We start from the raw sequence: 233,829 nt of genomic DNA, 5'->3' as shown, positions 1-233,829 counted from the left end.
CTTGTTAATCATTCCTGTTTTGTCTTAGCAGTAGGTGTGTTTTCTTTATGGTTCATGGTCTGAAGACAATAGGGTTGTAGGCATTGCTGTCCTCCAGTTAAAACATCAACTACTGTTTGAGTGCTTACTCTGTGCCAAGCAGTGTTCATTCCTCTGAAATACAGGAATGAATGAGAATCCTTGTCCTCAAGAACCTTATGTTCTGGTGTGGACAGGAGGTAGACAGTAAACAAGGAAAACATATACGTCAGGTTGTGATAAATCCTGCGGAGGAAAACGTCAGGAAAGGGATTTGATAAGCAGTGTATGTGTGAGTGTGTGTGTGTGAATGTGTGCGTGGGGGAGGGGCAGGTAGGAGGGGGGGCGGAGAGTGTTATCATTTGAAATCAGATGAATGGAAAGATGACTAGAAGGAATGACCTGAGATAAAGAAGAAAGTGCAGGAGTGTCTGGGGAAACAGTAAACGCAAAAGCCTGGAGCAGGGGAGCATGTGGGGGAGAGCCAGCAGGAGATGCAGCAGCAGACGGTATCAGTGTGGTGGCAGTCGGGCAGAGGTTCTCAAGCTGCAATGACTAGACCAGCAGCCGCAGCAGCATCTGTTAGAAATAGAAAATCTGGGCTCTATGCATGCCTACTGAATCAGAAATTCTGGAGGTGGCCCCTGGCATACTGAAGCTTGAGAACCCCTACTGTAGAGCCTCAGAAGTCACAGTAGACCAATTTGGACCACATTTCAAAATCATGCCTCAAAATGCCTCAAGGAAGAATTTGGTCAGTGATTGTTTAAAAACTTGTATTGCCGATCATTATGGGCACTCACTATGGAAGAAATAAAAGAAGCTGCATTACTTTCCTTCCTTGAACCATTCAAAAACAAATTATTGGAATTCCCTGGTGGTCCAGTGGTTAAGAATCTGCTTTGTAACGCAAGACACCAGTTCAATCCCTGGTCGGGGAGGATCCCACACGCTGCAGGGCAACTAAGCCAGTACACCACAGCTACTGAGCCTGGGCTCTGGAGTCCATGAGCCGCAACTACTTAGCCCACAGGCAGCAAATATAGAAGCCCGAGTGCCTAGAGCCCAAGCTCCACACCAAGAGAAGCCACTCCAATGAGAAGCCCGTGCACCACAACTAAAGTGTAGTCCCCAGTCTCTGCAACTAGAGAAAGTCTGCGCACAGCAACGAAGACTCAGCACAGCCAAAAATAAACAAACAAAAAAATTTTTAAAAAATGATTTACATGACACCATGTTGGGTGTTATGCTGATATCCAACTTGTAAACATTAGGTTAGTTGTCCAGGGACAACATTAAGTTGTCCCTGAGAATGCTTAAATTTTAAAAAGATTAGGCTTCACATAAAAAGCAATTAAGGAATATAAATTAAACAATGTTAAATGTCAAATATTCAGTGCATCTCTCAAGTAATTAAGATGTGACACATCAGTCAGGACAGGAATCATCGGAAAAAGTGTGTCAGAAGAGGGGAAATATGAGTTATGCCCCAAAGTAGGAGAAGGACCAGGTCAGAAATAGAGAGTGAACAAGGGAGACCTGGGTTCAATTCCTGGGTCAGAAAGATCCCCTGGAGAAGGGCATGGCAACCCACTCCAGTATTCCTGCCTGTAGAATCCCCATGGGCAGAGGAGCCTGGCGGGCTACAGTCCTATGAGGTTGCAGAGAGTCAGACACAATTGAGTGACTAACACTTTCACTTTTTCAAGGTCTTAGAACACATGCAGGCAGCATTAACAAGGACCAGATATCTACTGAGTGAAGAGATTAGAAAATGGTGTTTTATTTGTTGGCAAACAGTGATATCTAATTTGTTTAGGTAGGGAAAGACAGGTAAAGAAGGGTTTTCAGTGCCAACAGGCTGAGTTGCAGCAAGGGTAAGACTGAAATTTCAGTCCCGGGGAGCTTGCACATGTACACTGATGATGCACTCTTTTGCTTGGTCATCACCACCCTGAAAACCAATATAAATTTCAAAAAGACAACTTGAATCAGTTAACACATAATTGGCTGTGTTTCTGTGGCCCAGAGATTAGCAGAGAGAAAAATGGCTAGATCAGAGCTTCCTTGGTCAGCAATACGTGAACTGTGGACTTCCAGATGTTCAAGCTGGTTTTAGAAAAGGCAGAGGAACCAGAGATCAAATTGCCAACATCTGTTGCATCATCGAAAAAGCAAGAGAGCTCCAGAAAAACATCTATTTCTGCTTTATTGATTATGGCAAAGCCTTTGACTCTGTGGATCATAATAAACTCTGGAAAATTCTGAAAGAGATGGGAATACCAGACCATCTGACCTGCCTCTTGAGAAATCTGTATGCAGGTCAGGAAGCAACAGTTAGCACTGGACATGGAACAACAGACTGTTTCCAAATAGGAAAAGGAGTACGTCAAGGCTGAATATTGTCACCCTGCTTATTTAACTTCTATGCAGAGTAGATCATGAGAAACGCTGGGCTGAATGAAGCACAAGCTGGAATCAAGATTGCCAGAAGAAATATCAATAACCTCAGATATGCAGATGACACCACCCTTATGGCAGAAAGTGAAGAGGAACTAAAAAGCCTCTTGATGGAAGTGAAAGAGGAGAGTGAAAAAGTTGGCTTAAAGCTCAACATTCAGAAAACTAAGATCATGGCACCTGGCTCCATCACTTCATGGGAAATAGATGGGGAAATAGTGGAAGCAGTGTCAGACTTTATTTTTCTGGGCTCCAAAATCACTGCAGATGGTGATTGCAGCCATGAAATTAAGACGCTTACTCCTTGGAAAGAAAGTTATGACCAACCTAGATAGCATATTAAAAAGCAGAGACATTACTTTGCCAACAAAGGTCCGTCTAGTCAAGGCTATAGTTTTTCCAGTGGTCATGTATGGATGTGAGAGTTGGACTGTGAAGAAAACTGAGCGCCGAAAAATTGATGCTTTTGGACTGTGGTGTTGGAGAAGACTCTTGAGAGTCCCTTGGACTGAAAGGAGATCTAACCAGTCCATCTTAAAGGAGATCAGTCCTGGGTGTTCATTGGAAGGACTGATGCTGAAGCTGAAACTCCAATACTTTGGTCACCTGATGCAAAGAGCTGACTCATTGGAAAAGACCCTGATGCTGGGAGGGATTGGGGACAGGAAGAGAAGGGGATGACAGAGGATGAGATGGCTGGATGGCATCACCAACTCAATGGACATGAGTTTGAGTGAACTCCGGGAGTTGGTGATGGACAGGGAGGCCTGGCATGCTGTGATTCATGGGGTCGCAAAGAGTCAGACACGACTGAGTGACTGAACTGACTGACTGACTGGGTAGCTCTATGCTCTTAAAGCCAGCTGTTGGAAGAATACTGCTTTTATTTTATTTTATTTTTTGCCACATCATGCAGCTTGCATGATCTTGATTCCCTGACCAGGGATCAAACCTGTGCTGCCTGCCAGGAAAGCATGAAGTCCTGACCACTGGACTGCCAGGTAATTCCCCCAGAAGGGTACAATTTCTGTAGTTTGTTCATTACAGAAAGACACAAAATGGTACTGTGAAAAAAGCACAGGCTAATGGAGCCACAAGACAGACCCAAGTTAGTATTCTGGTTCTGCTACCTACCTGCTATATGATTTAGTTAAGGTGGATCACAATAGACTGTGGAAAATTCTGAAGGAGATGGGAATACCAGACCACCTGACCTGCCTCTTGAGAAACCTGTATGCAGGTCAGGAAGCAACAGTTAGAACTGGACATGGAACAACAGACTGTTTCCAAATAGGAAAAGGAGTACATCAAGGCTGTATATTGTTGTTGGTCCTTTATTGGACTGGAACCTGGTGGTCTGGAGTCAACAATGAGAGAGTGAAAGAAAGAAAGAGGCTAATATTCCCTGGGTTACACAGCCAGCTTTCGTGCTCCAGGGAATCAGCCAGAAATAGAGAGAGAGAGAGAGAGAGAGAGAGAGAAAGACACAGGAACCCAAGCTCTGATGGAGCAAAGGTGTTTTATTGAATTTTGTAAGAGTAATATATACCAGTTGCTTCTTTAGATAAAGATCAAGAGACCAGACTTTACAAGTTTACCAAAGAAGTAAGGAGCAATAGAGGCCATAAGGCTAAGAGGCGATCCATAAGAGGGTTGTAAATAACCCCTTTCACCAAATGGAAAAGCTAATGAAGGAAATCCTATGCAAGCATCCCATCTCTTTGATCTCCATGCTGGGAGAGTCTTGCCTGCTCCTCTTGCCCCTGACAGAAACTGATAAGGAATAGAGGACTCAAGAAAGATAGGAAACCACACACAGGAATCTTACTGTTAAATGCTTCCTGACATATTGCCACCCTGCTTATTTAACTTATATGCAGAGTACATCATGAGAAACGCTGGGCTGGATGAAGCACAAGCTGGAATCAAGATTGCCGGGAGAAATATCAATAACCTCAGATATGCAGATGACACCACCCTTATGGCAGAAAGTGAAGAAGAACTAAAGAGCTTCTTGATGAAAGTGAAAGAGGAGAATGAAAAAGTTGGCTTAAGCTCGACATTCAGAAAACTAAGATCATGGCATCCGGTCCCATCACTTCATGGCAAATAGATGGGGAAACAGTGGAAACAGTGGCTGACTTTATTTTTCTGGGCTCCAAAATCACTGCAGATGGTGATTACAGCCATGAAATTAAAAGACACTTATTCCTTAGAAGGAAAGTTATGACCAACCTAGATAGCATATTAAAAAGCAGAGACAACACTTTGTCAACAAAGGTCCATCTAGTCAAGGCTATGGTTTTTCCAGTAGTTCATGTATGGATGTGAGAGTTGGATTCATAAAGAAAGCTGAGCACCAAAGAATTGATGCTTTTGAACTGTGGTGTTGGAGAAGACTCTTGAGAGTCCCTTGGACTGAAAGGAGATCCAACCAGTCCATCTGAAAGGAAATCAGTCCTGGGCGTTCATTGGAAGGACTGATACTGAAGCTGAAACTCCAATATTTTGGCCATGTGATGTGAAGAGCTGAGTCATTTGAAAAGACCCTGATGTTGGGAAAGATTGAGGGCAGGAGGAGAAGGGGACAACAGAGGATGAGATGGTTAGATGGCATCACCGACTCAGTGGACGTGAGTTTGGGTAAACTCTGGGAGTTGGTGATGGACAGGGAGGCCTGGCGTGCTGCGGTTCATAGGATCACAAAGAGTCAGACACGACTGAACTGAACTGAATGACAGCTGCTAATGATACGTGGACTCGCATGAAGTCCAATAGGTCTCGAGTGAAGGAAAATTGGTGGCAGGGGAAGGTGCTCTGCTCCACAAGCCGTTCAGGGACCCAGGCTGACAGAGGTACCACCATCCTCCACATGTGGATTCCAAGGTCTCCTTGTGCATTGGCATCCAGCCATCACACAAAGGGAAGAGAAGATATGGAACATTATGTGTGGGCAGTTGCCATGGACAAACCTGCAAGTGGCATCCATCACTTCCACCACACTTCATTGGCCAGGGCTCCTGGTCACATGGCCATACTTACCTGCCAGAGAAACCGGGAGACGAGGTCTAGCTGTGGGCAAAGGAGATTTGGTTAAAAGCTAACCAATCTCAAGACATAGTCTTTGGAAACACAATGATTTGAGTTCACACATTAGCTGAATGACTTTGGCCACATTATTTAATCTGTATTAGCCTCAGTTCCTTCATCTGTAGAATGGGAGTAGTATTATCACCTTCATAAGGTGACAAAGCCTGTCTGAACTTCCCTGTGCCATAGATCCTGAGCAAATATGCTGGACTTTGAAAAGAAAGTGTTTTGGATCTAGGGGCAGAGCAGTTTCTCCTCCAGCATGGGTACCACAAAGTTTATCCGACTCCTAGAAATTACACTTTAAGATTAGGAAATTTTAGTTTAGAGCCTGAGATGTTAATCCATCTGGCTGGCATGTGGATGTATACACCAACATCCCCCAAGCCACCAATTAGGCACCCTCCTTAATCACATCCTACAACTAGCTCTGCCATGAAAAATATATGTTTTAAACTTTTTTTAATGAAGTTTCTGAATCCTATTTTGTCTAGTCAAGGGTTCCCATGATTGATACCCACATATGGTATTGATAGTCATGGAGTAGAAGCCCTTCCCAAGAAGTCAAGATATCCATGGCTGTGCGGGGATGATTGGAGATCAGTATGAAAGTGTAACAGTGTAAACCAGTAACCCATGCATTTTTCCTCTTCCACTTCATTTATCTCATGACTCACCCCCAGGCAGGCACTGAGGTAAAATTTGTATCTATCCAAATTAGTATATTCCTAATTTTGTTTTATAGACATGTAAAACTGACTAGAAGAAAATACAAAAAAATATAAAAGTGATTATCTGTAAGCTATAAAAATGTGAACATGGGTGAGTTTTAGATTCTGCCTTGTGCTTTTCTGTATCTTCTGAATTGTATACAATAAGAGAAAACTATTCCTTTTTGTAATATGCAAGTTACTATATAAAAAGAATAAAGTATATGGCAAGAGGCAATGTCTAAAAGGATGTTTAATAAAATGTATACTAAGAATGATGTTTTAAAAATATATCTAGAAACTCTGGGTGCTCTCCAAATACTAGTTGCAGTTCAGTCACATGTTAGAATGTCACAATTTTAAATAGCAATGATTAAGAGTGATTAACTAGGGGCCCCTGGTCATGAGCATCAAACCTCAAACTGAGATGCTGCCAAATAGAGGACTTGCAGCCAAGTTCGACTTGCAGCCAACTCTGACAGAGAAGTAAAGTCAGCTGCCATCACTCCAGAGACTGTCTTCCCATCCAGCCCAAGGGTTTCAGCAGACCTGTGTCAGAGCCCGAGCTCCTCTATCCCGAGTTGTAGTCAGGCGTCCTCTCTTTAAACCACAGCCCATCCCACACTTGCTGATTTGCCACATCCTCATTTCTTTATCCCCTGGACTGGGAAATGGCAACCCACTCCAGTATTCTTGCTAGGAGAATCCCATGGACAGAAGAGCCTTTCGGGCTACAGTACATGGAGTCACAAAGAGTTGGACACAACTGAAATGATTGAGCACGAACTTCTTTATCGTGATCCCCATGTGGCTCAGTTGTAAAGATTCCGCCTGCCAGTGCAGGAGACGTGAGTTTGATCCCTGAGTTGGGAAGGTCCCCTGGAGAAGGAAGTGGCAACCCACTCCAGTATTCTTGCCTGAGAAATCCCATGGACAGAGGAGCCTGGCAGGCTATTGACCATGGGCTTGTAAAGAGTCAGATGTGACTGAGCATGTACATACTTCTTTATTGGGCGTGGAAGAGTGATTGCTTGTATTCTCAGGAATTCATTTCAAGATTTCACATGTTCCTTATGGACATATTCCAAGGACAGTCACTAGTTGTTTCCACCACCACCCCCTCCACGGACTGTTCTTTAAGTCTTTATTTTTAGTATAAATGAATGCGTGTATGTGTGCGTGCACACATGTATGCCAAGCAGAAACAAACCTCACAATATATTGTATTTTAAGCTGGAGCTTTTGCCTCTAAGTCAGAACTTAAGAAATTGTATCTGGTGATCATGAGATACATGACATACTTTTAAAAAATGAAGAGTCACAAGCTGAGGACAACAGGGTGGAGAGATAAAAAGAGTCTGGGCTTTGATGATATAATTGAACCACTGAACCAACCCTGGAACCAAATACTTCCAGATTTCGTGTACTGTGACATCATTGCTCTTATTATTTAAGCCACTACTACCAGGATGTTCTTTCACATGCAGCTAGACACAAGCTAACAGATCCTTTTATATTTCTAGATGGCTCCAGAAATTAAATTGCATTATTATTTTTCAAGGAGATATAGGCAAATACACATAGACACAGGTATACCATTTTATACATTCTGAAGATTTGATCAGAGGGAATTCAGAAAATGGCACAAGAAAATAAGAAAGAAAAAAAAAAGAGGAAGAGACAGCCCAACTAAGTGACTCTGCAATGATTCATCTCAAATCTTCATTCCAACAGCCTCTCATGGCCTCTCTGAGTGATCCCCCGCCTAAACGATTCCTGACTTCCCTCTCCTCCCTCAGCCCTATTCCTGACGTGTCACTGCCAGCTCAGATACACCGGTGAAGCATTAAGCTCTGCTCTCCTCCACACTTCTGCTTCCTGGATCCCTTTATTCTTATCAGCCTTGTAAACTACCTAGACCTAATTCAGTCAACTGTTAAAGGTGACAATTTGTCCGTAATCTCACTGAGAAGTCTCCAGTGCTAACAGATGGTGCTGTGACTTGCTCAAAGCCTGGATTAGCCACATCTTGGTCTCAGACCTTATGACAAAGCTGGCTTCTCCAACCTCTGCTGAGATTTCTACAACTACTTAGAACCTGAAAAAATCATCAGCAGCGCTCAAACTGGCCGCTGCAAATAGCTCACCGTTAAGGAGACTGTGCCAAATAGTTCAGTGGCTAGTGAGGTATGGCCATGGCTTTATATCAGTGAAATCACAGGCAAGCCTGGAATGACTGGCTACAATGTTTAAGGATCGATCTTTAACATCTAATTATATTTGCTTTATTATTTGAATATTCTTGAGTCATGTGTGATCGGACTGGTATTTCAAATAAAAAGATAATTTATAGAAATGGCAACCCACTCCAGCATTCTTGCCAGGAAATCCCATGGAGGAGCCTGGTAGGCTACAGCCCATGGGGTAGCAAAGAGTCAGATGTGACTTAGCAACTAACAACAACCAAACAATGATTAAAAATACCTACAGCCTTTCCAAGCATGAAATTCCATTTGTCACTTCTAATATCTCCTACAATATCCTAAGTTTCAAAACATTCATATTTAACTTTTATAATCAGGCTAAAATTCACAGCAATATTAAAGTATATATATATATTTCTTCATAACTTCCAATGTTGCCTCTCAATTTTCACCTTCAAATCTCTAAGCCCCTAAAAGAAAAAAGAAAGAAAAGTGAAGTCGCTCAGTCGTGTCCAACTCTTTGCAACCCCAAGGACTGTAGCCTACCAGGTTCCTCCATCCATGGGATTTTCCAGGCAAGAACACTGGCGTGGGTTACCATTTCCTTCTCCAGGAAATCTTCCCTTCCCGACCCAGGGTTTGAACCCTGGTCTCCCACATTGTAGGCAGATGCTTTACTGTCTGAGCCGCCAGGGAACTACTTTTAACTCCCAACAGTGAGAACCTGCTTCCTCTTTTCTTCACACTCCACTGGATTCACATTTTTAAGTTTCCCCTTGGAAGCGCCTGTAGCTGTGTTTTTTGACACATCTGTTAGATTTTACCATAATTACAATGTCTTTTGCCCTCATTTTTGTTTTATTTATATCATCATAACATTTATGAGAACTATGTCTTCATAAACTAATGGCCTTTTGAACTTCTTGAACAATCTAATGAATTTAAAAGGGGAAAGATGGAGGAAGGGATAAATTAGGAGTTTGAGATTAACACACACACTACTAAGTATAGTAGTGTGTAAGGTGACCAACAAGGACCTACTATATAGCATAGGGAACTATACTATTTTGTAATAACAATATTTTGTAATCTGTAAGGGGAAAGAATCTGTAAAAGAACATGTATACATACACACACACACACACACACACACACATCCATATATATACCTACATATACACATACGTGTGTATATAAATAGAACTGAATCACTTTGCTGTGATTAACCCAACATTGTAAATCAACTTCAATTGTAAATACTTTAATATGAAAAATCTTTTCTTTTTTTTTAGTCTAATGGGTTTAGCTTCTCTCCTTCTTCATTGATAATTCCTAGTTCATCTTGAGCATAAAAATTCCACTCTTGCCCCTGGTTCATCTTGGAATTCAGTTCCTCCATCCCAGAGTAGTCCTTGAACAAACAGGATCATATTCCTGACACATATAAGGGGGCAAAGAACAAGGGAAAAAGAGAGTTTACTCCCATTGCTAGCATGTAGACAGGTGCCCAGGAAACACTTAATGCTATTACCCCGTGGGAAAAATCACAATAGACTGCTTCTGATCCCAAATCTACTCATTCTTTCATTTATTAATTCAACAAACATTCTTTTATCATTGACTATTAGCTCAGCATTGTGATAGGCACTATTTATAGAGATGATGAGCAAAATAGACATAGTCTTATGAAGTTTATAATCCAAAGGAGAACCAATAATAAATAAATAATTACACAAGTAACCACAGAAATGATGACAAATTTCATAAAGTCTATTAAGGAAATGTTCAAGAGGTTTTTGAGAAGAGCGATTTAACTTAGACTGAGGCTTTGGAGAGGCTGGCCTAAGAAAGGGAGAGAGTGGTGTGGCCTGTGGCTGGATGGGTAGGGAAAGGTTGATCGTGCAGGACCTTGAAAACCACATTCATGAGTTCTGATTCAGCAAAGGAATAATGGGATCTAATTTTCATTTTTAAACATTTACTCATTTACTTGGGGGGTCAGAGGAGTGGAGAATAAGGGTCCTGTAAGGATTAACTTTATTGGAACGCTGGAAGATAAGCAAAACTTTATAGCAATCCACTAAACATTTAACCAGAAGAAAGCCACTAAAACATAATAAGAGAATATGTAACATTTTAACTTAGCTTTAACCCCCCCAACACACACTTACATGGTATTCTTCAAGATGGCAATTTGAATTCCCAGTATGAATGCATGATATTGGAGAGAGTAGACAAAACCTTGTTACCAAGGAATCACACTTGTTTTGACATGTCTGTGAATTCCCTGAAGAACCACCACAAGGAGCCTGCCTTTGTTTCACCTGTCTTGGAGTGCCCTCAGGGTGAAGGATGTTCCTGAAAAATATTGGCAGCCAAAGGAACAAGCTGCTGCCACCTGGGGTGAAAATCAACAGTTGAAGGAAGCAATAAACATGATAAAAGGAAGCAAAGGCTGTGGAGTGAGATTCTGGGGAATAAAGCCTTTGAAAAACTCCTGAGTGTACCAGGGAATCTAGAAAGCCGAGCTCATGCCCAGAGCAGCATGAATGCTCAGAAAAGATTTAAAGACTATAAGCTTTCACTTTTTTTTTGGCATATGTCAAGGCCCATGGGATCTTAGGTCCCCAACCAGGGATCAAAGCCATGCCCCCTGCCGTGGAAGCCCGGAGTCCTAACCACGTTAGTCCCAATCACTATAGGCTCTGCATAAGTAGGTAGGCTTCATTAACAGTATTGCCATTCCCATCACGTGATGCTTTGAATTTCAATTAGTTTATCAGCAGTTTGCTTTCAAGCTAATAATTCACGTTTTAAAATAAGCAACCATCAAAATGCCAGGTTTACTTCATTGTATTCAAGCGGGACATGAACATTATATTCAGAAAAACAGAAAGGCTAGCAAACATTTCACAGATCTCAGTCAATGTAATGGTGTCAATATATCTTGCAAACTAAATTAATCCAGATGCATCTAGATGATAAAGATATTTATGTTTAAAAACAGTGATTGTTCCAGACATCACAAACTTGTTGATGGTCAAGTTTGTGTTCCATATTACTAATATTTGTATTTCCCATAACAACTGGGAAAGCATTTTGCATAAGAAATACATGAGGCCAGATTGATTTCCTTGATTAATATGAAAAACATTTGAAGTGACATTGGGTCCTGTTGCCTAGCAAATACAGGCTCAACTCCATTATAGGGAAAGCTTTTGATGCATCTTATAAAATAGTAATGAGATATCTTACTTTTTAACATTATGACAAAGGAGCAGAGAAAATTTGAAATCATATTTAGAATGTAAAAAGCCTACAACAAATCTATACTTTCCAATAGGTGGGCAGTCTGTTTTTAACAAGATATTCATCTCAGACACAGGTTATAAGGCCAGAAGCTAATCTCAGTATGGTCCCATTTTCTGCAATGCTTTAATTCAGTTTTGAACTTTAATTCATGGAAACACTGATAAAAGAGTTATGTTATATATCTCAAAGTCAATCTTGCTTTTTGATTTGCTTAATTTCCCCTAAAAATTTGCCAAAAAACTTTATATAAATAACAAAATGTGGTTATATCATGTTTTCAACTTATTATAATGGGGTATTTCAAACATACATGAAAGTAAACAAATTACTATCCTGAAGTCCCACGTACCCATCACTCACTCCACCATCAACCTACAACTATTGGCCCCGCCACACATTCACTCACTCCTTCCACAGTATTTTGAAACAACTCCCAGACATCATAATATTTCATCCATTAATATTTCAGTAATTAACATAAATGATAAGAGCTCCTTTATTTATAACTCTAATACCATATCATATCTGCAAAATTAATAAAAACTATCATAATCAACTATCCATTATTTAAATTTCCAACTGTTTCATAAAAATTGCCATAAATGGATTTATTGTTGTTTTAAAGTAAGTTCCTTCAGGATGCAAATAAGGCCTGCATACTACAGATGGTTGTATCTTTTAAATCTCCTTTAATCAGTAGATTCCTTCTCCATTGTTTTGTGTGCGATTTATTTTTATTGAATAAATCAAGTTGTTTGTCCTTGGGAGTCCATCATTGGTTTATTGATTATAGCCCCCAGGATATAATTTGACTGTTTCCTCTTTTCTCTATATTGCCTGTGATTGGACGTAAAGGCTCTATGAGAATCAGGAGTTTTTTGTTTTGCTTTTGTTTTGCTTTTTTGTTTTTTTTTTGTTTTTTTTTTGTTTGGTTTTGCGGGGGCGGGGGGGAGTAGACATATGACAGGACTTTATTTTAGTTGGCATTGTGTTAAGTCAAATTATTTTCAGTGCAGTCTTTTAAAAGTATCTTTCCCTGGAGGTCCAGTGGTCAGGACTCTGAGCTTTCACTGCGAAGGGCCTGGGTTCAGTCCCTGGTTGGAAAAATCCCACAAGCTATGCAACACAACAACAATAACAAAATCTTTTCCTTTCTCTCTTGCTTTATCCCATTGTTGATTCACCTACACAATCCATCTACAAGTGAACAATATTAACAACCCAGGGCATATCCCTCCATATTTTCTCCCTGTTCACTTAAATATCTTTATGCACATGCATATAGAAATTCCTGTCTGCCTTTAAAAAGGAGGTCATGGAAAGCCTTCCATGCCAAATGGCAGAGCCATAATTTGTTCTATTTCATGGCTTCAAAATAACATTCCACGTACATATCTACCACAATTTACTTAGCCACTCTTAATGGCCACCACTTTGTTCCTGGATCTTGTTGCCACATCTTGCTCATAAGTTCATACTGGCTTTGTTTTTATAGAAAGGATTCCCAGGAGTGGGACTGCTGGGTCAAAAAGTAATTCGTATTTTTTACTTTAATAAATGTTTCCAGACAGGTTTCAAAAAAGGTTGTAGTGGTTCACATGTCCACCAGCAAGGGATGAACTCATCCTTCCTCTGACAATCTAAAACAGTCTCAAGGAATGAAAAATAGTCACAGATGACAGTCACGTGTTGGGAGCCAGCAAGGGGCATTCGAGGAGAAGAAGCTCTATGAGCTTCCTTAATCCACAATTAACGAATGAATGATGAGTGATTCCTCAATAGGAAAAGCCCTACTCAGTCATCCTTGCACCTCATGAGCCTAACACAGGCTGGCACAGAACAAATATTCCAGAAGACCTTAAAACAGGGTTTGAGTCCAGTTTTCTCTAACTGCTGAAGGTTGTCTTTAACTCTTCTCCATTTCCTGGTTCCTAGTGAGTTCTTTCCTACTGGATGGTACTTGCATATTACACAATAGGATTTATGAAGCATCTGCTCTTAATTTCATTTGATTCTTTATCATCTCAGTTAAGGTTCTGGGAAAAGGAAGTTGTCTTGGATAGGAAGAAACCAGTAAACTTAGTAAAAGGATCATTCTTAAGCCAGGGAATAAAAACAATATAATGTTCTACATGTGTTGGTCACACCAGTAACCACTTCCTACCTTCTGTGAGAGCCACATTTTTCTTACTAAACCTCCACGCTATTTCTCGCAAGTGTCTCTGTTGCTGGGAATCCCCAGTTCTTCTGTTCCTTTCCCTCCATTCTCACCCATCTTCTCTTGCTCTTGAAGGACAATACTCGCCAATATAATACTCCTCACCCCACCTTTCAAACAAAGATCTCTTGTTTCAGTTGAAATGATGTTTTCTGCAAATAAGAATCTTTTTTTCAAAGAATCTACCAAATGTACCCACGACTCAGTCCCTTATTATTAGTATACCTAAGGATCTTACAGGCTAGGGAAACAAATGACTACCCCAGCTTCATCTTCTGTTGGGACAGTCAGGAAATGCCAGATAAAAAAAACAGAGTTCCTGGTTTTGACCAAGCCTAGCTATGCTTTTATGAACAACATTTGCCATTAAGCTCCTCGTGTGTCAGAAGCATTGTTGTAGTAAGGGGAACCTCTACAGTGGAACTAGGAGAGCTGTTGACAAAGGGAGGAGGTAGAATTTCAAAGTGTAATTTTTTTTTTAATAGGAAGCCATAAATTCAATTCATAGTTATTCAGAGAAACACACTCTGCTAGAGTGACCTTGGAGAGAGGACTATATTATTATTCAGGAAGGAGTTGGTCAACAGGCAAACTCCATGAACAGCCTGGCCCCTCTGACAACTCTTACAAGAGTGACACCAGCCACACTCCAGGAATTTGTTCTGCTATAGCCCACAGCACTGGGATTAGTCTTTTTCTCCATTTGACTCCCATTTCAGGATTACCTGTGGCTTGGGCCACCCCGGCACAGTGCAGGGACAGTGAGCCTGATGGATATCACTTGAGACAGCCTCAGGTCTGGATATTCTCCTTGTGTTTTGGTGTCTGGAAAAGAGTAGAGAAGGCATCCTTGGGCAGAAATCAAAGGGGAAAATGGGGGACATACACATTTAGAAGAAAAAGGAGAGTCATATGTTTAGTGTTTTTTCTATGGCAGTATCTAGCTTTACCTCCACATAATTACATCCCAATTATCAACATTGACACTTACACTTGAATGAAGTTCACAGTGCAATCTTCTGGTTTAAAAGGGAATTGGAAAGAAAATAGTACCGCAATTTGGTTCTGGATTTTTTTATATCACCTTTGATGACCAGAAATCTAACATAAGGAGAGTTTTGAACAAAGAAACACCTTCATAGCCTTATTAAGGAATGAGAATGAAAGAAAGTTTAGCACTTAAGTGAACTTGATGCAGATATGTTGCCAGTCCAGATAATGCACTGCTAATGAATGATTCCTTTAAGTGAACACCTAAATAGGATCATTTGAAAAAGGAAGCAAGTGTTCCAACCCTGGTGCCAGTGCTACAGAAGCTGAACTCCTAAATTGGGTCCACTGGAATTGAGGAATCCAGACACATTGCCAGAATTCTGCTTCATAACATGCAAATCAGTCAAAACATCTGATTGTTTTAAAAGTCTATTTGAGAAGTTTTTAAAATGGGGCTGCACTAAACAAGATGACTAAGTCAGTAAAACCTACTATTATTATAGTGTTTTCTTGGTCCTTCTTGAGTCTCTGCTTCATCACCACCCAGGTGCCTGTGGCTATCTCCACCTCTTAGTAACATTAACTTGCTTGCATCAAGGGTCAGATGTTAACTGGTTGTATCTTTCTTCACATGGATGTAAGTCAATGTACTATCTCTCAAAAAAGTTTTCAGTTTAAGGCCCACTCTGACTTATGGAATATCAAAGGGGAAGAACTATATTTGGACATTTTGGACACTCTAAACCTTTCAGTTCAGTTCAGCCACTCAGTTGTGTCCAACTCTTTGCGACCCCATGGACTGCACCACGCCAGACTTCCCTGTCCATCACCAACTCCCGGAGCTTACACAAACTCATGTCTATTGCATCAGTAATGCCATCCAACCGTCTCATTCTCTGTCATCCCCTTCTCCTTCCGCTTTCAATCTTTCCCAGCATCAGGGTCTTTTCCAATGAGTCAGTTCTTCGCATCAGGTGGCCAAAGTACTGGAGTTTCAGCTTCAGCTTCAGTCTTCCAATGAATATTCAGTACTGATTTCTTTTGAGATTGACTGGTTGGATCTCCTTGCAGTCCAAGGGACTCTGAAGAGTCTTCTCCAACACCACAGTTCAAAAGCATCAACTCTTTGGTGCTCAGCTTTCTTTATGAGTTCAACTCTCACATCCATACATGACTACTGGAAAAACCATAGCTTTGACTAGACAGACCGTTGTCGGCAAAGTCATGTCTCTGCTTTTTAATATGTTGTCTAGGTTGGTCATAGCTTCTTCCAAGGAGCAAGCATCTTTTAATTTCATGACTGCAGTCACCATCTGCAGTTATTTTGGAGCCCCCCAAAATAATCTCTCACTGTTTCCATTGTTTCCCCATCTATTTGCCATGAAGTGATGGCAAACCTTTACCTAAATAAATTTCAGTCTTTATATTTTGTTCATTTGGACAAAAAAAAGGTCCCTGTGTAATTTGAAGAGTGATAGCAGTTGTCTAGACTCTACCTAGACAGGTAAATTCATTCATCTACCGAGTCCAACCACAAGAAACTGCCCTTTTCAAAGAAGGAACACAGAAGCTTGGGAAAGCTGAGACATGTTGCAATAAATTAGTATATAAAGGGACTGAAACTAAACCATCAGAGGCATTTGTACCAGCCTGTGTGCCTAAGGTGTAGGTGGTCAGCTTGGGGGCCAGGGGAGAGGAGGCAGTGGTACATATTAGCACATGCAGCCTCAGCACTTCCCACTGCATTTCAGGGTATACCAGGTCAGTTGTGATCATTTCTAAAACAGACCAATGCTGGGAAAGAAGGGGGCATCCTTTCCCATTCCCAGTGATCTCAGTACTAGAGACCATTCAGTATCTCCTTGAAAGTGAAAGTGAAGTCGCTCAGTCGTGTCTGACTCTTTGTGACCCCATGACCAGGATCCTCCGTCCATGGGATTTTCCAGGCAAGAGTACTGGAGTGGGTTGCCATTTCCTTCTCCAGGGGATCTTCCTGACCCAGGGATCGAACCCAGGTCTCCCGCATTGTAGGCAGATGTTTTACTGTCTGAGCCACCAGGGTCAGTATCTCCTTGTTGTTCCTTAAAACACAAATTAAGACTTATAAGTCCACTCTTTCATTTCACTAGTTTTGATCTCCTTGCTCATCAGGTTTTTTTAAGGTGGTAAAAAGAATCATCAGGGACTGATTTCCCCTACTTATTCTCTTAGAAAGGAAGGAGTACTGTTAACAGGATGAAAAAAATAACTAGAGATCATGAACAATAATCATAATTCAAAAATTAAATAATTAAACCAATATATCAGGCAATTTACAAAATGTCTCCATGTTAATTATTTCAGTACTCACAATGAAAAAGTATCATTGATCATTTTTAAGTCCCCTCTAAAAGTTACTACATTTCATTTGCTAAAGATACTGCAGATTCCTTTGGAAACACATGACCCAGAGCTTCTTGGCTTCCTCCATCTGAAGAAGACAAATTTAGTCATCAGCTCGAGTCACAGTGACTCACAGAGTGAGGAGGGAACCTGCGGACTCCTCACACACTTAAGTACTTTGAGCTTCACGGAAGCCCAGGCATCTCTACCTTAAGAGGATCTGCGAGGTCAGGGTGGCACAATCCTTCCTTCCCCCATCACAGCGGCCAGATCAGGCAGATTACAAGCAGCCCAGCAAGGCCACAACAGCTTCTGTGTCCCAGTTCATCTTAAATAAGGTAACCGATGATGGAGTTCTGTCACTTATTCCTTCATTTCTCATGTCAGTCTTCAAATTGTCTTGATTTTTCTCACTCTTATATAATAAATCAAGTTGTCTTTCATGCTGTGGTCAGCAGTTGCTATTTTAAAAAAAATGATATGTTAGAAGGCTATAATGGGCACTGGGTCCATCTCATTACAGAAATAAGTTCAATGCCACCAGAAACCTTGCCTTGAACTTCCTTCTCTGGGTTTCTCTTTGAATGTTCTTTATCACCCTAGAGTTACAATTAGATTTACCTCTAGTTCATCTCTCTGTACCTATTTGACACCATCTAGGAATCTTATAATGAACTGGAAACTGGAGTGGGGAAGAGCTCTAAAAAGAGTGTTCCTATGGAACAACAGATTTGCTACCAACTGCAGGTCAGGTCTATTTGTCTACCTGCTTTACCAATACTTTCAGAGGGCAGTTTAGGCAAATATACACTTACACATAAGCTGAGTGAGAAAGATGCTGTTTAGTCCAGGAGGAAGCAGGGATATTCCTCAATGCACATTTGATTCCTGGACACTGGGATGACAACAATAAGTCTGCTTCAGATATTCACTCTGTTTTATGATTTGGGGGTTGGAATTTTACCGGAAACTTTCAACATACAAATAACAGAGGGAGAAAGTCAGTTTAGTGGCTTCAAGGGCAACCCTTGTTAAAGGCTTTATGATCCAAGTGGTGGTGTGATCTTTGTTTCTCAATGGATCGATTTTTAACAGTTGGGGAAAAGTTTAAAAAAAACACATTTTTAAATTAAAATTCAATTTAAGGTTGAACAAACAGTTCTGAAATGTCCTGCTATACTATTAGTTCTAGGGTAAGGACTGTGCTTTACTTAGCTTAGTAGGTGCCCTAGAAATATCCTTGGCTAGACACTGCATAAAATGAAAATTAAATGTTGTATCATCTTTGCTTTATTTGTGATATTTGAAAAGTGTGCCCAATTTTTATAACAAAGTTTAATATCTGACTTCAAGGAAAATTTATTTCATATATCAAATGGAAAAAAATGGGAACTGGATTTAAAACTCTTACAATGAATGTCACTTTCTCAAGGTATTGCCATTAAAAACTGCTCAAAGATAACTGAGATGAAAAGAAATATACTGAAGATTTGAACACACTTTCTGCAACTCTACATAACATTCTCTCTATATTGCAAGCTTCCTTGAAGCTTTGTAACTGTAAGCTATAATAACATTTAATATGTCATGTCTTCCAGTTAGCAATGCTTACTCAGCAACATAAATAAGGTAACCATGGCTTTAGCAATAATTCTTAACCTGCCAATAATATCAGAAAGCATATTGGAAAAATAATAAACCTAGAAGAGACTGAGAATATTAAGTATTATTGCAGATGATTAGATGAATTATAATTTGAAAGTTTTGAAAGAAGTCAAAAGAAAATTGGAGATAGGTTTTTTCCTTAGAACTAAAAATGCAAAACATAAACTCATCAGGTCTTCCCTACAAATGAGTGGGCTGGCACACCTCCAGGCTCAACCAGGAGACTGAACAAGCCTGCAAAGGAGGCACCCCGCCCCCCTCCCCCCACACCTCAGTGTCCCATTATACAAGGCACACTGGGTCCTGAGGGCCACCTCCCTCCTGCAGAAAGTGGGATTCAGGGGGAACGTAACTAATGGAGGAGCTTCTTTATTACACTGTCTGAGGGAACTTACAAGGATGAATATCACCTCAACGATCTCATTGGTGCACCATAATCGTTATTATTATTTTAATCTGATGCTCATGTAAGACTATTTTAGGTAAGATCCCTTGGCTCCATTTAAAATTTTTTTTAGATTTCTGGGTGCCCAACTGAAGACTTTTTTCACAAAAAAATATCATTCATTAGTCATAGTCTTAGTTTGTGTCATTGGGCACAAATGTCATTTTTCTTAAAGAAATGTGTCACAGAAATCTCAGAATGGCCAGTTAGGTTAAATAGTGACAGACTTTCTTGATTCAATGAAAAGATAAAAATAAAAAGGAATCTGGTGTCAGTTTACCAGGTTTACAATATTTATTTGTTTGGCTGTGTTGAGTCGGTTTCAATTTGTGGGATTTGGGTTGCATCATGCAGGGTCTTTCGTTGTGGTGTTTGGACTTTGTGTGCAGACAAAAGAGAAAACTAGTTCTCCTTTTTTTATTTCCTTTGCGTCTTTGTGGCATGGTGGAGAATTTTGATAACAGGTTTTCATCTTCCTATTGACTGGTTGTGGTGTGCGGGCTCAATGGTAGCACCACATGGGCTTAGTTGCTCCACAGTATGTGGGATCTTAGTTCCATGACCAGGAATTGAACCCACATCTCCTGCATTGTAGGGTACACTCCTAAGCACTGGACTACCAGAGAAGTCCCAGGTTTACAAGATTTCAATGGACAAGGGACATACATGTCCAGTCAGACCGCTGTCAACCTTAAGAAAGCTTGTGCAAGAGAAACTCAGAAAGAATATATTTTAGAAAGCTTTTTGATAAATGTTCTCTATTTGATGTATTTTGATTTAAAAAACTTAGTTGTTAATTCACCTCAGGTCACACTTGCAGCTAATTGAAAAAATAAAGATTCAACAAATACCCTAACAGTCAGTGTGATTGACTAGATTCAGTATTGCTTTCTCTTTGTGAAGTTTTGTGGAAATAAAACCAAACTGTTTGGGAGGAAGTAACTACAAAGAACTCCACCTCTCTTATACAAAGTGTACCTTACAGTGACTTTGAAACATGGAGACATTATTTTCTATCTTATTATTTTTTAAGAATCTCTTGTTTATTTTTAAAGGGCGAGGAAGATGAATAAGAGAAGTGAAATCAAAGGATCTTATTTTAGATATTTTAACCAGGAAGAGAAACCCAGGAAGAGAAAATTAAAAGAAGCAGAACTGGACAAGGACAGCAATTGAGTTGTAATATTTTCCAGTAGCTGCAGACAAGCAGTTACTCTTCAGCCCTTCAAATACAGATCAAAGAGAAACCTAGTTCCCCTTTTTTGATTCCTTTTGAGTCTTTGTGGCATCATGGAGAATTTTGGTAATATATTTTAATTTTTCCTACTGCCATTGTTCTTGCCTGGAGAGTCCCAGGGACGGCGGAGACTGGTGGGCTGCCGTCTATTGGGTCACATAGAGTTGGACACGACTGAAGTGACTTAGCAGTTAGCAGCAGCAATTGACTGATAATGTGTTCATCTCTTTCTAGTTCTACTTTCCTTTCTCTCTCTCTCCCCCCCACCCTTTTTTTTAACACAGTTTAGGAGCGGAGAGATGAAATTTTTAGTTCTAGCCACACTCTGGCAAATGATCTTATGTCTGACACCAACCCTACTTAGCTCACAGAAATATCTTGATAATTTGATGAGATAAATTTTATAGGAACATTTTTCAATAATGTTTAAAGTTATCTAAATGGGAAGTGTGAGTATCTGAAGACAAGGAGGAGGAGGAGAGGAGGATGCCCTGATGATTCCAAGGGCTCAGAAACTAATCCAGTTATCGCTAGATGCCTGGTGTGTTCAAGTGGAAACTTTCTTCTCTTTCTTTCTTCTTTCTTTCTACATGTATTTACTTAATATCAAGTATCATTAGGCACGGTGGTGTAGAGAAGTGTACACACACTCCAGACTCCCAGAGTTGAGTGGGAATCCCGGTAACAGTGGAGCAGATAATTAAAGGATGGATGCTGGGATTGAGTGGCCTGAAACAACACAATTCTATCTTGAGCCCATTAGCATGCAATTCTAAATTTGTTTCCTCATCCATAAAATAGAGATAATTTTACTGTAAGGTTTGAATGAGATAAATATTTCTAGATCTTAGCAGAGGGCCTAGACTGTGGTGAAGTGAAGTGAAAGTCACTCAGTCGTGTCTGACTCTTTGCGACCCCATGGACTATACAGTCCATGGAATGCTCCAGGCCAAATACAGGAGTGGGTAGCCTTTCCCTTCTCCAGGGGATCTTCCCAATCCAGGGATCAAACCCAGGTCTCCTGCACTGCCAGCAGATTCTTTACCAGCTGAGCCACTAGAATGTGGTACAAACTCAACAGATCATAGAGTTGCTATCATTCCTACCTGACTTGGTCAACTGGGAATCCCAAGGACCATGGCTTTCTCAGGGCATTCTTTGAATTCTGTAGTCAATAGTACTCATCTGAAGGGCACCCCAGAGGAGTTCATAGCGGTCCAAACTCGAAAGGCTCAGCTAGAATTTAGGCCTCGTAAATGCTGTGAGTGCTCATTTGCTAATTTCTAAATTCACAAATGGCTGCATAGATAAATTTGGCTTTGCTCACTGCCTCCTATCTTCCTGATGACAAAAAGGCAGTTTTCAAAATATGTATATTCATTCATTTTATTTATTTGGCTGCCTCGGCTCTTAGTTGCAGCATGTGCGATCCCTGTGTTGCGAGGTACAAACTCTCCTGTTGTATTGTGTGGACTCAAATACACAAGCTCAGTAGTTGCGGCCCATGGGCTTAGTTACTCCACAGAGCATGTGGTATCTTAGTTCCCCAAACAGGGATTGAACCTGAGTGTCCTGCATTTAAAGGCATATTCTTAACCACTAGACCACCAGCGAAGTTCCTAGGAGTTTTAAAAGTCATAGATATTCATGCTTACTGCAACAGGCTATGAATTTGTTGTTGTTCAGTCATGTCTGTCTCCTCGTGACCAGATGGACTGTCACACTCCAGGCTTCATTGTCCTTCACTATCTCCAGGAGTTTGCTCAGACTCGTGTCCATTGAGCTAATGATGCCATCCAGTATTTATAAATAATAAAAATTTTCTGGTAAGACCATAAAAAATATAAACTTTCATCAATATGTCACTACTAAGGAAACAAAGACTTAGTTTCCGGCCTGGGTTTTAAGTAGTTTCCAGCAGTTCCGAATGCTGTACTGTTCTGGACCTCCAAGACAAGGAAACACTAGACCAGCATTTCTACTGGGAGGAAATTTTCCTCTACTGGGAGGAATTTTATTCCTAGGGGAATATCTGGCAATGTCTGGAGACATTTTTTGTTGTCACAACTGGGGAAGAGGACTACTGGCGTCTAAGTGGCAGAGGCCAGGGTGGTGCTAAACATCCTATAATACACAGGAGAGACCCCCCACAATAAAGAATTATCTGACCCAAACTGCCAAACTACTGAGGCTGAGAACCCCATGCTAAGACCTGAGCAATGCATACAGCAGCCAATCCTGCCACATGACAAGGGTTTTCCTGTGTAACAGGAAGTCTAGTCATTTTATTTCACCAGCTACTCTTCAAGGTGGACTTCCCTGGTGGCTCCACGGTAAAGAATCTATCTGCCAATGCAGGATATGCAGGAGACGTGAGTTCAATTCTTAGGTTTGGAAGATCCTCTGGAGGAGCCAATGGCAACCCACTTCAGTAGTCTTGCCTGGAGAATCCCATGGACAGAAGAGCCTGGTGGGCTATAGTCTATACAGTCATAAGGAGTTGGATAAGACTTAGAGACTAAATAACAACAACACTCTTCAAGGTAGAGGTTATCTCTATTTTACAGATAAAAAAATGGAAATGAAGATAATATGACAATTGACCCAAAGGCCCTCTGTTGGTAGAGGAACTGAACCTGAAACTTGATCTGCCTGCTTCCAAGGCCTCAGCTCCTAAACCCTGATTTAATGTCTCTTGTGTACGTGTGCATGTGTGTGTGTGACCTTGGTCCTTGCTTTCTAAAATTTTACTGGCAAATTGACTAGTATTGATTTTGGCTGAAGAAAACACTCCATGACCTGTTCAGAGAACGTACGCTCAGAATTGCACCCAACCTCATGCATTGAGTTGTAGGGGCTAAAGATCTGCTTTCTCTTACTCTGTTCTTGGCCTTGATGAGTCAATAAGCTCACAGTCCTTTGGTGCTAGAGGGACTCTGACAGACCTAGGAACTTCTTGCTGAGAGATTTGTACCCCTACTAAGCAGGGAGATAAATTGGAAATACAATTTCCAATAAATGCTGTGAGACAAATTGGAAAACACACAAAGAAGCCAACAACCCAAGCAACCAAAGTCAATGCCCTGACTGAATTGCTGGCACCAAGGGCCCATATGGAGGTGACCACAGCTGGCAGAATAAGGCCAATGCAGCCCTGTGAGTTGCTGTTACTCATTTACTTCCCAGTGGTCAATGAACCAATCAACCATCAATCAGCTTCTGTGTACAGGTCATGTTCTCAGCAACTCTGACTGACCGAGGGTTATTACTCAAAGGTGGCAGCTTGGCTAAAATTAGAGGACAAAGGTATGTGTTGGTTTGTGGCTGACTTGGTCCAATGACCTAGAGGTATGTGAACCTTAGGGACTGAAGAAGAAGCAGTGTTTTTGGATGATAATCTTTGGGGAAAGGTGGAGAAGGCAATGGCACCCCACTCCAGTACTCTTGCCTGGAAAATCCCATGGATGGAGAGCCTGGTAGGCTGCAGTCCATGGGGTCGCTAAGAGTCGGACACGACTGAGCGACTTTACTTTCACTTTTCACTTTCACACATTAGAGAAGGAAATGGCAACCCACTCCAGTGTTTTTGCCTGGAGAATCCCAGGGACAGGGGAGCCTGGTGGGCTGCCATCTATGGGATCACACAGAGTCGGACATGACTGAAGCGACTTAGCAGCAACAGCAGCTTTGGGGAAAGGACAGACTTTGCAAAGCTCTAGGTCAAGGCTGGGAGTCCTTGGATTTAGGCTGCAGGCTGGAACACCAGCATCTGAAATAACCCTCAGTCCAAAGGAGTAACTAATGAGGACAACACGTTTTAATGTGAGCCCATCCCTAACAACTAAAACCTCTTCTGTTTGCTTGTCATCCAGGAAAAATTGGTTTGGCTACGGAAGGAGGAAGTTGAGGGGGGAGATGGATAAGATGAGGAGGGAGAGGGAGTCTGACTGATTTGGTCTGAGTTTTTGCTTTCCTCCAGTGGTTATGAAGGTGAACATCCCTAAGAGAAGAAGGCAGAAAACTTGGTGTCCAAGGTAACTAGACTCTGAAGTTCTGGATATGAAACTTCTCACCTATCCTGTGCATGGAACTCAAAGCAGTCAAATGAACACTTTTCTCATTTAAAAAAAATTATTTTCCTTTGCCAAATTTTGAACTTTGTGGTTTGAATTAATTTCAAACTTATGGAAAAGTTAAAAGAAGAGCACAACCCAGAATCCCCAGATATTGACATTGTACCACGTTTACATTCTTTTTTTTTTTTCAAAAAGAAAAATGTATTTTTTTAAATTTATTTTTATTAGTTGGAGGCTAACTACTTTACAATATTGTAGTGGTTTTTGTCATACATTGACATGAATTAGCCATGGATTTACATGTATTCCCCATCCCGGTCCCCCCTCCCACCTCCCTCTCCATCCGATCCCTCTGGGTCTTCCCAGTGCACCAGGCCCGAGCACTTGTCTCATGCATCCAACCTGGGCTGGTGATCTCTTTCACCCTAGATAATATACATGTTTCGATGCTGTTCTCTTGAAACATCCCACCCTCGCCTTCTCCCACAGAGTCCACAAGTCTGTTCTATACATGTGTCTCTTTTTCTGTTTTGCATATAGGGTTATCATTATCATCTTTCTAAATTCCATATATATGTGTTAGTATACTGTAATGGTCTTTATCTTTCTGGCTTACTTCACTCTGTATAATGGGCTCCAGTTTCATCCATCTCATTAGAACTGATTCAAATGAATTCTTCTTAATGGCTGAGTAATATTTCATGGTGTATATGTACCACAGCTTCCTTATCCATTTGTCTGCTGATGGGCATCCAGGTTGCTTCCATGTCCTGGCTATTATAAATAGTGCTGCAATGAACATTGGGGTGCACGTGTCTCTTTCAGATCTGGTTTCCTCGGTGTGTATGCCCAGAAGTGGGATTGCTGGGTCATATGGTAGTTCTATTTCCAGCTTTTTAAGAAATCTCCACACTGTTTTCCATAGTGGCTGTACTAATTTGCATTCCCACCAACAGTGTAAGAGGGTTCCCTTTTCTCCACACCCTCTCCAGCATTTATTGCTTGTAGACTTTTGGATAGCAGCCATCCTGACTGGCGTGTAATGGTACCTCATTGCGGTTTTGATTTGCATTTCTCTGATAATGAGTGATGTTGAGCATCTTTTCATATGTTTTTTTGCCATCTGTATGTCTTCCTTGGAGAAATGTCTGTTTAGTTCTTTGGCCCATTTTTTGATTGGGTCATTTATTTTTCTGGAGTTGAGCTGGAGGTGTTGCTTGTATATTTTTGAGATTAATCCTTTGTCTGTTGCTGGTCCTGGGCTTTTGTTTGCTGGAAGATTTCTGATTACAGTTTCGATTTCCTTGCTTGTGATGGCTCTGTTAAGATCTTCTATTTCTTCCTGGTTCAGTTTTGGAAAGTTATACTTCTCTAAGAACTTGTCCATTTCTTCCAAGTTGTCCATTTTATTGGCATAGAGCTGCTGGTAGTAGTCTCTTATGATCCTTTGTATTTCAGTGCTGTCTGTTGTGATCTCTCCATTTTCGTTTCTAATTTTGTTAATTTGGTTCTTCTCCCTTTGTTTCTTAATGAGTCTTGCTAATGGTTTGTCAATTTTGTTTATTTTTTCAAAAAAACAGCCTTTAGCTTTGTTAATTTTTGCTATGGTCTGTTTGGTTTCTTTTGCATTTATTTCTGCCCTAATTTTTAAGATTTCTTTCCTTCTACTAACCCTGGAGTTCTTCATTTCTTCCTCCTCTAATTGCTTTAGGTGTAGAGTTAGGTTATTTATTTGACTTTTTCTTGTTTCTTGAGGTAGGCCTGTAATGCTATGAATCTTCCCCTTAGCACTCCTTTTATAGTGTCCCATAGGTTTGGGGTTGTTGTGTTTTCATTTTCATTCATTTCTATGCATATTTTGATTTCTTTTTTTATTTCTTCTATGATTTGTTGGTTATTCAGAAGCGTGTTATTTAGCCTCCATATGTTTGAATTTTTAATAATTTTTTTCCTGTAATTGAGATCTAATCTTACTGCACTGTGGTCAGAAAAGATGACTGGAATGATTTCAATTTTTTTGAATTTTCCAAGACTAGATTTATGGCCCAGGATGTGATCTATTCTGGAGAAGGTTCCGTGTGCACTTGAGAAAAAGGTGAAGTTGATTGTTTTGGGGTGAAATGTCCTATAGATGTCAATAAGGTCTAGCTGGTCCATTGTGTCCTTTAAAGTTTGTGTTTCCTTGTTAATTTTCTGTTTAGTTGATCTATCCATAGTTGTGAGTGGGGTATTAAAGTCTCCCACTATTATTGTGTTACTATTAATTTCCTCTTTCATACTCGTTAGCGTTTGCCGTACATATTGCGGTGCTCCTATGTTGGGTGCATATATAATTATTATGTCTTCTTCTTGGATTGATCCTTTGATCATTATGTAGTGTCCTTCTTTGTCTCTTTTCACAGCCTTTATTTGAAAGTCTATTTTATCTGCTATGAGTATTGCGACTCCTGCTTTCTTTTGGTCTCCGTTTGTGTGAAATATTTTTTCCAGCCCTTCACTTTCAGTCTGTATATGTCTCTTGTTTTGAGGTGGGTCTCTTGTAGACAACATATATAGGGGTCTTGTTTTTGTATCCATTCAGCCAGCCTTTGTCTTTTGGTTGGAGCATTCAACCCATTTACATTTAAGGTAATTATTGATAGGTATGGTCCCGTTGCCATTTACTTTGTTGTTTGGGGTTCACGTTTATACAACCTTTCTGTGTTTCCTGTCTAGAGAAGATCCTTTAGCATTTGTTGAAGAGCTGGTTTGGTGGTGGTGAATTCTCTCAGCTTTTGCTTGTCTGTAAAGCTTTTGAGTTCTCCTTCATGTCTGAATGAGATCCTTGCTGGGCACAGTAATCTAGGTTATATGTTATTCTCTTTCATTACTCTAAGTGTGTCCTGCCATTCCCTTCTGGCCTGGAGGGTTTCTATTGATAGATCAGCTGTTATCCTTATGGGAATCCCTTTGTGTGTTATTTGTTGTTTCTCCCTTGCTGCTTTTAATATTTGTTCTTTGTGTTTGATCTTTGTTAATTTGATTAATATGTGTCTTGGGGTGTTTCGCCTTGGGTTTATCCTGTTTGGGACTCTCTGGTTTTCTTGGACTTGGGTGGCTATTTCCTTCCCCATTTTAGGGAAGTTTTCAGCTATTATCTCCTCGAGTATTTTCTCATGGCCTTTCTTTTTGTCTTCTTCTTCTGGGACTCCTATGATTCGAATGTTGGGGCGTTTCACATTGCCCCAGAGGTCCCTGAGGTTGTCCTCATTTCTTTTGATTCTTTTTTCTTTTTTCCTCTCTGCTTCATTTATTTCCACCATTTTATCTTCTACGTCACTTATCCTATCTTCTGTCTCCATTATTCTACTCATGGTTCCCTCCAGAGTGTTTTTGATCTCATTTATTGCATTATTCATTTTTAATTGACTCTTTTTTATTTCTTCTATGTCCTTGTTAAACATTTCTTGCGTCTTCTCAATCTTTGTCTCCAGGCTATTTATTTGTAACTCCATTTTGTTTTCAAGATTTTGGATCATTTTTATTATCATTATTCTAAATTCTTTTTCAGGTAGATTCCCTATCTCCTCCTCTTTTGTTTGACTTGGTGGGTCTTTTTCATGTTCCTTTACCTGTTGGGTATTTCTCTGCCTTTTCATCTTGTTAGATTGCTGTGTCTGGAGTGGGCTTTCTGTATTCTGGTGGTCTGTGGTTCCTTTTTATTGTGGAGGTTTCACCCAGTGGGTGGGGTTGGACGATTGGTTTGTCAAGGTTTCCTGGTTAGGGAAGCTTGTGTCAGTGTTCTGGTGCATGGAATTGGATTTCTTCTCTCTGGAGTGTGATGGAGTGTTCAGTAATGAGTTTTTCGATGGGTCTGTGTGTTAGGTGTGACTTTGGACAGCCTGTATGTTGACACTCAGGTCTATGTTCCTGCGTTGCTAAAGAATTTGCGTGGTATGTCTTGTACTGGAGCTTATTGGCTTTTGGGTGGTGGTTGGTTTTGGTGTAGGTATGGAGGCTTTTGGATGGTCTCTTATTACTTAATGTTCCGTGTAGTCAGGAGTTTTCTGGAGTTTTCTGGTTTTCTCAGGTTTTGGGCTTAAGTCTCCTGCCTCTGGATTTCAGTTTTATTCTTCCAATAGTCTCAAGACTTCTCCAGCTATACAGCACTGATAATAAAACTTCTAGGCTAATGGTAAAAAGATTCTCCACTGTAAGGGACAACCAGAGAGGTTCACAGAGTTACATGAAGAATAGGAGAGGGATGAAGGAGATAGAGGTGAGCAGGAGAAAAAGGGGGACTCAAGAGGAGAGAGACAGCTCTATGCAGTTATCTGTTCCCAAAGTGTTCTCCATAGCCCAGACACCCACAAAGATTCACAGAATTGGATTGGGAAGAGAAGGGGAAAGGAGGAAATAGAGGTGTTCTGAGGTAGAAAACAGAGAGTCAAAAGTGGGAGAGAGTAATCAACACACTCCTGAATAGAAATGGGAATATTGGATTCTTAAATGTCCAAAATTTATTTCACATACTGAAAAACAAAGATTAAAGATCTAGCGTAGGTTAGACTCTTTGAAATACAATATTTAAAAACAAAAACACACAAAAAATTTAGAAATATATATGAAGTTCGGTTTAAAAATAGGGCTTCTCTCTTTTTTTTTTTGCAAGGTTATAGTGAAATGAAAATGAAAATTAAGGAATAATAGAGGAGTATTAGAGGACTTTAAAAGGAAATAGGAGAGAAAAACAAGACAAAGAAAAAAAAAGAAAAAAAAGAAAAAAAATTTTTGTTTTTCCCTAATTAAAAAAATCGTAAAAATATATGAAAATGAAAGTTGAGGAGTAATGGGGGAGTAATAGGGAATTTTAAAAGAAAATAAAAGAGAAAAAATTTTTAAAAAGGAAAGAAAAAAAAATTTTTTTTAATTAAAAAATATATATACATATATATGTAGGAATTTCTCTGAAGCTGTTGCTGTCAGTGTAGGTTCAGTTCAATTTCAGATAGCTCCTCTTTCCACTTCTCAATATCTATAGGCCCCTTCCGGTATAGTCGGTGTTACCTTCAGGGATTTTAATCTGTTGCACCGGTCCTTTCTGAAGCGGTTCCCTTTGTTTATTTGGCTTCTGTTTGCCGTCTCTTCAGTGTCTAATTTCTGCCCTGACACAGGCGGGTGGAGGTGATCTCTTATTTAGGTTCACTAGTTCAGTTCAGTCCTGCTACGGGGACGGAGGGGTGCTGCAGACAGATACACTGTGTGTGGATAGCACTCACAGTGTTCCGGCCACACTGGGTTTGCCCTGCTCACGGGTGTCTGTGCTTTCCCTGTCTACACTGCTCAGGCTCCCGGCTGCTCTATATGGAGCGGGCCCTGCGTTGAGTGCGGTTCCAGTTTTCGGGTACTCCACAAAAGCGCGGATTCGGTTGCGCCTGCGTTCTGTGCCTTCCCCGGCCTGAGCGGTTCAGGCAGCCAGGAGCTTGGGCGCACTCTCCCCGGGTGCAGCGCTCCTTTTCCCTCCGCGGCCCCAGCGAGCGCAGGTCGGGTGCCTGTGGCTTGTGTTTGTTCTCAGGAGCTGGCCTCTAGCCGCGACCCTCCTGGCGGCGGATGTCGACCATCCAGAATCTCAGGAAGTCTTTAGCTAGAAACCGGAGGCCTGTTTGCAGTGTGGGAGGGGGTGGCTTCTCTGGGGCTGAGTTTGCCCCTTTCCCCTCCCCTCTGCCTCCTACCTCTGGCGGGGATGGGCCGGCTCTTCTCTGGAGTTTCTCAGTCCCTTTGTTTTGTAAATGGCCGGCAGTGCGTTCCGGCCGGTTAATTTTCTCCCTTGCTATCCCACCGTTTAAAAGAGCTCCCTCCAATTGCTCTCAGGGCCTTCAGGCCCGGTCCTTACCCTAAGCAATGCCACCCGCTCCTCTCCATTCCGCCCCCACTTGTTGGTGGCGGGTGCGGGCGTCTGGGGTACTTTTCTGCTGGGAGTTGCTTTTAGGCACATAATCTGTGGGCCTTATTTAATTTTTCCCCCCAGTTAGGTTGCCCTCTGAGATTCGAAAACTTCCCCCAGACCCGCCAGTGCGAGGGTTTCCTGGTGATTGGAAACTTCCTCTATTAAGACTCCCTTCCCGGGACGGGTCTCCGTCCGTAGCTCTTTTGTCTCTCTTTTTATCTTTTATATTTTGTCCTACCTCCCTTCGAAGACAATGGGTTGCTTTTCTAGGCGCCTGATGTCCTCTGCTAGCGATCAGAAGTTGTTTTGTGAAATTTGCTCAGCGTTCAATTGTTCTTTCGATGAATCTGTAGGGGAGAAAGTGGTCTCCCCGTCCTACTCCTCCGCCATCTTGGCTCCTCCCAGCAACGTTTACATTCTTATTCTGTCTTTAGAGGATGGATATATACTTAATGTTTGTTTATATACATATTTTTATTATTTCCTAAACCATTTAAGACTTAAGTTGGAGACATGGTGCTACTTAATCCTTAAATACTTCCATGTGTATTTCCTAAAAAGTGGGACTTTTTCTACATAATCATAGAAGTGATCAAAATTGAGAAATTGATATTCATGTAATATTTATTGTTTATCAGATCTACAAAGCTTACTCAAATTTCACTTGTCAACCTAAAAATGTTCTTTTTGACAAAAGAAAAAATGATTTTCCAGTGCAGGATCAAAAGTTGCTATTGTCTCCTTCATTTATTTCAGCTCTGATCTTTATGATTTCTTCCCTTATACAAACTTCAGGGTTTTTTGTTCTTCTTCTAGTTGCTTCAGGTGTTGTTAGGTTAGGTTGTTTATTCAATGTTTTTCTTGATTCTTAAGGAGGTTTGTATTGGTATAAGCGTCCCACTTAGCACTACTTTTAGTGCCTCCTGTAGGTTTTGAGTTGTTGCGTTTTCATTGCCATTTGTTTCTAAGTATATCTGGATTTCTTTTTTGACTTCTTCAGTAATATGTTGGTTATTCAGAAGTGTACTGTTTAGCCTCCACGTGTTTGTCTGGTAGTTTTTTTCCCTGTAGCTGATATCTAGTCTTACAGTGTTGTGGTTGGAAAAGATGCTTGAAATGATTTCAGTTTTTTAAAATTTACCAAGGCTTGATTTGTGACCCAAAATGTGATCTATCCTGGAGAAAATTCCATGTGCGCTTGAGAAAAAGTGAAAGCTGCTGTGTTTGGATATAAAGCCCTATAAACATCAGTTAGGTCCAACTGATATAATGTATCATTTAAGGCTTGTGTTTTCTTACTAACTTTCTGTCTGGTAGATCTGTCTATTGGTATGAATGGGGTATTAAAGTCCTACACTATTATCGTGTTACTGTCAATTTCCCTTTTAATAGTTGTTAGCATTCACCTTAGTATTGAGGTGCTCCTATGTTGGGTGCATATATATTTATAATGTTTATATCTTCTTCTTGGATTGATTCCTGGATCATCATGTAGTGTCCTTCCTTATCTCTTATAAGGGTCTTTATTTCAAAGTCTATTTTATCTGATATGAATATTGCTACTCCTGCTTTTTTTTTTTATTTCCATTTGCATGCAATATCTTTTTCCAGCCCCTCACTTTCAGTCTGTGTGTCCCTAGGTCTGAGGTGGATCTCTTGTAGACAGCATATATAAGGGTTTTTGTATCCATTGTATCTTTTAACTGGAGCATTTAGTCAATTTACATTTGACATAATTATTGATATATATGATACATATGGGGTTTCCCTGGTGGCTCAGACAGTAAAGAATCTGCCTGCAATGCAGGAGACCTAGAGTCAATCCCTGGGTCAGGAAGATCCCCTGGAGAAGGAAATGGCTAGCCTCTCCAATATTCTTGCCTGGGGAATTCCAGGAACAGAGCAGCCTGGTGGGCTACATACAGTTCATGGGGTCACAAAGAGTTGGACACGACTGAGTGACTAACGCTAATTAAATAATGATCCTATTACTATTTACTTTATTCTTTTGGGTTTGTTTTTGTAGGCCTTTTCTTTCTCTTGTGTTTCAAACCCAGAGAAGTTTCTTTAGCATTTGTTGTAAAGCTGGTTTGGTGACACCGAATTCTCTTTATCTTTTTTTTTTTTTTTTTTTTGCTTATCCATAAAGCTTTTGAGTTCTCCTTTGAATCTGAATGAGATGCTTACTAGATAGAGCAATCTTTGTTGTAATTTTGTTTCTTTCATCACTTTAAGTATACCTTGTCACTCCCTTCTGGCCAGAGTTTCTGTTGAAAGATTAGCTGTTAGCCTTATGGGAATCCCCTTGTGTGTTATTTGCTGCTTTTCCCATACTGCTTTTAATATTTGTTCTTTGTGTTTAATTTTCATTAGCTTGATTAATATGTGTCTTGGTGTATTTCTCCTTGGGTTTATCCTGTATTGGACTCTGGACTTCCTGGATTTGGATGGTTATTTCCTTTCCCAAGTTAGGGAAGTTTTTGACTATTATCTCCTCAAATATTTTCTCATGCCTTTTCCCCCTTCTTCTTCTGGGACCCTTATAATTCATATGTTAGTATGCTTAACATTGTTCCAGAGGTCTCTGAGACTGTCCTCATTTCTTTCTTTCTTTTTTTTTTTTTTCTTTATTCTGCTCTGCTTCAGTTCTTTCCACAATTCTGTCTTCCAGATCACTTACCCATTTTTCTGGCTCCAATAGTCTGCTAAGACTTCACAGGCATCATAGCACAGAAGACAAAACCTCAAGACTAATGGTGAAAACAACACTCAAATGCCAAGAGCACCCAACGAAACTCACACATTTACAAAAGGAAGAGAGAAAAAAGAGAATGAAGAAAAAAAAAAGGAAGAAAATTAGAAATATATGAAAAAGAAAAAAGGGGGGGAGATTAAGAGGATAAAAAAGGGGGAAAGGGGGAGAAAGGGGAAAAGAGGGGAAAGGGAAAAAAAGAAAACAATGTATATAGAGAGTAGTGGTTCTCCTCCACCTCCTAGGAAGCCCTCCTGTACTGGACTTTTCTTGGGACCTACTGTCGGATTCTAATCTGCCTCTACTCCTATGTGTATTTGCCTCCAATGTCCACAGTTGCCAGAGCTAGGGTTTTTTTCTTTTATGTGAACACTCATTGTCCTTTTTTATATCCCATAGGCACAGAGTCTACCTAGTTGATTGTGTGTATTTAATCTGCAGTTTGTACAGCTGGTGGAAAGATTTTCAATCCTCTTCCTTAGCCACTCTGCTGAAACCATTGTGGTTTTATCTCCACCACTGCATGTAGGTTATCACAGGAGTTCACTCCTGAGGCTGCCCTGGAGGACTTGGGTCTGCCCCAAGACCCAAGAGTGGAGGTATCACAGCTGCTTGAATGGTGGGGACCCTGGCAGCACCATGTGTGCAGGGGAGGCAGCGGCCACAGGGGGAGGAGATATGGCACTATTAAGGCTTTTTCTTTCTAGCCTCTGGCAGCTCTGCACCAGTGAGGACTGGGCAGGGAGGTGGCATGACCGCTTAGAGTGTGGGAACCTGGTGGGGCCAAAAGCGTAGGGAAGCCGGTGGCTGGGGCATAGGAGATAAAGGCTATTAGACTCTTTTTCAAGGGCTTCCCAGGTGGTGCTAGTGATAAAGAACCCACCTGCTAATGCAGGAGACATAAGAGACATGGGTTTGATCCTTGGGTTGGGAAGAGCCCCCTGGAGGAGGGCATGGCAACCCATTCCAATATTTTTGCTTGGAGAATCCCATGGACAGAGGAGGCTGGCAGGTTGCAGTTCACAGGGTCACACAGAGTTGGACATAACTGAAGCAACTTAGCACAGACATAGAGTCTTTTTTCTAGCCTCTGGAAGCTGGCATTCAAAGGACTTCCCTAGCTGGTCCTTCCTTGTTGCTTGGTGAAGCAGGCGCTCAAAGGGCCCTCCTGGCTGTGATCTTTCTCTGCTGCTTGGTGCATCAGGCCCACCAAGGCCCACCATCTCTGGGGTCTTTCTCTACTGGTCAGCTGCCAGCTGTGGCAGGTGGGGAGAGAGGCTACAGGGGTGGCTCCACCCCCTGCGCATGATTCAGCACTATGGCCCTGCCTCCGTGGCTGCCCAGCTTTCCTTCGAGGGCACTCCCAGCGTGGTCTCCTCCCTCACACCCCCTCAGGCCATCTCCCGCAGTCCCCAGCAGCCCTCACTTTGGGACTGCTCTCTCATCCCGACGGCCCAGCTCCCAGCGGCTGCACGTACGGAGGAAGCTGCCCTGGACAGGTAGGGCTGTGGTTCTCTGCTGCATCCAGAACGTCACAGATCAATTGATTCGCTCTCCGGCAGCCTCAACGGCCTCCTCTCGGTCCCAAACTATTGCTCCAGTGTGGGAATCTCATCCCTGCTTTATTCCTTCACCCCCTGAATGCAGTTCCGGCCCTACTCACTCTCCTAATTTTCCCTTCCTTCCTTCCTCTTACTGAGTTTTGCGTGGATCCATATTCCTTTCCGGTGGTCAGGCACTCCTGCCAGCTCTCAGCTGGAGCTCTGAGATCCTTGCATCTGAAGATATATCCCTGATGCATCCATGAACAGAAAAGTACTCCATGTCCAGCTACTCCTCTGCCGTTTTGTCATCTCTATAGTGTTCGTGTTTATCACTTGCTTAAAGTGGTATCCGGCAGATCTCTCCACTGTGAAATTACTATCGCTCTCTTTTTAATTAGTATGAGCCTTATGCAGAGATTCTTTGAGATTCTATAGTTACTGTTTCTCATCAGAATTTCACCCACTAGTTTAGAACTGCCTGGAACAACTGTCACTATGTCAGCTGCCAAATGATGATTTGCTAATTCCATTTTTCCTTTTCCATTTATTAATTGAAATATTAATTCTCCTGGAAAATGAGGCAAGTAATGAGCCCTCTCTAACTGAAAAGGCTATGAAGAGAATCCAATGAGACCTATTTGTAAAAGTGAAAGGCAGAACGCTTTACAAAAGTAAGCTATTGTTTTACTATTGCTCCCCTTAGGCCTGCCTGCCAGCAGCAAAACCCTACAACACAGAGTTTCCACTCTAAGTTCTAGGGCATATTAAACCCCGTGAATATTTGCATTTTTCACACAATTCCCTTGGGAGTTTGGATTGCAACAAAGGTTACAGAATCTATTTGGTGAATATAGTCAACTTTTAGTTATTCAACAATTATTTATCAAGACCTAGACTTGAGCAAAACACTATACTAATTGAATGTATAAACATGAAATTTCCTTAAAATGTCTAAATACGAATTTTGCAAGAGTTGGTTACACCACTCCACCCCTCAAAATTATATATTTTAAATGTATTTATTTATTTGAAAAGGGGAAATCTTGCTACATAGACATCCACTTGCAACAAATCAATTCCTACAGAGAGAAGATTTGGAAAAACTATACCAAATTTTTAAGTCACAATAGTCTAAAAACCTGACTGCTTTAGAAATAGTCACAGCTATACCACAAGAACCAACTAGTTTGCACAAACCTTCCTTTTACTGCTGACTTATTTTTACTACCCGTTTTTTTCTTCTTTAGCTATAGATCTTTCAGCAGGAAAAAAAGATGAAAGCAGAGTCCAAATTTTCCACGATAAATGAAGATATATTGCATTATTTTTTTATCTGAAACAATCTCTTCCTTGTAAAACAATAGAAATAGAGTTGTGTGTCTGTGTGCACATGAGTGTGTGTGTCATTCTATCTGCGTTTATGTTCATATTCCTTATTAAGCAAAGAAATATTTGCATGTATATAGAGAGAGGAAAAAAGTCAGATCAACCCAATGACCCATGTCAATTTTGCCAGTTACTTTCTCTGCCACTTGGGAAACCCTTGTGGCGTAGTGGTAAAGAATCTGCCTGCAATGCAGGAGACACAGGTTCGATCCCTAAGCCAGGAAGATCCTTTGGAGGAGGAAATGGCAACCCACTCTAGTGTTTTTGCCTGGAGAATCCCATGGACAGAAGAGCCTGGAGAAATACAGTCCATGGGGATCACAAAGAGTCAGACACAACTGAGCACACACACACGCACATATGATAGGTGTAGTTTAACACTTACATAGCCATCTTCCCAACCAAATAAGAGTTATTGTATTTTTAACCATCTATGTATCCATCCAAATGCATTAGGATATCTTAAGTTCATCACTCTGGGTTATTATGCCCTAATGGTTCTAATTTGAATTTTCTGTCTAATTTTGAACACTCAGGACGCCATCTTCTTTTATTGTTCAAGAAAGAAGTGCCCTTGTCATACAACAGGAAAAAAATGCTCTTTTGGCTGTTAGCCCTTCTGATCCTTTGTGGTTTCCTGTGGAATTACAAAAGACAGCTAAAGATCGCAAACATCACTGATAAGTACATTTTCATCACTGGGTGTGACACTGGCTTTGGAAACTTGGCAGCCAGAACTTTTGATAAGAAAGGGTTTCATGTAATTGCTGCCTGTCTGACTGAATCAGGATCAACAGCTTTAAAGGCAGAAACTTCAGAGAGGCTTCATACCGTGCTTCTGGATGTAACTGACCCAGAAAATGTCAAGAGGGCTGCCCAGTGGGTGAAAAACCAAGTTGGGGAGAAAGGTGAGTGATGTGAAAATGAGGGGAATGGAGGGGGTGTTGAGAAGTAAGCAAAGCTAAATGAAAGTAAATAGTCTGATTTTAAATGGTCTTTCCAAAAATAATGTCTCCTAGATACCAGTTGTGTGCTGGAGAAGATGGGAGAAAGTTTAGAATAGCCCTGAATATTTCTACATTGCAAGCTCTCTACATGCATGAGAGACACAGCCCGCATTATCTTCTCATGCGTCCCCATGGGTGAATTTAGAACCAAGATGATGGTGTTAACTGGTCTTTTTCTGTGAAGTGCGACTCTAACCACTTACATAGCAAACAACTTGGGGCCAAAAGCTACAGTAGATCCTGAGGGCAACCCTCGAGTTGCCGTCTGGATACCCAGGACCATCTTCTGACTGCAAAATGGTTCCAGAGCTCACACACTGTCACTAGGAAAGGAAGAAAATAGTCTGGCAATCTGAGCAAATGTGTCTTAGGTAGCCATGGTAGAATAAGGAGTCACTGGACCTCATTCTGCATTAGATTCTGCAAAGATAGGAGCATTCTGAACTAGAAGACTTTTTATTTTTTTTCCTTGAATGAAGTTTGAAATACTCTCATGGATGAAGATATTTGAATCCATAAAGGAAAAAACAAACAAATGTGATTTTTCTTTATCACATCTTCATCATATAGTTGAGACTCTGAACCTCAAAAGCAGTAGTTTGATAAGGCTCCAAATAATATTTTGATACTTGAATGCCAAACACTTTTAACAATGTTAAATGTTTCCCATCATAACATAAGACAGGTGAATGACTGGATTTTTACCAAAAATAAATGTGAAATAGATCGATGCTGTTCTTTGTCTATAAAAACAGTTCATAAGTATTCTCTGGCTATGTCATCCAGCATGATAGGAAAAATAGAGCAATTTCCTCACATCTGAGATTAAAAAGACTCACTCAGATAGTGTTTGACATTCAAAGCAGAAACAGAAAAATTGTGAGATTGGCTTCCGGTAACAGAACTTCAGTCGTTTCGGTTTAACCTCCCACCCACTGTACTATCACTTCCCCAAACTGCAAGTATTCAAAGCAGGAAGGAAGATGACTGGAAGGAGGAAATGGCACCATCAGATAAGGCAGAGCTGTATTTCCATCAAGGATGCCTATATAAGTATCACCTTCTACCATACCTCCTTCCCTTCCGCTCTGTTCTAGGTCTCTGGGGTCTGATCAACAACGCTGGCATTCTTGGTGTGCTGGCACCCAACGACTGGCTGACTGTCGAGGACTACAGAGAACCTGTTGAAGTGAACCTGTTTGGACTCATCAGTGTCACGTTAAACATGCTTCCCTTGGTCAAAAAGGCTCGAGGGAGAATTATCAATGTCTCCAGCATTGGGGGTCGGCTTGCATTTGGTGGAGGGGGCTATTCTCCATCTAAATATGCAGTAGAAGGCTTCAATGACAGCTTAAGGTAAAGCAAACATGGACATCTTAGCAAATAATAACCATTAATGTTCATTGAACATTTATATACCAGACACTATTTAGTACTTAAAACTATTCCCAGTTTATGATACTGAATGTCAGCCCTTGACACAAGGGTTTGAAGCAAAAAAATAAGGAAAAAACATTTTAAAAAGGAGAGATAAAATATAAATGATACCAGTGAAACTAAGAGAGTTGGGATAACTCACCCAAGGTCACCCAGCTGTCAAATGGTAGAATGGGATTTGAACCTAAATCTTTTAAAGTCTTTTCTCCTTTTTGCATTAATGGATATGTGAATAGTGGTGGCAAATTTGTATTCAACGGATCAGCTTGTTTAATAGTTAGGGAATCATAGAGAGGAACTAAATCAGGTCTCTCTGTTGGTATTACTGTCAGTTGCAGACACAACAGTGACATCTTATTTAAACCCTCAGTAGAAAATTATCTGATAAAGTAATGACTTAGCGATGCAGCTTTTCTTCCCCACCCCCTGCCGTGTTGCAAGTTCTGGACTCAAAATTTCACATACTATAGCTGAATGGATGGTAACCATCCCACTTCTACCCCAAAGACAAGGAAGACAGCTTTCCTCGGATGCTTCCATTTCCAAATAAAACTTAGAGTAGAAGCTTGCTACCTGGAGAAGGGAATGGCAACCCACTCTAGTATTCTTGCCTGGAGAATCCCATAGACAGAGGAGCCTGGCGGGCTATAGTCCATGGGGTAGCAAAGAGTCGGACAAGACTGAGTGACTAACACGCACACACACACACACACACACACACACACACACACACACACACACAGAAGCTTGCTAATCTAATGTGAAGATTTTGCTACCACAAGAAAGCATTGACTACCTCTTTTTGCTGTGTGTCACCAGAGAACCCCAGAGCATAAAACCATGAAAGGACCAACTTAGCAAACAAAGTCCTTCAATTCGGTGCCCCAAGCATTAGTTTCTTTGGGTTTATGATGTTTGAGGTTCACTGGGCTTCTCCAATCTGTAGGTTTATGGCTTTTCACATATTTGAGGAGGTTTCAGCCATTGTTTCTCCAAACATTTTTTATCTACAATCCACTATTTCTCTTCCTTCTGGGATTCTAACACAAATATTAGACCTTTTGGCTTTGTCCCACAGATTCCTGTGGTTCTGTTCACTTTGTCAATTTTTCTCTCTGCTGTTAAGATTAGGTAATTTCCAGTGATCTGTCTTCAAATTCATTGACTTTCCTTCATCTTCATTTTACTAATGAGTCCAGCCAGTAAATATTTTATTGTGGTTATTGCATTTTTTAAGTGTAAAATTTTCACTTGGTTCTTCTTTATCTATTCTTTCTTTTCTGAAGTTTTCTAAATTCCCATTTACCTCAGGAGTGCCTATCTCTTGGAACATGTCTGTAACAAGCACTTTAAAGACTTTGATAATTCCAACATCTGTGCTGCCTCAGCCTTGGTATCTTGTCCATTGTCTTTTCTCATGTGAGTTGAGATTTTCTGACTTCTTTTATGTATCATATGCTAAATATTTGGTACAACATGAAACTATGAGTATTATTAAATTATGGGGAGAATGTTGAAAGGTTTTTGTTGTTATTGTTATTGTTTTTAGCAGATAATTGACCAGCTTTGTTCAGGTCACAACTTTCAACCAACCTTCTGTGGTTTGAGACCCCAGTGTTCAGTTTTCAAAGATTTTGCTCTGCTACTCAGATGTGTCCCACATGTGTACCACATAGCAGCCAGTCTGGAATGTGGAAGATGATCTGTCCCATAGTCCAGTTCCTCATCTGCAAACTGAGATGGTAGATAAGATGCTCTTTCCTGTGCACCCAATTCTGTGACTCCACGAAAAGATTTATGAGCAAACATTATTCAAATAAGCCTGAATTAAATGTCTTCAACTGGCTCTTTTCACAGGCGGGACATGAAAGCTTTTGGTGTGCACGTCGCTTGCATTGAACCAGGATTGTTCAAAACCAATTTGTCAGATCCAGAAAAGGCTGCTGAAAAAAAACTTGCCATTTGGAAGCATCTGTCTCCAGACATCAAACAACAATATGGAGAAAGCTACATCAAGAAAAGTGAGCTTTGGGGTGGACCCAGGGTCCTATGGGGTTCATTGTCCTAGACAGCTTGAAAGAGACTCAAACAGAAAGGAAAAAATAAGGTTATCATGGTAATACACTAGTAGGGATCTCAGATATAGATCAGGAGTCCCTATTGATTAGTGTCAGCTCTTGCTCATGTTTATAAACATTTACTGAGCATTTACTAAGTAGTAAGTTCCATACTAAGTGCCTCATGAATTATATCATTTATTCCTCAAAAGAACTATTGCAGCCAGCAGAGGTTTGGAAAGGGGAATGTCCTAGCAAAGTTTATACAACTCCTCAGAGCAATGTCTGGACTGGAGCCCATGGTCATTACATCTACACAAACCACCTCTTTTTGGTGATCACCCACCACTCATTCAAAGACTCAGACTCTGCCTAACTTATAATCTAGTTGACAACAGAAAGTAACCAGATGACTCTGACCACTGAGATTTACAACATGCCAGAAACTTGACCCTTTATTTCTGAGACACAACCCAACAGCCTAGAAGGAGGGCTAGACAGTACAGTCTAACTGCTCGAGAAATTCAGCACAGGGTCAAAGCATTGCTGGTTAAGAAACCTTCATAGGAAAGGTCAGGTTTGAATAAGACCTAAACAGGAAGAAATTATTAATATTTGGGTGGAAGCTTTCTGAAGCAGGAATGCATGGCAGTGAAGAGGAAGGAGAAGTAAGGTAAGTCAGACTGAGTCAAGGCTGGAAGAATAATCATAAAGATTAGATAACAATGACTAACACATAGTAAACATTCACTATATACTTGTCACCGTTCTAAGCACTTTACACAAACTCTTTCATTTAAAATGTCCAAACAAGCCCTCTGGATTTTATAGACGCAGAGGCACAGGGATGTAACTTGCCCAAAGTGGCACAGCTAGTAAGTGGAAGTGCTGGGTTTGAAGCCAGATGGCCTGGCTTGGCCATCTATTCTCTGCCATGCACTGTAATGGGAATGAGGCATTGAGGAACTGCTGGAACTTCCTGTATTGGGGCTCTTACCTCCGCATCAGACTTCCTGGCCTTATTAACATTTGCTTGCTAGTCCTCAAACGTTACTAAGCTCCTGCTTTGAGCCAGGAGCTCCACCTGACCTGGTGTCACCCTAACCCCAGTGCGATCCTGCCTCTTCTTCAGCAGCTTCAGCAAGAGGGCCAGCTGCGGCAAGGTTCAAGGCCAGGGGTTTTCAAGGTGGAGCCGAGAGCCTAGTCACATCTACTGGGGGAGAATGACTGACTTCTGCAACTACCCCACTGCGCACGCGCACACACACACACACATGCATACAGGTACATATATGTCAACTAGAACCTCCGGTTTGACAAACCTCGCAGTGCTGACATGTCACTGCGTATCAGGTTACAACCACTGCCACTAAATGCGCTGTTTCTCACTCACCAACTCTGAAGTCTCTAAGTTCGAAAACAAAATCCCTCATTGAAAAGAGCTTTCCCTGTTTGATGTTGAAATTGATATTTTCTAGATGCCTGAAAATATATCATCAACTGCTATCTCAAATTTTTTTGACTTGGCCTCTGGGTCAGGTGTCCTTTCTCAGAATTACCAAAGGCTTAGAGCCCGATTTTGTCCTGATTGCTCTTATTAGAGTTCTCCAAGCCAAGACTTCGAGATCAGCCAGACTCATGTTTCCAAAGCAGACCACAAACTTAAGCTCACGTTGCTTCATTTCCCAGACTGGAGTAGTAGGAGTTTAAAATAGACTTAAGACTTATGAGCTAACCTCAATTAGGCTCTTGGAACAGCTTGTGGCTACTGGGAGCTGAAGTCAAAAGATTTAACACAATAGATTTTCCCTTGAGGATACACAATTCAAGATATGTTTTAAGAGCTCAGGAGGAATGCTTCAAGCCGTCACCAGTCCCTGCCTCTTTAAAGGTATCTTAGCTTATTACTCAAACAATTCATTTGCTGAGAACCAAGATACCTTTAGCTTCCTGAGTCAGGGCTTTAGTAGATGAGTCTCTCTTTAGTCACTAAATTATAGAGGCACATGCTATATTAGTGCACACATATATGCACTAGCATGTGTAAACACATTTCCTATATCAAATTTGTTTTAAGAAGTACTGTGTATATCCTACTACCACTATGTTTATACAAACTACTAACTTCCTGGGTTCTGGCTTTGAACAAGCTCTCTAGGAGATTCTGCTGCTCACTCAAGTCTGAGAGCCAACAATCTAAAGAAATCACTGCTGCATCCCTGAGGAATAGATAAAAACCCATCACAAGGGGACCCAGTTATAATGACAAAATCAAAATAAGTTCCCTCACTGCATCCTCCCCTTTGCAACCTAGCTTCACACTCCCCTATTCCCCTTCTTCCACAGGGTAAATGTGCTTTTGTCTCTTTTTTTACAGGCCTAGAACAATTGAAAGGCACTGCATCCTTTGTGAACATGGACCTGTCCCTGGTGGTGGAGTGCATGGACCATGCTCTCACAAGTCTCTTCCCTAAAACCCGTTATGCTGCTGGAAAAGATGCCAAAACTTTCTGGATCCCTCTGTCTCACATGCCAGCAGTTTTGCAAGACTTTTTATTGTTGAAACAGAAAGTAGAGCTGGCTAATCCCAAGGCAGTATGACTCAGCTGATGACAAATACCTGCCCAAGGCTGTGAAATTGGCTGATTTCTAGGACACATCTCCTCAATCTCATTCTTTACCTAATCCAAACTGGACTCATTTAGATCAAACTTCTTTTGGTAAAAAGATGGGCTGCCACCATCACCTTTGAGGTCGCAGGGTCCCTCCTCAAATTTTTCTTGAGAAGGTGGGCAGGGGTGGCACCTGCCCGATATTTAGTCTTTGCCTACTGGTTATAATGTATGGAAAGTGGACAGGCTTTCCCATCCAAAATGATTTTTCACCCGTGCCTGACCCATGCTTTTAATCCACACCACTTAGAGTGACTCCTGAATGTTAAATATTTGTCCCTGATCAAAATATTAAGAGATAAGGAGAATAATTTCCTAAAGGGGGATTGGATGTGCTATCTTGCTGAGAATAAGATTCTAAAGAACTGGAACTTGGTTCTGTGAGCTTCAATGGGGACAGGAGAAGAAAGGGTAATAGGGCATTGTGAGACTGATGGAAGCTAAGGGGCAGCAGAAAAATACTAGGTAAGAGTGCTAGTAGGAGGGAAGAAAAAGGAGAGAAGGAGTAAGAGGACTAAAAAAAAAAAAGAAACAGGTGTAAAAGTGTAGGTAGGGAGATTCCAGGACCGCCACCTGTGGATAGATGGTAACAGCAGAGGAACTTGTCATTCCAAAAGAAGAAAAATGTAGAGCCTGTGCGTTTATCCTGAAGCTTGTAAAATGTAACGAGACATAGACTCTTTGATACAACTTACACCTGAGATGGTTGGGAAATCCAGTATGTGAGGTGTCTCTGAAGCCTCATGAAAATACAGAGCTAAATTCAGAGACTCTCTTTCACCAACAGTTATGGTGACAGCAGGCCTGCTGCTGGCTCATTTAATGGTTCTAAACTGGGTTGACTTGGAACCCACAGCCCATCCAAAAGAAACTGCCTAAACAGATGCTTCCCCAAACCCCAGCACCCAGTATCATTCACGAAGGTTGGTTGAATATTTATATGAAAAAACCCAAAGTGTCAAATTTTAATATCTGCTGCAGGATAATATGGGCTTCCCTGGTGGCTAAGATAGTAAAGAATCTACCTCTTTGCAGGAGACTGGAATTCAGTCCCTGGGTTGGGAAGATCCCCTGGAGAAGGAAATGGAAACCTCTCCAGTATTCATGCCTGGAGAATCCCATAGACAGAGGAGTCTGTTGGGCTATAGTCCAAGGGGTCACAAAGAGTCAGGCACATCTGAGCAACTCACATACGTGGGTAACCACAGAATAACACAGAGTGAAAGAGTTGGGGAAATTACCTAGTGTGTATATTTGTGCATGCATGTGCACACACACTGAATTTACTGTGAAGAAAATATTTAATATCTGCTGCTTAAAACCATGTTCTTTTGAAGATGTCAGTAATCCTATTCATTTTCACTCACCTTTATGGAAACATCTGCCTATGAGGGAGTTACCTCCTCTGACATTTACAACATATTGATGACTTTCAAAAATCAAATTTCCAATGGGATCAGGCCCATATGTTTCATTATTTTGAGAAAAGATACACTCATCCTTTTTACATGAAAATGAAGACAGTCACAGCAAGAATCATAGAGAAAAATTTTCAAGCAAAGTGATCTCAACTATCCTCACCACCTATCAAAGAACTCATCCCCATCTTGATCCTACAAGCCCCAGAGGCCATTCCACCTGTACATCCCTGATTTCTTCTGTTTGGAATTAACACCAGGCAACTGTCACTCCAACTGTCCTTGGAGATGAAGTTCATCCACATCGTTTGCTGAGGCTCCTCCTTCTCACCTTGAATTCCTAGATCTTGGGTTCATTTCATTGCTTTAAAAATATCTAACCTGGGACTTCCCTGGTGGTTCAGTGGCTAAGATTCCATGCTCCCAATGCAGGTGAGTCTGGGTTTGATCCCTGGTCAGGGAACTGGATCCCACATGGCACAGCTAAAGATCCCACATGCCCACAACTAAGACCTGATGCAGCCAAGTAAATAAATATTTTAAACAAAATCTAGCCTGCTGCTCCCAGGCTTCCAGGCCCCTAGGGCTGCCCAGACTTTTAGAATCTTCCAGAACATCCCTTGCTGAACTTTCCACTGTGCAGTTGAGCTTGCGTTCGTGCATGCTCAGGCATGTGTGACCCCATGGACTGTAGCCTGCCAGGCTCCTCTGTCCATGGAATTCTCCAGGCAAGAATACTGGAGTGGATTGCCATTTCCTTCTCTAGGGGATCTTCCTGGCCCAGGGATAGAACCTGGGTCTCCTGCAAGAATCTCTGGCAGATTCTTTACTGCCTGAGCCAACTGGGAAGTGCTGAACTTTCCTAATGGTTATTTCCTTTGTTTTGCATAGACCTGAGTTCTTTACTCATTTCTCCATGTAGTTACAATTGATAAGTCCCTGTTTCATCCAACCGAAAAAAAAATGCTGTACTTAAATAAATGCTGCCAAATTATGGTATCACTTCAAAATAAAACCAAATATATTCACCTAAGCAACTTTTAAAACTTTTTCAACTAAATGAGGAGGTGAGGGTATTTGAAGTAGAAAGGCATAGTCTCAAAAAAAGCACATGACCTGGGAGGGAGGGAGGGACACTGCGCCAAAGGTCTGAAGTATAGGTTTCTAGACTTCTCCCCTTCTTGCCATTGCTTCTTATATTCTCTGTGCTCTTGGGAAAATATCATATATTTATCATAATATTTTGGTGGACATATGTGCTGGGCTTTCTGCTAAGCACTGGCCAACAGTCAGGAACAAGACATAGTCCCTTTCTTCACAGAGCTTAAGGTAAACCAGAGATGGATGAAACTGGAGCCTATTATACATAGTGAAGTAAGTCAGAAACCAAAACACCAATACAGTATGTTAATGCATATATATGGAATTTAGAAAGATGGTAATGATGACCCTATATATGAGACAGCAAAAGAGACACAGATAGAAAGAACAGAGTTTTGGACTCTGCGGGAGAAGGCGAGGGTGGGATAATTTGAAAGAATAGCATTGAAACATGTATATTATCATATGTAAAACAGATCGCCAGTCCAGGTTCGATGCATGAGACAGGCTGCTCAGGGCTGGAGCACTGGGATGACCCTGAGGGATGGGATGGGGAGGGAGGTGGGAGGAATGGTCAGGATGGGGAACACATGTACACCCATGGCTGATTCATGTCAACGAATGGCAAAAACCACTACAATATTGTATAGTAATTAGCCTCCAATTAAAATAAATTAATTAATTATTTTTAAAAACAAAAGGTAAACCAAAGACTGAGGCCTCTGCTCAGTATGCCTTAGAGGGGCTTCTCCAGGAATCCCTGGTCAAGATGAATTGAGGGACTTACCTGGTGTTCAGTGGCTAAGACTCTGCACTCCCAATGCAGGGGCCCTGGGTTCAATCCCTGGTTAGGGAACTAGATCCCACATGCCTCAACAAAGACATGGCACAGCCAAATAAATATTTTTTTAAAAAAAGATGAATTGAGATATCGTCTTCTACCACATCAAGCTAGGGAGGTCCCTCCCTACTTAGTTTGGAGGGACCAAGAAAGTGTTCCAGATCTTCCCCTTGATCTGATCTAAAAAGCCAGCTCTGTCTGATGTAGCTCTATGTGAACAATACATTCAAACCTGGAATTTCTGTCTCCCTTGCCCCACCAACCCTTTCTGGGTCCAGCACCAACTACCATCAGTTTTATCTCCTGAGGAGATCTCGGGTCCATCTACTCCTCTTCGCCTCTAGGGCAACCATCTGTCCAAGCTTCTGTCATCTCTTACCTCAACTACAGCGTATTTACTTCTGTGTACCTTCGATGGTCTCTCCTCACTGCAGTCAGATTGCTCAAGATTAAAGTCTGATCTTGCTGCTTTTCTCCCCACTTCCACTTTCCCAAACCCTTCAGTGTATTCCCATTGCCCTTTGACTAAGATTAAAATACATGACATAAACCACATTGCCCCAGCACATTTCACAAACCTTCATTTTAGGCTACTATCTTCATTTTGCCATCTGAGGGCCTTTGCCCATGCTTCTCCCTAGAACGTTCCCGTTTTACCTGCCTATCTAGTTTCTTCATCCTACAGACTCAACCCCTTCTCAGGCAAGCCCATACAATTCCAAATTCCTACCACCATCTTTTCATACCAACGACATTCCCATCTTCTACATTCTCACTGCACTCTGTAATTTACTTCAGGGAGCTTATGACAGTCTGTAATTATGTATTTGTGTGACAGGTAAGTTAGGTAAAGTGGCCTTTCTTATCAAATGTTATAAGTTTCATGAAATCAGGAGTCATGTTGGTTTGCTTATCTTCCTATTTCCTTGTCTAGCAGACTGCTGGCATATAGACCAATGTTCAGTAAATATTTGTTGGATAAATGCAGAAATCAGCCTGTATTAATCCTTCTCAGGTGCAGTCTAGCACTTCAGATCAAGCTTGCCACCTGCATTACTTCCACTGTCAGTGAGTCTCTTCAGACAAAATCCTGTAACTTCCTCAAGCCTTTGAGTATTTCTACAAGGGGTTCCCTAATGCTGGTTTGTTGCCATAGAGATTTCTCATGACCTGTTGGTCCAGAGACACTGTGAAGGAGCCTGTGTCTAAATTGAGACTTAGGGTTCAGTGCTCACAGAAAAAGGGAGCATCAGACGTCATTTTGTCCATTTTTATGCCTGTAGGCAGGGCATGTCCATGTCATCCAGGCTGAGGAGAATCCCTTTCTATTTAAAATCTCCCCAGAAACTCTGAAGCTTCAGTGGGAAACCCAGCCCAACATTTAATGAGGAAAATTTCCAGGAGCATCTAAGAAAAATTATCAGTTTCGGCTCTTCTCCACTCTATTAATCCCAACAATTCTCAAGAACACAAGACATCTCAGGCCCATCAGTGTGAAGGGGAGAGCTAAACGTTCTCAAAATTAAAAGTTTTTTTAATATTTATGAATTATTCGTGACAACTTAATCTACACCACTGTTTATAAAGATAATACTAGCCAACAGTTTCATAAGTTTTTTCATGTTGAAAAATAAGACAATCCTGCTGATACACTGCTGGCATTCTTCAACTCTGTGATTCACTTCTTAAAACAAAATATGAGTAAATCCATTCATCTATATGAGGTATTAAAATAATCGGGTTCTAAGGCAGATTCTGGTTTAACAAGCTTTCTAAGATATTTTTGCACATAGCATCTGCCCAGGAAAGAGCCAGATCACAGCTCTTGCCTGATTTGTCCCTGGAAATAAATAGTGCCCTAGTCTGAAACAGATCTCGCAAAGCAATGCAGCATCCTGTCGCACTGTATACCAGCAACTGCCCTGAAAAGTTTCATTTCAGCTCCTTTTGAGAAACTGGAGATGGAAAGCAATCTGCTATAGATGCACAGCATAAGCCCTGACCAAAGCCAACCAGTCAAACACCTAAGTAAAATATTTACTCTCAATCCTCTAGGTCTGTTTTTCCCTCTTATTTATGGTGCCTAGAACTTAAGCATGATGCCACCCAACTAATGATGGTAACTTGGATCAAGTAATCCAAGCAACCTGGGTTCCCACTGGTATAATAAAAATATAATAAAAAATATAATATTTAACCCTGAGTGCATGTCAGGTTCTTAACGCATTTGTCCATTGCATGAATGGTTTTACCTAACCCTAAGCATCCGGGTCCCCCCTTACCTGGTTTGCTTCCCTGGTGGCTTAGATGGTAAAGAATCTGCCTGCAATGTGGGAGACCTGGGTTTAATCCCTGGGTTGGGAAGATCCCCTGCAGGAGGGCATGGCAACCCACTTTAGTATTCTTGCCTGAAGAATCCCCATGGACAGAGGAGCCTGGTGGGCTATGGTCCGTGAAGTCTCAAAGAGTCGGATGTGATTGATCGACTAAACACACAACTACCTCTTAGATGCAGGTTTTTGGTTTTTTTCTTTGCTTTTCATTTGCTTTTAACGTGGTAAGAAGACAACACAAAACCCACCCTCTTAAAAAATGAAATATACAATACAATATTGTAAACTTAGGCATGGCGTTATACAACAGATCCAAGGAACAAATCATCTTGCATAAAAGAAATTTTATACCAGTTAAAGAACAGCTTCCCATTGCCCAATCCCCTCAGTCCCTGGCAATCCCCATTCTACTCCTTGCTTCCATTAGTTTGACTATTTTATATACCTCAGCTAAGTATTAACATGCAATATTTGTCCTTCTGTGACTGGCTTATTTCACTTAGTATAATGTCTTTTAGGTTCATCCAAGTTGAGGCATATTGAAGAATTCTCTTCTTTTTTAAGGCTGAATAATATTCCACTGTGTGTATATACCATATATATATTTTTTAATCCATTCATCCATAGGCGAATATTTCACTTGTTTCTCCACATTTTGGCTATTTTAAACAGTGTTACAATAAACATGGAAGTACAAATATCTCTTCATGATTCTGATTTCACTCCTTTTGGATAAATGCCCAGAAGTGGGATTGCTGTATCATTTTTAATTTCTTGAGGAATCTTCATAGTGTTTTCCAAAGCAACTGTACCATATTACATTCCCATCAACTATGCTTAAGCATTTCACTTTCTTTACATCCTCACCACCACTTTTCTTTTGTCTTCTTGACAATAGCCACCCTAACAGGTGTAAGGTAATACTTCATTATGGTTTTCAGTTCATTTCAGTTCAGTCGCTCAGTCGTGTCCAACTCTTTGCAAGCCCATGAATCGCAGCATGCCAGGCCTCCCTGTCCATCACCAACTCCTGGAGTTCACCCAGACCCATGTCCATTGAGTCAGTGATGTCATCCAACCATCTCATCCTCTGTCATCCCCTTTTCCTCCTGCCCTCAATCTTTCCCAGCATCAGGGTCTTTTCAAATGAGTCAGCTCTTTGCATCAGGTGACCAAAGTATTGGAGTTTCAGCTTCAGCATCAGTCCTTCCAAAGAACACCCAGGACTGATTTACTTTAGGATGGACTGGTTGGATCTCCTTGCAGTCCAAGGGACTCTCAAGAGTCTTCTCCAACACCACAGTTCAAAAGCATCAATTCTTCTGTGCTCAGCTTTCTTCATAGCCCAACTCTCACATCCATACATGACCACTGGAAAAACCATAGTCTTGACTAGATGGACCTTTGTTGGCAAAGTGATGTCTCTGCTTTTTAATATGCTGTCTAGGTTGGTCATAACTTTCCCTTCAAGGAGTAAGCGTCTTTTAATTTCATGGCTGCAATCACCATCTGCAGTGATTTTGGAGCCCAGAAAAATAAAGTCAGCCATTGTTTCCACTGTTTCCCCATCTATTTGTCATGAAGTGATGGGACCAGATGCCATGATCTTAGTTTTCTGAATGTTGAGCTTTAAGCCAGCTTTTTCACTTTCCTCTTTCACTTTCATCAAGAGGCTCTTTAGTTCTTCTTCACTTTCTGCCATAAGGATGGTGTCATCTGCATATCTGAGGTTATTGATATTTCTTCTGGCAATCTTGATTCCAGCTTGTGCTTCTTCCAGCCCAGCATTTCTCATGATGTACTCTGCATAGAAGTTAAATAAGCATGGTGACAATATTTAGCCTTGATGTACTCCTTTCCCTATTTGGAACCAGTCTGTTGGTCCATGTCCAGTTCTAACTGTTGCTTCCTGACCTGCATACAGGATTCTTAAGAGACAGGTCAGATGGTCTAGTATTCCCATCTCTTTCAGAATTTTCCACAGTTTATTGTGATCCACACCATCAAAGGCTTTGGCATAATCAATAAAGCAGAAATAGATGTTTTTCTGGAACTCTCTTGATTTTTTGATGATCCAGCAGATGTTGGCAATTTGATTTCTGGTTCCTCTGCCTTTTCTAAAACCAGCTTGAACATCTGGAAGTTCATGGTTCAAGTATTGCTGAAGCCTGGCTTGGAGAATTTTAAGCATTACTTTGCTATCGTGTGAGATGTGAGAAATTCTGTGGCAGTTTGAGCATTCTTTGGCATTGCCTTTCTTAGGGATTGGAATGAAAACTGACCTTTTCCAGTCCTGTGGCCACTGCTGAGTTTTCCAAATTTGCTGGCATATTGAGTGCAGCACTTTCACAGCATCATCTTTCACGATTTGAAATAGCTCAACTGGAATTCCATCACCTCCACTAGCTTTGTTTGTAGTGATGCTTCCTAAGGCCTACTTGACTTCACATTCCAGAATGTCTGGCTCTAGGTGAGTGATCATACCATCGTGATTATCTGGGTCGTGAAGATCTTTTTTGTACAGTTCTTCTGTGTATTCTTGTCACCTCTTCTTAATATCTTCTGCTTCTGTTAGGTCCCTACCATTTCTGTCCTTTATTGTGCCCATCTTTGCATGAAATGTTCCCTTGGTATCTCTAATTTTCTTGAAGAGATCTCTAGTCTTTCCCATTCTGTTGTGTTTCTTTATTTCTTTGCATTGATCATTGAGGAAGGCTTTCTTATCTCTCCTGGCTACCGATTAGAACTCTGCATTCAAATGGGAATATCTTTCCTTTTCTCCTTTGCTTTTTGCTTCCCTTCTTTTCCCAGCAATTTGTAAGGCCTCCATTTTGCTTTTTTTGCATTTCTTTTTCTTGGGGATGGTCTTGATTCCTGTCTCCTGTACAATGTTACGTACCTCCATCCATAGTTCATCAGGCACTCTGTCTATCAGATCTAGTTCCTTGAATCTATTTCTCACTTCCACTGTATAGTCATAAGGGATTTGATTTAGGTCATACCTGAATGGTCTAGTGGTTTTCTCCACTTTCTTCAATTTCAGTCTGAGTTTGGCAATAAGTTCATGATCCAAGCCACAGTCAGCTCCCGGTCTTGTTTTTGCTGACTGTATAGAGCTTCTCCATCTTTGGCTACAAAGAATATAATCAATCTGATTTCAGTGTTATGGTTTTAATTCACCTTATTTGATGATTAGTGATATTAAGCATCTTTTAATGTACCTGTTAGTCATTTGAATATCTTCTTCAAAGAAATGTCTATTCAAGTCTTTTGCCCATTTTTTAAACCAGGTTATTTGGTTTTTTGCTATTAGGTTGGAATGCTTCCTTACATATTTTGGATAACAGGTATGTTTTTTGGAGACAGAGAAATGAAGTTACAGAGAGGTGAACAATTTGCCCAAATGTGGGCCAGTGTTCAAACCCAGGCAGGCTGATTCCAGAACTCATGCTCAGAACCACTGTAATTATATAGAAATTGCATCTTACAGAATAGTTTTCTAAACTTCAATATTGGATCTACAGAAGCAAAATCTTTATTAAATTAATCTAACATGAGTATTGCCTAGCCAATAATTACTATGCATAGAGAAATACATAGTTTTCAGCATATATAAATACACACTCTGTTTTGTTTTCCCAGATTCTATTTAAAAAAATTTCTCACTTGTGGTAAAATAATAAAATCACTTGTACATCATTCCTCAGGTCCTTGAAATCTTCTAACTGTATTTTCTTCTTTCTTTTTTCTTTTTTGTTGTTGATTTTATTTATTGCTGTTGTTTCATATATTTATGTGTAAATAAATTTCACTAATCTTAATAAAGGCCTTAGATTATCTGTCCTGACCCAAGATCAACTCTTTGAATCTCTAGGCTTTTAAAATCAGAACAAGGAGAAAGGAACAGAAGAGTAAGACCCTGTGAATACTATGTTTCCCTATGGCTGCATTTTTTGCAATGCAGAGAAACAGTCCTCTAAATGCCACTTGGGGGTAATGGGGTGGACTGTGTCAGTGTGACTAGTGACACAGTGATCCTACTGATCCTAGTCACTGTGGCTGCCACTAGCCCTGGAAATACTAGTGAGAGAAATGAGGGGATTTTAGCTGGGCCAAGGTAGCACTCGGAGCTCCTACCACTAACACACTGAAGACAGTACTAGGAATGTAGCTGGACACTCTGACTTGGCTGAGGAGAACATGTAGCTTAGACTATCTCACAGAGTAATTTCCACTAACAACATTCCCAGTAGGACAATTTTATGCTCCAGTACCACTGAAGAATGGGAAGATCTCCACCTCTAATTACCTTGTTGACTAGCTCTAGTTAACAGAATGTTCTTCATTATTTTTGAGCCAAAAATGATGAGTGGAGAGGAGAGGGGGGGAAAATGGCCACTGTTTCTACAGCCACCATAATAATAATAATAGTGTGTTCACTGAGCCTTTCAAATGAGTCAGGGTTCACCCAGAGGACTGTTCCTGCATTTTCTCACATAATCTTTATAACCATTACACAACAGTCACTTTCACTGACCCATCTTAAAAAAGAGGATCGTAATGTCCAAGTCACTTTTAACCCTAACAATTCCTACATTTCCTCTTCATCAAAAAAAAAAAAAAGAAGAAGAAGAAAAAGAGAGTGAGAGAGAAAAATTAACAGTGGACTTTAATCCCAAGATGTTTTCTTCAAGTTTTTTCTGGAACTCTATAGCCATCCTAAATGAAAAGTGCTAAATTTCTGAGCACTGAAAGCATAAGACTGCCTCCTGGCTAGTGAACCCCCTGGCTCCTTCTCCATGTTCTTGAACCCTTGAGAGAAATGCAAGCTCTTCTCATTTTCCTACTTACTCTCTACCCACTGCTGCTAATACCCTTCTAAGAAATTCGACTTGTTTTCATGAGCAGAAATACAGTTATCTGCACACTTTGCAAATTCTAGTGCTCATTCTGAATGTAAGGGGGAAAAGGAATCTGGTCAGAAAACTCTCTAAGGGACTTCTTTGGTGGCCCATTGGTTAAGAATTCCAAAGTAGGGAATGCAGGTTCGATCCCGGGTTAAGGAACTAAGATCACACACCCCTTGTACCACAGCTAGATAAGCCTGTGCACCACAATGAAGAGCCTGTGTGCTGCCAGGAAGATCCAAGTGAAAAAAAGAGCGAAAACTCTCCAAACACTCAAGTCTTCTTCATGCCCCCTCCCTCCATTGGCATGCCTACCCTTCTAAAGGGAACAGAATCTGACCCAAGTTCTGCCCCAGAGAGAAGCACTTTTACCATCAACTCAGATGATGAGGTTTGTCAACCCACCAGGGGAAAACCAGAAAACAGAATCGCGGTCTAGTATGCGTCTGTGAGTTTTAACCATGGACTAGCAAGACAAAATGATAAAGGGAAGGAAGCAGGGCCTTGCTGTGGTTCCAATAAAGCAAGCATGGGCCTCAGAGCCACGTTGTGGAAGTGACTGGGGCATTTCGTGTAACATCAGCTCAAAGTGAGGCAACAGTGTGATGTAATGATGTGATGATGTAAAAGCCCTCCTCCACCATCCCTCACAAGGAAGAAAAATGTAAATGATGTTTCAATCTTGGTTTAAACTTAAAATTTACAACATATAGAGTAAGGTTGATAATGGCTGTGTCTCCTCCTGACTGCTCAGAGCACTGGTAAAATTTAGCCTTCACAGATCCGAATCCCACTCTCGTGTGGCCACAGATATTTTGAAGAGGGTGGCCGGGAAATTAGGTAGGAGCTGGAGCAGAGCTGAAAACTCTCGGGTTGTTAACTTGGAAGGAGAGCCTGAGGGAAGACAACCCACTTGAAGGAGTCTCCCTGTGAAACAAGAATTCAACTCATTTCCAGAGGGCAAAGAGAAAGGGTCCAGGGCCTTGGGTGAAAGTTACATGAAATTCAAGTTCAGCACCATATAAGGAGGTGTTTTTTTGCCAGTAAAATCTTGACTGAAGGCAAGCACAGCTGGTGTGTGAGCACAGAAAAGTCAGCACTTGGCATGGAAATCTGGAGAGGGGATTCAGGTAACAGGGGGCTGGGGTGGCTGACTTGGTTGACGTTTGCAGACTCACAAACCTAAGGATTTGTGATTGGGGCAAGGGGCTTTCCTCAGATATAGCAATCACCAGTGTAGACGAATTCCCAGTCTCCAAAGCCTGAGGAAGCCGTAGGTCAAATGTCTCTCACCCAGCTTCTCACAAGGCCTGGAGTACTTTTTCTTCAAGCCTTGAAAGCTTGTCTTAGCCTCTGACAAGGGGAAAGAAGGGGTGACATGCTCAAAGAGGAGCTCACAGACCTCAAGATGAACTTCAGCTGAACTTCATACTATGCCCAGAGCCTGGAAGGGTTCTTCGAGATGCCAAGAGTCTTGGAATGTCCATGCCTTTGAATAGTTCAAACACTCCACTTTCAGGAAAAGATGGAAAGAGAGGCAGAGCTAAGCTGTAGCAGAAAAATCAAAAGAAGGAGGGACATTCCCTATGGAATATATATTTATTTAGTAACTTTTAATTGAAGTATAGTTGATTTACAATGTTGTATTAATTTCTGCTGCACAACAGTGATTCGATATAGATATATATATATATTTAATATTATTTTCCATTATGGCTTATCATAGGATAGGGAATATAATTTTCTGTATACAGTAGGACCTTGTTGCTTATTTGTTCTTTATATAATAGCTTACATCTGATAAACCCAACCTCCCAATCCATCTCTCCCCTAACTCCCCCCACCTTAGCAACAACAAGTGTGTGGTCCATCCAAAACATGGACTTACTTTCTATCATGAGGTTTAAATAAGTGAAAGCATTCAGAGTGTGTACAGTAGAAACCTAGTTTTCCTCCCACCAGGCCTCTAGTCCCTAGCTAGTAGGTCCTCTCAAGACCTTCCTGAGACATGTAAACAAATATGGACGTAGAGTCCTCCCTGCACCCATTTTCACACAATGGTAGCACTGCTAGACTCTACACACTTTCCTCCACAACACATTCAAATATTAATGAACAAAAGTGTAGAAGTCTTTAAAACAAGTGCTCAGTTTCCTGTGTAAATCTGACCCAGGCTTAGGCAACAGGCAGCTGTGAAGTCAGCATTTCATTTCTTCAGCATCTGCCTTAAACCAACACTTGAATTCATTAAATCATAGTGCTGTTACTCTTTCATTAAATACATCTTAAAGTTTGTATTCCCTACTGCCTGGTTTCCTCTCTAATTTAGTTGCAGCAGTGATCTTTATTTTGAATGAAATAAGAAAGGAGATAATAGTGTTAACTGTAAATAGTTCTTAAGAGTGCTGCTTACCAACATGAGCAGTTCTGAGTGGAATCACCAATGCATTAATAAATGGTGCTGAAGGTAAACTGCTCCTCTCTTAGAGGCTAATGAACTCTTTAAGGAAACCAGTTTGAAAACAATACATTCTCTTGGGGAATATCTAATCCTAAATAGTATTTGATACAGAGAGTTTGTTGCATGTCCTCAACAGTCAAGGGTTCTAAGGTTAGACACTGACTGAATCCTTCCTCTTCTTCTTTTTTTCTTGCTTTTGGAGATGAGAATCCAGAAATCAGCTAATTTGATTATTGACTAACAGTAGCAAATGAGGCATTAACAAAGTTATTCCATTTGACTCCAAGACCTGTTGGAGAGTTCCTGTTAAAGTAAACCACCCCCTTGCTGATTATTACTTCAGAATGACAAAGGGGGCTCTCATAGCATTGAATTAGGTGCCCCTGCAAAAAAGATATAATGGAGTCATAACCTCTGGTACCTCCCAACATGACCTTATTTAGAGATAAGGTCTTTACAGAGGAAATCAAGTTACAGTGAGGTCATGAGGGTGGGCCCTCATCCAATATGGTTGATGTCCTTATAAATAGGGAAGGTTGGACATAGACCCACATACAGAGAGAGAAATTAATGTAATGTGAAAAGATTCAGGGAGAAGAGCATCTATAAGCCAAGGAGTGAAGCCTGGAACAGATCCTTCCCTCACAGCCTTTAGGAGGAACAACCCTGACTCCTGGCCTCTAGAACTTCCGGGAAGAAAATCCATTTCTGTTGTCTAAGCCATCCAATAGAGCTCACAGTGAGTGCTCAATCAGTCATGTCTAATTCCTTGCAACCCCATAGACTGTAGTTGGCCAGGCTCCTCTGTCCATAGAATTCTCCAGGCAAGAATACTGGAGTGGGTTGCCATTCCCTTCTCCAGGGGATCTTCCTGGCCCAGGGACTGAACCCAGTCTCTTGCATTTGCAGGCAGATTATTTAGCACTGTGGCAAAGCCGCCACTATGTGCTACTTTATTCCAGAACCATGTGATGATATCAACATAGCACTGGTTTGGCAGAATCTTGGGGTGAAAGTAATATGTAGGCACTCACCTGGTCCACCTTCTTCCCTTTAAGCATCTTTCCCAGGGGAGTACCTTTACAAAATTGTGATAAATCTGTTCAAAAGTGCTTCACAACTGGTTGAGAACAAGGACTCTTGGATCAAGCTGCTGGAGTTAAAGCCAAGCTCTAGCCTTCGCACTAGATTCACCCTCAGCAGAAACACAATTTCTCTACCTTAACTTCCTCATCTATAGACTGTCCCTCAGGTGGTTATAAGAATTAGTGAATGCGTATCAAAGATTAGCACAACCCTCAGTAAATGTCATCAATTGTGATTGTTCATTCTGTTGAAATCTTCTCAAATCAGCCTCGGTTTATGGCAGAGCTTACTGTAGGTCGGCCCCCTTCTCAGCCTGTTTGGATCATTGGCCAAAGACAAGATCAATGACTTTTGTTCTCCCTAATTTTATAAGTTAAGTGTGATAAGAAGGGATTGGAACTACAGCGGAGTCCTCAGAATAATGAAAGGGAAAAGAAACAAGACATGAGAAGAAAACACACACACACACACACACAAAATATCCATTGGTCACCGTTTTCTCAGCACCACCCCATGGAGGGCCCTCCCCGAGGAGCTGGGACTCTAGAGGAAGGTGGTCTGAGATGCAGGATGGAACTGGCAAAGCTTCAATTACTAGAAGAGTGTTCCAACTGAGATGGCAGAACTTCTAGGCCCTTCAGATCTCTGACCCATCGTCTAAGTTCAAAGAATAGGGAACAGAGGCCCTGAAAGGTGAAAAGACTTGAGCAACATTTTCTGTCAGAGTAACACCAGAATGAGGCTCAGATAAGAAATAGGCTGCTTCTCCTGTGAGAAAGATGAGACACCCCAAAGCATGACTCAATAGAAATCTACGATCCCTGACTCCAGAAGAGTTGCAGAAATAAGATAATGATGATGATATTGATGATGAGGATGACATCGGCAATGATGGTACCATAGACGGAGCAGCTACTTCACTCACAGCAAGCACTGTGTTAATTGTTTTCTATGCAAAATTACCTCATTTAATTCTCACAACAACCTTACAAGGTGGATCCAAAGAAGATGAGAGCTCAGAAAAGGATTCTCAACTTATGCAGCACCTAGAGCTGCTGGGTAGCAGTGAGGACTATCAGCTTCTATGTAGGACGCCTCTTAGAGGCAGGCTCCAGCAACAGATGCTGCCAAGGGTCCTTCTTGCTCAAGAGCATATATCTTTAGATTATCCAAGCCACAGCACTAAATTATATCTCTTACCAGTGAAATCAATCTTCTTGGTCTTCCATACAGAGTTTTGAACTATGAAAACAATATCAAAAACAACCACCACATTCATCTTGGAAGAATGGGCTCTCAGACAAAACCTTCAGTGGCATTTGGATCTGGTGTTGATTGCTTCTGCACTATCAGAAACTTGCTGAAATATCGCTTTTCTCCTGGGTAACATAGCACCATTTCCTCTTGTACTTTTCTGATACAGTGTAATGAAATGCAATGGAAACCACAGGAAATGCTGTGGTTGGTTATTGAACTTGAGCCATCATGATCAACTCCAACACTCCGACAAGGGCAATGTGGGAAAAAAAACAAGGTGGAGGTGGGCTATGTAACATGATCAGGATGTCCTGTCCTTTTTTAAAGGACAAGAGAAACATCATTTAGGGGACACGACTTAAAGGCCTTGGTTACAAATATCCATTTAAACCCAAACTAAGAATAAACCAAGGGAACCCCACTTGGGACACTCCTCCCAGAAGCCTTACACTAGACAGAGGGTATATGAGGGGGTGCCTACACTTGGTGTATTTCCTAGTAAGCATTGTATTAGCTCCAGTTAATGTGACAAGCATTTCCTGAGCATCTTCTGGTTTCAGAGCCAAGCTGGGAGCTGGCAGAATGACCCGTTGCAGAAATACAGACCTCTCTCTGTATTTCATCCCTTGTTGTTGTTGAGTCACTAAGTCATGTTTGACTCTTTGTGACCCCAAGGACTAGCCCTCCAGGCTCCTATATCCAAGGGATTCTCCAGGCAAGAGTACTGGAGTGGGTTGACATTTCTTCTCTGGGGGATCTTCCCGTCACAGGGATCGAACCAGTGTCTCTCATGTCTCCTGCATAGCAAGAAGAGGCTTTACCACTGAGCTGCCTGGGAAGCCCCTAGAAGGTTAAAATAACAATGCACTTCCATTTCAGCAGGAAGTGGAGTAAGACCACCTGTACTTCTGTAAATTGCCAAGGAAGTTCCCAAAATGTACCAGATGAGCCCAAAATCAGTTAAAGTAGAAAGAAAGGGAATGAATAATAGTAGATAGTCCATTAAAAATAGTAGACACACTTTATTAAACACTTTTTCTGTGACTGTGGACCATAATGCACTATCAGATATAATCTCAACATTATGGTAGGTGCTATTATGATGCCTCATTTTACAGATGAGAAAACTAGAGATTTGGGAGAGGCTGGCTCTCATGCCCAAGCACACTGCACACACACACGCACATACCCCTCTGACTGGCCTGGAACAGCAGATACCTGTGTGTCTCCACCTCGCCCCTTTCCACACACACGGCAAGTTTTCACAATGACCTAATCATGTGTTTTACTTTAGTCCTCTTTCAAGTAGTTAAGGCCACAGTCAGACAAGCTAGTCTGTGCAGTCTGTAAACAGTCCCACTCTCATCTCGCCTATCTAGGCTATCAGTAATCTCTCTTTTTTCCCTCCATAGTGCAAATGGAAGGCAGAAGAGTGCTTGAGATTAAATCCCAACTCCTCTGTGACAGAAAAGCTGTCCCAAATGAATGATGATAGGAGGAAAACTAGAAGCGAAAAAGACTTGAGATTTGTTTTGAAGATATTCTGATATTACATTAGAGTGGGTCACTAGGAAAATCTATTCACAACTTCTAGTGAAGCTGGAAGAAACACATCAGCAAGATGAGAGTCTGCTGCCTGGAGGTCCTGGTACACCCATGACAGCCCTTAATGGATTTCCTCACTGGCCAACAGGCAGGGCATGTTTGAAGGCTCAGCTGTGTCTCATAATTGTCTAAGTACAACAGCTACATCTCAGATGGAAATTGCCGAATGAGCTATTTTAGGGGCAAATTTAAGGGAGACTGACTTTTAAATGAGGGTTTAGGAAAGAGGTTAGGGAAAGGGGAGAACCAGGGATGAGAGAACCAGGGAGTATGCTTTTTTTTCTTTAATATTTACTTACTAGGCTGCAGCAAGCGGGACCTTTGTTGCAGTGGGGTTGGCGGGGGGAAATCCTTAGTGGGGCCTAGTTTCCTGACCGGAGAAGGTAATGGCAACCACTCCAGTACTTTTGCCTGGAGAATCCCAGGGACGGTGGAGCCTGGTGGGCTGCCATCTGCGGGGTCGCACAGAGTTGGACACGACTGAAGACTTTAGCAGCAGCAGCAAAAGCAGTTTCCTGACCGGGATGGAACCCGGGCCTCCTGCATGGGGAGTGCAGAGTCTTAACTGCTAGACCATCAGGAATGTCTCAAGACTACTTTTAAAAATCAATGAAAGCAGCAAACCTGGTAGCTCGGATGGTAAAGAATCTGCCTGCCATGCAGGAACCTGGGTTCAATCCCTGGGTCAGGAAGATTTCTTGGAGAAAGGAATGGAAATCCACTCCAGTATTCTTGCCTGGAGAACTCCATGGACAGAGGAGCCTGGCAGGCTCCAGGCAATGGGGTGGAGAGAGCTGGACACGACTGAGCAGCTAACACACAAAGCTGCAAAAAAACAAAAAAAACCCACAAACCTTTATAACATTTTTATAAAGAAATAGTATATGCATGAAGCCAGCCCACAGAGCTGTGTGTCAAGTGAACTGGACCCAGGGAGCTGTTTCAAATTTGGGATGAGGGACAGGCATGAGGCAAAGGGGTTTACCGAGAGGCAGCAGGCACTTCGTTGGCACTTATCCCTATCACCATTCTGAAAGTGACTCCATCCAAAAGATTAAGTGCTTAGTCCAAGAAGTTAGGAGTTGAGCTCTAGTCTCTCTAATTCCCAAAGTCAGCGTCATTCTACTGCGCAGACCTGATCCCCTCATGTTGATTCTCAGTAAGGATACAGTCAGTCCTTTGTCCAAATGGAGTGCAGGACACTGTGGCTTCCAAGTCAGGCGACTGGACAAGACACTTAGTGAAGCCAGTCCCATCGCCACCTCTACACCTCCCCGCAACACTCTGGCCCCAGGGAACAAATGGAGACAAATTGAGATTCCCCTCCTGATTCCTCACACCTGTGCCCCGTGTTGGTCAGGAACGAACCTTGCAAGGCCAGTACTGCCTCTTAGCCACCAGGGGGCGCCAGATACTCATAAAAATCCCTGAGATTCCCGGGAAGGACCCTGTTTGAGCTGATTGAGAAGGAATACAATCTCTACCCCTGAGAAATATCACTTCCAACGGATTAAAATCTACCGTTTCAAGACGAACTCACTTCATTTCATAGCTTTTCCTACTAAAGAATTCCTCCTTGTAGACTATCTAAATCCGATAAGCTGTAGTTTTGTGCTGTGAGAATACCATAAAGAACAGATTCCTTCTGTTGGATGGAAAGCTATCTTTCTCCCAGCCCCACTATTGCTAGCTTCTAGGATAACCCAGAAGCTTCTGGGGCTTCCCTTGTGGCTCAGATGGTAAAGAATCCACCTGCAATGTGGGAGACCTAGGTTCAATCCCTAGGTTGGGAAGATCCCCTGGAGAAGGGAATGGCTACCCACTCCAGCATTCTTGCCTGGAGAACCCCACGGACAGAGGAGCCTGACCGGCTACAGTCCATGAGGCCGCAAAGAGTCAGACACGATTGAGTGACTAACACTCACAGGATAACCCAGAATAACACAGAAAACAGCCAATGATGGTGATCAAAAACATTACAAGGCATACAAGAAAAACACCCGCCATCTCCAAAGTCCTGTGCCTCTCTGGTGCCCCCAGCTCACGTGCTCACGTGTCTTTAGGAAGAAAGGAGCGTGGACAGGGGAAGTCTGCTTCTTGGAGAAGGTGTCTTTCATTTCATCCCCGGGAGGACAGGAGAAGCAGCAGAGAGAAGCAGAGGGAAGGGCAGGGTGCTGTCCTTCCTTAGCCTCTCACAGAGGCCCCAGGTGCCCCCTCTCAAAGCTGGGCTCTTGGCAACAAGCCTTTGAAATAACCAAGTGCTGGCAACACAGGTTTGACATGAACATGCAAATCAGAATATTCAAGTCTCCCACTTCATGCTTTTGGATCTTTTTAAAAATCCAGCCACTAACCGTGACTAACAGAAAAGGAAGAAGAAAGAGAAAGTAGCCTGACCTTCACTCGGTCTCTCCCACTGACCTGGTGCTGGAGCCAAAGCACTTTTCAGACCAGAGAGAAGGATGGCGGAGTCTTGACAAGAGGCCGGGACCACTGCTGTACTAAAGGCATTTTGCCTCCCCTTCTCACGAGAGCTTGGGATGGATAAATGGGCCCTATGACGTGCTGTCAATCAACCTCAGTGCTCTATTTTTGTCACTCCTAAGATGGATAGGAAGCGAAAGTTTGCTACAAAGCCCCCATCAGTTATTAGAGGAAATCTTAACAAGTGACTTAAGTCTGTAGACTTGCCAGGCTGCTAATTGTGCATATCATTTCTTCACAGTCCCTCCATCCTGTCACTTTGGTTCCAATAATGACTTTGGCTCCCCGGTTTCTGCCTTTGTTTGCCTGCTCCCCAGAGATGCGCCTGGAGGGGGCCCCTCCGGAGCAGGCACGTCTCTGTAACAAGATGTGACAATGAATTTGGGGAATTCTCTGGCTAAGCATAATTATCAACCAGAATCTGGCATCATTATCCGCTGCTTTGCGGAGACCCAGAGTGAGTGCTAAGTCTGTCTTGCTCCTCCCTCTCTGAGGTCTGGGCACACAGCAGGTGATGAGTGATTAACTTAGGGGCAAGTCCACCCTGCCTGTGGGGGAAGACACATTTAGATAAAGCCGGAATCAGCTGTCAAACCAAACCTAATATAAACAGCTGCATGGTCCAGAGACAAACAACAAAAAAAACCTTTAGTTCCTAGAAGATAAATTACCCCCATGTTCAAAATTCCTGGCACTCTTTGGAAGGAATCAGAGTTTGTAGATATTTCTTTGCCTTGGTATCCTTGGGAAGCAGGGGAATTCTGTTGCAGGAGATGTAGAGCAGAGACCGGGCAGAGACTATGTTGGGTCTGCTAGTGTGGAACCAGGGCTTCCCAGGTGGTGGTCCTGGTAAAGATCCCATCCACCAATGCAGGAGACATGAGAGACATAGGTTCGAACCCTGGGTCAGGAAGATCCCCCACAGGAGAGCACGGCTATCTCTCCAGTATTCTTGCCTGGAGAATCCCATGGACAGAGGAGCCTAGCGGGCTACAGTCCATGGGGTCGAAAAGAGTCGGATGCGACTTTCATGCCCTTGCCTTTGGTGTGAAACACAAAGACTTGTGCACCTGCTGCTGCTGGGGCCACCGCCCCTCCGCCCCTCCGTGGAAACCTTCTTTAGAGAAGGCTTTAGGTTAAGGCCTTAGGGCCTTAACACTTTGTAACATTTCTCGGGTTTTAGCTCCTTATTGAGATGGGGGCGGGTATTAGGAGTCACATTTTTTAAGGTGGGTGGTGGGGTGGAGTGGAGGAGGCCCAGGGACCAGGAATGACCTTCCAGAAGTGGCCCAGAGCGGCAGAGCAGCCCTGGAGTGTCAGGATCTCCTTCCAGCCCAGTGGGCATCTCCTGATTGAGCAGACATGCTCCTCTGTTCACAACCTCTGGCCTTTGTCCACCCCCCACCTCCAGTAAGTCATCTGAGTCCCCTTGGGGCCCTCAAGCCCTCACTAGGCAGGGAAACCAACAGCCGTTTTCTGACCATTCCCCTGATGGAGTGATGCCAGGTGAGTTTGGTGAAAACCACTTGCCTAGATTGGGTTTAGGAATTACCTTTAACTTCTCTTAAGCAATGTTTAATCCCCTCCACCTTTTCCTTATTGAGGATAACTGGGACATGCTGGCATGTTTTTTGAAGCTAATCAAACAGGTTAGGATCTGTGAAAAGAACTGCAACGCTCTAGAGAAACACAATGTCCGACAGCATGCTGGATGCCCACTGTATCGGGTCAATGCCTGGTGTTTATGTTTCTTTCCTTCCCGTCCTTTGGCAACCATAACTCGAATTCTTACTGAGGGCGGGGAGGGGGATGGAGGCAGTGGGAATGGCCTGGCTGCTCTTTGGGTGTGTTAGTCTGTCAGTCGTGTCCGACTCTGACTCTGTGGTCTGTAGCCCACCAGGCTCCTCTGGAGTGGGTTGCCATGCCCTTCTCCAGGGCATCTTCCTGACCCAGGGATCAGACCCTGGTCTCCTGCATCGCAGATGGACTCTTTACCGTCTGAGCCCCCAGGGGTAAATCGGTTTGCACTCTAACAAGGCAAGGCCAGTTCTATCTTTTGTACTGCGTTTGGTGCATTAACATTGGAGCCATCTGGCTGGCTCCTCACACGCCTCCTCTCTCTTCCTCATTAGGTGGGAGAAGACCCCCAATCTGAGGTCCATTAGAGTAAGCCCCCAAATTTCAAGTCATGTAATCCACAAGTGTCTTTATACAGGTAGCTCCAGTTCTAACAGTAGACAAGGTAGGGCGGCTGAGGTTCAGGGTCCTTCCGGCAGCCAGGAGGCTGCTGGGCACCCACAGTCCTGCCAACTGCCCTGTTCCCAGCACTCCCCATCCCCCAGGTGACCAGCTCAGCCCTCGGCTGCTGTAGAAGGATCTGTCATCTTCCCATCCACCCCCACAACGTAACATGGCCCGGTCACTGCTCGCCCAGGCAAGGACCCCTCCCAACAGCACAATCAGTCTTTGAGGGCTGCTTAAGAAAGGACTTCCCTTTCTGGGCTTCCTTAACACCCATAGTGTTGCACATCTTCCTGTCGCCTTCCGTGCTCATTTTATAAATGTCTTTCCCAGGACATGTGGCCAGAGTGCCCTTAGGAACATGGCTGGGAGAAAATGTGAACACTTTGATGGCCCCTCTCAAGATGTTCCTTAAAACTCAGCCAACCTCTGGACCAGCTGGTGCATGGCCGTCTCTTCAAGTGAAGTTCTGCCCCTACTAGAGCACTTCCTAGCACGTCAAGGAGGTGAAAGCTCTTTGGCCTCCAGTTTGCAATTGGAAACCAGTTGGAGACCCTCCGATTTATTCAAGAATTCAAGAATTTTCTGCGCTGGAACCGACTGTCAGCCCAAGTCTGCTTCCATTCTGCCTGGGAGTCTGTGAGGTCTCTAGCATGCAAGCAGATCTCCCCAGTAGGCTCCATTCTGGGAGAGAGAAGAATACAGAAGAGGGGAAAAGGACTTTCTGCTTTCCTGGCAAATTTCCTAAAACAAACTCAGCACATAATGTCTTTTGGCTCCCTGCCATCCCCTGCGCCACCCCGCCCCACCCACCACCCTCTTCTCCAGCACCTAACAGCTGCTCTTCAAGCATTCCAGGATTCCCGCCCTTTGAAATCCTTCAGCTTGGCCCCCCGACCCGCACCCCTCTGCCGGCACCAGAGCACTGGAACCTGCCTCCTCAATCCCACAGTCCTGCTCACAGGTCTGCCATCTGCTGAGGCATCGGAGGAACCCAGCCAGTCACTGCTCGACCAAGTGCGGGGGTGACTGCGCCTGGGCCCTCCCCTGAGTGTGGCAAGAATGCCCGGCACACGTTCAGATCCGGGAGCAGCAGGCTGGAGGGAGACATTCCCAGCAGAGTGACAGCAGCTGCGTTGCTATGCGCGCTGGCTGTAATCCAGGCCGTGTGCTGTGATCGGGCAGCTATTTCAGGACCCAGAGCAATGACGTGAGCACGGGGACTACAGCCCCACGATGAAACGCGTGCCCCTGTCCTCGCGAAGCTTACATTCCTCTCATTGTCTCAGTGAGTTTTCATAATAACCTAGGAGCCTGCTACTATCACACTGTTTTACTCAGTTAAAAAGAAACAAAAGAATAAAACAAAAACAAAACAAGCCTGAGGTACCTGGACATTAAATCATGCTCGGCAGGAACAGGCTGGGTAAGTTATTAAACCAGGACTCCAGGCCAGGCTTCCTGCAATGCCTGAGTCCGTGTCTTCAGCACCGGGCTTGATGGTGTGGGAACCAGAGTCCCACAGCCCCACCCACCCCCACCCCCCCCACCAACAGAGATGGGCTCCACAACCCCGGCGTGATGGTCCAGGCTGTTCACACTTCTGTCAGCCCCTCTTCCTTGTCTTCTGAACTCCCAGACTCTTAAGGGATCCCACCTTCCCACAAGCTGAGGGGTGAGTGCGTTTGTGCTCACTCCATCATGCCCGACTCTCTGCAATCCCATGGACTGTAGCCCACCAGGCTCCTCTGTCAGTGAGATTCTCTGGGCAAGAATACTGGAGTGGGTTGCCGTTTCCTCCTCCGTGGGATCTTCCCAACCCAGGGATTGAACCTGAGTCTCTTGTGTCTCCCACATTGGCGGGCAGACTCTTGACCACTAGTGCCACCTGCCCTAAGGGGAGAGTAGGGATGACAGGAAGGCTGGGAGCCCTGGCTCATATGTGAACAGGGTAGGGCTGGGGAGGCTGTCTTTATGACCACGGCCTCGAGGATCTAGAGGTTTTCTCAAGCCTCCTTGAAGCCACAAGAAGCCATAATTATCAAAGGGGTAAGTCATGTTATAGATCACTCCATTTCCAATAAAACATTAGAATAGTAGATCCATTCAAAAGCTGTTACCTGGAATCCGAAGTACTGGTATATTTTATGAAAAAAAAATTAGAAAATATAAATTTCCCTTGCAATCCAGTATGAAACATGCACACTCACTAGTCAAAGAGCTAAAGATGCAAGTGGACACCTAGAGGGGCCACGCTTCCCGCGAGGTCAGAAAGTAGACTGAGTGAAGCACAGTCTCACCCCCCCTGAGTTTCTCAGGTTGCGCTGGTGGTAAAGAACCTGCCTGCCAATGCAGGAGATGTAAGATATGCAGGTTCTCTCCCTGGGCTGGGAAGATCCCCTGGAGGAAGGCATGGCACCCCACAAGGAGAATCTCATGGACAGAGGAGCCTGGTGGGCTACAGTCCGTTGGGTTTCACAGAGTCGGACGTGACTGAAGCTCCTTGGCAGCAGCAGCAACAGAACTTTCTAGAATTGAATTTCTGTTTACTTCTTTAGGGTGATTCATTGCTCTTCAAAGACGAAAACAAATAAGCCCAGGACACACCTCCCCTGCTGACACATGATCTCAGGGAAGTATCCTCTAGTCTATAAGATCAAAATTCCACTCTTTCAGAAGATAGAACGTTTGGTGCCCACTATGGCAACCCACTTCAGTATTCTTGCCTGGAGAGCTCCGCGGACAGAGGAGCCTGGCGGGGTACAGTTCATGGAGTTGCGGAGTCAGGCACAGCTGAAGCAGGTAAGCAGCGGCAGCTCAGTTTTACGTTCTGTATCTCAGAAGGTAATTGGACACATGTGTCACTCACTCTGTCAGCAAAAGGATCCTGACCCAGAAAGAGGACTTCCACTCCCTTCCCTGCCCCCTAACCTGGAAGCGCAAGCCCCTCCCTGTCCCCTTGACCTCCTTCTCTGACCTCATGCCCATCAAAGGCTGCCACTGGCAGCTTAGCTGGAAAATAAAACTAACAGAGAAGAGGGCAAGGGAAAGTGAGAAGGTGAGGCCAGAGGGAGAGGGGGTTAGGAACCTTCCTCTGCAGATTATTCCTGTGTTGGCGTCCCTGCCAGGAGGTCTGGCAGATGGAGGACCAGGCCATCTTTGTTTTCAGGTTGATTCCTCGTTTGTTGAGCGCAACACAGCCCTGGCCAGGAAAATTGTTCTATTCTATTCCATTCTGACAAATCAAGTATGCTGTAGGATATGATGACAGATGAAAGTTCCAGATCCCTACTAGGGGCCTCTGCACCCACCCCCGCAGTTGCCAAGGGCCCAGGACTATGGCCTTTGATGGACTTGCCCGCAGCCATTGTGCAGCCTCAGCCAAGGATATGAGGATGTGATAGAGACTGAATGTTTGTGTTGGGGGAACCCTAACCCCAATGTGATGGCATCTGAAGGCATGGCCTTTGAAAGGTGATTAGGTCGTGAGGGTGGAGGCTTCATGAATGAGACTGTGCTCTTATAAAAGAGATCTCAGAGCATTTTATTCCTTCTGCCGTGTGAGGACACAGTGAGAAGACAGCCTCTGTCTGTGAAGCAAGAAGTGGGCTCTCACCAGACACTCAATCTGCAAGTGCCTTGATTTTGAACTTCCCAGCCTCCAGAACTGAAATCAATCAATTTCTATTGTTTGTACGCCACTCGGTCTGTGGTATTCTGGTATAGTGGCCTGAACAGACTAACACAGGGTGGTTGGTGACCAATGCCTGGCTGATGAAGAGACCAAAGGCTTGGCCCCAGCCACAGTTAAGGATGACTTAGGAGGACCATTCACAGCTCCAAAGCATCCTGTACCATTGGCTGAGGCCTCCATGGCAACTGCATCTGAGTTGAGCTTCTCCCTCTGCCCAGCCTGCCTTCGTCCACCCGTCCTTATGACCGTACACATGGCTTTTCAACAACATTCGTGAGGTCCCATAATATTAATATTTAGTTTCTTAAAGGGATAGATCCAAGCATCTTTCATATATATATATGAGAGGATAAAGGGAATCTTTTTTCCAATTCCTTCAACTTACACATGAAGTGTGTAAAGGAAAAAAAGTGTGTGAGTGGAAAGGGTATAGGTTTCCTATCAATTTGGATCTTTAAAGAACTTCTACTACCATAGACGTCTCTCCACCATGAATACAGTTACGCTACATCACCGGGCCTTGAGGTGACCCTGCTTGGAGACAGATGGGTATGGCTGGTGGCTCCAGAGTGTTCCCTACTTCACATGAATTGGGAGAAAGACACCCCCTAGTGTCCAGTCTTCAGTGAATCTCTCCAGTCATCTTCACAAGGGAAAACCACTGGGTTGTGAAATTTCAGAAGCAGATGGGAGCTTGGAGGTCATTCCACCCAGCAATATCAAACCCAGAGCCTTTTAAAGAGCAAAAATGGAGTGCTTCAAGTTATTTTCAAGACCTTTAAAGCCATATTACATGGCTTACCCTTCAATAGCCTCAGCTAATAGGCTTGTCAATACCAATAAGTCAATTTACTCATGAGCCCAACAACTCATCAAGCAGCTGCTAGATGTTAGACCCTGAGGACACAGAGAAGAATAAGGCAGATAAACTGCTGCCCAGACAGAGGAAACTGAGTAAACAGACTTATTGCATGGAAAATGGTGGCTAAGACTAAGAAAGAAAAATAATCCATGGTGGGATGCAGGAAAACAGCAGGTGGAAACTAGGTGAAATGGACAAGCAGATCCTCACTGAAACTGAGAATCTGATTTGACTTAATAAAAAGTGAGAAGCAAGGTAATTGTTACTCAATAAATATGATTCTTCTTACAAATAATACATTCAAAGCCTGGACCCCATGGAATTAATTAAGGAGGGTCTTCCTTTATGAAAGACTTTAAGGTGGTAATGTTCTTTAAAAAACATTTTTCATTTTTTTTTATTAAGGTACAATGTTTCAAGTATACAGCAAAGTGAATCAGTTACATATATACACACATAAGTACTCTTTTCATACTCTGTTCCATTTTAGGTTATTACAAGATACTGAATACAGTTCTGTGTACTATAGGGTAAATACGTGTTTATTTTACATATAGTAGTTCGTATCTGTTAATCCCGTACTCCTAATTTATCCCTCCCCCACTTTTCCCTTTGGTAACTAAGGTAACCTAAGAAAACATGTTTGTTTTCTATGTCTATGGGTCTGTTTCTGTTGTGTGATTAAGTTCAAATGTATTGTATTGTAGATTCTACATGTGGTATTTGTCTTTGTCTGACTTAGTTCACTTAGTGTGATAATCTCTAGATCCATCCATCTTCCTGCCATGGCCTTATTTCATTCTCTTTTTGGCTGAGTAATGTTTCACTGTACACATATACCATATCTTCTTTGTCCATTCAACTGTCAATGGACATTTAGGTTGTAAAGCAGTGATCTTCTATCCCCTTTTAAGAAACCACAAAAAGCAGGCAACTTTCTGAGATCACATCGCTAAATTTTGACCAACCTGGAAAAAGACTTGGGCCTCCTCCTCCCTGGAACAGGACTCTTTCCGTTACATTGTGTTTTAGGTAGCGACGAACTGGAAGGCAGTACCGACCGAGGTTAGAGATGTGGCTCTGGGTTGAAGCTCCTGGGTTCAGAGGTTGGCTTTGCCACTACCTTGCTGAGCCATCCTGAGCCACCTGTTTTAATCTCATGACTCAGTCTCCTCCTCCGTAAAGTGGGGATGCTAATAGCAGTACCTGCCTCAGCTTGGTGTACCCCCTAAACAGGAGCCTGTGTGCAGGGCAGCACTTGCTAACTGCTCTGCAGACCCCCCAGCTATCGCAGGCCTGGGCTCCTAGCCAGCCTAGTCTCAAAAGAGCTTGAGTGGCAGGAGAGGGGTGGAGCCTTCCTACCTACATAAAGGTGAGCTTTTAGTGATGGCTCATTCCCTCTCAGTCATCTTTCTGGAAGAGCATGAGGTTAATTCTTCAGATGTCTTTTACACAACATTTAACAATCCTGTTCAATGAAAAGCCTTTATGAGTCCTAGGAGCTCAGAAGAAAAAAGTCAAGACACAAATTTAAATGACACTTGATTGTGACCAACTAACCTCACATGCATGAACCCTGAACCATCTGGCGACGTAGGCCAAAGACAGATGTGTTTGTAAGAGCTCGCTCCTTCCACTGGAGGTTCAGGATTTGATGGATTTCTTTCTTGCTGTAGCCTTTAGCTTTTTTTCCATTTATTTCCTTAGCTAACATTTGTGTGTGTGCTTAGTCACTCAGTCATGTCCGACACTTTGCGACCCCATGGACCGGAGCCTGGCAGCCTCCTCTGTCCATGGGGATTCTCCAGGCAAGAATACTGGAGTGGGTTGCCATGCTCTTCTCCAGGGGATCTTCCCAACCCAGGGATCAACCCGGGTCTCCTGCATTGCAGGTGGATTCTTTACATCTGAGCCACGAGGGAAGCCCAGCTAACATTTATTCAGCACTCATTACATCCCAGGTGCTATGTTAGGGGCTATGGATAGAGAAATGAAAGCTGGTAATGGTCTCTGGAACACTGACATGGGGTTGGAGAGAGAGAGAAACAAGAAAAAGGATTTTTAAATGTGCACCAGGACTAGAATGGAGGTGAGCTTAGAGAGTCCTGTGAAGGCAGAAAAAGGGTGTGCATCTTGCTTGATTAAAGAAAAACACACAAACACACACGCGCACACACACACGCACACACGCACACACACGCACACACGCACACACACACACATACCATCCGTCCCTGCCCAGGAAATTACAAATAACAACAATTAGGGTAGGGTTAACTGTCTGAGCTATTTGACTCCACCATGCATTTCAGTCAGAGCTCAGAGAAATCATTTAGGCTGCTTTTCACATTTTTCTGCCTCTTTTGTTTCTCAGAAACAAGAGCCTTGCAGGGTCAGACACAGCAGGAAACGCACCAAGAATATTGAGCCTGTCCTGGTAGATTTATTTCTCCACAGAATAAATCAAGGCATTGGTTCATTCTATATTTAAATGCTAATGACTGCGTGAAGAAAAGGTTAATGCTGGTGGGCACGGCTGGGCTGTGCCGCCTCCACAGAGGCAGAAGCCAGCACCCAGCTGGGGAAGGAGCGCCCAGGAGCCAGCCCAGCACAAGGAGGTCCTCGTGGGACCTCTCCTCCAAGAGCTCTTATTAAATCACAGTGGCGTTAACTGGAGGCAGAATACTAACACACGGGGGCCGGAAAGGCGCTGACCTCAATCCAGGAGCATACAAGTCACTGAAGGCTTCCTTTGAACTGGAAGTTTTTAGAGGCTTTAGGAAAGGTTTTTAAGACTAGGAAGTTGTTGGGCTGTCAGCGCAGAGTAGGATGGGGATTGAGAGGGAGTTAGCTGGGGGTGGAGGGGGGCAGGGTATTTCCTCGCCAGCCTACGGGAGGACTCAATGCGGCACAGGCGTGTGGACTGTGGTCTCAGGGGCTGGACTGAGGTAGCGTCTCAGATCCAACACTTAACACCTCTAAGACTTTGTGCAAGCTATTTAACCTCGCTTACCTCAGTTTCCTCATCTGTAAAATGGGGATGATGATAATCTACTTCATAGAGTTGCCGGGAGCATTATATGAATTAATACTTGGAAAGTGCTTAGAAAATGTCCTGACACCTAGGAAACCTTCAGTAAATAGCTGCTTTTATAGTTGTTGTTGCTGAACAGTGTAGGTTACTAACAATCCACAGAAATAAAATGGAGGAAGTAAAGGAAAATTTTTCCTAGGTCAGGATCTTGTGCCAAAGTTTGTTGTTTTGTGCTTTATCATTTACACAAAATCATTGAATTATTTTATGACTATAATTACCAAAATATAATTTTCTAATTTTTAAATTAAAAGTAAAAAAGCAGCTTGCTCTCTGTGGTTTTATCTTTCTATCTATCCCTCTGTTTTCTGGTCTGTAAAATGGTACAATAGTACTTTCAGTATAAGGCTTCCAGAATTAAATGAGATACTTCACATAAAGTGCTCTGGAATGTTAGCTATTACTATTTGATACCATTCCATGATACCTAGTAGATGCTTGTTCAACATTTGTAGAATGAATGAATAAATACTGTCTTCTTGGTGTCCCTATGGAATTTGTTATCTTCCTCTTTTTTTTTTTTTTTTAAGATAAGAAACAGAAATTTAGAGGAACTCAACAGCTTTTACAAGGTCAGCCAGCTAGTTAGGGAAAGAGTTCTGGCTCCAACTCTACTTCACCTTCCCAAATAAACCAAGGCGGCCATCTGCTTAAGTTAAGTTGCACTCTGAGCACCACGGCTCAGCCCATTCTGAGAAGTAATTCCCGTGTCCCTCATAGGAGACTAGGGCACTTCCTGCTGGTCTGGGCTCCTGCCCTCCTTTCATGGGCCCTGACACAGTCAGAATATCAGAAGGAATACCATGCCTCAGTGATTTTCAAAGCCATTACAGGAAGCCATCTAAGGCCATCTTGGAAAAACAAACAAACAAAACAGCTCCAGATGTCAGATAGATGACTAAAAATCCAAATTAAAAACTTCACGTTATATATATCTTACCACAATTAAAAAGTAAATTCAGGTTTAACATGAAAAGAATTGAAAATCATAATTAATTTATTTTACTTCTAGGTTCATCTGTTCTTTCATCCAGAGCCCATTTAAGGCCCTGGCATCTCATCAAAAGTCTGCAGGATGCCAGTGGCTCATCAGAGGTGACTTCCTGCCAGCCTTACTCTGTGACTAGGGTCCCTTCATATGCCTTAGGAAACACTCCGTGGGCCTGGGATCCCATGATAGACCCCCGTGGCCTTGGCTTCTACAAAGGATATTTGCAGGAGTTTCCTGCAAAAATAAACCCCTGGCGGCAACTTTCAACCCTGAAACTTACTGGCAGGCTTTCAGATACTTCAAAATAAGAAAAGATTTTCTAAAATGTATCTCTTTGATAACTCACCTAGAGAGAGACAGCATTTGAGGATAAAAACTAAGAAGCTATAATTGAAGCTGACTTCTTTGAAGTTGATGTAACAGGCTTACAACTTACTGAAACAGTGGCAGTGATTTTGTATTGAACCAAATTCCAAATTAAGACTGAAGTAGAGAGAAGTCATTGAACTTGAAAACCAAAGAACTTAGCAATAAACTTGTCCAACCACTTCACTTTCCAGATAAAGTTGCTAACCATCAGGGAGGTGAAACAACTGGTCCAAGGTCACACGGCCACTCAGAGGTTCACTCTAGGAGAGGGGTCCCTTGCCCATATGACTGTTGTCTCTGTTTTCACAAGGCCCTAAGTGAGGGCCAATGACAGAGAAATGGACTTCCTGAGCCCAGAGTCCAAGCACCACCTCCATAATGTGGGGAACATTTCTGTGCAGCAAATAGTAACGTCTCTGTTAACCTCCACTGAGTGAATCCAGTCCCTTGAAAATTTGGAAAACAGTGGCAAAGCACTGTTGCCAAGAACAGCTCAAGATTGCTTATCCCTTAAATTTTGAATTAAAAAAAAAATAACTGGACAAATGAAAACTTAGAAGCAATAAATATACAATTGCACTCTTGGAAACAGACTGTATCCCACTCATCTTGGGGTAAAAGTCTCTAATATCAGGAAGACTCAGGATGTTCTCATCTCCTCTTCCCTGGCCTCCAGAAGCCCTCTTGAGGAATCGCAGCCACAGCGGAGCTCAGGGAAACTAAGAGAACATAATTAAAGTCCTCTGGAGCCTGGAAACATGGGAAGAGATAGAAGAATGGGTTTTAAATATATTCTATCAAATTCTTTCATCAACCTGTTCTTTAATTCAGCAAAGCCCTTGATATGGGGCACTGCAAAAACCTGGGCCATGTTCCCCAGGCTGTGATGGGTGTATGAGCTCTCCCTTTCTGAGCCTTGGGATTCCCATCTTTCACATCCAGGGTTCTTTACTGCCTTCCCATTACTCTTGCATGACAATAAAATGAGACTCTACATTTTATCTACACTCCAGCCTCATTGCATACAAGATCTATGCATTCTTCCACAGGCCTGGAGAAAATCTTGACCACCCCTATAACATCCATCATTAAAAAAAAAAAGATTAGTCACTTCTATTTAGATTAGTAATTCTATCCTTAGCATCATGTTAAAATCCCCAAGGAGCTTGTAAAGATAGATTTCCTGGAGAACTTCCTGGCTGTCTATGGGCTAGGCCTCTGCACTTCCATTGCAGGAGGCACAAGTTCGATCCCTGGTCAGGGAACAAAGATGCCACGTGCTGCATAGGGTGGCCAAAAGTACTTAACTAATTAAACATGAAATTGCATTCTATAAAGATTTTAAAAGTATATGTCTATTTTAAAAAATAATCGTATTTACTTGTTTATTTTGGCTGTGCTGGGTCTTCACTGTCATGTCGGCTTCCCTCTGGTTGCGGGGAACAGGGTCTACCCTCTGGTTGTGGTGCAAGGACTTCTCACTGAAGTGTCTTCTCTTGCTGCAGAGCACGGGTCTAGGGTACCCAGGCCTCAGTAGGTGCAGCTCCTGGGCTCCAGAGCGCAGGGTCCATAGTTACGGTTCACAGGCCTGGCCACTCTGCAGCATGTGGGATCTTCCCAGACCAGGGATTGAACCCATGCCCCCTGCATTGGCGGGCAGGTTCTTTACCACTGTGCCACCTGGGAAGCCCAAAATACATTTCTTCATTAAAAAAAAAAAACAACTCTTCCCCTCTCTTCCATTTAATAAATGATCAAAATCATGACTACTGGGGATTCGGGGCTTTGTGCCAGGCAGTGGGCTGTATACACTCTCTACACATTGATGCATTTTCACACTGAACTCTCATAGCCCCCCTCTGTTTTCCACAGAAGCAGCAGCTGAGGCTCAGTGATTAGCAGCAGGAGGATGGCCTAGCTCCTGTGATGGAAGTAATTGGTTGGGAAACTGTGCTGTTAGCAAACGACGATCATTAGGGGATGCTAATTATCAGAGAAGCAGAAATATGAGCACTTCCTCTCTAGTCTGCAAGAGACGGGATAGCATCCGATGACTATATTGTTAGCCAAGCGGACTCAGTGATGTCACATAATTTCTGGAGACCTGTTTGCTTTGTTTCCTATAGTTTATTCCAGAATATCATGGATACAAAGTGAATGCAGACACGTGGTTGATTTTCAAACAAAATGTTCTGAATTCACTTCCAGGAAGAGGCACCTTATTGATGTGACTAAAAGTCCTCCACAAGGCTGGTAACTTTCAGGAGTTGACAAGCCTAGTGATTTTTTTTTTTTGATCCTCATCTTGAGATGGCCATGGTTAGGACCAGTGGAGGCATGAGGCAATGCTCTCCAGAGCTGGCTCTCCTCTCCCAAGGTTAAGACACCTTCCATGTATGTCCAACTTCTTTTCACTGTAAATCAAATATACTCCAAGATAAAATTAGCATTAAAAAAAAACGGAAACATATAATCATATGTCATCTTCAGTATGACTTGTGGCTTGATGAATGCAGAAAGGAAGACTGAAGAGAGGCTGAGAATTCAAGGGCAACCCAGGGCTCCAGGCAGTAGGGCCAGGCCTCTTTCCAGAATGTACATCTAAAACCAATTTCCTCAGAACCCTCCCTCACCCCAGGGCCTAACTAGCTCTCATTTTTGAGCCAGCCTGACGTACTCTATCTCAAAAATCAAATTAGTGATCTTTTCCTAACTCAGGGAAAAAAAAAAAAGCCAAGAATTAGTGGATGGAATTCCCCACTAAAAGTTCTCCTCTCACACATTTTCCTTAAAGTCATATTTAACTGGTGTCCATTCATCTGCAACTGAATGCTGGTAAGAACATAGGCTAGGGAGTGAGTGAGTGAATCAATGAATGAAGGAGAAAAAAGGATTTTGGTTGTGATTTTACACTGTGCAATAACATATTTCTGCTGGTAAAATTGTTTCCACCTCATGTGACTGTTTTCAGTCACTAAATCGAGTCCGATTCTTTGTGAACCTATAGACTGCAGCATGCCAGGCTTCCTTGTCTTTCACTATCTCCTGGAGCTTGCTCAAACTCATGTCCATTGAGTCAATGATGCCATTCAACCATCTCATCCTCTGTCACCCCTTTCTCCTTCCACCTTCAATCTTTCCCAGCCTCAGGGTCTTTTCCAATGAGTCAGCTCTTCACATCAGGTGGCTAACGTTTTGGAACCTAAGCTTCAGCATCAGTCTTTCCAATGTACATTCAGGGTTGATTTCCTTTAGGACTGACCTGGCTTCATGGGATGTGATACTGAGTCACATCAGCTTTCTCATCCTTTAAACAGCACCCTGTTTCCTGATCTCCCCCTCTTGCCCCCGCCCCACACACCTGGCATAACTTCTCTCCAGGAGAGAATAAAGCAGGGGCAGGACCCCAGCTGGGAGAGCCAACCAAGGAGGGGTGACCCACCCACTGACGGTCTGACCAGTGCCAGCTCACATGGGCGAGGACAGACACGCAGCAGCACGCTTTCTAGGTCCTTCCCAGGGAGACCCAGACATGAAGCTAAGCAGGAAATTAATTCTCATTTTTTAAATTCCCCAGATTATTTCTTATTGAGCTTAAGGCCCAAGACAAATACCAAAGGTGGAAATCACAACCGTTTTGGAACTCCCTTTTACTCTGACTTCGGGCTGGTATGGCTCACACACCCCACTGGAGCCCAAATCCCAAGCTGAACAACATCCTCTCCAGCTGTGACCCTGCTGCTGCCTTCCCATCACCATCAGATCCAAGGTGGGAAACTGGCTGGGGTCCTAGGGTGTGAGGAAGGAAAGGGGAGGGGGACTGGATGACTCTTTAAGGCAACTGAGGGGGCTGCCTGCCCAGAGTTCAGGTGGAAACCTACACTTTATCCTCCTGTGTTCACCACCCCCCAGGCCAGTTTCAGGGCTACATGACCTGGGGCTTCCTCTTCCTTCTCCTCCCCTCTTGAACCCAGGGCATTCTTGGTTCCCTGATGCCTAGCGCTCAAAGTTTCGGGCTCCACGCACAGCAAAATACAACCAATTCATGACATGGGTTTATAAAGCACACAGAAGAAGTCTGATAAAATACACCTTTATTAGAAAATTTTCAGCAGCATCATTTCCATTTGCTCTTCTAATCAAAGTACATTTCAAAATAATTACAATAAGCACTCAAAATATGAGCAAAAAATATTTTGAGAACTCAGGAATAAAATCATCAGTAGTACGTGTTTCATTCATCCATCTGTCCATTCATACACTCATTCATTCATTGTTGTAAAATGTGCATTATTAGCACAGAGAACTGGGAATGCTACCTAGTGTGGAAACTGTATTCCTGCCACAGTTCCGGCTGTGGAGACTAGAGTCTAGATTCAGGAGGAAGGCTAGACTCTGCAATACATTCTGATACAAACGTATGGTTTTGCTAAAGGACCTAAGCAAGGCTCAATAAAAATGGTTTCCCTTTCTATTCATGTTCAACTGAGAAAATAAATAGTAGTTATAAGGAAAATTTTCACACAGAGAAACACAAAATCCAGCTGGCTTTGCTTTGCTTTGCTGGTATTTGCTTTGCACCTTCCTTTAGGAAGACAGATTTGCCTTTCATTCATTCAGCTCCAGTTTCTAGAGTAGGTGACCACCTGAGATGCTGGGAAAGGGTGTCGATCACTCTATGGTCCATCAAATGAAAGTTCATGTGACTAGATTACAAACTCTTTGCTGGATACTTAGACTTAAGGACATGAGCTTTTTCTCAGACATTAACATAAAAATGTTGACTTGGTAGCTAGGGAGATAATAGGAAACAGAGTTCTGCTTGGATAATGCCAACATGCAGAAGGGTGGAACTGAATAGTTTTTTCAACCTTCTCTATCATCTGCGTCTCCATGGATATGCTATTCATCAGGTCAAATTGAACACTAAGTGCTGATGTGTGAAAACGGACCCAAGAGTGGGGCCTGGATTCCCTTCCTTGATAATTCTATAGGGTCTTAGTGTGGTGCCTCTTCTTCTGACATTGCTAAAGGCCTCGAGTCAATTCCTTTCTTCAGTGGATCACTGAATGTAATGATCACCAACCAATTCAGCAGATACTTTCATTAGCAAATTTAATGATGTGATAATCTTTCCAAAATTTACAAATGTACAATATATTTATAGCATTACCTTCAGAGAGTTTCAGTGCAAAGATATACATATAGTACAAGGTGATAATTAGTTGTAAAAATATGAGATGAGTAAAAAAGACACATAAGGCATTGTTTCCACAAACAGTACCAACTACAGGAGTATGCGGGGAAAATATATTCTTTTAATAAAGTACTGAATGTTAATTTTTTTCATCTGTCCGTAAAAAAAAAAAAAAATGTGCAAAAGTGTGTTTCTAATTATTCCCTAAATAGCCAGCACAGTTATGCCTCAGAGTCTTCTTTAACAAGATTTGCAGTATCTTTAAATGTGTCTTCTGTTGCACTGTAGCCTGGAGTTGAGGCTTTTTTCCAAGAAACCTTAGCAGGAGGAGAAGGTGATGGAGGTGGGGTCACAGCAGCACTGACCTTTGGTTCATTCTCCATCTAAAACCACAAAGAAACAAGAATCTGTCACTTATTTCCAACAGGATGGAAAATGGTTTTGTGTGGAGAAGACAAATTGTGGCCAATTTGCTCAGAATAATCTGAGTGCATGCCCGATTTAGCAAGTTAATGCTCAGAAAGAATGCCTGGGCTGAGAAAAATTGTTAACAATTACCTCAGAATAGAATGGATTTTCAAAGTTGGTATTTTGTTTCGGTTTTCTTTTGAAGATATTCCATTTTGTTGGCTAAAGGAAAAAGAGGAAACAGAAAACTTTCATAATGGAATTTTTTGTTTCTCCCCCCGAGCCTAGGTTTTAAAATTTCCTCTTACAGAGGGAAAAAGCAATTTGCAACTTGGGACCACATGACCCGGCCCATGCGGGAAATTGTTCAGTTCTCCCATGGAAGGGCCCTGAAGAGTCACTGAAACTCTCTGGGCTCTCGTCATCTAATAATCTCAAAACACTTGCTTGATCCGAAATGTATAGTTCACAGAATTTGTGCCCGAGAATCTAAAAGTTTTGACAGAGACAGGCAAGAGATTTCTTCAGGGGCTGCCTGAAACTTTAAGGAACAAGCCAGACTGTAACCCTCATCTCATATTGATCCTTAGTCAACTCAATCATATTCCGTATCCTGTCACCATTTCCTCCTGCCATTATGATGATAACAAAAACAACTAATAGGGCCTTCCCTGGCGGTCCAGTGGCTAAGACACTGCACCTCCAATGCAGGGGCACGGGTTTGATCCCTGATCAGGAAACTCAGATCCCTCATGCCAACTGATTCCAGAACAAATAGTACATGAAACCAACAATTAACAGCCAAAGTATAAACTACAGTAACACAAAACAATACAAAAAATGCAGCCACTTGGAAAGTGAAACCCTCTCTCCTAAATCTTGGATCAATGAGAAATCAAATACGTAACTACAGAATGTTTGGAAGGAAAAAAAATTTTTAGAAACAACTAACATGAACTGCGAACTTCCAGATGTTCAAGCTGGTTTTAGAAAAGGCAGAGGAACCAGAGATCAAATTGCCAACATCCGCTGGATCACAGAAAAAGCATGAGAGTTCCAGAAGAACATCTATTTCTGCATTGACTATTTCCATCTATTTCCAAACCCTTTGACTGTGTGGATCACAATAAACTGTGGAAAATTCTGAAAGAGATGGGAATATCAGACCACCTGACCTGCCTCTTGAGAAACCTGTATGCAGGTCAGGAAGCAACAGTTAGAACTGGACATGGAACAACAGACTGGTTCCAAATAGGAAAAGGAATATGTCAAGGCTGTATATTGTCACCCTGCTTATTTCACTTATATTCAGAGTACATCATGAGAAACACTAGGCTGGAAGAAGCACAAGCTGGAATCAAGATTGCGGGGAGAAATATCAATAACCTCAGATATGCAGATGACACCACCCTTATGGCAGAAAGTGAAGAATTAAAGAGCCTCTTGATGAAAGTGAAAGAGGAGAGTGAAAAAGTTGGCTTAAAGCTCAACATTCAGAAAACTAAGATCATGGCATCCGGTCCCATCACTTCATGGCAAATAGATGGGGAAACAGTGTCAGACTTTATTTTTGGGGGCTCCCAAATAACTGCAGATGGTGACTGCAGCCATGAAATTACGTTACTTTGCCAACAAAGGTCCATCTAGTCAAGGCTATGGTTTTTCCAGTAGTCATGTATGGATGTGAGAGTTGGACAATAAAGAAAGCTGAGCACCAAAGAACTGATGCTTTTGAACTATGGTGTTGGAGAAGACTCTTGAGAGTCCCTTAGACTGCAAGCAGATCCAACTAGTCCATCGTAAAAGAGATCAGTCCTGGGTGTTCATTGGAAGGACTGATGCTGAAGCTGAAACTCCAATACTTTGGTCACCTGATGCAAAGAGCTGACTCATTTGAAACGACCCTGATCCTGAGAAAGATTGAGGGCAGGAGGAGAAGGGGACGACAGAAGATGAGATGGTTGGATGGTATCACCGACTCAATGGACATGAGTTTGGGTAAACTCTGGGAGTTGGTGATGGACAGGGGGCCCTGGCATGTTGTGGTTCATGAGGTCACAAGGAGTTGGACACGACTGAGTCACTGAACTGAACTGAACATTGATTGAGTGCTTACTATGTGTCAGGAACTATTCTGAGTCTTGCACATATCTGATTTAATCTTCCCAATGACTCTGCAAGGCGAAGGCTCTGATTATACCTATTTTGCAGATGAGGAAAGGGAGTCTCAGCAAAATCACTGAACTAAATTGTAGGTAGGGGAGCAGGCAATGCCTCTAGGATTCAGATGTCTCAAAACTAAGGAACCCAAAGAGAAATCACCCTGGACTATGATGAACAGCCCCTGTTTTACAGAAAAGCTGCCCATGGTAGAGTGCTGGCCTCAGCTCTGGCTGCCAGCTAGAAGGAGACAAGAGAACAGGAGACTGGGAAATAGACCACACCCTCCTGCAGGTAGCTAAGGTGGCACATGTGTTTTATGAAGTGTCTCCTGCTTTCTGAAAGTAGAGGGCCAACATGTGCAGGACTAGAGAGCATGTGAATACAGAAATGGAAGAAGGCATTCACTCACATTTAATTGAGCACCTACTCAGCACACAGCCACCACCAAGGGGAAGATGGAGATACTCAGGTCAAAGCCTGGCCTCTGGAAACCTACCCTTAATGGGGAAGGCCCAAACTCATTGCTTCAGTGTGGAATGGCCCCATGGACTTGAGTAATTACTAACAAGAGAAGCAGCAGTGATTTTCATTGTTATCTTCTTGGGAAGTCCAATGCATGTCAACACAGCTTTTGAAAATGACAGAACTAAACCAAGGAGTTCATGTTTTTTTGAGTCCTTTGAGCAGATTTATTGATGAAAGAGAAAAAGGTAAGCCTCTCTGGCACATTAATGTCAACCTAAGGTCATTCTAACCAAGGGGTTCTACAGACACTCTGGCTGTTATCTCAGTTCCCAGGAGGAGGCAAAGGTCATAGAAAAATCCCTGGACATACCATGGAGGGCAGATGTTAGAGGGCCTCAGATTCAACTGATTAAAAAAATAAAAAAGTAAGAAGAGCCAGTATATTGCAAAGATGGAGATGAGAAAGAAAAGGACTGCATTTGGTAAAGGTCTGCTCTACTTGAGAGAATCAGTGTTTCTGATTACTGTTGTGAAGGGCAGAGGTTGCCGAATCCCCATCATGTTCCCCTTCCTGCTCAGCTGGGAGAGTGCTCTGTCCAAAGAAGGGGATCACTGGACTTGAGAATATAATGTAGATCTGGCACTGCCACGGGGCCGAGTCAGACTTGGGGAACCAACATGTGACATTTAGGTATTCTGGTGTCTGTGGAAAAAGTAGTCTGCAAAATAAAGTTTTCAATGTAGCTTAAAGAAAAATATGCAATTGTTTGAAAATATGAAATATCAAAAATATGAAAGTGGAAATTCCTAAGACTACATTTGTGTGTGTGTGTATAAGAAGAAATTAGTAAATGAAAGATGAAAAGGTGGACAAAGGCACCTTTGTTATAAGCTCTCCTCATTAGCATCAATTTAGTTCAACTTTTATTTTGACCTGAACGAGCAGAACAGGAACCAATGTGAAGTGCTGAGAATCCAACATGACTTTGCAGACACTAATTCTGTTTATAGATTATGCAATTTGAGAACAGGGATTATTCTATAAAATGGTAAGATTTCTAACTACCCTTGGGCTTTTGTTCCTTCATATAACTTCACAAAAGTCATAGAACCTTTAATGTTCCAGATCCTACTGTTTTCAACTGGAGTGTATGTTTAGGGGCTGAGGGTAGGGGAGGGATCACAATGCATTGGAGAAAACTACGGGCACTTGGTGGACAGGGGCCAGGAACACGAAAATGTCCAGCAACGTGCAGCATAGTTTTGTGCCACAAAGGACTGCCCAACCCAAGATGCCAACAGTGCCCAGAGGTAAAATAGTTGCCCAGAATCAACCAGCTATATCTGAAATAGCTTCTTCCTATGTGTCTATTAAAACTAAAGATATATATTATCCATTCATGTAAAGTTCTGTATCAAATTTATTAAATTTCTCTCTGTAGACTACATAGTTTACAAATTTCAAAGGATCTGCAGACAAGATAGAGAAGCTTCATCTAGTGTTCTTTCTTCTTTTACTCTTCAGTATTAAACACTGTGCCTGGCACATTGAGGACAATGATGTTAGATGGAAAGATCAAGCGAGTGTAGGTTAGTGCCATCAAGCGGTGAGCATCAGTAACAACAGTAGAGTAAAAGCAACATGCATTATTAAGGGAACAAAGACATACACAGCAGAAAAATTGCATTGCACGGGAAAGGAAAAGGTTCTCTATATGTAGCATTGACACGGTGAGGTCTTTATTCATTTTAAGCTGTTATCTCAAATTAAATGCCTCTGATTTGAAGAGGCTGGGTTCAGAAGTATGCCACCCTTCTTTCCTGCTTTGTCTCCCGTGTCACAAGGAACATCATACCCAACTCAATGTTAGAATGTAGCTTTACTCAGTAGAATTTTTTCAATTTATTATTTTAAAAATCGTCTTTACTAATTGCCTACACATCTTGGGATCTGTGAGCCCATCACAGTCTCTCTAGTCTGCCTAGGATTAATAAACCCAGCAATTCCAAAGTCCTTCCCAAATCCCATATCATGCCAGTCACTGTTACCTGTGTTTCATCACTTGAGGAAGCTGGCTTTGTGTCTGTAACTAGTTCAGCAGGGTTTAGAGGACTGCCGTAGTTTTTGTTATGCACTGTTCCAGAGTCGGTTACCTGTGTGCATATGGAAGGCCATTATTCAGTTTTCAAAGAATTTTTGCTTTATCAACTCTTTGATTCTGCTTACCACCTTGCTCCCCGCCAAATATGACCAGGCACCATTTTTATTACATGAAAACAGCCCTGCGGTCCAGCAATAAACATCACTCTCATCTCCCCCAAATCAGGAGCACCAACTACTAAGTTGTCTATCTCATGCCTTATTCTTGGGAGACAAATCCACTCATTACCGATCATACTCTCATTGAGTGAGAGCAACTTCTATAGTTTTCTCTATGGCCCCTTACTCCCACTGCTGACCGTATTTCTGGTATGAATTACTCCCAAACTCACTGGTGAACTGAGTGTTTTACCTTTGGCTATTTAGAATAAAATTTTTAAAACAAGAAGCATAATGACATTAATACTCCTCTACATATTTTTTGTAACATTCACGTGATTCCAAGGTTCCCTCTTAAAAGCACAAATTACCATGGATATAGAATTAATAAATTACAGGGCAGAAATTCACCACTTTTCCTGTATTTTTACATTCACCAATTCATTTCTTCTCAAACTTGGAAATGTATTTGTAAACGTGTGTGTGTGTGTGTGTGTGTGTGTGTGTGTTTGTATTAGTTGCTCAGTCATGCCTGACTCTTTGCGACCCCATGGACTGCAGCCTACCAGGCTCCTCTATCCATGGGATTTTCCAGGCAAGGACACTGGAGTGGGTTGCCATTTCCTTCTCCAGGGGATCTTCCCGACCCAGGGATCGAACCTGGGTCTCCCGCACTGCAGGCAGATTCTTTACCATCTGAGCTATGAGGGAAACCCATTTGTAAACATGGTCTCATTTTATTTCAAGGGAAAATACCAAAAATCTATTTTATCATGTGATTAAAATTTTACTATCTGGATGTTGAAGAATCAGGCAAAATGCTTTCGAGATTCAAATATTTCTGTCATATTAAAATGTACTATATCTCCTGATTCAAAAGAAGTTTAGGTCTAGTGGTTGTACAAGAAGACGGGCTAACTGACAATTGACAGGTACTGGCATTGGCATTGGGACTACTGATCCGGACCTAATGAAGAAATGTCCCTCCGTCCATCTGTCTAATTGATCGCTCTGTTCCTCTTAAAGATAAGTGAGTAATGGGACTGTACCAAAGGAAGTTTGGGTATCTGTCTACCAAACTCAGGGACCTCTGCACTTTCCAGAAAAGTGTGAGAAAGGCGAGCAGGGAAGTCACCTCAAATCACACCCTCATGATACCAGTAAGGACCAGACAGCGTGTGCCCAGTCCCCCAGGCCTCTCCATGATGGCCTGAGGACTGTCCACTCACTCAGCCCACAGATATTCACAAAGCACCTGTGTGTGCCAGGCACCACGTCCGCCGTGCCTCTGAACGCCCTGCCACTCAGGATGGAACTGCTCCTAGCTGGCACCCCCAGAATGGTGGCCAAAACCCAGATTCTGATTGTTTTCAGGTCTTCTGTCCTTGGGCCCGTCCTGTGACTGCAGAGCGTGAAGCCAAGGAAGGGACCACCGAGCTTCCTTCCATGGAGGGAAGGCTGGGAGGATGCTAAAGGCACATTACTCCAAAGGACAAGACTCAACAGCAGCAGCAACTGCCAGACAGGACTGTGGTTTCTCACCGGGGCTGTTGTTGGCTGAGCCGCTGTGATAGCAGTGTCCTTGGAGGTGTATGTCGGGTTCTCAAATATGATGGGCGGCTTCCCGAAGTCTGTGGCAAAATGTTCATTCTGATGAAGGATAAAAAGGATTATACCATGCAAACCTGGTTAACACACAGCAGAAGATGCACTCCTTACAGGAGGTATGTTAGGTGATTTGCCGAACTGACCCAAAAGAGAACTTGCCAAAAAAAGAAAAGCTAGCAGAGACACAAGACCTCCATAAGGCAAACACTGTGTAAAGCAAGGTAAATGCTCTAACTCATCAGCTCAGGGAAACAAAAACACTCTTCCCATTTCTGAGTACTCTATGGTTCCTTAAGGCAAAGCTACTTGGGGGTTGGCTTTGGACATAGAAGGGTGGGAGGTGGAAGAGAAGCAAAGAGAAGAGACAGAAGGGGAAAGAAGAATGGATAGCACTGCACTTTTAGGCAGGGACAAAAGAGGAAAGATTTGGGGAGGAGGCAGAAGGCTGAGAATGGCTTCCTATCACCGAATATAAACATTACAGTGGATCCTAGTCCACTCATGAAATATTTGGTCCTCACAGGAGGGATCACTCTACAGATGGGGACAGAAAGTCAAGCTCCATGCTACTATCACATCCTTAGAAGCTGGCAGAGTTGTGATTTGAACCAACCATTGACTCAAAAACATGTTTATCCCAACACTACATCAGTGGGAAAATATATGAGACTAGGCAACGTGTATCTCCCTGCCTCTTCCTTTAACATATAAAAAGTCATCAAATAAAGACAGAATATCATGGTCCCTCTCCCCTGTTTCCCCAAAACATAGATTGTTTTAAGATTTCAATTAAACTTAAAACTGTGCAGGATTCCAGGTCAACAGTGTGACTTACTTCTAGCTCAGGGGTTCATTTCAATTTTATTACTAATGTTTTTAGACACATTTCTGCAACAAGCTCAAAGTTAGGACTTTGTAGAGTGAAGACTTCTTCTGAGGGGCATACTGTATTTCATTTTTTTTTTTTTTTCACTAGGTGAATTTTATTCCCAAGTGTTTCTTGGGACTTCCCAGGTGGTCCAGCAGTTAAGAATCCACCATGTGATGCAAGGAATAGGCTCAATCCCTAATTGGGGGACTAAGATCCCACATGCTGCAGGGCAACTAAGCCCGGGTACCTCAACTACTGAGCCCATGGGCCTCAACTAGAGAGTCCATGTGCCACAATGAAGATCCTGCACACCGCAGCTAAGACTCGATGCACCCAAATAAATAAATATTTTCCTTAAGTATTTCTTTGATAAAGCAGTAAAAATGATAACCTTCAAATAGTCATTTTGTAACCACACTCACCATCGCCAGCGATCTGTCAATAGCAGACTCGGGCCCAAAACCAGTTACTCCAATATCCATGTTCACATCATCCCCTGATCTGAAGGTCACCCCATTTCCATTTTCAGAGGATTTCAGATGGCTTAGGCTGAAAAGAAATAATCAAACGTGTCTTGTTTTTTTTTTTTTAATCTTTTGCAATAATTGCCTAGCTAGTTTCCTAGCTAACTGCTTACTTCATTGAAAGGCTTGAATCCCACTTTTGAATTTACATATCATGTACAGGAGTAAATTCCCTTGGTCACCCAGAAGTGCTCAAGCACACTCCTGGATGCTTAAGGACCAGGAGAGGGCCAGCGGGCACTAGGGGAAAGAAAGCCTGTTCCCCAGTGTAACCTGGTAGACACAGCCATTTACACTCTAAAAGGTGATTTGTACTCGGGCTTCAGAGAAGCAATCGAAGAAGTGACTGCTTTCAGTTCAGCATCTTTTGTTTCTGCAGAGTAGGTGAACACTCTAGGATGATTTTTAATTTAAAAAAGAAGAACTAAGTTATTCATGTGGTTACAGATCATACAGATTTCTAAACTCAATATTCCACATAATGAAACTGACCTTGACAGCTTGGGCAGAGAAGGCAAAATGGAGCCAGTTTTCCGATAGTGGAAAAATCCGAAAGCGGCTAAAGCAGCAATTACGATGATCAAGATGACTGTCAACAGCACGGATGCCGCTACCGAAGAGGGAAGAAGCAGCAAATGTATGAACATGAGAAGAAGGAAAAGAGGGAGCTGGCTGGGCAGCCGGGCCTGGGGGTGAGAACCTTTACTTCTTCCAAAACTGAGTTAAACAGATTATAGACAGCACCCAACTGAGGGAGCATGATGCAGTCCCAGATCCCTCATTATCCTTAAAACTTACTTGTTCCTGGAGGAACGCCTTGTGAAAGCCCCATTTCACAATATTCTCCCATGTAGCCACTAGAACACCTGAAAGGAAAGGAGGAACCATTCATGAGCTGTTGCTTCCTTAGGTTTAACTGTAATCTGACTATGGAAACTCACTTTCACAGGGAACAGCTGTGCCATCTATGGAGTCAGCCTCATCAAATCGACCTACTGGTGTCTTCTCTAATCTATGGAATTCTTCCTTGGAGAGTAAACCTGGAAACCTTCATCGTGTTTTTCCCTTGGACATGCTTTCATTAAACATCTTTGTGCACCATGTGAAGAGCTTTCTTGATAATTTTGTTTTCCAAATCTTTAGCCCAGTCTCTTCCTCTGGAGAGCTTGGCACTGAAGCAGTTCTGCTAATGGCTGCTCTCTCACAGTTAAAATCAGCAATCCCAGGTAAGGAGGAAAATTGGGCTGTCATTTCTTGCTCCCCAAAATGGGGCACACAATTCTGTGGCATCCCCCCAGGAGTGGGGCTTCCCTGGTAGCTCAGCTAGTAAAGAACCCGCCTGCAATGCAGGAGACCCCGGTTCGATTCCTGGGTCCGGAAGATCCCCTGGAGAAGAGATAGGCTACCCACTCCAGTATTCTGGCCTGGAGAATTCCATGGACTCTATAATCCATGGGGTCGCAAAGAGTCGGACACAACTGAGAGACTGTCACTTTCACTTTCTTTCCCCCCAGGAGTTAGAAATGCAGGATCCCTGTGAATGAGATGGGCAATTTTTCCCAAAACCCCAGGTGATTCTAATGCACATGATACTTTGAGAAGCACTGCCTTAGTTCTCTGTGGACGGCCCCCCTGGAGGGCAAGCTGATTATGATATGAAAACTGACAAGGCTCTTGCGCTTGTTTTTAAGGGTCTCAAATTCCCCCCAGAAGGGGTAAGACCTACAGTTCAGACCTCAACATTCAGACTTACTTGCATTTGGGGAGGTTATTCTCACCAAAATAGCAGCTTCCTCCATTCATACACCTGCATGGAGAAGGCATGCTGATAGCATTTACGATGGCTGCAGAAAGGGAAAGTCACACATGTGTGAATCAGCCACACTCAGCAGAGCCCCCCAACCTGCAAACTCGTTTCAGCCCAAGCTGGAGTAGGGAGTGGATGGAGTGGGGCAGCTGATTATCCTCTCTATCAAAACGATAACTTGCCCTTAAGTCAGTGAATTCCTTTATCAATAAGGTCTTGGATACCAACATATATTTGATAGGGGGAAAAAGGCAGTTTATAGCAGCCCCCCCCCACCCCCAAATAGTGGAGAGATACTAGACTCCTGAAAACACACACTAATAGTTAAAAAGAACATTGTGGTAAATCTCTTAGGACATTCACATTTTCATCTGAAGTTTTCAGAATGCTTCTTTTCGAACCCAGTTAAACCAAGAGCTCAATTTAGGCACATCCTGACACATCCACTAAAGGCTCTGAAGCATCAGCAATCCATTGATCAATAAACAGACACAAAGATACAGATCAATAGACGCTTGATAGACAGCTGATTGGAGATCTCATTTTTTAATATCTTCAAAATTACCCTTGCTAAAGGTCGTAATCTTGCAAATACTCCCCCAGTAGCACTGGGACAGAGTGGGGATAGAGAGAGAGGAAGCGGCGGTTACTTGCTGAGTTCTTTCTCTAAACCTGCAACTTTTCAGCCTGATTGGGAAGAGTCAACAGGTGGTGGCTTGTTTCACTGCTTGCTCCCCCTAGTGGCAGAACATGGTTATGCCTCTTCATTTCCCCAGAATGTGAGCCGCAACATGGGCGGCTAGTAAACAGGATGATGTTCTTATCATCCTTCTCAAGCACTGGATACTAGTTAGGGACACTAACTAGTTACTACATATGGCTTTTTAACTCCTTAATAAAGTCACTGAAGAAAGGTCTTGCCAAGAATAGGTCATCTACAGCATTTGGGATGAGAATTAAACCACTACTTAATTATTTCAGCTTCCATCTGTCAACAGCATAAAGTACATTTTAAAACATGGCCCTTTTTCAGTTGTCAAAACTTTGAAATAAGCAAATGGGAAAAAGAGTGAACTCTATGTCTCCCCTCCGTATGGGATAAGCACCACCCCCCAACCTCTGGAGCCTGGTTTTCCACTTTGAGGAACTCCCAGTAAGGCTGAATAGATTCTGGAGTGACTGGGATCCAATGTGGGGCAGATTGGAGGATGAGGCCTTATAGAAAATTCACTCTTCAAAATGTCTTTATAAGACAACACAACAGTCGATTTAGGGGCACTGGATGTAAATTTCTACAGATTTTGGCAAACAATTCTCAGAAATCACAGGGACTGTTTAGCCCCTTCAGTCCCACTCAGCTCTGTTCATAGTTTCCAGATCTCCCATCCTTCCTTTCAGCCACCCCCACTCTCTTCTGCAAGAGACCAGTACCCAGGGGTTCTTCAGGCTCCTGAAAAAGGTGAAGCCTAGGTAAGGGAATCTACTAAAGATGGCAAAGGAGCTCCCCCCAGCCCCCATGGCTGCCCAGGCAGCATCCCACCTGCATCACACTCTGTGACGCTCCCTTCCAGAAATCTGGAGCCTTGGGGACAGGCGCAGGTGTATCCCCTAGGTCTCAGAAGGCACAAGTGGCTGCAGACATTTTTACAGCGGTTGGGCACTGGAAGGCAGATGAGAACAGCGATTAGTTTCCAAGGAGGGAATGAATGCTCCAACCAGGGGCATGTCCATCCACTGAGTTGTGGCCAGGCGACGTCTGAGCTCAGGCAGCATCCTGATACCTTTAGGCCACGTGACACCTGACAACTGACCCCCTTTACACTACCCTCCCCTGCTCCCTCACCAACACGCACTGTCCCCCACTGTGTCCTCCACCCCACTTCTGCACCCTCACATTTTCTAGTGGCATCACTTATATCCTCTATGGCCCTGGCAAGCCAGCACTAAGCAACCTGAGATATTTCAAAAGGTCAGTAAGACTCCACTATTATATCAAGGTTTGTCAATATCCACATCTGGATAGATCCAAAAGTGTGATCCAGTCAAAGCATACAGTGGATGTGATTTTTTCACCCCTGCTCTCCAAAAAGAAGTTTTTCTTCTGGGCTTCAGTTTCATTAATTGCAAGGTTAGGGAATTTAGAGCTATGATTATCAGCATCACCTTTATTACAATTATTGAGGCCCTGTCACAGAAATCCAGATTTAAATCGAATTGGGATAGGGCTCACACACAGCCATAGAATTCAAGCTGGAACTGGGTTTACTGACAACTGGACCAGAATAGAATTGAATTGCTGAGCTTTGGGTTGAATGGAATAAAGTTTAAAAATCATCTCTGGGTTTAAAGCTTATCTACTGCTTCGGTGACTTGGGCAGATTTCTAGTTCCTTTCCTCACTTCAAAAATGTCCTTTCCCTTTCACGTTACTCCACACAACGATGAAGGATGAGTTAGAACACTTGCCCCTGGCTCTGCCTGCAATGCAGGAGATGGGTTCGATCCCTGGGTTGGGAAGATCCCTTTGAGAAGGAAATGGCAACCCACTCCAGTATTCTTGCCCTGGGAAATCCCATGGCCAGAGGAGCCTGATGGGGTACAGTCCATGGGGTCACAAAGAGTCAGACACACCTTAGAAACAAAACAACCACCACCTGAAGAAGCAGTACCCAGAACTAAGAAAATAAGAAGGAAGAATGTAAAAATGCATCCTTCAAGCTTTAAGCTAAGGCATACCTAGCTCGGGATGACTTGACTAGCCTGACCTTGCAGTTGTGAAGAGTGGGTAAGACTTCTGATGTCCCTGAAACCTATTATGTGACTTGTCAACCCCACTTGCATTTATCAGGGGTCTAACCCATACTGGATTCTGCGGCCTAAGAGGACATTCCCACACTGCAAGCAACAAGAAGGACTGAAGGATTTTTACTTCATATCTGCTGATGGTGTGCATCATTTCATTTTGTCTCCAATTTTATCTTTCTCTCGTCAAAATGGTTAAAATACACACACACACACACACACACACACACATTTCAGGCACAGGCAGGTCAGCTATTATTATCCACCACCATTTTCCAGAAAGACTATAGCCATTAATTTGAAATAAGGTTTGTGACTACCTGAATGGTTATATTTCCGCTGATGGAAGACTCGAACTTGAGTAAGCCAAGGGTTCACTGTCAGCAATTTCTCTTTCTTGTTTCGCCCAAATTTATCTTGGATCCACACTTCTCCCTTATCCTTAGATGTCCAGTATAACTGGCTCTCAAAGATGTCCAGACTATAAGGGTTCACCGCTGTTCACCCACAGGGAAAAAGCAAAAACAAAACAAGGTTATTGAAAAGAAGATACCCAAGCTCCATTTCTAGGTCGGAAGTCAAGCTGCTCAATCAATCTCTAAGGCAACACCTTAAAATTCCAGCAACACTCATAGACTCTCTGTGCACATGGCCATGAACGTCTGCCACGCCAGGAGATCAAGATAACAGAAATTAAATTGGATCAATGCCTACAGGCTGACACCAATTATAGAGGACTCACTCACTTTCAAGTTGCTGATTTTATTTTACTTTTAGAAAACAATTTGTATGGCCGAGAATTTTTTTTCCTTAAACATAAGCTACCACTTATCAGGAAAACTTGATATGTGCTGGATTTTTCAGGTCTGTATAATTTAGGCAAGAAAACAAAATGCTACTCTCCTAAATGTTTCCAGTCTTGCATAAAAGGCAATTTAGCACATTAAAAACTAATGTATCTAGAAGGAGTTAGACCTGGATATAACCACTGTAACATAGGATCGTCACCTCTATCAGGGCAACCTAACAAGAAACGGTTATTTTAACACCTAATGCCAAGAGCAGTTTTTTTTTATGATACAAAAATGACTTTTATGATACAAGAAAGAACTCCTAACAGGTTCATTTGCATTTGAATCAGCAGCTGGGAACTGGGCAGAATGGTATCAAAGAAACTATATAAACCGTCTCCTAAGATTAGGATTCCTTCTTGGGAAAAGTGGGGCGAAGAGACTGGAAACACATTAATTAATATATGAAATGGAAAGTGAAATTTCTAACCTGAAGTTACCACAGTTCTCCTATCAGTTCCATCATATTTGATGGTTTCAACAATGTTGTCCTTGAGGTCACTCCAGTAGATCCGGTCACCATTCACATAATCTATACAGAGTCCTGTTGGCCAACCGAGGTCCTCCTGAACCAAGACTTTCCGACGCTGCCCATCCATCCAAGCGGACTCGATTTTAGGATTTTCGCCCCAGTCAGTCCAGTACATAAACCTGTAACAGAAGGCTTCCTCATGGCAGCATTTCATCAGGTGGAAAAACCAACTGATTTTCAAAGAGGCCTGGGTCCTAAAGGATGCTGCTTTTATATCTACATGGGACAGGGAGAGACAGTGAGGAGCTGGCGCATCTGTGAGCTCTCCTTCATGAGAACTGCACATTCCAAACACAACCTGGACAGCCCTGTCCTACGATATATATCCAGACCCTTCAACATATAATCACAAAAGCTGTTTCTTGAATGTCCGCTGTATAAGAAGGCACTATCCTGTGTTTGGAATGTATCCGAGAAAAAAAATAAAAGATTCCTTTCCTCATCCTAGCTCTTTGAAAATGTATTATTTTGCATCCAATTAATACTGGATTGTAGAAGAAGTGAGTAAACCAAGGATTACACCACGCTAAGTACCTAGAAAGGATCAGGCAAGCAAGATAAATGGATGGTGCAGGGCGGCTGTGAATGTAGAGTGATGGGGAAGCACCACATTAAGCCAAGCTCTAGCCTAAGCATTCCAGGCAATGCTGAGTCAAGGAAGGCATATCCATGTAAGGTTACCAGTTATTCTGATTTTTCAAACCAGAAATACAAATATATATATTTTTTTTAATTTTAATGTTATCAGGACTTTCCCGGTGGTCCAGTGGTTAAGAATCCACCTTCCAATGCAGCAGACTTGGATTCTATCCCTGGTTGGGGAACTAAGATCCCACATACCTCAGGGGAGCTAAGCCTATGCCCCGCAACTATAAAGAAATCCTCACATTGCAACAAAGAGCCCACGTGCTGAAACTAAGACCTGATGCAGCCAATAAATAAATAAATCATCTTTTAAATATGTAACGCTATCAACTACATTTACTTAAAGCTCTGAAGTTCAAGTCCAATAAGTATATGGGCCATATTTAGCCCATCAGCCACCACTTTGCAATCTCTAGTCTAAACCAATCATCAGGTGTTAACTCAATCCCTAAATTCTGCTGAGAAATGTGTGGATTTTAGACAAACCACGGTGTCAAAAAATGTGGCTAAACTCTTCCCCATACACAGTGTCTGTCTACTGAAGTCTGTTTGGTCCTAAATGATCTTTAGGGCATATTATAGTTCTTGAAAACAGTCATAGCTGTCACTCAAAAAAGTCCAAGGACAACTTCAGTACAATTGGGAATAATTGAAAATTATTGAAAATAATTTTTTTCAGAACCCAGTGGAAAATATTGAACATTAAGGACTCCTTCAAGTACTTACCCTAGTTTGGGATTCACAACTATTGCAGCTGGTTGATCCAGTTCAGTGGAAATCAGCCACTTTCTGTACCTTCCATCAAGTTCAGCCACTTCAATCCGTTGCCTCCTGGCATCTGACCAGTAAATATGCCTGAATTTAGAGAGACGAAGTTAAACAACTGTGAAGTCTAGACTGGACTTTCGGGGTAGAGGTGTGAAGACAAGAGCATTTAGTTTGGAAGTTCTGGCCAGCGAGACAGTTACTCAGACACCAGTGATGAGAGCACAACCTCTGTCTCTCAGGAATGCCCCAGTCTCTTCAGCCAAGGGGACCTCTGAGGGAAGTTACAAGTGATGGGGTGTGGGGTGAAGGGGCTATTCAGTGAAGCAGCTGTATCAGCCAGGACTGGCAATGATGGTGACCCTCACACCTGGCGTGATTATGAGACAACTGCTTCTAGGTAGGAGTCGTGAGGCACTGTGGGCCTTTCATTCTGACTGCCTGTGGGTCAGCTTCCTCCTCAGCCAAGAGTCCACCAGAATCATTAGGAATCTGGCATCAGCTTCAAGGATGAGTGGAAATAGCCACTCAAAATAGCAAACTCAGCAAAGCCGCCCTGCCCTTATTCCTCAGGCTTCAGGTCTCAGTCTCAAGCAGAAAGAGCTGCAGTACTTTCTTAAATTCACTCATTCACTAAGGCTGAGAAAGAGGTAAAACTTCAAAGAAGAAGAAAGATCTGCCGTTGCCAGGATGGTTTTCAGAAGGAGGTGCTAAAGTCTAGAGGTGCCAGTTCGTGACTCTTTGAGGTCTTGTTTCCTGACAAGAGTTGCTGAAATGAGTCTCCTGTTATCCTGCAGGTCCAGTGGGACCTGCCTAACTTCTGCAGAGATGCTCAAGTCTTCCAGGAGTACTAGACAAGTGTGTGAAGAGGTGAAAATTAATGCCATAGATGACTCTCTGTTGTCTCAGAGGACAGCAAACATTTTCCACTACTACTTCATTAGAAGGACATAATGATTCTACAAATGATCGAGTTCTGATTGTAATGTAGTCACTTTCCCATAAATGTTATTCCAATCCAAGGCTCTTCCTTGAAGAATGCTTCTTCCACATCAGTTTGCCTCTCATGAATCTATCTGATGATAAACCTACTTAAGGTTCTTATTTAGGCATCATTTAAACTGGCTCTGGTTCCTGAAGTTCTAGAAGAGCACCCTTCTTAGCTCAAACCCAAAGCTTAAACAGGAAGGTCAAACTTCCAATCTGTTCAGATAACACAGCCTGCTAGGAACACAATGTGTGGACTGTTCCTCCTCAAAATAATCAGCATCAAGGAAAGTGTTTCCCCTCAACTGCTTTGCTGGTAGAATGCAAGGCTGTCACATTTCTTCACTGAATGAGCAGTGCTTCCATACTGAAAGTTCATTTTGGAATCCAGAATTCTGTTGCCAAAAATGCTCTCCTAGATAAAATATAAAATCTTGACCTTGGGGCTTTCCCCACATTTTTGAGGCACACAGAATATAGGAAGTGATAAGGTTTAGCCCATTACCCCTTTGGGTAAGCAGAGGTAGATGCTGGGACGGGAGTTAGTCCAGGCATCACTCAGCTGCCCCGAGGCTGGGTGCACCCATAATCTGGGTCAATTCAATTCATGTGCCAAGCTGAGCAGAGGGTAGCTCTGACCAGGAAAGTAGAATAGGCAGAAGAAAATGAAGCTACACTTACCTTCCAACCCAGTCCACTGCTAATCCATCAGGCTGCACTATATATTTCAGATCCAGGTTAATTTCCATCACAGGATTATTGCTTCCAGATTCAAAGTTGGGAATGTAGGCACGTTTGATAGCACCGAAATTGGAGCCCTCCCCTAGAACAGTGTAATATACAACACCTGCGGAGATGAGACACATGGATCAGGTGCATGTAACCAGCATCAGGGAAGGGAAGACCTGGAGTCTAATCAGGTGAAGGACTGTTCACTCACTGATGCCCCTGCTTCCTCAGTGTTCCTGTAATACTAACAGTTCAATGAAACCACTATGATCAAACCTCAAAATCTGTCAGACTTGAGATACTCGCTGTAAAAATTTCAACTGATAACCTACTGATAATTAGTCATCTCTATTTAACGGTAATTCATTAAAATATATTTCAGCCAAGAGCCTGTTTACCCTCATTAAGATCATGTTCTAGTTTCAAAAAAAGAATATATAGATTAACTAGGGTCAAACTGTTCTGTTAAGAGTTTAAGTCCATACTGGCAATAATGAAGCTGTGTAGAAGAGAAGTCTTATTTTATGTATAAACTAAAAGATACTGAATAGCAGGCACTTTAAACAGCATAGGAAGGGACTTTCCTATGGTCCAGTGATTAAGACTTAGCCTTCCACTGCAGGGAACGGGGGTTCGATCCCTGGTCAGGGAACTAAGATCCCACATGCCACATACTGTGGCCAAAAAAAATAAAATTTTCTTTTTAAAAGCATAGGAAGACTGTGCCTTTCAGGGCACACACTTCTCTAGGTAGGAACCATTCTTGAAAAGTTTACTGCATTGTACAATGAAATGTGAAAACACAATAATAATAAATCTTACATAGTTAGTTTGCAAAGCATGTTCATATCTATCATCTCATTTGACTTTCAAAACAACTCTCAAAGGGAGTCAGGCTGAGCAAGATTACTGCTCTTATTTTACAGAAAAGAAATAGAGATCCAGAGAATTGTTACAATTATTTAAGGTCATAAAGCCAGTAGATGAGGGAGACAGGCATACAATATAAGTTTTTCTGCCCAACAACCATCTCCCACAGGCCATACAGAACCATAAGAGACTTAGCAGTAAGCATCACTCATTTTTCCTTCATCAACTACCCACCACATACACTAAACTAGATGCTGGGTCAGATGCCAGGCATGTGGAGATGAATTCGATTCAATCTCTGTCTCCAAAGAGCATGTGGTTAAGGTGTAGGGAGAAGGATGTGTGGACAACTAGCTGTAAACTCAATCCAATGTGGATAAAATGGTGCACAGAATTATGAAAGATACCAGAGGGGAGGTGACTTTGAACTGGGTCTTTGAGTGGAAATGTTCCAACCATACAGCAGTGGGGAAGAACAGTCTTGGCAAGAGCAAAGACAAGGAGACAGTGAACAAAGGGATGTGAGGCGGTCCTGAAAGGACAGTCCCCAGAGATGGGAGAAGGTTCAGTGAGAAGGTGGGAAACAGGCTGGGACACACGGTCACACTAAATGGTCTGGAGCATGCCAGGTGGGAGGAGCACCCACTTACTCATTAAAAATCAGTTCCCCAAAGTTCAACACCTTATAACTCAGTGTATTCAACTGATATCGGTGACAGATGTCAGGTCTCATACTCACTGAGGCCTGTGCCCTCCGGATCCCAATCATAATCCATAGCCTGAATGCGCTCCTGGTCTTCCAGGTACTCTGAGAACTGAAGAGATGAGAGGTTGTATTTTCGAATTCTCACATTTTCAGGCAGTAGCAGCAAAGGAGGACTACCTGGAAACAAAAGAAGGGCTGATTAATCTATTTGAATTCTACCTGAATTTTGGTTATAAAACAGCAGATATCCTCCCTGTCCTTACACACACACACACATTTTTCTAGGAACTGAACTCTGCTAATCAGTGGAGCTGACCATAAACTGGGTTGCAAAATCTGTAACATTCTTGTCTCCATTTCTGTTAGGGATATAATCAGTTCTTTAGATAACGATTTAAAGCAAAGCAAAGACTGAGATCCCTGGATAGCTACCTCTTTTTCACTGATTTTTTTTTTCACTGACAATAAAACATATAAGATTGCAGACATTCAGTCTCAGAAGAAATTCAATATGTAGAGACTTACCCAGAAGTCTTCATTTCTCATTCTTTACTGACAGATTTTGATGATTCTTTTAGCAGGTAATCAGCTCCATGACCCAATTTAGCTTCTAACTAATGACAAAAAACCAGCTTGTTCTTGTTTTTTTTTTTTTTAGTTAAAGCAGCTATGTAAATAGTGACTATTCCAAGATACACTGTCTAGAATTTTTTTAATTTACTTGCATAATGTCAATCAAACCCAATTTAAGTAACTTTTAAAAGTTCATTTTATGTATTTCCTTTATCTTGATATAATGTTTTACATAAATTTCTCATTTCAGTCATCTCTTTGGATAAAAGAGTTGAAGATTTTCTAATTTGCTGCTTAATTACCACACCAACTGCTCAAATGCCTTCACCCTAGTTTGCATTCAGAGTCAAAAATGCTTAGAGGGTAAAATATTTAAGTATGCTAGTCAAATGTATGCTTTGTACAAAAACTCAATTTGTACAAAGAAATTGAACAGTCATTTTACCCTTAATATGCAAAATAAAAATGTCGCCTTCTTATCAATTCCTTAAACTCAATTACAAACTTTAAATTCATATCCATAAGATTATAAAGACTCCTTTACTGAGATATGCTGATTTACATCAGAACTCTGGAAATCTGGACTGGATACTTCTGACTTTCTCTTTTGCCATTTTTATGTAGTCTCTATTTCTGCTTTCACTCAGGCCTGATTCACAGATACTGGCATTAACCAAAAATGTAGAGCTAATGATTGAAGTCATGAATAAGCCAGACTCTTTCTGTCTGTGATCAATAGTCCATGAACAACAAAAAAAGGTTTGTCAACAGAGTGTTCCTGATCTGCCCCAACTGACTATGACCCATTGAATGGGATGTGTTTTGTGACCTGTTTTGGATTACTGGACCTCAAACCTTGACCTCAGTGGAGTGGAAGGCTTTGCTGACCACCATCCTACACAGAAGCATTTGTTGTCTGAATCCTCTGGAGAGGCCTATCTTGTCCACTTTTTTAGTTTTTATCCAGGTAGAACAGAGGCTAAATCCAGACTAATACCCCATCAGCGCATCATACCGTCAGCCGCACACCGTTCTCCGTATCTGTCACTCAGCGATGTGAACCCTTCGGCGCAGGAACACTCATAACTTCCTTTGGTGTTATGGCAGATCTGGGGACAACTCCCAAACTGCAAACATTCATTGATGTCTGCAGGCAAAATAAAACCAAGTGAGCAACATCTGCTTAGAGCCCATCCCTTCCTTAGAGATCCTGCTTCTGTTTAAATCCATATTCATAAGCAATAAGGATGAGAAAAGTGCAGATGAACACAAGTCATGATGCCAACATTTGCAGAACACTGACCAAACTTCAGATACTATTTCACATGCATTTCAAGTTCTTCCCTCATTTAATCTTCAAAAACGACTCTCTCAGGTATGAACTGTTACTGAATCCAAAGTCCCAAAGACCAGATTTAAACAGAAGCAGTCTGATTCTGTACAACAGCAGAACAAGATTTTCCTTTGGGGAAGCAGCTGTTATGCCACTGGTATTTGGTACCACTTCCCTCCTGCTACGTGGCTCCAGGAAGGGGCGGCACGGATTTGGCTTTTCCAATTGAGTTCTTAGGCATCAGCCCTCAAAAGAACTATTCTAATCATCTGAGTATGGTACATCATGAAATAGGAACAGTATTCAAATGATCAAATACACCTAAAATCCTACTTGATATTTACCATCTTGGTAAGTGTCCCATCTTAGAATTCATTTACATAAGTCTGACATATGGAGGGGTGTAATAAATACGTATTGTCTGAAGAAAGGCATACTTATGTTTGTTAAAAAGAAATTTTGATCTCACACACTGATACAATAAGGAGCCATCATCATCCATGCCTTCATGCATCACATCAATTTCACAGACATTACTGAAGATGAACGATCACCCAGTGCTATGCCAGACACCGATAAGAGAGCATGGGAAAAAAGCAACCAGCATGAGCTCAGCCGCATGAAGGGAATTAAACCATGTTTAATAAAAGGGAATGAGTGGAGAACCTAAAAAGCACAAGGTTCTCCTAATAGGAACTGGAGGAAATATACTCTACCTTCACAGAGGTTTCTGTCAATGCTATCGGCTTTGAATCCGGGTCTACAGGAGCAGATGAATCCTCCTTCACGTAACTGGGTACAGTTGTGTTCACACAGATTTTCAGCACATGATCTGTCTTTTCCTCTATCTGAAATGCAAAATCCCAGCATTACAAATGAAAGATACAAAGCAGATCAAGCACAAGTGAACACTCAAGTGGCCCATCAGAAGAACACCTCCAGATGGACCATAGCCCACCAGGCTCCTCTGTCCATGGGATTCTCCAGGTAAGAATACTGAAGTAGGTTGCCATGCCCTCCTCAGGGGCTCTTCCTGACCCAGGGATCAAACTCGTGTCCCTTAAATCTTCTGCATTGGCAGGCAGGTTCTTTACCACTAATGCCACCTAGGAAGCCCAGATTTTATATATATATATATATATATATATATATATATATATATATATATATTTCTACATATATATAATATATACATCTCATGTGTGTATATATGTATATATAGCATATATATACACACACATATAAATAGAAGGCATTGACCTTGTTTAAAAGAAAAGGAGAAGGAGAAAAGGAAATGAAAAGGAAAGCAAATGGATGAGCAGCACCCAAGAACTGGTATTTAAAATGAGAATTTCTATGTCTTAGTCAAACTGGCCCAATGCAGTAAGACTGAATTCCATCACAGATCCGCTTAATATCTGAAAAGAAATGTTGCCTCCATACCACATTAATGCCTGGGCTACCTAGTCCCCTTAAATAAACCCTGCTTTTAATTAAATGTCATTTGAATAGATCTGAGAGAATAGCATTGAAATATGTATATATCAAGGGTGAAACAGATTGCCAGCCCAGGTTGGATGCATGAGACAAGTGCTCAGGGCTGGTGCACTGGGAAGACCCAGAGGGATGGGATGGAGAGGGAGGCGGGAGGGGGGATTGGGATGGGGAACACATGTAAATCCATGGCTGATTCATGTCAATGTATGGCAAAAACCACTGCAGTACTGTAAAGTGATTAGCCTCCAACTAATAAAAATAAATGGTCGGGGGGAAGTACTATGGTGAAGAACCTGCCTTCAGGGCAGGAGACACCAGTTCGATTTCTGGTCCAGGAAGACCCTACACGCCATGGGGCAGCCAAGGCTATGCTCCACGACCACTGAGCCCGTGCTCTAGAGCCTTCGAGCGGCAACTACTGAAGCCTGTGAGCCTAGAGCCCACGCTCCACAAGAGCAGCCCCTAATCACCGCAACAATGAAGACCCAGCACAACCAAAAAATACAAACAATTCCTCAGCAAGGAAGTTACCTTAAAAAGGAAAGGTACTATGGCTGATTTTAAGGCTTTTCATTTGCACAGGCAACTGAAAGAGAAACCAATGCTTGACCCAAGCCTAACTTGGAAATACCCCAAAGTCCTGGAACCATTCACACTGTCAGTTAGTCTCCAGGCATCAGAACCCAAACCAACCTCTCGGTTCTGCAAATTCCCTCATGTTTATGCCTTTTAAATATTTAATTTAAGCCACATTATTATGTCAAAAACTCCAATCTTATTGAGAAAGTGTGTCAAACAAATGGCAAATCAACTAAATATGGTTGGTTCTTCATCTTCCTTTGTAACCCACCCAGGAGAAAAATTTGCCAGGAAATCCTTGAGGGACCTCAGAAAAAGTTGGAAGCATGTGGAGCTAACTAATGTTACTAAGTCCAGACTTGTAGGGTTTGAAGAACTCCCTTTTTCCTAAAAAGAGACTGAGGCCTGGCAATGTTAGTATGTACTCTTAAGCGGCACAGCTAGCGGCAGAGGAAGCGGGAGCCAGTTCTCCCAGTCTGGAGTCCCAGGACTGTTCCAATTCTGCCCCTGCCACTCTGTGTGACCTCAAGCAAGTTATTTAAACTCTCTGAGCTTTATTTTAGACATAACAGCAGTAATCCCCTGGAGCTAATTTAAGTAACAAATTAAAGAATGTATGTGGGGCTTCCCTGGTGGCTCAGTGGTGAAGAACCCATTTGCTAACGCAGGAAACACAGGTTCAATCCCTGGTCGGGGAGGATCCCACATACCATGGGGAAACTAAGCCCATGTGCCACAACCAACTACTGAGCCTGTGTTCTAGCCTGGAAGCTTCAACCACTGAAGCCCAGACATCCTAGAGCTTGTGCTCCACAAGAGAAGCCACTGCAACAAAAAGCCCACACACCGCAATGAAGAGCAGCCCCCTCTCCCCGCAACGGAAGGAAAGCCCCCGCATGGAAATGAAGACCTGGTGCAGCCAAAAATATATAAATAGATCAAAACTACATACATGAAAAAAAGAATGTATGTGAAAGCATTTCATAAATGCTATACAGGACTACCAAAGGGCAAATTATTAGCATGCCATTCCAACATTCACTTCACGTTAAGCTAGAATCATCCCTTGTTTGTGTACATCACACTTTTCCTATGTAAAAATCCTCTCTTAAAAGTAAGTGTTCCTTCCAAGGTCCCCTGTGACATTTCTGTTCTTTTAAAAATATATTTTTTTAATTTACTGGCAGTGCCAGGTCTTAGTTGCAGCATATGGGATCTTTAGTTGCAGCAAGTGGGATCTAGTTCCCCAACCAGGAATTGAACCAGGCCCCCTGCATTGGGAGCACAGAGTCTTAACCACTGGACCACTAAGAATGTCCTGACATTGCCATTCTTACCAACTACTCTTCCCCTCTGTGCCAAAGATACTGCATTTGGCTTAAGATGAAAAAAATGTGCAAACTAAGAAACAAAATAAACAGCTTTAAGGTGCTGAGAGCTACCTAGTGAACTGGGAAGAGGATGTGCCTTGCAGTTAAGGAGACCAGAGTTCAAATCCTGACTCAATTTCTTAATGACAGGGAGACACGGCCAATTTATTTAACCTGTAGGGTGGTTTCCTCATTTGTTTAAAAGAGAGTTACAGAGATATAAACAATTCCTAACTCACAGGCTTGTTACATGGATAAAATGAAATAGTCCATGCAGTATTCAGCACAATGTCTGGTATAGAAAAAGTATTCAATAAAGAAACACAGCATGTAAACTAAAGACAAATGTGGTTACTGTTTACTTTATGTTATTGCAAGTTTTTCAGTAAGGTAATCTGAGTTACTGCCATGAAGTACAAAAATAATTATTTACTTACTGCATCCCATCTCATCGAAATTGTCACCACAATCATTAACATGATCACACACCCGGTGCTGTGGAATGCAACGCCCATTGCTACACTTGAATTCATCCGGTGTACAAGGTCTAGGAGTCGGTGCTACACCTATAATTTAAGAATAAGTTCAAGTCAAAACATTTGCCTCTGCGAAACAAGACGCTTCCTTCTCTGGCAGAGACAGTGTTTCTCACAAATAAGCTGGTGCTTCCCTACAATTCCTGGTCTCTCTTGCAGTTAGCTTGGGGGCAGATCCAACCAATGGACTATAAGCGTAATGGACATCTGTCACTTCCAGGCCTAGGAAGTAAAGAAACTGTTTCCTCCATTTCTCTCTTCTCCCGTCTCAGCAACCTTGAAGACTATGCATTCCAGACGGCTTAATACAGGATGAAGGGGGCTGCCTGATCTTCCTCAAACTTTAGACCTCTGCTGGTGTAAGCCACTGAAATGTTGCAGTTCATCTACTGTGATGCCTAGCAGTGATTCCTCTAACATCCTCCTCCATGGGAAGAATTTTAGCTTCCTATCCCTTTTTTCCACTCTGGGATTTGATCATATCCTACAAATATGTGGCATGATTAATAGAGGAAGTGGAAACAGAAGAGGAAAAGGCAAACCTGCCCCAGTTTTTAAAAAAGGTTTTATTTCTAGGTTTTCATTCTTTTGTGTTATGCTTCAAACAAACATATTAACAATGTTATAACCATTGATTCATCCTACCCCAAAAAGGGGAAGAAGAGGGAGGGTACAAACTTGAACATGACAATAGGATCAAAGTCTGCCTGACATAGGATGGCAACTGGTGGTAAGCATTCTACAGCCACATCAATATAAGGAATAGAGAATAGAAAAGCATTTATCTAAATTTCCCCAGATAATATCCTTTTAGGAAAAAAGTAATTGGACTCAGGATAAATAACCTTTCTCACTGACTTTTTCTAGGTAAATTAAATTGCCCAGAAAATTAATCAGCCCTTTCCTTCACACAATGGATAGATGGAAAACAGTCTCAAAATGGAAAAGCATAGATTTTTCAATACCTAAAATATTAAATGCAGCCATTTATCTCGTAAAATAATCTATCATTTTTCCCTTCTGGGAAATGCATTTTCATTTTAAAGAAGGATATTAGATAAGCCCTGTGAACACTAGTGCTGCCTTATTCAACATGAGCTTTTCAGCAGGACATTGAGAAGTTCCCATCCCTAGATGAACAATTAGAAGCTCTAGGCTGAAGAGTGACCAAACCTTATCTTTGAAAAGAGATAAACCATTAGTTTTTCAAGTGGGACTCAAACCACTATTTAGTATTTGTTCTCACTTCCTTAAGGAACTTTCTAACATCTGGTTCAAATGAAACAGGAAGGATGGGGACGGGCTGCACCTGAGTACTGTGTGTTTAGGGAGTCTTGCAAACAACAATGTCCACGGAGATCTGCAGTCATATGCACAACTCAAGCCTCTACAGAACAAACTGAAATCCCTGAGGTACATTTTGTGGACTGCAGACAATTGCGGGCCTTTCTTTTTCCCTTCTCCCTTTGGACTTTTGCTTACAGAGCTCCTCTTTCTCATCACTTCCATCTCCACAGTCATCCTCCTGGTTGCACACCTCATGACGATAAATGCAGCGATTGTTGTCACACCGGAAACGGTATGGTGAGTCACAGGCAACATTTACTAGAACACAAGACGAAAAAGCAAAAGTTTACGTTAAGAGTAGAACATAAGAGTCAATATCTAAAAACACTCCTGTTGCCAGCATCAGGCTTGGGCTTGCTTGATTCGCCACTTATTGGCTTATTTGATTAACCAGTCGACAAACACATCTTGAGAGTCTCGTTGACACCCTGGCGCTGCGCTACGCACCAGGTTCAACTGGGGAAAGAAAGACACAGTCCTTATCCTCATGGGACTTTTATTCTAGCAGAAAAACCAACTTCACAAATTAACCATTCAACTACAACTGTGGTAAGGGCCCCAAAGGAAACATGCTATGAAAGCATCTACTGGGAAGATCTGACATAGACCTAGGGGAGGAGGGATCAGAAGAGGCTTCACGTGGGAAGTCTGGGTCGGGAAGAAGATGGCAGGCTTCTGGACCTGAATAAAAGATCTCTGTGGCTGGAGCACAGAGAGAGGAGGACAACAGTGGCCGGGAGGTTGGAGAGACCAGCAGGACTACACATGAACTCTCATCCTAACAGCCAGGAGCTCACTGTTCGTCCCTCTGACTACAGTCCAGAAAATGAAGTCTTCTCATTCAAGTTCTACACCATGATGGAATATCCTCCCTCAATTTCCTCACCTATTACTTTCAAAGTTGACATCTCAAAGCAAACACGGACTCATTCTGTTACCCAGAGTTAGATCTCTGGCTGATGCTCATGCTCCTGTGAGGAACCTACAGGTAAAACCCAGGGCCCTTGGTTGGAACAGGGACACGATCCTCTATGCATGTACCAGGAATTCAGAACTCAACACACAGGTGTTTTCCTCTTTCCCATGGACGACATGGGCTGTTTGATTTTCCTTCTGCCTTGGTACCACACACAGGAAGCAAGAGGAGAGATTTTTAATGAGGTTGAGGGAAAAAAAGAACAGCTGTAAAAGTTGGTTCTTGGAAGTATTGTTAATAGAACTTCACAAGGATTATTTGTGGTGAAAGGCAAATGTAACATTATAAAACAGCGCTGATCACTTTTTCATGTAGCTGTGTCTCTGGATCCCCAAAGTTCAATCTTTCTAACTATGGGCACTTTATCTTATAGTGGGAAACAACTTTTCCAGGATTTATTTGACAGTTACACATGTTTAAGGTCTTTTTCAAGATTCTGCAAGTGAAAAACAAAACAAACTATTGTTAGTTCCTTAGAAGAAAAGATGTGGCAAGGGAAATACTGGGATGCCACTGGGAAAATATAATGTAATTTATATTTTAATTATATAATATAATTAAATTCTCTTGATGGAAGGAATATTCTGATATATTATTTTCTAGAGTCAAATCATAAAATTGAATAGTGAGGGCTAAAATTAATAGTGGGGAATCTAGGAAATTGAATGGAAGAGGTGATGAGAACCTCAGAAGTGAACTACAGCTAAATGAGACTAAGAATTAAGAGTTTCAAGAGGATTGGATGGCTTCTACTTATGTGACATTCTTAAGATTGGCTTGTATCTGAATCACCTGGTGGGTGAGGGAGGGGTTGGGGAGGTGGGTGGGCAGCTTACTAATGCAGAGACTGCTGCCCTCCACTGCCAGAGATTCAGATTGGGTAGATGTGGGATGGGCCCATGAATCTGTGTTTCTAACAGGTCCCCAGGTGATACTGACTCTCTTAGTAACAGAGATGATGCCTGAGATCTCCAATGACTCAAGGCATGGAGCAAAATGATCAAAAAACAAACTTATGCTCATTCACTTTGCTAAAATCAGTAGTTTCCAACCAAGAGACCAAATTAAAACCTAAGGAGCTTTTTCAGTATATTTTTGCCCAGACCCAAAATGTCCTTGGACATTGATAGGTCTAAGCCTGAGGTGGGACCAGAGCATGTGCTTCCAAAGCACTTTTCCCCAAGGGATTCAGATGGGTACCCACATTGAGATTGACTGATTTAAAAAATAAATATGCATCATACAACAGAAAGGAATTAGATGGGCTTGAATTATGATGTAAAGTGAAGTGAGTTTAAATATTAACTGGTTTTAATATTTCCTAAAGGGGTTCTGTGAAGCTCCAGGGGTTTGGCAGAAGTACTCTGAGGGGCACCGAAAGTGGGGTGGAGCAGGAGAGATACACACTCCACCCTAACTCAGACTTTGACCACAACAGACCTGCCTTTATTTATGCGTGTTGGTTTTCCAACAATTTCTTTTGAGGATACTGTTTTCAAAGGCCACAAAAATGTTTAAAACTATGGATGTCTGCCCAACTTTCTCATGTCCCAAGTAGAAGAATAAGCAGGAAGGCCAAATGAAAGTGCACTAATCAGATCATGTGTTCAACAACACGAAAATTGTACAAATGCCCCCCCCCACTTATGCTCCACATAAGAAACATTGACAACACCACCCCTCAATCTCTCACTCACAGCACAGATGAAGTTCTTCATCGGAACCATCTCCACAGTCATTATCACCATCACATTTCCAAGATGAATGGATACAAACATGATTTTTACATTCAAACATAGTAGCTGGACAGTATGCACCATTGGGAAAGCGGGTGGCTGTCAGTGGGGAGAAGACATATTCAAATTATTAGAAAAAGATACTTTCTGGAAAGCTAGTTGGCTATTTCTCCTTTTATAGAGAGAATTCTCCTAATAGAAAGTGTTCCATTATAGCCTGCTCTTTCCTGATTCAACCACACAAGTACTGTGGCCTTAAACCATCTGAAATTCTGATGGAATGTTTCTTAAGGATAATTGACTAAGCCCAGTATTTAATGACATGAGTCATTCTATGAACAGCATTGGGTTTTTTCTTTTTCAGGTAAGTGAAACTTTTCAGCAGTGCCAGCACTGGTTTTTCCTATCATACATTTAAAGTCTCTTGGAAACCAAGGTTTTAAGATGTGGCAACTACATGATCAACAAAATCCATCATAGATAAGCATCAATAGTTAATATTTATTCAGTGGTTCAAAAAGACTAAAATACAAATGATCATATAGGCTTTATACTTTTAAACAATTTTATATCCCTTTGTTACAATTCAGAAAATGCTTAATGCTAGAACTTCAATGTGGTTGAATACATTTATTCATTGCTTGAATATTCTTTTCCTGCCAAGTTTTATCTGATTAATGATTTGTAGAGTAGTTGATAATATATAAATACTTTCATTACCACAGACATAATATTCTCTCTCTCTCTCTCTCTCTCTCTATATATATATATATATATATATATAATATTTGAAATATTATTAGTGAAATGTACTTGAATGACTACTGTTAAATATATAGACATGATGACTCAAGCTCCATGTCAATTGATAATTATCAATGAATGCTGAATAGAAAATATCTATGACCTTTCAATCTAAGAGGCAGTGGCTAATGGGTCTAAACAGCCATAACCATACCAATTGTCTAGAAACTTACGACAATTGGCTTCATCAGAGGCATCGTGACAGTCAGCCAACCCATTGCACTTCAAATGTTCAGAAACACAGTGCCCACTATCACACTGAAAATATCCAGGACGGCAGGTCATCATCTCTGAAAAGGAAAGAATGTTATTTCGAAGGTGCCTTGGTATTCTCAGACAAGTCCTAGCTCTATCGAGGGTAGTAAGTATTCTAACACATTCCTATCCATACTCAGTGACTGGCTCACAACAAACCCACAACTTATGGTTAGTGAGTGAGTAAACTCTCAAAAGTTACACCTTCCCCATTCAAGATATGGAGATGGAGGTACCAATCTCTCCTCAAGTTAAAATGAGATTTTAAAAACTCTCTTGTGATTTTCCCCTATTATTGGGGATGCTCTTAGAATGCTTAGAATGCTCTAAGGTAATCATAAATCATAGAAAGTACAGAGAAGAAGGTACTGTCATGCTAAGGTTTATATATTACCTCAAATACACAAAAATCATCTTACTCTATAAAACCTTACAAACACACATTGGAAGTCCCTGTCGTTTTGTGGCTAAGGCAAGTCCAGCTCTTTGTGACCCTGTGAACTGTAGCTCGCCAGGGTCCTCTATCCGTGGGATTTCCCAAGAAAGAATACCGAATTTCCTACTCTCCTCCAATATGCTGACCCTAGTACAAGATTCCATGGGAAGCCCCTCAAATTGCTGAAACAGTTACCGCAGTCCCGCTCATCTGAGTTGTCCCCACAGTCGTTGGCTTGGTCACAGACCCATCGAGAAGGAATACAGCTCTGATCATCACACCGAAACTCGCTCTCCGTGCACTTCCGGGGGGCTGAAAAGGAAAGCCACGTGGCCACTGGAGGGCACCGGGAGTCGTACACAGTGGGCCGGCTTGCAGACTGGCCTAAGTGTCCTCTGCGCCCAGCCCCTCCTGTGCCCCAAGTCCCAGACCATCCAATCTGCAAAAATAGACTTTTCACTTTAACTGTAAGTCTGCTTTTACTCAGCTATAATTGCAGGTGAGACCAGCACCCTGATTCTCTCCACAGCCCATACTTTCTCATTTCCAAAAGGAGACTAAAGTTAGAGTATATTTCATGTTAGTTAATCTGAAATTGATACATATCATAAGGCAATGATGTAAGTCACCTCAAGTTCTTTTTGAAAAAAAGATGTTGTTGAGTGTAAATACATTAACAGACAAAAGATATACCTGCATAAATATTCTTTTCCTAGAGTGTGATTACAATCTGCTAAGGAGAAGGTGAAAAGTAGAAATGTACCAGTCAGAAAGCAAGAGATCAGACAGCCATCATCCTACCCTTTGAGGATGGCATTGACAGTTGAGTTGCAAAGAGCAGACATCACCACTCCAATGGCACATGGGAAAGAAGGACCCCGAACACTCACCACAGTTTTCCTCATCGGAGTGGTCTCCACAGTCATTTTGCCCATCACATCTCCAGCGAAGAGGGATGCAGTGGTGATTTGTACACCGAAATTCCCCAGAAGGTTTGCATGTCATCGACTCTGCAAATCAGTCATTGCAAATACTTCAGAAGCCCATGGGCAAGGAATGCCAAAGCAGTACTGGCTCTTGTGAGATGGTCTGAGGTTTATGCTACCATAGTCTTGAAAGTCCCAGAAAGAGGAATGCCAGTCACATTCACTGTCAACACTCCTCTTTAGGCTAAACTGAACCTATCCTATTATTTGAAACTAAATCCATTCTCTTTTGTAGAAACAGTTCAAAAAATGATTTGGTCCCTGGCTTGTAATTTGCAACAAAGGCCTGGAAAGGAAAATTAAGTGATGCTGCCAGCAAACAAAACATGTCCATTACATTGTCTTTAGGTGATTAGATTCAGTGTTATTAAAATAACTCATTATCTTTCCTACCTCTCTTCCTACCAAACCCAACACACACTTTGTTTTTAAGCTAGAGAATATGCCTAATCTTGGAAAATTCCATTAATTCATTTGGCCTTTTGTCCATAGATTCTTTCTATATTGCCAAACACAAAAGATGTGGAAGGTCAGAGAGACATTCGAAATATCAAAACCTCCAAATAAGAAATATTCTGATTCTGAAATATCCTTTTTAGAGATACATATCAAATCTTTTCTCTACCTCCTCCCTCCCATCCATTTCAATCAATCTGTAAGATAAGACAAACTTGTCAAATGTAAAATAAGAATTTCCCATTTGGGAGAAGTTACACAAATTCCTAATATCTTCACATTTGGGGAAAGATTTCATTTAAGATGATATAAATGAACCTCCCAGTACCCCTGTAAAATGCTGGGATTCCTATAAAGTCACTATAAAATGCAACATGTTATTAGAGGCAAACAAAGGAAGGATGACATGGGAAACCCAGCCTCCCCTCCGAGTAATTTGCTCATCCTTCCCCCATCCCCTGCCGCCCCTCCTACCACAGTCCTGCTCATCACTGTTGTCCCTGCAGTCGTTGACACCGTTGCACACAGCCCACTTCGGGATGCAGCGGTAGTTTGTTTTGCAGCTGAATTCTGTATAGTTATTGCAGCGATAGGAGGGGCCCACTGAAAAGACAGGAGGGAGCAAAGTACGACCTGTAAGTCGTGGTCCTGCCAGGAAACCAAAGACACCTTTCCACAGTGACCGTGTTATCAACCAACCAGACTCTGTCTGTTTGGCAACTGTGTCTCTTTTGTGCTGAGTTGCTCAGTCGTGTGACTGAGTCTCTGCAAGCCCCATGGACTGTAGCCCACCAGGCTTCTCTGCCCAAGGAATTTTCCAGGCAAGACTACTGGAGTGGGTTGCCAGTTCCTACTCCAGGGTATCTTCCCAACTCAGGGATCGAACCTGAATTTCTCGCGTCTCCTGCATTGGCAGGTGGGTGCTTCACCACGGAGTCACCTGGGAAGCCTGTGTCTCCTTTAGCTATCATTTGTTCACTCAGAGTAGAAAGATCGAGACCTTAGGTTTTCTCAACACGTCATTACCACTTGTTTGTGTTGTGGTCAGACTGTTGGTGGGGAATGGGGTGGGATGGGGGAAACGGTACCCTGGTACATTTTTTTATTGGGTTTGAAGTTAAAAAAAAAAAATCACTTCACATGAGGTTCAGGTCCCTCATTCACCTTCGCTGTCTCTCACCAGCTTTCTCTGAGGCTCAAAACAGAAGGTGCGAGATAAAAATGTAAGTTCTTTTATCATATTCTGTAGTCAGACATCCCGTGGGCAGAGACCAGGAATCCGCCATTTGAGACCCAGGGGTGTGGTTCGAGCCGCAGGCCGAGCGTGGGCTCTCCTCCGCATTCCCGGGGAGAGCGAAGAGGGAGCCGCCCCAGGGCTGCAGGCGGGGCTCCGCACTCTCTCCCGCCGCGCGGAGCTGCTCTCAGACCCGCACACAGAACTCACAGCATTCCTGCAAGGGCTCGTCCGAGAAGTCTCCGCAGTCGTTGTCTACGTCGCACTTCCATATCTGAGGGATGCAGCGGCCGTTGGCGCACTTGAAGTAGCCAGGCGGGCAGGTCCTGCCGGCGCAGTGGGCGCTGTCCTCGTCCGAGTTGTCGTCGCAGTCGTCCTCCATGTCGCACTGCCAGAACTCCGGGATGCAGCGCTTGTTGGCGCACTGCCACTCGTAGGGTTCACACTGGTGATGCTCTGCAAGCGGTGGCATTTGGTCATCAGCTGGGAAGGCTTCAGGAACAGAAGCCCCTAACTTACACGAATGGACCCTGTAGAACTCCGCTATACTTTCCTTTTAGAGGATTTATGGCCTAATGCACTTATTAACCAGTAACAACGGGCCGATAATCCATTGACTATTACCATCTCCTACATTCTTAAAGACCTTTTTTTTGCGTGTAACATTAGAGGATGAGGATTGACAGCCTACTAAATTCACTTTCTCTGGTACCTGTTGCCCTATTGGACAATGGTTTTCAAACTTTATGTTTGTTGCTATTATTGATGTGCTACTTTTGCTTTGGAGGGTTGTTTTTTGGGTTTTAGTGGAGTTTTTTTTCTTTTTTGAGAAGGTGCTTTTTAAAACTGGAGACATAAATAAATATCACAACTGAGAGTCCCTGTTTAAAACGTGGGAATCCTTGATTTCCCCCTCAATGTTAGCTCTTAAAGAAGACTCTATACACAGTACACAGCAAAGAACCACCAAAATAGACAACTTATAGATGTGGGATGGACACTGAGTTGTCTTTTTCCTCCCCCAGGATTTTGGACCAGATTTTGATTTGACATTCAGAAAACCCCCACAGAACCATGATCATACATAATCAACTACAGAAGTGGGCAAAGAATGTAGAAAGTGATTCCACTCACCACAAAGCACAGGGTCTTCATCGGACCCATCAGGGCAATCCTGACGCAAATTGCACAGAGAGTGTGAGTTGGTGCAGTTGCCATCACTGCACTGGAACATTCCTAATGCGCAGAAGCGCTGCGGGCAAGTGACAGGTTCATCAGAACCATCCAAGCAGTCTCTCCGCCCGTCACATTTCCACCAGATAGGAATACACCTGCACAAAGGAAACAGCACTTCTCTTAGCAAAGCGACAGGCAGTTAGAGGAGCAGGCAATGACCATCCAGAGAGAAGAAGACAAAGCTGAATTTCAAGCAATGATATGCAAGCATTTTATCATGGCCCAAGGAGAGGACCAATTCAATCTTTGTTACTGTGGCATAATCTTCAGAGAAAACATAACTAGGTTAGATAGAACAGGTGTGTTAAGACCTACCACATGCTGAAAAAGTGCTTTGAGCATGATGACCAAATTCCTGCCACAGCCAACAGTGAAGTGTGTGTTCAGAGCTGTGGTTCTGGGTAACGGATGGATGGTTAGAGCTATCAGTCAGAGGAAGAGATGATATTAGGCTATGGGCTGGGAAGCTGGAGGCACTACCATTTGTTGAGAGTCTACATCGTGATGGGGTATGCTAGATTCCTAATCTAGGATTCTTTACTCAGTCATCAAAATAATCGGCCACTGAATCTTAGATGCTATGGTTTGCATAACACCTCCTCTTAATCTCACTCTCTGACTCTGAACCCCTAGTCATCAAGGGGTACCCACTGTGAGGGAAATAATCTGTGACTGTGTTTCATAACAAATACAAATGATCAAAAATAGATTTGTGTGACCCTCGATCCTCTAGCATAGTTAACTGAGGAGCTAGGCCAGCATGTGTTTGAAAAAGGTGGGGACATTCTATCGTTCCTAAGGGCCGTTTCTCAGTGTACACTTATGTACATTCTTGACCCTGAGACTTTGGGCAATTCATTAGAAATAAAACACACACAGTTTGCTTCCTTGTTACAGATATGAAAATTTGCATGCCTGGGTGTAACTGTTTGGTTCCCAAAATGCCTCCTTTCATGGAAGAAATTATCTGAAGTTGGAGACTTCAGACTGAAGTTGGACAGTTGGAGATAGTCTTGGTGCATCCCAAATGAGCCATGTTAATTAGCCAAAATCTTGTTCATTAGAAAACTCTAATCCCCAGGGGCCTTGAAGTTTAATGTGTGTCCAAAGGCTGGGGAGGCAGTGGGGAGAGGGAGGAGCAAGCCTTACATTTCACTGTTGGCACAGAGGAATTGGGTGCTAGAGCACATGGGCAGGCACTGGGTGCTGTGACCACGCTGGACGGTATAGAAATTGTCTGGACACTCGCAAGTGAATCCAGCACCTCCTTCTTTGATGAGGCAGAGATGAGAACAGCCACCATTGTTCGTACCACAGGGATTAGCCACTAGCGAAAGAAGGGAGAAAATATATGTTCATTCACTTAAAGCATGGACGAACTGATTACTTGCCACATAAAACTCATCACCTCTTAGTAAAAAAATCATTACCCTAGATACATGCTTTTTCAAAAAGTTCATAAAGAAGACATATGGTAGAGCTATGTTAGCAACCCTGTTGCTGATACTGTAAACTGATGTATGTGCATAAGTGAGGCTTACTCACTGCTAGAAAAGATCTCTCAAAGTTCCCTGGTGGTCCGTGGTTAAGACTCCACACTCCCAGTGCAGGGGGCACAGGTTTGATTCTTGTTTAAGGAACTAGATCCCACATTGCATTAAAAGAGAAAGTTCTTGAAGAGCAAGTGGGAAGTTCAGCTTACCTCCATGCACCCAGAACCTAAGTTAAAGTTTTACTTTCCAACAGATGCTATATTCTCTCATCCTAAGAATACAGGCAACAGAAGTTGGCCCAGAATCAAGTTGACAGATAAACTGGGCAACATCTATACTAATTTTCTGGGCTGCCACTCAGAGGTAAAGATCAATTTGAACTTCTTCTAAATAATATGAAGAATATTACCTTCCAGAAAAAAATAGTTTGCCAGTTCTCATATTTCCTAACTTCCAAGTTTATCATATGTTTATGATAAATTATGCTTATCATATGTTTCCTAACTTCCAAGTTTATTAAGACAACATGACCTAGCAGGCCCACAAAATCCACTCTATCCTGAAAGAATATTCCAGATCCTGGCTAGATATCAAATGCAAATAGCCATTTAATAAATGATATTTTATGGTTACTATAACTTTCCTTTAAGCATTTCTTTTAATTATTTCAGTAGATTGATCTTAGTAAAGAAATGATTCTTATAAATACATCCATGTGATTGTAATACATTTCTTAAATGTTATAATTAATTGTGCTTATACAGGAAAGTCTTTATTTTTCAAAGGTGCTTTCTTAAGTAGGACTGAAATGTCAAGGCAACAGATAACAACTGTTGATTCTTATTTAAACAAAAAAACCAAAATCTTTAAGATTATAGCAGGTACTGTGAAAAAGAATCATCAGCAGCCTTTTCCAGAAAGAGGGGAATAAACTCTATACCTTTAACTTCCATCCCCTCAACTCTTAACATTTGTTTCATAGAAAACATTAACAAGTAACACCATTTCTGGTATAAATTATGATACTAATGATTAAAAAAATTTTTTAAAAACAACAGCAACATGGACAAGACCCTAAAGTAACTGTGCAAAAACTTCTGAATCAACTACTCACCAATTGGCTGCCTGTAAGGATGATACACATGGATGTCATACGGCCTGTGTGTTACGTTCAACAGCACCACTCTATTTGACCCATTGTATTTGTTTCCCTTTTCAACTGTCTTTGTATTCCAATCTGTCCAATAAATGGTGTCTTCAAAAACGGTAATAGCAAAGGGGTGAGACAGCGTGCCGGTTTCGTAAACCGTGTGCCGATGGCGGCCCTCCAAATCAGAGTACCTAGGGTCAGAGGAAGAAACAGTGACTCAGTGAAGATCAGGCCTCTCCTCTAATGCCTTTAAGGACAGAGGAGCTAACAAATCAATGAAGAAAGTGCTACCTTCTAGAGATACTGATATCGTGGAATTCGGCTAGGAAATTATGTCAGAATATTGTTACTTTAATATTTAAAAATCTGGGCACAGACCCTAAAACTCCCACAAAAGGTGGAATGATCTAGCAACTAAAAAAGTTGATAACATTAGCCATGGGATGTCAGAAAATTTTCCAAAATATCTTAATTTATGAAAACTTAAAGAAGGCATAGGAAAACCAGAGGTCAACCTTCTGGATCTCTGTTGCTAAGACTGCAGACAAATGACCAGAACATAGTCATTATCTGTTTCCTTTTTAAAAATTCATAAACCAGAAAGCAGTCTTGATCTCTTCTCTCAGTTCTTGCATGATCTCTACATAGTGAACTCAGACACTTTTATGAGTATTTTTTCTCAAGTGAAATTTTTTTCAAGATAAATTTAACAGAATGACACAATTTTTAAAGATCTTGTTTTCTGCATGCAATAGGCTGTGTATCTGAGTACTAATTCATAAATACCCAGAAGACATTACCATCGTCTAACTATGCCATAATTAGCAATGTCTCCGAAATAAACACATATTGCTTGGCCAACAATTTGTATTACCTTTTTTACAAGGAGTATTCTTCATTGAACAGTATAATGTTTCCAAGTCTATTTATCACATATTTGGAAGGGAAGGGCAAAGTAAAAGGATAAGGAAATTAAGATGAGTTGAGCACTAGGCTGACTACCATAGGGGAGAGATTACTAGCTCCTTTTTTAGGAGTGTAAGAAGTAAAAGCACCAAGACAAAACTGTGATCTGGATGGCTTCAAAGTTCACACTCTTTTTCTTGTACCATGCCTCAGAGCTTGGCAAACTGCCTATAGGCACTTTAGTTAGAAGCGACCTCAGAGTGACTTTCAACAAACAGGCCAATTAGAAGCTGCCTAGGAATAATACACACACAAACCCTGGTGTTTGGAATGAAGAGTTATGCAGTTTGCTTTATTCTTTTCTATGTACGTACTCAATGTAACCCAGGTGGGCGTCTGCCCAGTAGAGTAGATCATTGGTGTAATCAATGGCGAGTCCATTGGGCCACATGATCTTGGTAGAGATAATCAGAGACTTGAGGGTTCCGTCCATGCCTACTCTCCCAATGTACGCTCGGTCACCCCAGTCTGCCCAGTAGACGTGCCTGTTGGAACAAACACAACAAGTCAGTCCCTGAAGCCAGAGGAACTCAATGGCAAAGACACAAGATTTCTCCAACTAGAGAAACAGAATTTACATCCTACAGAGCATTTCATAAAGGAAAGAGAACAGAAAGGAACGTAAAAGGGGATAATGTGTAGGAAATGCTCAGGAATGAACATGATAAACTAGAGATTTCAGTAGATTTGACATGGAAAATCCAGTAAAGGTGGGTTGTTGTTTTCTTAACCATGATTTACTTGCATGCAGCCAAAATATGTAACTTTATAAGTGAAGTGATGTGTCATGGCAAAGAAAATAGCATATGAATATTATTTGAACAAGTCATGCTTCCAGCCATTATACTAATCAATTTACCGGGTAGAAAAAGCAGAAGACAAATTCCAGCAAGATACTGGCCTTGAGATCACTACGTGAACAGCCTTTTTGGTAACAGAGGTGGAAGAAGGGCGTAAAAGAAGAGCCTGAGATTACAGGAAGACAATACCCATATCGAGGGTGAAGTGCAAGTCCTCTAGGGTTCTCAAAGCAGAAGGTGTTGTTGGCATCCACACAGTGCTCAGCCAACTTGCGGCGGTATCGACCACTGAGGTCAGAGACAGAAAGGCAATTCAGGTAGGAATCCACCCAATAGAGCTTTCTGCAAATGGAGAAGCAGGAGTTAGAGCCATTTTACTTGTAAAGCAATGTACATTTAGCCACACAATTTCCTATCCAAGCACTTTTCCCCCAGGCAAACAATGACAAGAGGAAAACACTTGACCTTCCTGCAATGAGGCAAAAATAGATGCAATAATGTGTGTTTGTTTTCCTATTGCAAGGCGATGTCACCTTACAGTAGGGAATTGTGAAGCCACAGAAGGATTTTGGCTTTACTTGCTTCATACAACAAAAGGCATCTTTCCAGGTAATGATTCAGGCTTTACAGGAGCAAGGAAGCAGAAATGAGAGCAATCAATAAGTATCATGAACTACAGTTTATATGTGGAGTCAAGGAATCTTGTCTCAAGTGCAGCCTTGAGACTGCAAAAGGGAATTCTGAATGCTGGCATCCTTAAGATAAAGAAAAACCTGATGACTCCCTAGCCTTGTCCCACTAGGCTGGCAAAATGACTTTCTTAACCTGTGCCAAATTTCATTTAATCAAATCACCATTCTTAAAGTATCCATAACCTTCCAAAGCTCAGTACTCCTAGAATGTCTGATAGTCAATTTCCACTGAAATGATTCTCTTCCAAAAGCTCCAATGTCTCCTTGCCAGAGGTAAATATGATCCAATCATACTAGGTGTCAGAATAATTGTTAGGACAGTAGTACCTTCTTAGGCTTGTGGATGAGGAAAGGAGTATGCAAAAATGTACAAGCCTTGCTCATTTGGGTGAGTACTGATGACTGAGATGGCCACAACTCTGGATTCTATCACTGTACAGGGTAATAATAGCAACAATAATAGTAGCTATCTATTCAATGCCAGGCTTCCCGGGGGACTCAGTGGTAAAGAATCTTCCTGCCAATGCAGGAGATACAGGAGACTTGGGTTTGATCCCTGGGTCTGGAAGATCCACTGGAGGAGGAAATGAAAACTCAATCCAGTATGCTTACTGGGAAAACCATAGGGTTGCAAAGAGTAGGATACAACTTAGCGACTGAACACGCACATATTCAATGCCAGGCCCTGGGCTAAGGGCTAAGATCACAACTGCCAAAGTAAGTTCTACTGTTACTCTTATTTTCTTGATTAGGCTGCTGAGGCCCACAGGTTAGTAAGAGCTAGAGCAGGAATTAATTGAAGACTGGCTATCCCATAGGGCAGTCTACTCTTTGGAGCTTACTGCCAACTCACTAATTCCTCTTTATTCAACAATCAAAACACTGACCTGTGAACAGAATATGGAGAAGGCACTCCATCCCCACAGAGGGAAAAATTAAGAGGACTGACAGCCAGTCCAATTTTCCACTGTGAAATTTTGCACTGTGCTTCGAAAAACTAGTATATCAAGTTTACAGGCTTTGGCAACCAAACATCTTTGAGTTTATTGTGGACATCTTTATCAATACTGGGAAGATTATTTCAAATTTCCAAGTAATTGTATCTTAGAACTGTCCCCTATAAGCCTAAATGTGACTGGGTTCTATTCTGCCTTGTGTTTTAAGGAATGTTTAATCTGGTTGGGATCTTTCTTGAACATCTGAGGAAATGCTTCAGTCATAAGATATTTTATCCTACAATCACTCTAGACTTTTTTGCTCCATCTTCCTGACTACCACACATGTATCTAATTCTTTCCCCTGGTCAAGCACATGCCTAGAACAAGAGGAAAGCACCTAAAGTCCAGAGGAAAATATCACCCTACCAGTTTTGGGGAGAGAGGGCTGAATGACAATATCAAGGTTAAAATATTATCTTTCCCTGCATTGAAACAAAGGACAAGATAAGAAGAGGTACCATGGTTAGTTCTGTTCCTGCAAATCATTAGTTGCTATGCTTTTTGACACCCCACAGAGTCACTATATATAAAATATTTGTATTCACATCAATATTTTATTGATTATTCTGCAGGCAGTTTTGGAGCACCTATGGCAGGCAGGCTATTATTCAACTAGAACTAGGAAGCCAATTCTCCATCCCCCATCTTTACTCTTAAGACAGTCAAACAGAAAAGATGTGGAAGCATCCTCTGTGGGTCTGGGGTGACCAAAGCAATAATATTTGCAGCCTAAGTGCATGCATCTTCCTGTCAACCACAAAGCCAAGTTTCTGATTCAATAGAGATGTGAAGAAGTGTGATTGAACTGGTAGAGTTGAATTAATATACCACTGTCTACCATAAAGATGCTCAGACTTTCAAGTTAGCCATTCTTTAATTTATAACCAGGCCAAGTTGGGAATGACTAGCACTGTAAGTTGGAGAAGGCAATGGCAACCCACTCCAGTGTTCCTGCCTGGAGAATCCCAGGGATGGCAAAGCCTGGTGGGCTGCCGTCTATGGGGTCGCACGGGGTTGGACACAACTGAAGCGACAGAGCAGCAGCAGCATAGTAAGTAGCCTGTGAGTTCCAGGAAAGCAGAGGCTGTGTCTGTCTTGTTTACCTCCAAACCCTAGTCCCTAGAATAGCACCACACTTAGGCAACAGCTTTAAATGACTGAATGCACCAACCAAAGCATGAATCATCCCTTCACAAACCTCCAGTAATAACAGAGCTCTTTCTTCCTTTGTGATGCCCTTCCCCATAAAATTCATATCATATATTCTTAAAAATCACTAGATTTTAGATTCTGTGGTATCCCATTTGATTATTAGGTACACAGCAGAAAACAGCAACAACATCATCAAAAACAAAATATGCAGAAGCATTAAAATGTTTCCACCTGGTAACCCAACTTTGAAAGATCAATTCCCTATTAAGATGAAAGCAGGGCTAGAACACTTTTTAAAAAACAAAAACTTGTTCACTTTTAAAAAGCTTTTTTTCTTACCTGGTAACCCAGTCGATAGCCAGACTTTCCGCACCTGGTAGATTGTGCTTTAGGACTGTCTCCCTGTTTGTCTGATTCACAAACATTCTCTCAATGACTTTATTCTCTATATCAAGCCAGTACAATCTCTTTTCCACTCGGTCAAAGTCCAGTGCCACAACATTACCCAGTCCTTGCAAGATGAGGGAGTATAAATGGCCATCGATAGTTAGATTTCTCAAATAGTAACGGTTGCTAAAAATGAGATCAGGCTTGATGTTACTGTTCTGCCGGCAGGTCTTTCCATCTGGCTCACGGATGTAGCCTGGGGCACATTTGCAGATGTAAGTGCCAGGTAAGTTCTCACATGTTTGGCTGCAGACGAAGGGCGTCTCCTTGCATTCATCAATATCAACACAAGTCCTCTTGTCCGACAACAGCTTGTAACCAGGGTTACAAGAACAATAGAAACTGGTTAAGGTATCTGTGCAGTTTTGGCTACAACCACTGAGTGTAGGGTCATTGCACTCATTAACGCCTGTGGGTAAAAGACAGTTATCAGAGAACCTAAGTTGTCAGTAATGGATCCACCATAATGGTCAAAAAAGTCAGCCTTCCCACTGGACAGAGGCAGTTCTTTTTGTTTGGTTGGGTTTGGACAGACCCAAGTTCTTAATGAATCATGCTAAAAAAGACAAATAAACAGGGACAAATAAGAAGAGATTTCTAAAGGCCCTACATTATTCAAAAGTCACTCTTATTCAACTTCCTTCCTTGATCCTTCACCAATGGTTTTAACAACTAATACAACCAGGGTGGGGTTAGGGGTGGGGGTGGGGCGGGGGGAGAGGGGACTTCCAGTTAAACTCTCCCCTTTAGTCACCTGAGGATGAAAATTAAGAACAGATTAAGGAATGTAGCAGAGGGGTAGTTAAAGCAACAAGTCATTGCAAGATCAGCACTGTCTGCTCTTAGATAGGATGGCGTTAATTTGTTTATCTCCTGTTCTCTATAATGAATGGCTAACTGATGATTAGTCCAAAAAATGTGTGTGACTGACCTCATAGACCAAGAAATCCTTGCTTTTTGATAGACAAACAATAGTAATTTTCTGGCAGTGTGCTACTTAGAGAACCAACTGAAAGGTCCTACTAAGTCAGAAAGGGTTGAGAATCCACGTTCAGTCCCCCCCGTTTCCGTTTCCCTAATCTTCCATTATACTCACCACATCCTTTCTCATCACTGCGGTCTGAACAGTCAGGGAAGTTGTTACAGACTTTCACCATCTCAATGCAGTTCCCATTGTCACACCTGAACTGATGAGGGGGACATGTGGTTTCCGGGGTGTGACACAGGTGCTCGAGCTCATCCGAGTTATCTCTACAGTCATTGTCCCCATCACAGACATAGGCCTTATTAATGCAGAGTCCATTCTGACATGTAAAAAGGGTCTTGTCGCAGGCAGGGTATACACAGCCCCTCTCATCACTGTAGTCACCACAGTCGTTGTTCCGGTCACACCTGTGTCATGAGACCCAGTACCACTTAAAATCAGAATATTTCAGGTGAAAGTGCAGATCCCCAACTCCTCTCCCAACACATGATGCTGACTAGCTGGAGCACACGCCCACAGTCTCTGTTGTCAGGCTGACCCTGAGCCACAGTGCGCAGTCCCACTTATCATCCTGCTCACACTGTTATTTTTCTTATAGCAGAAAGAACTGAATGAAGTATTTCTTATGCCCATGCCTCTATTCCAAGTGGCAAACCCTGAGCGTCAGCTGCCTCAAGAAAGAATTTCCTTCTAGCAAGCCCACTTCACTCATCTCTCTGATCCTCTGGGCAAGGTCACATTATGACCTTCATTGATCCCAGGCACTTCTGCCTTCATGGGCCCCTTCCTCCATAAAAATATTTAAAATTATATTTAAGGACTACATTGGTATAAAGGCATATATATTATTATTTAGTAGTTAAATTTCTTTGACCTGAAAGTTCTCTTTATTTTTTTTCTTTTGATTTTAAAAGAAGTCCAAACATTTTCAGAGGCCATGAAAAGTATCATGGGCCCCAGCCCTGCCTCATGGATGTTTGAGGTTTGTTGATAAATCTTTTATCCCTAATTCACCTGAACTGGTTGGGGATACACAAGCCATTGTTACAGACGAACTCCGTTCCGAGGCAGGATCTCCTGGTGCAGTTCTGGTGCTCATCAGAGGCATCAAAGCAATCCGCTTCGCCATCACAAACCCACGACCTAGGGATACACCCTCTGTGTGGAGGCACACTAGCTGCACAGGCAAACTCAGAACTTGAGCAGTTGCGATCCTCTGAAGCTAAAGCACAAAGAGAACCAGGAATCATATGAGAGCTCATTCCAGCAGTCAAGTTCATTTTGAATCAATATTTATCTTGCTTTACATTACATAATAGTCTGAGGGATGAAAGGAAATGAAGGGAAAATAGGAAGACAAATTACTCTCCCAAATTTTCATTTTAAATGCTTTGGACCTTGAATTTTTTTCAGAAGTAAAAAGTAAAGATAAACACCTCATAATTTAATTTCCATAAAATTAATGTAAGGTCATATTTTTCCCCTTAGAGATATAGAAAACTACTTGCATTTTATTAATTGGATACTAAAAATCCCATACATTTGGTAATTTTTTTTAATTTTATAAAGTATAATCACACAAACACAATGTGAGATAGGCATTTTTATGCCAGTTTTATGAGAAAAGTGAAGCTCACAATGGTTAGCTAGATAGCAAAAGTCACAGAATTTTCTAAAAAGCTAGGGCTTGTTTCCTAGATATATAGGAGGAGTGCTTGTTAATAAGAGTTGACAGAAACCATGACACTTTAGGAAAGAGCTAAAATGGTAACATGTAATCATGAAACTATGAAGAATAGAATAGAAATATTTTATCTGAGGGTGAAGAGGAGACAAAAGGAAGGGGTTCTTGAAGAAGAGATACGGGAGAAAAGGACACACTACAGTCTACATTTGTGCAGCTGCCAACCCATTTCATAGAGGATATGGAGAAATAGGGCCACCACCAAAGTCATGGACATATGAGGTAACAATCAAATGCAGAGATCATGGAGTCATTGTTTTTATTATCTTACCATGGAAAGATACTATAAGACACCTGAATTTAGAGTTCTATGCTCTGTTGGTAATGGGAAATGTTGTTTCATAGTCTGTTCCATAATTCACTTCAAAGAATGACCCCTGCCCCCCCATAACAACTCTAGTATAATGGATAAGACTAGAGGCACTGTTAATTGCAACACTATTAAAGCTGCTATTAAGAGTGGCCAGCTGAGTTCTCTTTATCTGTTCTAGAAATGTAGGACATTATTTCCATGACCAAAATGCAACAGGAAAAAAAAAACATTAAAATCATTTTTCATCATTTAAAAGCATTTATATAGATAATATAAAACATTCCTGAGCAGAAAAATAAAGATAACATTCTATCCATGTACTTTCAATAAAGAAGAGCCTGTCTGACAACCATATTCTCCAAAGACAGAAAAATAAAGCTACTGTTGCCCTGAAATATGACTCTATAGAGGAATTAATTGTTTGCACTTACTGCAGTTTTGTCTTTCATCCTCATCACTCAAGTCTCCACAGTCATTATCACCATCACAGACCCACATCATTGGGATGCACCGGTTATTGTCACACTTGAAATAATCACTGGCGCATGTTGACTGAGAAAACTCTGAAAAAAAAAAAGAAAAAGCACCCTTGGTGAGAAGAGTCACGTACAGTCAGGAATCTTGAGAGAAACATACTATAGTAAGGGCTTCCTAGAACCCCAAGTAGAATTCTTTACTCATATCCCACATGGTAACGAATCAAGTTGCCATATGCCCAGAATCCCAGAGATCCCTCAGAATTAGCCTAAGATACAGCACAATGATAACAATAAGGAGAAACGTGAACTTTCACGAGCTGGTAAGAATAGAGTATGTATCGCTACAGCCTTTGAAAGGCTTTGACACAGGAAACCTACTCCCAGAGACCTAGCCTTCCCACATACACAGGATGTTCATTCCAGCATTAAATCTTACAAGGAAAAAATGGGAACAACCTAAACGCTCATCAGCTGGGAAAGGGATAGAAACACATGGAACATCCATATTTTCAGCAATATTCAGCAGTGCAAAAAGGTAAGATTGAGGTGTATTTTCTTTTTTTATTATTAATTTATTTTTTAATTGAAGGACAATTGCTTTACAGAATTTTGTTGTTTTCTATTACCATATATAAAAGAGACAGCCAATGGGAATTTGCTATATAACTCAGGGAACTCAAACAGAGGCTCTGTAACAACCTAGAGGAGTGGGATGGGAGGGAGATGGGAGGGAGGTTCAAGAGGGAGAGGTGTGCTTTCTAACTGATAAGATATTGTTAGGATAAAAAACAGTGGGAGGGGAATGGCAGAAAGATATATAGTAAGATCCCTATATGTCAAGATATATAGATAAAGAATTCACACTTAATAGCAGTTATGTCTGGAGGTGAGGGGATTGTAAGAGGGTGAAAGAATGGGGATTTCACTCTTTTGTATACATCTTATTATTTCTTTAAAATAATATCTGTGTATTGGATGTTCACTAAACTTACTGTGATAATCGTTTCATGATGTATGTAAATCATTATGTTCTACACCTTAAATTACACAGTTCTATATGTCAATCTCAATAAAACTAGAAGAAAAAAATACCTCTGCATATTATGAAAATCCATTAATGTTAGATTGTGTGTTTACTTCTACTTAAATATGTCAGATCTAAATATGTCAGTTCAGTGCAGTTCAGTTCTGTCGCTCAGTCATGTCCAACTCTTTGCGAACCCATGAATCGCAGCACACCAGGCCTCCCTGTCCATCACCAACTCCTGGAGTTTACTCAAACTCATGTCCATCGAGTCAGTGATGCCACTCAGCCATCTCATCCTCTGTCGTCCCCTTCTCCTCCTACCCCCAATCCCTCCTAATATGTCAGATAGTTGGTACTAATTGCCAATACTATGACTTTGGTTCCCATGGAGAAGTTTAGAAACTATTTATTCTTCATATATCTGAACCAATAGTTCAATTATTTAAAATAATCTCTAAGACCCTTCTACTCACCTAATAGTTGCTACTTCTTTTACAGCTCCTTAAAACTCTATGTGCCCTTTGTTTTCTACAAAACTTTTAGTGTTGGGGAAAAAGAAATTGTCAAGGAGCTTCTACTACCACTGTCTATCAGCCACAGAATTTCAGCCCAAGGGAAAACAGGAATAGAAAATAGCCTGAATTCAGCTGCAAAACTAGGCTAATGGTCTTAAGAAAATACCCCAACTGGAGCCCATTATACAGAGTGAAGTAAGCCAGAAAGATAAACACCAATACACTATACTAACTCACATATATGGAATTTAGAAATATGGTAATGATAACCCTATATGCAAAACAGAAAAAGAGACACAGATGTACAGAACAGACTTTTAGACTCTATGGGAGAAGGCGAGGGTGGGATGCTTAGAGAGAACAGCATCAAAACATGTATATTATCAAGGGTGAAACAGATCACCAGCCCAGGTTGGATGCATGAGACAAGTGCTCGGGGCTGGTGCACTGGGAAGACCCAGAGGGATCGGGTGGAGAGGGAGGCAGGAGGGGGGATTGGGATGGGGAACACATGTAAATCCATGGCTGATTCATGTCAATGTATGGCAAAAACCACTACAATACTGTAAAGTAATTAGCCTCCAACTAATAAAAATAAATGGAAAAAAAAAAAAAGAAAAGAAAATACCCCTTCAAAAAAAGTGATGGTACTTACTACAGTGATATTTGTAATACCAGAAAAAATAAAGCAATCTAAATACTTAAAATAGAGGCAGTTAACTCAATGATCACATAGCCACTCAATGGAATATCACACAGCCATTAAACAAGAGTATGAAGACGACAACATGAGGTATGAAGTCTCTCTTAACCAGACAGTATATATATTTTAAGCTTCAGGCCATATGTTCTTTTTTACAACTACTTGACACTATAATGTGGCTGCATTTTAATGAAACTTTATAAAGACAAGCATGACAGACTTCCCTGGTGGCCCTAAGACTTCACCTTCCAATTCAGGGGGTATAGGTTCGATACCTAGGCAGGGAGTTAAGATCCCACATCCCTCATGGCCAAGAAAAAAGAAAACATAAAACAGAAGCAATACTGTAAAAATTTCAATAAAAACTTTTTTAAATGATCAATGTCAAAAAAATCTTCTTAAAAAAAAAAAAGACAAGCATGGCCATAGTTTGCTGACCCACATACAATATTGCCAGACCCCCCCAAAAAAGCAATATAGAAGATTGTACATGCAGATTTTTACAATTATGTTTAAAAAAAAAGTTGTGCATGGATATAGATTAGGATTTGCAAAGGTAAATTGCAGCCTTCAAACACAAGCAACACACAGCTGCCTCCAAGATTATAACTAGAAGGTCCTTGGAACATCTCAGGAAGCTCAGATGGCCTTGGGACCCTACCCCCTCAGCTGGCACACAGAACAGGAAGAAACATGTGCCCCTCACCTGCCCCCTCGGCATGTACATCATACTCTCAATGACCTTTAGATCCTTTGGATCCTCCCATAGTCTTATGGGTGAGAACTCATCCAAATTCAGAAATTCCAATTCAGAGTCAATTACAATTAATTGAGTTCCCCAAACCAGGCAGGTAGTAGGTGCATCACCAACTTTTGGTAGGTGCAACTTTTCGTCTGCATCCATCAGCAACTTCCATATCCTGCCCAGTAACCTACCCAGTGCCCTACATGACCAGGCTTTTAATGAATATCTGCTGAGGGGTATCAGCAAGGAGTGCAAACATTCCCCAGCCAGAACCATAGTTTACATTTGAAGTAGTTGGAAGAGGGGTGCCAGGTGCATCACAATGCTTTTCATGCTGGCTCACTCTCTTACCACAAGTGGGAGGTTCGTCAGAGCCGTCAGAACAGTCTCTTTCATGATCACAGTACCAATGTGCAGGAATACAGGGCCCAGAGGTGCAATGGAACTCATCGCTCCTACACGACTTAGCGCCTGCAGTAGGTAAAGAAGATAAAATCCATGAGCAACACACAAGCTTGTTCCTAATAACCTGCCTATATCTCTGAACTGGGTAGGAGTTGCCAAGACAGGAAGAGGCCTGAGTTTTTATAAGTTTTCCATCCAGAGGGAAGAACGTGGGAGAGCAATACTTTTCTAGTCTCCCAGAATTTTTTTCCTAAATTCCAGAGATTCAGAAAATGAATTACACCTATTAGAAATACCAAAAAGACTATTTTTTGATACATGAAATCAAATTATAGATGAAAGAAAACATGGTTCTATGTTTTCTGCCATAACACAAAACAAATTCTACTGAAAAGAAAAAACAACAAAATAACCAAATCACCCTACACACAACCTTTTAAGCTACATTAGACCATGATTCTAGAGAATTAGCAAAGTTTTGCTCTTATTTGTCTTTGTAACTTATTTGAATAAATGATTCTGCCTATGTGTAAAGTTTTCTCACATAACCCGGGGTTATGATCTGATGTGTTTTCTAGATTTTCTATTTCCTCTTGTTGCTGTTTTTACAACTGACTCCTACTCTTGGACTGTAACCTGGCCTGGTGACCATTACTAAATTCTTAAAGGATGCATCTATTTACACTAATAGTTTCAAAGTTATCAAGCCTAAGAATTTGAGCTATAAATATAAGAAATTATTTGATTGAACCAAATGGCTGAATATGAAATTAAAGTTTCTGAAAGTCAAACATATGAAAAAGACAAAAATTCTTTCAGTTACTAATGGCTATTATAAATGTATTGAGAATAAATATGAGGGCTTATTTTGCAAATTCTGCCTGTAGTTCCTGAAGACAAAAGACCTTTAATTATAGGAGGTTATGCATTATAGCTGATTCCTGGAAGAAATATTTGGAGTCAGGTATCCAGCCAGGGGACAGAGAGAAGGGACTTCTTATGCCCCTCCAATTACATCCTAAATAACTGCCTACTGTATCAATTTACAAGGTCAACTTGAGAGGACAAATTGAAATTAGCTGAAACACACAGGCCATGTGTCTTTATATTAGCTCAAGACATGCATGCCTGGAACCACAAAGGAGGTTTATCTTACCACAGAAAATGGGGTTTTCATCACTCATATCTCCACAATCGTTGTCTCCATCACACAAGAAAGAATGTGGAATACAAATTGTTGAATTCGTACATTTTACGTATCCAGGATGGCACGTGCGTTCGGCTTGAAAAAGACAACCAGATAAACAATTTAGAACATATTCATCACATATACATCATATATGTCCATGTTAACAGATCTACTGCAGAATCAAACCAGCAGAAGGGAAGCTATCAGAGAGGCATGATTCATGACAGTTATGTGATGACATATAATCTCTAGTAAAAAGAGTATTTCCTGTCTTCATTATTTAATAGCATCAGCAAGACTTCCCACTCTCCTCACTCCCCATACAATGGAGTAACATGAATGAAGATCTCTATATACTGATAAGGAAAGATGGTATGACCTCCAAGATGCATTAATAGCAAGAAAGCAGAACACTAGGCTATCTTTTGTGTATGAAAACTGATAACTCTGTGTGTCCAGCAAGAAAGAAATGCTTACATTTAAAATAAAAATGAAAAGATAAACTAACGAAAATTGAGAACAGTATGGAGGGAGCAGAGTGGAGAGGACAAGCATGAAGGACATCTGTGAGTGTACCTTATCATACAATTTTTATATGACTATGAATCCATGTACATTATTTTCTATAAATGAACACAATGAAATAAAAATGGATAAAGAAAAGCAATTTCCAAAATTTGGAAACAGTAACAAATGACTGCATATTTCTAGTGGGAAATAATCTAAGAACAAAAAGGACATAAAATGTTTAATTATATTTGTATGGTTACTTTGAAAGTATTATAAAATAAAGAAATAAGTGACTATGTCACCTATTACAAACTAAGATTTTAAGTGTAAGAGATGTGATTATAAAATCTAAAAGGTAAAAACCAGTTTATCTTGTTAAAATAGAAAATACCAATATCATTTTTTTCCCTTTAGAATTGTATTTTCTAGTTCTGTCCACTAAAGAGGTCTAGAAGCAATAAAAGCCAAATAGGAATAGGTAATCCAACACTGTGGTAATTTTAATTTTTTAAAAAGTCTATTAAATTACAATATTGTATCTGTTTTATGTGTTGGTCTTTTGGTCATGAGGTATGTGGGATCGTTGTTCCCCAAATAGAGACGGAATCCATACCCTCTGTTTTGGAAGTCTTAACCACTGGACTGCCAGGGAAGTCCCAGTAATTTTTAAATACCACGCACAAAAGGAATCAGACCAATTCCAGGTCTGAGACAAGAAATGCACAAGTCTGAAATGCACTGTGGAAGATTGAATGGGATCAAGTCAAAATAAAAAAGGACCCGACTTAGCAGGATTCCCACTGCCAAAAATAGGACAATTAAGCACCAAAAGCAGTAAATTACTTCATCTCATTAAAACTCTAATATGTAAAAATCCATGAGTTTAATAGTAAAAACAAAACAAAGCAAAAACTTAATGCTCACTGGTCACCAACTTACTTCTCTGAAAATTGAAAAGGGAAAGAAAGAATCAACACTTAATCTGCAGAGTTGTATTTCAGAGTAACAAAACAGCTGATAATTTCTTCTTTAGAGAACTTGAGCTAATAAATGTGGATGGAATAGTAAAATTTTTAAATACCTGATTTATAACCCTTAAAGTAATAATAAATTCATGGAACAACCATCCATGGTTAAAAACCACTGGGTGAAAGATTGATGGGAACTTCCTAAAGGGAAGATTCAAACTGACTTCTAAATTAATATCATCCTCACTTAAATTGGAACAATCAAGCATTATGTGCTTCATGATGTGATACAACAAAAAATAGACAGCTCCACCTATGAAGTGTTCTTGCCCAAAGAATTAAGTCTAATGTAATCAAAGGTCTCAATTCCAACCTAAATCAATATGTAGACTTTGAATCCTGATGTGAACAGATGAACTGTTTACATATGGGGCTAAATGATAAAATTTGAATGTGGACTTAGTACTAGAGGACATTAAATAAGTACTGTTGATTTTGTTGAGCATAATGCTAGAATAGTAGTTGTTTTTCAAAATATATATTACCATGTATAAAACAGATAACTAGTGGGAGCTCAGCCTGGTACTCTGTGAAGACCTAGAAGGATGAGAGGAGGTGGGATGGCAGGGAGGCTCAGGAAGAAGGGGGTATATATGTACTTATGGCTGATTGGCTTGTTGTATGGCAGAAACCCACATAACATGGTAAAGCAGATTATCCCCCAATTAAAAATTTTAAAACATTTTTTAAATTTGAAAACAAATGTCTTTATCAGTGACATGTGTTTCTGGAAGTTGCTTTAAAATACTCAGGAAAAAAGTTGGAGGACATGGATAAAACATATTGACCACTTGTTTAAAAAAACAACAAAAAAAAGCATGGGTGCGTGCTCTGGATGTCATGCGTGCTCTGGATGTCATGCATGCTCTGGATGTCATCCAGTCATGTCTGGATCTTTGTGACCCCATGGACTGTAGCCCACCAGGCTCCTCTGTCCATAGGATTATCCAGGCAAGAATACTGGCACACCCACATAAATATTGTGTGTAACCACATACAAAGAGAGCAGAGCATGTAGATACATCCAAACTAAAAAAGCATTTTGCTCATACTCTGTGCTATTGTTTTCTCAAGATGCTAAACTGTAAGTTCCAGAAATTTGGGAAAACCGGTTCACTAAAAAGCAATTTACCAAATCATTTCGGTCAACACTGTACTACATAACTTTGTGCACAGCAAACATTAACCACACACACTAATCAATTAATTTTGTCAGTGATCATTGGTAAAGCTTTACAATAATCAGAAAAACAAACCAAAGATAAAATACTGAAGGTGAAAGTAGTCAAAGATAGTATAAATAAATCAAATATTAGGTAGAATTAATTATTTTTAAAAATCACTAGTAGATGTGTAAAATGAAATGTATGTTTTAGATGAATATTGTCAGTCTTTTCTCAGAAATGCATCGTCTTTACATCTCCCAGGGTCTGAGAGTTCAAGGCTCCAAAGCCCATTAAGAACTTAAGATGAACTTACGGCAATTTTTCTCATCTGAAGCATTGTTGTCATGGCAGTTGTCTATCCCATCACAGACTAATGAAGAAGAGATGCATCTTGCATTTTTGCAAGTAAATTCTGTTTTGTTACAAGCCCTGAAATGGCACCTTGCCTCATCACTGTTGTCACCACAGTCATTGTAGTGATCACAGCGATAACTGTATGGGACACATCGACCATTGGCGCAGGTGAAGCTTGTCGAAGGGCAGGTGTGAAACGCTAAGAGGAGGGGAAAAAAATATTGAAAAAACAATGAAGAAGCTCGGGATTAAAGCATCATCCCATTTTCTAAAAAGATACAATCAAGTAAAATAAGATACTTTGGGTTTACCTTCCAAGGCAAAAGCTGCAAAAGGTACTGCATGCAAAGTGAGCTCAAACTTTAAATTAGTTAAATTAAGCAAATATGTTGTATACTTTTTTTTAAGCAAATGCAGTATTTGACACAAATGGCAAAGTCACTCCATTCCTCTACCACCTCAATTTATATCTCAGTTTCATTAAAGCATGCAAACACAATGCTTTCAGGGGACTGAGGCTCAGAGAGGTTAAGTAATTTTCCCAGAGCTCCCCAGACTATAAATGGCATGCAGCATCTCTGCTCTTTCTTAGGTGCACTTCAGAGGTGCTTCCTAATAAAGCATCAAAGACTACTTCACAGCGCATATATTAGCTGTTGCGTGATTTAAGCGAAGTGAAGTCTAGATTCTCAGGCTACATGTTCTTTGCTTGTAAAAGGACCAAACACTAGGTACATCGTGAACTTCAAAAGTTCCAAGAGTTCAGCTCACCACAGAGAGTTTCCAGCTCATCACTGCCGTCACCACAGTCATCAATGTCATTACATTTCAACTGGTCAGGGATGCACTTCCCACTAAGGCAGGTGAACTTGGAACTGTCGCACCGGGTACCATTATCCGGGATACAGTACTTATTGTTGTTGGCCAGATACCAGTGGCCCTCATGTGGACACTGGCACTCAGCTCCATTTGGACCTGAAGAAAGGTAAGCCCAGAAAAAAGCAAAAGATTTCTGTAGCAAACATTGATATTTTCTCCCCCTGAAGAGCACTGGCAACAGCTTCTATATTATTAAACACGCTCTAAGAAATGGAAACTCTGCTCTAAGTTATGTTTTCATCAATATGAACAACCACCAATTTCTAATAAGTGTGGTTAATTCACTCTAATCTTTAAACCACTATTTCTTATCTTCATTGAAACATTAGCAATGATTCTACCTTCTCAGCAAAATCTGCCCAGCAATAGTCTCAAAAGGCACATCCTCTTATTAATTTATTATTCTCTATAAAACACACTTCTGAAGCACACTCCATTTATTCAATGATAAACAGTACCTCCTAAGTGAAAGTATTAAATCCTTTAATGAGGAACATTAGTTCATTGATGAAATTTCTATTCAAGACATGATGTGCAGCAGCCAAACCTGCATATTTCTTTCTACCTCCATCAAGCTTGAATTAAAAACATCTTTGTGAGGAGCCGCCCGCCGCGTCGCCATGGCCTACAGGCCGCGAAGCCCTGCCGGGTACGAGGACCGTCGCGACAACGACGCCAGCCCTCCACCTCCTGCGCGTTGGAGCCTCGGACGCAAGCGCACGGCCGACGGGAGGCGCCGGAAGCCCGAAGACGCCGAGGGCCTCGCAAGGCCGCCCAGCGGTCACAGACCCGACAGCTTTACCACTCCCGAAGGCCCTAAGCCCCGTTCTAGATGTTCAGACTGGGCAAGTGCAGTGGAAGAAGATGAAATGAGAACCAAAGTTAATAAAGAAATTGCAAGATATAAAAGGAAACTCCTCATAAATGACTTTGGAAGAGAGAGAAAGTCGTCATCAGGAAGTTCGGATTCGAAGGAGTCTGTGTCCGCATTGCCAGCCGACTTGGAGACGGATGAAAGTGTCCTCATGCGGAGACAGAAGCAGATCAACTACGGGAAGAACACCATCGCCTACGACCGCTACATTAAAGAAGTCCCCAGGCACCTTCGACAGCCCGGCGTTCATCCCAAAACCCCCAACAAATTCAAGAAGTACAGTCGGCGGTCATGGGACCAGCAGATCAGACTCTGGAAGGTGGCTCTGCATTTTTGGGATCCCCCAGCTGAAGAAGGATGTGATTTGCAAGAAATACATCCTGTGGACCTCGGGGAAATGGAGACTGAGTCCGCAGAAAGCAGCTCTGAGTCCCAGACGAGCTCTCAGGACAACTTCGACGTGTTCTGCGGCACCCCCACCAAAGTCAGGCACATGGACCGCCAGGCAGGGGACGAGTTCGATTTGGAGGCCTGTTTAACCGAGCCGCTGAGAGACTTCTCGGCCGTGAGCTCACCGGCGCCCCCTGCAGGCCAGCTGCCCGGCATGCAGCCTCGTTTGTAACTGGAGCTTCCTGTTAATAGCTTGCTGTCTCCTGGTGAAGTGCTGTTCTTGCCCTGTTTTCTTAAGAAATGTTAATTTTATGTATAGGGAGTGTACTTTGCATGTTTTACATTGTAAATGGAACTAAATTTGAGGAAAATGTAACTTGAAGCAGTCTTGCGACAACCTCAGTCGCTTAATCTCCAGCACCCTTGATGGAAACCTGGAAAGTGTGCTGTAGCTGGTCTTCCACGGGGATTGTAGATGCTAGATTGCTACTCGTCAGCTAGCTGGTTTGGGTCCAACTGTTTTGGGGCCAGTCTGGCATCGACTTTCTTTACTGGTATCTGAATGAGTGTTCTCATAATTGGCTCCTTTACTATCTCTGTGGAAAGCGTTAGTGAGTTTCTGGTTGTTTGTCAGCATATCAGGATTGGATTTTTCCTCATACAGAGCACTGAATAGTCAGAGATATTGAATTGAGCTGATAAGTTAATGGATTTTATGTGTAAGTTATACAGTCTTAATTTGGTACTTGTAAATAGCACTAAGTGGGCCTTCTACCTAAAATACTCCAAAAGTTAAGGCAGCAGAGGGATTAGAATTTTTTTTATAATCAGTTAATTCACTTTGTAAAATGGCTGTAAATGATAATGTGTACAGATTTTCTGTTCATATATTCAGTTGTAAACTTCTAAAGACTGTTATGTTTCTATTGCTTTTGTATGGAATGACACTGCAAAAATAAAAACCTTCTTTAACTGAAAAAAAAAAAACATCTTTGTAAGAAGGCTCCGTATGGAATAGGAAAGAAAAAAAAAAAAACCTTTCAGTCTTCTTCTCAACAGACAAACCCTGAAGTCTATTTTAGAAATTACTCTGAAAACAAAGAGAATCTTTGCTTGTGCTGGAGCTGAATATTCCCTCAGCCTTCCCTACTAGAGGTCATCATTATTATCACTCTCCATGACTCATCTTCGTGCCCAATGCCTTACCTGGTGCACAAATATGGCTGCAGCCCCCATTAAACCGATCGCAAGGATTGTCACACTGTTGTTGGTCCTTCACAACAGCACAGATACCCTTAGGCCGAAAGGGAAGGGTCGTGGTCACTGCAGTCTGACCTGACCCATCAACTTTGTTAGCTCGATAAATTTTCTGAGTGAGCAAGTCAGTCCAGTAAACATGCTGGCCATGAACAGCTAGGCCAAAAGGACTATTGGCTCTGCTGACAACGACCTCCCGCAGATAGCGCTCTAGATCGAAGCGCTCAATCTTCTCCCTAAAATGAAGATGGAAAAAGAAAAAAGGAAATACTAGAATCCAGAAGGATGAAGGCACCTAATGCCTCAGTGCAATCATGACTTTTACACAAGCCCCCAACTTTCTTTTCAAGTGGAGCATATGGCAGCAAGAAATGCTTCTCCTGGTAATGGGAGAACTGCATCTGCTTATTAAACAATGGCCTATATAAATGATTTCCAAATATTAATATAACCCACAAGTAATCCTACTAAAGGAAACAGGGAAAAGAAACAAAAAGAGGGGAGTATTGTGAAATAATACACCTCTTGCTTGGAAATAATACCTGTCTTGCTGTCTGGCACATAGTAGTCGCTCAATAAAATGTGAATTACTTTTCCCTTCCCACCTGCGTAATGAGTTTTTCCATTTGTCATTGACTTTGAGATATCTTTCTAATTGAGACACAAAATATCACTGCTTTATTTCAAGTGAGAAAATTGTTAGAAAATAAGTTGTTAGGTGCTCAGCCTCATGAGACCAAAATCATAAGAAAATAAGCAAGGAAAGTTTAACATTCCTAACATACAGATACCAGTCCTATTAAACAAAATCATCTCATATCTTCAATCATTGGGATGATGGGAATATGTGTAATTTCAGAAGTGACTGGAGAGTTACATGCAAAAATTAGAGCTGACAGAAAATATTATGAAATGGACTGAGAAGAAGCTGGCACAAGAAGTAATTTTTTTTAAGAAGATGATCAAAAGACAAAGACTGAAAGAAAATGCTTTTACAAGACACTGAAAGCTAAAACCCTGAGAAATTTTACTATCAGTGTACGTTTAAAGTCATTCATATTTTGAGGTAGTTACACGATTATAAACTGAATGACTATATTTATAACCATAGTTGAAATTAACTTGTCTAGTAACACATCTTTAGATGTCTTTCAGTTTACAATTATCAATCTCATGATATAGATCAATTTTCACAGGTATATTCACCAATATTTCACCACATTATGCATATCCCTCTTCTTTTGAACAGGGAGGAAGAAATCTCATCAATACCCACAAGAATAACCAAAGACACGTACAGATTAGCATCTGCCCAGTAGAGAAGGTTTTGTTCATAGTCCAGAGTGAGCCCATTGGGCCAGACCAGGTCCCTGTCCACCAAGCTTCTCCGGGAGTATCCACCCATTGTGGCAGTCTCGATTTTAGCATTAGTACCCCAGTCGGTCCAATACATGTACCTAGTGATCCAAAAGGAGACATAATTCACCACAAGGAACTCACACTTCTTTTTACTTAAGAAAGACAGCAGCATTCTTTAACTGCAAATATAACAGTTATATTTGACACCAATAGAGCAAATGGAAGCTTACTCCATTCCCACCCACACAACTTGTCCAATAGGGATTTACTGAGTTAGAGCATCAATTCCCTAGTATGCGGCCAAACTTCCTAGGAGCACCAACCGGAGTTCCTTCCCAAGGAAGGTCACTCATGCTCTTTCATCCCTTAATCTGTAGCTACAGTATTACAAGTGCACGAAACACTGGCTCTCTATTAACATAACATAATTTCAGACCCTGCTCCCTCCAGAAATAAGCAATCATGACACACCCTTGGCAAGGATCTAACACAATTCCTCTTGGCTTTGGAACTTCGGCTATCGTAGTGTGTCTAGACCCATCCGTGGCAATGGACTTAATCATCTGATTGGTGTAGTCACTGTAATAAATTCTTCTATTGATCCAGTCAAAGGCAATGCCCTCAGGACTCCCTATGCCTGGACATACAACCAACAAACATACAAAAAGAAGTTAGAATCTCAATAAACATTTTAGAATCCCTGGGTCATCCATGTGTGTTGATCCCATTGCGTCTCCTTCCAAAATAAGCTATACTTAAAGTACACTTACCTGAAACAACAACAGTGGGCGGACTGCTCCTTGAATTCAGGTTGACATAGGAAATCTGGCCTTTTCCAGATGACAAAAGTTGTGTGAAGTAGATTCTGTTATCTATGCTGTCATAGTCTAGGGCCACAGCCATTTTTTCCACACTTATTGCTGGGAAAGGTTGGCTATAGTCTTTGGGGTCAAAACGTAAGCTCCTCAAGGAATTATCCAAGGCAAAGATGAGGAAATTTTCTGATGAAATGGCACAGCTCTTGCCATCAGCTTGCAGGGTCCCAAAGGCACAGTCACATTTAGGGGTTTGTGATTTAGGCAGAGCAAAGCAGAAATGGGTACATCCTCCATTATTTTCCAAGCAAGGGTTGTTGTTGAGCTCTGCTGGTGACCGAGGCTGGACACTCTGGTCAAAGATGGTCACATCTCTTAGCCAATCAATATTGTCCCTTATCACTGTTGGTTGATCTGCTCTATTTGGTTCCTTGCTGGCTTGGAGGATTTTCTTTAAATTCCTGTCTACCCATATGATAGAATTTCCAAACACAGTGATGGCATAAGGAGATGGGTAACGACTGCCGAAACGAATCACTTCAGAGTCCCCTCCCTCAATGCTGATCCTTGCAATTAAATCTACAGCGTCATCAACCCAATAAATGTAGTTACTGCTATGATCCAATGCCAAGCCCCGTGGTGTGGCAGTGATGTCTGATACAAGCACAGTTCGATTGGTACAGTCAAGAAAAGACCGTTCAATCTTTGGGTTCTGCCCATAGTCAGACCAGAAGAGGTATCGATTCTTGGGGTCCACAACAATGTCTCTGGGCATATCCACTGTGGTTTTAAGGAGAATGTGGCGGTGGGTGGTATTGATCCTTAGAACTTCTATTAGTGTTTCAGATCTAAAAGCATTGGTAAAATAAAGATTTCCTGCAAGAAAATGAAAGAGCATGCTGATTAATGGCAAACCAAGAAAAAAGAAGAAGATAGCTCTTGTAAGATAGAGGTTTGAGCCAGTATATGTTGTCTTTCCCAGGAGGATAAATAAATATCTCAGTTTAGGCTTAGAAAAATAAATATTTACTCTTAGGAACTAAATAGATTGTTTCTAACTAGTGTAGATGTTTTCATCCTATGGACCTTCTAAAGTCACCAAAATTTGGGCATTACAGAACAAAGTAAATGCTAGAGCAAAAAAGTATGGTGGGAAGATAGTTTACAGTACATAAATGAATGGGCATAGCTGTGTTCCAACAAAACTTTACTTAGCACGGGCTACATCTGGCCTATAGGCCATAGACTGTTGACAGTTGTTTTTCAATGTATCATTAAAAACTGGATGGTAATTCAAAACTAAGTATACAAATCAGTATAGAAAAGTTAATATAATGTTGGATCAGGCATTTCAATTAACTACAACAAAGTACCTAATAATCAAAGGGGTTTCATAAATAACATGAGGAAGCAATTAAGAATTCAGCAACTAAAATTGCTCAGCTTTAAAATAAATGATTGCCATTTTATGGTTTATATTATATTTTGATATTCCTTTCTCTTTTAAAATTTAGATATTTCCAATTTAGAAATTAGATGTTCCTTTAAGGGTGAAATAAGTCCACATAATTAAATATTTCTTTCCATTTTGCCAACAACTCAGTAAATAATCTATAATGAGATCATCTATAATGAATCTGTCAACTGAAACACTTTATCATTAACAGACACAAAGCTGTTACATTTATTCTAAAAACTCAATTCAACTTATCTTAAATAATCTCAATAAACATCTAGGAAAATAGATCTGCCACATGTATCTTAAACTTTATAGTATAAATAAGATGACAGAAATGCAAACACAAAAAGCTTTTCAATAAAATCACTATATAGCTTACTATATAGCTTACCCACCTGCTACCCAATCCACCGCAATACCCCGGACTCCATTTACTCCTATCCCATCTGTAACGATGTTTGTAAAATTAGAGCCATCTGGTTTGATTCTACGGATTGCATTATTAGATGCCACAGAGATGTTAAAATCACACCAATAAATAAAGCCAGAAGATACATCCACATCCACATGCAGTGCATTTCGTCCTGGAACATTAAAGAAAAGACCATTAAACTATGCTCTAGCTTGAACTAGAACTTTTAAAAATGTCTGCCCTTCCTCTCTAACCCTCATTCCAAATCCCCTTTGCTCAAACCATGCCCCCATTATGAAATAAAACTATTTATTTCCCAGTTGCAATGAGCACAACTACCCCCAAATTTTAGTTTCTAAAAGCCACTTCCCACAATAAAGAGTACTGGCTTCTGGGAGAAATAGTTAAGCATAGGTTTGGGAAGGGAAGGTACACGGTAAGTCTGGAACATATTTATTAGACCAAGAAGCAAGGAAGCATTCAAACACTAACGGAATCATGTCGAAAGAACACAGACAGCAATAGGAGAGGTTCTCCCCAGACAAAACAGATCGATAGGAGCATCAAAAGAACAATTATGCTAAATGATTCTACACTGAATTAAAGAAATAAAAACTTGAGTGCATGTGATAATAAAAAGGAAAGGAGAATGAACGTAGAAGGAATGATAAAACAAGAAAAAGAACCATTTTGCAATTCCCAATTAAATCATTTCAGACAAAGATAAAAACCAATGAAATAAAAGCAAAAATAAACAAATGGGATCTAATTAAAATTAAAAGCTTCCACACAACAAAGAAAACTATAAGCAAGGTGAAAAGACAGCCTTCAGAATGGGAGAAAATAATAGCAAATGAAGCAACTGACAAAGAATTAATCTCAAAAATATACAAGCAACTCCTGCAGCTCAATTCCAGAAAAATAAAAGACCCAACCAAAAAATGGGCCAAAGAACTAAACAGACATTTCTCCAAAGACATACAGATGGCTAACAAACACATGAAAAGATGCTCAACACATCACTCATTATCAGAGAAATGCAAATCAAAACCACAATGAGGTACCATTTCACTCCAATCAGAATAGCCGCTATCCAAAAGTCTACAAACAATAAATGCTGGAGAGGGTGTGGAGAAAAGGGAACCCTCTTACACTGTTGGTGGGAATGCAAACTAGTACAGCTGCTATGGAGAACAGTGTGGAGATTTCTTTAAAAACTGGAAATAGAACTGCCATATGACCCAGCAATCCCACTCCTGGGCATACATACCGAGGAAACCAGATATGAAAGAGACAAGTGCACCCCAATGTTCATCGCAGCACTGTTTATAATAGCCAGGACATAGAAGCAACCTAGATGCCCATCAGCAGACGAATGGATAAGGAAGCTGTGGTACATATACACCATGGAATATTACTCAGCCATTAAAAAGAATTCATTTGAATCAGTTCTAATGAGATGGATGAAACTGGAGCCTATTATACAGAGTGAAGTAAGCCAGAAAGAAAAACACTAATACAGTATAATAATGCACATATATGGAATTTATAAAGATGGTAATGATAACCCTGTATGCGAGACAGCAAAAGAGACACAGATGTATAGAACAGTCTTTTGGACTCTGTGGGAGAGGGCGAGGGTGGGATGATTTGAGAGAATGGCATTGAAACATGTATATTATCATATGTTAAATGAATCGCCAGTCCAGGTTTGATGCATGAGACAGGGTGCTCGGGGCTGGTGCACTGGGATGACCCAGAGGGATGGGATGGGGAGGGAGGTGGGAGGGGGTCCAGGATGGGGGACACATGTACACCCATGGCAGATTCATGTCAATGTATGGCAAAACCAATACAATATTGTAAAGTAATTAACCTCCAATTAAAATAAATAAATTTATATTTTAAAAAACCAATGAATAAAAGATGCCTGGGGGAAAAGATATTTATAGGGTATCAAAGTGTAACCCCAAAAATTTCATCTAAATTGTAGAGGGGCAAAAAGGCAGAGATTTCATGGTGATCACCATTACCAGGTGATCAAACTTAAGTACCAACTGTGGCAAAATGTTAATGATGTTTGAATCTAGCAAGCATAAGGGTATTCCCTACACTTTTCAACTTTTCTGCATTTGATATTTTTCAAAATGCAAAGCTGGATGAAAAACTTGTTGACTGTATAATATATTTACAAGATGGTAACTTAGATGACTTTTTAGACATAGGAAAGCAGAGATTAACCATGAGCACATGTGAATATGGTTATCAAGCAGAATAAACATGCTTCCTTCCAGGATTTGAAGTAGCTCAACTGGAATTCCATCACTTGCACTAGCTTTGTTCGTAGTGATGCTTTCTAAGGCCCACTTGACTCCACATTCCAGGATGTCTGGCTCTAGGTGAGTGATCACACCACTGTGATTATCTGGGTCGTGTGCTGAATCCAAACATGGAGAAATGCTATAGGGCACCAAGGACTTCGACACGACATCAGATGGAGTCAAGTGTTACTTGTATTGGAGGGACGTACCCGGGCCTGCCACTGGTACCATGGCTTCTGAGTGGTCTGACAACTGCAGGCTAAAGCCCCTGATGGTCCGCAGCGAGGAAACAACAATGAAAGAACTATATGGAGAGCAGGTCCGATTGTCAGGATTGAGTTTAAATCCGGTGGCACAGGCACAGGAGAACAGTCTTCCTGGCACAGGCAGGCAAATTTGCTGACAGACGTTCATGTTGTTGCTGCAGCCATTTGAGGATTCGGAGCCTAAATGAAATCACAATTAGTTTGTAACTTTTCACCCCATCTATTTGCCACTCAGTGTCAAATTTGGGGACCATTATAAAAGTCAGTAACAAAATATGGAATCTGAGTTAACCTAAAAACGATATTGGAGAGCCTAGTGCTTATAGATCTAACACACAGAGGTTTAAAACAGGACCACAACCATGTAATAGTTTATGTTATATCATAGTAGAGAATGGAGCACCAATTGTTCTTCTTCCACCAATCATTCAAGAGTTAGAGGAATAACTTATGTACTGCCATTTAAAATTCTATATTTTAATTATACGATCAAACATGTGATGGATATTTGATTTAATGTATATTAAATAAGAATACTTGAAGTTTTTTTGAATATACAATAAATAATATCAAGTGACACACCTAGGTTATAGGACAACAAACAAATTACTTGATAGTCTTAGGCTAGATATTTCAAAATAAAGAAATTATCTCTAGATCATAATACTAATTTAAAGGGGCAAATCAAAAGTTACATTATCTCAAAAAAGCACACCTAAGAGTACTCCTTTTAAGATTAAAAAAATTCTATTGTGTTATTTACTTTTCCAGTAGGTATCCAACCTCCAATGCGCCAGTAACTATTCTAGTTACTGGGTAGAGAGCAAGAAACAAGACAGACAAAATTCCTGTCCTCATAAAGGTTACATACTAATGAAGAACTCAGACAAAAAACACATACATAATTATGTGAGGGAGGGCAATAAAACAAAAGCAAAGTAAAAAGTGCTGGGGAATGAATGGGAGAAAGTTTACTCTGAAGTGAATCTGGCCTTTCAGTTGCCAGATTAGTCTTTGACACTTAGCCATGCTTAATATATTTTAAATATTTTGGAATAATTTCTATTTCTGTATGCACACAAGTTTGTGTGTGTGGCGGGGTTGTATGCAGACATGTAAGGGCATAGATATATTCATTGAACACACATGAATGTATGTTTCAGTGACAAATACTCACCACGTCTTTGGTAAATTTTAAGGCCTCTGAGATTTGGGAGATTATTTCTCAAGACTATTTTGTTGGCCCCCGTAGCCTTGTCAACTCTTTCAATGACCTCATATTCTTCATCGGAGTAATAAAGGAAGGGGCCATAGACAGCAAGTCCCCAGGGATAGGAAAGATGGTTTACCAGGATCATTCGATTTGTTCCATCCACATTTCCTCTTTCAATCTGAAAGGTTAGAATTTTTGCTATTGACTGATTCATGGTGAAATGAGACAAATGTTTAAAACTAATATTAGCTTAATAATGTTTCACATGTAGATCGCATTCTATCCTTTCCAGGGATGTTTCATATCTATTTCTAACTATATGTGATAGTCACAGCTATATCAAGTGGTGGGTCAGACAAATGTCACTGTGCCCATTTCACTGATAATGAGGCTGAAGTCCAAGTAAGCCAGTCAACCTTCTCAGATGGCATGGTGAAAAACAGGGAACTAATCCCTGCATGTGATATTCTGGTCAAGGATACTGTGTGCTAAACTGGCCCTGGGTTTAATGTCTTCACCAACCATTTCTGCAATGGAGATAGGAAACGTACTCGACACACTCATAGAAGACAGCAAGACAGCGCTATTAACACAGCACAGTAATAAGTCGGCCCCAAAACGACTCTGGTGAACTAGAGAAGAACTCAAGAACGAAGATCCTAACAGGAAGTGATAAGCAGTCTGCTCTGGAAGAAAAAAAAATATATAGACATAGCTGGTTTGATCCTCCTCTGTGTCAGGATCTGAGCTGATTGCTGGCAAGAGAGACAAATCGGTGTTGCTCCCTGCCTCTCTCGACAAGGGAATCCAGCAGTTACAAGAGCAGGCTATGTCCTGGAAACCAACAGAAATTCCAGAAGGGTGCAGCACAAGGTAGATAATCTCTGTGGGAAGCTGCTGAGGGAGTGTCTGGGACCAGATGAGCTGAGCACACTTGGCTCAGGAATCTGGAGCTACTTATCTGGGCCAGGGCTCAGGGTTCCTTGTGGTTTCACAAAGACCACATGCCTCCATCGTGAAAGCAGTTTCATTAGTGAGATAGCTAGAGAGAAGTGGTTCGGAATGGTGCAGGTGGCAGAAAAGGCAGGCCCTGAGAGAAGACGCACAAGGACAAACTGCCGGGATTTCTGTGATGATTAAACAGGCCATGCTTATTAGAGTGAAGGAGGAATATGAGGGTTCTAGCCTAGGAGAAAGGAGAGAAGTCACACCACCAACCGGCTCACAGATTGCGGAGAGCAGAGCGGATGTGGAAACGGGAAGTGGGAGCTGCTGGGTAGGCTGGTCTGGGACATGCTAACTCGTATGCAGAAATCACAGCATGAGGCAAGTACTTCTGTGAAGGGCTTTCACACACATCACTCCATTTCTTCATTATAATCACACATTAAGAGTGAGATGAGTCCTCGTCAAGCTATCATGAACTGAAAATCAAATCTACCGGACCACTTTTTGAAGAGCATCAATGTCATAAACAGATCTGAAATCACTCCTGCTCTCTAAAGCAAGGAAGCAACTAGCACACATTCAACAACCAAAACAATACTGTAGCTGATCAATAATTATTACTGAGTGTGTTCTTTGTGCCTAGTGCCAGATCAGCTGTATAAGCACAGTAGTAAAGACCAAGTGTTATTTCTGTGAATGAATGAAATTGTATACTTCCTATTTCTTATTGCAGATTATAATAAACTTCATCTTGAAGTTTAAAATGACCAAGAAAGGGAGTTCTCACACATTACAACTACCAGAAAATAATAGGCATCTGTGAGCAGATGCCTATTGAGCTCAGAAGCTTTCTGTTTAAGAAGAAAGGGCTCTTAGAGGAAAAATATGAAATGAGAGATGGAATTTGTCTTGAAGCAAAAAAAAGAATAAGGGAATAAATAACATTCTGTAAGCAATTGGACTTCAAGTTATTGAGAGAAAGGGCAATAAAACACTGGTGTATGTGCGTGCATGCCAAGTCGCTTCAGTCGTGACATTATGGACTGCAGCCCGTCAGGTTCCTCTGTCCATGGGGTTCTCCAGGCAAGAATACTGGAGTGGGTTGCCATGCCCCCCTCCAGATCTTCCCAACTCAAGGATTGAACCCACGTCTCTTCCACATCTCCTGCATTGGTAAGTGGGTTCTTTACAACTAGTGCCACCTGGGAAACCCCAAAAGTGGCTGAGATTGTTTGAGAACCACGGCCAGACAACTCAGAACAATGGATGTCAACTACACAAGTTCTGCAACAAAGACCAAGGGACTAAAATGTGCGCACATACCACTCCCGTACTGCTGACTGCCCAGTAGAGTTTTTGCTCCTCAATATCAAGGGTGATAAATGCCACATTTTCAAGGCTCCCGGTAAAGAGAGTTCTTCGAGATTTGCCATCCATGTTAGCACTGGCAATCTTGGGAGGAATGCCACTGTTGGTTCCTCGGTCTGACCAGTACAGTTTCCTACAACCATGAAAAACAAAGGTGTTTAGTGAAACATATCCTTTCAGTATGTATTTAAATGAAAAACAAATCTTTCTTGTCCTCAGGATGCACACCATTCAATGGAAGAAGTCTGAAGTGTCAATATCCTGTTACATACAGCGTGGACAAGTCCGTAACTAGTACTCTCTAATGTCTGTATGCTGCTGCTAAGTTGCTTCAGTTGTGTCCGACTCTGTGCGACCCCATAGACGGCAGCCCACCAGGCTCCCCCGTCCCCGGGATTCTCCAGGCAAAAACACTGGAGTGGGTTGTATACTTCCCAGTTATTATTGGGCGAGAGGCCACTTAAAATGAAATCTGACACAGGACACCATTTTCCACTGGTGGACAATCCTTTAGCTTGATCACACAGGAAGTTCATGGACTAAGAGCCTGTATCAACAGTCAGTTCCAGACTCACAGACTGCTAAGCACACCAGAAAAGAAAGAGCTAATGCAAAAGTATTCAAGTGCCTCCCTGCTCACCTCTCAGCCTTCTTTATTTCTTTTCAGAATCAATTACCACAAGATAAGCTACTTAATTTTCCAATTTTGATGGAAAATATAATGTATACACATGAATCCTAATCACACAGAATTACCAATTTCATTAAAATATGTGAAGATTGCTTTCCATTTCCAATGAGGACATAACTTCTACACATGAGTCAAAGTTTTCATTCCTTTCGAACTCACCTCCTGCTTCACCAGACAGCCCTCTCAAACTCTTTCACGATTCCTCAAACCCTTAATTCCAATCATTTGTATTGGCATCTTTCTTTCACCATCAATCCAGTATACCCTTCCCACGAACCTACTCTTCAATTCTAAACTTCTTTACCTCTAAGTTTTCAAACTGAAATTCAACCGATCTCTTCCATCTCTTCCTTTCTCCTATTTTATTTCTTCCATTGAACCTGTCCTCTGCCCTTAAAATTTGTCTGAGCTCTCAAACCTTCAGTCCCTCTACCCCTGGACCTCATAGCATTTTAACTGTTTTAACAGTACTCTTATTTATTCTCATGATCTCCTTAACTTGCTAACTGCTCACCCTAAGTTCCTGTCATTATTCTCTTTCTCCTATCCCATTCCAGGTTGCCAGAAGTTTTCTGGACAAAGTCACAAAACTCTTATGAATTCTGAGTTCGCTAAAAATTTAAGCTACTTAACCTTAGCTAAGAACTCTTATCACTAGCTAAACATTTTCTTTTTCCCCTAACTCTTGCCACTCCAATCCTGATTAATTTTTCTAAAATACAGATTAGGTTCTATCATTCCTTTCCTCCAAATTTCCTGCTGGCTCCTTATTTCTCAAAAAAAAAAAAAATAATAATAATACAGTACAACTCCTTAGCATGACATTAAAGCCCCTCCCTGATTCATCCCCAAGTGGCTTTAGCTGCTGTATCTCTCCCATCTAGTCAACTATCCCTTACTCGAAGTCTCTGGTTCCAGCCCTTTACACAATCATGCTAAGTACCACTATGCTTCTGGGCCCCCACTGCTCTTTGGCCTCAAGTACCACTTCTCAGCTGCAAGCCATCCTCCATCTACTGGTGGTCTTCTCACCCTTCAAGGTCTATTTCAAGTTTTCCACATTTATTCCAAGTCAAAATATATTATTGTTTGCTCTATTTTAAAATGCCTGAAATTCTTGCCTGTTTGAAATTCAGGGTTATTAATTTGAAAAATACATATTACATATAACTTAACAGTTATTTCTTTCTGAGATCTATATTTTCTTTTTTACATGGTGGTGGTGGTTTAGTCGCCAGGTCGTATCCGACTCTTGCAACCCCATGAACTGTAGCCAACCAGGTTCCTCTGTCCATGGGATCCTCCAGGTAAGAATACTGGAGTGGGTTGCCATTTCCTTCTCCTTCTTTTTTATATAATTTCTTTTTCTTTTTTTTTTTTGGCTGTGCTGGGGCTTTGCGGCACGCGAGCTTTACTCTAGTTGGGGCGAGCAGGGACCACTCTCTAGTTGTGGTACGCAGCCTTCTCAATGCAGTGGCTTCTCCTGTTGCATAGCACAGGCTCCAGGGCACGCGGGCTTCAGTAGCTGCAGCTCCCAGGCTCCGGAGCACAGGCTCTATTGTTGTGGCACACAGGTGTAGCTGTTCTGTGGCATCTGGGGTTCTCCCAGATTAGGGATCGAACCCACATCTCCCACACTGGCAGGCGGATTCTTTACCACTGAGCTACCAGAGAAGCCCTGAGATCTGTATTTTTCAAATGTTGGCATATGAAATCAGAAGAGGTCCTATGTTTGAAATCTTCCATTTTATCAGATCATAATACTAACAAAAGTGCTGCTGTATACAAGATATATGCTATTTTTGAATGAACACTCACCCATTAATAGGATCGATAGTTATGCCAACTGGCAAACCAACTCCAAGACTCGTCCCATCATTGGTAATCAGGGTTTTCCCGTAACTGACATCTCCTCGAAGTGTTAAAACCTGCATAAGAGGAAAATAAGAAAGCTAAGATGAAGGAAAACTGAAACACACAACAAATTCAAACTATGATCAGGGTGAATGAGAGGGTTTGCGTGATATTCAGATAATCCCTAATTGCATACCAGAGCTACAAGAAAATCAGCTCAATAGAAAATGGGAGTAAGAAAATGAAATCACCACTCAAATTTCTATTTGCAATTTATCTAAAAATTCAGGAGAAGCTATTTATATGGATCACTGCCTGAGTGAAACTACAAAATGCCTTCAGAAGAAGATGAGAACCATCCAAAGGGAACACCATAGTTCTCCTGTACCCCGATGCCTGGACCAGAGTACCCGCTGGTCCATCACTGCAAACACAGTTGAACAAACAATCTAATTCACTTGAGTGAGTTCTATATCATGTTAAGGGCCTGTGTGCAAATGCCCACCCTGCCAGATCCTACATGACTGACTACAGGACCTGAGGCAAGTAAGTTCACCTCTGAACTGTGTTAGTCAAGTGTGGTAGATAATGGTCCCTTCTGCATAGAGGTCCCAGCAACATGGGATAATTCATGTAAAGTGCTTTGCACAGCACCCGGCACAACTACAGTCAATGTTTTTTATTGACCTGTTTATGGGAACCCACTATATAGCAGGCATTATATTAAGCACTATCAGATTTAATCCTCACAGTGACTTTAAGAGATGGATGTCATTATTATGCCTATATAAGGTAATAAAGAAGAGGCCTAGAGAGGATTTGTAGTTTTCCTATTGCTATGTTTTTAAGCAATCTTGCTTGAATTGTTATAACGACAGTGTTATACCACTGTGAAATACCACTAAGAGATATGGATTACTGGACCAGAAGCAGTTTCTTATAGAAACAAGGCTATTTTAGTATGCACTTGAGACAGTCTGAGGTGAGAAATACTCGTAAGAAATAAGAAAACGTCTCTTGATTTGCACAAAGCCTTTTCTATAAAATCGTATTTCAATACAAACTGATTATTTATGTTTGCTTCTATCTTTGCCTTTCTATCTATATACATCTTTCTCCCTCCCTCACTCTTTCACATGCACACACAAACACACACATCCTTCTCTCCCTCACTCTTTCTCTATAATTTTCTCTCTTGCTTTTTCTCCTATTTGGATTAAAGTAATTTTTTCAATTTGCCTCTTTCTGCTACAATTTCTCTCCTTTTCCTAAGGATGCCTTTGGTTCAAAGGAAAGTCTCCTTGTTTTTTTTTGGAATAGCGGGAGCTCTCTCACAGACAGCCTTTCTGTACATTTCACTTCTCAGTTACAAAATTGCTTTCAGTGAGTGAGCACACAGCTACCCCTAGTGGAAAAGCTGGAATTCAACATGAGTTACTCCTATTATGATAGCTTAGTCAGTCAAGAATCTGCCAGCAATGCAGGAGATCAGGGTTCAATCCCTGGGTCAGGAAGATACTCTGGAGAAAGAAATGGCAACCCCGTCCTGTATGCTTGACTAGAACATTCCATGGACAGAGGAGCCTGGCAGGCTACAGTCCTAGGACTGTATGGGATCTTTAGTCAGACATGACTGAGCGACTGAACATACACACAACCATGGCACTGATCCATGGAAAGCATTTATTAGTGTTTGTTTAATGAATGCACAAATGAGCAAACAATCCAGACTCGAAACCAGGACTCCAAGGCAAGTTTTCTCTCCTCTGGACCTTGCTGCATTTGGGGCACAATTTAAGTTTTCATGGTTAAAGTAGCCTCACCAATACACACAAATGCACATGCACACACGCACACGCACATACTCAGTTCTTCAACTGGTGCTATCTCACCCTGATGGAGGAGACAAGTGCTCTGCTCTTGAAAGATTATCAGTCCACAAAAGAAGATCCCCTTTACTAAACAGGAGCATTCCTTCTTTGCCATTTGGAAAGAAGACAGTTTTGTACTGAGTGGCCTCTAGAGAATGAGTTTGGTACTAAAGGTCTTGGGCAGTAAATATTGCCTTGTCTTGGGCCAGTGATATTTTTAGTTGAAGTTGTGCAAAATACTTTCTGTCACTGTCCAAGGCGGTTGAAGCAGAATTGACTGCTGAACTTGTGGTTTATAACAAGGCAAAGTTAGACCACCCACCCCTTCCCACCCCACCTCCCAGAATCAGGGCAGTGAAGCTGACTTCTGTGGGCTTAACATTCTTACCAAATAAACAGCTTGAACCAGATGAGCCTCCAAGTTTCCCTTCATGTTAGGAGCTGCTGATTCTACTTGGCTTGAGATTAGAATACTGAGTACATACTGTGACTGTCCCTGTCACCGTGACCGTTTACTATGCTTTTTGACCCTCAGCAGTGTGCTAAGGTTTGGATGGCTACTGTGGAGGCTCCTGAGGAAGGCTACTGTGCATCTTCCTCATCGTTAGCATCAATCCTTCTGAATGTCCTAAAGAGAACCAACTTACTAACTGATGCTTCACCCAGAGCAGTGGACTGTCACCCTACTGTCAGATTCCCAAAACTGCCCCTTTGCATTAGGAATTCTCATTCTCACTCTGAATTAATAATCCCTCACATGTCTCAACCTTATCCCAGACTGGAGTAAACCAACACTAGTCAAGTTACCTCTGAGTTACTTCATGTGATTTCATACCTGTGCCCCTATAGAATTTCTTCTGGGAATTAAGAGTAAAAAGAACACTTATCTCACAAAAGAAAGGAATTAGAATCAAGTTTCTACTTTCTGTTTCACTGTTAGAGTCACAGATTTCCATCTTAGAACAATAGCAATCTATAAATTTGGTTTAGAACTGAAATAGCATTGGATACTTGATGGGGAAAGATAATGAAAATGGGCCTTGCCTACTATAAGCTTCCCTTTACATTGAATTCGTTACATAATTTTTATTTATCTTTGCATATATTTTAATAAATCATTATTTATTAAATTATTAACAGCCTGCCATTGATACTCAGGTGGAGACAAAATAGCACAGTGGAAAGTTTCAATTTTTAGGTTTCTCCGTGTCTTCAGAGAATTAATGTTAATATCCCTTTTTTCCTTCCTCCATATGACAGCATTTCCTGAAATTTTACATGAATTAGAAACCAGTGTTTGTGTCAATAGTTTTATGGAATTATTACCTTAATTGACCGAGTCACATGATCAGTAAAATAAAGGTTTCTTGATAGCCAGTCTAACGCCAGGCTCGCAGAAGCCCCCAGACTTGACAGAGGAGCAAACACTGTCCTGTTGGTACCATCTGTCTTCACTCTGTGAATTTCACCCTGGTGAGAAAGACAAGGAGTGGTGAGCTGTTTCAGGGTCACAGCTTCTTCACTGCAGTTGCTTTAAGATACTTCATGCGTGGAAGAAATGCAAAGTGCCAGTGCCATAGGGGGGCTCACTGTATAAAACACTAACGCCAGCAACGCTGAATCTTTCATGCTCTCCTTGCTCCTTCCCCATTCTCACAGGTCTCTTCCCTAATAGGTAAAGAAAGGGTCCCAAGGGGAAGGAAGTTGAAGGAATGTTCTTTGCTTCTAGAGACAAAGATTCTGAGTGAAGGCCACAGCAGCCACATCACATGTTTTCCTGAAATTCCCTTAGGGAATTATTGCCTTTGGTCTTAAGTGAAGATCATTCTTATGTTGGTCTAACATCTTCTGCTAGATTCAAGCTCAAGAGCAAACCTGGTTACTGCTTCCTCTTGGCATGTACTCCGCAGTTGGAAGTAGCCAGTTCACTGCAGAGAAAGTAGCAGTCACTTAATACTTGCTGAATGAATAAATGCACCCAAGAGTTTAAACGTGTTTATTATTGGGTCTTTGCTCCAGGCCAGCTTCCCATTGACGTCCCTCACTGAATTAAAAAAGGCTCAGTGTTAAACTAATTTCTGTCTGGGTCATTCCCACCCCGACGCCACCCACCCCAAGCAAAAATGTAAGAAGGCCTCTGTGAAGGTAGGCTCTTCAAGAACAAGCTACATACTTGGAATGTTATTCGAAACTTACTGGATTTTCAAGCCAGTAGATGAATTGCTCTGAGTAATCAACTGCAACATCATAACCATTGCGTATCCCTGATATGGGCACCATAGCATCAAAGGTATTCACGTCAGGATTAAGGGAAATTCCAAAAATTATACTGTTTCTTACAACTATTAGGAATGCTTGATCATCTGTGAAAATAACAGAATATCACTCAAAATTGTATCCCAGATATTTTGACTAACAGAGGGCAAAGGATTATTACCATTTGATAGGATAAAATGCCACTGAAGGATCATGGCAATAATTATAATGCATGACAGATATTTCACCAGAAAAATCAGGGTTTTCCTTTGGGTTTCAGTAGGTTGTTGGGTCATCAGACCACCAATTTCACACACAAGACTTCTGGAATCACCCAAGGTAGATCAGCATTTACCTTACACTTCCTTAATTCCTTACTCACACTGTTAAACTATCCATGTTTGGATAGTAACAGACAAGAAGTTCTTCCATTTCTAGATACAGAATGACTCAGGGAAGGGACAGTTGGATTTTCACACTTTGGGGCAAAAGAAAATTTGTAGTCTCTTCTTGGTGAATAGCAGTTCATTAGTTTTAAGTATTTTTAGAAAATAACACCACACCACAAAGTGTTGCCTAGTGTTTATGAAAGGGTCTAATTACCAAGTAAATCTAATTTATAATTGCACCAATTGTTGTTTGACTAATGTCTATCTTCTGCATTAGATTCTAACTCCCAAAGGACAGTGACCCCGTCCAATTTACTCATTATTATGTCCCCAGAGCTTGGAAATAAATATTTGCTAACTGAATGGCCCCATACATGAATAAATAGATGCACAGATAAGTAAATATGTAAAGTGTCTTCTGAAGTTCTCAAAAGTATCTATACATTGCAATTTAAACACCTTCATAATATGTCATTTAAACTATCAGTTTATGTAGGCTCTTTAATAGATAATGAGGTCCATTATGAAAAAACTAATAATGTTCATAAGTTGGGTTTTATTATCATTCCTCTGTGAGAAAAGGAAAACTTTGAAATGTGAGTTTGTGTTATTAAGACATGTAAGATATATCACCTATTAAGACAAAGTATAAAATGATTAATTATTGCATAATCTTCATGGGCTAAAAATGGTGTTTGCATTATTTTGATCATTCGGGAAGCTTTGCATATTCAGCAGGATTATTTTGACAATTTTTTCTTTACTTTCTTTTACATCCAATTAGCTTTTCCTTGTTCCTGGCATTTCCATTACTGAGAAACAAATTGACTCAATTGATTAACCTAGTACAGATGTGAAATTTGCAACTATTCATGAAAAGTACTACAAATAGATAGCATTTAGTCTTTCACAGCAACCAGCAATGCTGTTTTCAAAAACAGGTTTATCCCCAAGGAACTTAGAGTCTGGGGGGCCAGACAAAGAATACGGACCATGGCCATGAAAGAGTAGGTACAGCAGCATCTAGGGTTGGCTGGAAAGGAGATCAGGAGAAATGAAAATTTCTTCATTTTTATTTTTCATGTCATTATGTTATTAAGAATTAAGATTAGTGTTAGCAGGGCAAAGAACTGAAAAGACAACAGTCGGGAATGAAAAATGTATGCTGTCATTAAGAGGTGGCATTTATGACTCCCAAGCATAGTTCCTCCCAAAGTCAGACCTTACACAACCCTATTTTGGATGTGCAGCTCTTAATATTAGGGGGTGCTGGGAAGATGGTTTGAGTTTGGGGGGCTTTTTGGCACTTAAGGAACATATTTGATAAGCAATAAAAAAACTATTTCATACAGAGAAAGCTCTCCCATTAAAATTTTTATAACATAAAATTAGGAAAAAATAGAAATACTCCATCATCTCCCTTCCCAACAGTAAACACTACTGACATTTGTGTATCCTGTCCTCCAGATTTTTTTAATGCATGATTTTATGAATACATAGCCAATATTAAACAATCTCTGCTTTTTCACTTAATCTTATACAAGCACTTCCAAAGATATTTTAGACACTGCACAGACAAAATTTTAAAGGTGATCAAATAATTAAATAAACTGTTTTCATCTATGAATGTCTTCTAAGCTTTTTGTTGAAAAAAAAACAATTTTTTTTTTAGTTCACATATATTCGCACTCAGTAACCCAACCAGTGCTCAGAAGCCTGTTGGAAAATGTTGAAAAAGTTCCATCTCAGTAAAAATCAGTCCATGGAAAACCACTAGTGGAATTATTTGTGAAATAAGAAAAGGTATTTTTTAGGGTTGACACTTATCAATCACTACCAGATAGTAATGTAGATGACACCAATCCCCAACGCACAGTTCAACAATCTCTGCGTGGTGAAAGAATGTTTAGTACAAAGAATGTCTATAGCCCCGTTTAATCTTCTGCTGAAAGACTCTGAGGACACACTAAATTAAACAATGTCAACAAGGATTAGGTTCATAATAAATCTCTGAAGAAACATTGCAGATGCCAATCCCTTTGTAAGCATTACCAATAATTAAAATCTTTCATCACAAAACTATCACTGCAAAATATTACATGCTGATGGAATTAAATTTTCAGTAACCTTGCCTCTGTATAACCTGTAAACACCATAAATTTCCTGGATTCAGGAATATATTTTCCTTTCGAAAACTAAATTTTCCTCTAGAATTAAGACTACTTTTCTCTTAATTTAGGAATTTTTCACCATTAAACATTTACTTTTAACTTGTCCACAGCCATTTTTATCAGTATGAAAATATGTTTACTCCTCTTCACTGAGTAATTAAAGAAACTTGTTTATACTATCTCTTGAGATTTTTAAGCAAAGGCAAATGATTTCTTAGAAATCTCCTTTGTGGATTGACTACATCTTATCCTTCCTTTCTTGTTCCCTGAAGTACTTAGTATAATACTCACATACTCTTCAATCAACCCAGTAAGATATCTAGGATGAGATGAAGAATAAATTGCTCAAATACTCACTCGAAGTATTTCATACAAAGAAAAGTTTCATTTTTAGAACACCATAAAATAATCACTAGTAAAGGTACTGAAACTGGAGTCAGAACACCCATACTGTAACACTGTTTATTGACTACTGGTTATGAGAATAGAAAATGAAATAAAGAGGCACCTTCCTTGTGGTCCAAGGTTAAGACTCCACACGCTCAATGCAGGAGTCCAGGTCTGATCCCAGGTCAGGAAACTAGATCCTACATGCCATGCAACTATGAAGTCACATGCCACAACTAAAAAATGTCATGTGCCACAACTAGACCTGGTATAGCCAAACAAATCAATAAAAATAAATATTTTTTAAAATGAGATAAGTAACCTAAAAATGAAACTATTCACAAATATCCACGATTTTTATTTCTAAATGCAGAATTTGGAACTTCCCTTTATCACAGCTTGCCTGCCTATAACCAGGTAAGAAAAAATGTGAGGTTAAAGAATGCTGAACCACAGACACACATAATATTGGCTCCATATATAGAAACTATATTAGAGTTACAACTCATTTGTAAGGGAGTTTCTGTATATGGTTGATTGTAAATCAATTTTTGTTTATGGTGCTCAATTAACTCACCCCATACGGCACACACCCCACAGATACCTGCTGACCAGAGGAAACACAGCACGCCACTCCATCACCAAGTGCTTTAGAGTTCAATGGCAAGTTCCACCTTCAAAGTATACTTAAAGGACATACTCTACCTCTCACGCAAGTCACAGAATCACGAGCAAGATTCCACCCAGAAGGACAAGCACAGGTGTAAAGACTCCTTGAGGAAAGCAGGCACAGATGACTGCATCGGACATTGTTGCATGGATTTGAGGCTGTAATACAAAGAGAAGAAAACAGGGTGAATGGAAAATGCCCACATTAAAGTGAACAGAATGAATGAATAAAGAAGATATAGTATGTATATAAACATGCATATAATCAAATATTAATCAGCCACCAAAAAAAAAAGAAAATACTCCATTTGAGACAACACAGACGGACCTGGAAGGTATAAGGATATCACTTTCATATGAAATCTAAATTAAAAAATAAAAACAAACAGATCGGTGCTTGCCAGAAGCAGGAAATGCAAGGTAGCAAAAAGTGTAAAGGTGGTCAAAAGGTGGAAACTTCCAGTTACAAAATAAAGAAGTCTTGTGGATGTAATGTACAGCATGATGACTAGAGTTAAGAGTTGATCCTAAAATTCCTAATCACAGAAAAATATGTGGTGATGGATGTTCACTAATCTCACATTGATCGTTTCACAAAATATATAAATATCCAATCATTACGTTGCACACCTAAAACAAATGCAATGTCATTTGTCAACTATATCTCAATAAAAAAATTATAATCCCAGAAGTCTCCAATATTTGGACACACAAATATATAAGTTACCTTGGTTGCTTTGGTTTTTGCCCTTAACTACTTCACCCTTCTCCAACATCATCTTTCAACATAAGGTTCATAAGAGGCATAAGAGGGAAGAGTGACTTACCCAAGGTCACAGATCAATCCAGTCTATAAATGGATTATGAACTCAAACAGCCCCTGAGTAACCCAGAGCTTAGAAGTAGAAATTTGAAGCTACATAAGAGTCCCTTGGACTCCAAGGAGATCCAACCAGTCCATCCTCAAGGAGATCAGTCCTGGGTGTTCATTGGAAGGACTGATGTTGAAGCTGAAACTCCAATACTTTGGCCACTTCATGTGAAGAGTTGACTCACTGGAAAAGACCCTGATGCTGGGAGGGATTTGGGGGCAGGAGGAGGAGGGGACGACAGAGGATGAGATGGCTGGATGGCATCACCGACTCGATGGACATGGGTTTGAGTAAACTCCGGGAGTGGGTGATGGACAGGGAGGCCTGGTGTGCTGCGATTCATGGGGTCGCAAAGAGTCGGACACAACTGAGCGACTGAACTGAACTGAACTGAAGATGTGTTTCCTTGGCTGACCCCAAAAAGATCTTTTTACATTAAATGAAACCAAATGTGTGTTCTCTATGTGACCTTACCTACTGTTGTGAAAGTTCTGGTTAGGTAACAATCTTTCTTTTTTTCATTAATAACATCTTTGTGTGTTTCTACTCCTTGAAGTAAAGAGATTTGGTGTGTATCCTGTGCTGATAGGATATTCTCTAGATCTTATATATTCTCATTACATACACTTGGTTAGATGCAGTAATCCATTTGTTCACTTAAAAACTAGTAAAGCCAAACAGGCTTTCAAGGTGGTGCTAGTGGTAAAGAATCCAACTGCAGGAATCTGGGAAGACTGTAAATATGAGGCAGTTATTATAACAAAAGGAACCAGAACTAAACTCATAAATTGTGTGACTCTAGAATGTGAGAATAAAGAACAAAAGAATTATGAAAAAGAGAGCCATTTTCGATAGGATGGTCAAGAACCATCTGAGAGAATGAAGGCACAAAAAACCATCTGAGAGTAACACGAAGGAGCACCTCAGACAGAGATCTGGGCAAGGAGCACCCCAGGGCAGAGGGACGAGCCAGTGCAGACATTCAGAGATGGGCAGAAGCCTGATGTGCTTCTGCACCAAAAGGAAGTCCAGTGAAGCCCAGTGTGGCAAGAATAAGTGAGAGGAAAAAAAACCAGGGAGACTTTGAGTAAGTAAAGACATAAAAGGTTTGTCTTCCATGATAAATAGAAATCATGGAAATACCCTGCCCAGACAAATGGGTCTGCAACATTATACATGTTACACTCCCAGGATCAATGTTTTCCAAGCTATACCCAGGAAAGATATGTCTATCACTTACAAACTGGTTGTTTTGCAGGATGAACCACAACAATGCCAAGAGGCTGGTGAAGTGTCATCACCACTGACTGGTTCCCCCCATGCCACTTATTGGCTTTCATAACCTCATGAGTAGCACGATCACTCCAGTACACAGTATCTTCAAAGAGACTTATGGAATAAGGATGGCGCAGAATCTGTGAAGCAAAAGAGAGCAATGAGACCTGGAAATAAAAACTAAGATGAACAAAGTAGGAAGGGATACCTACCCAAGCAGACAGTTTCCTTTAGCATTTAACTTAATAAAGACATAGTAAAATCCTTGCTCAAGAGATAGAAAAAAAAAACATACTTCTTGACCTACATCCCCCTGACAAATCAAAAATACTTTCATGGACCTGTGTTATTTAGCCTTCATCTTTACTCTGAAGGCTAAAATAGCTCTTTAGTAAAATACATATTTTCTTCATTGCCCCATTTAACTTGTGAAAATAAATTCACCAGAATTCCCTGAATAAAAATACAAAATATGCAACAAACTATGATTTCATTGAGGAATTTACATATAATTAAATCATTCTTTACCTGGAAACAACAGATTGGCATCAGCTAAATAACAGATCAACTAAATCACGCAAGCTATTATTCTTTCCTAGACCATGAAGAGGAATAATTATTTTTTGTGAAAAAAGAGGGACCGGCCCTCATTCCTGTTGATATTTTCTGGATGTCTATGACACAGCAGTGAATTTTTTACTTTTCTTTTACTCCATATGCTTCCTGCTAACCCATTATCTTAGTTTAATTTCCTTTCTTGGCTACCAACTTACCAAATCACTGGCTATCACCTGCCTCCGATTGCTTCCATCGTAGTGACAGAAGTCTATGTAATCAAGATAGCCATCCATGAAATAGATTAGCCTGTTGGGGTAATCAAGAGCTAATCCAGTGGGCCAGTAGATCTTCTCCTGGACAATGACGGTGCGCTGACTGCCATCCATGCTAGCTCGCTCAATGCGAGGGTGATTGCCCCAGTCAGACCAGAACATCACACGGTCACTGTGAAAAGAAACGAGTTACCAATTGGACAGGACATATTTCTACATGGAAAATAACTGTCATTTAAATAACAGAATATCATGTTTATGCTCTGCTTAAAATAACACATCTCCAGTTCAGAATATATACAAGAGCTTACTGTGTCACAAAGTAAAACTGCAATCATAATGCAATCACAAGCCATCTGGGTGTTTTTATAACGTTCATAAAACATGCAGTACAGTGTGACATGCTGAAATGTCTCAATGCTTATTTGTGTTTCTGTACAATCCACATACAGTTGATCTAGAAAAGTCCATCTGTCCTTGTTTATCTACCCTGTCATTTTTAAGAAAGCCATTATTCATCATCATATTCATCATAAATTTCACTGGTGTGTAATACTTTACAATATCTAGCAAATCTACACTGCATTGAACATAATTTGCCTAACTCATCTTCCTGCAGAAGACAATCTAAGGAAATTCAAGGAAAGAAGCCCTCAAAGATTTCTAAGCATGAGAGAATTTCTTCTTTCCTTTAGGGCCAGGAGGCAAAAATTTCCTTACATGACCTAAAAGGAAGTTGTAGTAAACAATAGGAAACTGAAGCAAGAAAATCTGGCTTTTTGTTGTAGACATATGAAGTGTTTTACTACATGCATTTGTTAGACACTTCATCATATACTTGCAAGCTAAAAAATAATGATCTTTAATTTAAGTGAACAATCAATTGCTCTTGTGTACTTTATGAAGAAAAGTATTCAGATAAAGGAAGACAGCAACAACTAGCTGTATGGCTAAATTTATATAGAGATGTTTAAACAAGGGATCATTTAAAATATTGTGATATGAGTATTAACCACATCACATTACTGTTATTTCCTCTCATACAATGTTAAGGCAACATGATATTTAAGGGGAAAAAAAATGTCTTACGTAGCTCTGGGATCTACTACTAGTCCCCCTGGATTTGTTGTGTTTTCACTAAGCAGCACAGTCCTGTGGCTCCCATCCAGTTTAGCGACTTCAATTGTTTGCAGGGAAATGTCTGTCCAGTAAAGATTGCGTCCTATCCAATCTACTGCAATATTTCCAGTCATGCTGACACCACTGTCAAGTATCTAAAGACAAAAGTGAATAGTAAGTGAACTCTCAAGAAATAATCCAAACCCAGAAATAAAATGAAAATTGAGAATAAGGTATCACCTAACTTGTCCTATGATTTCATGTGAGGACTAGAAAATATGGTCTTCCCATGTAGAAACAGTAGGGTTTTCTAGGGAAAATCTACAAGATGGTGTAGAATTGAATACTCTATTGTGGGATTAGTGTGGAGTTTTAGTTTCAGAATTTTTTCAGTTAAACAAAAACTGTATCCATTTGCTAAGTTGGCCACCCTATGAAACTTTACAGTGTTCTCATGGCAAAAGTAATGCCTTTATTGATTGAGAGCCAACAATTACAAAATAAGGTTCTAAGGGGGCAGAGGAAACATAACCACCAAGGATGAAGAAATTGAAACTCTGGGAGACTGATCAAGAAACATAACTGAATTAAAGCTAAGAAAAGCAACTTCAACTACAAGGTCCTATTGTATCGCACAGGGAACTATATTCACTATCCTATATAATAAACCATGATAGACAATAAATAATAAATTTTAAAAATATTTTAAAAGACAAAAGAAAGAAAAGCAACCTCCCCTGTGTCTCCCTTGTTTTTTATCCACTAGGGGAAAAAAAAAAATGCAGAAAGGACTTCCAAGATGCAATGAGATCTCTGTATCATATAACCTGGTATTCAGGTTCAAGTCTCTCCCTTCAGATCCCATCAGATAGGAGTTAGGAACATCCAGGGCTTTTAAGTATGGATGGCCCAGAGGGAGACATGAGAACCACTTAAGATAACGTAGGACCTTCACTCACTGGTGATTAACAGCAAATAGATCTGAGACTGGGGAACTAGTCAGATCAAAGGCCAGTAGACATGTACTTATGTACTTACTAGTTTTCTATCAGTTCCATTTTGAAAGGCACTCCAGATTTTACCCTGAGTTCCATCAGACCAAAAGATACGACCACTGACGGAATCAAAATCAACAGCCACAATGTGAGAACCATGTTGGATAACCGGGTAGATAAAGTACCCCTGCCGGGTAATATTGCCAGCAATAAGCTGGCTCTGACTCGCCACCAGTAACAGACTTTCAGGTTCTGTCCAAGAAGAAAATAGAAGTGTCAATGATTCTGGGAGAAACAACAATATTTGATGTAATATCTTTGATAACGGAAAGAAGATGCCATTCCAAATTAGAGTAATGGGGAAAAACTAACAAAAAACATAAGAATGATGTTACCTTAATAGCTGATTTTCACAAGTACTGAAAGTAAGCTTTCAAAATATCTTTCATCCTTGAATTACACTTCAGTGTTTATCTATCAACCTGGAGTGAACTATTCTTGCATTCCTCCTGTTACTATAGTTACTTTTGTACTTGCTTATTTCATACTCTGCATTCAGCTGTGGCAGAGATTTCTAATCATTCCCATGTCCTCTCTTGTCTTCCTTTTTAGTAATAAATTATGCCAAGCGTTAGCACAGCACGGGGCCTAAGAGCTAGAGGCATTTCTCCATTTCCATTTCAATTTGGAGAGACTATATGACTCAGTTTCCATCAATAAAATGCAAACAAAAATGAAGTGTCAAATTCCAGGTATCATCCTTAAAGGGAAGCTGCTCACCCCTTTCATACTTCCCGGGAGCTGGCAAACTCTGGAGCAAGATCCCTGGATCCCTGGACAGAAGGCACACCAGCTTTTACCCCCAAACCCTCTACCCTCCAGACTCCCACCTGAAAAGAAGAAGCTGCCTCTTTGGTGTTAGTATTCTTTATTTGGTCACATTTAAAGCAGCCACATCAATACCCTAACACATAGTACAACACTTTCATGTCACAGAAACTGAATTAACGCTATGTGTGTGCTGTGTTCAGTCGTGTCCAACTCTTTGCCACCCCATGGACTGTAGCCCGCCAGGCTCCTCTGTCCATGGAATTTGCCAGGCAGGAATACTGGAGTGGGTTGCCATTTCCAATTCCAGGCGATCTTCCTGAGTCAGGGATTGAACCTGTGTTTCTTACGTCTATGTGCATTCGCAGGCAGATTCTATAGCACTGTGCCGTCTGGGAAGCCCAGAATTAATACTGGTTGAATTTAATTCATTAGGTATTACACAAAGATGGTGTCTGGAGTGTGCCTGTTAAACTAGCTGGAGTTAGTTCACTTTCATTACCTGTAGTTTTACAAGTCCTCCGATCAGCGTCCAGCCTGTACCCTAAATCACACCAACACCGGAAAGAGCCTCTCATGTTGTGACAGTACTGGCTACAAAAGCCTCGAATACGACACTCATCTATGTCTTCGCAGGTCTTAGAGTCATTGCCAAGCAGGTATCCCAATGGACACTGGCACTGGGCCCCATAGGGCCCTTGAATACACTGGTGAGTACAACCACCATTGGAATCTGAGCAGCTATTCTGGTCTAGAATAAAGAAAAAGAAATCACAAAGGGGAAAAGTCAGGAATCTTTGCTTCTTTGGTTCATTCTGTTATATTACACGTCACACATGTCTCACGTCACCCTCAACACAATACCCAACTATGAGCTATGAGCAGAATCCACATGGATGAGGTCCATAGACTGTCCAGTGCTCTGACTTGCCTAAGGATTTACCATCTTTCACATCCACTGGACTGGGACCACTTTCTTCACTACAACCTTCAAGTATAACTCCATTTAGTGCCATGAAAGAAAAGTGGAGGAAATATAAACATAAAAAAAACATAACTGTCTTCATTGTCATGCAAAGAAACCTAAATTACTTCCCATTTGTTTTCTGTCATTCTGCTACCTACACAGATATGGAAGATAAGACTTTGACACTAAGAACAGAGCTAAAAGGTTTACAATGGGGAAAGACAACTGAAAGACTAGAGGGTATAGATACACTAACATACCATCATCCTTACTTTCAGGGCTAAAATGACGATGCCCGAGGTACCCAAGATAGTTATCTGCCTGTAGATGCAAATACCCTCTATTTCCATGTGTACTCTTATTTATAAGAGTCATGGTATGAAACATGTACCAGAAGGGGAAGTAAGTTAAAATGATTAAGGCATTTTCAGCACAAATGCAATGCAAATAAAATCATAAGAATCTAAAATACTTTGCAGTCATACCTGGCTGGGGTTCATCTGAGAGTGAGCATTGATTAAAGAGCAAAGAAAGAAACGACAGTAATTAGGATGATATGCCAATCACAGGATTTTAATCACAGCAAACACAAATTCCTGGACTTCATTTGTTTTGTGGCAAGTTCTGATTGAAATTAGGAAATATGAAAGCTGGAAAAACTTATGAGTGCATTACCCAACAGGACCAAATTTAATTTGATGATCTAATGAAGTAAGAACACAGAACTGGGTGCAAAGGATTAAATGAGAAATACTATCCAGTGATGATTTATTTGAATTCCATGATGGCTATCCCTACATAGGTTGAAATTCAGAGAACTGAGATTCCTTCCTCAAGAACTACATGGTGATTGTGACAATGACGACACACAGCTGGACACTGCTCAGGATGAGTTCATGGCCAGTAAACTGTGGTCAGGAAACTTACTGCAAAGTGGGGACTCATCTGTCCCACCAGGGCAGTCAGGGACACCATCACACACTGCACTCATATTCACACAGATGCTACGGCCGGGGCATTGCCACTGCCAACTGGGACACCGAAAAGGCTGAGTAGGGCAGTCCTTCTCATCGCTCATGTCTCCACAATCATTGTCCCCATCACAGAGCCAATTTCTATAGATGCAGTTTCCATTTTGACAGACAAAATGAGATGGATGGCAGGTTTTGGGGGGACAGCCATTGTGCTCATCAGATCCCTGGATGCAGTCCTCATGCCCATCACACTCCCAGGTCTTCGGAATGCAGATCCCATCTTCTTGGCACTGGAATTCATCTTGGTGGCACATCCCAGGAGGCCTGGTTGCTAAGAGAACAGCATGGGGAAAATGCATTTGTGAATGTGATCCATAATCCCTTTTATATAATTCCTAGGTTCAGAAGAAATAATTTTGGATCAATGGCGGGTTTCTAATAATTATTATGACAAATGTAATATTAACATCTAAAATGAGTGTCTTCTCTGTCTGATCTGATTAATGGATCTAATAACAAAGAAATGGATGTACAATGGATAGAAGTCCCTGAGTCAAAAGAAAATTCTATTTTCTGTGTTTCTAACTTTGGATTAAATAATAAAGAATCATCAGAGCATTTAATAGAGGTTAAACAGCTATGGTGACATGGAATTCATGTATTTCATATATTTGGATGTTATCACTTTCCCTCAAATGAATTATACTAAATGAAGCCAAGTAGGAAGTCAAGACATACCTGGAGTAACAGGCAAATTTGGCCTTGGAGTACAGAATGAAGCAGGGCAAAGGCTAATAGAGTTTTGCCAAGAGAACACACTGGTCATAGCAAACACCCTCTTCCAACAACACAAGAGAAGACTCTACACATGGACATCACCAGATGGTCAACACTGAAATCAGATTGATTATATTCTTTGCAGCCAAAGATGGAGAAGCTCTAAACAGTCAGCAAAAACAAGGCCGGGAGCTGACTGAGATTCAGATCATGAACTCCTTATTGCCAAATTCAGACTTAAATTGAAGAAAGTGGGGAAAACCACTAGACCATTCAGATATGACCTAAATCAAATCCCTTGTGATTATACAGTGGAAGTGAGAAATAGATTTAAGGGACTAGATCTGATAGACAGAGTGCCTGATGAACTATGGACAGAGGTTCATGACAGTGTACAGGAGGAAGGGATCAAGACCATCCCCAAGAAAAAGAAATGCAAAAAAGCAAAATGGCTGTCTGAGGAGGCCTTACAAATGGCTATGAATAGAAGAGAAGTGAAAAGCAAAGGAGAAAAGGAAAGATTCCCATTTGAACGCAAAGTTCCAAAGAATAGTAAGGAGAGAGAAGAAAGCCTTCCTCAGTGATCAATGCAAAGAAATAGAGGAAAACAATAGAACGGGAAAGAATAGAGATCTCGTCAAGAAAATTAGAGATACCAAGGGAACATTTCATGCAAAGATGGACTTGATAAAGGACAGAAATGGTATGGACCTAAAAGAAGCAGAAGATATTAAGAAGTGGTGGCAAGAATACACAGAAGAACTGTACAAAAAAGATCTTCACGACCCAGATAATCACAATGGTGACTCACCTAGAGCCAGACATCCTGGAATGTGAAGTCAAGTGGGCCGTAGGAAGCATGACTACGAACAAAGCTAGTGGAGGTGATGGATTTCCAGTCGAGCTATTTCAAATCCTATAAGATGATGCTGTGAAAGTGCTGCACTCAACATGCCAGCAAATTTGGAAAACTCAGCAATGGCCACAGGACTGGAAAAGGTGAGTTTTCATTCCAATCCCAAAGAAAGGCAATGCCAAAGAATGCTCAAACTACCACACAATTGCACTCATCTCACAGGCTAGTAAAGTAATGCTCAAAATTCTCCAAGCTAGGCTTCAGCAATAAATGAACCGTGAACTTCCAGATGTTCAAGCTGGTTTTAGAAAAGGCAGAGGAACAAGAGATCAAATTGCCAACATCTGCTGGATCATCAAAAAAGCAAGAGAGTTCCAGAAAAATACCTATTTCTGCTTTATTGACTATGCCAAAGCCTTTGATGGTGTGTATCACAATAAACTGTGCAAAATTCTGAAAGAGATGGGAATACCAGACCACCTGACCTGCCTCTTGAGAAACCTGGATGCAGGTCAGGAAGCAACAGTTAGAACTGGACATGGAACAACAGACTGGTTCCAAATAGGAAAAGGAGTACATCAAGGCTGTATATTGTCACCCTGCTTATTTAACTTATATGCAGTGTACATCATGCAAAATGCTGGGCTGGGGGAAGCACAGCTGGATTCAAGATTGCCGGGAGAAATATCAATAACCTCAGCTATGCAGATGACACCACTCTTATGGCAGAATATGAAGAAGAACTAAAGAGCCTCTTGATGGAAGTGAAAGAGGAGAGTGAAAAAGTTGGCTTAAAGTGCAACATTCAGAAAATTAAGATCATGGCATCCAGTTCCATCACTTCATGGGAAATAGATGGGGAAACAGTGGAAACAGTGGCTGACTTTATTTTTCTGGGCTCCAAAATCACTGCAGATGGTGACTGCAGCCATGAAATTAAAAGGCGCTTACTCCTTGGAAGGAAAGCTATGACCAACATAGACAGCATATTAAAAAGTAGAGAGATCACTTTGCCAACAAAGGTCTGTCTAGTCAAGGCTATGGTTTTTCCAGTGGTCATGTATGGATGTGAGAGTTGGACTATAAAGAAAGCTGAGCGCCAAAGAATTGATGTTTTTGAACTGTGTGGTGTTGAAGAAGACTCTTGAGAGTCCCTTGGACTGCAAGGAGATCCAACCAGTCCATCCTAAAGGAGATCAGTCCTGGGTGCTCATTGGAAGGACTGATTTTGAAGCTGAAACTCCAATATTTTGGCCACCTGATGAGAAGAGCTGACTCATTTGAAAAGACCCTGATGTTGGGAAAGATTGAAGGCAGGAGAAGAAGGGACAACAGAGGATGAGATGGTTGGATGGCACCACCGACTCAATGGACATGAGTTTGGGTGATCTCCAGGAGTTGGTGATGGACAGGGAGGCCTGGAGTGCTGCAGTTCATGAGGTTGCAAAGAGTCGGACATGACTGAGCAACTGAACTGATGATGATGAAGCCAAGATGACTGTAAATCTTCCATTCTTTGCAAACTTTCCACTATTCATCAAGCAATTCTTATTGATTGCTTGGCTATTTCACAGGAGTAAACCCAAACACTCTCCCAGGGACCCTGTAAGGTAACAGAAAGCCAGAGGCAATGGCACTTTAACCTCAGATCACCTGAGAAGAATTCCATGTTTTCAATGTGAAACAGAAACTTCAGTGGTTAAGAATTTATGGGTGTTGTACACACTATTAAGTATGTAAGCATTTATATTTTCTTTTATCCATAGATATAAACCACTCTTTTCTGATTGTTGTTGTTGTTTAGTCACTCAGTCATGTCCAACTCTTTGTGACCCCGGAGACTACAGCCCACCAGGCTCCTCTGTCCACTGGATTCTCTAGGCAAGAATACTGGAGTGGGCTGCCATTTCCTAATCCAGGGATCTTCTGGACCCAGGGATCAAACCCTCATCTCCTGCATTGGCAGGTGGATTCCGAACCACTGAGCCATCAGGGAAACCCTCTTTTCTGATTAGGGAGGAGAATTGATAGAGACCTACTTTTTATGATCCAAAACATGAACATTCAAACAAATGACCACCTCACCTTGTTTAATATAAAAATGGCAATAACAAGTCCTTTCCATTATTAGGTCTACAGCCTGTGAAGTTTACAGGTCCATCAGATTTATAGTCCATGAAGTCCTCCTTGAACCCTCAAAAAATTTCTTTCCTGGGAACCTTCATTGAATTTTATCTGTATCATTTCTACAAAGCCCTTATTAACTATCTGCCTTGCTTTGTTTCTTACTTTCTATCAGACTCCCAGGACAAAGACCACAGAAAACATACTAGCAGATACTAAACAAATGATTTGCTTGATGTGACCTCCTATTGAGACTTAAAGGAAACCATTAAAATATCTTTATATATGGCAAACCTCATTGAAACCTACTAATTTTGAATGCCCCAGGTAATACTGAAAACAAAAATACCTGAGAAATATTTAACCTACTCAAAAGACAATTAAAAAGTGCCCATTTACAACTACTTGATTCACAATTTATCCCTATTTGGTGATGTTGATTTGATTTTATTATACAATCAATACTGTGGTCCTTGGACAATGTTTTGTTAATTAGGCTGCCTTCCCTCTAGCTTATCTAAGAGAAATCTGTGGTAAGAGCAATCCTGGTAATTAAGAAATGACCTGGTCACCTGAAACATGCTAGGTATATGGTACTTACGACAATCTGTCTCATCAGAGTGGTCATCGCAGTCAAAAATACCATCACAATGATATATCTTGCTAATACACTGACCATTACTAACACATGTGAATTGAGAAGCAGTGCAGTTAATTACTGAAAATGAGAGAAAAATATTAGAAATTAAGCCAAGGAACAAACAACTGAACATTGAAATTTTTCTAAACATCATGAATTTAGAAAAATAAACCATTATTACAACAGCCAAGATAGGTAAGCAGCTTATTTGTCCATAAACAGAGGAATAGACAAAGACCGCTGTCCATAAACAGTGGTGCAATGGAGCACCACTCAGCCATAAAAAAGAATGAAATTTTGCCATCTGCAACAACATGGATGGACTTAGTCATAAAGAGAAAGACAAATACCATATAATGTCACTTATATGTGGAATCTAAAAACTAAAACAAACTAATGAAAACAACCAAAAAGAAATAGACTCACAGACATAGAGAACAAGTAAGTGGCTAACAGTGGGCAGAAGGAAGGGGGCAGGGGCAAGATAGGGATAAGCTACAGGAATATATTACACAACAAAGGGAATATAGCTGATATTTTACAATTATAAATGTATTTAATCTTTGAATGTTAATTAGTATGTTGTACACTTCAAACATATAAATCAGTTATGGACTTACAACCTCAATGGATTAATTAAGCAATTAATTAATTAAAAAATAAAACAATGTACTTACCACAGCCAATCTCATCAGATCCGTCAGCACAGTCCTTGGTCCCATCACAGACAAAAGATAGGGCAATACATCGGTGATCAGGGCAATGAAACTGAGTAGGTGAACATGTCTGTGTATGATCTAATGTCATCCAAAAACAAAACCAAGTTAACAGTTTATTTCTTGTCCAATATGTACCAGAGACAAACTGTATAATGCTTAGGAAATACATAAATTATCTCAGTTGTATGTGTGCTCAAAATTCCTGCAAGTCAGGCAGATCGCCTTTTTAGAGAAAGGAACAGAAATAATATAGGGCAGAGTCAGAAACTGGGAGGATACTTTGAAGAAGGGACCATATGTAGAAGATAAGCATCATGGCCTTGCTTTGGACTGCACCTCATGAATAGTATGAAGTCCAAGACTCTTCTGCACAGTTAAGCAATGAAACTCAGCCCACAAGACAGGATGGACTGTGGTCATGGAGCATGGTCCACATGATAACTGGATTTAACTGGATCATGATAACTGACTTTAATCCAAAGTCTAAGCAGAACTATCCTCAAAACCAGGACCCTAGCTGGCTGAAGAGACATAGCCTTAGGGTCAGACAGGCTGCCTCCATGACCCAAAACAGGAATCATAATATAGTCTCACAGAATGTGAAAGCTAGAGGAGATCTTAAAGCTTATCTAGTCCTGAAAAAAAAGGACTAGCCAAATTATGCAACCAAAACAGAACTTAGTCCAGGGAACTCTGCACCCCCTCTGTGCAGGTGGGTAAGATTAATGAAATTGAAATGTTCTTTGCCTTTTTATTTTATTGTCTTTTTGCCTGTATAAATGAAAAGGAAAACCAGTAGCTAAACATCTGGGTGTGTTTATATGATTCAAAAAGGGCAATTGTTTTAAATATCTGAACAGTTAGTTGTGGGATTTTTATTTTCCAGTTTCCATCTGGATATTAGTTAGATATCAAGGATAGTCCTTGTTTTGCTTCCATAGCAAATATTTAGCAAAACTTCCTCTGTCTTTGCTTTTAGAGCCTATTAATACACTGGTTGACAGATGGAATAGAAGTGGCTAAGACACAATGAAAATTATATGAGCCTTCAAGGAAAGTACTCAAGGCCTCCTCATGGTTCAAATCTATTTACTAGGCTGACCAGCCAAGAGAAATCAGTTCAAAACTTACTGCATGACTTTTCATCTGATCCATCCCTACAATCATTATCTGTGTCACAGACCCAGCTCCTTGGGATACAGAGGTTATTGTCACAGGTGAATTGATCGGCACGGCAGGAAGTGGGTGCTCGGGTGGGGCAGTTCTGCTCATCGCTGCCATCCAGACAGTCATTCTCTCCATCACAGCGCCACATTGAGGGAATGCAGTGTCCTTCGTGTTTACACTCAAATGCTAAAGGTGAACAGGTAGCATCTACAACAGAAACGAATTGACCATAAAGACACTGGTTTTTACAGCCTTTTAAATGAGATCTTACCTTTCAATGGGAGCATTATACAAAATGTGAAAGCCATCATCATTCACTGACGTTTATTTGGCAACTATTATTTACAATTTTTTTCTCTCTGAATCATCACAAAGATACTGCCAGGTACATATAATTATCTGCATTTTACAGATGAGGAAATTGAGGCTCTGAGAGACTCAGGCATGTGCCCAAGACCAAAGCTCTAGTTGTCACGACTGTAAGGCCCATCCTTTGCATCTAAGCTATGCTTCCTCTCATCATATGGCTCATTTGAAATTGATAAAACATTTATGTAAAAATCTGCACTTTTAAAAAACAAAAGTGCAAAATAAAACAAAACAAAATAAACCTTTAGAAATTTCAAAAATGTACAAATGAGCACTTTTATTTTCAAATGTCATTTCTCTTTCTATTAATGTCTCCTTGATAGAAATTTCTGAGACTTTTTTTCTTTCACAATAGTATTTATTATAAATTAGATTACCATCAAAAGAAGATTATAAAGGTTAAAATCACCATTTCACTCATAATCCATTTTACACCTACAAGAGGAAAAAGGAATATAGTACATGAGATTTTCAAAAGCTATTATTGCAAACACTTATTCCATGATACCATTCTCTCCAGTACTATAGATTAGATCCCTTTTATTGTGGAGTAGGAGAGGCCAAGATGCAGTGACTCTGCATGTCCATCCAATATCAGAAAAAAGTTTTATTGAGGATAGTCCAAATAATCTGTAGAAATCATCTGTAACATTATCTATGAATAATATTCATCATCCAGCTTTCTAAAAGCCTTTAGAGTACACATTCCTTTTTCCTATAGAGATAACCTAAGCCTTTTTTTAAAAGCGCACCTCTCTCTGTTCTATATATCATAGGACACATCGCTAATGTATAAGCTACTTACTAGCTGTGGTACATTGAGCCTCATCACTGTTATCAAGACAGTCATCAAAGCCATCACAGCGATACTGAAGGGGCACGCATCTGCCGTTGTGACAGGGGAAGGAAAGTGTGCCACACTGCTCCATGGGCGGCTCTTGGGATGTGCTCTCCACACACGTCAAACGGTTGGAAGCCAGACTCATTCCATGGGGGCAGCCACACACCCGCTGGGAATTCGGCACTGGGAAGCAGAAGTGACTGCAGTCGCCATTTGGGTTGGTGGGTCGGTTACAGGCATTAGACCCTGAAAAAGCAATGCCCCCAAATGAGGGAGTCAAGCACATTCCTTTTAGGTTGATCACAGGTTTGGTTTGTGACAAAGAATGAATGGGAAAGAATACTTGTCAGACCCAATATTAAAAACTGACTTCTTCTTGGAGAGGAACATGCCAAAAGACACATTCAATCTAAATATAGAGAAGTCCTGAAATGTGTTTTTCCTCCCATATGCTTAAAGTTAGTAAAGTTGAATAGAAATTCTTACACATTAAAATTATCTCAGTGACAGGAAGATAAAACTATCAGGAGTTATAGTAAATAAATTAAAGGTAAAATGAGCCACCATATCAAATACATCCATACAAAACAACCTGGCAACATTACTCACCTGTCTGGATTCTAGAATCATATACTTTCGCACGCATTACAGAACCAACACCACTTCGGAGAACAACCGATTGTGCAGCATTGTATTTCCTGAATCGAATAATACCACGTCTCCAATCAGTAACATATATACAGTCTAAGAAGAAATATGGTGATAAGTTTATTTGCCACAGCTCACCTAGGAAAATGCAATATGTTTGTAATGCTTCTTCCAAATGTGGGAAGCTTTTTTCATAAGTATCTGTTTAAATAAATATGTTTCTATTTTCCATAATTTGTAATTTTAGAAATGACTCTTTAGAAGCTTATATATATGTGTGTATGAAAAAGTCTTTGAATTATAGTCAGTGTCTACTTTTTTTTTAAAGCAGAAGCCACTTATTCACAGTAGGAAATTTCAGGACTTTCCTGGTGGCTCAACGGGAAAGAATCCACCTGCAATGCAGGAGACGTGGGTTCAGTCCCTGGATCGGGAAGATGCCCTGGCAGAGGGCATGGCAACCCACTCCAGTATTCTTGCCTGGAGAATTCCACGGACAGAGGAGCCTGGCGGGTTATAGTCCATTGAGTCGCAGAGAGTCAGATACTTTGTGAGTCAAACTGAGTGACTTAGCACGCATGCAGGAAGTTTCGACCTGAGACACAACTAGCGTAAGTGTAGGGGCTTTGGTGGATCACAAAATGGCACCTCTCTAACTAGATTAATTACGGTTTGTTCAAGTAAAACCAGGGTAGATTTTAGTTTCTCCTTACACTCTTGGTCTGGCACATGCTACACAATCATTCACAGAAACCCTATTATCAAGACTAAACAAACCACCTGTTTCGTGGTGCCAAGCTAGATTCTTATTCCCAGCAACCGAACGCACAAGAATATGCCTATACTCACAAGAGGGGAGATGGGAGGAAGAAAACAGATGCACTATTATATAAAAATGTCTCAAACAGAAAAAAATTAATATTTCACCAACAAACCAAATGTTTTATTTAGACATAAGAGCACCATTTCATAAGTGACCAGTTTTTCTGGAATTATGAGATTGTCAAATGAGGATGAGTTTTATACAACTTGCACAGTATAAATAAAACACTTTTGGTTCAAAACATACCTTCAAAGACAGCAAGTCCAAAAGGATTTGTCAACTGATGTACATTGGTCAGGGCTTTTCTGTCTGAACCATCAAAGGTACTGTGCTCAATTTTATCAAAAAAGGCATCTACCCAGTATAATCGTGAAGAACTAGAATAACAAAATACTTAGTTATTGGTTACTCAGAAACTAGAAAAGCACACCTTATAATAAGGGCATTCAAAATCAGGGGCTTCCCTTGTGGCTCAGCAGTAAAGAATCCGTCTGCAATGCAGGAGACATGGGTTCAAGCCCCGGGTCAGGAAGACCCCCTGAAGAAGGAAATGGCAACCCAGGCCAGTATTCTTGCCTGGGAAATCCCATGGACAGAGGAACCTGGTGGGCTACAGTCCATGGCGTGGAAAGAGTTGGACACGACAAAGAGTTGGACAGTCCATGGGGTCGCAAAAGAGTCATACACGACTTAGCAACTAAACAACAGCAGCAATTCAACTGAACAGCGTGTTCAGTTGACACATTTACATTCATTAAGCAAAGTTTAATAGTCTTACGTTCCCCAGAAAAACAAAGCAACTTTCATGAAGTGACTTTCAAATGTCTTAGAAAACCTGAAATGTTATCTTCAAGTTAAGAATTTAAGTTTTTGCCTTATTAAATCCACATTTAGGAAAAATATCGTTAGTAACTTATGTTTGAAAGGTTAAACACATTTCTTCCTATTTTTTCTCCTATGAACTGCTTTTGCATTTGATATCTCTAAGCTTGTTTACCCTGTTACCTTTTCCTATATTCCTTGACAGGTTAATTTCTTAAAATTTAAATTTGATATTCCAAAAATCCTCCCATAGTGCATATAGGCAAATATACATTTTTTGACACAAAAGATTTCCTATCCTCAAGATGGCCCCTGTAAAAATTACACATGACCAGTACTTCATCAAATCCTTCTTCTATTTCCCTGGGTCTTGCCCTATTCTGCTTCCTTTAGCAATTTTCAGAATGTTCATTTTAATGCATACATTTTCATCCCAGCAGAAGTTGGCCAACTACAATATGTCTACCTTAGTAAGTGGGAATGCAGCAATTTGGGATAATTCCTACTTACCTCCAGTCAATGGACAGCCCACTGGGCCACCCAAGAGTACTGTTTACTATAGGTAAAATATTAGACCCATCAGTCCATGCCCTCAGGATTTTAGCAGGACGGTACCAAACCGAGAAGAATATATACCTAGAAAAAGAGTTAATAAATCAAAGATGTTAACATTGGCACAAACTACATGACTTAGATTTAGCACAAACACAGATTCTCCAGAGAATTGCTGCAAACTAGTTTTCTGTAGGGTTTATATTTAAAAATATATAGAAAATACAAATAGCATTAAAATGAGCATCCAGGGCAGAGAACCACTGAGCTAGACTTCAGGACTATTGTCACCAAGTAGGCTCTTTAAAAAGACACAATTCAGATTATTAATACTACATATCCTTGAAATAAAATAAATGATGAGCAAAACAAAAACAAAAACAGATTTTATAATCTCTCACTTACTGTCTAGATTAAACATCCAGGATCCACTAGATGACTCTTTAATCATCTTTCACAAGGAATTTGCAGGCAAGTATCTCATTCCTGATTAAAAATGCACCCAAATCAATGTGCCCAAGGTGTCTTACCCAGGACATCTTTTTTATGCCTTTTTTTAATTTCAATGGGTAGGAAAAATATAAGTGTAGGGAGGAAAAGCTCTTCTCTTTCATGTGAGCCTTAAGAACTAAAATGAGTCTTTTCCAAAAGGTAACTTTCTGAAATGTGACTTCATATTGTTTTAAATGAACGACAGATTAGGAAAGGAATTTAACGCCTTTTTAAAATCCACTGCCAAAGACTTAGCTTAAGATAAATTCACTAGAAAATCAACATTTAACTCTCTATCAGGCAATAAAACTTCTTATCAATAGCATCGTCAGTTTTAAAATATGTTAGACACACAAGCTTTGTAGTCAGATAGGTCTGGAATTTTAATACTAACTGTTGCTTAATAGCTGTGGGTCCTTGAGCAAGTTAGTTTATCTCTCTGAGGTCCAAAACAGGTCTTGTATATACTCACTCACAAACCAGCTTTTGAATTAGATGAGACTATGCACTATGTAAAGTGTTTGCTATGTACCCTCAATCAGGCTTTAGTAAGTTACCAGTCATCACTTTTTTATTATTCTATTAAAATATAACTACCTGGCTTAAGACTTTAGGGTAAGCTATCAAACTATCAAACATATTTAAATATGAAAGGTAAGAACTAGAAGGGATGATGTGAAATGCTCTGTCTTTTCTTGCCTGACTCCATCAACAATGCAGTGGTTAAACACTTTGTGGTCTGAAACACTTTTCATTCTGAAAACTACTGAATGATTTAGAAAGTTTTGGTAAGCTTTGTATCAGTGCATTAAAGCTGGGAAGGAATTTGAGCCTTTCCTGATAATTCTGCTGCATATTCATTCCTTCTCCACTGAATCTGTGACTCACTGTTTGGTCCTATGTGACTATGAAGAAAACACATTTCAGTGAAGGCTGGGAAAGCCAAAACTTAGGAGAAAGTTTTTGAAAGGAGGTAAAGTGATAATTTCAGCATATGCTAAAAGGATACAATCTAAAGTGATTTCAATTTACATGGTTCAATCTTGTATTTACTATATTTGCCAAATACCTATGGCATCACTTGTTTTCTTTTTTTCTTCTTTTTTTATTTTTTTTTATAATAAAATTGACCATTTTTAGGTGTACGGTTCAGTAGTGCTAAGTATATTCACTGTCGTACAACCAACTTCCAGCACTTTCTCATCTTGCAAACTAAAACTCTGTATCCAACACACACTAACATCACTTATTTTCTTAAGAAAACATGAACATACTTACCCGGCAGTAGGATGAACTACGATTGACCGTGGGTTATTTAAATTTTGGATGATTGTACGTCTTGATTTATCAGCTAGCTTTATGACACTGACACTCCTATAAGAAGAATCTGTCCAATAGAGATTCCTCGAAATCCAATCAAAACTCAAACTTTGAACACCTGGCACCCTGTTAGCTGTGATAATTTCTCTTCCTGTAAATTAAAATATGGACACGGTTTAAAGTAAGCATATTTTATATGATATACATTTTCCTATCACTGCATATTTAAACTTTGTGTGATAAAGAATATTTCAGTAACATGAAATTCTTTTAAAAAACTAAATAAAGCAACTGTAAACTGCAAAGCAACACATGAGATAAACCTAGAATCTACTCATCTCCAAAAGTCTGGATCTCAAAGAATAGATATGATTCTGTTCAACAGAACCAGCGGTGGTATGGCCTGGATTTACTCCCTTGTTCAACCTTCCAGGAAAAAATTTCTCAGTACAGAACATCTGAAGAAGAGATACCTGAGTTCACATACTCACAACCACCACCCACAGACAGCACTGATAAGCTGACACTGCCAGGTACGACTGGGGATATCTGTGAAGCATTCCCACCCAACCTTCTCATCAACAATTCATTCAGAGCCACAAAGATGCCAAGTTTGGGAAAGACCAGCAGCCAGAAAGGAAATCGGAACTGGGTATAAGGAGAAACAAAGACCACTTTTCCTTTGGTGGATTTTTATGCCTTTCCCCCTCCTTTTTCTTTAAAAAAAAAAAAAAAGTGACTCAGAGTAAACAATCACACCTCTCTCTTTAGATGGAACAAGTCTAGTGTTTTTTCCATTTATTTATTTGAGAAATTGTACAAAGAAAGTCCTCTGTGTGCCAGACACCATACTAAACATTGAGGAAACATGATATTGCTAATAGTACTACTAACAGCAGCTTATACTGAACACTCACTATGAGCCACCACTTCCCTGGGTAAAGCATCTGCCTACAATGCGGGGTTCGATCCCGGGTCAGGAAGATCTCCTGAAGAAGGCAATGGCAACCCACTTCAGTATTCTTGCCTGAAAATCCCATGGATGGAGGAACCTGGTAGGCTACAGTCCATGGGGTCACAAAGAGTCGGACACGCTGAGCGACTTCACTTCACTTCACTTCCTGAGTCTGAAACGAGCCTAAGTACTTTACATGAATTCATCCATCCTTGCAACAGCTCAAGAGCAGGAATTACTATTATTTCTACTTTCCACATGGGGAAACTGAGTCATATAAAAGTGAAGCACCTTGAGAGAAATGTGGACATGTCTTCAAGATATCTATAATGAGGTAGGAGAGGTGAGGGGAGGCAATTAGGGCAAGAGGGAAAGCAATGGAAGAATACTGGCTGCTGTGATGGAGGCATGCACAGGATGGTATGGAAATTATGGCAGGAAGTACAGGAGGATAAGATAGCTAACCAGCATCACTGACATGAATATGAGCAAACTCCAGGAGATGGTGAAAGAAAGGGAAGCCTGGTGTGCTGCAATCCATGGGGTTGCAAACAGTCAGACACGACTTAGCAACTGAACAATGGCAATAGGTGTAGAGACGTGTTTTATTTCTTTACTTATCTTGGCCCCACCACACAGCATGCAGGATCTTAATTCCCTAACCACGGATTGAACCAATGCCCCATGACGTGGAAGCAAAGTCTTAACCACTGGACCACCAGGGAAGTCCTATGGAGAGGTTTCCCAAAGGAAGTAGTGAATGAAGGGCTGTAGAAAAGACGTGGAAGTGGGAAAGAGAGACACTGAGGATTCCACATGTTCGGAAGCATGGCTAGAGGTTAACAAGTTAATGATAAAGGCTAAAAGAAAGGGAGAAGTTTGGGTGACCACCATTTTTGGGGAGGGTGCGGTGTCAGGTAAGAAGTGACACCTTTCCCTTGGGGCAGGAGGTCTGGAGAAGAAGAAGATTTGTGAATATTTAGACACATCAGTTTTCAGGTGGTTTGTGGAATATCCAGTTGAAGTATCCAACAGGCAACTGGTGCAATGGATCTGAACACCAGAACGTGAGCTTGATTTGAGACTTTTAGCACTTTCTGCAAGAAGTCTTCCCTGACCTTTCCCTTCATTCTCCGGGTTAGGAGGAAAAGCATTCAGGAAATAGCCTATCATAAGTTTCCCTACACTAATTTATACTTACTACATTAGATGGTAACAAAAGACACAGAAGGTGCAGAATTATGTGGAAGAAAATGCACAATTAGAAGAGAGGACCCATGTTGAACACTAGAGATCACAATGCATATAGGACAGATGAAGAAAAAACAAAGCTAGTGGAGGTGATGGAATTCCAGCTGAGCTATTTCAAATCCTGGAAGATGATGCTGTGAAAGTGCTGCACTCAACATGCCAGCAAATTTGGAAAACTCAGCAATGGCCACAGGACTGGAAAAGGTCAGTTTTCATTCCAATCCCAAAGAAAGGCAATGCCAAAGAATGCTCAAACTACCGCACAATTGCACTTGTCTCACAGGCTAGTAAAGTAATGCTTAAAATTCTCCAAGCCAGGCTTCAGCAATACGTGAACCGTGAACTTCCAGATGTTTAAGCTGGTTTTAGAAGAGGCAGAGGAGCCAGAGATCAAATTGCCAACATCCGCTGGATCATCGAAAAAGCAAGAGAATTCCAGAAAAACATCTATTTCTGCTTTATTGACTATGGCAAAGCCTTTGATAGTGTGTATCACAATAAACTGTGCAAAATTCTGAAAGAGATGGGAATACCAGACCACCTGACCTGCCTCTTGAGAAACCTGGATGCAGGTCAGGAAGCAACAGTTAGAACTGGACATGGAACAACAGACTGGTTCCAAATAGGAAAAGGAGTACGTCAAGGCTGTATATTGTCACCCTGCTTATTTAACTTATATGTAGAGTACATCATGAGAAATGCTAGGCTGGAGGAAGCACAGCTGGAATCAAAACTGCCGGGAGAAGTATCAATAACCTCAGCTATGCAGATGACACCACTCTTATGGCAGAATGTGAAGAAGAACTAAAGAGCCTCTTGGTGGAAGTGAAAGAGGAGAGTGAAAAAGTTGGCTTAAAGCTCAACATTCAGAAAACTAAGATCATGGCATGAGATCCCATCACTTATAGGAAATAGATGGGGAAACAGTGGAAACAGTGGCTGACTTTATTTTTCTGGGCTCCAAAATCACTACAGATGGTGATTGCAGCCATGAAATTAAAAGACGCTTACTCCTTGGAAGGAGAGTTATGACCAACCTAGACAGCATATTAAAAAGCAGAGACATCACTTTGTCAACAAAGGTCCATCTAGTCAAGGCTATGGTTTTTCCAGTGGTCGTGTATGGATATGAGTGTTGGACTATAAAGAAAGCTGGGAGCTGAAGAATTGATGCTTTTGAACTGTGTGGTGTTGATGCTTACTTCAGTAACTACAGTTAACTTAATGAAAGGAGATTCAACCAGTCCATCCTAAGGGATATCAGTCCTAAAAGAGATCAGCCCTGGGTGTTCATTGGAAGGGCTGATTCTGAAGCTGAAACTCCAATATTTTGGCCACCTAATGCGAACAGCTGACTCATTTGAAACAACCCTGATGCTGGGAAAGATTAAGGGCAGGAGGAGAAGGGGACGACAGAGGATGCGATGGTTAGATGGCATCACTGACTCAATGGACATGGGTTTGGGTGGGACTCTGGGAGCTGGTGATGGACAGGGAGGCCTGGTGTTCTGCGGTTCATGGGGTCACAAAGAGTCAGACACGACTGAGCGACTGAACTGAACTGACCTGAAAGAAAAAACATTTAAGGAACACTAGAAATAATGGCCAAGAAACAGAAGGAAATTCAGGAGTGTGTTGTCAAGGGAAAAAAAAATTTAAGAAAATGACTAAGGTGCCAAAGATAAGAACTGCAAGTTTATAACAAAGTGACTGGAGGTGACTGGGATAAGACTGGTTTCAAGAAAGCGACATAGTGTAAAGTGGTGAGAAATGCAGATATGGAAGGAGGGCTTAAAAAAATGTACACCAAACTTTCAAGGTGCTTGTCCACAAACCTGAGGACAGAAGACTACAATCAAAGAGGAACATGAAGTAGAGGGTAGGTTGAAGGATTTTTAGGATAAGAGAGACTTCAGCATATCTGATGAGGATAAGTCAATAGAACAAAAAAAGTTGGAGAAGAGAAAGGATCACTGATGGGGCAAGTTACCTGAGGGTCAGCCCATACTGACTTCAATGTGACTTCAAACAGTTCTTGCACATAAACTCACTGAATTTCACCTTCTCACTCGGAAAAACAGAGCAAACATAATAACTCCCTAGCCAAAGTGCAGAGTTTAGCCACTATTTTAAAAGGCAATTTTCTCAGCATGTGAACTTGAAATTTATTTTTTAAAAAAAGAAGAAAGAAAGAGAAAAAAAAAAGAAGAAGAAAGAAAACCATGATGAGAACTGCAGCTGCCAAAGCTAAAGGAATCTGACCTGCGGAGGCACCAATGGGAGAGAGCCTGTGTGCAGTAGCTCTGCAGATGTAATTCTAGTCCTCAGAAAAAAGGTCTTCTGGTTCAAAATAACAGATTACCCACACGTTTATCTCCCCTTCCTTCCAGCAGAAGAACAGATGAAGAGAAAGGAACTGGAGAAGGGGTAACTAACTATATAAAAGGTGAGATATACCAGCAGAGGTGAGCACCAACACCCACATATGCAGAAGCCGCAGCTTATCTGCACGCAGAGACACCAGATTCTGAAAAAGGCAGGGGTGAGTAACTAACCTGATATAGAGGCTTCCCTGGTGTCCAGTGGTTAAGAATCTGCCTTGTAATGCAAGGGTCACTGGTTTGATCCCTGGTCAGGGAGGATCCCACAAGCCACGGAGCAACTAAGCCTGTGTGCCACAACTACTGAGCCAACACTCTAGAGCCCACGAGCCGCAATTCCTGAAGCCTGCACACCTACAGCTTGTGTGCTGGAACAAGAGAAGCTACCGCAACGAGAAGCCCACACATCACAAGGAAGGGTAGCCCTCGCTCGGGTCAACAAGAGAAAGCCCACATGCAACAATGAAGACTCACCACAGCCAACAGATAAATCAAAAAGGTGGTATGGGGAACAGCTGAACCCAAGACCCTGAGCATCTATGACACGCCTCTTCTCTGCCTCCTCTAACAGACCTGAGAATTTTTTTTCCTTGGGGGGTACTCAACTCAGAGAGGCTGCAGGCTGAGGACTGCACAACAGAGGACTGGGATCTGCACAGAACTGAACACAGGAGGATTATGCCTGTGAACACCGGACTAAAGGGGCCTCCGCCCCCTCTCATCTGCACTACTCCCAGAACACAGGTACTAGCTTCCCCTCTTACTCCTCACCCCAACAGGGAGGATGGGAGCATCTACTAAGAAGAAATTGACTATCTCCAGAAAGGATTTGCTGATACTGACATTTGGAAACTTCTCAACAAAAAGGCTGCTTGATCACCAACTGATGAGGCCCATTCATACCTATAGCTTTCTGGTCAGCACTTTATAGCTTTGCTCAAACAAGGCTCAAAGAAATTTAAGTTTCCTTCATAAAAAGGACATCTGAAAACAACCCCCAAAGAAAAAGCAACCCAAAGGAAATGGAAAGAGAAAAATTAATCATTTAATGTAATTAATATTTATTTTTTCAATTAATTAATTAATTAATTTGCACTGGGTCTTAGTTGGGGAATGTGGGGTCTGGTTCCTTGACCAAGGATCACATCTGAGCCCCCTGCTTTGGGAGCATGGAGTCCTAGCCACTGAACCACCAGGGAAGTCCCAGGCTTTATTTTTAAAAAGAGATAATCAGAGAGCAAGAGGGAGCTCTTCAACATTGAAAATTAAATATCAGATAGACTAAAACTAAAATGCAAAAAAAAAAATCTCACAGAAAGTAGAACAAAATGATAGAGATGAAAACTAGGAAAGGAAAGATAAGAAGAAAACAGATGATTAACCTAACATGCTTGAATAGAAAAAGTAGGGGCAAGAAAACCGCCAGAATAGGAGAGAAATCTCAAGATGAAAAGGATCACAAAAAGATGCTAAAAGTTTCCAAAAAGAAACAAAAAGACTCTCCCCCCAGAAAGGTCATATACACTGAAATGCTACTGCACATGGCACAGGACTTCCGACATGGGCTACTAGAAGACAGTGCAGCAATGTCGTCAAATTTCTAAGGTAAAACTACTTTCACCCTACACCTTGTCAAATGATCAAGTTGCAGCGCAAAATAAAAGCAGATTCAGACTCAAATTATATACCACCCTACCCATTCAAAGCTATGATACAATGTGTTTTGGCAAAGTATGGAAATAAGTCTGGAAAGAAAAATAAATGGCTTGCCAGAAATAGGAAAACCAGCAGAGAGAAGCAGCAGATGGAGGTCAGAAGAGCTGTGTGCCAGATTCAACTATACAGCAGAGGGGGAAAAAAAAATCACAGATTTTGCATTTGATAAATATGTAAATACACAGACAAGCATTTGATAGCTCTGTTTGGGGAAAATATAATAGCTATAGAATAAACTAAGCAAATGAAGATGGAGCAATTGTTAAACTCCGGGGGGGGGGGGGGGGGGAATCAACATTTGTTCAAGAAATGTCATCATGAAATACTACTTGATTTAGCAGTGAACAAAAAATTATGTTCTGGTTTTTTAAGGAGAAGGGGAGGGAAAAAGAGAGCTGATTCCTTATCTGTAACAAGGAAAATAAATGTCTAAAATGACAAATCAAGAAAAGGTACTACAACAGAGAAGAATAACCCTGATTCCATTTTGCATCTATTCCTTTAGCTCTAACCTTTGCTCTCCGTTGCCTGTGCTTAGTCATGCAGGCTCGGCACCTTTTGTAAAGGAATGTTGCCTACGGGATAAAATACACAGGATAGTCCATTCTCAAGGCTGTGACAGTTAAAGGTATAAATTTTCCCTTCATATAGAGATAAAACCCTGGAGGAGGAAATGGCAACCCACTCCACTATTCTTGCCTGGAGAATTCCTTGGACAGAGGAGCCTGGGAGACTACAGTTCATGGGGTCGCAAAGAGTTGGACACGACTGAGCGACTGAACACACACACACACACACACAGATAAAAGGCTTCCCAGGGGGCCCTAGTGGTAAAGAATCTGCCTGTGATGCAGGAGACGTGGGTTTGATCCCTGGGTCAGGAAGATACCTGGAGAAAGGAATGGCAACCCACTCCAGTATTCTTGCCTGGAGAATTCCTTGGACAGAGGAATCTGGTGGGCTACAGTCCATGGGGTCTCAAAGAGTCAGACATGACTGAGTGTCTAATACTTTCTACTTCCTTTCTATAGAGATAAAAAATTGCAGAACAGAGAACAGCTTTTGCTTTGTTGGTAGTTTATAGGAACATGGTAAACGGATTACATGGATAGCTCCAAGGACATAGGATTCACCAGCCAAATCCTTTCTGCTTTTAATATAAAAGAGGCCTGAATTCTAACTTGGGTAAGATGGGTTTTTGGTATACTAGTCCACCATCTTCTTGGTCTGCTGGCTTTCCAAATAAAGTTGCTATTCCTGGCTGGAACACCTCATCTCCAGGTTTACTAGCCTGTCATGCAGTGAGTTGTATGAGCTTGGACTCAGTAATGGTCTAAGCATTAGTAAGTATTAGTAACTTACTAATTACTAATACTTACTAATTATTGTATTAGTAAGTATTAGTAACAGTATTAGTAAGTGTAAGTATTTAGAAACACGGGGACAAAAGAATGGTAAGGAATTACCTCTAGTGAGCAAGTCTGAGTTGGGGCAGGGTGGAGCAGAGTAATAGTTTTTCATTGATAACAGCTACAATAATAGCTTTTGTTGTTCTTCAGTTGCTAAGTCATGTCCAACTCTTTGTGACTCCATGAATCGCAGCACAGCAGGCCTCCCTGGCCTTTACTATTTCCCGGAGTTTGCTCAAACTCCTGTCCATTGAGTCAGTAATGCCATCCAACCCCTAGCTAACATTTACTGAAAATATTTACTATTTTCCAGGCATTATTCTAGGTGTTTTAAATGCATTACCCTAAAATCCTATCAAAAATATTATGAGTTACGTAGTGTCTTTATTATTATTCCTATTTCACAGCAACATTCCCGAGATTATACAACTAAGAAATGTGAGAAGTCAGGATTCAAAACTAAGCAATGAGCACCTGAGCTGGCCCTCTTAGTTGCTATGTTATTCTGGCTACTCTTTTTTTTTTTTCAGAACTCAGTTTTCGACCTATTAGTGGATGGTAAAATCAAAGTACTGGATCATGATAGTACCTAACTGATAAGGTGTGACTGACTATAATTTATCTTTCTGTGAGGGTTATGAAGATTTTAACAGAATTCCAATCAACTAGAAACTTACAGTAAATCTATATTTACATATAATTCACATCTTTTAAAAATATTCTTATTCCATTTATGTAGTGTAGCAACCCTATACAGAGATCATTCCATTGGCTCAATCTGGCTGCTTGAATAAAGGGAACAGCCTCTAGTCAATTAACCCATTAACATCTTTCATACATTTAACCCTCCTTTTATGAAGTATCAATACGGTAATATTTGTAGCTGTCCAATTACATCTATAAATGTTTTAAAATGCAGTCTCATTTGTAACTTACTTTGAAAATGAAGTGTTCGCTTAGACCTAATTTATAGACTTGCCTATTTAAAAATACTGAGCAAGCTTAGTAAAATGATCCTGCTTAAGAAGTGAATGCAAAAGTTTTATAGGGCAAATGATTAGTATTATTATTGAAAACAGACAAAACAAGAAAGAAAAAAAACTTTCAAACCATTCTCACCTGTGCCATCGAGCTTTTGTCTATAAATAATGTTTTTCTTTGTATCTGAAAAAAAGATAGCCTTCTCGCGGGCATCAAAATCAATCCCCAGGAAGACGGAAGAAGATCCCGTCACTGGAAGGATGACATCCGTCTGGTGAGAGAGGGTGAGCGGGATGCCACGAACAGCCAGATTAGACGAAAAGAGCAGAAACCTCTCAGCAGCTGTAGAAAGGACACACACAGTCAACCACAGCATGATTCCTGCCTTCTCCCCGTTCCAGAGAAATTACCTTTACACCCATGAAGCACATCTGATAATTCTGAAATAAATACAACAAATGCGTAAAAAACACAGTTGGAAATAATGGAAAGAGGGAAAATACTATAAAGGCAGCAAGTATTACAATCTTACTTCTCCCTGAGAAATTTATCCTTAGGATTTACTTATATAACACACGGTGTCCATATGCTGACTTTCCAAACTGGTATTAACTGAATAATGATTCCATCAAAATTCTCAAGTTACATTAACTTTTGTGTAGAGATCTATATCAAGAATCCTACTGCAGTTTAGGAGATGCGAAGACCAGCAAAAAAGATTAACAGCAACTAGGTAAATTATTACGAAAGAAACAAAGGAAGGAAAGCAGAAAGGGAGGAGAGGAATGAAGGAAATAAGAAAGAAGTGATGTGTAAAATCAAAGAAGAAGGCAGAGACAATGGGCCAGGAAATAAAGAATGAGAACATGGTTTTTGCAATGAGGGTGATTTTTATCTGAATCTAGGATGACTGAGAAAGTGAACAAATTTGTTCAAGTTAAAATAAGAGAATTTACATACTAATCCAGAAGTACAGCAGGGAGTAAGAATGTGTCAAAAGCATTAAAAAAAAAAAGAGTTGTCAAAGGGACAATAAATGAGAGAAACAAATATTGTAGGAGTGCATTTCATCATCAGATGAAGACGAGGTAGCGCTATTTTAATGTGAGTGTAGGTGATCAAAGAGGAAGGCTACGCATTTAATGAAATGAAATGAAAACCAGAGCACAGAAGCAGATATAGAGAGAAAATCTGAACTGAGGAGTAAACACCAGATGAAGAAATGAGCTACCCCAACACTTAGGAGTTTAGTTTGGAATATAGCAGTAAGCCAGGTGGGATCAAGATGTGATTACCTGACTGGCAAAGTGGTGAGCTAAGAGAAGTCAATAAAAGGGATGGCAAGTGCTTCCCACTAGGGTTAAGGCTAACATCTAAAGGTATACATGTGGTAGAGTAAAAGGTTCAAAATTAAATCCTATGAATTTCAAGAGCAAAGTTTAAAAAAAGAGAAAGTGATTTCAGGAATGAGAGTCACCCAAGGAAACCCTGAATGTGTCCCAAATGATGCAAATTTACATCTTCAAACGCCTTCTTTGCACAAAAGGAAGAGTGCCTACAAAGGAAGATGCCCGTGGGCTACCAAAAGCTTATTCTCTGTGAAGAAGTGCTACAGGGAGCTGGCCCAGTCCCAAAGCAGTGCATGCACAGCCCTGTGCTGACTGGCAGAAAGATAGTCCAAAAGAGATCTTACCAACACAATGATAGTCATCCCAATCCGGAATGAAGCCAAGCCTACACTTGCAACGGTAACCCAAACCACCATTGAATGTTCTGTGGCTGAGGAGACAGATGTGCTGACAGCCCCCATTTTCATGTGCACATGGATTCATTGCTGGAAGGAAAAATGCACATTGTTAAATCTCAATTAGAAATGCTTATTTATCCAAGACACGCGAAGCCATTTTGCGACCTATGCGTGAAATGGGTTTGAAACTCCTTGGAAACATCACTACTGGTTATTACTGTATACATCCATTTAACTGCTCCCAATCCCATTGCTGCTCTTGAATCTACTCTTAAACTGAGAGTGGCCAAAATAATAATAATAATAATAATAATTTCTGCAACTGAATAGCCTTGAGGGTTCTTCTCCTCCCAGTAACTATATCACTCTGTCTGCTAGCATCAGTGATTAAAAACATGACTTCCCCCAAATAACCTTCCTGGATACTTACTTTGTAAGACAATTCACCACCAAAATTCTAAGAGGTGAACATTACTGTCCCGATTTCACAGAAAAGAAAACCAAAGCTCCAAAAGGTCTGACAACCTGCTCAAGATTATTTGGTTGTTAAGCAACTGAACTAATATTTAAATCCAGATCTCATTCCAAAACCCTACATGTCTGAAACACAAACCAGTTTATACATCCAAAAACAATTCTCAAGGCAATGGCTTCAGAAAGTTCACTGTATGCAAGGCTGTCAAAGTTAAAAATCTCTGCTTTTGAAATTGTTTCCTTATCCTTTAACTTACTCTTTAAAATAGTCTCTTTACCTTCTCAAGTAGATTCATTTTGAGAAACAGTGGCAGGTATCATTCTGAGGCAAATAATGTAATTTAGATGATGAAACTGGGTTATACTTTTGGTCAAGGGCAGACGTGAGTTTAGTAGCCCATGAATTGATCATTCCAAATAGATATTTTCTAATATAGTATATACTTTCATATATATACATATAGTATATATGTTCCAATGAAGTGTTTGTTTATGTAGGAAGGGTAGTCATCCAAAACCATCCGTTCTAGAGGCTGGTTTGTTTGGGTGTTTTAAGTCAGCCTAATTACTTCATAGTCTTTCTCCAGAAAGCCAGACCCATCACTTAGCATTAGAGATTTAAAGTGAAATCTTTCTTTCTCTGAATTACTGTTCACTGATATTAAGCTTTCTTCCAAAGTAGCCTAGTTTGTGTTTCTTTTCTTTGATGCATAAGCAAATGCAGAAAAGAGCTATGGACACAGTCCAGTCATGTAGTTTAAAACCTTGAAACAAAACTTATTATAAAATAACATAAGACTTAACAGTGTCTGAATCAAAATATTTCATTTCTTTGATTAGTGACTATCCTGAGAGACACCAAACCCAATGCTAAACAGGTGTCATACAAGGAAGAAGAAGAAGGAAAAAAAAAAAAGCTCTGGCATTACCTAAATAAAATGACCGCTTAGGCACGTTATTTTCTTCTTCTGGTCTGGCTTCCTTGACTATAATATTAGAAAGTGGAATTGGGAGATTTCTCCCAGCAGACAAAGGATGGGTAATTTTAGTTTGGTGTATTTGCTGCTCTTTCTCCAACCTGTAGACAGGATCTGGTACACTGCATATGCCAATAAATATCTGTTAAACACATCTCTATGTTCTTTGTAGACTGAAATACATCAACTTTGTAGACTGAAATACATCAACTTCTCTAAAATACCCATGACCTGCAAAGCTAATTTCAGCTAGTTTAACTCTCTAGATAATCCATCAAACATTTGAGAACACCACCCAAATCTCATGAGAACTTGGAGAAAACCTTTCTACCAAGGTCTGTACCAAGCAGGGTTTTTCCACTGTTGGGGGGCGCCTACCATCGGGCTGCCGGAGGGCATGGTAAACAGTCACTCCAAACGGCCTCAGGGAAGAGCGGTAGTACAATCTGGGGTTAGTCTCCTTGAACTTGTTTGCCTTCAATACAGCCATCTTTGTCCAATCGGTGAAGAACAACTCTCCTTCAAACAAGCTTATTGAAAAGGGATGAGGAATGTTCGAGCCTCCATGAATTACTGTCATCCTGTTACCAAAGAGACAAACCATACAGCTTTGATTAAAGGTGAAATTAGTTCACATAAATGCTTAAAAGCTAAAAAATTGCTAGTTACAACTACAGAATATATAGTCAAGATACACTTTTAAGATGCAGGTGTATTTCTGTCTATACTTGCTAGAAGGACTTCCATGTTGCCAAGAGCCTTGGCACTTATAGACCATTCCCGTCCTAGCTAAATTTTTTGAGAAATTACTGCTTTCCACCTGTTCTTCATTCTTTTAAGGTTGCCCCACATATAAAAGGGCTAAGATGTGAAACATAATTTTGAAATTCCTAGGGGAAAGAGTGTAACAAGGGATGGGAAATCTGGTAGAAGATGCCTTCATCACTCACTCCACTCACAACACTGCACCACTGACCATTTCTCAGCCACTAGAGAACAAGACAGCAAGTTGGAAAATTCAACACAGACCTATTTGTGATGTCACTCTAGAGAGCAGAACCACTGACATGCCCTTGCCTGATTAAACTGTCAGCTAATCACGTGATAGTGGAGACAGAGTGCCCAGAACTGCTTAAATGGAAGACAACATGGAAGAAGTGCCAGACAAGGGGAAGAAATCGACATCGCTGCCATGACTACAGAATCTACCACATCTACAGAAACAGTCATTCACTGAGACCACATAAAGTGAGGTGGAGGATGGTTCATCAAAGAGAAAAAAGTTAGTCAATTTCTCAATGGTATGATTCATATGATTATTTTTTTCATTAATTCATATTCTCACCTTGGGAACCAGTTTCAGTAATAAGAAGTCATAGTCTTAATACACAATCTCTTCATTTAAACAAATAGAGATTGTGGCAAACTGTGATACCATTCTTACAAATAGAGAGAAAGGAGAAACAAAAGTATCATGGTCTTTTTATTGAGAAAATAAGATCAAGTTCTTCAGAAAAATCAAATTGACACAAGTAATTTTTCTTGGTCAAAAGTTAAAGGCTGTTTTAACCAGTTTTTGAAAACACCAAAAGAGGATGTAAAGTAGTTAACAAATTAATCTATGGTCAACTCTAGTATGACTAAGAAGATGAAGGAAAAAAGTATGCCATAGTCTGCATTCAAATGTTGTTTAAATGCCTTTGAAGTATATCAGGTAAAAAGTCAGAATTTCTCTTTAAGGTTTGAAAAATATATAAGAGCAGTATAAAATCCAGTTAATTCCCACCAGATAACATTAAACCTATTTACTAGGGGGAAAATAGAAAACTAAACTATAAAATGATCTTTGGAAACAAACCCTAAGGGACCCAGAAAAATGAACTCAGGAGTTAATGAAAATAATGTGCTCCATCTGGGAGTGAAGGAGGATTTGGAGAAATCAAATTTGAGTGTTAACATGGAACAAGTTAAAACTCAGAGCAGGTCACATCATGCAAATATCAACACAAAGATCATTCAAGTTATGTTAACCAACAAAGCAGTCTTTTAATTCTAGTTCTTCAGTATCCCTCTCCATAAATTTTATGTACTTCTCCCAAACTTATAAAGATGTATTTAAAAAAAAAAAAAACCAAAACTTCTTACCTTTTAAGTCCATCGTAAGTTACAGTCTCAATGTAATCAAATCGGGAGTCAACCCAGTAAACACGCTTTGATACCAAATCCAGGGTTAACCCACCAGGCCATCCCAGCTTTGTTGTTACCAAGTCTTTACGGTTGGAGCCATCCATGTAAGCTCTTTCTATCCTCGGTACCCCAAAAACATTTTGCCAATCTGAGAAAAATAAATAACTACAAAAGAAAAAAGATGACAGAATCAGCTATTTCACAAGTTTACTTAGTAAATATCTTTTGAGATTGTGTGTTTGGATCAATGGAAATCTCTTCTAGCTGATAAGAGAACCATGGAGGTTTAAAACAACAGAGAAATTTTAAAGCATTAAAAATCAGAGATGGTGAGGACCAATTGGCAGGGGCGGGTGGGGTGGGGTGGGTGGCATCGAAAACTCCAAATAGCAACTATGAAAATGCACAATTCACAGGCAAAAAAAAAAAAAAAGCTTATCTACCTTCCAACCTTCTTAATGTTTCTCCCCTGTTCCCTGACTCCATCTTTCACTTCTTTATTTACAGCCAGCAAAAATGCTACCAAGAAAAAAAAATCTATCAAGCCATTTCCCTCCTTAAGTCCTCATTCTAAGGCACAGTCTAGACATCATATATGTCATTTTCAAGGAAGGACAGATCATGAAATAGAAATGAATAATCACCAGTACTTAAGCAGCCTCAAGTTCATCCAACACTTCTAAGACCCAACTGTGAAAATCTAGGCAAAAGCTAGTCTCTCCATAACTGGTCTCAAATGTGAAGATCAGGAAAATTTTAATTTATACCTGGAGAAAACACTGACATCTCAACAGTTGTGTCTAACAGGAAATCACTAAAAGGGATAGGTCCGGTAGGGATAGAGTAGAGTATTCAGATTGTTAGCTTAGAAATTCCATTAGGGATTGTAGATAGAGAAGGAACTTTAGGGAGGCTTTGGGAGACCACAGTAAGTTAATGAGCACTCAAGAAGGTAATGGAAAAATCATCAAACAATGTGGGTTTGCTTGACTTATAAATTATAAAGCAGAGCAAGTGGCATAGTATCAAAGCCAGACTGGTGTGCATAACAACAAAACCAAGCTAACTTGCTTACCAACAAAACCATGCAACAGAAGCATGAGACATGCCCCAAAGCAAAAAAACAATCATGGAAAATAAGGCCTACAACCTGCCCAGTGATGTCAACAAGTTAATGACCTAGGGAATGTTCTTTGCATGCACAAAAATACTAATTTAGGGAAAGATGGTATTTCAAAGTGAAAGACACTCGTACTGAGATCTGAATTTTTCCATAGTGCCATGATGATCCTAGATGCACCTCAAAAACTCTCCCACCCAACAAGTAGGAGGAATTAATGACCAAAGACTCAGAGAATGAAAAAGAAGGTGGTCTTATCCACCTCCCCTCTCTTCCTTTAATTATAAAAATGTAACCCACTAAGTATTCAGGGCAGTGCAATACTAACATCCTATGCTATAAATCACTTATCTATCACTTTGCCTCTTGCTAAATTCTTTCTGTACTGAAGCATAAAGAACTGGGGCTCTTCAGAGCCCTCCAAAACACCACCTAGTGGTTTTAGATCTAACCCCTGCTTAAAACAACTTCACAACTTAAGAGTGATCACATTAACAATGATTTAGTTGTGACAGTACTATTAGAGTGAGTCAGAAAAAAGAATTCAATCTCTCAGCCAGGAAAACATGGCAAACACTAAGCATAAAATTCATACCCCAATAACATTACATATTTTTAGGACATTAGTAGGTATATTTGCACTGCACATCCTCAAATCGGATTATATTTAGCTAACTCCTTTAAAGGTGTTATGAAAAGAGATATGAAATAAACAAAGATTCTACAGTACAGAACATAAAGAATCTTCAACTATGCCAATGGATGTTTTATCTAAAGGGGGAGAAATGAAACTCAAAAAATGCTGAAATCAGTATGTTTGCAAATAACTTACCCAACAGTTGGGTCCACAGCAATTCCTCTAGGATGTCCCAAATGTTCACTTATAAGGGTAATCCGATGGCTTCCATCCAAATTTGCCACATCTATGCAGTTGACTCTGGTCTCCACAATATAAAGTTTATCATTTACCCAATCCACAGCCAGATTCTCTGGGTCTTCGATAGAAACACCGAGAACTTCTCTGGTACGTGAACCAGAGATGTCAACTGAGAAAACCTGCAAGAAAAACCAAAATTATTAAACCTCTTAAGCATAACTAGTTGGGAGAGTTTTCCAGGGACTTATCTTTGGTGTAGAAATCAGTCATTTAAACTAAAAAAAAAAATTCACTAGACTTTTTATTTTACATCATGGGTTACTGGGAGGTGGTGGGGCATTTCTTCAAAAGCATGTGAGGCATATATAAAAAGTTGAGTTTTTTTTTTTTTTTTTTTTTTAAAGCCTGCATCTCTAATTCTTAGGTAGTTAGTGAAAGTTTAATTCAATGTGGATTTTTGGTGGCACAGGTGAAAGTAGTTTGTTTTGATTTCTAGCTATTATTAAATCATACCTACTAGTAATCCAAAGTCTCAATTTTTGGAAAATTTATGGAATTTATCTGTTATTTGAATTAAAATTTTATTAATTGTACAAGGAAATGTAAGAAGAAATAAAATATCATAACTCTTTAAGAGTCTCTAAAATTTATGTTTAAAAAAATCTCTGTTGCATTACTCAAAGTTGAAATCAGATCCATCACATTTTCCAAATAAGAGAGCATAATGAAATTTTGGCTGTTAAACAAAATACTGTCAATATTTGTTACCCAATGCTCAATTACAGTTCCACTTAGAAGATGCAGGTAAAATCTGATTTTTATCATCCAGGAAAGCAGAATACTTTTTACATTTTAAATGATCAAGTTTCAAAAATTACTACCAAATATCTATCCAGTTTTGAAAGAATGTCTACTATTTCTTTTAATTAGGCTTTTGGACTCCATTTCGAATAAAATTAAAAGTTGCTCAAGGCTAATCCATATAATAGACTGCTTTGTTTAACAGGTCACATGTAATACTATAGCAGTAAAAGGTGCTGATTAACATAAAATATCTCAAGGGCCTTTTTTGTTAGAAAACAAAGGAACTTCCCTCCTTACTCCTCCCAAAATGAAAAACTATCAACACTTTGTGCTTGGAGTTCTATCAGGTCCCAAGCTATACTCCAGAAATTTCTATTTACCTTATTTTGCACAACGTCAGTCCAAAAGACTCTGCGTTGCCGATAGTGAAAATCCACACCCACAGCCAATCCACGATTTCGAGACTGTGCCAGAATCTGAAAGTTGTTTCCATGAATGTTACCCTTTAGTAGATCCCGACCATTGGAGAAGATCACAAAGGCCTCACCAACTAAAGGTGAAGAAGGAAGGCATTGTCAGTCCTTCAAGTGAACAGAGATGATGAAGCAACTTACAACTATGTTTTCTTATTTGGTTTTAAATATTCAGAAAATACATAGCAGAATGTGTATGTAGAAATACATATCATTACAGATGGGCAAATCAAGGCACAAAGGTTTAATGAAATGTCCAAAATCACAGTAAGTTAGGAACAGAGTCTGTCAAGAACTCAAGTGTCCTAAATGCTGGTTCAATGACACTGAGGTATCAGAGAATCTTTGATGATATGGGCACCTTTCCCCAGGTGCAACTTTAGATTGTCTAAAACACAAAATACATTTTAAAGATTAATGCGAAACCACCCAATGTGAAAAACACGGCAATGGTGGATCCAAACGACTTACAAGAATGCAAAATGAATACAGTTATTCATTGAAGTCTGGTTTGCTATATCAAAGGATAAGAAATAACATAAAAATCCATCACTAAAGGACTAGTTAGATAAATTACATATGTCCAAAACACGGATTCTGCCACTATTAAAAAATACTGTAGACCTGAAACACTGGAAACCAACTATACTTCAAATAAAAATAAAACAAAATTAAAATAGAGTTCTCTATGTTGATATGGTAAGCCCTTAAAAATATAGTATGCAACATTAGCAAAATGAAGAACTGTATGTATAGTTTACTACCATATATGTAAAAATAGAGTTAAATGTCTATATTTGCATACTCTTATTTATGCATTTAATAATCTCTAGAATTAAACAGTGATTATCCATAGAAGAGGAGAAGTGGGAAACTGGGCAGAGTGGAATGGGTATAGGGGGTGGGGAGGTGGTCATATAACTTCTCAATAATGTGAAATTTGTGAAAATATGAGTATGTACCTGTTCAAAAATAAATAAATGTTAAAAATCAGTTGTAACTAAAGTTAGTCCACAACATATCAGGTATTTCCTACACAAAAACAACTAGAAAACAGATGGGCAAATCAGTTTCAGAAAGACACTAAAGGCGGTTTAAATAGGTGTGGGGAAAAAATAATAATAATCGGGAAAAGAGAGTGAAGTCAAGATCTCATTACCCAGAAATCCACAGTGACAAAAATTTTCATGACTTTTCTATACCACAGTGCTCTTATAATGAGGGCATTTTCACAAGCTGTAATCCAAATTTAGCTGGTCCATTTTGAATCACCTCTAAAAAAATTTTGCATAAATAGTGCCTATTGATATCTGTCAGCTTGTGGTAGGTACATTAATTAAAAATAGGTCAAATGTACTCATAAAATTTATGTGGTAGATGATACACTATTTCAGGCCCAAAGTGAACAAGCAGTCAATAAAATTAAAAAAACCCAACAACTATTAATCCACAAGTTGGTCCCTAGCAGCATGAAATTAATGTTGACCCATTCTTCCAACAGCAGGTGCCACATCTGATTTGTGGTAATCAAACCCGCCATCTGCCTTAATGCTGATATTTCTTTTGACTTCTGCTATGCAAAGAGGGTGGAAGTTTAGTGTTCAGAAACATGAGTGTCTTTAATTTACTTACAAGAAGAATTAGCTCTGCAGTGCTGCTGGCGCTCCAGGACATACCCCTCTACACAGTCACACCGGTGATGGCCAATTCGGTCTTCACATATCTGATCACAAACTCCCCATATCTGGCAATCATCAAAATCTGCCACATAGGAAATAACTAGTTATAATAACATTTAACAACATGTCTTGAGCACTTTCTGAAAAAAGTTTTAGACAAGCTATACAGGAATCTGGTGATGCAACTGCCTAAGAAAGTACCCCCTAGGGAGGCAGGCATAGGCATTGTCACACTAAGGAAAACCTAAGGTTCTTTAAAATCTACATAAAGGATAACATTGCGGGTGATGCACAACACTGCTTGGACTCATTGCCTTAGCATTTCATTTATTAATGATGGTTTACAAAATACCTGAATTTTGGTATAAATGCATCCTTTTAAAATTGTGCTTTCCAATCTGGTAGACACTAGCTCTCTGCAGCTTCTCAAAGTCATATTTAGATTAACTAAAATGAAATAAGCTTAATAATGCAATTTCTCAGTCACACTTGCCACATTTCAAATGCTGACAGCCACATGTGACTGGCAGTTACTGTACTGGAGGACATAGACATTTCCATCACTGCAGAAAGAACTGCCTTATATCCAACTGCTCAATGAGACACAAATAAAGTATGCAATAAAGTATCTGGAAAGGTCTGTTTATCCTTTTCTCTGATGTCAAAAGTCATCACCAAAATTAAAATCATTTTTAAGTCATGAAAAATACATTCTCTTCTGCTTACTCATTAGCATTACTCATTCATTTAATATGTACTTGTTGAAAATCCATTACACAATAGAGCTCTGTTCAATGGCCAAGTAGTTCCAGTTCTATCAAATAGTAAAAAGACTTTCAATATAATTGACACATAAACAATACAACATGGGGGGAGGGAAGAAAAACACACATGTCTTTCTTTAAGACTATAAAGCTTAAAGGGCAAGAAATTGTCCTATCCTTGGTTAACTGCTGCCAAATATTTCATTTGACCCTCGAAGTTCACATCCACTCTTCACCTTCTTTCGCCCTGCTCTCTTTCTTTGAAGAATGGTATCCACAGTCTAAATCAACAGGCTCCTATTCCCTAGGGCTTCAGAAAATTCTCAAGTAAATTATAATTCCTGAGACTTACAGGTCTAGGTTTCTTTAGAATTTCTAGAATCTGATGACATTTGCAAAGCTGTGAGTTGAATTCTACCACACCTACTGCATGCCCCACCATCCTGTGACTCCCCAGCAAGAAAGACCAAGAAGGAATTTCCTGGTGGTCCAGTGGTTAAGAATCTGCCTTCCAATGCAAGGGACATGGGTTTGATCCCTGGTGGGGGAACTAAGATTCCAGAGCTACTAAGCCCTTGCCCTCTAGAGCCCAGGCTCCACAACTAGAGAAGCCCCCAAGTGCCATTAACTAGAGAGAAAGCCCACATGCCACAACAAAGACCCAGCACAGTCAAAATCTTAAAAATAAAAAATTTTAATTAAAAAAAAGAAAGACCAAGAAAGCCCTGGGATCAAGATAATGGTTTCCGTTTTCCCTCCAGATCAAGTATAACAACACAGACCAGCACATCTTTCATCCCCAGGACTGTGACAAGAAAAAGTTAATCCAATTTGGACAAGGACAAGGTAAAAGGACATGCGGGTATAGACAAAAAGCCAACATTTGACCTATTTCTTCTGTGCCCTCACATCATTTCTGAGAAAACACCACGTGAGGCTCTGCTTCAGTAGGAATGTACAGGACATTCGCCCTCAAACTCCCAGGGTATCATGACCTCATTTTGAGTGCAAGACACTATGACTATGTCTAAGGATCTGGAGTCACCCTGGAAACAGGAGTTCTCATGTCAAAAAGAGGGTGGAAAAGTCATAACTGGGAATTCTTGGGTGCAAATGCCCTTCCTACAGTCTGGGTTACAAGTACTTTACAGGTTTAAATGAGTAAATAAACACTGTCACTTTTAATGACTGAGGAAGATTCTGTTCCTCATTACAAAGAAGAATGAAGGCCAATTAAAATCCATTGTCAGCCAAAAGAAAGACAAGAAAAATGAAAAGGAGACCTGAGAATTTTAAAGAGAGTAGAAAAGGTAATGGAAACTACAAAACACTAAAATGCTGCTTTAAAATCCTCCTTCCCAGCCCAAGTCACCTTGATTTACTTTCCTTTTTACTCTTTGTCCCCTCTTACCAACAGATACTGCTTTGAGAGTAATACTGCTCGGACACCCTATGATCCATCTGGCTGTGTGCAATCCCACGGTGCTGAATGGCCTTCCTGCCCTAAGGCTGCACCACGATGTCATTCCCTCAACAAACAGCATGCCCTTGTCAATCAGAAACAATAGTCCAGTAAATTGCTCTGGTGGCTTGCCTCAGAGTCTCCACAGCTAGGTCAAGACTACCAGGAGCAGAAGAATGGTAGAAGGAAAGATTTCATGTCATGATTATTCCATTTTATTCTTAACAATCACTGAGGCATCCCCTGCGGAGCCACGGCTAAGCTGATAAACGTTGCATAGGTTTCCAACACCTGAAGCTTCTGTGGTAAGTCAGGCATGCAGAGGATTACAGGCATACAGAGAGTGTTTGTTCAACTGAAATGCTTGAAAGAGCAAACCTAAACAATTCTCTAAAAGCTCAGCTGAAATGAGTGTAACTGGTTTCATAATGTCATGTATTGAAACTAATAGGTTCTCTCTACCAAGAAAGCAAAATATAGTGTTCTTGAAAAGAAATGTGAAATAAATGTTAACCCAGCTTCAAAACTCAGGAGACAAAGGTACATTCTTAAAGGACAAGAAAGGTCACAGAGAAAGTCTCTGCAGGTAGCAGAGGGCCTCACACTCACAAAAACTCAAAATTGCAGACTTTGAGCTTGTATCCAAAAGAGGTCATCTGTACTAAAGTCTTAGGTACATCATAAAGGGACTGAAAGATGTTTGTGGACCTTAGAATTAGTGCCCAAGTATCAGACTACTTCCAGTAGTAGTAGAACCAAAAGTATTCTATGAATTCTGAAATGATCCTGTGTGCAGCATAATACTACAAAACTGTGTTACCCTCATTAATAGATTTAAATGTAAAAATCTTGTTACGAAAGTTTTTCATTTCTTAAGGGCTGCAAAAAATTGAAGCAGCCTGGACCTCTCTCTGACCTACAACTCAAACCTCATCATAGGCTTAAGTATTAGAAAAGATGTTGGAAAACATGTTGGAAAATGTGGCTCTAGAATGGGGGGTTGGGGTGGAGAGACTGAAGAATAGGTTGCAAAGTATCACAAGAATGAACCAGGGATTCTTAAAGAGCAAATCCCTTTTCCTGAAAACATTTCATGGCCTATCGAGTTCCAACTACAAGGCAGCCTAGCCCAAATTTCTCTTTAGGATTGAGAGGAAAAGAGAGAAAAACAAATGTAACACTGAGAATGTGGCTTCCGGCATCTCTACTGGAATTCCTTTTCTAGTAAGAGAGAGGGGAAAGGCCTAGAGAACTAAGACTGGAAATCGGATTGGCAGCTGGGTGGCACTAAAGGGGAAGAGTAGCCTGACATTTGGCAGACAGCCTGAGCAGTCTTACATTTGGAGAGGAGAGCATAAGCGGGCCTTCCGTGTCAGAAACTCAGGAAATAGACTTTCTCCAGAGTTTGTAAACCAGAGTGTTCCTTTTGTGCTTGTTTATTTTATTTATTCATTTATTCATTTTTGCCCATACCACATGCCTTGTGGGATCTTCGTTCCCTGACCAGGGAACCCCGGCCCTTGGCAGTGAAAGCTCAGAGTCCTAAGTGCTATATAAATAGCTGCCTGCACACAGAAAGTTCAAGTTTTGCTTTGGGGAACTTTCGGCCCCCCACTCCCCTTCTTTTTTTGATCCCCAGTTGACTGAATTGGAGACTGAAGAAGTCACAGATAGGGAGGGCCAACTGTATTTAACAAGTATGGCTATATAATTCTGCTTCCAAATATATAAAACAGCAATACACAATATATGAAAAGAACAACCTCCATCATTAGGAACTGGACAGATATACACATAGCTAACTCACTCACTCATCATACAACCACTCTTTTGCCATGGGCACCTCACAAAAGCTTCTCAGAGTTAAAACTTCATATTGTCCAGGTTTTCAGTGAAGACTGTATTGCTCTTTGTTAACAGATTCTCCTCTCCACAAATACAAACTCCTTGATGTTAAAGGGAGTGTCCCCAGTGCCATAAGTACTGTGATGAAAGTCTGTCACTTACCAACGCAGTTATTGGTTCTATTTTTGTTGACAATAAAACCTGAGGGGCAATAACACATCCCTCCACCTGGTGACTTGTGGCATTGGTACTCACATCCCAAGGACGGACACAGATTCACATCTAAACGGAGAAAAAGACTTTGTGAAATGAAAGGTGATCTCCAGACAAGGATGATTTATAAGAAGAACTTTCCAAAGTAAAAGCTCAGTAAGTATGCAGTAACACAGAAAATTGGTCACTATTCAAGCCTGCAGTATGATACAATAAAAACTCAGCACATTATAAAATTCATTATAACTAAGTGCAAGCACAAGGCATCAGAAGTGCTGTTCATGAAAAAAAAATCTGGTCAAAAGTCTATCTTTGTGTCTAGAAAGATATTAGGATATCTAATAGAAAGATATCTATCTAGATATCTATTTCTTCTATCTAGAAAGAATAGAAGTATATTCCCAAGAATTCCCAAGCCACTGAACACTAAATACTAAATTTTTAACTGAATAATCCAAGCTAGCTTCAACTAATTTTTGTTTTCTAACTTTTGCACTAGGACTATTTAAAAGGGCTCCCCAATGAAATGGGGGGAAAAAAGAAGCCTCTTTTTTCATGGAAAAGAAATCACCAAAACTTTAGGGTTACAGTTCACAGTCACTGCTAGGCAACTATAAGATAATTCAGAGAGAAATCAAGGCCATGAATTGCGCTTTCCTACAGGACAGCCAACTGTCCACAGAAGTGATGGCTTATAGCGGGGAAATATTCTACGGCTATGGAGTGGAGGTGGTGGGGTGGGTAACTCCAAGTTTAGATCCCTGAAACCAGAAGTTTATGAGTAAAGCCAGCAACACTTTTTCCACAAGTATAATCCAGGGAATAAAATCTCCAGAATACTTTGAGTCATCACAATTACCATTAAAACCATTCTTCCTGGGAAGGAGATGCGGGGGGAGGGGGAGAAAGAGTCACAAATATTTAAAAACTCCTCCCATCAAGAAATGGAGTCTATTTCTTCAGTCCATCAAATCTGGGATCAGTGTGACTTCTTTTGGCCAATAGAACACTTAGGAAACATGACATAAGCAGAGGCCTGGTCTAGCCATGCTTTTGCTGGAACATCCTGAGATGTGAGTGAGCTGGTTCAGGCCAAAAGAATAATGTAGCCAACCCATGGGACTGTGAGAAATGTTTGTTGGTTAGAGCTACTAAGTCCTGGAACTGTTCATTCTGCAAACACCAACTGATACTCTCTGTATGTGGCAATCTGTTATAGAAAAACAGAGACACCATTACCTGAAAGATGTCCAGATAAATTTCCATACTCACCACACTGTTGTCCTGCAGTGATATTGCTTTCGTCTTCTCCTCCTGGACAATCTAAAGTCCCATCACAAACTTTAGAAATTGGGATGCATTTTCCAGACTTTGGACAGGCCCACTCATTTGGGTAACATTCAAAGGTACGATTAATTTTGCTTTCTGTGGGTGAAAAAGAGAGTTACTATAGGCCATATGAGAGGCAGAGCCAGCCATTTTTCAATTAAGTTAAGAGGGGATAGAGATCAGGTAAACAAGAAACCTACAATAGACCGATATTTCACAATAAACAAGTAGTTTCTAACGCTACAACTGACCTTCTACTGAGATTCTAAAGAATGGTAAATGTCATTATTTAGGTTCCAGTGTTTCTAGGGGAGGAAACTACCAGCCAAATTATAAGAGTAAGAAGCAGAAATGGGCCTGCATTATCAACAAACTAGATGAATAACCTGTAGGAGAACATTTAGTTATTAAATTATGAACAATAGAACTAGCGCTATCAAGGTAACGCCAGGATTCCTGAGTGTGTGTATGTCTGTGTGTGTGTATGATTTTTGGTTGGTTGTTTTGTTTTGTTTCTTTAGTGAATTGTCAACAGTATAAGAAAGATTATAATCCAGAAGTTGGAACACAACTTCTTGGAATACTGAAGCATGAAACTAATGGATGCTCCCAACCAAAACAAGCAACATTATTAATATACCCAGGCTAGAATCATAAAGGTAACTTTCTTTATGTGTGGGTGTTAGCAGTTTCCAAGCTGTTGGAGGTACTGCTGATAACTGCCCAGTGAAGGGGATGAATATCACTGACAATTTCCTTCTCACTTCTCCCGATAGTGGCCTCTCTTACATCTACCAACCTTCAGCTCAGTCGTTCTTCATGGTTGTAAGGTCTTAAGACAAATCACATTTTCCCATATTTTCCCACCTTCCCCAGCCTACTTCTTTTATATAGATAAATCTAATTAAGATAAAAGTCTTAAAAGGAAAACCTCAGATAGGGCTATAAAGGGGAGAGACTGTCCTATCTCCTTGGCCTTACTGTTATGAAAGGATTATAATTTATGCTATATTTGAATTCTGTGTCTTTTTAGAAAAAGCCAGGGGAACCACTCTTCCTCACCCAAAATTCCCTGTCAGTCCAGCCCATCTGGAAACTTGCATGTCACACAGATAATTTCTAACAAGGAAAGTAAGAAAAGCAAGTCTTGGAAAACACTTGCTTGGAAATTGGAAAATACTTTCCAATCAGAAGCTCTTCCCCTCCTTACCGCATCCATCTTCATCAGCGTTATCTACACAGTCACCTTCTCCATCACAAACCCAGTTCTGTGCAATGCAGATACCGTTAGGGCAAGTGAATTCATTGCCTTTGCAGGTCTGATAAGAACCTGGAAGAAAATAAAATGACAGCTACACTCCAAAGATATAAACCTTTGGAAAGAAATCAAAGTGCTCACCTTGCCACCTAAACTGAGCTCCAAGAAACTGAAATTTCTACACCCATTTAGTCCCTTAACTATCTTGACAAAAATGAACAAAAGAAAAAAAGAGAGAAGAAGAGAGAAGGGCGAGAAGCAAACAGTAGCTTTGGGTTCAGGACATGAAAATCAAGTGCATCAAGATGAAAAATAAGATAGCTATAAGTGGACACAGAGCAAAGAATACAGACTGACAAAGATGCTACAGAAATGCCAATGGCCAACATTCTCTCACTTGACCACAAACACGGTAATTACTCTCTAGGACTCAATGATTCTGAGTAACTCATTCCATGATATCACATTCCTCTCAATTTAGCACTGAAATAAGCCCAGGTGCCAGAAAGGAAATCCAGTAATACAATATACCCTGTATCTTTGTGGCCTAAGAAAAAAAGGCAAACTGTCCATGAGCAACCCTTCAACTCTACACAGATCTTTGGAAGGTAAAGAAGTCTAAATTCAGCAACACTGCTGAGGCTCATGCCATGGGCCCTAAATGATATTCTGGCTTCCTCTGCCATCAGACACAGTGACTCTTTTATTTGAAAAGAATACGTCGGTGGTGGGGGGAAACACAAAGACAAGAGCATTCCTAACAGCATGACCCAAAATGAGGAAGTCACCGTACTGCAAGAAAGTTCATCACTGCCATCGTCACAGTCAATTTCATGGTCGCAGACGTAGGTTCTAGGAATGCACTGCCCACCGCCACACTGAAACTCATTGCGCGCGCATCGGCGAGCTGGGACACAAGGTTAAAAGGGGAAAGAAAAGAGAATTTCAATTTCACTGGAGCCACTTAATTTCGTAGGAAGAGTCTATCTCAAGTTTCAAAAGATTCTTACCATGCAGCAGTATGCTGGTAAATGTTTAATAACCAGTTCTCCAGGAACATAAAAGTCCTCACTTACTGTATCTGCTGATTTCCATAGTGTAAAATACTCCACCACGGCTGACTTTAAGCCACCAACATGAATTCACTGAACACAAACTTGAGAAGAAATGTGCATAACTGGCCAGTAAACCAGCTCCAGCATATTACTTACTGCAATTGAGTTCATCAGAGGCATCTCTGCAATCAACCTGCCCATTACACCTCTGACTGGTGTTATAGCAGGCTCCGTTGGCACAAGTTAGCTGCTCACATACTGGGTATCCTGAAAGAATGGAAATAGCACACAAATCTTAAAGGAAGATGTGGCTTAGCAATCGCTTCTTGAATAACTACTATATCCTAGACACTAACTGCTGAACATACATTGGTAAACAAAAGAGACATTCTTTGGATAACCTAAGAATGACAAAAACAGCAAATTACAAACTGGACTACGTGCTTAAGGTGGTAAGTAGAGTGCTTTGAGAGGGCATAGTAGGGGGGATGGAAGCCCAGGGACTTGGGCTCTAAAGTGACTGTGCCCTCCAAGCCGAAGAATAAGAAGAAATTTTAACTTGTCAAAATGCAATCTTCTTTTACATGATATAAATAACACCCCAGGAAAGTAATGTACCATCACACATGGTTCGGGAGATGAAGGGCTGGTTCTTTGGCTGGAAGGTCAAAGAAAGAAAATAGGCCAAGAAGCCAGGAAACCTGGGACCTGGGGTGCCACCTGTACCTATTTACTCTGACTTGAATTATACATCTTTTCTGTGTCACCATTTCCTCATCCACACACACAGGAACCTCCAAAAGACAATGTCTAGTAAAGCACTCTGAAAAGCATAGTGCGCTCTGCAAAAGCACGGTATGTGCTACAAGCCCACATCATTGTTACCATACTATGTGCTGACGATCACTTCACTGCTGTTAGCCAAATGCTTTTTAACCCTGGTTTTCTAGATCTCAGTGGAAAAATCAGGAAGTTCCCTTGAAGGAAAAAGGTACTATCAGCCCCTCCCTTGTGCTTCCCCAGACTTGGAACATATCTCATGACCCCCTCACTGTAGGCTCCATTCTATTCGCTGATTATCTGTTTCCCCCATGACATTATGAAATCCTCTGAGATCAAGGATCCTGTCTTACTCAAATCCCCATCATTCAGTACAGAGACAAGGTCATTTACCCACTGCGCTCAAGAAATGCTTGGGAGTGCCAGAGTTATTACAGCTGAACTTTCTAGGTTGAAAAGTTTTTTAAAATAGTGTGAACTTCTGCCCTTTATGGTCTTTTAAGAGTCTCCCTCTCACAAGTATGATATCTTTATTGGTCTATTTTTTGTTTCATTAAAGAGTGTTTTCATAGTGATTCTCAGATTCTAATTTCTTTTTCAGTAAGAAAAGGGTACATCTCCAAGATCAGACGGCAGTCCCATTTCATGACATTCCACGGTAAGAGTAAGCACAAATATTCTCATCTCCAGAAACTTAAAACTAGCCTATCAAGTATCTATAAATACTTTAATTGCCAAGCTGCACACAATCAACTGTATACTAAAATGGGAGGCATTAATAACTGATAAAATTTAATTTTTTCATAAATTTTATTTTTTAATCATCCAAGAACCAGTTAATGTTTAGGGTTATTGCTGTCTTTTCATCATAGGGATGGCACACATCCCAAATGCATCTTCAAAGTGTCACATAGCTCAGTTTATTCATTCTACCTTCAAGAGATGCCTAGAAACCAGCTGAGTTCAGCAAGTGATTCCTTTTCCCCTTGCACTGGATAGCAGTATGCCATCTAGGCTATTCAGAGAGGGGCAAGCAGGAAGGAAATCTTAGAAAACCCAACCTCTTTACAATAAAGGAGATACCTATCAGGAAGAAATTTTACGTGGGCATGGACTGTGACTCTTTCATTTAAGGTGATTATTGTAGATATGAAGGAACTGAGACCAATATACTGGGCAGATCTCTTGTTCTCCCTGTCCTTTTTGAGGGGCATTCCTACACTGAAAACTAGTATCCACTAATATAACTAAAGCTTGCTGACACAGCACATTCACACCACAAACAACAAGGCCAGCTTGATGTCATCAAAGAGAGCATTGGTAGGGTTAGAGGTCAGTAGTTTGACACTTGGAATGAAGTATGAACAGCTTTCTTGTCTCTGACCAAGCTGATAATAAATCTGTCCATCAGCTGAGGATTTTCCCCGCACACCTTCTGGTCTCTTCTGCACCTGACTGAACGCATGGGTATGCCCACAGGAAGGACTGCACGGAGCCAAATCACACAGAAGATTTGGAAAACTGCTTCTAAAAGCTTTTCCCTCTTTGAATACCCCACAGAGGAAAAAGGTCCAAGTCGTATGCTGAGCAAAGTAAGAAATGAGCAGATTCTATTTCCTTTAAAGATTTCTACTGCTAACAGTATTAATGAGTTTCAATCTACCCCAGAAAACAGGAAGTCACAATACTTGGTGATAATGTATCTCTCTGAAGTCTAACTTTTTGGTTTATTTGCTTGGATGGAGAGTCCGAGTCTAACCCTGTAAACTTTTTCCCATGGGACAAATCCATCATGTAGCTGAAATGTCCTACAGGACTTCAAGTAAAGGGGAAGGATAGCAAGAGAGAAGATACTGCATAAGAATATCAGAGAATATCATCCTTGTAAGTTTTGTTTTAATGGAAAGATTGACAAGTACCTATTAACTAAGCCCCAGACTGCTAAAGTTGACCTGATACAAAAAATGCAAGAACATCGTCTTCCATCCCCCTTCCTTCCTCCAGTTTTCAAAATGATTCATGTCTAGGTTTGCTCCTCAAAATTGGGAGCTGCGTCCAAATATACATGTAGGGTTGGTACTTAACGGTGTTTTAAATGCTTTCTCTGCTAATGATTTGGCTTGGAGCAAGACATTTCCATGCTATAGCTCTGTTTGCATAATCAAGGAGGAAGAGGTGGTTTGAGAAACTCATAGACTTTCCCGAATGGAAATCATTCACAGCAGAGTAAGACACAGACATTAGGCACTACTCTTTATTATCTTCACAGGAAGGCTCTAAATACATTCTATCCTCAGAATTTGACAAAATACCCAAGAAGACAAACTGATTCTAAAGAAAGAGAAGGTATCTTAAAGATAGATTATGATGCTTAAGCCAAGATTAAAAGGAAAACAAGAAGTAACTGATATAAGTCCTTAATAAGTCCCAGACACCTGGGATTTTCCAAGGTCCTAGAGTCATTCTTTATAAGTAACTTTGTTAGTTCAGTTCTGAGGCAGGATAATCCAGTCAGAGTAATGATTTGCCAGAAAAAGTTTACTGGTTTGACTACCAGCACTTAGCAAAAGTACTATCCACAAAGTTAAATAAGCAAAAACAATAATCATCATCAAAAACATGTATTGAAAACGATGTTCCAGAAGCCTGTTCAAGTACTCAATACATATGAACTTATTTTGCTCTTGTAACATCCCAATGAGGTAGTTACTACTATTATTCCCATTTCATAGATCTTATATCTGTGCCTCTCTGGGGTATAAGGAGGCTGAACAATTTGAAAAAAAAAGGCATATGACTGGTAAACTGGAGAACTAGAATTCAAATTCAATTAACCTGGCCCCACAATGCATATTCCTAATCACTATAATAGGTATTTCTAGTACTTACAGACTTCAGAGTAATATGAAGAAGAAATTATGGGGAAAAGAATGAAATTGAATGAAAAGGAATAGATAAACTTAAAAAAAAAATCGTATGAAAAGAAAGAGAAGAAGCAACCCAAGAAAAAAGTTTTTGTTTTTTTTTTTCCATTCAGTTTCTCATTTCACTTTGGTAAGTCTGGAGAAGTGAGGTCAAATCTAAATTTCAGCAGATTATTTTATATTCTACTAAGGACTTCAATCTGATATAATCTAGGAATTCCAAGAAACGCTATGCTAACAAACAGCTTTTCAAGAGTACCAGGACAAACAAGAGAGTCCATACCTAAAAAAACAGACCACAGTGACTTCCCTGGTGGTCTAGTGGTTAAGACTTGGCTTTCCAATGTAGGGGGTGTGTGTTTGATCCCTGGTAGGGAGCTAAGATTTCTATGTCTCATGGCCAAAAAACCAAAACATAAAACAGAAGCAATATTGTAACAAATTCAATAAAGACTTGAAAGATGCTCCACACCAGGGACTTCAGGGGAGAATGGACACATGTCTATGTATGACTGAGTCCCTTCACTCTCCACCTGAAACTGTCACAACCTTGTTGAGCAGCTATACTCTAATATAAAATGAAAAGTTTAAAAAAAAAAAACACGCCTACATCAAAATCCGAAAACAGACCACAAAGTGGCAGAAGACCAGCCTACTTCCCTCCCTGGCCCACCTCCCACCTCCTGTGTCAGTTAAATTCAGTCCCTGAAGTAACAGTCGTCATGGACTAGGAAGTGCAAGCGGGCAACAGAGAAGCATTTCCTGCCTCTTTCCAAAAATAATTAGAAGCATCTTTCAATGGAAAGCATACATATAATAATATTTATAAAATGGAAATAGCAATTCAGTACCTTGGAAAGAGAAAGTAAATATGACCTTCCCAAGGGCTACTAAAATTGGACTAACATCAAGTTTAGTATGAGCAGCTTTTCAGGAACCTGAAGCAAAAAAAGGGAAGACGTTAACTTGCCTAGTTTCTTTACCACCCTCCCTTTAAACTACTAGGTCCTAAGTCCTAAATCCCTATCTGGTCTCAGTTCGTGGTGAACTGATCTCAGACCTAAATTTTAAAAAGCACCCAAGAGGCCTGCTCCAAAGATTTTGGATCTGCAGTACCTTCTTCTCATACATAGAGCTATCACCAAAATCTGCAAACGAGATAAAGACTGACAGAGTATGAATTTTTTTAAAAATAAAAATCTCACATGAGCCCTGGTGTTTGACTATCTGAGAAACAGAATGGAAAATTGTGCCTCAAATTGTTCCAAGGAATAATGCAACATATATTTATTGAAATCCATCTTTCTAGACACCATGATAAGAATTGGATAAAGAGGTTATAAGTGAAATTATAAGTAGCACAGCTGTTTAAAAATATTTCATGGTGGCTCAGATGATAAAGAATCTGCCTGAGATGCAGGAGAAGATCTCCTGGGTTGGGAAGATCTCCTGGAGAAGGGAATGGCTACCCACTCCAGTACTCTTGCCCAGAGAATTCCATGAACAGAGGAGTGTAGTGGGCTACAGTCCATGGGGTTGCAAAGAGTCGGACACAACTGAGCGACTATGTACACATGCTAAGTACTAGAGAGAAAGTGATGAACTTCATAAAATCTTTGCTCTCATAGAACATTTTTTATTTATTTAGGAGAGTAGGAGGACAGACATTAAAATGAGAAAGAGTGACAGTGAGGAGTAGCTCTCTGATAAGGTGATGTTCAAACAAGAACCATTGGGTTTAGCAAAATGGAGGTCATTGGTGACATTTTCAAGAATGTTTTTGTATACCTATGTACATATGTATACCTATGGCTGATTCATGTTGAGGTTTGACAGAAAACAACAAAAATCTATAAAGCTATTATCCTTCTATTAAAAAATAATAAGCTTTTTTTTTAAAAAGACTGTTTTTGGGAGGATGGGGGTGGACAGTTTTCAGTGAGTTCAAGGAAGAAAGAGGAAATGGAGACAGTTATTAAAAACAACTCTATGTAACAGCTGAGACAGATCTTAACATCTTTTAAGAGATGAGAGATATTTATAATGTGCTTGCAAGATGAAGACTAAATAGGAGATTTTTCTCTTTCCTCAAGAAATCAGGGTTCTGAATCCTATCTGAAACTGTGAGAATCTTAAAAAAAAAAAAAAAGGTACATCTATGATGGGATTTTTGTAAGATAGGCTCAGTCTCTCTGCTTCTTCCTTCTCGCCTGCAGTAGAGAGAACAGTAAAAGTAAGGCTGAATTTGATGAACATGTCTGTCACCAGGAATCACTGTTCACAGAATGACTTACCTCTCTGCTTCACTACCCACCCCCAACTATGCCCCCAGTTGGAGTTTCAGCAGTTAGACATATATAAAGTGAGGTATGTGTTCAGTTGCTCAGTCATGTCCAACTCTTTGTGACCCCATGGACTGTAACCCACCAGGGTCCTCAGCCTATGGAATTTTCCAGAATACTGGAGTGGGCTGCCATTTCCTATACCTGGGATCTTCCCCACCCAGGGACTGAACCACATTTCTTGTGTCTCCTGTATTGGCAGCTGGATTCTCTACCACTGAGCCACATGTGAAGCCCAAAGTATACAAAATTCTAAACAACAGAATGTCAGTGGAAATAAAACGTCAGAGACAAGGCCACTCCCGTGGCAGGCAGACCAAACACTGCTGATTACCAGCAAGAAAGCCTTCATTGTAACAGGGATTTGACCCTTTCTTTGGCATTCCTAAGGAATAAAAGAGAAGGCTGCAAACCAATGATAATTAGCAGTAGTTTTACTCACACCAAAAACATGCTAATATGGCACTTGATAAAAATGAAATAATCTGTTTACTTCACTAGAAAAAATTATACTGTTTTTGAACAACCAAAAGTCAGTGCATGACCTATAATTGCTGCACTGTTCTGATGCTTATCTTGGACTCTGAGTGAGTGGGTTTCCCTTGATGCTAATCTCATTAAAAGTAACATAGATGGCAGTTTTGAATCTCTGTTCCTTAAAAAATAATAATTAATAAGCTGTTTAATAGAAAGTGCCACTTTACAGGTGACCAGAATGAAGAGCAAAATAACTTAGGGAAAATGAACTTTCCTATTTCACAACTATACACATACATGAGTGCATGCACGCGCGTGCACACACAGACACACACACACGTTCAGAAAGTTCCCAAACAGCAGAATAACCATAAATTTCTGTGCCTTATGCATACAGGAACACAGCAAAAAGATCAAATATAATAAGAAACAATTTATTTCAAGGATAATCCTTTAATTGGGACCTTCATACCCTTGCCTTCCCTCATCATCTCCCTCATTCTTTCCCCTCCTTTTCTCCCTGCCTACCTGAGCGGACCTTTACACACCACTCTTTGTTCTATACAAAGAGTGTCTGGAATGGACACAGCTCAAGATCTTGACCTTAAAAGTTTGAAGGAGTAAGAACTATATCCCTAGGGGTCTGAGCTGACAGGCAGGACTATGAACTACAGAGTCAAGTTTCCTGATCCTTTCAAATATTTGGGGAAAAGAAATAAGTCCTTCTTGGCAATTTTCCAACATCCATCACTATATTTAAGTGTTTCTAGGGCCTAGAAGACTCACTCCTACAGACAATCTTATTCCTGAGAAATAGACAAAGCCATATTCATAAACTAATTCTGTCTGTCCATAAGTAATTTTCCTATGCATCATGACTGCAGAAACAATAGAACAAAGTGTCACAAAAATGATTTCTGGCAAAACCTCACTTAATCCTCCATCACGTGGGAACATTCTCATTTAAAACAACTACTAAACAGCTGCTATATATTTGAAGTGATGTTTAAAGTAGCTAAGTACCCCTATGACTAAATGGATCTCAACATGACCATTAATGGCTGCTAACCTCACAAAGGGACAGTTAGGCATTAGATGCCTCCTGATGGAAATACATACCTTTATATACAAAGCGCTGTTGCCCTAACACACATACAGACATACACATCCTTGCCACTGTACAAGTACCTAGATAGTGCTGTCTTGAGATGGAGCAGAGGAAGGGAATTCTGCTCCCAGAGGACATTTGACGCTATCTGGAAACACTTTTGGTTCTCACAACTGGGAGGTGCTACTGGCTTCGAGTGGACAGAGGCCACTAGAGGGATACTGAGAGCCATTCTACAATGCACGAGACAGCTCCCCACCATAATTATTGGACCCGAATGTCATTATTTTTAAGACTGAAGAAACTTACTTTAGATCTAACTACCAATTTCCAGCAAGTACAGTTCTGGGGCAGTTTAAAAACATTAGAGAGTGCAATGAACAAAAAATAAATAAAAATATGGGAAACTCCAGGACAAGTCAGTTGCTAACTGACTTGTCTGTTTAAAGAAAATATAAATTTTCTTTGGGTTTTTATTCCAAATAAAAAATAATAAGCCAATTGGAGAACTTTTAAAAACTGGATGGATATCTGATTACTTGCTTCCCAGGTGGTGCAGTGGTCAAGACTCTGCCTGCCAATGCAGGAGATGTGGGAAACGCGAGTTCTATCACTGGGTCGGGAAGATCCCCTGGAGCAGGAAATGGCAAACCACTCCAGTATCCTTGCCTGGGAAATCCCATGGACATGGATGGAGGAGCCTGGCGGGCTACAGTCCATGGAGTCACAAAGAGTTGTACACGATGGAGTACGCACGCAGAGCTGATAGTCCTTCCTTATGTGTTAGCAATTAGATATTGAATTACCTAAAGACAAAACTGTATGATATCTGAGAACTGCTTCAAAATAATAGAAAGAAAAACAAGGAGATATAGATAAGACAAAATTAGCTATAAACTGATGCAATCACTCTGCTTTTGATTATGTTTAAAACTTTCCGTAATAAAAAGCTTTGAATGTATCATTTTAATAATAAAATAGCTATGCAATCTGGAGGCAAAATGTTCTATAAACATCTTACACAAAAGAAAAATATTCCAAGGGCATGGGCATAGGATTTAGACCTAGGTTAATACCTTGGTTCATCCACCTTTACCTCTTGATGATCTTTAAGGGTCTCTGTAAAGTACCTTGTAGTACTGACGTGAAAACTGAATAAGATAGTGGTTGATGCCCTCTCACTTCCTACAGGATCTCCAAACAAAGAGGGAAAATAAAATAAGGCCAATCCTGCCCCCTGCATGCTGGCACTTATTAAACACTTTGATCCAAGTCATTCCTTTCCTTCTTACATGGCCAGGAGATCAAAGCACTAACAAGGAAGTAGAAGGGTTCTTTTTCCATTTCCTCTGACTTGTTAAATTTCTTTTATACTAGTCCTTAAATAACGTGTAGCAATAAATAAACGAGGTAGAGAAAAATAGGAAGAAAGAAATCTCTTTGTAAAACCCCCTTACATGGTGAGATTCACCTTAGGGCCATGAACCCTGAAGGGTTCATGACTTGTATGATTCCAGAAACAATGAGCTTTAACTCTAGTTCGACAATTATTTGTATGCACTTAAAAAAATGTATAAACAAACCTTGATTACGAACTCCAGCCCAGATATTTTACAAAACTCACGTCCTTTCCTTCATTCCTATAAGAGCTACCTGAACCCTTTCAGCTTTTCTTCCAGAAGGTCCATTGGCAAAGTCATGAGGCGGTTGTATTGGTGACTTGAGACTTGGCTGCAGAGTATTCACATGGGATAAATCCAAACAGTGTTTTGGCTGCTTTTTATTTTGCCTAAAATAGCATTTCCGCAAGTCCCATTGCATTGGCAATAAAGCATTCATTTTTTATCCATTCGTAAATAAGGGATAAAGATGCAGGCCAGTGGCACAGGTCACCTGTTTTGTTCTTGCACAAGGTAGGACTTCCTCCTTCTGTAAATAAAGTCCTTCATGAACAGCAATCACCAGACTTGGACCAGAGGACGAGCTGAGCTCTAGCCCTGCCACACACCACTTACCCTTGAACAAGCCACTCTGTCCTTGCTGGTTCAGTTACTTTATTCATAAGACAGTACTATAATACTGGTGCTATTGTTCCCAGTGAGCGGCCTAATAAGAGTAACCACTGGAATTTACATAACACTTTGAAGTTTACACAATACTGCAAAATATAATGTATGATTTGTCTCTATTCTTAATGAAAAATATTTTCTTCACTTGCCACCATAAAGGATTTATTGTTTGCTTTACAAAGTACTCAAAGGGGAGCCCTTGATTCTGGACTATTTGTGACCTCCAGACATACACTGCTGTCTCTAAAACTGCCAGTATTAAATTGAGTCTAAATTTTCCATAAATTTTCTCAAGTTAAAGAAGATCCGAATTAGAGGCAACATAATCTCTTTCAAAAGAAAACATGTAAGTTGAAAATTACAACAGAACTATACCAGAAACTGCTAGGAAATAGAGACATAAAGACAAATAGCAGAGCCTCCTCTCAAAGCAAAGTAACATACAAGGGAAGAAAGCATTGGAGAAGTTTTTTGTTTTGTTTTAATGCACTGTGCGATGACAGTGAGGCTGCAGCATGGATCTGGCATACATACCAGTATTTCTCCCATCAAGAGCACAGTCTGTACAGAACAATAAATACAAACAATTTGCTCATAACCAGTTTGTTAGCTCCCACGCCAGGCATGGTGCCATATTGGAAAGGGTATGCTTCTCACACAGCCTACCAAAGGAAAGAACTTAGGGACAGTCCAGAGAACTAAAATCATATCAAAATGACCATATAATAAAAAAGTTGCCTCAGGAGAATAGACTAAAACTTAACTTTTTAGTTGAAGACATAATAACCAAGAAGCTTATGATCAAGGTTTCTAAGGTGCAAAATCTATCCACTGAGTTTTAGAATACGAAAGATTAAATAACTCTGTGAAGTTCAAAATGCAGTATACCAGGAGGCATGTCAGGAAACTCAAGGAAGCTCTGGAAAAATGTATGAAATGATAGACTTACAAGGGCTTTGAGAGAAAATGGGTATGTCTGACACTAAAGACAGAGTTAGAGGACCAGAGTAAGGACACAACAGAATAATTAGTATCTTCTCATGTTCTAAAAATTCTATATAAATCTCAAGAGAGGCAGATTACTCTTTACTTATTTGTAAGAAGTAAATTATGCACTATGATTTCACTTTCTTATTTTGCTTATGGTAATAAATATTCATTATTTGCAGAATACTGTGATTTGTATGCTTTATCTTGCGGTGATCAGTTACAAACTGATACATTCTTCCATTACAGAAAGCCATTTTCAAAATGTACACATTTCCAAAGGCAAACAAAACACTGAGTCCACAGGAACAGAAAAACTCTTATTGGCCAAAGACATTTGACCTAGAAGCTTACCATCGTAATGTAATAAAAGTTAAAATTGATCAAACTGGGTTTTATACTCACTGACTTTTTGTGACTCTATGTTAAAGTTTATTTAAAAAAGAAAGAGAAAAACAAGTCAAAAAAAAAATAAAGTTAAAAGTTTCTTACTTCAAGACATACAGAAACTTAATGTGCTAAGACAGGACACACTCAGAATGTCTTGCTAAAAATACACTCCTATCAGAACATCACCTCTAATCCACAAAAGAATCTGCCAAGAGATTTCAATAACAAGAGGCATATTGTAGGCATTTTTATCCATCAACAAATTGATTAAAATGCCAAAGGGACAAAGGTGAAACTAAATACAGGGCAAAGACTTTAAGGAACTCACGGCAGTTTTTCTCATCAGTTCCATCTAAGCAGTCTACAGAATGGTCGCATCTGAATTCCCCTGGGATACATTCACCATTCTCACAGGTAAACTGACGGCTTGAGCATGTTATCCCAGCTGTGAAAGGAAAAAAAATATGACTTTATAATTACTGAAGAACACAGATCAATTAACAAATGTGACAACATTAACAAATATATGAATGAGGAAATTTAAAAGTAAAGGCAAGTAACCCATACACTGAACATAAAATTCACAGGGTCACAAGGTGGAGCACCTGGCTATCCTAAGGTAGACTTCTTACACTGTGAAAGCAAGGGTGTTAGGACAAGCATACTATCAAAACACCCAAAACACTCAAATCTGTGACTGTAGACAATTATATATCAACATGTGCTGAGAATACAATATAGCTTGAAAACCTACACAGTAAAAAGGATGGATGAAACAAGAATTTTGCAAGTATAGGTATTAATCAAGGTCCCCCTTGCAAGGAGATCAAACCAGTCAATCAATCCTACAGGAAATCAACCCTGAATATTTACTGGAAGGACTGATACTGAAGCTAAGGCTCCCGTACTTTGGCCACCTGATGCAAAGAGCCGACTCATTGGAAAAGGCCCCGATGCTGGGAAAGATTGAAGGCAGGAGGAGAAAGGGGCAACAGAGGATGAGATGGTTCGTTAGAATCACTGATTCAATGGACATAAGCTAGAGAAAACTCAAGGAGATAGTGAAGGATGTGGAAGACTGGCATGCTACAGTCCATGGGATCACAAAGAGTCAGACACTACTTAGCGACAGAACAACAACAAAGTTCTCCTCAGAAGGAAATATGCCAAAGGGTAAACAGTAATTATTTCTGAATATCAGGAATGTAAGTGATATTTTTCTTTAGAATCTTAGAGAAAACTTATTTTATAAGCTTTCTACACTGAATATGTGTCAGTTTTATAAACAGATATTTAAGCTAGCTTATGATTATGGTAGGTGAAGGCAGAACATCAGTAGTTTATCAAATTTGTCTCTGGATAAATCAGACAAAATCGAATGGATGGTTGTTTCATGTGAATTCTATTCTGTGAGTTTGATATAGGAAATATGATGGGACTTTTTAATTATCCACATAAAAAGAGAAGCATTTGGGGGAAATAGGATCTGATGAAAACACAATACAAACTTTACAATGTAAGAGTTACCTTATGAAATCCATACCCATTTACAATAGTATGGAGCATTGCTTACAAATTATAGAATCTCCCCGAGCAGTGACCCTTGGTAGTTCCCATCCCCTCTATGTAGTATTAGCAACAAGTCATCCACCACACACTGCATCACAGTCTACAGCTCAGCTTTCTTCCTAGTCAGTGCCAGCAGCAAGGGGAAATGGAACCAAATGGCATATGGAGCCAAAAGATAAATAACCAGTCATTCATTCATTCAGTGTCCATTTATCAAGAACTTACTCCCTGTGACACAGAATAGCCAGCCTTAGGGATAGAAGCTGAATAAAGCATAGTCACTGCTCTCCAGAGCTTCACAGTCAAGCACAGAGGTCACCCTTTTCCTCTAGGACCTTTGAGAGGCCAGAGAATATCAGAGCCCAGACAGATTTCCTAGAAACAAGGATTTCTTCCTGCTCCCCACTATCCCTGGTACTTTTCCTTCCTCCTTTCAGTACTTCTGAACCATGCCCCCACTCCCATTTTGCTAATCTACCTTAAATCCTGATTCATAGCTGGACCTGATTTAGATATGCCATGTTCCCATTTGGCCTTGATTAGCTCCTGTCTGTACCTTCCTCAAGACTGCAATCTGTCACCACCACACCACCACCTTTCACAGTTCTACATATTTCACTGGTTTCTTCTTAACCACTTTGTCCCAAGGACCACCATCTCTTTGTTACTGGATGGCAACATGACCAGCACGTGACCAGCACTGACAAGTCCTAACAGATTGTTTAATACAGTCTACATTTTACCTTTACACCAAAGTCAAACTCATGAGTATTGAGAATTTCCATTACTTTCCTCAAAAGAAGGTATCTACTGGCCCAACTGAGAAGAGTTCATATTCCACGCTGGCCTCAAAATTCCTGGACTAAATTCCGTTTTTTTATAAATACACCCAGAACCCACTGAAGCCCACAGCATCTCCATTGCTAATCACCTAACAACTAAACAAGTTCCCACATGAAGTACTTGTCAAAACATCCATTTCATCTTTGATCTTTGTGGGCAATGACTACGAGAAAATGCCAACAGGATCGTGGCTATCTCAAAACCAACACAGAGTGATAACAGATGTCCACTGATTTGTGGGATGTGCATGTAATGAAACAGAATGTGGGAAAGTTCAAAGATGAATGCTACACAGTAATCAGAGCTGGATACTTCCAGAGGACACCTGAGGTCAAGAGCTAGAGGAGGTTCATCACAGCCTTGTATCTTCTCTCCATCTCAATCCATCAAGATGTTGATGCTTTCTCTTCTAGATATTGAAACGTGAATTATGGGAATGTAAAATTCAGGACTTCTACAGCTTTCATGCAATCATGAGAACCTAACAGGCTAAAAAGACATCAGGGCAGAACAGTGGAAGAAAATTGGATGATGTTATTAATTCAAGGAACTGAGATTTTCCATTATCTTCCAGTCAATCCTGGAACAATGCTACATTTATACTTGTTGTGTGGATAATAAATCCCATTTTTGTTTACCACAGCTTCCTCATCCATTCGTCTGACACCAGCCTACCGCTCCTTTCACAATAGGTCAGTGAATCTACAGATGTTTACTGAGCATCTCCTGTTTCTTAGGATGAGGCTCTTGTCAGGGCAAATAAGGGGAAAGTAAGAACCCAGAAGGACATTAACAGAGAAGCCCAATGCTAAAAAAAAAAAAAAAAAAAAAATTCCATTTTTGTTTAAATTTTTTGAGTTACATTTTCATTCTTTGCAGCCAAAACATCCAACTGCCAGACAAATGAAGACTCTCACATATAGACACCAAAAAGTGTTTTGTTTCACTCTTAAGTGTAACAGAACCTGAATTAAACGCTGGGAATCTAAATCACAGGGATGTATTGATAAATCTTTAGCACATTCACACTTTCAGTATCATTCAACCCCTGGGTGAGATGGCTGGCACAGGTTTCCTTGTCCTTCAAGGCCCAACTTTTCTTTCATTTACAAAGAATCATTTCACTGTGTTTTGTATTTGTAAAGGTTAGAATTTAAGGTGTCCAAAGGGCCAAAACAAGACTCCTCTACAAGCACTTACGGCAATGCCGACGTTCATCTGCACCATCATTGCAGTCATCTTCCCCATCACACACCCAGCTGCTAGGGATACAGAGCTGTTCATTTGGACACAGGAACTGGTTGGAACGGCAACTACTGGTGGCTAAAATAAACCAGAAAAGAACTCATTGTGTCAAACATCCACCCTATTATACCAACAAGCAATACTCCTTTTAAAGGAAGTATGTCAACTGCTCAATATATTTGATAGCAAATATAAAAAAAACCTTAGAGCCTGTGGACCTTAGCCAGTGTTCACAGTCAAATAATCTCAATGGTATCACAACAAAATGATGATCCAAAGAGACACAAAATTCCAGAGAATAAGATAAATAGCATACATACATACAAAAACACACATACAAAGTTATGACCAAAACAATATTAAATTTAATTTTTAATTACATTTTTAATTTTAATAAAATCAACCATTAGTTTATAATTATTAAATTACTTGAAGTGTTTTGTATTGTAATAACTAATAGTAAAGCATAAGGATAAATTGCAAAATCCATGAGATTTGGAAAATAAGACTCCAAATCAAATCATTTTATTATTTCCACAATTTATTTGCTTTAAAATCTTCACAGGTTCTCTGAATCTCAATGTATGCATCATAAAATGGGATCTATACTTGTCTCACATTGCTGTAAAAAATAAGAGTAACATTTGTGAAGTGTTAGCTGCTCAGTCATGTCCGACTTTCTGCCACCCATGGACTGTAGCCTGCCAGGCTCCTCTGTTTATAGACTTCTCCAGGCAAGAAATCTGAAGTGGGTAGCCATTCCCTTCTCCAGGGGATCTTCCTGACCCAGGGATCGAACCCAGGTATTCTGAATTGCAGGCAGATTCTTTCCCTTCTGACCCACTGAGGAAGCCCTAACTAGGTGAAAGTGCCATGCAAATTAGTTGCAATCACTATTGTCATTGGTATGTTGCTATTATCATTGTGGCTCAGACAGTACAGGCTTCTGTCTGCAATGCTGGAGACCTGGGTTTGATCCCTGGGTCAGGAAGATCCCCTGGAGAAGGAAATGGCAACCCACTCCAGTACTCTTGCCTGGAAAATCCCAAGGACAGAGGAGCCTGGTAGGCTACAGTTCGTGGGGTCGCAAAGAGTCAGACACGACTGAGAGACTTTACTTACTTTACTTATGGGACACTGACAAATCTGTGGGTGTAACTGCTATTCCTTTGTATCAGAATACACTCTTCTTAACTTCCTGCTCCTAGTGTTTAACCTAAAATGAACTCAGCAAGCCCAGGAGGCAAATAAATAACACATGATCATGTCTCTACAAATAGAACTACTCCCTTACTCAAAGTGTGGTTTCCAGACTAGCAACATCAGCATCTCCTGGGAGCTTCCAGAATCCAGAATCTCAGATCCCACCTCAAGCATGAAGAATTAAAACCTACACTGTAACAAGCTCCCCAGGTGATCCATTACTGCATGAAAATTTGAAAAGTACCTCATAGCCTCATGCCCCACACTTCTCCTATTCTCAAAGTGCACTGTCATCCAAACAATACACCAAAGTTTGTTCTGTTGTGCCAAAGGATGGCAAACAACTCAAATTTTCACTTGCCTTCTTGGTTTTTGGGTTATAATCATCACCTATTCACCCATCAAAATGAATGAAACTGCAATAGGGTGATGGATCTCCTATGGCAAGGTGGGAGAAAAATGGATATAAGGGTTGGGATTAATACACCAAGTAGGAAGCCTTTAGTAGGTAACTTAGCTTCTCTATGCCTCAGTTTCCTCATCTGAAATCTACTTCAGAATACTATGGACAGAACTAAATGAATAAATACGTGGAAAATGATTTTCATAATTACTTGTAAGTTAAAAAGTTAAATTTGGTGTCTATATCATGTTTTTAACTATAATTTTTTAAAACATAAACTGCACTAGCCACTTCTGTGACCTCTTTATAGTAATTCACACAAGTTCCTCTACATCCTACTACATCTACTACATCCTGTTTATGAAAGCAGACTCCCTGAATTACAAATCACAGCAGTACAGACATTATTTTTTTGTTCTTGTTAATGCACAAAATTTGCAGATTGAATAATATGAAATAATTGCTTATATGCTTCCGAAAACAACTCAGAAAGTTGGTTCCCTACCAAGCTGTTTGGATAAGACACAAACTGCTGTGAACTGAACCTCTTCCTCAAAAGGGTCTGAATTCTTAATGCCACTTTAACGCTGAAGATTGGAGCTCAGTACAAACTATTATTAAAGTCACAACTCTTTGTCTCTGTTACAGCTGAAATCACTTTCGTCACTCAGAACAGCGCTGAGCCCCGCCCCTCTTCACTTACGGCAGTCAATTTCATCCGCGCCATTTGGACAGTCTCGGGTCCCATCACACCGCCAGGACGCAGTAATACACCGCCCAGGTTCGCACTGAAACTCGTTACTGCGACATCCTGCAATCCCACAAGCAAGAGAAAGCCAGCTTAAAAAGTTATCCACACAGATATTTCAAAGAAATACAGATTTTTGATGAAATTAAAAAGTATTCCACTAATTAGTAATCAAAGGATATAAATTACTTATACAACATTTTAATGATTATATTCTGTTTTGGGGTTTGCAGGAAGGTCACTTTAACACACAGCTAACTAGAAGGCACCTTGATGTAAGGAATCTGGAAATCAATTTGATAACTGTTATCCTGCTTTTTAAAAGCACTTATTCTTTAATTTAAATTTAATACTTCTTTAATTTAATACTTTTACTTCTACACTTTAACAAGCTTCTAGGTCTTTTATTATCCCTTAAGGAATGAGGCAGAGAATTTAAAAATTTATGTGTGGAGATTTTCATCTTAGTATTATTTATGATAAATGAAATTGCAAGCCTCCTAAATGTCTAATGTGAAAATGATTGTATCTGTATCTAAATATCATATTAGGAGCTCATTAAAATAGTTATGAAGAACTAAATGATTTGGATAAATATTTGTAATATAATGTAACAAAGACAAGGGAACAAAATTTTACCAAAACAAATAGAAAAAAGGCACAGAAAAGACCAGAATGCTACGGGTAACTATCTCTGATTAATAACATCATGAGTAATTTTTTTTTTCAGTTTCACACTCTACAGTTTCTTTAAGTCCATTTTTATTACTAAATCATGTACAGCAATTTATGGTTCTTTGTTCTTAGATACAGACCAACATCTTCACTTTTTGTTTGTAACTTATTTGTAAGATGTCAGGTACAGCTCTTCTCCACCAATAAACAAAGGCCAAAAAACAAAAAAAATCTCTGCAGCCAATCTTGAGTGCACAAACTTGGCATCAAAGTTGCCACATTTCCAAGTGGCAGTGATACCCCTAGTGATACCAGAAAGAGAATATAACTTAAAGAAATTCATTAAATTCAACCAGTATATCCTGCAGTTTTCCTACTTCTCCCTGGGGGACTAATCTGGCAGTTGGAGGTCCTCAGAGTTTTCCCAAATACCTGACCAGTGACCTCCCTATACATTATGTGCTGTATCATTATCATGTTATTTTTTTTTAAGAGAGCAGCCAACATCAGCCCAACTTGGAGGAGACTCAAAATTATTCTTTGACAAGCCTATGGTGGTAGAGGAATAATTTGGGGGGTTAGAAGAATTATACTTTCCCCATGTATTTAAGCAATCATGCTAAATTATCCATTTCAATGTTTGACTAACTAACCTGAAATTAAGTAAATATACAGATCAGTCACCTACTCCCAAAATAAATAAGCAACGTGCTATCCTGTCTTGTGTAAAGGCAGGCATATCAACAGCATGACATAAACATAGTTAAGTGATCTATTCGTAGGGGATATAGGCTACTTTGTTCATGGAATGTTCAAATCTGATTGTCTGGTAGTGACATCCTGATTTATAATGTATGCTGCAAATGGTCAGAAACTTTCCTTGACTAAATGGTGGTACCGAGTGGTACAGGAATACATACACCCAAATACCTTCTATAGACTAATGCATGATGGTGGTTGGTGGTGCAGGTCTGGGGTTGGTGGTGCAGGTCTCTTATCAACTACCTTTAAAACACAACAACCTCCCTTGCAAAAATGCCCCTAAGGAATGTACAAATTCACTCTGGAATCCCAGAACTTCTCATTGGATTTTGTTCTACAAAGCAATATTTCCATGAGAGATTAGAGGCTTTGGAGGTTTAGCTATTAACACAACATATATTAAATCACTTTTATCAATTAGGTCTATTGTTAGTAATCCAACATAATACATTTGTAAATTCAGTACATTTGTTTCCCTTAGTATCTAATAATTTCTGGTTGAAAAAGTGTAGCTGTCTAAAGGTCAGTCGACTTACAAAGAGTTTCCTATTGCTAGAAAAATCATACACTTAGAAACCGAGCATACTGAAGCAAATTCTCAGTATTGCCTGTTTTAAATATATATATATACATATAGTTATTTCTTAATCAACCTTTTTTTCTTTTTTCATTTAAGCAACTTTTATTACAAGTCAAATGTTGAGGTTGTTCTTTGTTTTTGCTAAAATATGAAGTTAAGCACATCATGAAAAGAATACAAAATAGATACACAAGATTAATTTCTTAAGCACTTAAAAGGCAATTATTTAATATCACACATTAAAATTTTTTTAATTGATAAAGTTTTGCAATTAAGTAACCCTTTCTAGTTTGTATTTTTCACATTTGACCTCCCAAATGCTAAATCATCTAAATATATGAAGCCAAATTCACTCAACTTAGCAATAGATCCACGATAATTCGTCAAGTTCATCTTTTCAATGTCAACTTCGATGTCTGTTATAAGTCCCAAATGACTATTATTTGGAAACACCTCTCAAGAAAAGCAAATGGGTACTCTATCATTGCTGGGTGGTAACTTATCAACCAAATGCTCCACTATTGTTAGAAAACTGTCATCCATTCTATTAATATTACAAAGGGAATATGTACTGTGATAAACATAATGGAAAAGAATATGAAAAGAATGTGTGTGTATATGTATGTATAACTGAACCACTTTGCTATACAGTAGAAATTAACACATTACAAATCAACTATACTTCAATAAAATTTCTTTTCAAAAAAAAGCAATGCAGGGAAATAAAGTTTCAATCTCTTCAAGAAAAATTACAGTGGACATAGGAATAAACCTGTTTTTTAACCTTAACAGAGCTCCAAGCTGGAGAAAAACATGAGTAATCCTTTCTTCATAAATAGCCATAGAGTTTCCTGGTTTAAGTGTTGGGCTAAGAATGTGTTAAGATAAGATACTAGAGTAACAGATAATGCCTCAAGGAGGAAAGAAGTTTGTTTTTCCCGAAAGGGGCACAGCACAGAACTGAGAGCTCCACGTCTGTATCCTTCGCAGCCTCTAAGCACAGTGCTAGGCACATGAGACAGTAAACACAGATTTACCAGGAAATGAGGATTTCTCTTTGTAAAAGTCAGTCTCTTGGGATCATTACAGGCAAGAGATTCATAAAACCATCAAGGCAAACAATGTCTTTTAATTGAAATTTACTATCTTAAATCTATAGAAAGAAAAATGAAACCTGGTTTAATCTGAAATAGGAGGGCTATTTAAAAGTTTTTAAAGAAAGAGAAAAATATTACCATATTAATGTTTCATTCTTTTACTCTTTCCTAACAGTTTCTTTTTTCTCCCATGAATTCTCTTCTTAGAAGAAAAGGGCAAGTTGTAGTCAATAGAACATTGTCCAAAGTTAACAGAGTAAGGTAATTTCTATGGCAAATCCTATTTTCCTACTCGATCCTCTAACACATGCTGTTCTACTCAGACACTTTTGGTCTACCTGAGGAGGTACATGTGCTCTTTTTAAAAACATGTAACACTATGTGGCATTTTAATAATCCTACCTTCACTGAACTCAAATATACTCCTCAATTCACCTATAATTTTTACTTTACTTTTTTTGGTACTTAATTTTACTCCCTTGGTGCAGACAAACATATTTGTGATGTTTATAAACTGGTGATGGTTTACTACGATTTTCACACCTTATCCATAGCAACAAGGCCTGTCCCCTTTGGAAGATTTAAAGTCACTTGCTAATTTCCAAACTTGACACTGCAGCCCTGACACCCAAGGGTAACAAACTGCCTGGTGACCTTGCCCTGCCTAATGTCAACTAGTGGAACAGCACACTCAATTGATGGAAATGGAACAGGACAGGTACAGCAAACCGACCTGTTTACACTACTCTTCCTGTGCAACATTTTAGCTGCCTGGTTTTCAGAACAGGGCGCCAAATAAGTGGCCAGAATTTTTTTTTTTTTAATCCAATTTACAAACAAACTGAGTTGACTGCTTCCCCCAGTTGTTTCAGAGCCCTGATGTTTTGATAGAGGGAAACAATATTGGTATTAGGATATTTCAAGGGACTTCCCTGGTGGTCCAGTGGTTAAGACTTCACCTTCCAATGCAGGGGATGTGGGTTTGATTCCTGATCAGGGAGTTAAGATTCCACATGCCTCATGACCAAAAAACCAGAACATAAAACTAAAGTAATGTTGTAACAAATTCAATAAAGTCTTTTTAAAAATGAAAAACAAAGCAAAAAGTATATTTCAAAAAGTCAAAGGCTTTGAGGGAAAACCACAAAGCCAGTTGATGAGTGATCATGTACACACATTATTTAAATGCAGTTTCTTTTTTAAAAAAAGACCAAGAGAATATGATGTCAGGTTCAAAAAAGCCACAAAAAAAATTATACCCACTGTGTGCAAGACTTTGTTTAAGGTTTGTGGAAAAAACAAAGAATGATAAGCTATGATCTTTCTTATACAGAGCTTACAAATTTATTGGGAACAAAAGTTATTTATGCATTATAATTTACATAGCCATGTAACAACAGTAGCTGCTATTTGTTGAGCACCTACTATGTGTCAGATGATATAAAAATCTTTATACACATCCATTAGATTCTTTTAGAACTAGATGAAGTAAGAGTTCTATTTCCTTAGCAGGAGAACTTGTACCTCAGCGACATCAAATTCCCACAGATGTGAAAAATGAATTTTTTGCAGAAAAATGAATTTTTGCAGAAAATGATTCAGACCCAGGGCTTATATTCTACTCTTCATCTCACATCCCACAAAACAAATGACAGTTTTCAATCACTCATAATTTACTTATTAAGTGCCAACAGTATTTTAAGTGTTTCCCATAGATGACCTCACTGATCCTCACAACTATGAGATAATACTGCTATAATACTATGAGATAGTATTATAGCCCCATTTCATAGATGAGAAAACTGAGGCTTGACCAAATCTCACAACTGGTAGATGGATAAGCAGGGATTCACACAGCAGGTAGTATGACCCCAAAGCTGTGCCATATGACAGTTCCAAATAAGCACCAGAGACAGTAAGGACCAATTGGTCTCATGGAGGAAAAAATGAAGCACCATAACATGGTGTGATGAGAGAAGGCTTCTCAAAGGACAAAAGACTGCACTGGGCCTGTGTGAAAGACCAGGACTCGGGTGGATGACGGAGAGGCCAGGCTTTGTGTAGGGTCCAAACAACTTGAAGGAGGCCCAGCTTGGGTGAAGTCTAATGAGCAGGCCTCCGAAGCCCAAGCACAGGAACCTCTTCAAACATGGGGGACGACCACACTGGGTGATGGAGAAGAAAGGGCCTTGAATGGCAAGAAGAGAGTGACATGGTCAGATGGGTTGGGAGTGAGAAAACTAAGAAATCTTTACTGCCAGTAACTCGATTGGGCTTCCCTGGTGGCACAAACTGTAAAGAATCTGCCTGCCGTGCAGGAGACCTGGGTGTGATCCCTGGGTCAGAAAGATCCCCTGGAGAAGGGAATGGCATCCCACTCCACTATTCTTTTCTGGAGAATTCCATGGACAAAGGAGCCGGGTGGGCTAAGTCCATGGGGTCACGAAGAGTCGGACACAATTGAGCGACTAACACTTTCACTTTCACTTCAGTAACTATTAAAACTAAAAGGCTCTCTGGGTGGATGCATATCTGAATGAAGATACAGATTTGGCCACGAGAAGGCCTTGGGCTCCTCAGAACCTTGCCCAGAGCCGAACCGGCGTTTAGAATCAAACCCCATTCCAGCCAGAGATGCAAGGAGGATCAAACAAACCTTGTACACACTGGGACCCAGGAACCCCACAGAGACTGAGATAAAACTGTGTTTGAGCATCTCCTGGGGAGCTCTGGGTGCAGCAGACTGGGGTGAGCTTGGTGAGCAAGGCAGTGGGTGGTTCATTCAGAGGCTCTGGTAGGCATGGGCTCACGCTGCAGCCCTTCCAGTTGCCCACAACTGATCCAAAGCACTCCAGTGCATGGCAGATGGCCAACAGTTTCCATAGGGGCCACCCAAGGCCTTCTAGTGTTCTGTCTTTTCCAAGCTGAATGGATGTGTCTGAGCATCCAGCACATGGAATTGAGCCAGTCCTTGGGAGATAGTGGGTTATAAAGACTGCTGAAAGATTTAATAATTTTTAAAGTGTCTTTTCAATGATCAAAGGGCAGCAGAATAACATGATACACTATCAGAGAAGCCTCTCAATTCTGGGAAGTGGGAAGTTACGTTTCCACCTTTTCTAACTGAGCTATTCCTCCCCCATTTTGTTTAAACACTAGCTACCAGCCGTTCTCCTTTACCCTCATCTCTTCCACACCACTTCTTTTTCCTTAAGCACCTCTTAGCCCTACAATCAGACGTCCATCAGCACTGCACTGAATTATAAATAAGATCACATGTCCCAGGGACTCTTGACAGGAACGTGATGGGCACGTAGGGTGGGGAAATTATTCAACTGTGCTGGGCAAAGCACAAATGTCTAGTGTCCTTGGCCCCTGACAAGTGGAATGCCAAGAGTGCCCATCCCCTGTCATGTGACATACATGTCCAAACACCCTTGAGAATGGTGGTACAACCCCCAGTTTAGAACAACTTAGAACACCTAAGCGGCTTGGACATTCAGAGCTCAAAATGTCTTACCCCACATGAAAGAGATCATCGAAGAAAACCTCTATAAGAAATTCTTCCCTCTTAAAGATAATAGAATTTCTTAAATGACAATCATACTCCCTCCCACCCATCAATAAGAGGGCCTGGGGTTGGGCAATATCATGCCCCAGCTACTAGTACCAGCACCTTGAAATGAACTTCCCTGGGAGTGTGATAAAGAATCCCAGTTCCAGGAAAGCCTGTTTCATCCTGGAGTGCTCTATGAGGTGTCCATATGCTTACCCATTCAAGGGTGAGGGGAATCACAGGAAAAAAAAAAAAAGCCAAAACCTGAAGTCCTCAGGCAGTTGTTCTTCACTAACGGAAAGGCTCACTGCTGTGAAAAACAAGTCATAAACACACCTGCTTCTGGTGCAGCCTTTTCCCATCTGTGTAATTATTAGAATAAAAAATATATATATACTTTTCTCAAACATCCTCTCCTCACCCTGCCACACTTATAAATAAATAAAGATATAAATTGATAATCACCTGGCTGCCTAAAACATTCAAAAGAAGCTATTTTGACCAAGAACACTCAGCAATGAAAACTTCCTGCCAGCCAGTACCAGAAACTGATTTGTGTGTGATTTTTGTTTGTTCTAGTCTTTCCTGTATTTTCTCGTATAATCCACGCCATGTTTTCTTTAGCAGCTGAGTCACTGAGGTTCCTACAGAGGGATGCATACTCCACCTGGGAGCAAACTAAGCCCAAGAACTTTGTCCCCACTCCCCATCAAGGAACTAACTGGTTATGTGATAGCCAAAAAGCTACATGCATAGGATGCTGAAAGAACACTATCCAAACCAAAGAAGATAGTCTCCTGCTCTGGTTAATAAGAACCCAGTGAATCCAACCCCATAGGGAAAGAGTCCAGCACCCTTCAACACAATGTCTTAACATGACTTGTACAAAAACTATAAATCACCCCCATTTAAGAGCTGATTTCCAACCCTAGCTGCCCAAAGTATTCCTACATGGCTTACTGATTAGCAATATAAATTATGGGAAAATAGTTCAATGGAATCAAAAACTAAAAAGGAAAATCACTCACTTATGAGAAATAAGGGACTGCACAGATCCAGGCAAACCGCTTTCCTGCTTAAGGCTTTTATAGGGTGTGATAGACCCACTCTCAATCCGAACGCAGAGTTTATAAATAGCACCAAACCAGGGTTTCTCTCATTAATTAGTCTCAAGTGTTGAATCATAAGTCAAATCAGTACATGTGTGTTAAAGCTACAGGCATCATTGCTGTTTTGGTCATCTTAAGTAAATTAGATCACAGGTTATCAAATGATCAATGGCTTGATACCGGAAATTATGACAATAGCAGGAGAAGAAATTGATTCCCAATTGATGGATTTGGTGATTCTCTACAGTCACAGGGAAAATCATTTGTAACTACAAAACAGGTCTTCTGGACTGAATCATACAAACACTTTCTTGTTCTGATCTTATTTTTTTCTTTAATTTTTATTATTAACATAAGTTAATACTGTTTCAGGTGTTCAATATAGTGAATCAAATTTTTATAGCTTACACTCCACTTAACGCTATTAGAGGACTTCCCTGACAGTACCATGGATAAGAACCCACCTGTGAGCGTAGGGGACCCAGGCTTGATCCCTGAGCCGGGAAGATCCAACATGTCATGAAGCAGCTAAGGCCTGTGTGCCACAGTGAGCCCGGGTGCCACAACTACTGAAGCCCGCATGCCCTAGAGCCCACGCTCCGCAACAAGAGAAGCCACCGCAACGAGAAGCCCGAGCGCCACGGGAAAGAACAGGCCTTGCTCTCTGCAACTAGAGAAAGCCCGCACGCAGCAACAAAAACCCAGCTCAACCAACAAATAAATGGTTATTACAAAATCATGGCTATATTCTTCTGTGCTGTACACTTTTTCCTTGTTTTTATTTAACAAACCCTTTGCTGTATTTAGTCCCTTACTCGATGCTATTTAGTTCTTGACCATTCACAATAGTTACACCAATATGCTCTCAAGACATGAAAACGGATAAAAGAGGCAGAAATAGAGGAAGAAAGAGAAAAGAGGAAGAAAAAGAAGAGATGGGGGAGGAAAGGAGAGATACCAAAGTCAACCAATATCAGTGTCCAAACACTAAATGTAATGAGACCTAGCAATGGCCCCTAACCTCAGTAGTACAAAATGGTAACTCACTCTTCTTTAACAGTGGCCCAAATCCAGGTTGGACTGGTTGTAATTGCTAAGTGGGTTTATAGGTCACAAATTTCTTGCTAGGAACTCTAAGCTCTCACTTGAAATGTGTACATTTCCGGAAAGTGGAGATTAGGTATAGTTGTATATATATTATGTATAATATATATAATTGTATATATATGCATGAAATTTACTCTGAAGCAACCAATGCTTACACATCAATAAACAAGTCTAATGACAACTCTGGCCAGAAATATTGATCATTGTGAGGCTTATGGTGGGGCTTATTATAGTGTTTACACAAACACTGACCTTTTTTCCCTTCTAGTCACCTTATATCCCAGAAAGGGTTTCATAAGAAGTTCAAAATTCTCCCACCATGACCTGATATATGTATATATGAAAAATAAAGAACAGAAAAAGTAAATGAGATTAAGAGACCAAAAGAAGAGTGATAGCAAGGTGATAGGAATTTATTATGATTCTACCAAGAACAGCACATTATTCTAAAGTGTGAGCTCCTAAAAGCAGGAATAAATACCTCTGCAATCCCAGAGCCTAGTACCCAAAACAATAAACAAATGATATGAGATACACTACAATATGTGGGTGAAGCTGATTTCCAAAAGATTGATAAAGCCTTGAGATCATGATTATCTGTGTACTTTTATAATGGATCCCGCCATTTTTCTTCCAATCTAACTACCAATGGAAAAATTATCTTCCATATTGACTCTCTTGAGAGTCCAAAAGACTCTTTAGAAGCCAACCCCAAATCCCTGAGAGCCTCTTTAGATGTCTGGGTCATTCTCTGCTAATTCAATAAACGATGGAACTTCCCCCTTCCCCTGACCTCGACCCATATTATACAAACTATATACAGCATTACTCTAGAGTACTCTGTACCCTCCCCCACAAAAAAAAAAAAAATAGGGGAAAAAAAGGAAGCTGCAAGAGAATATCTGATTCCACAAATCAAAATTTGTAATTTTTATAGCACATGGATCTCTGCTCAATGTTATATAGTACATGCTGGATCACAGGGAAGTTTGAGGGGTAATGGATACATGTTTATGAGTGGCTGAGTCCCTTGCTGTTCACCTGAAACTATGACAACATTGTTAATCGGTTATTCCTCAATACAAAAAGTTTTTTAAAACTTTGTAATTTTTATTATAAGTGATTTGCAACATATGCATGAAGTTAGTTTCCGTATAGAGTCAAAGGTAAAGGTGTATTTGGTAAGTTGGGAAACCATAAAATAGGATCTATTACATTTGCAAAGACTTGCATAGTAGAATGATATAACATTTCCTGTGTCTCCTCTACTATAGTGATTTTAGCAGACTGAGCAAGAAGAACTTTAGGACATGCCTCACCAGCAGGTTATCTGTTAAACCAGGAGTCCTTTGGCCCTGGTTTGTTATGCCTGGGTTTAAATAGCATTTATGGGTCTCCAAATCACTTCCAGGCTCTATAAATGTCATCACTTCATGTTATAATGTGAAACTCAATAGCTTGTTGACACAGAATCAACAATATTATATTATCACCCACTGATATCCATGTGTAATGAAACAGTATTTGGGTTTCTGACTAAACAGTGAATTTATAATTCCCCAATATTAAAAGCAGCTTAAATAAAATTATAAGTTTATCTGTAATGATGGTCAAAAGCAGGAAGATAAAGGTAACGTATATTTCCTAAGATTTCACCTAATCTGTATTTAAGTATCAATATTTAAGTATCAATAAGTAATGACCGTAAGAACCTATTTTCATAATAAAGTGTTAACCATGCAATAAAATAAAACAATTTTAATGATGGGAAAAAGTAATGATTTCAGTAATAAACTATACTAGGAAATACATACAACAAAATCTCTGACACAAAAAATTAAAACTATTGCTTACTAGAATTTTGCCTATATTGCACTTTTTAAAAAACTACAAGAAAATAAACTGGTGTTAGGAATTTTGGTCAAGAAAGGAGTTTTCAATTATCATCTTAATTCTGAAAATTAGACATCTACAATTATACAGTGCTGACTTAGACAATGAATGAATAAGTTGAGATTCCAAATACAGGTATCATTTAAAGACAATTTTAATTAAATTCAGTAAGAAATTCAGATTTTTCAGTTAGGGCTAAAATAAGAAGATAGCAATGGAGATAATACTAGATTAAGATCCAAGATACATGGATAGCACAGACTACTGTCCCCATGTCATTCAAAAAGTTCCATGAGGGCTGGAATTCTGTTTTATTCACTATTAAATCTTCAGTCAATAAGGGTTTCTTGCTTAACTGACTTAGGTTGGTGAACATGGATTTAAACTCTGATACGCAGTTCCCTGGGTTTTCCAGGTGGCTCAGTGCTAAAGAATCTTCCTGCTGAAGCAAGAGACACAGGTTTGATCCCCGGGTCAGGAAGATCCCCTGGAGAAGGAAATGTCAACCCACTCTAGTCTTCTTGCCTGAAGAATTCTATGGACAGAGGAGCATGGCAGGCTACAGTCCATGGGATCGAAAAGAGTCAGACACAATTGAGTGACTAACACTTTCACACTTTTTTCATGCTGTTACCTTACCTGCAAAATTTCTGATCTGCAAAACCAAGTTCTGATGAGGATTAAAGAGGTCCCTGTAAACCAAAAGCACAAAGCCTAAAGTGCAGCAGTCCCTCCATGAAGGGCGGTTCCCTCCTGGGCATACCCACTTCTTATCCATCTCAAGTATTCTCACAGCCTAGAAAGTAAAATATTCAGGAACCAGTACCTTCACCAGATAAGACCTGTCTGTTCCCCTAACTGAAGACAATTAGTTTTGAGAGAAAACTCCCAGAGCCTGAGCCCCGTTGCCTGTGAGAAGCTCAGCGTTTAGAGCAAGGTGGTTGGTTGCCTGCCCATGAACAAAGTAGCCACTGGCCCAGTCTGAGATCAAGGACAAGACCGAAAATCCAGATTTATCCTAAGAAACACAGGTCAAGCTGGGGCCCAAACCAAGCTTGCCACTGGTTTTCTATTTTCCTCTCAATGCATTTTCCTATTTTCCTACAATAAACATTTTTATTCTTCATCTATTTTAAATCACTCAATCTCAGGTGAGCCTCTGGAGTTTTTATGCAAACCCCCATAAGTGTATAATTTCAACACACACAAAAAAATTTGATGATAAATATAGAGGCTTTCCCAGAGTGGGCTTTAAATCATTATATTAACTTGGACACAGCAAGTTTTTTATGGTCATAAAAGTATTCCCCTTGACCTCAGCACTTCCCTCAACATATGGCATAGAACTGAGGACATAAAAGAAATTCAGGATTTTAATCAACTGAAGCTAAGCTAAAAAGCTTTTCATTAAGAAACTTCATAAATTCTCCAGGGCCTAGGTTCAAAAACATGAAATTCCAAATTCTTCCTTAGAATGCTTAAGATATTCGGTATCTGAATTCTCTAAATGTTCGCTTATGCAATATAAAAATGGTACAAATGTACATATTCTTTGACTAAAATCATATGTGATTTATGACTTGCAATATACCCAAAGGAAAACTTTATCATCTTCAGTTATTACCTTCTCTCTGGTCCAGCCCTTCCAAAAGGAGGAATAAAGTACCCCATCATTGCCATGACCCCAGCCCCAGGCTTTCCTGATAATAAAACACAATTCTCATCACCCTCCGAAATAGCCTCCACCTCATACAGCAAACGCTCCAAACTCAGTTCGATCCAACAGCATGTGTTGAGGCTCGGGCAGAACATCTATTTGTACGCTCGAGGAAACAGAATAACCACTGTCAGGACACAACAGTAAAGACAGAAAGTCCAGGATAATTTGGCTGTCCTCAGTCAAGCCCATACAACCAGCCCACCTCCTGCCAGGACTATGTGAGGCCAGTTCTTCCCTGGATAAGAGTATGTTCACTGTTTGTTAAGAGCACTCAGCACTTCACTAAGTTTGGTAGGTAAAGTTACAAGAGGGAAAAGCAACTTAAACCTAAAAGGTTCCTCTGATAGTCCAGGAATGAGGCGATTAGGGCCTTATCTAGTTAAAGAGTCCCACCTCTGCTTCATTTCCTCCACCCAAGTCTAAAAATCCTTTTCTTCTCTCCCCTTTAGATCCCCATGACGTGGCCAAAGGATTCTGAGCCTCAAAATCTGCACCTAAGTGAATTTACTCACAGAAAAGTTTAAGTGAGTTTTAAAGCTTTCTGTGGATACTGGTATTTTCAGCAGAAAACAGGAAGCCCTCAAAGAAGTGAAATTTCTAATTGTGGTATTTTAGGCTTCCCTGGTAGCTCAAACAGTAAAGAATCTGCCTTCAATGCAGGAGACCCGGGATCCACCCCTGGGTCAG

At 40.6% G+C, this 233,829-nt stretch overlaps 3 protein-coding genes across 6 annotated transcripts; 2 read left to right on the top strand and 1 right to left on the bottom strand.

The window, feature by feature from the left end:
- The first annotated feature begins 17,526 nt into the window (after positions 1-17,526).
- Positions 17,527-46,042, top strand: DHRS9 (dehydrogenase/reductase 9). 4 transcript variants are annotated; one of them, XM_070476076.1, is made up of 5 exons: positions 17,527-17,725; positions 36,955-37,326; positions 38,523-38,781; positions 40,720-40,883; positions 43,297-46,042. In XM_070476076.1, the coding sequence occupies exons 2-5, from the start codon at positions 37,014-37,016 to the stop codon at positions 43,518-43,520; spliced, it is 960 nt and encodes a 319-aa protein (XP_070332177.1). In that variant the 5' UTR covers positions 17,527-17,725; positions 36,955-37,013; the 3' UTR covers positions 43,521-46,042. The 4 variants fall into 4 exon arrangements, with proteins under 4 accessions (XP_070332177.1, XP_070332178.1, XP_070332175.1 ...); XM_070476077.1 differs by lacking the exon at positions 17,527-17,725 and adding an exon at positions 23,964-24,040; XM_070476074.1 differs by lacking the exon at positions 17,527-17,725 and adding an exon at positions 24,150-24,210.
- A 33,391-nt stretch (positions 46,043-79,433) lies between these two features.
- On the bottom strand, positions 79,434-233,093 carry LRP2 (LDL receptor related protein 2). Its single transcript, XM_070476367.1, has 79 exons — positions 233,047-233,093; positions 232,062-232,114; positions 220,599-220,706; positions 218,245-218,367; positions 203,712-203,822; positions 203,294-203,407; positions 202,453-202,572; positions 201,186-201,338; positions 199,863-199,982; positions 195,583-195,711; positions 193,858-194,027; positions 192,629-192,852; positions 190,635-190,841; positions 188,868-189,070; positions 186,985-187,125; positions 185,430-185,633; positions 176,557-176,749; positions 174,745-174,870; positions 173,659-173,789; positions 172,551-172,685; positions 171,906-172,187; positions 170,696-170,938; positions 169,523-169,642; positions 168,807-168,923; positions 164,402-164,779; positions 163,010-163,258; positions 161,723-161,931; positions 160,655-160,839; positions 159,509-159,737; positions 158,701-158,875; positions 156,625-156,747; positions 152,913-153,079; positions 152,043-152,186; positions 148,810-148,919; positions 146,256-146,433; positions 143,949-144,162; positions 142,715-142,951; positions 140,168-140,356; positions 138,269-139,189; positions 137,970-138,135; positions 137,438-137,596; positions 136,089-136,375; positions 133,511-133,714; positions 132,699-132,938; positions 129,649-129,774; positions 128,439-128,558; positions 125,050-125,181; positions 123,576-123,783; positions 122,673-122,968; positions 121,469-121,985; positions 118,477-118,629; positions 117,802-117,972; positions 116,486-116,712; positions 115,028-115,205; positions 113,777-113,973; positions 112,853-113,098; positions 111,883-112,011; positions 110,857-110,976; positions 110,162-110,278; positions 109,449-109,565; positions 108,433-108,570; positions 105,895-106,017; positions 104,314-104,442; positions 101,147-101,278; positions 100,113-100,244; positions 98,558-98,701; positions 96,901-97,066; positions 95,194-95,322; positions 93,721-93,941; positions 92,760-92,936; positions 91,179-91,298; positions 89,585-89,675; positions 88,630-88,697; positions 88,324-88,441; positions 87,730-87,856; positions 86,371-86,478; positions 84,618-84,722; positions 80,091-80,162; positions 79,434-79,915 (listed from the first exon to the last, which is right to left on the bottom strand). The coding sequence occupies exons 1-79, from the start codon at positions 233,091-233,093 to the stop codon at positions 79,754-79,756; spliced, it is 13,854 nt and encodes a 4,617-aa protein (XP_070332468.1). The 3' UTR covers positions 79,434-79,753.
- On the top strand, positions 134,223-135,869 carry LOC139038048 (histone RNA hairpin-binding protein-like). The gene has a single exon (XM_070476073.1). The coding sequence runs from the start codon at positions 134,239-134,241 to the stop codon at positions 135,112-135,114; it is 876 nt and encodes a 291-aa protein (XP_070332174.1). The 5' UTR covers positions 134,223-134,238; the 3' UTR covers positions 135,115-135,869.
- Positions 233,094-233,829: the final 736 nt, after the last annotated feature.

The sequence above is a fragment of the Odocoileus virginianus genome, chromosome 13, assembly GCF_023699985.2.
Source record: "Odocoileus virginianus isolate 20LAN1187 ecotype Illinois chromosome 13, Ovbor_1.2, whole genome shotgun sequence".
Lineage (NCBI taxonomy): Eukaryota > Metazoa > Chordata > Mammalia > Artiodactyla > Cervidae > Odocoileus > Odocoileus virginianus.
This window is presented reverse-complemented; position numbering and strand designations above follow the sequence as displayed.

Coding starts and splice junctions, on each gene's coding strand:
- DHRS9 (XM_020880798.2), top strand. CDS start 34,807: ATGGCCCTGCCTCCGTGGCTGCCCAGCTTTCCTTCGAGGGCACTCCCA. Junction 37,327..38,522: donor AAACCAAGTTGGGGAGAAAG/GTGAGTGATGTG, acceptor GCTCTGTTCTAG/GTCTCTGGGGTCTGATCAAC. Junction 38,782..40,719: donor GGCTTCAATGACAGCTTAAG/GTAAAGCAAACA, acceptor CTCTTTTCACAG/GCGGGACATGAAAGCTTTTG.
- LOC139038048 (XM_070476073.1), top strand. CDS start 134,239: ATGGCCTACAGGCCGCGAAGCCCTGCCGGGTACGAGGACCGTCGCGAC.
- LRP2 (XM_070476367.1), bottom strand. CDS start 233,093: ATGGGGTACTTTATTCCTCCTTTTGGAAGGGCTGGACCAGAGAGAAG. Junction 192,853..193,857: donor CTGACGTTGTGCAAAATAAG/GTAAATAGAAAT, acceptor TTTTTCTTGCAG/GTTTTCTCAGTTGACATCTC. Junction 95,323..96,900: donor GCAGTGGACTGGGTTGGAAG/GTAAGTGTAGCT, acceptor CTCTAAATTCAG/GCATATTTACTGGTCAGATG.